This window comes from Theropithecus gelada, chromosome 15, assembly GCF_003255815.1.
Source record: "Theropithecus gelada isolate Dixy chromosome 15, Tgel_1.0, whole genome shotgun sequence".
In the NCBI taxonomy this organism is placed as follows: Eukaryota; Metazoa; Chordata; class Mammalia; order Primates; family Cercopithecidae; genus Theropithecus; species Theropithecus gelada.
Genome location: NC_037683.1, coordinates 104,206,396 through 104,487,981, shown reverse-complemented (window position 1 = coordinate 104,487,981; position 281,586 = coordinate 104,206,396). Strand labels below are relative to the sequence as shown.

General features: G+C 41.7%; 2 protein-coding genes, 1 long non-coding RNA gene, 1 other non-coding gene and 1 pseudogene across 13 annotated transcripts in view; 4 read left to right on the top strand and 1 right to left on the bottom strand.

Annotated features, from left to right (window-relative positions):
* The window catches only part of NFIL3 (nuclear factor, interleukin 3 regulated), an 85,119-nt gene extending 70,242 nt beyond the window's left edge, over positions 1–14,877 (top strand). For 3 of the 4 annotated variants that reach the window (XM_025360784.1, XM_025360782.1, XM_025360783.1), the window contains one exon: positions 13,016–14,877. In XM_025360784.1, coding sequence (XP_025216569.1) covers positions 13,188–14,576 — 1,389 coding nt within the window. In that variant the 5' untranslated portion in view covers positions 13,016–13,187 and the 3' untranslated portion in view covers positions 14,577–14,877. Of the gene's footprint in view, positions 1–55; positions 143–13,015 lie in introns of those variants that run through there. The other variant, XM_025360780.1, reaches the window with a different exon arrangement.
* A 45,575-nt stretch (positions 14,878–60,452) lies between these two features.
* On the top strand, positions 60,453–205,111 carry AUH (AU RNA binding methylglutaconyl-CoA hydratase). 6 transcript variants are annotated; one of them, XM_025360768.1, is made up of 11 exons: positions 60,457–60,798; positions 61,965–62,034; positions 70,310–70,377; positions 70,487–70,574; positions 101,166–101,252; positions 129,250–129,342; positions 131,276–131,332; positions 197,965–198,152; positions 201,603–201,653; positions 202,813–202,860; positions 204,493–205,111. In XM_025360768.1, the coding sequence occupies exons 3-11, from the start codon at positions 70,375–70,377 to the stop codon at positions 204,568–204,570; spliced, it is 693 nt and encodes a 230-aa protein (XP_025216553.1). In that variant the 5' UTR covers positions 60,457–60,798; positions 61,965–62,034; positions 70,310–70,374; the 3' UTR covers positions 204,571–205,111. The 6 variants fall into 6 exon arrangements, with proteins under 6 accessions (XP_025216548.1, XP_025216553.1, XP_025216551.1 ...); XM_025360766.1 differs by having other exon boundaries at positions 61,965–62,137; XM_025360764.1 differs by lacking the exon at positions 61,965–62,034 and having other exon boundaries at positions 60,523–60,615; positions 60,661–60,798; positions 204,493–204,975.
* On the bottom strand, positions 122,884–129,508 carry LOC112608715 (annotated as a pseudogene). The gene is made up of 2 exons (XR_003116038.1): positions 129,498–129,508; positions 122,884–123,391 (listed from the first exon to the last, which is right to left on the bottom strand). The product of XR_003116038.1 is annotated as a 40S ribosomal protein S20 pseudogene (transcript).
* Positions 205,112–238,406: 33,295 nt separating the features above from the next.
* On the top strand, positions 238,407–238,513 carry LOC112608833. Its single transcript, XR_003116107.1, has one exon. It is a non-coding gene; the product is annotated as a U6 spliceosomal RNA (small nuclear RNA).
* Positions 238,514–249,798: 11,285 nt separating this feature from the next.
* The window catches only part of LOC112608347, a 47,510-nt gene continuing 15,722 nt past the window's right edge, over positions 249,799–281,586 (top strand). The window contains exon 1 of the long non-coding RNA XR_003115978.1: positions 249,799–250,052. This is a non-coding gene — a long non-coding RNA (uncharacterized LOC112608347). The remainder of the gene's footprint in view (positions 250,053–281,586) is intronic.

Genomic DNA, 281,586 nt, shown 5'->3' with positions numbered 1-281,586 from the left:
CCATCCTGACAGCCGCGCCCTCGCCGCCGCCCGCCTCCCGCCGCGGCCCCGGAGGCCCGGCCCGGCCCGAGCCCCGAGCGCCGGCGGCCCGACTCGCGGCCGCCCCTTTCTTTCTCCTCGCCGGCCCGAGAGCAGGAACACGGTAAGCGCTCCGCCCACCGCCGGCCGGGGGCCCGGCGACTGCTCCCCTGGCGCGCTGCGGGCGGGCGGGCGCGGGGTGCTGGCCGCGCAGTGTGCGGGGTCGGGCTGTAAGCTGGGCTCGCCAGCAGCGGCGAGTGCGCGCGGGGCATTCATTACATAAACTTTTGCTGCCTTGTCAGGATGGGACTCGCCACCTTAAGGTGGCTGCTTTGATTGCAGCGCCTTCGCGCCGGCACGTAGTCCTGGCTGGTTTGCGCTCTCCCCCCGCTGCTGTTGCATAATGTCTCCTGATTTCAGGAAAATTGATGTTTTGGTAGAGAAGAGCGCCAGGCAGGCTGAGCCCTCTCCGAGCGGGAAGATGCTCTTTCCTCTCTAGTGTCTTCCTTTCTCGTTCCTTCTCTGGGGCTGGCGGCGTAGAGGGGAGAGGAATTGGGGGTTGAGGAATGGGGAATAGTCTTGATTTGCTTGGTGAGAAAACGGGTTGGTAGCGTGAACGGTGACGGCATTCGGAGAATGCCTGCGCGGCGTTTGTTTGTGTCAGGGGCTGTGCCTGCACAGACGTTTTCCACCCTGTTTGTCGTCAGCGTGTTTTACAAGCCCTCGGGAAGGTTGTGGGATTTGTCCTTTCATACATTGCATAATCTGCCCACGGTGAAATGTTGGCAAGGATTGCGGGCTGATGTGGGAATATGCGCGTATGTGTGCAATGATTTGGTAATTGAGGCGCAGCGTTGGATATTAGATCGTTATTTACGTCTATATTACGTCCCAAATAAACAGGTTTTAAAACGATACTACGAAACCTAAAAGCAAGAATTGCTCGGGTTGAATTCTCATCTTGGGTACTACTGGGGTTCGCCCTTTCAATGTTCTCAGCTGTTATTTTTAAATCTGGGACGAACCATTGTGACGTTTACCTCCCCACCTTCCTAATTTTAATGCATTCCATTCGATCAGCCCTTTTTCTCACCTTATTGTCATCGCTTTTTCAGACACGACAAGACAAATCACATAATAGTTTCCTGGAAATGTTGCATTATGTAACTGCCGAATTTGCTGGCAGTGAGCATAGAGAGGGAGCTAATTACGTGATTTTATAATCTTGCTACAAAGAAAGTAGGACAGTCTCAGCCTTTAAGAATGTCACTATAACAGTTTTTTTTTTTTTTCTTAAGGATATTTTAAACAGGAAAGTAGACAACCGGGTAAGCATGGAGTTTGCTCATGCTGCCGAATGTGTGTCTTTTGCCCTAAATGAAACGCGCGTTCTTCTAAATTTAGCCCTATCACATTTTAACAATTGTGGCCTCGCAGTGCTATTTCTGGTGTTTTCTCTAGGGCTGTGTGCAAATACAAGTTCAAGGCCATTTGCTGTAATTTTAACTACACGCCTTCGGAGACCTTTGATAAGATTGTATTTTTAGGAAGGCATTTCGCAGCGCCCGGTGATTTGCTGGATGCTGGCTCCCATTTATGTTTTTAAAGGACACTTTAGGAAACTGCTGTTCTCTGAGAACAGCGGGGAATGGTCAAGTGCCATCTTCTGTTCTTGGCTTTTGTAAATAACAACAGTAAGTGAGGTCAGAAGTATTTATTTACCCCCAGATCAGATATGACCAATGGGAAACAGATATAGGTTAGTAGATCGTATTTTTGTCTGGATACCCTAGTTTTACTCATGTGAAGATGTATGAATATGTAATTTATCCAAATATTTAATTTCTTCCTGGACTGTTACATAGTGATTATGTGTGAATATATGTATATGATGGGATGTATATATCGTAACATTTAAATTAAGCGCAGGGTTTTTTTTTGGTGGGGGGGGGGTGGACGTCTCTGGAACAGAGTATATTACGCCAAATAATTGCAGTCGCTTTCCAAGAAGCTAGTTGCTCTAGGCCCCCAGCTTCAGACCCCGACCTACTTTGCGAGCTCGCGGGGGAGTCCCGGGCCTGTAGGGGCAGCGTGGCGCCACCTTCCGATCGGGATCTCCAATGGCGCGTCCGTGCGGCCCCCAGTGCGCCGCTCCCTCCTGCGGGCCGGTGGGGTCTGCGAGAAGCCGGGGCTGGGGGCGGGTCTGGTAGTGGCGGGCGGGGACCTCGGGTCGGGACCGAGAAGCGCCTCCGGGCGGCAGTTATACTGGGGCTGCTCGGTGGCCTGCGCTCCTCCCTGCCCCCTCCCCACATTCCTTTGTTCTGGCGCGGGGGGTCCTCGCGGCGCCGAGGCCCCGCTGCGCCGCCCACCCGGAGGGAGGGGGGTTTCTGGGAGGCGCCCCGTGGGGGCGCGGCCGGTGGAGTTCGGGCCCTAGGGACCGGCCCGGGTCGGAGTGCGGGTGCGCTCTGGGTTCGCCCGGGCCGCAGGAGCCGGGGAGCCGGGGAGCCAGGGACGCCGGCGCCCGCACGGGGCAAACAGGGGCAGCGCGGGCGACCCGGAGTGCCTGCGTCTCGGCGGCCCTCCCTCCAACAGGGCAAATCCAGGGGCCTGACTCCGCGCCTGTTCTGCAGTGAGGTTCTGAAACCTGCAGACACCTTTGTTCCAAGAGTCTTCATTGTATTTCTGAGCGAAGCGCGTCTCCATTCTTGAAGTGAAAAAGACCTTAAGAGAACCTCCAAACGTCCACCGACCACAGAAATTGGGGATGGGGGCGCTCCAGTATTGATAGTGATTAAAAAGGAAGGCCTCAGCTTGACTTTGGCCAGTTGAGTTGAGCCGATTTTTTTTTAACCTTTAATTTATATGGTCAAAGGCTAGAGAGAACACTGATCTCCAGAGTTCAAAATAAAATCAAAATACCCACATAGACGCTGCTGTCCTACTGTAAAACTACAGTACTTTCATCCTGGCATAAAGACTTCCGAGGTTGTACCCATGCGGGAACTCACAGGGAGTTCATGGAGACATTACAGATGTTCTCCTGAAGCATATCAACGCAATGTGCTCTTTGTTGAAAACTGACCAAAAACTTGGCTTCTGTGGGATCATAATGCTACACCCCTATCCCTAATCAGTTTCCCTCTTGTTACAGGCAGTAGTTAGAGAACAGGCATCGGTGAGGTACAGATCCTAAGAGCACAGGCCCTGGGCTCACAAGAACCCTGGGTCCCAGGCCCCAGCTTGTTATCTTCCTTCACTGTCCTGATTTCCATCACTCTCCAGGGTAAACTGAGGGAATAAAACCTGTTGACCTAGTTGGTTGTGAGGAGTTCAATAAATGTTTCCTGTATTATTGACCAGCAGCCAGAATGTGTGTGTGTGTGTGTGTGTGTGTCAGTCAGTATTTACCTTCATTTTTCTCTTTGTAAATCTCTTTGCAGTAATAGTAAGGATTCATGTTGGAATTAAGTCTATAAGATCTTTCTTGGATACTTTTTTTGTTCTAATAATTTTTTTTTTCCTGAAAACTTTGCCATTGTGTTCAATGTTAATTTCAGTTTAAGGGGAATTCCTGACAGGATTGCAGAACCTCAAACTTCCCAAGTCATTGGGTTAATGTTTTGGGGAGCTGCTTGAAGGAATAGAGAGATGAGTCGATTATAGTAGCAGGAATGAAGTGACAAGTGCTGTATTAATAGCTCAGCTCTTTCCAATTCCCTTACACATTCTGTGACTCATTTTCTGTAGCCTGGATGATTTCTCTATCTAAAACTTTGTGGTCTGAGATCAGCAGTGGATGGTGAGACACCACAGATCAGCTCTCTTGTAGGGGTATATGTAGCCTGAAAACTAAGGCCGGTCCTGTGAAAGTGTTTATATTTGACCCTTTTGACTAACAGAAGAAATTTTCATTTGGTTTACCCTTAACACTTGCGACATAGGTCAGGCTTCAGTAAGAGTCATGAGCAGAGAAGACAGCCTGGAACTGATAGGCATCGTTGCCTTTTGATACTGATCATTCTTCAGAAAAGAGATTAAGAGTTAGTATTTACTAAACTTACACTCTGCATGTGCCAGGCACAGTGTTGAGGGGCTCTGTTATCATCCACATTTCATAGATGAGGAAATGGAAACTCGGAGAAATGAATTAGCAGCCCAGGTCGCAGAGCCTGAAAACCAGATGGGGAAATTTGCACCTCGACAAAGTGTATTCTCACACTCACTGTAGTTTTTGAAACAATTTCCTTTTCTGGGTTAAAGGCTTATTTTTGTGCAGTGCAGTTATAACATCACTGTGATGCAACAGCCTGAAAATTAAAACTCTTTGTGAGAGGCCTTTCGGACGTTGAGCAATGTGCCTGACTCACCAGCTGAGTGGATTTTTCTAGTTGACCTTGCCTTGGTCATTAGAGTCAATTTCGAGATGTAAATGCGATTGCAGCATGGAATGGAAAAGGTGCAGTCATATTGCCTGGGCTTTATTTTTACCCAGGTTAAACTCGTATACTTCATGATTTCCATTGTAATCCAGATGCCATTGATGCTGTTAAAGTTGTTTATTTTTAATTTGTATTGAGGAATGAGAGCACACTTGGGATTCAATTCAAAATATAACAGAAACAATGTAATTGAAATTTCCTTTAATATTCATTTCTTGTTTTTGTAAGGTATGCCTGTATTTCACAGGGTTTAACACATTGTTTGATATCCTGTTATTTTTCTAAATTATATTTGAGTTGATTTCTATCCAGGTTGGACTTGTATGAGAATGTTGAAAGACGTTGACCTTTGATCACAGACATTACATAAGAATTTTTCAGTTTCAAAATGAATTTTTATTACTACTACCCCCAGTTATCTTTCACATTTCTTTGTAAGTAACTTTACTGTAGTTAAAAAAAACACCCAGAACTGTTTCTCGTATGGCTTTACTGAGAGAGCATAGCTTGTTTTTATGATAAGAAAGTTTACTTGAGATTTGCTAGATGCCATTTGTTAATAATCTGTGCTTTGAGGACTCAGTTTCATAGGACTCAGAGTGATGTTTATAAGCCTTTTAGTTATCAGAACATGATGTCTTTTACTAATTAGCTTTTTAGGGGTCTTAAACTGTAATTAACTGGCCTTCAGATAAACACTAAAAATAAGCATTTAAAAATCTACTCTATTCATAAGGTAGAAAATGACATTTATAATCATCCACTGACTAGAAAAGTGGAAAAAGAAATTAAAAAGCCAAGTGAAGCAAGTTGGGATGATTCTACATTATCATTAGAAACTTTCAAGAATTTTCTCGGCCTGACTGCCCCCCCAGCCCACCATTTTTGCCATCATTACACCATGTTGCATGTATTACTTATTCGTTGGAGGATTTCCTACAACTGGGTTACTTTGTGATTGTTGATATCCTTTCAAGATTTCAGATTAGTTGCTACACTGATCAGTTATCTTTTCAGAAGTTTCAAGATATTAATAGTCCCCACTTTTAAGTTTCTATAGATTTTTAAAAAATTATTACTGTCCTGTTTTTCCCCCCTGTTACTTCCCATCTTTAGTGGGAGCTGTTCTTATTTCTCAAGCTGTGCAGTTAAGTGTTTGGTCATGCTAGTGTGTGTGTGCTTACTCTTTGCAGACTTCAGAATAATTTAATTGTGTATTAAGTTACAAACACTGATGACCTCTTGAAGAATGTTAAGTTATACTATTTCATATTTCAATTACTTAAATTACATCAGTGATGTAATAAAAGGCAGTGTTGTCATTGTATTTATTAAATTTAAATTTAATTTTCAACTAGTCCTTTGTTGAACTTGAAATATTTTCATTTATCATAAACTGGAACAGGCTTTGACACATTTATTTACGGAGGCACCCAAATAGAAAAAGTAGGTCAATTTGTTGCTATGATAGACTAGATTCTGGCAGTGTGCAAGTGTGTGTGTGTGTGTTTGTGTGCCTGTGTGTGTCTTGCCTGTCTTGATCAAGTACACATTTCTCTCTAACTTTGGGGTAAGCTGCTTCCTGGGGACAAAATGACCCTTAGAGAGGTTTAACATAGTTTTCTCAATTTAAAAATCCTTTTCTTTTTCAATGGAATTAGAAAATTCTCTTGCAACTTCAGTGTTTTCTGACTGAGTTTTTTCACTCCCCATTTCCTCTGGGTTGTACACGTGTAGTGACTTCTTTTCTTATTTCATCTCTGCTTTTAAATACTAGATTGTTTTCTCATCCATGAAAAGAAGTAAAGTATTTCATTGACACAGATACTGTGAATTTTACCCACAGGAAGAAAATGTAGGGTTAACATATTGCTAGTGTTCATACTTTAAAAGTATAAAGAGATGTGAATTGATTAATTGATTTGATTTTTTCATGAAAATGACATTTATCTCAAAAATAAGCATCTGCTGTCTTACTGGAGAGATGGCTTACAGTTTAACATAATTTAAGCTTACCTTGAAAACATTTTTCTTCCTTTACTGTTATCTATATGATACAACAGGGAGAAAACAATACATTCAGAGAGGAGAGGGAAAATAAGATAATTCTATAATGTTTCCAAATCATTGGGCGGATCAAATAGTATTTCATCTTCTGTTGACAGAATTTTAAAAACAAAATATATATAGCAATTTGCCTTAAAACTTATCCTTTAGAGATAATTAATAACAAAATGTTCTCAGAGTAGATTTTAATGTTTAGACTATTAGTAAGATTTCAGATGATTGAAACAAAGCATCTTTATTCTTTTCCTTTGTAGAACTTAGATTGTTAAACATTATTTCTGTGAGAGACCAGGGAAGATAAAGGTCTACCATAAACATAAGTAATGAGATAACTCCTCAAGGATAAATTTGGTCTAGAATTATTGTTATGAGGTTATATTCTTTTATAGAATTTTCTAAATCAAATCTTGTTCTTAAAAACAATATTTAGGTAATCTGACTTAAACTTTTATCTTTTTTTATTTTTATTTTTTATTATTATTATACTTTAAGTTGTAGGGTACATGTGCATAACGTGCAGGTTTGTTACATATGTATACTTGTGCCATGTTGCTGTGCTGCACCCATCAACTCGTCAGCACCCATCAACTCGTCATTTACATCAGGTATAACTCCCAATGCAATCCCTCCCCTCTTCCCCCTCCCCCCTCCCCATGATAGGCCCCGGTGTGTGATGTTCCCCTTCCCGAGTCCAAGTGATTGACTTAAACTTTTAATATCTGGGCTTATGAAATATAATTCTTGCCGTATAATTCTTGCTTAGAGAAATAGTGTGATGGACTATACAAAAGTGTTAATTAGTGATGGCACCTTCAGAGTATGTATGGAAAAATATGTCAACTGGTATGTAATAATACCTGCTCTTAAATTTCTCTTTTTTATTTGTGTTTTCAAAGAGAGTCATATCATGTAATGTGTGTAATGAAGTTAATCGTGCTGAGTACACTAACATCATAGAATTGGCATGTAGTGTCAATTATTCACCAAAAAAGAAACTTAAGCAATGACTAATATACCACAACATTAGATGTTGATTTGAAAAGATGATGCATAGATGAAGTAATTGTTAAATTAATCATAAGGGAAAATATTGAGGCTTGAAATAAATTTGTTAGGTTAGCATAAATCCTGAGGCTTTTTGAAGGCATCATAAACTACTTTTGCATTTGCTTTAAGTTTATTGTTGAGGGGCATAAGGAGAGCCCAGAGCCCATCTGTGCCCAACTGTTGTGTGGTCTTGGGAAGGTCAGTCTGTCTTCTAGCTGATTAATCTGCAAAATGAGAGGGTCAGAGAGACACCGTCCCCTGCCTCATGTTGAAAACAGATTACACTCTTGGATTTGTTTAAAAAAAAATCATAGGTGACAATGTGCACAGCTATCATATTTCTTTTTCTCTATTTAACATAATTAGAATGGCCAGGAGGTTAAAATTTTAGCAGAGATACGAAAATTAATAAAATGTTTTCTCAATTCATAAATAGTGCCAGATGTGAAACATCTCTAAGGAGGGTGGAGGAAACTTCTAGATAGTATCTTTGCTGGCTTAAAGAAGAAGTTAAGGGCCCAGGCGTGGTGGCTCACGCCTGTAATCCCAGCACTTTGGGAGGCCGTGGCAGGCGGATCACCTGAGGTAGGGAGTTCGAGACCAGCCTGACCAACATGGAGAAACCCTGTCTCTACTAAAAATACAAAATTAGCTGGGCATGGTGGCGCATGTCTGTAATCCCAGCTACTCGGGAGGCTGAGGCAGGAGAATCGCTTGAACCCGGGAGGTGGAAGTTGCAGTGAGCTGAGATCGCGCCATTGCACTACAGCCTGAGCGAAACTCCATCTCAAAAAAAAAAAAAAAAAAGTTAAGCTAGCATAGTGCCTTACTGCGCCCAAAGTAACGTAGTAAAGGGGTGTGTATTACTTAGAAATGAAAGTGACACAAAAGAGAACTGTGTGTAAATAAGACTGCATTGCACAGATGCAGAACCGCCTGTGAAAGTGTAGGAGAGAGTAAAGGAACTGGGCCGGAATGTAAGCTCTGCCATTTAACTAGCTGTGTGACACTGGGCAAGTCACTTGCCTTCTGTGAGCCTTAGTTTTCTTATCTGAAAATAGTCATTGAAAGTGAATGAAGGAAAGCAGGTCAGGCTCCCAGTGCCCGTTCTGTGGTAAGTGTTCAATAAATGGCACCTATTATGATTGTTTTTGTTATTATCTCCATGACAGGAAGAAAGCCTGCACCCCAGGCCCATGTCTGTGCAGCTCTGCACTCACACCTGGTTCCCCTCCGCTCACCTGTTTGTCTCCCACCCACGACTGAGTGCCTGGTCTTGGGGGTTGGGTTTTTCCTCTCCTTGTTTATGTGCCCCCAGTCTTCCCTTGTGCCCAGTACACAGTAGGTGCTCCATATGTGTTGAATAAACCAATTAATGAATAAGAGAATCTCTCTGTTAATAAGTAAAATATCTTCTTTACAATTCACAGGACATTAAAAGAAAGCATCAAAAAAGTTTTCTGGTTACAAAACTCTCTTATATAAGGTATGTGGGTGACTGTCAAGGAAATGTTGAGCACCTAATATCTTCAGGTTTTTGCTAGAAGACTGCAAATATATTTTAATTTCCACCCTGAAGTAATTCCCAGTGTAGTTGGGCACAAAAGACAAACATGTGGAAACACACACAGTGTATGTGATTATGCCTCTCTCCGTATCACCCCACAATGCTGATAAACTCTTTTTAACACTGCAAGATTATTTGATACATAATATTACAGAAAATATCCTAAGATAGTATGGTGATTTGCCGCTGAGTTGTGGAGACCATGAATGTAATATATACAGATGAGAGAAGAATCACAGATTTATAGTGACATGTCATGAAATTCAAATAGGAAGAAGATGATTAAAAACAAATGAGATGGCCGGGTGCAGTGGCTCACGCCTCTAATCCCAGCACTTTGGGAGGCCAAGGCGGACGGATCACCTGAGGTCGGGAGTTCAAGACCAGCCCGACCAACATGGAGAAACCCCATCTACTAAAAATACAAAAGTATCTGGGCATGGCGGCACATGCCTGTAATCCCAGCTACTCGGGAGGCTGAGGCAGGAGAATTGCTTGAACCCTGTAGGCGGAGGCTGTGGTGAGCCAAGATCACACCATTGCACTCCAGCCTGGGCAACAAGAGTGAAACGCCGTCTTAAAAAAAAAAAAAAAAAAAGGAAATGAGGTTTTCTGTAGGTCTTAATGTACCAACAAAGTTGTAGAGATGATAAAGTAGACATATAGTACTTAGACACCTAGAAGACACGAGTTAAGGAAATTTTAAGACAAATGGGGCTATTTTAGTTAAATAGAAATAGGATTGTGAAGGCTCCTTCCCAATTGGGCCCCAACCTTGAAAAGGTCCTCGAAGTTTAGGAAGAGTAACTAAGACAGACAGAATGGTGGGGCATTTCAAAAGCATTACTGTAAAAACTAGTAAGTGAGGCAAAATAAAGGAGTCTGATTTTTTTTTTTAAAGAAGGAACAAATAAGATAACACATGAAAGAGAAAGATTCTCAAGTGGAGAAAATAACCAGAATTAATAGTCTGCAAGGGATCATATGATGTTTAAAAACTAAAAGTGGAAAAAAGTAGTGGCCGAGACTATAGTGGAGATTTGAAAGGTGCCTTGGGAAAGGTCAGTGCAGTCATCTTTAACTGGGATATCTTCCTCTTTACTTCTCCACTCGTTTTACTTCAGCAGGAGGACTTTGCTGAATGGCAGAGTACAGACTTCAACAGAGGAAAGAATCCATTCAATATGTGGAGGAAACTGGGCTTTCATGTTAAAGGATAAAACCTAAATGCAAATTAGAGGAAACAGTATTGTTGGCTGGGCGTGGTGGCTCATGCCTGTAATCCCAGCACTTTGGGAGGCCAAGGCAGGTGAATCACCGAAGGTCAGGCGTTCAAGACCAGCCTGGCCAACATGGTAAAACCCTGTCTCTACTAAAAATACAAAAAAATTAGCTGGTGGCGTGCAACTGTAACCCGAGCTACTCAGGAGGCTGAGGCAGGAGAATCGCTTGAGCCCGGGAGGCAGAGGTTGCAGTGCGGCAAGATTGCGCCGCTGCACTCTAGCCTGGGCAGCAGAGCGAGACTCTGTATCAAAAAAAGAAAAAGGAAATAATATTGTTTAAATGATAAACAGGAAGATTCCTTCTCTGCAGCATCATTGCTGACTGTGACATACTCCTTGCCTTCATTTCCCATTAAAGTTTCATTATCAAAGAACAGAAACTTGGTATTCATAATCACAAATTTCTCTGAGTTATGACTAGCTGTTCCCTTAACTGTGTTGGCTCAGTTTAATGGGCAAAAACCTGGCATGAAACATTATTCTTTATGATCCTGAAATTATTACATAATTCCTTTCATTCCTTCTGGAAAAGACAAAAGAAGCTGGCAGGCTTTTCCAATTGATAAAAGTAAACTTCACTTTATTAGTCATTATGAAACTAGGCATAAGAAAGAGATAGTGACATCATGTAAGAACATTACATCTTTATTTTTGAGACGAAGTCTCGCTTTTGTCCCCCATGCTGGAGTGCAGGGGCGCCATCTTGGCTCACTGCAACCTCCGCCTCCTGGGTTCCTGGGTTCAAGCAATTCTCCTGCCTCAGCCTCCCGAGTGGCTGGGATTACAGGCACCTGCCACCATGCCTGACTAATTTTTGTATTTTTAGTAGAGATTGGGTTTCACCATGTTAGCCAGGCTGGTCTCAAACTCCTGACCTCAGGTGATCCACCCACCTCAGCCTCCCAAGGTGCTGGGATGTACAGGCACGAGCCACCACGCCCGGCTCATTACATCTTTTTAGTATGGTAGGATAAAGTGCTATTGTGTGCAGATCGTGCTGATGGAACCGTTGTTGTACCACGTCTATTTTACGAAAAGTATTACCAACTGGAACATTAGGCAGAGAATCAGTGTCTAGAAACATAGCTAAATTCAAAAGCCCCCATGCAACGATTGCTATTGGAACATAACATGGATTTTATTAACTCAAGCTAAGGCAATCGTCAGGCCAAATTTGTACTGTAAGTATTTCACCAGTGGAAGAGGAAACTAATGAATGATTCTATTCTTGAGTTCTTATATTTTGCTTGAAACTAATTCATATAAATGAAAGAAATTTTTTTCTGTAACTATATTCTCTTGGTTTAAAATAATTTTGTTTCAAGAATGCACTATACTTTTAAAAACCCCTTTGAATAAAATAGTGTTTTTTTTGTTTTGTGTGTGGGTTTTTTTTTTTTTTTTTTAGATGGAGTCTTGCTCTGTCACCAGGCTGGAGTGCAGTGGTGTGATCTCAGCTCACTGCAATCTCCACCTCCCGGGTTCAAGCGATTCTCCTGCCTCAGCCTCCCAAGTAGCTGGGATTACAGGTGCACGCCACCACACCCAGCTAATTTTTGTATTTTTTAGTAGAGTTAGGGTTTCACCATGTTGGCCAGGATGGTCTCGATCTCCTGACCTCGTGATCTGCCAGCTTCGGCCTCCCAAAGTGCTGGGATTACAAGCGTGAGCCACTGTGCCTGGCCTAGTAACTGTTTTTTAGTTCAAAGCTACTATGTAACTGAAATCTGAAATCTATTTTGACAAAATTTTCAGGATCACAAGAAGTATTTTGGATATTTCAATGTTGAATGTTTGATAGAACAATTCAAAGGAATCAGAAAAAAAAAATTCTAATCTCTTAAACTCAATGCTTGTAAAGAGGTGGATTGATTGAGAAGAATCCTTTTCATTGAGTTGCAGTGAGTCACCTGGTGGAATTTGCTGGAATATAAGCCTACCAGGCAGTCAGGGATGTGATGGGCAGGTTTATGTCCACGTTAAGGTGTAGATTAAAATCAACAGCTCCGTTGTTAATGTGGCTTTTACTTTAGTTTTTGTGGAAGAAATTTGTCTCCATTTATATTGTATTCTATATAGGAGTGCAGAACTTTTTTTTACTCATATTGAAGTTTACTTGGTTAAGTCCCTTTTAAGAGGTGAGCATATTGCTTGGCAGTGATGTAAATATTAGGTAACGTTATTTAGAAGCACCACGGTATGCATGTACTATTTAGAAACTTAACCAACCAGAGGTTATCTGTCATTTCCTTCCTGTAATTGCCCACACCCAACTATTTCTCCATTTTGCCTCATTAAATACAGCCTTCCTCTATATCTCTCTGGGCAGAGGTTATTTTTCCCTCACTTTCCTGGACCACATATTCTCTTCCTGATAGGTCTCATTAGGGATTTGTGCTTTACAGCTTTATAGTTTAGGTATTTGGGAACTTACTTCCTTTTTGAGAATGCTAACTCGTTGAAAGAAAGAACTGTGGCCCTGCCTCATCTGTGCTTGTATGCCCTACATGCTTAGCATATTTCCTTGTACATAATTTGTAATAAACATTTATCCAATGAATAACTGGGATTTTTTTTTTATTCATGTATTGCAGATAACCACGGAGGCCCAGCTTCATTCAATAAGGAGCCTGACGGATTTATCCCAGACAGTAGAACAAAAGGAAGAATATTGATGGATTTTAAACCAGAGTTTTTAAAGAGCTTGAGAATACGGGGAAATTAATTTGTTCTCCTACACGCATCTATAGGGGAAGGTTGTTTCTGATGCAGCTGAGAAAAATGCAGACCATCAAAAAGGAGCAGGCATCTCTTGATGCCAGTAGCAATGTGGACAAGATGATGGTCCTTAATTCTGCTTTAACGGAAGTGTCTGAAGACTCCACAACAGGTGAGGAGCTGCTTCTCAGTGAAGGAAGTGTGGGGAAAAACAAATCTTCTGCGTGCCGGAGGAAACGGGAGTTCATTCCCGATGAAAAGAAAGATGCTATGTACTGGGAAAAAAGGCGGAAAAATAATGAAGCTGCCAAAAGATCTCGTGAGAAGCGTCGACTGAATGACCTGGTTTTAGAGAACAAACTAATTGCACTGGGAGAAGAAAACGCCACTTTAAAAGCTGAGCTGCTGTCACTAAAATTAAAGTTTGGTTTAATTAGCTCCACAGCATATGCTCAAGAGATTCAGAAACTCAGTAATTCTACAGCTGTGTACTTCCAAGATTACCAGACTTCCAAATCCAATGTGAGCTCATTTGTGGACGAGCACGAACCCGCGATGGTGGCAAGCAGTTGTATTTCTGTCATTAAACACTCTCCACAAAGCTCGCTGTCCGATGTTTCCGAAGTGTCCTCGGTAGAGCACACGCAGGAGAGCTCTGTGCAGGGAAGCTGCAGAAGTCCTGAAAACAAGTTCCAGATTATCAAGCAAGAGCCGATGGAATTAGAGAGCTACACAAGGGAGACGAGAGATGACCGAGGCTCTTACACAGCATCCATCTATCAAAACTATATGGGGAATTCTTTTTCTGGATACTCACACTCTCCCCCACTACTGCAAGTCAACCGATCCTCCAGCAACTCCCCGAGAACGTCGGAAACCGACGATGGTGTGGTAGGAAAGTCATCTGATGGCGAAGATGAGCAACAGGTCCCCAAGGGCCCCATCCATTCTCCAGTTGAACTCAAGCACGTGCATGCAACGGTGGTTAAAGTTCCAGAAGTGAATTCCTCTGCCTTGCCACACAAGCTCCGGATCAAAGCTAAAGCCATGCAGATCAAAGTAGAAGCCTTTGATAATGAATTTGAGGCCACGCAAAAACTTTCCTCCCCTATTGACATGACATCTAAAAGACATTTTGAACTCGAAAAGCATAGTGCCCCAAGTATGGTACATTCTTCTCTTACTCCTTTCTCAGTGCAAGTGACTAACATTCAAGATTGGTCTCTCAAATCGGAGCACTGGCATCAAAAAGAACTGAGTGGCAAAACTCAGAATAGTTTCAAAACTGGAGTTGTTGAAATGAAAGACAGTGGCTACAAAGTTTCTGGCCCAGAGAATTTGTATTTGAAGCAGGGGATAGCAAACTTATCTGCAGAGGTTGTCTCTCTGAAGAGACTTATAGCCACACAACCAATCTCTGCTTCAGACTCTGGGTAAATTACTACTGAGTAAGAGCTGGGCATTTAGAAAGATGTCATTTGCAATAGAGCAGTCCGTTTTGTATTATGCTGAATTTTCACTGGACCTGTGATGTCATTTCACTGTGATGTGCACATGTTGTCTGTTTGGTGTCTTTTTGTGCACAGATGATGATGAAGATTAGATTGTGTTATCACTCTGCCTGTGTATAGTCTAATAGTTCATGCAAAGGCTGTATATATTGAACATTATTTTTGTTGTTCTATTATAAAGTGTGTAAGTTACCAGTTTCAATAAAGGATTGGTGACAAACACAGAACTCCGGCTCCATTGCATTTGATTTGATGGAAAAGAAAAATCAATTTAAGTTACAAAACTAAATATTAAGCTGTTTTACATTTTATATGGGGGAGTTTTCTCCCCTGAATAAGAGAAAACTGAAGTGCTAAGTTCAGCAAATAATTTGTTTTTCCAGGCTATCAGTTGGAAAACCTTCTAAAGAGAAAAGAAAAATAACAGTGAATTTTCTTGCATTCAAGACTAATTCACTAAATTACTTTATATTATATATTTTTCTGTAAAATTATGTTTTCTCTATAATTTTCTTAAGTATAAAAATCCAAGTTGTTTGGTAACAGCCTCTTCTTAGTTATCTACCCTTTAAGTATGACACATGGATGTGGGTAGTTGAGTCACTGACGCATTTTATTAAAGTCTGTTTTAAAAGAGTAGATAAAGACTGAGGATGAGGCATTTTTATGTTATTATAAGTCTTAACAGTTCTAGAGTATAACAACCTAGGGAACTAAGCTAAACACTAATTTTATTTAGTTGTTAAAATTTCAAAGAACACGTCAATTACCACATGCCAACATATATAATCTGAGTATATATAATGACATTTTAGAAGATTTGTTAATGACGAATAGAAAGAATGGCTCTATATCTTCAGATATTAGCTTAAAAATTATAACATAGAAGTCCAAAAAAAAAATCTTCCTAAGTAAATTGAGGATAAGACCATGATTGGTTATTTGTCCAAGACCCTCAGTTGCCTTATAGAAGTAAGCGTGGTCAAACGTGGACTCAGTGCTTCTGTTGCAGTGCGTGACTGGCATCTGCCTCTGCGTCTGGGATGGGGTGGGGTTGGGGGAAAGTTGTGGGGGTTGGTAGGCGGGCTGGGCATTAGTCAGGCACAGCTTTCTCCAGAGATAACTGCTCACTGAAGCCCTCTCCAGAATCATCTCTTTCCACACTGACCTCTTTTCTATTCTAGAAGTGGGTAAAAGACTTGAGCAGTCCTGGAACAGGTGCAGAGTGACAGTGACTCAGCCCTCATTCTCACTCGCATCTCATGTTGGCAGGGAGGCAAAATGCAGGCAGGAAGAGCCCAAGGGTAGCATCCCGTTTTAGGAGTCTGCAGTCTTTGTGACTGCCCGCTTTGAGCACAAGCCTGATTTTTGATATGCTAAATTTCCTGCACTTTCATATTTTTAAAAAGCATGGTGCTTTGTATTAAAGGCACTGCCAGTAACACACACACACACACACACACACACACACACACACACAGGTCATCCACTTTGTCCTTTCTGCCACAGGGGTCACTTTCCTCTCCGAAATCTGGCTCTTAGGGAAATGTGCCGCCTGGCTCCGCTCTTGGCCTTCTCTCTCCAGTATTTTACTAGTGGCTGGGTGAGGCTCAGAGGCTGACTCTTCTCATTTGTGAAAGTTATAAAGCAGGGAAGGAGAGCTAAAATATCCAATGGGAGTCAGGACCCAAAAGCCTTTGGCGGTCTAGATGGGTAGGATGAATCTAACAACACAAAATATAATAGGGATACAACGTAAAGCCAGGTTCCTACATTAAAAAAAAAAAAAAAAGCTATCCAAATTCACAATTGGGAGAAAAATAATAAAATAACTACATTTAAAAAAATGAGTTTTAGTTCCCTCAAGCTTACTAAGAGTCAACAACGGTGGAACGCTGGGTTGTGTCAATGCAAATAGCATTCCAAGCACAGGTGGCTGTCCTCCGTACCTGGGGTGCACACTTGATAAGAGGAGCAACAGCAGACTTTCCAAAGGAGATGGGCGAGTTTGTAGCCGTGAAGTAAGATAAAACACTAAGATAACTATTGGTAAATTGTCCAAAAAGGGATCAGCCTTACACTCTGGGCTACTGAAAGGGAGAATAAGTAGATAATAGCAAGAAAGGTAAATCTCGAGTAGTTTTCTTTTTTTTTTTTGGAAGAACTTTGATCTCTCAGAGCAGTGCGGAAGCAAACAGCACCTTCCCCGGTAATCTGTGAATATTAGCGCTCATGGTGTGTAACACACTCAGATGTCATCATTTGAACTCTTTTCCTTAGCCTTTTTTTGCCTTTTCATTTCAAGGATCGAAGTTATCATTGGGATCATGTTTAAAATGTGACTCGTGGCCGGGGGTGGTGGCTCACACCTATAATCCTAGCACTTTGGGAGGCCTAGGTGGGAGAATTGCTTGAGCCCAGGAGTTCGAGCCAAGACAGGGCAACATAGTGAGACCCTGTCTCTACCCCCACCCCCAAAACTCCCCCCAAATTAGCTGGGCATGGTGGCACATGCCTGCAGTCCTAACTGCAGGAGGATGAGGAGGAAGGATTGCTGGAGCCCAGGAGTTCGAGCTGTAGTGAGCTGCAATGGCACCACTGCACCCCAGACGGGCAATAGAGCAAGACCTTACTTATCTCAAAAGAAAAAAAATGTAACTCCTTAGGAATAAAAGGAATATCATCAACAAACAATTCCAATCCCACTAGAGACCAAGAAATGTAAAGTAAAATCACACCTTGACACTTTGGTTTCATGATGTTAACCAACCAAACACCACCGCCTCTCCTTCCCACTCACAGAGCCCCCAAGAATGACAGAAGATGTGTTTAAAACCAAATAAATGTATATTCAAAAATAAACACAAACCTCAGAGCTCTAGAAGGTTTAAGAATTCCCAGCAAAGTGGCTATCCGGCAGGCCCAGATAGTGGGAGGAAGCTGCAGTCAGGCACAACCCAAGCAAGCTCCCACTGGGTTCCGCCCCAGTGACTGAACAGGAGAGGCCTGTGGGGAACCTGAGTGATCCTCAGGGGCATTGTCTGGGCGAGGACACAGCAGCCACAGCCACCAGCCAGGCCAATCGCAGTAGGGAGCCACGCAGGGCAGAGTCGGGGGGTCGGAGGGGCCTGCGCCCCGATAGCCCCCTGCTCCCCTGTGCGGTGCACGCCTGTGCGTGCGTCCCGCAGGAGGGCTGCGTATCCTGGGTCCATTGTTTGGCCTTTTTTTGGTTTTCGGTTTTTTATTGTTGTGCCCATTTTTATAAAGAAGAATGCTCAGACTCTGAGAGGTTGACTTGTCGGAACTCCCAGCTGGCCATCAAAAGCGGCGGTCAGGTCAGGCACTTTGTTCTTACCCCCATATACCCGGGAAATGAGACTAAGGCATCTCTCCAACCTGCATGAGAAAAGGAGTATCCAAAGTGGCTTTCCTCTGTCAATCAGTGAAACTGCTGTCTAAGCATCTACTTGTATAGATGTATAACAACTGTGTAATAACTGTATTCTTTTTTATCCTCAACCAGCAAACATTCCCAAATAAAAACAGCCCCCATCAGTGTAGATCTTCCATTGCTCACAGATACGCACACGTGTTTCCTCTCCTGAAGTCAAATTCCTCACAAATAGGCACCTTTTTGACACACAGCCATTGTTAATTAAAACCTTAAAAGAAATCATGTTACATTTTTAAAAAAACTAGCAGCTGTTAAGCTCATTTTTGAAAACTATGAATTATTTCTCAGAAATGAAAATCATTGGCAGCACCCACCTGGTGTTTGTTGTTTTGTGTTCTGTGGGGCAGAGGTGGGGAGCTGTTGAAGTGTAGTATTAATTACCACTGAGATGTCTTGGGCTAGGCCACCAGCTACCTGCACCAGAAAAATTTAAATAAGAAAAACTTGTGGCCGTGTGTGGTGGCTCACATCTGTAATCCCAGCACTTTGGCATCACGAGGCGGGTGGATCACCTCAGGTCAAGGGTTCGAGACCAGCCTGGCCAACATGGTGAAACCCTGTCTCTACTAAAAACACAAAAATTAGCCAGGTGTGATGGCAGGCACCCGTATTCCCAGCTACTCAGGAGGCTGAGACAGGAGAATAACTTGAACCCAGAAGACAGAGGTTGCATTGAGCTGACATTGTGACACTGTACTCCAGCCTGGGTGACAAGAGCAAGACTCCATCTCAAAAAAAAAAAAAAAAAAAAACTTGCCAAGGATGTGAAATTGTGGCATACTCAAAATGCCAGTGAGGATACAGAAGTAAGAGAATATGCAGAATTATGAACCATAGTCTTCCCAGATAAATGTACACAAGGATATCTTCTGGAAAGGTAATATAAAATACAACTGGTTTAAAGAGTCAGCCACGCATGGTGGCTCACATCTGTAATCCCAGCACTTTGGGAGGCCGAGGCGGACGGATCACCTGAGGTCAGGAGTTCGAGACCAGCCTGGCCAACACGGTGAAGCCCGTCTCTACTAAAAATACAAAAATTAGTCGGGAGTGATGTGTGCGTCTGTAATCCCAGCTACTTGGGAGGCTGAGGCAGGAGAATTGCTTGAACCCAGGAGGTAGAGGTTGCAGTGAGCTGAGATCGTGCCACTGAACTCCAGCCTGAACGATAGGGCAAGACTCCATCTCGAGGGAAAAAAGAGAGAGAGAGAGAGAGAGAGAAAGAGCGAGCTTGGCAGTAATTCCCAGAGGTTGCTTATTTTGATTCTAGTGGACGTAAGGAAAAACTTAATTCAAGAACTAATGAAAATAAGACCCAGGGTAATATGAGCACCGGAGAACAGATGACACTTAGTGACGAAGAGGTGCTACTTAGAAAGTCGGGAGAGAGAAGCTGTCACTGCTAAGTCACGCTGGAGACCGGCAAAGAGTGGTTACTGTCTGCTGAGTATCGATAAGGCTACAGACAGGCAAACAGAAGTACTTCTGCAGAGCATTCGAAAGGAAACTAGTTCAGCTAAGTAGCCCAGACAGGTATGACGGCTATTTTTTACACCTCATTTTTGTCAATCTGATCCACTTGAGAAGGAAAAGGTTACTTTGGGGAAAATACCTTAATAAAGTCCAAGGTTCTGGAGGTCAAGAAACTTTTGAAAGAGCACATGGAAGAAATCAAGGTAGGAAAGGAGAGAGAAAAAGGAAGTTGTTCAAGAATAACATATCTATCTAACAAAAGGGAGATGAAGAAGAGGAAGGAAACTTAATAACCCCTGAAGTAAACATATTTCAGTATAACAGGGTTTAAAAAAAAAAAAAAAGTTGTTCTAACAGCTATGTCAGATTTCTAGTGAGAGAGGGAACTTTCTTTCCGAGAAAAGAACTTCGATATGATACCGGGGTCCCAGCAGAAACGCTAAAAACGGTGATGTTTATAGATGCCTGGCACAAACATAGTTCAGTTTCTTTGCAGAGAAACTGAGTCAGACGATGGTGGTGGTTTGTGCTTTTTCAGGGCAGCGAGGAGGATTACTTTTGAAAGGAAGAGGATGGAGGAGAAGAGAGAAGGGAGGGGACCCTGCCTGGCTAAAAAGCCAGTGCAGACTCCCTGTGGGTGGGCAGCCACAGGACCCAGAAAGCCACTGTCTGATTCGAAAGAGTTTCCATTGCTGAATGGAAACAGGCCAAAATATTTCCTCCTCAGATTTTCAGTAGGTCCTACTAGACTCAGAAATGCTTTTTGCGAGTGAGTTTTTGTTTGCGGGACTTTGTATGTGAGTGAGCATTCTGCAGAGCAGCTTTCTGAAAGCAGGAGCCCAAGGCCATGGCCATGAAGGCTGACCTGAGAAACCTGCAGAATCTGGAGGGAGACTTGGACTTTGATGACCCATGCACCTAAGACCTGGAGGTCATCTTATCTAGATCTCAGGGGTTGCAGCACCCCCACCTGCTCATTTTCAACAACCATGAATCGCCTAATGGATACCCAGTTCTGTGCAATGTGCTGTAAAGGAAACATAACAAAAAGAGACTATCTCCTTGTGAAGAGTTTTAAATCTACTTGTAAAGACCAAAATTCTAGAAGTAGTAAGAGCCAATAGAGTACATTATCAAGAGGTAGAATATGTAGAAAGAAATCTATCTGGCTGGGTGCAGTGGCTCACACCTGTAATCCCAGCACTTTGGGAGGCTGAGGCGGGCAGATCACAAGGTCAGGAGTTCAAGACCAGCCTGGCCAAGATGGTGAAACCCTGTCTCTACTAAAAGTACAAAAATTAGCAGGCGTGTGCCTGTAATCCCAACTACTCAGGAGGCTGAGGCAGAGAATTACTTGAACCCGGGAGGCGGAGGCCGCAGTGAGCCAAGATTGTGCCACTGCATTCCAGCCTGGGCGACAGAGAGAGACTCCGTCTCAAAAAAAAAAAAAAAAAGAAAGAAATGTATCTACCAAAGAAACTCAGAAAACAGAACTGGGCAGAAACTAAACGACGTTTTGGCAATTAAAGAACCTGGATTCGTCGGGTGTGGTAGTCACAACTGTATTCCCATCACTTTGGGAGGCTGAGGCAGGAGGATCGCTTGAGCTCAGGGGTTCAAGTCCAGCCTGGGCAACATGGGGAAACCCCATCTCTACAAAAAATTTAAAAATTAGCCGAGTGTGGTGGTGTGCGCCTGTAGTCCCAGCTGCCCAAGAGGCTGACGTAGGACAAGTACTTGAGCCCAGGAGGTTAAGGCTGCAGTGAGCCGCGATTGCACCATGGCACTCCAGCCTGGGCGACAGAGCAAGACCCTGTCTCAGGAAAAAAAAAAAAAAAGAAAGCGAAAAAGAAAGAACCTAGATGAGAAGGAAAATTTAGAACTTGGATGAGCAGGGAAGACGTGTTGGGCATGAATACTACTGTTGGGGGCAGGGCGTGGTAAAGTGATGAAATACTCTGCATCATTGCAGAAGGGAATTTATTCAGAGGATTAGTAACAGAATTCAAAGATAAACATAGAACCAGTTGCCAAAGGACCTTGAATTCCAGGCTTAAGAAAATGCCTTTGATTCACTTAGATGGCTGGAGGAAACGTAACCTTGTAACTGCTGCTGAAAGACCTACCAGGGGCATCAGCTAAAGGTGAATCCAGGTAGGAGAGTCAGGAGAGCAGGTGAGCAGGGGTCAAGAAAAAGATCTGGAGAAGCTGAAGAGCTCTTCCTTCCCTGGGTACATTAGTGCGTTCTGAACACTTCAACAGCAGTGAAATCCCGGCAGAGCCAGGGTCACTGAAGATGGTGCATTGTAATGAACCTACTCTTCATTTTCTGCAAAGTATGATAACTATCATGATGTTATTTTTTGCTTCTTCAGTTTGTAGTTGCTTTTGTCTTGTATGCCCCAAGTGGCACCTAATATCATACCAACATCAATACAGAACAAAATTGGGATAACTACTGAGATAATTCAAGGGAAAATATTCTGAATTTTTTGATATTGTAAATGAGTGTGTTTCTAGAAAAATCAAGATAATTCTCTATATTTTCCACTTTACTTGCTGTGAACATGCAAATTAGGCCTAAAGCTTGCAAAACACATTTAAAAACTCATTTTCTCCAGGTAGAAAGAAGCATCTCAGCACCTCCTCAGGGTCATGGAATAAGGCGGAAATGAGGGAAGTGTCACTCTTCCCATTCATTAAGTTTGAGAGTAAATTAGCCTCAGGCCAGAAAGTTCTAGGATAGAGCAAAGTGTACTATAGGCCGAGCATGGTGGCTCACGCCTGAAATTCCAGCACTTTGGGAGGCCGAGGCAGGCAGATCACCTGAGGTCACGAGTTCAAGACCAGCCTGGCCAACATGGTGAAATCCTGTCTCTATTAAAAGTACAAAGAATACAGCTGGGACACACCTGTAGTCCCAGCTACTCAAAAGGCTGAGGCAAGAGAATCGATTGAACCCAGGAGGTGGAGGTTGCAGTGAGCCGAGATCACACCACTGCACTCCAGCCTCGGCAACAGAGCGAGGCCCTTGTCTCAAAAAAAAAAAAAAGAAGAAAGAAAGAAAGAAAAGTATGCTGCAATAACTGGTGAAAGCCCCAAGGTGGGGTGGCTCTTGCCTGTAATCCCAGCACTTTGAAAGGACAAGGCAGAAGGATCCCTTGAAGCAGGAGTTTAAGACCAGCCTGGGCAACACTGCAAGACCCCGTCTCTATAAAAATTTTAAAATTAGCTGAGGTGGTGGTGGGCACCTGCAGTCCCAGCTGCTTGGGAGGGTGAGGTGGAAAGATTGCTTGAGCCCAGGAGTTTGAGACTGCAGTGAGCTATGATAGCTCCATTGCACTCCAGCCTGGGTGACGGCGAGACCTTGTCTCTTTAAAAAAAAAAAATTCAAACTTCTTTTTTCCTCTCTGTGCTTCATATTGGGTAATAAATAAATAACTGGGGAAAGCAATCAAAAATGGCTAAGCAGAAGAAAATACAAGCGATGGCTAGAGCCTGCTACTTTTATTTGTCCCTGCCTAATGCACTTGCCAAGTTCTGTTATATTTCAGTACCATGAATAGCATACCAAAACTTAAACGGTGACTTACACGTGCAGTAACGCATGTTTATGATGAAAGCGTAAGAAAGAATGAACAACAGGTCATTTTTTAGTATGCCTTTTATGTACTTTAAACATACACAGTCACAGTGAGTGCTAAGGCGAGAGCCCTGCTGGCATTTCCTTTGCCCCCTCTTCCCACAATTGTGATTGAAGAACTAGGTGACCAGGCCGCGAGTGACAACAGATTTGGAAGCTGCTTCAGAGGAATGTTCTGCATTTGCAGAGGGGAATTGTTTCCCTGGGGACATGGCTGGCACAGCTGGACTCCATGAGCCCCAACTCCCGAGGAAGTGTGGTACTCTGGGCTTCTGCACGACGCCACTAACATTCACTGTACTTTGAGAGCTCTTTCTGTGTCCCAGAAATAGCCTTTCACAGAGCTTGGCAGGGAAATGTCAGTCACTTGGCCACGTGCACAGAGTGGGTACGTGGGGAGAAGGAGGTGACTTTGAGAGCCACACTCCTAATCACTGTGCAACACTGCCTTAGGTCTGAGCTGGTAGCATTTTTAAGGGCAAAAAAAATCATGGAGGAGAGGATGAGAAGTACAGTAATTATTCTATCCCATCAGTTTAGGCCGCAAGAGCCTGAACTAGTCTGTGGGCTACCACCACTGTCCCCAGTGCCAGCGAGCCCTGCACCGTCTACCACGCTGTGCCCACTGCTACAGGCCGACCATCTCCCCAAAGCCCACATGGAGACACACTGCCCACCTTCTTTTTTTGTGGGGACAGGGTCTCACTCTGTCGCCCAGGCTGGAGTGCAGTGGTGCAATCATGGCTCACTGCAGCCTTGACCTTGATGATTGCTTGCATGGCTCAAGCAGTCATCCTGCCTCAGCCTTCCAAGTAGCTGGGATTACAGGTTAGTGCCACCATTTTTTTTAAAACGTCACATTTAAAGTTTTTAAATTTTACATTTAAAGTTTGTGCCACCATAATTTTAAAATTTTTTTTTGTAGAGACAGGGTTTCATGATGTTGCTCTGGCTGGTCTAGAACTTCTGTGCTCAAGCAATCCTTCTGTGCTCAAGCAAGCCTTCCAAAATGCTGGGATTATAGGCATGAGCCACTGTGTCTGGCCACATTGCCCACCTTCTAAAAACCTCAGGAGACCCTCTTGGTTACAAATAACAACGCCCAAACCTCCTTGTCTGAAACTTAAGGCCCTCAACATTTCAGCTGACACTAACCTTTCCCAGCATATCTCCCATCCTCTGTGAATTCCAGACTGTGGGTTGCAACTGCACTGGCTTGTGCCATTAATGCCATGGACGCTAGCCAGCGTTTCAGATGCAGGAACAGATGACATGGCAGTGCATTCAAGGTAGCAAGTCTAGCTGTGGTTTTAAGAAACACACATCCTGATAAGTTTCCATTTACAATGTAAAATGCATCTCTTATGATAGGTCTCTACTGAATTAAAGTCTCGAAAGCCGTGATTTCATACCACTGATGTGAACTATTCTCCCCGGAACCCAGGAAGCCCACAGAGAGACTTTACTGGCCTCTGGGAGGCAAAAGAAGGGGGCATGAAAGCCTAGGTCTCAAGGCCCGGTTCTCCTCCCATTAGTGCTCCGTGTGTGTGTGTGTGTGTGTGTGTGTNTGTGTGTGTGTGTGTGTGTGTGTGTGTGTGTGTGTGGTATTGGGTGTCTGCCTGGTAGAAGAGTTCTGCTCTTCCCTACTCTGTGACAACATTCTTCATGACCCCACGTCTTGGGTGCTCTTCTGCTTCCACGTCTATAGCACATGCCTGCCCTAGCCTCCATCATACAGCTCTTTTCCTGTAGCATTATTCAAAGTAAATTCTGATACAAGAAAATTAGGACTACCTTTTCAAGACTATCATTTTCTAGGTTAGATAATACCTGTGTACTACTGGCATTACTGTTCTTTCCATCCAAAAATTAGCCCTCTTAAATGGTACCAAACAACTTGAATAAATTAAGTAGTACCTTGCCAGGTTCTGGAAACACAAAATAAAAATGTCCTGGTATTTTAGACCAGTGGTTTCCAACTTTTGTGTATCCCACCGTCCTAGCTATTAAAAAAAGAAGAAAGAAAAAGAAAGAAAGAAAGAGAGAGAGAGAGAGGAAGGAAGGAAGGAAGGAAGGAAGGAAGGAAGGAAGGAAGGGAGGAAGGAAAGGACATCTATCTATGTATCTATTATCTACTTTCCTACCTATCTATCAACCATCTATCATCTATCTATCATCTGTCTATCCACCCATTCACTCATCCATCTAGCCGTTATCTATTTACCTATGTACCCATACATACATCATACATCTATCTATCTACCTATGTATCTTTTTATCCATCCATCCACCCATCCATCTATTTGATGAGAGAGAAAGTGCAGGTACTAAAGTCAGTTAGAACATTAAATATTAATGAACCTTGCTGAGCGGGGTGGCTCATGCCTGTAATCCTAGCACTTTGGGAGGCCAAGGTGGGCAGATCACTTGAGGCCAGGAGTTTGAAATCAGCCTGACCAACATGACAAAACACTGTCTCTACTACAAATACAAAAATTAGCTGGGCATGGTGGCACACACCTGTAATCCCAGCTACTCACGTGACTGAAGCACAAGAATTGCTTGAACCCAGGAGGCAGAGGTTGCAGTGAGCCATTGCACTCCAGCCTGGATGACAGAGTGGAGACCTGTCTCAAAAACAGGAATAAATAAAATAAATATTATTAAAGCTTAATGTATCTTATTTTCAGACAAATAAATATGAAAAATAATTCAAATATTCTCCCTGCATTACAAAGGATAATTCTGTAAACATACTGGGCATCATCCTTGGACCCCAGTAAAGACCACTGCTTTGCATGAGGAGGGATTGGAGGTAGAGGAATGGTAGCTCTTCATATACTTAATCAGCTAATTGGCTTTTTACCAAAAAAAAACAAAAAACAAAAAACAAAAAAACTAAGGCACATTTTGACATCTCAGTTTAAAGCTCTTAGATATTTCCAAATGTTAAAAATATACACACATCTCTATTTCTTCTTCTCCGTATTTCTTCTCACCAGCTTGGGTTTTAATGGATAAGATAGCCTTACAGATCGTTTCCAGTTTTGAACTATTTTTGACACCTACACTATATTTTGAAATTGAGGCTATGTTTGTCTTATAAAATGCCTAAGACTTGTTTATTACCTAAAAATGAACAAGGAAAGTCAGAGCCTGCCCTAGTGTTCTTCCAGTGGTCAGGAAAAAGCTTCTACCACAGAGCAGTTTAATGAGGCAATGGGAAACTACATAAAGTTTGGCTTTGAATCCATCAGGGATTGTGTTGATTCAAGGTACCAGATAGCTCTTTATAGAATATAAGTTCCCCCTTCATTTTATTACTATTACTTTTTGAGACAGAGTTTCGCTCTTGTTGCCCAGGCTGGAGTGCAATGCTGTGATCTCGGCTCACTGCAACCTCTGCCTCCCAGGTTCAAGCGAATTTTCCTGCCTCAGTCTCCTGAGTAGCTGGGATTACAGGCATGTGCCACCATGCCCAGCTAATTTTTATTTATTTATTTATTTATTTATTTTGTATTTTTAGTAGAGACAGGGTTTTACTATGTTGGCCAGGCTGATCTTGAACTCCTGACCTCAGGCGACCCACTCTCCTAGGCCTCCCAAAGTGCTGGGATTACAGGTGTGAGCTCCTGTGCCCGGCCAAGTTCCTCCTTTAAAAGTTGTAAATTGTTTCAGGGCTAGCATTCAAATAGGCTTTGAGGGAAAGCAATCGCCTATTAAATTCTTTGTGAGAAACATCTCCGGATTAAACTTGTGAGGGATTCCATCTAGTCTCTGATCTTTGAGCTTCTTTATAATTACAACTGACCCCAAAGTCATTCTATTTTGCAATTTTCTACCTTGGGTTCCAGCAGCCTTCATGATATTTGTAAGATATTAAAATTACCATCTGCTATTGCTTACTATGTCTTAGGCTTCTGATGTGATAAAAGTATTAATTATTTTAAGCAGTACATTTTTAAACTTCTTATCCTCTTTTATGAAATGCTCACTAATGAATTCTTATTAAGCCATTAAGGTAAGTACGACAATTTATTATTACATTTTTCTTTTTCTATAAAGTGGGAACAGCTTGTCTGGATTTGCATCTATAATGGTAACAGAAGCTTTAAGAACATCTGCTTTGGTGTTAACTTCTAATAGGCCTTGCATGGAGCAATCTGTTCTCCATGTATGGGACTCAGTCATTATTCACGTTCCTGAGAAAAGATGGCACCAAGTCAACTACTGCTGGTTTTATTTGTATTGTTTGTAAGTCATTTTATTTTTTTGCTGTAGATATCCTGTAATTGAAACATACTACTTACTTACAAGAATTCTACTAAAATTCCATTTCTACACTAGGACTAAAGTATTAAATTAGGAAGAGACATACATAGTACATTCAAGGAATGCGTATTTTGTGAATCTTTGAGGTATTCTTGCCATTTGAGGAATTCCTGAAATGAGTCATAACCCACAGGACATGTATCCGCAGAACTTGTGTTGTGTGACTCGCAGCGGCAAGTCATTTACAACCAGTTTTACACATGTTTGTCTGGTTTAACTTCCTAAAATACAAATGTGATCAACCCAATCTTCTGATTTCTTACTTTACAGACTAAGCTTTGCTATTCAAAGTGTGGTACAGGCTCCAGCAGTGAGAATCTGACATGGAGTCTTCTAGAAATGCAGACTAGCAGGCCCCTCTCAGAATTAGAATCTGCATTCTAACAAAATCCCCGGGTGATACATCATACTCATTAAAATGTGAGAAGTAAGATCTACAGGAACGGCCCCCAAAAAAGTCTGTCTTGGTGAAATTAGTGAAAAATGAAGAACACAGTGAGTCTGTCATAAAGCTAAAGGTATCTAACGTTTTTAGCAGACAAGTATGAAATCTCCCCCTCCCCCCACTGCCATCCTCCAATCTGTTCTCCACCCACAGCATCCCCGTTCCCACCTTGCACAACTCTGCACCTTCGCACATGAAGCTTCTTCCATTGGGAATCCCCATCCCTGTCTGACACACTCCTTTGAATTCTTCAAGACCCACTCAGTTTCTACCACATCTGTAGAGACGTTCTCACTGGTGTCCCTACAATGCCGTACTCATGCTGTGATTGTATGTTTCTCACATTATATAAAATATTGTTCATGTGTCTGTCAACACACCTAGACCATGTGCTCCTCAAAAGCAGAGACTGTGTTCTCTCCGTCATTGTCTCCTCAACTCCTAAGAAAGATAGACACAAACTAGTTGCTCAATATGTTTGCTGAATGAATGTGACCTATGTGGAAATAAGCACCAGCAGAGACAGTTATTGTGAAATACTCCATTTGATAGGTTGAACGTGGTAGATGGAAAGGCTGTCAGTTCAGGAGACCACTTGCGAGAAGACTTTGGTCAAGCCCCTTAATCCTTCTGTGCCTCAGTTTCTTCACTTGTAAAATAAGAATACCTGATTTCTCTCAAGGCATTGGATTATTCTGAGGAATTATGAAAGAATCTTTAAAAGTTAAAAAACAGGAACATCAAACACATGGTTAAACATCAATATGAGGCAGTTATCTTTTATTTAATGTACCATTAGAATGAAGACATACGATATACAAGTATTTGTGGCTCTTTTGGTTTTCTAGAGCTGCTGTAACAAAGTCCCACAGTCTAGGGGCTTAAACAACAAAAATCTATTTTCTGGTAGTTCTGGAGGCTAGAAGTTCAGGATAAGGTGTTGGCAGGGTTGCCTCCTTCTGAAGCCTCTCTCCTTGGCTTGCAGATAGATGATGTCTTCTCCCTGCATCTTCACATGGTCTTCTGTGTGTGTCTGTGTCCTCTAACTCTCTCTTTTTATAAAGACACCTGTCAGATTGGATGAGAACCCACCCTACTGACCTCATTTTAACTTAATTACCTCTTTAAAGACCCTGTCTCCAAATATAATCACATCCTGAAGTACCAGGTGTTAGGACTTCCACTTACAAATTTTGAGGAGGACAATTCAGCTCTTAATAGTGACTTATTTAACTTTATACAATACGTATTTGTGGCTTTTTAATACAGCCAAGGCACCTCCTACCTGCTCCATCCATTCCTCAAATCCAGCCGGTTGTTAGGGATCCCGATTTTTTTTCCAACAGTAGGCCATTCAGAAATGCAAAGCACCATTCAGTTAATAATGGTGCGCCAAGATGGTTCAGACTTGGTAAGTGGGATTTCATTCGAACATGACTCAAGTGGAGAAGGAGGTTTTTACAATATTTTTAACATTATAAAAAAATAAAAGAAACATAATATAGAAGTATAGAAAGAAAAATTTAAAACATCCCCTTCCCTAATCTGATCCCCTCAAGATGACCAATGTTAAGTGGTTTAATGTATATTTTTCCATATTAAAAATGCTTATATATGCAAACCTACACAAAAACATATGCACATATGGAGTCTCCATATGGAGGCATTTTCACACCCATTTTACTTTTGTCAGTAACCCATCATACTGTCTCAGTTTCATGATGTAATTGCAGTGGAATTACATTTAACAGCTCAAAATTACATATAATCAACACATTTCAATGGGGGTGGAGGAGGCAAGCAATGTGCCTCTTACTTGCTGGTGAGCCCCAGCACTCTGCTACCTCCTCATGCAGACTTTAGTCGGTTGGCCACCATGACGCTTAATTTTAGGTGTCGACTTGACTAGACTTAAAGGACACCCAGATGCTGGTAAAGCATTATTTCCGGGTGTATTTGTAAGAGTGTTTCTGGAAAAGATTACCATTTGAATTGGTAGCCTGAGTAAAGAAGGTAGCTCTTCCCAGTGTGAGTGGGTATCATCTAATTTGTTAAGGGCCCACACAGAACAAAAGAGCAGAGGAGGGGCGAATTTGATCTCTTCCATTTGAGCTAGGACATCCATCTTCTCCTGGCCTCAGACATCAGCACTCTGGGTTCTCCGGCATTTGGACTCCGAGACTGACACCATCATTTCACTGTTTCAGATTCTCAGGCCTTCAAACTCAAACTAAATTACATCACTGGCTTTCCTGAGTCTCCAGCTTGCAGACAACAAATTGTGGGACTCCTTGAGCCTCCATAATTACATGAGCCAATTCCTATGCTAAATCAATTCCTCTCTCTCGTGTGTGTGTGTGTGTGTGTGTATAAAACTGTATACAACGCCACAGTGAACTCTTAACTCACAAGAGTCAACCTCTAAGATGCTGTCCTCTGTTTTGTAGCTTTATACTAATTTCTTTTCTTTTCTTTTCTTTCTTTCTTTTTTTTTTTTTTCTGAGATGGAGCCTTGTTCTCTTGCTAGGCTGGAGTGCAGTGGCATGATCTCAGCTCACTGCAACCTCTGCCTCCCGGGTTCAAGTGATTCTCCTGCCTCAGCCTCCTGATTAGCTGGGATTACAGGAGCCTGCCACCACACCCAGCTAATTTGTGTATTTTTAGTAGAGACCGGTTTCACCATGTTGACCAGGTTGGTCTTGAACTCCTGATCTCAGGTGATCCACCCGCCTCGGCCGCCCAAAGTGCTGCAATTACAGGCATGAGTGTACTGATTTCTCGAGTCACTTGAAGCACAGGTCTCTCATTTTTAAGAAGCTAAATTTACTTACTACTATGCTTAATTTAAATATTGTTTTTCTGGCTTTAATAATGTCTTGTCTTTAGAAAATTATCACATATGTTCATATTCCGATGTGATTAAATGCTTGCAACTATTTTTTTTTCTGTTTCCTTTCCTAATATTTAAGGCACTATGCCTTGTGGCTTAGCCCCTTTCCTTTCCATTTCCCTCTAGGGCACCAGCTCCCCACAAAGATGAGGAAGCAAACACTTGTATCAGCTACAGCAGTTGTCCAATTCTATCAGTGATTGAGCAAGTAGATCTTATTCTAGAACCTGGTACTGGCAGGCTCATTTGGCCTACAGATAGAAAGCCATGTTTGCTAATAGCCGTGTTAGTTATAAAAGCAATAGAAGAAAATGTGAGATAACACAAAAATGAATGTTGGCTTTGTCTCCCTCCCTAGTCCCGTTGTCAACAGGTTGCAGTATTAGAGTATAAAATGCATCGCATTACGTGCATGTTTTGGTGGTGTTTGTTAATAATCAATTCTGCTATGGAAGGAAAAAAGTGGAAAGGAGGAAACTTAAGAAAGAAATATAGATGAGTAGTAAGTATGTAGCTTGGAAGGCATCCATGAGATTCCCAAGATACGTTAGATAAAGAAAGTGGGTAGCAAGCAAAGCCTGAGAGAATGGACTGAGAGATACCCAATATACATTACTCTAAGTATACAGGAGGCACGTGAGGCACTACATATTCATGAGGTTTTAATTCAACCACCCATCGGTGACACCCTTTCTGGCCCTACCTGTTCTCTGTCTAAGAAAAGCAAATAAAACCCTTATCTGCTCAGCAGGCTAATTGACAAGCGATCAAGGGGCCAGGCATCCTTGCCCCCTTGGTGCCAGGCACCTCCTGTGATTGGACACCCTGGCTCAAACCTCAACACTAGTCCTTATAACATCAACACTAGTCCTTATAACATAGGGACAGCGGATGAGACAGAGACAGATGACAGACACACTACCTGAACACTGTCATGTACCAGGATTGAGAGAGCATGGCCCTTCATCCTGCTCACGCCCTACGCTAAGTCTGCTAACTAACCCTATTTCTTTTCCCTTGCATCTCCGTGTGTGTTTTAAATTGACTTAATACATTAAGTGTTTGGAAGAGCTTAACTTGTCCGGTAAGACTTTCTGTTCTGTGACCTCTGGAACCACTTGGCTGTTAATGTCAAGTTGGTGATGAGTATGGGATGAATCCCAACTAAATTAACAGGAAAACGAGGTCACATTGCAGAAAGACTCTCTGAAATCAACGCCATACTTAAAAGGAAAACCTCCGGTCTAGGAAGACTATGAAGAACTGACTCATGGTCTAGTGTAGAAAAGGCATTAAACAAGAATTTAGGAAATAAATCCAGGTTAAAACTCAATGCAGTCCTAACCAAATCCACAGCAGTGAAAACAAAAAGCAAAAACCTAGAGCCAAAGGCGATGGCTTCAGTGTCAGTGGGAGCTTTGATAATGTGCATAGGCAGAAGTTATGGCAGAAATCAGACTATAGTAGCAACTGCCCACCTCTGGGAGCTGACCCTGGGGAGTCTTTGACAGCACCCCCACCTCTACCTGGAGGATACAAAGAGGATCACTACGATTGACCAACAGAGTGATCATATTCTTCAAAACCAGGAAGTACTGTTTGTGGTCCTGTTGCTCAAATCAAAGAAATGCGGGGCTTATACTAGGTCAGACTTAAAACAAATGATAGGAGAATTTAGTTAAATCTCAAGAAACATAATGAATTAGCAGACTGGATTAAAACAATTCTAGGCTGGATTTTAAAAATCCCAGCACTTTGGGAGGCCGAAGTGGAGGAGTCACTTGAAGCCAGGAGTTGGAGACCAGCCTGGACAACAAAGCATGTCTCTACAAAAATAAAAAATAAAGATAAAATAACCCCGCATGGTGGTGTGGACCTATAGTCCCAATTACTTGGTAGACTAAAGTGGGAGAATCGCTTGAGGAGTTTGAGGTTACAGTGTGCTGTAATCGCATCACTGCACTCCAGCCTGAGCGACAGAGTGAGAGTGTTTAAAAAAAAAAAAAAAAAAAAAACCACGCCGGGAGCGGTGGCTCACGCCTGAAATCTCAGCGCTTTGGGAGGCTGAGACGGGCACATCACTTGAGGCCCAGAGTTTGAGACCAGCCTGGCCAACATGGTGAAAACTTATCTCTACTAAAAATACAAAAATGATCTGGGTATGGCGGTGCGCCTCTGTAATCCCAGCTACTTGGGTGGCCGAGGCATGAGAATTGTTTGAACCAGGGAGGTGGAGGTTGCAGTGAGCCAATATTGCACTATTGCACTCAAGCCTGAGTGATGACAGGGTGAGACTCTGTCTCAAAAATAAATAAAAACAAATGACAGAATTTAACTAAGTCTCAAGAAACACAATGAATTCACAGAATGGATTAAAAAAATTCTGGGCCAGGCATGGTGGTCACACTTATAATCCCAGCACTTCGGGAGGCTAAGACAGAAGGGTCACTTGAAACCAGGAGTTTGAGAGCAGCCTGATCAACAAAGCACGTCTCCACAAAAATATTTTTAGAAATAAAATAACCCAGTGTGGTGGCATGCACCTATGGGTCCCAGTCAATTTGTAGGCTAAGGTGGCAGGATCGCTTGAGGAGTTCAAGGTTACAGTGTGCTATAATCACACGAGTACACTCCAGCCGGGGTGACAGAGTGAGATCGTTACTCCAAAGAAAAATTCTGTTCAGAACACCTCTATCATTTTAGTTTTTGTCTTTGTCTTTTCAAGAATGTCTTATAAATGGAATCACATGGCATTTAACATTTTGAGTCAGGCTTCTTTCACTTAGCACAGTACCTTTGAGATGATCCAAGCTGTTGCGTGTATCAACAGTTGGCTCCTTTTTATTGCAGAGTAGAATACCATCGTATGGCTGGACCACCATATGTTAGCCATTCACTCTTTGAAAGACATTTGGGTTGTTTCCAGTTTGGGGCTATTACAAGTAAAGCTTGTGCAAGGTTTTATGTGAAAAGAACTTTTCAGGCCGGGTGCAGTGGCTCATGCCTGTAATCCCAGCACTTTGGGAGGCCGAGGTTGGTGGATCACTTGAGGTCAGGAGTTCGAGACCAGCATGACCAACATAGTGAAACCCCGTCTCTACTAAAAATACAAAAGTAGCTGGGCATGGTGGCACACGCCTATAATCCCAGCTACTTGAGAGGCTGAGGCAGGAGAATCGCTTGAACTCAGGAGGCGGAGGTTGTGGTGAGCCAAGATTAGGCCCCTGCACTCCAGCCTGGGCAACAAGAGCAAAACTCCGTCTAAAAAAAGAACTTTTCATTTCTCTAGGGCCAAAACCCAGGGGTGGGGTTGCTGGGTCATATGTAAGTGTGTGTTTAACTCTTGAGAAACCGTCAAACCCTTTTCAAAGTGATGGCACCGTTTTGCATTCCCCTGGCAATGCATGAGGCTTCCGGCTGCTTCCTATCCTTCCCAGCACCCAGTATTGTCAGTATTTTTTATGGTACTCATTCTAATAGGTGCCTAGTGGTTCCTCCTTATTTTTTTCTCTGTCTCTTTATAAGCAACTTTGAAGATTAATTCATCATAAAAGAAAAAACAAAACATTGTCATTTATTAAATACCTGAAAGAAAAATAATAGAGTGTAGCTGAGGAAAAGAATCCATTCAGCCAAAATAGCAATAAACTATTTAGGCATTACTCAAAGACAGTCTTTAGTACTAGATGTTATAAAGGAAAAATAAAAATAACAGCTCTTCCTCTCTGGCAAAAAAAAAAAAAAATACACAGAGGCCCAGAGAGACATTTGAGTACTGGAGACATATATTTTAAACTCGGGTAACCTCTTTATGCAGTTACTGGAAGACTTGGGACATTGGGAGAAGACTCTCACAACAGCTCACCCTTGACCCACCTGAGCAAGCTGGTCTCACCTCCCTCCTATTCTCCCCATCCCTTTACCTGGAAATCACTATTTTGGATAACCGTGCTTTCTTGTCTCTGACATCAGCAAGTAGGTGGTTGGACAGTCTGAATCAAATACATTGACACATCGATTTACAAAGATACATACACATACACACACACCCCCCACACCACACACATACTACAATAGTATACCGGGCATTACAACAAACTGGAAACCAGCCAGCAACACTGAACACTACAAGGGCAATGGTTGGATTTACCCCCGGCCATAGTGGGGATACAGCCTCTCTACTCAGGTAAAATGAAGAGGAACATCACAGAAGAGGCTGAGAACCTGTGGTGTGTCATTTGCTGTGGGCCTGCTGGGGTCTAACAAAGCTTGGAGGGGTTAGGGGGTGGGAAGACCCTTGAGGGGAAGGCCCCGGGGACTTGGGTCCTCCCTGTTCAAAGCTCTCAGACAGGTAGTGCCTGAGGCCCTGGGTATGCTCTGCTGAAACTCCCAGGGGCCGAGCCTGGCCAGGCTCAGCCAAAGGTGGAGAAATGTGTCAAGTTGGCTGAATTACAAGCTATGCTAAAAGACGTAACTGGGGACATATCTTACACTGATTCCTAAACAATACCAAGTGGTGTAACTACTTGATCTGCACATGGACAGACTACAAACTGGGAAGTTGATGGCAAAAGGGTGGCAAAATCTAGCAAAAAATCATAAAAATTTAAAAAGAAAGAAAGAAAAGGCCGGGTGTGTTTCGTGCCTGTAGTCTCAGTTACTCAGTAGGCTGAAGTGGGAGGTCGTTTGAGCTCAAGTGTTCAAGGCTGCAGTGTACTGTGATTGTGCCTGTGAATGGCCACTGTGCTCCAGCCTGGGCAACATAGTGAGACCCTATCTCTAAAAAATGTTTAAAGATTAAAAAAAAAAAAAACCCAACCAACAAAACAAACTCGCAAGCACAAAGAACACTGCCACGTAGCCCAACCCTCACCTTAAAGAAATATCCAAAGCCATATAACAGGAGTCAATGGACAAAGTAACTCAGGAGAGTATATACAAGACTGTAGTACACAAGGAGCAGTAAAAAATAAACATAAATTAAGCATAGTAAGAGATTAACAACAATAACTCATAATAAAATAGAACAATTTAAGAATATACTGAAATAAAAGTTATATTAATGTAGTCTCTGTCTCAAAATGTCTTATTGTACTGTACTCACCTATTTGTGGAAGTCGCTTGACTGTGGGTAATTGAAACCATGGAAAGTGAAACCCTGACTAAGGGACACTACTGTACACTAATCAAACAAAAACAAAACTTTGCAAGTGACACTTTTGAAAAAAAAAAAAAAACCACCAAAAACCCCCATAAATTATCCCACAGAATATAGTAAATTGTGTTTCTGAAGACTGAGGACACTCAGGAACAAATTCTCTGACAAGAAGAATTGAACAAAGACACATTCCTTTAAACAATGAGGCTATTTTACCAGCTCTCCAAAAATGTGAACCATGCCATGCTAATGAAGTCAGTCTTTCACCTGTCAATGGAGAGATTGACAGATCAGAGGAAACAAACTGAGACAAAGATGGCAGATGGGTTATGGGCAAGTCTTACCCAGACCCCTGTCATGGAGCAGAGAAATACTGTCTCACCACCTAAGATACAAACTCAGCACTAGCATTTGCTGTCCGGGCAGATCTGCAATTCCTGGCCACTACTGCAGGGTCCTGCCATCTCTCCAAAAATGACACCTGCTTACAAGCAGAAAATGATCAGAGAAAATGACCAGCGTACTTCACAACTCAGGTGGTCCAGGTAGGGGCAGAGATACATAGGCTTATCCATTTAAATAGGGCTTTTATCTCCCCTTGAACTCTGAGTTGGGAATTAGATAAAGTTCCTCTTACTAATTTGGCCTACAGAACTTGAAGAAGCACCAATTTAAAATAGGCCGGGGGCAAAAACAAAAAGCAAGAACGAAATTGGGGTGGGTGACAAAATAAACTTTTAATGTTTTAAGGGTGTTAGTCTTTCAACATAAGTCCTTGTCTTACGGAAGTGGCCAAGAGAGTCCATAAATAACAATGACTAGCTAGATAACTAGATAAACCAAAACGCCAAAAAAAAAAAAATATATATATATATATATATATATAGAAAACGTCAGTACTATTAAGTACAATTTATTTCATATATATTTTTTGAGACGGAGTCTTGCTCTGTCACCCAGGCTGGAGTGCAGTGGCGCGATCTCGGCTTACGGCAACCTCTTCCTCCAGGGTTCAAGCGATTCTCCTGCCTCAACCTCCTGAGTAGCTGAGACTACAGGCGTGCGCCACCATGCCCGGCGAATTTTTGTAGTTTTAGTAGAGACGGGGGTTTCACTGTGTTGGTCAGGCTGGTCTTGAACTCCTGATCTTGTGATCTGCCCGCTTTGGCCGTCTGAAGTGCTGGGATTACAGGTGTGAGCCACCACACTTGGCAGTACAATTTAAATGAACTGTAACATTTGGTTGATAAATGCAGAAGTTTATAAATTGTATGGAGAACATCATGGGTGGGCGGGCTCAGTGGCTCACGCCTGTGATCCCAACACTTTGGGAAGCAGAGGTGGGAGGATTCCTTGAGGCCAGGAGTTTGAAACCAGTCTGGGCAACGTAGAGAGCTCCTATGCCTACAGAAAAAAAAAAAAAAAAAAAAAGAATAAACTAGCTGGGCATGGTGGTGCATGCCTGTAGACCCAGTTACTCAGGAGACTGGGAGACTGAAGCTGGAGGATCACTGGAGACCAGGAGTTTGAGGCTGCAGTGAGTCATGATTGCTCACTCCAGTCTGGGTGACAGTGAGACCCCAACTCTGAAAAGAATGAAGAACATCAAGGGTTATATTCCTATTTAGTATGAATACTTGAATACAGTATATTAGTACCCACAATATATTTAAAACTAAGTATATTCAAAAACATTTATTTGTCTTCTCTCTAACCTCATTATTTTATACTTTCTAAATTTCCTCTGTTGATTTCATGGGTCAGATAAATTATCATTCTTTGCACAAAATATGTAAAGGCATAAAAAATATAAATATATGTATTTAGCTAAATTAAATAGCAACTGCTGTTTTCTAAAAAGATTTGTTCCCATAAACCTCAAATAATAGTGTAAAACAGCTCACTTTTGTTATCTGCATGTGATTTTTTCTTTTTTTTTTTTTTTTTGAGAGATAGGGTCTCACTGTGTTGGCCAGGCCTGGTCTAGAACTTCTGAGCTCAAGAGATCCACCTGCCTCGGCCTCCCAAAGTGCTGGGATTACAGGCATGAGCCATCATGCCCAACCCTGTATGTGATTTTTTTTTTTTTTTTTTTTTTGAGATGGAGCCTGGCTCTGTCTCCCAGGCTGGAGTGCAACAGTGCGATCTTGGCTCACTGCAACCTCGGCCTCCCTGGTTGAAATGATTTTCCTACCCCAGCCTCCCGAGTAGCTGGGATTACAGGCATGCACCACCACCCCCAGCTAATTTTTGTATTTTTAGTAGGGAGAGGGTTTTGCCATGTTAGCCAGGCTGGTGTCAAATTCCTGACCTTGGGTGATCCACCCACCTCGGCCTCCCAAAGTGCTGGGATTATAGGCATGAGCCAACATGCCCAGCCCTTCATGTGATTTTTAAATATTGTCCCTTTGATTTTTAAAATCAACAATGATTATATCACACTTTAAATATAATTTTTGACATCTGTAATTGTCTTCAAGACCTATGACTAATATTCAATTAAGGTAATAAATAATATTGTCATCTGAAATCTTTTGTGACTAAAATGCATAAATAAGAACAGAGATTACAGAAGTGATACACCACTCTGTAATAACGTATTTGCTCTTTGCAAAGCTAAAATTAAGATGGTACATTTATATGAGGTATATTGCTTTAGATAATAAATGATATTTAATTTATCAATATTTATTTTTAAAAGCTGAAGTTAAAACTTTACATACGTATATTTAATAAAAATGCATATAAAGGTATATTAAAGATGCTAAATGAAAAAAATCTTATGAATAATGAAGACAGAGAGTAGGGGAATAGTTCAGATGAATATTATTTTGACCCCTGAATATACAATCTGCTCTTTTAAAAAGAGAAAACAATTTTGTCCTCTGTCTTGAAAACTGAACCCCACTGTTAACTCTTCTCACAAGAGTCAACCTCTGAGAGGTCGTTCTCTATTTTGTAGCTTTGCCCTGATTTCTTGAGTCATTTTAAATAAGTCTCTCATTTTTAAAAAGTCAAATTTAGGCACTAGTATGCCTAATTTAAATATTATTTTTCTGGCTTTAATAATTTCTTGTTTTCAGAAAACTATCCTATGTTTATATCATGATGTGATTAAAAGTTTGACAATTCTTTTTTTCTGTTTCCTTTCCCTAATCTAGGTACACAAATTAAAACAAACTTGGCAAAAAAAGAAATTGATTATGTAGTGATAAAATATAACTAATATAAATTTCAATAATCATTTGCTTTTCAGGTTGGATAGAACATACTTAGGTTATGTATAATGATTGAGGCAAAGCTGTCAACAAATTAGTTTATTCCTAGACGCAAAACTCCTTGTAATTTGGTAAAACTCTAATACAGGAATAAAATCAAAGACCCTGGACATTCTTCGCTGATCATAGTTCCTTCTCTCTGTATGACCATTGGCTAAATACCCAAATAGGGGATTCCATTTTCCTCTCTTCTGATTAAATAATATTGACTAATCAGAGCTGTTCAGTCTTGTTTCCTTCAGGTGGTTTTATAAACTATAAATCAGAAATTGAGTTTTCTAGAACTGCCTCCTCCCCAAAAAGCCCTAATAAAAGATTTATTATTTCCTAATAAAAAAATAGGAACAGACTTTTCCAAAGGGATAAAACTAGGATTCCCAGGATTCTTTCTATCTAGAGAGAGATGACCCTATTGAAGTAGACTGCTTGACCCAAGTTTATCAGTATATTTGACTTTTGAGGCTATGCCAACTGGATATCCATGTATCAAAAAATTAAAATCAGAGTACTGTGTCACACCATGTACAGAAATAATTCCTGATAGATTAAGGACATAAATGTGAAAAATAAAATATTTAATATTTTAGAAGAAAACATAGGAAAATATGTTTTAAGACTCTCAAGTAGGAAAATATACAGAAAAGGCATATCTGATAAGAAACAACTGGTAAACCTGACATCATTAATGTAAAATCCCCATTCAATCAATGACAACAGAAATAAAATGAAAATAGAGCTCAAAGAGTGAGAAAAGATACTCAAATGCACATAAGAGGATATAAAGAATATATTAAAAACTTCTACAAATCAATGAAAACAGGATATACTACTCAGAAAAAAACCTAGATAAAGGATATGAGTAAAAAATCCACAGGAGAAGAAATAAAAATATTGCATAATCATATGTAAAACCACTCAGTCTCCCTATTAATCTGAAAAGTGCAAATTTAAAACACAAAGATCAACCATTTCATGGCCATTGGGTGGGAAAAATAATTTGTTGTCATTATCTTTGTAGAAATAGAAATTCTTATACATTGATAATGGAAGTAGAAACTCACACAACTACTTTGGAGGATAATTTCTCAATATTTTACGAAGCTGAAACTGTGCATATCTTTTGACCAGTTTCATGATTTGGATAATATTTGTAACTTTTTGGCAAGTGTGTGTAAGAAGACAGATAACAGAATGTTCACTGCAGTATAGCCTATAATAGTTAAAAAATTTGAAAACAATGTAAATGCCATCAATAGAGAATAAAATAATGATTTATTTCTTTTATCGAATACAGATAATCAAAAGAGTGAGCCAGAGCTCCATGTATGAAAAAAGATACATCTCAAAATCAAACTGAGTTAAAAAATACACACACTGAGTGAAAAGATGGGTGCTGACGAGTTGATGGGTGCAGCACACCAACACGGCACATGTATACATATGTAACAAACCTGCACGTTGTGCACATGTACCCTAGAACTTAAAGTATAATAATATATATATATATGGACTTTAAAAATAAAAAAAAAATTTTTTAAAAAGAGAAAAGAGTTAACAGTGTAAAAACTTGCAAGAGGCTGGGCGCGGTGGCTCAAGCCTGTAATGTCAGCACTTTGGGAGGCCGAGACGGGCGGATCACGAGGTCAGGAAATCGAGACCATCCTGGCTAACACGGTGAAACCCCGTCTCTACTAAAAAATACAAAAAAAAAAAAAAACCTAGCCGGGCGAGGTGGCGAGCGCCTGTAGTCCCAGCTACTCGGGAGGCTGAGGCCGGAGAATGGCGTAAACCCGGGAGGCGGAGCTTGCAGTGAGCTGAGAACCGGCCACTGCACTCCAGCATGGGCGACAGAGCGAGACTCCATCTCAAAAAAACAAAACAAAACAAAACAAAAAAACAAAAAAAAACTTGCAAGAAACTAAGCACAATATTTTAAAAAGTGATCATCTCTGGGAAAGAAGAGGCAATGAGATTTCAGAAATAGCTTTAATGTTTCCATTATATCTAATACCCTTGAAATAATTTAAACTAAGGCAAAATACTAGACTTTGAAAGAACTGGGCTGTGGGTATATAGGTGCTATTTTGTTATTCTTTGTGTGATTTTCCATGTTTGAAGCATTTAATCACAAAAACATAATAAAGAATTTTAGTTGTCTCAATAACTTCAGTCGGTTGCTATAATTTAACAAATGAAATCCGGGATATTTCCTCAGGCTATGTCTTTTGTGGCATTTAAGAATATAAGAATATACATATGTATAAGAATGTTCCTCATTTGGGGTTCATCTAATGCCTCCCTACGAGTAGAGTCTGTGCAGATTACGGATCTTTTTCAGGATTCAGATCTAGTGGTAAGTGATATCACTCATTGGTGATGCTAATTTTGACCATCTAGTTATGCTAGTGTCCAGATTCTCCATTGTACAGCATTTTCCCTCTTATATTACAGTAAGCTATCTAAGGGGAAAGACTAGGATCCATTCCTCATCATAATGGCTCACCAACTTTGTTTATCCTTCATTCCTGCTTCTTGATGGAATCATTATTTATGAAGGATGTTGTAATATGAATTTCCAACTCCAGCATTTCCTCCACGGTTACCACTTAGCAGTTGACATTCTACTGTAAGCAAATGCTTTCCCGCTGCAATCAACCATCCATTCACCCACCTATCTATCCATCCATATCTGTCTATCTATTGTCATCAATCTTCAGTATGGACTCATTGATTTCCCCCTTTTTTTCTTAATGGCTTATAATTTATGACCATCTTAGTTATTTTGGTGTTGAAATTATCTCAGATTTGGCCACTGGCATCTCCTTAAAGCCTACTCATGGAACATGTGCCCCTTATTTTATTTTATTTTTTAGCATTTCCTTCTTTCTTGAATAACAGTATATTCTAGAATTATTTTCTGCCATCTTTGCGTGATCCCTGGAAATTCTCTCCAAGGACTATGTTTGTAATTTATTGGGATAAGTTCCTTGGTTTCCCTTTCAGTGTGATTATGATACTCATTTGAAATACAGGTAGTTTAAGGTTTGCTTTCAGTTTTAGGGTTTTTTTCCTTCTTTCCCATTCTCATAAATTAATATTATTGTTTGAAGATGTAGAACACTAACATGCTTCTAAAAATCAAGCTGATTTAAAAAGGAATAGTGTCATTATCTTCTGTATCCCTTTCATGCCAACATCCCCTCACTTATAGGTAACTATTCTCAGTGTCTTTTAAACTTATCCTTCTTGCATTTTTTCTTTGGTTTTGTAAACATAAGCAGATATGTGTATGTCTTCTTTCTTCCTCTTCTTTCTTATGTAAAAAGTAGTATACCATAGATGCTCATGTTGGTCCGGCACGGTGGCTCATGCCTGTAATCCCAGCACTTTGAGAAGTCAAGGCGGGTAGATCACTTGAGGCCAGGAGTTTGAGACTAGCCTGGCCAACATGGTGAAAACTTGTCTCTACTGAAAATACAAAAAATTAGCTGGGCGTGGTGGTACATGACTGTAATCCCAGCTACTCAGGAGATTGAAGCATGAGAATCACTTGAACCAGGGGTGGGGTGGGGGTTGGAGGTGGAGGTTGCAGTGAGCCAAGATTGTGCACCACTGCACTCCAGCCTGGGTGACTGAGCAAGACTTTGTTCCCTCCCACCAAAATATATATATATATATGTTTACTTGGCTTTTTTTCACTGAACTATACATCTCAGATATAATTCAATCTGTCTAGAGCAATATTCTTCACGCATTTTACAATTGCACAGCACTCTTCTGAGCATAGAGTTCTTGAACATTATGACAAGACCTGGTGAATTAAGAACAGAGAGAGGAGAAAGGCAGGAGACAGGTTTTCTAAGGATATAGAGAAAAAGGATGCTTCATTTACTTTAAAATGTCACCCAGGGCTCTGGGAGTGTGCCAATACCATAGTCAAAATACCAGCACTGGGTTGGAAGCCTGCATTTCATAGCTTCTGTCTCGATTCCATTTAAATCTCCTTTAGAGACAAGAGAGGAAGCAAGAGAAAAATACACATCTATCTGCTATCACCCTCTTCTTTTTACTATAGTCAGGATTTCCAAACTGGAATGGGACTCAAAACTTGACTACACTACACACTTGTGTTTGGCCCAGCCATAATGGTTTGCAAAACTAAAAATATAAATTAAATGATGCTAAGAAAGTCTCAATTTCTCAGCCAAATATGTGTTCCTATAAAACAAAATAAAAGACTATTACCTATAAGAACGGCTACACCACAGAATTTTAAAAATTATACTCTACATTCTTGTTTCTTTGTATAAGAACTCATAATCTGACCTCGTGGGTTAAATTTTAAAAAGAAATCACATGTTCTCAAATAAATAATACTCAATTATTTTTGCCATAATCTTTCTCCCCGAGAAAGAGGAGGAGAACTTCATAAACAGAGTTACCACATAATATTTAAACTAATAAGTTATCAATGCACTACTGTCTCCTCTCATTTTCTGTATTTCCTCAGTGGTATCTACTATGAAATGGGTTGGGCTCTTATCAACTCCAGGAAATGACCAGGAGCCTGATAGTGATTTAAGAGAAACATCTGGTTCCTTTTATTAAGTGTGGAGATAGAAATCAAGATAAAATCTTATCATTGGAATGTTGCTTGTGTTTCATTATCCTGGCTACTGATAATAAATGAAGTTCCAGAGTGCTGTTCTTGCTCAATAATTCAGAGAAGATTACCCAGAACAGCAGTTTTATGCATTTCTTGGTCAGAAGAGCCCTAGTTGTTGGAAACAGCTTCTCAGGCAGCCTTTCTTCCTGTTCTGCTGAGACACTGATACCTTGGGTGCTTGGAGCTGCAGGAACTATTGGATTAGTCATTTCTGCCCTTCAAGAGACCTTAAGTAGGCTGCGCAAATACCAGTTTCTGTGGGCACCATGACATGAAAATGACCAGAAGTGCTGTTCATAAGACAAAAGTCACTTATTGTCTACATGCATTGATGGGCAAATAGCATTTTCCAACTGTAAAATTTCAAATAATTTTAGGTACTTCAGAAAGAGAATATAGCTTAGAAGAATGCAATTTAGTAACAACTACTTTTAAATGCCTACGTGTACTGTACATAAAATAAAAGACCCGAAGACTCTGCCACTCCTAATAACACTTTAATACAATGTGTATTAGTCCGTTTTCACACTACTGATAAAGACATACCAGAGACTGGGGAATTTATGAAAGAAAGAGGTTTATTGGACTCACAGTTCCACGTGGCTGGGGAGGCCTCAGAGTCATGGAAGAAGGTGAAAGGCAAGGAGGAGCAAGTCACATCTTACATGGATGGCTGCAGCAAAGAGAGAGAGAGCTTGTGTAGGGAAACTCCCATTTTTTAAAACCATCAGATCTCATGAGACTAATTCACTATCACAAGAACAGCATGGAAAAGACCCAACCCCACGATTCAATTACCTCCCAACGGGTCCCTCCCATGACACATGGGAATTGTTGGGAGTTACAATTCAAGATGAGATTTGGGTGGGGACAGACACAACCAAACCATATCATAATAGTTCTCAGCCTCGGCTGTACATTGAAATCATCTGGGGAGCTTTTAAAAACCCCAATGTATAGGTAGGTGAAGTTGCTCATGCCTGTAATCCTAGCACTTTGGGAGGCCGAGGTGGGAGAATCACCTGAGGCCCAGAGTTTAAAACCAACCTGGACAACATAGTGAGACCCCCATCTCCATAAAATTAAAAGAAAAATTAGCTGGCATGGTGGTGTGTGCCTAAAGGCCAGGGCAGGAGGATCACTTGAGTCTAGGAGTTTGAGGTTGCAGTGAACTATGATCCTACCACCCGCCAGAGTGACAGAGAAAAACCCTATCTCTAAGAAAAAAATGAAAACAAACAAACAAAAAACCAATGTCCAGGCTGCAGCCTAGACCAATTCAATCAGAATCCCTGAGGGTGGTATCAAAAATTTTAAGAGTCTGGCCTTCCTAGGAGATTCCAATGGATACCCAAGAGTGGCTACTCTAAAAACACAAATTTTATTTTGTCAATTCTTCTTTCCCTATTTTCTGAGAGCCTGTAGAAAGGTGCCACATAGCACCCATATGACCAATACCCACCTGGGCTCTACCCTAGTGAGTCTGAGGTCATTATCCAGCTGTCCAGATTTTCGTTTTCCTTAAATGAGATTCAGAGGAATGTTTTAACTTTAAGTGTTGTCATTTCACTCATGAAATCCATTGAAGAATGGTGTGTTTAAAAAAATACAACTAAAGAAATGATGTTTTAACTGATCTACCAGAATTGGTACAACAATAACAGATTAATACTACCTGCTCTGCAATTCAAATTTAAAAGCCAAATGCTAAGTCTTTAAAATTAAGTCGTAATTTTTGGAGAGTTTGGTCCTAGTTCTGATTGACCTCATGGAAAACCACAGATCTTAGTTTTATTTTAACAGAATGAACAAATGCAGTGTTTTACATGGACACAAAGAAGGGAACAATAGGCACTGGGGCCCGCTGTGGTTGGAGACAGAGGATAGAAAAACTACATATTGAGTACTGTGTTTATTACCCGGATGATGAAATAATCTGGGCCAGGCGTGGTTGCTCACGCCTGTGATCTCAGCACTTTGGGAGGCCAAGGTGGGTGGATCACTTGAGGTCAGGAGTTCGAAACCAGCCTGGCCAACATGGTGAAACCCCCTCTCTACTAAAAATTTTAAAAAATTAGCCAGGCATGGTGACAGGTGCCCGTAATCCCAGCTACTTGGGAGGCTGAGGCAGGAGAATCACTTGAACCCAGAGATGGAGGTTGCAGTGAGCAGAGATTGTGCCACTGCACTTCAGCCTGGGCGACAGAGCAAGATTCCGTCTTGAAAAAAAAAGAAAAAAAAGAAAGAGAGAAGGAAATCATCTATACAGCCAACTCATGTGACATGCAACTGACCTATGTAACACACCTGCACATGTACCTCTGACCCTAAAATAAACATTTTAAAAATGCAGTGTTTTAGACTATCTAATTTGTGCCAGGCGTTGTGGCAGACCCCGGGGACACGATGGCATGTAAGATGCACAAAGCCACTGTTCTCGTGGTTCTGATCACTTAGCAGTAATGAGGCGTGAATTCTGAGAACACACATAAAAGCCACAAACATTCTTCAACATAATTGAGAAATCCATCCTAGCCTACAGACTTGAAAAAGAAGAGCACTTAGCCCCAGTTGTCAAAACTTAACACGTTGGCTCTAGATTATACTTTCCCTTACAGTAGATCACATATGTACTTCCCAGAAACCAATACCATTGATAAATAATTAGAAAAAGCAACAAGCATTTTCCCAAGCAAGATTCAAATTATACCAAATGCCTCCACTTAGGCATAATTTTCTCTAGTAGCACCTCAGTGATGTGCTTGTTAAAAATATATGCTCTTTATTTTATATTTACCAGGAAATGAAGTCAGCTTTGTCTTTAGGGCTAAATAAGCCTTTTGGCTCTAAAGGCCGACATACTCCTGGGCGTTCGCTGGGTTACAACAGATTGTGACTGAGTTGAAACAAGCCACAAGAATTTCTGAGCTGTTCCCGCTCTACCTGGGGCTCTACACCACAAAACACCTAATACTTGGAAGGGACATCTCTATGGTTTCAAAAAATAATTTGTTTGATAGGTTTCATATTCTTAGGTTTTTCTCCCCTTCTTCTTCTGTTTCTCTTTCAAAGTGGTTATTATTTCAAGCAAAATTTTGACGGTTTCCCTTTTCCCTTGAACTGCAACTGTAGACTACCTTTCTTTGAAAAATAAAAGTCAGGGCTGGGCACAGTGGCTCACGTCTGTAATCCCAGCACTTTGGGAGGCCGAGGTGGGTGGATCACCTGAAGGTCAGGAGTTCAAGACCAGCTTGGCCAACATGGTGAAACCCTGATCTCTACTAAAAATACAAAATATTAGCCGGGCGTGATGGGGGGCACCTGTAATCCCAGCTACTTGGAAGGCTGAGGCAGGAGAATCGCTTGAACCCGGGAGGGGGAGGCTGCAGTGAGCCGAGATCACAGCTCTGCAGCTCAGCCTGGGCAACAAGAGTGAAACTCCATCTCAAAAAAAAAAAAAAAAAAAAAAGAAAAGAAAAAAGTCAGGCTCCCACATGGCAGGTCCTCTGCATCAACCTCCTGGGTGGTAGCCACGCAGGAAGGTGGCACAGGACCAATACGCAAGAAGCACAGGGTGCCCACACTGCTGCTGATTAACAGGGGTTGAAAATCAGGAATTCTTCCTTTCACATCTCCCAAGCCCTAGCTTCATTTAACTAGGTTTTCTAATTTGGAGACAGATAATTACCAAGTGACTTCATATAAGATGACACACATAGAGAGTTTCTACTGGACATCTATAGTAATGTTGCTGATAAAATAAGGTCTGACTCACTTCCTGAATTATGTATAAATTCAGTTCCTGAAAATAAACCCAGCATCCTAGGCAGTACACTGCTCTTGATCTGTTGATTTGACAAAGGAATTTTCATGAATTGCTGGGGTTGGAAAGAAACGCATCATTCTGGCTTTCTTGGCCCTAGTTCAAAATGTGAATATTCACACGCTACACTACAGGTTGGCAAGCTTTAAATAAGGAATAATTTGAAAATATTTTGCGGTTTGTATGAAAGAGACTTAATCTTGAGAATGAAAATTCTATAACGCTTCTTGGTCTTTTGGCTAAGACCAGGTGAAAATGCTATACAAATATATGTTTCTAGACTTTTATTAAATCTCTGAGCCAACTGTCTCCAATTTTTAAAAATCACATCTTCTATCAGTGAAAACATTTTTAGGTACATAATTCCTATATATACACATACACACATATATGTATATATACACACATATGTATATGTACGTATGTATATAAACACACACAAATAAAAGCTATAGGGAGAAGTAAAAATATAAACAGAAGTCCTAGGGCTTTTTTTCCTATCCCAGTGTATATTGCCTTGGAATCACTAATCATGCCAAAGTTACTGTATCTTAAAGGTGATAATAATAACAATTGACATTTATTGAATGCATATAATATGCTGGGCTATACTAAGTATGTTACATATGTGATTTCATTAAATCCTCAAATGAATTACTAGGGTCTGAATGCTTATGTCCCCCCAAAATTCCTGTGTTGAAATCTAATCACTAATGTGATGGTTTTTGGATATGGAACCTTTGAGAAGTTATAGGTCAGGAAAGTGAAGCCCTCATGAATTGGGATTAGTGCCCTTATAAAACAGATCCCAGGCCAGACACAGTGGCTGATGCCTGTAATCTCAACACTTTGGAAGGCCGAGGTGGGCTGATTACTTGAGCTCAGGAGTTCAAGACCAACCTGGGTAACATGGTGAAACACCGTCTCTACCAAAAATACCAAAATTAGCTGGGCATGGTGGCGCATAACTGTAGTCCCAGCTCCTCAGGAGGCTTAGGCAGGAAAATAGCGCTTGAGCTCAGGAGGTTGAGGCTGCAGTAAGCTGAGATCATGCCACTGCACTCCAGCCTGGGTGACAGAGAGAGACGCTGTCTCAAAAAAACAAACAAAAAAAGAAAAACATAAAGGAGACCCCAGAGAGATGCCCTGCCCCTTCTATCACGTGAGGACACAGCTGGGAGGGGCCATGTATGCACCCTAAGTGGGCCCTCAACAGGCAACCAATCTGCTGGCACCTAGATCTTGCACTTGCGAGTCTCCAGAACATTGAGAAATAAATTTTTTTTGTTTATAAGCCACCAGTCTATGACATTTTGTTAGAGCAGCCTGAATGGACAAAACCACAACTGTACAAAGCAAATAATATTATTTCTCCCCTTTTATAAAGGAAAGTTGCTCAAGGACGCACTATTAACAATTTATTTCATTGAGGTTGACATTTATACAGTTCGAATCCGGAGGTCGTGCTTGTAATCACCATTCTCCCAAAGTCATCTTAGTTTCTGCAACATGCTTTTTAATTTCACTTCCTTTACTTTTAAAAAATTCTCAGATGATAAATGAATGTGGTTGAAAAGATCCAAATGGTTAAAAAGAAAAAAGTACAAAAGGAACAGAAAAAGTCTCCCTTCCCTCGTAACTCAAGTTTTTAAGTGATTTGCCAGAAGATCCTAGATATTGTGATGTCAAACACGGGAAGCATTTTTTTTTCTCAGAAGTACAGCTAAATTGTCTTTGTCTCATGTTTGGAGTTCTGTTTCTGGTAATGACAGAGTGGCTAATATCAGACCAAACCTCCTGAAGGTGACAATTATGACCTCTGGGCAAAATATAAAAAACAACTTTCCAAAGACACTGGAGAGAAAAGAAGAGCAGGAAGATACTGCTTTAAGTTATGCAGATAATCTGGCTTCACATCATTGGAAAGATAGGAATATTGTAATAACCTTTTCTGATAATTGTGGATATTCTTTAATATTACACTAAAATTTGACAACTGGTAATTTCTTAAAGGTTAGTTGCAATGTGGAATCTGAAACTGTATCATAGTCTGTTATATTTCATATTCTATTCTATTAAAATCTATTGTTTTATATTGTGCTTTGAATGAATAGTTATGTATGTTTTCCCATTTATTCTTTGTAATTCTAAAAGGTGAGCTCTTCATATTCCTACATTACAGATGAATGTTTCAAAATTTGTACAGGCGGGTGGATCACAAGGTCAAAAGTTCAAGACTTGCCTGGCCAACATGGTGAAACTCCGTCTCTACTAAAAATACAAAAATAAGCTGGACGTGGTTGTGCGTGCCTGTAATCCCCGCTACTGGGGAGGCTGAGGCAGGAGAATGGCTTGAACCCAGGAGGCGGAGGTTGCAGTGAGTCAGGATCGTGCCACTGCACTCCAGCCTGGATGACAGAGCAAGACTCCATCTCAAAATAAATAAATAAAATTTGTACAGTAAGGCATATTGATCCTTTCCTTCAAAAAACACATAATCTCATGAGGGCACCAGATAAAAAAACAAAACATATGTATCAGCTATGACTTTGCTACTACAAACCTTTATTTAGCTTGATCCTTTTTATAACAGGCTTGTATTCAGATACTACTAGTTTATGAAAATAACAAGAACAAACGTGATTCAAGAACATTCTCTGGCCAGGTGCGGTGGCGCATACCTGTAATACCAGCACTTTGCGAGGCCGAGGAGGGCAGATCACTTGAGGTCAGGAGTTCAAGACCAGCCTGGCCAACATGGTGAAATCCTATCTCTACTAAAAATGTAAAAATTCGCCGGGCATGATAGTGTGTGCCTGTGATGCCAGCTACGCCGGAGGCCGAGGCAGGAGAATTGCTTGAGCCTGGGAGGCGAAGGTTGCAGTAAGCCAAGATTTTGCCACTACACTCTAGCCTGGGCAACAGAGTGAGATTCCATCTCAAAAAAAAATAAACAAAACAAAACAAAACAAACAAACAAAAAAGAGAACATTTTCTGATAGTGGTAGAGTTGGTTTCTTTTTTTTTTTTTTTTTTTTTTGGAGACAGGGTCTCAGGGTCTCCCTCTGTCATCCTGGCTGGAGTTCAGTGGCCTGATCACAGCTCAGTGCAGCCTGGACCTTTCTAGCTCACGTGATCCTCCTGCCTCTACCTCCTGAGTAGCTGGGACCACAGATGCGTGCCACTACGCCTGGCTAATTTTCTTTTGAGAGATGAGGTCTCATGTTGCCTAGGCTGATGTCGAACTCCTGAGCTCAGAAGATTCACTGTTCTCGGCGACCCAAAGTGCTAGGATTACAGGTGTGAGCCACCATAGTGGGCCTGGGAGAGTTAGTGTTTAACATACTGCAGACCTGGCCTTCGCAAAGCTTGGTGGCTAGTCCCCCAAATGCCCAAGTGATTTTTCTCTTTATGATACAAATGGAAAACTACTTTACTCAACGAGACAAGTATGACCCTGATAGCGCAGTACAAAAAGAACAACATGCAAAGTCTTGAGAAGTAGAATCTATTTTGCTGCTTTTTTTTTTTTGGTAAATTAATTTCTGGATAGTCACGAATCAAAGAGACAAACCAACTGCACTGTCGTCTGTTGCTTTTTTTTTTCTGAAGCTGCTGAAAGCACTAATGATCAGGAGATGAGCTAACGCCTATTCTTTGAGCAAAAGGAAGTATTATTCTATCAGTGCCTCTACTGTCAGTGCCTCGTGCCTAACTATGACAAAGACTTTAATGAGAATAACTGGATGTCCTGGAGAAAAAAGAGAACATGAACAGGGAGGCAGGAGGTTATGACAAAATACCTTGCATGGATTTGCATAAGGTTCTACAGCTTTCTAGCTATGTGACCTTTGGTGAATTGTCTTCCTTAACAGGGGGAGACAGGGTGCTTCTGGGCATAAGAGGAGGTGTGGGCTGTTGGCACTATTATCATCCAGGGAGGCTGCCACAGATTTGGGGCGGCTCAGGGATATGGGGGTAGGTCTACAGAACTGGCTACGGGAAACTGAGGAAGAATCCCTTTGTTATAGACTGAGTTGTGACCCTCCAATTCATATGCGGAAGCCATAACCCCCAGTGTAAGTGCATTTGAACATATCGCTTTTAAAGTGGTAATTAAGGTTAAGATCATAAGGGTGGGACCCTCATCTGACAGGAAAGGTGTCCTTTATTTAAAATTAAAATTTAAAATTTAGTTTCAGGGGGTACGTGTGCAGGTTTGTTACAAGGGTATATTGCATGATGTTGAGGTTTTGGCTTCTGTTGATCCCATCACCCAGATAGTGAATATGGTACTTCCAATAGGATGTTTTTCAGCCCTTGCCTCCCTCCCTCCATCTCTTTTTGAAGTCCCCAGTGTCTATTGTTTCCATCTTTACGTTCGTGTGCACCCAAGATTTAGCTCTCACTTATAAGTGGCAGCATGCAGTGTTTGGTTTTCTGTTGCTGTGTTAGTTTGCCTAGGATAATGGCCTCCAGCTGCATCCATGATGCTGCAAAGGACACGATTTCACTCTTTTTATGGCTGCGTAGTATTCCGTGGTGTATAGGTGTCACATTTTTCTATTCTGAAGAGTGCTGTGATAAACATATGAGTGCCTTTTTGGTAGAAGTATTTATTTTCCTCTGGGTATATACCCAGTAATGAGATTACTGGGTCGAAGGGTGGTTCTATTTTTAGTTCTTTAAGAAATCTCCAAACTGCTCTCCACCATAGCTGAACTAATTTACATTCTCACCAGCAGTGGATAAGCATTCCCTTTTCTCTGCAGCCTTGACAACGTCTGTTATTTTTGGACTTTTTAATAATAGCCATTCTGACTGGTGTGAGATGGTATCTCATTGTGCAGGGGTATCTCACTGTGCAGGGGTCCCCAACTCCCAGGCCACGGACTGGTACTGGTCCACGGCCTGTTCAGAACTGGGCCATACAGCAGGAAGTGAGAGGTGGGCCAGGGAGCATTACCACCCAAGACACCCCTCCTGTCAGATCAGTGCGGGCATGAGATTCTCACAGGAGGCAAGGTCTATTGTGAACCGTGCATGCAAGGGATGTAGGTTGAGTGTTCCTTATGTATGAAACTCTAATGCCCAATGATCGGAAGTGGAACAGTTTCACCCCCATTCCCTCCCACCCCTACCCCTGGCCCAGTCCATGGAAAAGTTGTCTTTCCTGAAACCAGTCACTGATCCCCAAAAAGGTTGGGGACCACTGTCATTGTGGTTTTTATTTGCATTTATTTGATAATTAGTGATATCGAGCATTTTTTCATATGTTGGCTGACTGTATGTCTTCTTTTGAGAAGTGTCTGTTCATCTCCTTTGCCCATTTTTTATTTTTTGAGACAGGATCTCGCTCTCAGTCAGGCTGGAGTGCAGTTGCCCGATCTCAGCTTACTGCAACCTCTGCCTCCCAGGCTCAAACAATCCTCTTACTTCAGCACCCCCACCCCAGTAGATGGGACTACAGGTGTGTGTCACCATGCCTGGCTAATTTTTATATTTTTAGTAGAGATGGAGTTTTGCCATGTTGTCCAGGCTGGTTTCCCAACTCCTAAGCCTAAGTGGTCTCCTGTCTCAGCCTCCCAAAGTGCTGGGATTATAGGTGTGAGCCACCATGCCTGGCAGTTTTGCCCATTTTTCAATGGGTTATTTGTTTTATTCTTGTTGATTTGTTTAAGGTCTTCATTGATTCTGGATATTAGGGTTTGCTGGATGCATAGTTTGTAAATATTTCTCCTGTTCTGTAGGGTGTCTGTATACTCTGTTAATGGTTTCTTTTGCTGTACAGAAGCTCTGTAATTTAATTAGGTCCCACTTACCAATTTTCGTTTTTCTTGCAATTGCTTTTGAGGACTAAGCCATAAATTGTCTAGATGGATGTTCAGAAGAGTATTTCCTAGGTTTTCTTCTCTGATTGTTATAGTTTGAGGTCTTAAATTTAAGTCTTTACTTCATCTTGAGTTATTTTCCTTGTATATGTTGATTGATAGGGCTCCCGTTTCATTCTTCTGCATATGGTTAGCCAGTTTTCCCAGCACCATTTACTGAAAAAGGAGTTGGAAAGATGGTCTTATAAGGAGAAGACATACCAGGGATGTGCACGCACAGAGGAAAGGCCATGTGAGAACACAGGAAGAAGATGCCATCTGCAAGCCAAAGAGAGAGACCTCAGAGGGAACCAGCCCTGCTGACATCTTGATCTCGAACTTACAGCTTCCAGAACTTTGAGGAAATAAATGTCTATCGTTTAAACTGCCCAGTGTGTGGTATTTGTTATGGCAGCCCGAGCTGACTGATACATCCTCTTCAGTACCCTTTACTCCATAGAAGGATGGCTGATTTAGAGGAGAGAATAAAATTCTCATCCACTAGACAAGTGCTTAAGCAACAAGGCACAATGAATGCACAGACTATAAACAGGAGGGGGCTAAGACAAAAGCTGTCTAGTTATACCCTGATAGAGCAGGTATTCTTTTTACCTGTTTGGAAGGGTAGGAGGGAGATACCACCTACCTTACAACTAAGAGGGTTAAAAGCAATAGGGTGGGCCTCTTCATCTTAGACTTAAAATTTTACGGACAATTCCTATCCTAGACCTGCTGAAAGCAGACAAGAATATCGTATTATGTTATTACAATAGTATATCACTGATTAATATCTGTCCTTACTACTTTAACTACCGTTGGCTTTGTTTATCTTTGACGCCTTCCTCAGGTAGGGCAGAGTATCTGCGTGAATTATTGGAAATTCTTCTGCTTGGGAGTTTGGTCTCTTCTCTCTCATTTAATTATTCAATCATTTATTTGTGTCAGTATGGATTCATGGATATTTATTTGATGCTTTTGGATATCATGCTATGCCACTTTATTTTATTGTTCGTCTTGTTCCAGCTATGGCCACTGGGAACTCTCTCAGTTGGTTCCTGCATCTCTTTGACATATGCCCATCATTTTGGGGTTATTTTGAACACTTTCTTATTTTCTGGCACCACAACACCCTTCAGACTCATCTTGTATATTTCCTGCCCCAGTCCTAGAGTCAACTGTTTCTCCAAGAATCAATGGCGAATTCTTTTTTTTAACTGGAGGATGGTATTAGAAACCAAGATCTGACACTAGGTGTGCTCATTATTGCCGGTGTGTTATTGCTTCTAGTTCATCTTAGTTGACAGAGCAGGAGATGTGTGTATACTCACGTGTGTACATATACTTATCTATAGATGTTTCTACGTGTGTCCATCTATATCTATATTAAACTAAACATGAGTTCACACTGATGTTCCCAGTGCTAACCCCTTATCACACAGATCATCCTGTCCTCCTTCCCTTGCTTATCTGTATTCTGCCATACCAACAGGGAGAAACTGGCTTCTACCATCTGCCATCCATTTACTTCATTATTCACTGATATCTTTAAAAAATGCTAAATGTTTGTATCAATTACTAGCATGGGTCTCTTCAATGCTCTAACTGCCCCAGGCTAGGCCAGTAGAAACCCTTCCGAGCCGTGGCCTTTCACATTTCTGTCAATTGTGCAGCATCTCAGTGTTTTCTGGCACAGGGAGATATTCTGATCTCACTTAGTGTTTTTCTCTGTCTCAGACACTCAATCAATCATCTCTTCAAGGATCCCAAATCCCATCTCCTGAGTTTTGCAGCAGCTTTATTGAAGTATTATTCACATGCCAAGCAATCCCCCCATTTAACATGTACAAGTAAATGGTTGTTAGTATATTCTCAGAGTTCGTGCAACCATCATACAATCAACTTAGGACATCCTTATCATCCCCAAAAGATGCCATGTACCTTTTTGATCTCATCCCCCAGTCTCCCCATCCCTCTCATCCTGAGATGATGAAGGTTTGCATTTTCAGGGCATGGTGCATGTGTTTGTATATTTGCATGTATGCACGTATACACAATCAGCAACTATGGAATTGTCAGGGGGAAGAAGCAGTATCTGGGAAATCATGATCATGCAGGATCCAATGTAAAGGGTGAAATTTCCAAATGAAATTGTAACAGAAGAGCTTGATAAAACTCCCTACTGATGGGGGTCAGAGTAGTGGTGGGGAACATGAAGCCCTTACAATCAATTAGGAAAAGCAAACAAAAGAAAGTTGTGATTAAGAACTCAGTTTTTTGGAGTACAGTGTTTGAGTTCCAGCTTTGTAATTTATTAGCTAGGTAACTTTCAGTAATTTATGCCTCTCTTTACTTGTCTGTATAATGCCTGCTCTTCTCCAGAGGTCATGGAGCTCACAGGCACACATGCTTGCTACCTAAAATGAGACCTACAATAACCTTGGTGGGGGCGGATTGCAGTGTCTGGCCAAGGAGTCTGCAGGGCAGAGCGAGAGAGGGTGTCTTCAAACATACCTTTTCTCTGGGGGTAGTGTCCTTGGGTGAGGCTTACTGGATCCCTTCAAGGCTCTAGAGATTGGATTTTCTGGATTTGACATCCAATCCCTCCATTTGGAGATAAGTACTCAGACTAGGTAGGAAAAGACCTTTTGGAGTGAAAGGCCACCATGGGGCTTATGATATCGTGATATACTAAGAAAGCAATATTTGGTCCTTGTCTTAGTCCATTTTGCATTGCTATAAAAGAATACCTGAGACTGGGTAGTTTCTAAAGAAAGGAGGTTTGTTTGCCTCACAGTTCTGCTGGATGTAGAAGAAGTAGAAGCAGATCAGGAGATTAGTGAGTGTAGTACTCTGAACACTCCAGCTTTTCCACTCTTTCACTCTTGTCATTTCTTTTTTTTGTTTTGTTTTTTTTCAGTGGCAGAGTCTTGCTATGTTGCCCAGATTGACCTGGAACCCTGGGCTCAAGCAATTCTCCTGCTTCAACCTCCCAGTGCACACCACCACACCTGGCTATACTCTTTTCATTTCAGAAAACAAGCCCTACCCACCTTTTCCCAAACTGATACTCATTATTCCTGTTCCATACTTGACAACCTTTCATTGAAAAGTAGAAAGGAATTCCAGAGGTCATGCCATTTTATTGAGTGCTTTAACATTTATTGAAAGGCTGTTCTAACTAGTAATTAAGAATATGGACTTCGGCTGGGCCCCCTGGCTCACACACATAATCCAGCACTTTGGGAGGCTGAGGCAGAAGTACGGCTTGAGCCCAAGTTCACAACCAGCCTGGGCAACACAGTGACACCCTTGTTTCTAGTAAAGAAAAAAAAAATTAAAAGATTTTTAAAAAAGAGAAAGAACATAGGCTCTGGGGTCAGACGTATCAGGATTTGAATTCCAGCTCCATGGCTTCCCAGGTGCAGGCTTTGGTAAGTAACTCAATCTCAGTTTCCTCATCTATAAAAATGGGGATAGTAATACCAATGTGAAAGTTTCCTGAACATTAAATAAGATATTGAATTGCCTTCTTAAACAGACTGAGAAGGAAGTTGGTAAACGGTAGCTAATATTTCTATGCCATTCCTATTCCTTTCTTGATGCCAAGGGTTTTACATACTTATCAACCCAATAAATGGGCATAATTATTCTCGTTTTATAGGTGAAGGAACTGAAGATAAAGAATTCAGCTGAGCATGGTGGCTCACGACTGTAATCTCAGCACTTTGGGAGGTTGAGGCAGGTGGATCACCTGAGGTCAGGAGTTTGAAACAAACCTGGCCAATGTGACAAAACCTTGTTTCCACACACACACACACACAAAAAAAACACGAAAATTAGCTGGGCATGGTGGTGCGTGCCCATAGTCTCAGCTACTCGGGAGGCTGAGGCAGGAGAATCACTTGAATCCGGAAGCTGAGATCACGCCACTGCCCTCCAGCCTGGGTGACAGAGTGAGACTCTGTCTGAAAAGAAAAAAAAAAAAGAATTCATTCATCCTTATGAATTATGAATTATTAGCTACAGTATAGCTAATAATCTATATATTAGCTATACTGTAGATGAAGAAGTGGAAGCATAAAGTATTTAAATAACTCACTGATGTCTCAAAGTGGAGCAATTATAGAGCGGGGATCCAAAGCATGTCGATTTGATTTGGAATTTGTTAAATTCCTGGTATCTGGCAGTTTGCTATTAGTTGTCATTCTTGGCAGGTTGTGATAGTCATGGCGATGTTCATTAGTTGCATTAATTTTTAGAATCAACCTTGGTCACAGACCTGAGATATCTGCATGACTACTGTAAATAAGGACGAGAGTCCCAAATAACAGGGAAGGGGATAGTCCTCTATGTTGCATTTTTTCTATCAGGCTCAATGCCCTTAGAAATAATGGGTGGTCCTTTGTTTTCTTCTATAACCCAAACAATCTACGATTATCTTTCTGCAGTTGTCCTAGTCAATTATTAGTATTATCTGAAGCTATATTATTTTAAATAGCACTGTCAGGGGCTCTGTATAATAGCTTTCTTTAAATTTACAATCTAAGGCCGGGCGCGGTGGCTCAAGCCTGTAATCCCAGCACTTTGGGAGGCCGAGACGGGCGGATCACAAGGTCAGGAGATCGAGACCATCCTGGCGAACATGGTGAAACCCCGTCTCTACTAAAAAATACAAAAAACTAGCCGGGCGAGTGGCGGGCGCCTGTAGTCCCAGCTACTCGGGAGGCTGAGGCAGGAGAATGGCGTAAACCCGGGAGGCGGAGCTTGCAGTGAGCTGAGATCCGGCCACTGCACTCCAGCCTGGGTGACAGAGCGAGACTCCGTCTCAAAAAAAAAAAAAAAAAAAAAAATTTACAATCTATTGATGAACCACATAAAGATATCAAAACAACTGGAGACCAATACTAATAAATAGTAATTACATAATTGCAATAATTGCAATGGTTGATCTGTAAATACAGTTCTGAGTTTCCTAGTGTTATGGGACCTTTGGGGTGTCGATTTCCTGGCCAGAAACCTCTGTGGCTGGTGGCGCTTTTGCCAGAGTTCTTGTCCTGTGTCCGGGAAGAATGAGGTATGCAGACAGGTAGAGGGTGAACAAGACAAAGAGGAGCTTTACTGCGTGTTAAAACAGCTCAAAGGAGATTGTAGTGGATAGCTCCTCTCTGTAGGCAGGTCATCCTGACGTCTGTCCAGCTCCTAGGAGAGAGGAGGCCCTGGAGAGGACAGCTCCTTTCTGCAGCTGGTTGTCCTAACATCTGCCCAGCTCCTAACAGACAGGAGGCCCTGGAGAGGGCCACTCCTCTCTGAAGCCGGTAGTTCTGACATCTCTGCAAGTCTCTGAAGCTCTCAGCTGAGAGGGTAGCTCCTCTCTGCAGCTGGCTGTCCCATCGCCTGCTCAGCTCTGGCTGAGTTGGGGATTTTATGAGCCTCAGAGGGGAGCAAGTGCCTGCTGCTGATTGGTCCGGGGCAGCCATGGGCAGCCTTGGAAAAGGCACCACAAGTTCCTACTCTGGTTCATGGGGCTGACAGCCTGACCCCCAGCCTTCAGGCCCTCCTTGGTCAGAAGTTGGGGCCTCACTGGGGACCCACACCCTCTGCCCAGGAGTCTGTCTGCCTCCCACTGCCATTCATGATGCCTGGGTTCAGCCTCAACTTTGCTCCAAGAATGGAGCAGGTGCCAACAGCAGGCAGAAGCCAGGCAGCAGGAGCAGGCACTTTTGAGCCTGCAGTGGCATGCAGGGCCTTCCTGGGCCCCCAAGAGTGCAGGGATGCCTGGGGCTGCAGCCGTGGTTTGGGTGGCTGCAGCTGCCCCCAGGAGGGCAGGGCTTTTGCCTGTTCCTGGCCCCTCAATAGCACAGGGAGGCTCAGATCTGCAGCCACACTGTGGGTGGTGCTCCTGCCTGCTCTGTGGAGCAGGAGGCCCCAATCTGCAGCTGTGCTCAGAGGCACCCAGGGAGCTCCCACCCCAACTCAGAAGGGGTGGGTCTCCTGCTTGTCCCTGGCTCCTGCCAGAAAGCAGCCCTGGCCATGCCTCCCCGCTGCAGCAGCAGGCCGTCGGGAGCAGCTGCTGCCATCACTAGTAGAGTGAATTCTCACAATTTTATTTTGCCTTGGCATCCATTTTGAATGTTTAACTTTCTCATATGAGAAGCAGGGGTCAATTACCTTTGACACAGTTACTAGTTCTCTGCTTCTTCCCAGTTCTTCAACGTTATCCACCCAGATATCTGCCTAATGCAACTGCTTCCTGGTGACCATCTCCCTATGGGACAGGTAAATGCAGCCTGTTTGACTCACCCGTTGACCTCCCTAACGCACATGGACCGTGTAGATGGGCTCCGGTGACCATCTCACAGCAACAGGGTGACTCCATGGATCTTGTGCCTGCTTGCTCTAAACCCACCAATTAGAACCGACAACCTGAGATCCATAAGTAAGGCAGTGTCCCACGACGGGCTGCCTCACTTTCAGCCAACTGGAGGAGACAAAACTTTTTTTGTTCACTTTTGCACCTTACTTACAGGACAGCAGGGCTTGGTCCAGGGAGTACGGGGAGACAATTCCCTCCGGATAGTTCTTATAGAAGAGGCTTCCCTGAACTATTCCATAGCCTCGGACACTACTTTCTTTCCTTCTGTGTTGGACAAACCATCCAACCTCGCGCAGAAAATGGGGCAAGGCCTCGGGTCACCGGGCCTCGGCGGGGCGGTGAGGGGCGGGAACACGGCTCCGGAGGGCGGGGCCAGGCCGGAGCGGGGCTGCGGGTCGGGACGCCGTGCGCTTGCGCGCTGCAGGTCGGCGCCGGGCGGGGGCGGAGCGGCAGTCGCAGGCCCACGCCGTAAACAGACAACATGGCGGCCGCGGTGGCGGCGGCACCTGGGGCCTTGGGCTCCCTGCATGCTGGCGGTGCTCGCCTGGTGGCCGCTTGCAGTGCGCGGCTGTGCCCGGGATTGAGGCTGCCCAGCTCGTTGGCAGGCCGGCGGGTGGGCCCGGCGATCTGGGCTCAGGGCTGGGTGCCTGCGGCCGGTGGTCCCGCCCCGAAAAGGGGCTATAGCTCTGAGATGAAGACCGAGGACGAGCTGCGGGTGCGGCACCTGGAGGAGGAGAACCGAGGTGAGGTGCGAACGCGGGGCAGGCGCGGGGCAGCGGGCGGCCGCTCGCCCTCAGGACCGGCAAAAGGTGCAGTCCGCCGGCTGGACGCGGGGTCGAGGTCGGGCAGGCGCACCGTCCCTCCCCTTCCTCACCTCCCCCCTCACCCAGCGTGGCAGTTTCCTTGTGCACCTATTTCTTGCTTTTAATAACCTAAACGTGTACTCCAGAGCAGCTTACCTGTAAAGTGACCGCATTCAGCGCGGCAAACAGAAGTGCAGCTTACGCCCTCCGCTCCAGACAAGCCAAGGTCAATATATACCCTGGGTATTTAATCCGTGCTACCAGGCTTTATTCTTGCTGTGTAATGGCTTTCTGTAAACTCAGCTATTAGTGGTGGAGTTGTAAAAGCTGCAGTGAAACTGCCTTTTATTATTACGGAGAATCTTAAATTTGAAGCTGCTCAGCTGGAACAATTTTTCTTCTTGTTCATTTTCTCCTAGAAAGTTAGTCTTGAGGGACTGTTCCACTTCATTTAAACAATTTTGAGCACTTTTTATTTTCCTCAGCTCTGGCGATAAGAATGTGGATGGTATGGATCTTGCCCTTGAGCTACCTACCTACTGCAGTAGGAGACATCATTAGCAATACAATACAGAGGGTTGAAGGCTTTGAAGGAGGCTGACATTTCTAGGGAATACTGTTAAAGCTCAGTTCCTTTCGCTGCCAGTGCAGGGAAAAGCTAAAAGGGTCGTGAAGGGTGGAACGGCAGTTTACCCGGGTTGAGCCAGAGGACCAGTCTTTTAATTTTGACATGCATTTGTTGAGCACCTATAATCTGTTAAGCAGAAGTGAAAAGCGTGTAAGTCATGATTGCTTTTAGTATAGTGAAGCAGATCCTGATTATTAGGCTGTGTGAACTTTCAAGGCATGGTAGGAGGAAAGGGCTGTAATACCTGCAGGGTTTCGCCATATGAAAGGGGTTCCAAGGCATTCTTTAATAGGCAGTGGATTTCGCCATTTGTGAGAGTTCTTGGGCAGACTTATCTCACGTGTAAAACAGGAAAAATAATACCAACTTTATGGTTTGTTATGAAGGTGAGATGAGATCGTTAATATAAATTGCCACTAGCCCATAGCAGTGCTTCAGGAGTTTGATGAATTACTTTATTCCTTACTTATTATTCCAGACAGAGACAAGAACATGGTCAAAAGCATGGAGATGTGAACATGTGTGGTGTATTTGGGACGTAACATAAGGCAAGTGTGGCAGTAGTGTGGCATAAGCAGAATAGTAAGAAATTCAGCTGGAAGCGTAGACTGGCACTGGGGTGATTAGAGCCTGAATGCCACCATCTTTTGGGTAAGCTTAGTCATGCTGGGACTTCACTTCCATTAAGTGTACCAACAGTATGTTAGATATAAAGGGATTGCAAGTACAGCTACTAATATGCATCATATTGTATTATTTTGGTCATTATGACTTGAATGCAATTAAAGGAATATTTGTGCAAAATGTCTGGAAAGACTTTAAGTTAGGATTTGAAGAGAGAATATCAGATAAAAGATAATACACGAAGATGTTTTTCGGACGTCATGGTTTCTTTTTTTTTCTTTAGCCTTCATTTCCTGATGAGATAGGACATACATCATGGTTTCTTAAAGTTGACCCCGCCTCAGGCTTGGCTAACATTACTTATGCTTTGCTTTGCTTTACTGTTGAACCAGCAATAAGCAGTGCAAAGAAAAACAGGTCAAGGGTACTACAGGTGAAGGAGTTTCCTGGGTGCCTTTGTTTCTCTTTGAGATGGGTCCAAAATTTGGTACTCTCAGCAGCCTCTAAGGAATAGGATAACTCTCCTAGTCACAGAAGCCCCAAACAGCATGCAGCACTTTAGGTGGGTGGGGGTAGGTAGTGCAGAATACACCAGGTCCCATCTGTTATCTGGGCTCCATATTTGTAATTTGTTGTGGGAGGCATAGCTCTACAACCCAATTTTCTTTTCTTTCTTTCTTTTTTTTTTTTTTTGAGATGGAGCTTCACTCTTGTCGCCCAGGCTGGAGTACAATGGTGGGATCTCAGCTCACTGCAACCTCTGCCTCCCGAGTTCAAGCGATTCTCCTGTCTCAGCCTCCCGAGTAGCTGGGATTACAGGTGCCCGCCACCACGTCTGGCTAATGTTTTTGTATTTTTAGTAGAGATGGGGTTTTGCCATGTTGGCCAGGTTGGTCTCGAACTTCTGACCTCAGGTGATCCACATGTCTTGGCCTCCCAAAGTGTTAGGATTACAGGCATGAGCCACTGCGCCTGAACACCAAATTTCTTTAGTGGTTATTTCTTGCATTGTTGTCCATCCTACTCAGTTTTAGAGCAGGAGTCCTGGTCATGGCTTACAGAGAGCGGTCTCTCCTGCAACAGCCTTCTTCACAGGTCACCTGGTTTCCAAGCGTTCTCCTTCCCACTTTCTCTTCCCAGGGGTGATGGAGTTACCTTTTTTCCAAGGCCAAAAACCACGAATCTGCTCAGTTAAACACCTCCAAAGGCTTGCCGTTGCCTGCAGGGCCTTCTTATCGGTCAGACGTCTCATAGTCTGTCTCTCTGCCACTGGACCTGAGCTCTGCCTTTTCCTGTTCTTTTCTGTGTGTAGCTTTTGCACACACTTTCTGGAATGACTCCTCCCCTTCCCCTACCAGCCTTCCTGCAATTTGGCATAATTATGAACCATTTCAAGATCATCTTTGTGAACCATGTCAGAACAGCTTCTGGCAGAAATAGAGCAAACAAGCACTTGCATAGTGCAGATCCTCCTTGATACCTGCTTCTTCCTCCTCTTTCACATCTAGATTGTCATCAGGTCTTCCCGTGTTTGAAACCTTTCCATGTGCTTCTTTACCCACAGCATCCTTGTCCAAGCTTGTCAAGTGGACTGCAGCAGAGGTAGCAGGTCTTTCTGTATCTACTGCCTTTTCTTATTTAACAAGTTGATTCCTTTCATATGTTTTTTTTCATGTTTAAAAAATAATATTTTTATATATTTTATGGTATGTAAATTATCTCAGTAAATATATGTATTGAGATACAGTGTATGTATTTTTAAATCTTTAAGATTAAGATTTAATCTCATCTACATTGAGATTTAAATCATATACCATAAAATTCAAAATGTACAGTTGTTTTTAGTATATTCACAGTTATGCTTTGTCAATACAAGCCAATTTTAGAACATTTATCAACTCAAAAATAAACCCTGTAGTCTTTAGCAGTCACTGCCTACTCCCCCCCTTATCCCTCCAGCCTTAAAAAAACCTTCATTTATCTACTTTTTGTATCAATAGATTTGTCTATAAAAGAATAGTATAATAAGTGGTGTTTTTGTGGCTTCCTTCACGTATCATTATATTTTCAAGGCTCATCCTTGTTGTAGCTTGAACTAGCACTTCTATGCTTTTAATGGCCAAGTAATATTCATTGTATGGATATACATACCGCATTTTGTTTGTCTATTCGTTACTGATGTATATTTGGATTGTTTCCATTTTTTGGATAATGTGAACCATGCTGCTTAGAACATTCATATATTAGTATAAGCTTTTGTGGTCATCTTTATATTTTCACATAGGAGTGGGATTGCTGGGTCCTATGGTAATTCAATGATTAACATTTTGTGGAACTGCTAAACTTTTCTAAAGCGTCTGCATTTTATATGCTCACTAGCAAAGCATGAGAGCTCCAGTTTCTCCACATCTTGGCAACACGTGGTATTGTTCTTTTATTAGCCACCCTAGTGGGTGGGAAATGGTAACTTTTTGTGATTTGATTTGGTTTTCCCTCATGGCTAGTGATGTTGTACATCTTTTTTTTTTTTTTTCTTTTTTAAAAGATGTTGAGGAATACTATTCAAAAGGACTACCATGATGGGGCTCTGTTGTAGGAGAGCTTGAGATCAGGTTCAACTCCCTGTTGGAACATTTTTTCATGTACATATTGGCCATGTGCATACATTTGGAGAAATGTCTACTCATATCCTTTGCCACTTTTTTATTTTATTTTTTATTTAAAAAAATTTTTTTTGAGACAATCTCACTCTGTCTCCCAGACTGGAGTGCAGTGGTGCGATCTCGGCACACTGCAAACTCCGCCTGCCGAGTTCAAGGGATTCTCCTGCCTCAGCCTCCTAAGTAGCTGGGATTACAGGCGCCCGCACGGTGCCCGCCACCATGCCCAGCTAAGGGTTTCACTGTGTTGGCCAGGATGGTCTTGATCTCTTGACCTCATGATCTGCCCGCCTCAGCCTCCCAGAGTGCTGGGATTACAGGCGTGAGCCACTGCGCCTGGCCCCTTTGCCACTTTTTAAATTGGATTATCTTTTTATTGTTGAGGCATGAGAGTTGTCTTTTTATTTTTGAGACTGGATACAAGTCTCTTGTCAGATGGATAGTTTGCAAATATTTTCTCCCATTCTCTGGGTTGTCTTTTGACTTTCTTGATGGTATATTTTGAAGAACTAGTGTTTTTAATTTTGATGTAGTTCAATTTCTCTATTTGTTCTTTTTGTAGCTATGCCTTAGATTATATCTAAGAAACTGTTGCCTAACCCAAGTTTACAAAGATTTACACTTATGTTTTCTTGTGTGAGTTTTACGGTTTTCACTGTTATGTTCATCTGTGACTATGATCCAATTTTGAGTTAATTTTTATATATGGTGTGTAGTAAGAGGTCTAACTTCATTCCTTTACTTGTGGCTATGTAGTTGTCTCAGCACCATTTGTGGAAAGATGAGTCTTTCACCGTTGAGTTGTCTTGGTACCCTTGTTGAAAATTAATTGACCGTAAATATAAGGGATTACTTCTGGATATTCAAGTCTATTCCATTGATCTATGTATCTATCCTTATGCTAGTACCAAACTGATTACTATAGCTGTGTAGTGAAATTTGAAATTGGATAGCATGACTTCTCCAACTTTGTTCTTTTTCAGGAGTGTTTTGGCTATTATGGAACTCTTGTATTACCACGTGAATTTTAGGATCAGCTTGTGAATTTCTGCAAAAAAAGTTGGGATTTTGATGGGGATTGTGTTGAATAGGTAGATTAATTTGGGGAGTATTGCCATCTTAACAGTGTTAATTTTTTCAATCCATGATCATGATATATTTTTCTATTCAACAGTGTTTTGTAGTTTTCAGTCTACAGTATATAGGTTTTACACTACTTTAGTTACATTTATCCCAAAATATTCTTTTTGAATTTAAATAGATTTTTCTTAATTTCATTTTCAGATTGCTCATTGCTATTGTATAGAAATTACAAAATAAATTGGTTTTTGTATATTGGCTTGTATCATACAACTTTGCTGAACTTGTTAGTTTGTTCCTAATAGTTTTTTTTAAGTGGATTTCTTACTATTTTCTATGTACAAAATTGTGCCTTTTGCAGATAAAGAATTTTATATGCAGTTGGCTCTACTGTTCAGTTAGGTGTAGTTGATTGATGGTAGTGCTCAATTCAACTATACTCTTACTGATTTTCTGCCTGTTGGATCTGTCAATTACTGATAGAAGTAAGTTAAAATCTGCAACTATAATAGTAGATTTGTTTCTCCTTGCACTATCAGTTTTTAACTCACATAATTTGCTGTACTATTGTTTGGTGCATACATATTTAGGATTATTATGTCTTATTGGAGAAATGACCCTGTTTTTATCATGTAATGCCCTTGTTTATTTTATTTTAGTAGCTTTTGGGGTACAAGTGGTTTTTGGTTACAAGTGGATGAATTGTCTGGTTGTCAAGTCTCAGATTTTAGTGTACCTATCACTGGAGTAGTGTACATTGTACCCAATATGTAGTTTTTAAAAATTCCTCAACCTTCCCACCCTGCCCCCTTATACTCTCCAATGTCTGTTACACCACTGTTTTGCCTTGGTGTACCCATAGCTTAGCTCCGAGTTCTAAGTGAGAACTTATGGTGTTTGGTTTTCCATTCCTGAATTACTTCATGTAAAATAATGGTCTCTAGCTCCATTGAGACCTTTAGTTGAGTTTCATTGAGAGCTTTAGTTAATTAACTCAACTTTAGTTCAGAAAATTGGCGAAACCAGCTGGGCGTGGTAGCACCTGCCTGTAGTCCCAGTTAGTCAGGAGGCTGAGACGGGGGGATTACTTGAGCCCAGGACTTTGAGGCTGCAGTGAGCTGTGATGGAGCCGCTGCACTTCAGTCTGGGTGACACAACAAGACCTTGTCTCTTTAAAAAAAAAAAAAGAAATATGTATGAACCTATTTATGTAGAATAGCACCAACAGAACATATGATCCATTTATGTAAAATAGCAACAACAAGCCAAATGGTAATATACAACTCTGTTTCTGTATGTAAATATGTTGAACATTTTCTGGAAGGTTACATTACATGTAACTGTGATAACTGTGGCTTCCTCTGGGGAAGGGAATGAGTTGATTCTACGGAAGGAGGACTTTCACTTTGAGTGTGTTTTTTCAATTTTGTTTAAGCAAAATGTATTTCTGTTTCTTTTTAAAGTCTCAGCAAAGTTGTTACATTCGTCTTTCAGTTGTGTGAGCTTTATAGAGCAGGATTAATGCTGTGATGTGACCTTGTTACAGATTCACTGAAGATTTTTGTATGTTTTGTGAAAAGTCAGGAAAATTAAGGTTGGCATGTGAATGCCTAAGCTTTTCTGAGTTGGTAAACTTGTCTAGGTTATGTGAGGAGGATGCATGATAATTGAGTTCTTGAGAAGTGATTGAGTTGTGAATTAAAGTGAGACAGTTATAAAACAAAAAAGTTTAGACTTTTGCTGAATAAAAGCTAAGGTTTTATTCCATTTTAGAGTACCAAAAGCCTACAGATACATTTGATGGTACAGTTGTTACATATTAGATACTTCATTTCAGATTGCAGAACTGATTTCTAGCTTTTTGAAGTGGAAGTACTCAAAACATCAAGTCTCAAATATGTGACCAAAACTGCTGGAATTGACTGTGATAGAAACATTTTCATGGCACTTTACAGTTCAGTAATAATGTTAGCAGTATCCTATCTAGCAGAAATTATGGTGAAACTTTAATACTTATTGCATGAGAAGTGTTCATGCTAGAAGGGAGGATAATTGGGTGCTCATGTTGTAAGTTTTACATCTATCATATCATTTGATTCTAATACAGTCCCATGGAGTGTGGAACTGTTAGTGTCTTCATAGAGTAAGAAACTGAGGATCAGAGAGGTTAAGTAACTTGCCCAATAGCTAGTAAGCGGCAGACTGGGATTTCATCCCCAGCAATCACACCGTAGAGCCTGCATTCTTAGCCCTTGGAAGTGGTGTCAGCTTGGATGTCTGAAAGGCACTTCAGATTCACTTTAATTCAAAACAGAACTCATGAGCTTTACTCCCCTCCACCCTCGCCACGGTATTTTTTATGATTTTGTCTCATTAGATGTCATCTTCTTTCATCCAATTGCTGAAGCCAGAAACCTGGTTAATACTCCCTAACACTTTCTTCCAGTTAAATCAGTCCTCTGTCTAGGCATCATTAACTCATTTAAAATTTTGAATGGTTCTTGAATCCTTTCACTTTCCTTTATTTCTACCACTACCTATCTCAGCCAGACCTGTTATCTGTTGATTGGACTCCAGTTGTGTCTTGAAGCTCCCACCCCTGTCTACTTCTGGTATGATCTTCAAGTATAGAAACTGTTCCCCCTCCAGTTTTATATGTGCATGTGTGTATGTTTATACCTACGTAAACTCCTTCAGTGGTTCTTAGGGTGAAGAACAGACTTTTCAGCAGGTCTGTAAGGATATTTCTGGCCTGTGCTCACCTGTTTACTTTCATTGGTCACTCTCTTCGCCTCGTAGGTGACAGGACATTCAGTGGGACCGTGACTAGTTTATGCTTTTCCTGTTTTCTCTGCCTGGCAGTCAGCCCCTCTCCTTCCCTCTCACCTTAACTCCTACTCATCCTTCTAACCTCCACTGTCTGGGGTAAGCTTTCCCTAACCATCTCCTTTTGCCCTAGACCATTATCAGTTCTGGTTACAAGTTACTGTGGCACCACTTACAGCTTGTAAAGCAGTTTGAATTGGTTATTAATGACATTTATGGTTATTAATGATTTCTATGATTATTAATGTTTGTATTTCCCTCCTAGACTCTAGTTCCTTGGCTGCTGATCACTATAGTACATCCTCAGTATGTTTGAATGAATGGACACATCTAGTCTTAGCTGCTTGATTTCCTTCCTGAGGAAACTGAAGCTTGAACAGTGTAACACAGTTTTATTCAAATACAGAGTTAGATTAGCACTTAATAGCTGAAGGAAGTTACTTCACCTCTCCAAGTCTCCATTTCTTTATCTGTTAACTAAGGATAAAAATAGTGCCCACCTCTTGGGTTGTGTTAGGGATTACATGAGTTAATTCTCTTAAAGCACCTGGAGCAGTGCCTGAGGCCTACCGGTGGTAGCTGTTGTCAGTAGTATTGGGACCTACCTAAAGTCGTTCAGCTTTTTAATACAGATCCTGTCAGATAGCAGTCCTTTATGCTTTTCTCTGTACTGAGAGCATTTGGCATTCTTGCAGATTTACTCTTTTGTGAGCAGAAGTTCATTTTTATACTTTAAAAAATGATTCTGCACAGTTTCTTGCACAGCGAAGGCATGTGTACGTTTTGTTGTCTTCAGTTTAACTCAGTTGCAAACAAGAACCATACCCACCCTGACTCAGTGGAAGGTGTTTCTGATACACAGTGAAAATGTGTCTACTCCAGGAACAAGAAGGTTAGTAGAGGTTGTGCAGAACTTTGAATATCAAATTAAGATCTTTGAAGTTGCATATTTTGAAATAAATAATGAAAGGATTTTAAGTAGGGGGTGAATTCTATGCTTAGTATTGTTTTTAGAAAATTGGTAACTGGAAGGAATGGGAGGCTGGGTTTAGATGATGGTTTTTGATTTAAAAAATGGGGCAGTTAGGAGTGACAGCTGGGTTTGTGGGAGAGATAATGAACTTTGTTTTATATAGGTTGAGTTGAAAGTACTTGTTGGACATCTACATGGAAGTGCCCTCAGGTTAAGTGTATCAGACAGAAATCAGGAGAGAAACCTGGCATAGAATTACTGAAAACTATGTAGTATGAACAACAACAACAAAAAATTGAGATATTTAGAACTGGCATCCTAGAAAAAGCAGATGCTGTAATACCTGCATGTAACAAGGTTTGTTAGCTGTTACTTCTGTATCTACTTGAAGGTGATGAAACCACATTTTAAATAGTATCCTTTAACTCAAAATTTTCACTGATAAGTGTGGTCTTCCCTCTAGTTTGAGTTAGTGATGTAAAATTTACCAAAATGTTGCAAATTACCTTGGTGCTTAAGAAGAGATCAATGGAAGGGAATGTGATATCCTGAATTTCTTTGATTTGTTAAGTTCGAAGTTAGCTAGATGTGTGATGTAGAATCTGTTCTCTGAATGCCTCGCTCACTCAAGTGCTTGTACTTTTTTTCCCCTTTAACTAGGAATTGTGGTGCTTGGAATAAACAGAGCTTATGGCAAAAATGCACTCAGTAAAAATCTTATAAAAATGGTGAGTGTAAAGATTAAACTGTTTGCTTCTAATATTAAGATACATTATTGTCCTCAATGTAAAATTTTATTTTTCTCTTTTCCCTCGTATGCTTCCTATTTCTGTTTAGCTATCAAAAGCTGTGGATGCTTTGAAATCTGATAAGAAAGTACGGACCATAATAATCAGGAGTGAAGTCCCAGGGATATTCTGTGCTGGTATGTAAATATCTTCTATTATGAAATTAAACTGTAGTCTGATTTTTCCTCAGTAGTAGTCTGTTTTCCGTTAGAATGTTCTGTGGTTTGAACCCCATTACCAACAACTCCTCTTTGTGTTTTACTGATCCACAAGAAAAAAACAAGCTTAGTCTGAGAGCATTAGAAAGAAGCTTTTGCAACATTTAGATTGTTTCAGAAGTTGAAAAAAAACTTTGAGCCATTAAAATACTTGTTTGTAGTACCTGTAGTACAATATTGCTTGTTGTGTCTTAATTGTGGCCAATATTCTTTAGTTTCATTCTTTTTTTTTTTTTTTTTTTTGAGATAGAGTTGCTCTGTCACCCAGGCTGGAGTGTAGTGGTGTGATCTTGGCTTACTGCAACCACCACCTTCCCAGTTCAAGTGATTCTCCTGACTCAGCCTCCCGAGTAGCTGGGATTATAGGCGCCTGCCACCTCGCCCAGCTAATTTTTGTATTTTGAGTAGAGACAGGGTTTCACCATGTTGGCCAGGCTGGTCTCCAACTCCTGACCTCAAGTGATCCACCATCTTTGGCCTTCCAATGTGCTGGGATTACAGAGGTGAGCCACCGTGCCCAGCCCCTAGTTTCATTCTTAAGGATTCTCATTTTTTTTAAGCTTCAATCTCTGTGGCTTCTGCCTTAAAATATTGCAGAATAGTGCGATATTTAGAAATATGCAGTATATTTTGGCTTTTGATGAGGTTTTATTGCCTTTTTAATACATTTCTTAAAATGTAGGATACCGAAAAGAATTAGTTTTAATTCCAGTTGAGTAATCAGAGTGAGTGTAGATTTATTACTCTCAACTGCTAGGGTTATGCTGTCATGCAGTAGATTTCTGTTTTTACATTTGTCAAATGCGAGTAATACTGTCTGCTTAGTTGGAGTGCTTATAAGGGTTTTACGTATATTTTGAGTCCTTTTTTTTAAACATTGCGAAAGACTTATACCAAGAGAATTAGGATTCTTACGTCTAGTTTTAGGGACGAGGTGAATATGATCTTGAGGTAAAGGAGTGTAACACTATGACTGATGGTTGAGAGGTTCTCTAAAGGTCATTGGATGGCTTATTGGGAAGATACAGAGTGGCTTTAGGGTTTTTAAAGAAGGCCCAATTATATGAATTTTTGAGGAGTGATAACAATGTTGTGAAGACAGATTAACGTTTTAAAAATAAGTGTTAGTGATCATCCTGGCATTGTTTTTCTATGGGCAGTAGGTTTTATAATTACCACGCTATAGTTACTGGTGGAATTCCTTTTATTTTACATATTCTTTTGCAGCCCATTTGTTCTAGATTTCTGCATTAGGAATATACTTTGAAAAAGGCTTTAATGCTTTAACACAGTTTGTGGCTGTCTGTTACAGATTGCCTTTTTGAGGACATGCAAAATGTCCTCAAATAATATACCACATGCTGTTTATTAGAATAACATGTTAGTCTTGAGTGCTTTTTAACAAGTTAATCTATTTAGTTTGCTTTATGGGCTTTTAAACTTTCATACAATCAGGATAATCTTTTAACTCAAGATTTTGACTGTTTTGTCAACAAGTCAATGTTTTAATTATAGAAAAATTGGGGCATATCATCTCTTTTAGTAATTCAGTATGTATGATGGAACTGTTCTTTCAGATTTCTCCGAAAGGTTTTCCTTTCTTGTTTTATTTTTTGAGATGGAGTTTCACTCTTGTTGCCCAGGCTGGAGTGCAGTGCTGTGATCTCGGCTCACTACAACCTCTGCCTCTTGGGTTCAAGTGATTCTCCTGCCTCAGCCTCCCGAGTAGCTGGGATTACAGGAACCTGCCACCACACCTGGCTAATTTTTTGTATTTTTAGTAGAGACGGGGTTTCAACATGTTGGCCATGGTCTTGAACTCCTGACCTCAGGTGATCCACCTACCTCAGCCTCCCAAAGTGCTGGGATTACAGGTGTGAGCCACCACGCTGGGCCTCTTTTTTTTACATATATTTACATTTATAAGCTGACTAGTAGGTCTGTCTTTTAACATGTACATATGAAATAAAATTCTAGATAAAATCTCTTTACATTATTTAAAGAATATTTAAACTTATAGCCTGTATTACTATAAACATCTTAATCAGGCCACGTTTATCAGTTATTGTTGAATAATGCAGTCTTTCACATAATTAAAGCTTTAATTTGTATTCCAAAGTAGTAATATTAAAAGAAACCTCGGCTGGGCACGGTGGCTCATGCCTGTAATTCCAGTACTTTGGGAGGGCAAGGTGGGTGGATCACAGGGTCAAGAGTTCAAGACCAGCCTGGCCAACATAGTGAAACCTCGTCTCTACTAAAAATACAAAAAATTTTCTGGCTGTGGTCGTGGGCGCCTGTAATCCCAGCTACTCGGGAGGCTGAGGCAGGAGAATCACTTGAACCTGGGAAGCAGAGGTTGCGGTGAGCTGAGATGGCAACACTTCACTCCAGCCCGTACGACAGTGTGAGGCTCTGTCTAAAAAAACAAACAAACAAAAAAACTCAAAAACACAGTGTACCATTTATTGATTATCCTTTTAGCCTCTTCTCCATCCCTTCACAGTCATCATTTTCCCTCTCCTTTTTCTGCCCCCACAAAGGTTTCTCTGTATATATTAATAACCTGTATTCCAGTGATACCTTTTTCATTTCTGAATACTTAAAGCTTAGCAAATGGTCTTGCCTCAAATTTCTTGAGCATAGGAACTCCTCTTATTCTTTGAGAATCATCTTTCACATTCTCAGAATACAGCAAACAACAGGGACTCAGCATGTATTTGCTGGAATTAATCAGCCTTTGTGCTTTAATTGACTGATTTTTTTTCAGGAATGGTTGAGATATAACAAGCAGCTTCTCTGAATTGTCTCATACCACTCTCCTATTTACTGATAGTAAGTTTGGCTACATCTGTTTTCTAAAATGCTGGGAAAACATAAACATTAAAGAGATTCCTACATTGCATTGGAGGTTGGGCCAAATGATTTCTGACTTCTCATTTAAATCTACCTATTATTTAGCATTATTAAGTACTTTACTTACATTTTAAGTTTTTTAATCAATTTTTAGTTTAAAAAAGTAGCATGGTAGGTCAGAATGTATGAAAATGTATACAGAGAGAACTCTCTCTAACCCTACTTCCTCTACTTTATTCATCCCCTAATAACAATAACAATTATTTTTATCCTTCTAGTATTTTTCATATATATGTATGTACACACACACACACACACACAAATACAGTCATGTGCTCCATAACAATATTTTGGTTAACAGTGGCCTGCATTATACGATATTGGTCCCATAAGATTATTTATTTTTATTTTTTTGAGACGGGGTCTCCCTGTCACCCATGCAGGAGTGCAGTGGTGTGATCTCATTTCACTGCAACTTCAGCCTCCAGTGTTCAAGCGATTCTCATGCCTCGGCCTCCTGAGTAGCTGGGATACATGTGTGCCACCATGCCCAGCTAAATTTTGTAATTTTAGTAGAGACGGGGTTTCACCATGTTGCCCAGGCTGGTCTTGAACTCCTGACCTCAGGTAATCCACCTGCCTCGGCCTCCCAAAGTGCTGAGATTACATGGGTGCGCCACTGTGCCCAGCCTCATAAGATGATAGTACTGTATTTTTACTGTACCTTTTCTGTTTAGGTACATATAAATACTTAGCATTGTGTTACGGTTACCTCCAGCATTCAGTACAGTCACCATACAGGCTTGTAGCCTAAGAAAAATATGTTATACGGTATATCCTATTTATGTAGGGGATGGTTTCAGGATGAAACTGTTCCACCTCAGATCCATCAGGCATTAGTTAGATTCTCATAAGGAGCGTGCAACCTAGATCCCTCGCATGCGTAGTTCATGGTAGGATTTGTGCTCCTATGAGAATCTAATGCGGCTGCTGATCTGACAGGAGGCAGAGCTCAAGTAGTAATGTTCCCTTGCCTGTACTCACCTCCTACTGTGCCACCGGTTCCTAACAGGCCACAGACCCAAACTGTTCATCAGCTCAGGGATTGGGGACCCCTGGCCTGTACCATCTAGGTTTGTGTATGTACACTCTATGATGTTTATACAAGGATGAAATTTTCTAAGGACTCATTTCTCAGAATGTAGTCTTTAAGTGACGTATTATATACCGATGCACTCATTAGAATGTTAAGTAGATATTTAAAGTGATACATATAAAGACATGTAAATACGATACATATAAAGTGATACATATGGAGTATGGAAAATACCTGTTACAAGCGTAGGGAGAGTTGTATATAAAATGTTATGACCATTATTACTGTAACTGTGTAAACTATGTCTACCAATAAGATCATGGGCCAGGTGGCTCACACCTGTAGTCCCAGCACTTTGGGAGGCCGAGGCAGGCAATTGGCTTGAGCCTAGGAGTTCAAGACCAGCCTGGGCAACATGGCAAAACCCTGTCTCTATTAAAAAAAAAAAATACTAAAGTTAGCCAGGCATGTTGGTGCATGCCTGTAGTCCTAGCTACTCAGGAGGCTTAGGTGGGAGAGTTGCTTGAGCTTGGAAGATCAAGGCTGCGAGCCGTGATTGTGCCACTGCATTTCAGCCTGGGTGACAGAGCTAGACCCTGTTTGAAAAAATAAGAAAAAAAAAAGATCATGGATTAAAGGTGATTTTTTTCTGTCTTCAAACTTTCTGAAATAATTTCATTATATTAACAAATTATATTAAGCAAATATGTACAAAGTGTATTAGTGTATTTTTCTTTGTTGGAAACTAAAATTGGGATATTAACTGAGTTCCTGAATTGTTGTTACAACTTTTTTTTTTTGAGATGGAGTCATGTTCTATCACCCAGGTTGGAGTGCGGTGGTGTGATCTCTGCTTACTGCAACCTTTGCCTTTCAGGTTTAGGTGATTCTCCTGCCTCAGCCTCCTGAGTAGCTGGAATTACAGGCGCCTGCCACATGCCCAGCTAATTTTTGTATTTTGAGTAGAGACAGGGTTTCACCATGTTGGCCAGGCTGGTCTTGAACCCCTGACCTAAAGTGATCCGCCTGCCTCGGCCTCCCAAAGTGCTGGGATTACAGGTGTGAGCCACTGTGCCCGGCCTGTTACAACATTTGAGAAGAAAAATTTTAGACTAAAATAGTTGCTATAGAATAATTCAGACCGTTTAATACCTGTGAAATGAAAGACCTGGTTAAAGGTGGTAGCTTAGCTGAAACTACTTCTTTTAACAATCAGGAGAAAGTTTTCTCTTAGACTGTGGTTTCTAATCTAGAACCTAGAAGGAATATGAGGTCTCCTTTTAAAGTTCTTAAAATTTTTTACACTTAAGACATTTTAGTGGCTCTACATTGAGAAGGTGTGTAATGTCAAAATGTCATTGTTACAGTAATGTATTAAAATGGATGTTTCTATTAACCACAGTAATATGTAAATACAGATTTAAAATATGTCGTAGTTGTCACAGATACAGACAGTGTTTCCCATACATAATGTGTTTTCACATGGTGTGCTGTGCCCCCAAAGTTTTAATATATTGCCGATCGTGACATTCTGGAAAAGTCTTTCTGGTTGGCCGGCTGCGTTGGTTGTAAATGTGTGATCACAGTCATACCCTTCAGGTTGGGAATCACTGTTGTGTATTCTTTCCTGTAGAATAGAACACCACTTGTGGGTTCATGGCTTGCCTGTACTTCTCTTAGAATACTAAGAAATGTAATTTTGTTAGTCAAAGCTTCTTATGAAGCATTGGCTACATGGATTATATGAGATTGGCCTGAATGTGTGCTGCCCCAGCTTACATATTCTAGAAACTGTTTAATCACTTTTAGTTTACCTTCTCTCTCTCTCCCTCTCTCTTTGTGTGTGTGTGTGTGAGGCAGATCATGGTTTAAAAATTCATCAATTATACATTTTAAATTGGTAACCTGTATTCCAAGTAGTTCATATCTCAATAAAACATTTTTTATTCCAACAAACTATATATGACAACAACAAAAAAACAGAACCCTTTATAGCTGAACTAATACAAACTTGTTAAACTACTACAAATTTGTGGTATCTATCCCTTCATGTTAACTTATCAAACTCTGAAAGACTAATAGTGAGGCAGACACACACACACACACACACACACAAGCCGAAACAATTCCGCTATTTCAAAATGTTTATGTAGTTAACGTTTTAATATTTGCCAATCACAAAATTCTAAAATGTCTAAAATTCTAAAAATGTCTGATTGGGCTGCTGCGTTGGATATAAATGTGAGATCACAGTCATCTGTTTATTTTTGTTCTTTTACTTTTCTAATTCAAAGTAATAAAGTGCACATGCATTGTTTTTACCAAAACATTTTTGAAATGAAATTCTGTGAGAAATTACTGAGACCGAGGATTTTTTCTTTTGAAATTCCTAAGATATATGATAAACAATTCTTGGTAATTGATTGCTATATGTAGAACCCTAAATTGTTTCACTGAATTACACCAGTGTGGGTTTTATAAAAAAGTAAAGGTAGTTTTGCTTCTGCTTTTGAATTCTAGTAAATTATGTTATGACTAAAGACTAACTTGTCACTAAAATTGTCAACATGCATTATTGAATGTTGTGTATATTGTCAGTATGGATAAAAATGTCATGATCTGGATAGATGTGTGGGCACCTTGGACAGTGAAGTAACCTGGCCATTGTTGTTTCAGAATCTTAGATTGTCATATTTATGTATTTAACTATTAGTCTTTCAGAGTTTGATAAGTTAACATGAAGGGATAGATACCACAAATTTGTAGTAGTTTAACAAGTTTGTATTAGTTCAGCTATAAAGGGTTCTGTTTTTTTGTTGTTGTCATATATAGTTTGTTGGAATAAAAAATGTTTTATTGAGATATGAACTACTTGGAATACAGGTTACCAATTTAAAATGTATAATTGATGAATTTTTAAACCATGATCAGAATCATGATGCAGAACATGTTCGTCACTTAAAAAGTTTTCTCGTGTCCATTTGCAGTCAAGCCCCTTCCCTTGCCCTGACCTCTGAAAAGTACTAATCTCCTTGCTACTCCTAGTTTAGCATCTTCTGTAATTTTTAAAATAAATTGACTCATACTATGGGTAGTCTTTTGTGTCTGACCTCTTTCATTTAACATAATGGTTTGAGCTTCACCCATGTTCGTGTTTCACTAGTTTCATTATTATCATGTATTTTATTTTATTGCCAAGAATACTATTTGTTGTATTTCACAGTTTGTTTATTCATTAGGTGATGGTCATTTGGGTTTTTCCATTGTTTGGCTTTTATGCATACCACTTCTATGACAATTCACACACACGTTTTTGGCAATGTATAATTTTATTTCTCTCAGGTAAATAGTCAGAAGTGGAATTACTGGTTTTATCCTGTGTGTTTAGTTCTGTAAGAAACTGCCAACTGTTTTCTGTATCATTTTGCATTCCCACTAGCAATGTATGAGAGTTTCAGGCGTTACACATCCTCACCAACACTTGATAATACGAAGTTTAAAAATTGTAGGCATCCTAATGGATACAAAGTCATATTTCATTGTGGTTTTAGTTTACATTTCATATGTGTCACCTGTATATCTTTTTTGGTGACTTGTTTGTTCAAATTTTTTCCCAGTATTTTTCTTAGAATCTCATCTCATTGAGTTTTAAGAGTTTTTTTTTTTAATATTCTTGATACAAGACTTTTATCTGTTATATTTTGTAAGTTTTCTTCCACTAAATGGCCTGTCTTTTTTCTGTATTATAATTTGTTTTGAAGAACAAAAGTTTTTTATATGAAGACTGATCATTTTTTTTTCCTTTTATGGTTTGTACCTTTTTGTGAATTTTAGAAATTTTGTTTTACCCCACAGTCACAAAGATTTTCTCCTGTTTTCTAGGACTTTTATAGTTTTTATATCTTAAATTTAGGACTCTGAAGTATTCGGAGTTAATTTTTATATATGTTGTGAAAGAAAATTAAAAATATATTTGGTCTTTGCCCTTGTTCTTGGTATAGAGCTCTTAAAACCCGGGGAGTTTCCTGAATGGTACAGGTGGTTTTTGGTTGGTAATGAGATGACCCTAGATAGCTTCAGGATGGGGGACAGCTTGTCAGAAAAAGCAACGATGGGTTAGAGGATTAGAACTTTTAGCACCCTCTTCCCCCAGAGGGGAAAGGGGCCAGAGATTGAGCTCAGTTACCAGTGGCCAGTGATTTAGTCATTCACGTCTCCCTATGGAGATAATGAAACCTCCATAAAGACCCTTTAAAACAGCGGGGTTCAGAGCCAGGCACTGTGGCTCATGCCTATAATTCTGCCACTTTGGGAGGCTGAGGCAGGTGGATGGCTTGAGTTTTAGACCAGCCTGGGTAACATGCCAAACACCCCATCTCTACAAAAAAATGAAACAAAACAAAAAGAACTCTAACTGGGTGTGGTGGTACATTCCTGTAATCCCAGCTACTTGAGGGGGCTGAGGTGCAAGGATTGCTTGAGCCTGGGATTTTGAGGCTGCAGTGAGCTGTGATTGTGCCACTGCACTCCAGCGTGGGTGACAAAGTGAGACCCTGTCTCAAAAAAAAAAAATGGGGTTCAGGGAGCTTCTAGGTTGGTGAACACATTGATTTTCTTGGAGAGGGCATGGAAGCTCTGTACTCCCTCTCCCCTTACCTTGTCCGATGCATCTGTTCCATTAGTCTGTTCCTGAGTTGCATATAGTAAAGTTTTTTTTTTTTTTTTTTTTAAATTCTATGAGTCATTCTAGTGAATTAAGTAATCTGAGGAGTTTAGGGGAACCCCCAAATCTGTAGCTCGTTGATTCAGAAATATGGGTTGCCCCTGGGACTTGTGAGTTGCATCTGAAGTGAGGGCAGCCTTGTAGGACCTCTTCTGGGATCCCACTAATTTTGGGTGGTATCAGTTTAAGTGAATTGTTGGATAGCCACTTGGTGTTGAAGAATTGGTGGAAACCCTCATACATTTGGTGTCAGAAGTGGTGTTAGAAAAAAAGACATCATAATTGGTGTCAGGAATGGGATTTGCTAGAGCATCTCATGGAACTCAGGAAAGTGCTTTATTTACCATTACCAGTTTATTATAAAAGCTAAAACTGAGGAACAGTCAAGTGGAAGAGGTACGTAGGGCAAAGCTAAGGGTGGAGGGTTGCAGAGCTTCCATACCCTCTCCAGGTGTGCCATTCACCCAGCACATACATGTGTTCACTAACCTGGGAGTTCCCTAAGCCCTGTTTCAGGGATTTTTTTATGGAGGCCTCTTTACATAATGATTGATTACATCATTAGCCATTGGTAATTGAGCTCAATATACAGCTCCTCTCACTCCCCGAAGGTGTGGGTGGGACACTGAAAGTTCTAACCCTCTGATCATGGCTTGATGCATCTGGTGACCAACCCCTATCCTGGAGCTATCTAGGGGCTCTCTGAGAGTCACCTCATTAGCACAAACTCAGTTTTGATTGAGAAGGGCATGTTAGGAATAACAAAAGACACTGTGTCACTCAGGAAATTCTGAGGGTTTTAGGAGGTTTGGGCCAGGAACCTGGAATAAAGACAACCAAGTATTTTTTATTATACACTGGTGGTTTTTTTTTTGGGGGGGGGGGGGCTTTGTTTTGTTGCGTTTTCAATTCTCCCAGCACCATTTGTCAAAAAGACCAACTTTTCCCCTATTAAATTATTTTGGGACCTGTCTAAAATACCAGTTGACAGTATATGTGTGAGTTAGGGCTCTCTGGGATTTTTAATGCCAATACCACACTGTCTCAGTTACCATGTTCAGGTCTTATACATGTTTGGTTAAATTTATTTCTAAGTTTTTCATTTTTTTTGATGTCACTGTAAGTGGCATTTCTTCTTAATTTTACTCCCAATTTTTTATTGCTAGTATATTGATAGTATATACAATCGATTTTTATATATTTGTATCCTGCGACCTTGTTAAATGCACTTTTTAGTTCTAGGACTCTTTTGTAGATACTCTGGGGTTTTCTACAAAGGTAGTCAGGTCGTTTGTGAATAAAGATAGTTTTACTTCTTCCTTTCCTGTCTGTTCACCTTTTATTTTGTTTCTTATCCCCATTACATTTTCATTATAGGGTTGACTGAAAGCAGTGTGAGTGTTCATCTTTGCCTTTTCTCCGTCTTCAGAGCAGGCATCCAGTCTTTTACTATTAAGTATAATGTTAGCTGTAGTTTTTTCACAGCTGCGGTTTATCAGGGTGAAAAGTTTCTTTTTATTTGTATTTTGCTGAGGTTTTTTTTTTTCATGAACACGTATTGAATTTTGTCAAATCTCTTTTTGGCATCTATTAAGAGTCTCATTTTTCAGCCTGCCAATATGGTGAATGATTGATTGATCATCAGTTATTAACAATTGTGTATTCCTGGAACAGACCTCTCTTGGTCATTGTCAGGCCTCTGAGCCCAAGCTAAGCCATCATATCCCCAGTGACCTGCATGTATACATCCAGATGGCCTGAAGCCACTGAAGATCCATGGAAGTGAAAATAGCCTTAACTGATGACATTTCACCATTGTGATTTGTTTCTGAACCACCCTAACTGATCGATGTACTTTGTAATCTCCCCCACCCTTAAGAAGGTTCTTTATAATTCCCCCAACCCTTGAGAATGTTCTTTGTGAGATCCACCCCCTGCCCCCAAAACATTACTCTTAACTTCACTGCCTATCCCAAAACCTGTAAGAACCAATGATAATCCCACCACCCTTTGCTGACTCTCTTTTCGGACTCAGCCCACCTGCACCCAGGTGAAATAAACAGCCATGTTGCTCACACAAAGCCTGTTTGGTGATCTCTTCACAGGGACATGTGAAACAGTCATTAATCCTTTTTATATACTGCCAGATTGGATTTGCTGAAGCTTTTAAGGATTTTGTAACTCTGTTCATAAGGGACATTGGTTTGCCTTCTTTTCTTGTAAGGTCAGTAGTTCTGGTATCAGGATAGTGCTGGTCTCATAAAATGAATTGGGAAGTGTTCCTTCCTTCTGTTTCCCTGAAGAAGTTTGCATAGTTGTTATTATTTCTTTCTTTCTTTTTTTGAGACAGAGTCTTGCTCTGTTGCCCAGGCTGGAGTGCAGTGGCACAATCTCAGTTCACTGCAAGCTCTGCCTCCCGGGTTCACACCATTCTCCTGCCTCAGCCTCCCGAGTAGCTGGGACTACAGGCATCTGCCACCATGCCTGGCTAATTTTTTGTAATTGTTTTTACTTAATTGTTTGGTAAAATTCACCAACGAAGTCATTTGGTCCGGGAAGCTTCTTTGTGGAAAGATTTTTAACTACGAATTTGAAATCTTTAATAAATACAGGGCTACTTGAGTTACTTCTGTTTGAAAAGTCAAATTCTGTAACATACTTGGAGAGATTTATTCTGAGCCAAATATGAGTGACCAGCTCCAGGAGATCGTGAGAATGTGTGCCCAAGGTGTTCAGTCTACAGCTTGGTTTTATACATTTTAGGGAGACATAAGACATCCATCAGTACATGTAAGATGTGTGTTGGTTCAGCCTGGAAAGGTGGGACAACTGGAAGCAGTGAGGGAAAGGCCTTCCGGGTTATAGGTAGATTCAGTGACGTTCTGATTGGCACTTGGTTGAAAGAATTTATCTAAAGACCTGGAATCAATAGAAGTCAGTGTCTTCGTTGTGGAGACCAAGGTTCTTACTATGCAGATGAAGCCTTCAGGTGGCAAGCTTCAGAGAAAATAGATTGTAAATGTTTCTTGTCAGACTTAAAGGGCCTGTTCTGTCAGTCTCCAGGTCCTGTGTTGATGTTCATGCTGGTCAGCTGTGCCTGAATTCCAAAGGGAAGAGAGTATAATGAAGAATGTCCTACTCCCACTCCCACTTTCCACCGTGTCCTGAACTAGTTTCTCAGGTTAGCTTTGGATTGCCCTTGGTGGAGGGGAGGGTCCATCAGTCAGGGAACTTAGAATTTTATTTTTGGTTTACATTTCTTTTTGAGTGAGTTTTGGTAATTTGTGTCTTTTAGGTTGAGTGAGTTTTGGTAATTTGTGTTTTATCTAAGTTTTCAAGTTAATTGCCATAAAATTGTTCATATTATTCCTTATTGTCCTTTTACTGCATTGAATCTATAATGATATCTGATTATTTATTTATTTACTTATTTTGAGACAGAATCTTGCTCTGTCACCCAGGCTGGAGTACAGTGGCGTAATCTCAGCTCACTGCAACCTCCGCCTCCTGGGTTCAAGTGATTCTCCTGCCTCAGCCTTCCTAGTAGCTGGGATTACAGGCATGCACCACTACACCTGGCTAATTTTTGTATTTTTAGTAGAGATGGGGTTTCACCATGTTGGCCAGGCTGGTCTCGAACTCCTGGCCTCAAGGCCGCCTGCCTAGGCCTCCCAAAGTGTTGGGATTGTAGGTGTGAGCCACTGCGCCCGGCTGATGTCTGATTATTTATTTTTGATATTGATATACTGTGTCTTTTTTCTTAAATGCTAGCAAAACAGTGACTTGTTTATCTTTTCAAAGAAGTGGCTTTTGGTTCCTTTTTTTTTTTTTTTTTTAAATTTTGCTTTTCTTTGTATTTCATTGATTTCACTATTTTCTTCTCTGTTTGCCTCAGGTTTAATTTACTGTTTTTTCTAGCTTCCTAAGGTGAAAGTTTAGGTAATTGATTTGAGGCCCTTTTTTTCTTATAGTTGACCCTTGAGCACCATGGGAGGTTAGGATAGATGACACCCCTACCCGCACCCCTGCCCCCGCCCCTCACAGTTAAAAATCCTCCTATGATTTGACTCCTCAAAAACTGAACTACTAATAGTCTACTGTTGACTGGAGGCCTCACTGATAACGTAAAGCGTTCAATAACACATTTTATATGTTACATATATTATGTGCTGTATTCTTACAGTAAAGTAAGCTAAAGAAAAGAAAATGTTACTAAGAAAATCATAAAGAAAATATATTTGATATTTATTAAGTGGAAGCAGGTCATCACACAGGTTATCCTTGTCATCTTCATGTTGAGTAGGCTAAGGAGAAAGAGGAGGGGTTGTCTTGCTGTCTCAAAGGGGTGGCAGGGGTGGAAGGAAATCTGTGTGCAAGTAGACCTGATGTTGTTCAAAGGTCAGCTGCACTTAAATTTTAATGTTTTCATTTGAGCACGTCAGAGATGTCATTAAAAATGACTCAGAGTACTCGTGCCCTTTCTTTGTAAATAAGGATTGATTGGTTGTTGCCAATTCATTTCTGCCTCTAATTCCATTTTTTAAAAAGCCTACTTGTATAATATTTTAGGATCTGTAGATATTTTCTTTTTAAGGAATAGGAAATATATACTAGTAATAACCTGCTGACTAATCTGCTTCCACTCTTGCCCTTTCCCCACACAGCAGCCCAAGTGATCTTAAAAAAGTTAATGGATCACATCACTCTGCTATTTCAGACACTCTTCAGAAACAAAGTGTGTGGGAGGCAGAAATGGCCCCCAAAGCTGTCCACGTCCTAATGCTGGAACCTTACATGGAAACAGGAACTTCGCAGATGTGAGGAAGGTGAAGATCTTACGATGGGGAGATTTTCCTGATGTATCCACTGGGCCCAATGTAAAGACAAGGGTTCATACAAGAGGGAGGCAGGAGGACTCTGAGAAGGAGAAATGACAACAGGAAGCAGAAGTTGGAGAGAAGCAAGGAAGGGGCCATGAGCCAAGGAATATGGACAGCCCCTAGAAGCTGGGAAAGGCAAGGGAGCTCATCTTTCCTAGTACCTCCAGAAGGAACGCAGCCTTGCCAATCCATTTTAGACTTCTGACCTAGAATTGTCAGGTAATCCCTTTAAGCTTGTAGTTATTTGTCCAGCAGCACAAGGAAACTGATACCAAGTGTGTCAGGTCTCGCCTACTCTGGCCACATTGCCTTTTCTCACCCATCTCCCACTGCCTTTCTTACTCTCTCTGCTTGACAAAGCTCATTCTTCTCTCCAACTCATTGTACTCAGTGTTCTCTTTTTGTTCAGAAAGGCCTCTGCTCTAATGTCATCTTAGATAGCTGTTCCCTCATCACTTACACTAAAGCAGGTCTCCCTACTTCCCCCAGCCCCCATCACATTTTTCTATTTTAGCTTCATCTCTGAACTTTTCAGTTCCTGAATTTATATTTTACTTATTGATTATCAGTCAGCCTCCCCCACAGATAAACTCCTTTCCATGGCATTAGGGCAGAGGCCAATTGCCAGGACAGTACCTGGCCCATAGAAGGTGCTTAGCAAATAGTTCATGGGATGACCATGAACCATTTTGGTTGTTGAGGAAGTAACATTGGCAAGATGTCATGGTTAAATAAAACAAGCTTTGATACAGAGCATGTGTAGGTGGCTTGTGTGGTTAAGAAGAGTGATTTGTTCTTGAGATATTGTCAGTCTTATAAATAGAAGGTTGTATCTAGGGTACCAGTAAATTTAACCAGTGGAGATTAAAATGTTAGCTTTGTGACTTACCGTTAAACCTATTTCAAAGATATGGCTTTGATGTGTTCCCAAATGGACTTCAAATTCTCTGTCCCACCTGCTACCACAGGGGATGTCTTGGAGGAGCAGAGCTGCCTCTGTTGGGGTGAGCAGAGAATGGCCCCCCCGCTAGTGAGTGGGCAGCTGGTCAGAGAGCCTTGGCTGTTCTCTCTCAGTCCCCTTTCTCCAAGGCTGCCCAGTTATGTGGTGAGGTGGGCATTGTGAGCAGTGGGAGGCTGGAAGGGGTCCTTCCTGCAGGAGACCCCTCTTACGTGAGGCCACAGGAGTGGAATTCACCTCTAGAACTTTGGTCAGCTTGAGTAGAGCTCCGACAGCTAGAAAAGGGAGACTTGAAAAAATTAGAAAAAATTAGATTTTTGTCAGTCTGCTTCTGGAAATTGATACTTCGTAGTAGTTTGCCTTCTCAGGGCTTTCTCTGGGAACTGGCATTAGTCTAGATAGAGGTTAGTAAATTTTGTGTATAAAAGACCAGATATTTTAGGCTTTGTGTGCCTCTTAACAATTTTGTCACCTATTCTTTGTTTCATCTTTACAACTCTTAGAAAAGATAGAAAAGCTGGTGCAGACTGGCCTGCAGGCTCTGTTTTGCTGTCTTCTGGTTCAGACTCCATTTTTCTCTGTTTGTTCCGGCTGGAGGAGCTGGGGTCAGTTACACTGGGCTTTGCAGGAAGAAGCTGGAGAGGCCTGGCCATGGAAGCAGTTTTTCTTGACATAAAAATGCTCATTTTTTCTTGTGTGCTTGGTGAGTGATCTGGAAACAAGTTGTACAACTCATAGTTGTACAACTCATAGAAGTATTTTGTTCAGCGATAGTGTCGTTTGGGTGAATGCTAGATTCGAAGGCCAATACTAATTAGGATCATCTTGAGGTTTATGGTTCTTGAAAACTCCCTGAGTTGAAGTTTCATTTGAATAATGTATTGCTTTTTGGGGTAAAATAAGTTTGAAAGAGATGGAGGTAGTCAGTATGTTTGCATTCTCTAAAGAAAAAGGCAACACGATTAATAAATACCAGTATTATTTACTCATTAAATTTTATATTAATGGATATTATATTTGTTACCTTTTCGTGACTATAAACATTTGGTGATTTTTTTTTCTCTTGAATTATGTGAAATACCTGTCAATTTGTTTTGTTTTGTGACAGATAGGACACGTGCCTATTAGGTGTCTTTCTTGTTCATTGTGGTTTTGCTGCAGAAGGTAGTTACTGTTCTGGAGGATCAGTCCAGCTGGACATAGGTGTTAAAGTTCTCTCTGTTCCTGCTGGTCATAGCATGAATGCCTTTCAGCTCAGTGTAATCTTCAGGATTTGTTCATTTCATAGCTCCCTGGTTTTTCTTTATCTGGTAATTTTCTGTGAATCGGGAGTTTACTGTTTCAGTCTAAGCATTAGGGAACCCTAGTGCAGATTATTGGAGCTCTTTCTCTGAGAGGTTCCCCCCCTTTCCGTTTATCTGCCCTGCAAATTCCAGCCTCCTCAGCCTCCCTGCACTCTGATCTCAGATCAGCAAGACTACGGTGCATCGTTGGGGTACCCCTGCCTTGCACCAGTCTGTCAGGTGTCTTCAGGAAGAAAACAAGGATAGTCACAGGATCCCAGACAGTAGTCTTTTACTACCTGTTGATCAATATCTGAAAGAACCATTTCATATATTTTGAGGGAGGGGATCTAGTACCAGTTACTCCATTGCAGCCACAGGTGCAGGTTCTTAGTTCCCATTAATGGGGAACGGTACTGAAGAACCAAGATCTGGGTACAACATGTGCTCACTGTTTTATGGGTGTCTTTGCTTCTCAAGACAGACCTAAGAAATAAGTAGATAAATTACATTACATATTCACACACACATTTGTACAACTATTTCTGTACTTACATGTTGAAAACCATGAGTTTATATTGTTACCTCCATTTCCAGTTTATCACCACAGGATTCATTCCTACCTTCTCCCTTTCCATATTTGTCGTACCTTCAATATATTGACTCATTTGCTCAATCCCGTAATATACTGAAAGTAGTTTCAGAGTTGCTGATCCATACCACTGTGGTAAACATACCTTTTATCCAGAGCTTATTACCTATTGACACTACAGTCCCTGACTTAAAATGGTTTGACTTAGTGATTTTTCAGTTTACGATGGTGCAAAAGTGATACACATTCAGTAGAAATTGTAACCCTGTTTTAAGTGGAGGAGCATCTGTAAAACGCATTTTCCAGTTGTGAGATTTTCAACATCTCATGAATTTATTGGGATGTAATCCCATTGCAAGTCAAGGAGTATCTGTACTTTATATCTTTGGACTGAGGTGTGTCATACTGTAATATACAATACTAAAAATACTAAAAATACTGTGTGAAGAGTTACTTAGGTTATTTCTTCTTTATTGTGGTTCTGTTTTATTCATTAGAGGTAAAGTTAGGTTTCCTCCCTCCTATTTATTTTATTTTGGATATATAAAATATTAATATGGTTTCAGAAGTCTAAACTATACAAAGAGGTATAATCATAGAAGTGTCAGGACCCACTTCCTCCCTCCAATCTCTTCCCTCCAGTTCCTACCCTTGAGGGTGTTAGTGAGTCTCATTAGTTTCTAGATTATCCTTCATGTTTCTTTCTGCACAATTAAGGCTATAACTATTTGTTCACCTATTTCCATTCTTTCTTATGCTAGTAGCATTCTGTATCTATTCTTGCCCTTTATTTTTTGCAGTTAACAATACCTCCTCCCAGCACTTTGGGAAGCCGAGGTGGGTGGATCACCTGAGGTCAGGAGTTCGAGACCAGCCTGGCCAACATGGTGAAACCCCATCTCTACTAAAAACACAAAAATTAGCCAGGTGTGGTGGCAGGCCCCTGTAATCTCAGCTACTCGGGAGGCTGAGGCAGGAGAACTGCTGGAACCTGGGAGGCGGAGGTTGCAGTGAGCCAAGATCACGCCATTGCACTCCAGCCTAGGCCAACAACAGCAAGACTCAGTCCCAAAAAAACAAAACAAAACAAAACAAAGCAAAAAAGTACCTTCTAGAAATCAGTCTCTGTTAGTTCATTGAAATGTAGTGATGGCTGGAAGTGTATGAGAGTTCTGTGAGACTTTTTCAAGATGGAGGTGTTACTATAGGTTTCATGCTGATGAAACTAATCTGATTCTATTGAAGAGGGAGAGGTGTCATAACGTTTCAGAAAGAAGCCTTGAAGTAGGCCTTCAAGAGAGACTGAGATGCTGGACAGAAATGGAGGGTTTTGGTTTTGGTTAGTGAAAGGATATTTCACTTTGAGGAAAAGTGACATCTGATTTATTAGAGCCTTGAATTCTGATAGAAATTCTGTGGCAGAATAGTCCCTTTCATCAAATGGGCAGGTAAAATTTTACTGGGTGAGTTTCCAAGATATGAATTTTTTATTTAATTGGAGTAAAAGGCGGATGTAGGCTCTGGAAGAGGAGATCAATGAAAGCAATTACAAGTTGGTATTCTTCTTGAGCATCTAGTGCTCTAGAAGCTGTGATAGTAGTCATGTTATACCAAGAAGGTCATGCTCCTTAATTTCACCTGATCCTCTCCAAACCTTACCTAGAAACTTTCTGTAATAATTAGAGCTAACTCTTTATCTCCAATCAATTTCTTCCCTTGAGAACAGATGTGGACTGAAGCAGAACCAATTTGTAATCATTTCTAATAGATCATCCAGTTAGATAATGAGCTCTCAGCTCCATCTCACAAAACATTTTTACAAATTAACTTAAACTATAAGCCTGTTAGGATTGCCTGAATCCAGTGATTTTGAATTTTTCTGAAATTCCCATAGTTTACTCTGTTTGCCAGCTTTATATATGGGTTGATAGCCTAAAACTTCAGTTCTCATCCCCATATCCATGCACGACTCTGTTGAAAGAAAGAGAAGACTCTTCTGCAATCCGAGCTGGAGCCCTTCAGTTGACCTTGATTTGATTTCTTAGAGGAATGTACCGTGCTGGTTAGCTCAAGCTAATCATGGTCCACTCCTGGATGTGGGGGTAGATACATCTTCTTCCAAAGTATATGGATTGTGGGGAGCTAGGAGGGCAGACACCAGAACAAAAATAAGGCTGCCATCAGAAAATGGGAGGAGGGAAGTTGGAGAGGATGTTAAGGTAGGTAGTTAGTATTCATACCTGTTAAGCATTTCTACTGTAAACTCTCTTCATCAGGGCTCAACTACAAAGAAAACACATGAATTTCATTAATTAATTCATGTATTTAATATTTCTTAGAGGGAGCCTGCCGTGTGTCAGGTACTGCCATGTGTCTAGGATCTGAGGACATAGCAGTAAATAACAGAGAAATAATCTTCGCTCTGTGGAGCCTCCATGGTTAGTGGGGAGGGACCATCCCATTTTGCTAAGAGGATGTGCGATAGTGTTATTGAATCTCATATGATGTTTATGTGTGAACATTTACTTGATATAGCTTGTAAATGATGTGTTGAAGGCCCTTGTGTGTACAAAGGTGATAAGAAGGAAATAGATGGCATAGAAATGAAAACAAGTCATTGACTTGATCATTCTGACTGATGTTTATAAATCTAAAAATGAAAGTATATTGCAATTAGGGAGCAAATAATATGGCTGTCCTCTTTTCAACAAAATTAAGAGCCATCAGTGTTTTCAAAAACATTGCATTTCTACAATGCAAGTGCAAGAAGAACCAGAAATAGTGATGGTAATGATGATCTGCTAGAGATATATTTGAAACTTAGATTCAGTTTTATAAACCTGTGCAATCCAAGTTCATTTCTTTTTGTTTCTTTTTTTTTTTGGGAGACTGAGTCTGTGCGATTGAGATTCATTTCTTTTTTTGTTTTTTTTTGGAGACCGAGTCTTGCTCTGTCACCCAGACTGGAGTGCAGTGCAGTGGCGCAGTCACGGCTCCCTGCAACCTCTGCATCCCAGGTTCAAGTGATTCTTGTGTCTGAACCTCCTGAGTAGCTAGGATTACAGGCGTGCACCACCATACCCAGCTTATTTTTGTATTTTTAGTAGAGACAGGGTTTTGCCATGTTAGCCACACTGGTTTCAAACTCGTGGCCTCAAGTGATCCACCCACTTTAGCCTCCCAAAGTGTTGGGATTATAGGCGTAAGCCGCCGTGCCTGGCCAATCCAGGTTTATTTCTGTCTGTTAACAGTTTCGTTCAAATGATGTAGCCTTTTTAGGTGTGTTTGTGTATGTGTGTGAGTATATATTTGTATATTTATAATATGTATGTGTTTGTAGAGGGGGGTGTGTGTGTGTGTGTATACATGTACGTGCATATACCAGGAAAATATAAAATAGCAATATGGGTTTGTTATGTTTAAATTTTTATTAAAATTTCTAATAAAGTTGTTTTTTCACTATTCTTTATTTTTCTTTAAATTGTTTGTAAATTGACCTAAATATGAAATAAAGATCTAAGGAGTCCATTGGCCCCAGCCCATAGAATGTTGGTTACTTTTCCTGTTCTACTGAGGGTTAATGTAATATACCTGTGTGGATCATCATCCACAGTGGTTGATGACTAGGCATTCGTTTGAAGCACACATGGACTATTTATGAAAATTAGCCATCTGCTATGCCATAAAACCTCCACAGATTTCAGAGGACAGCTATCATCAGACCACATTCTGTCACCACAGGCAGTGAAGTTAGAAGTCATTAACAAAAAACGTGATTAGAAAAAGTCCCCTACATTGGGAAATTTAAGATAACTTCTAAATAACTTACAGCTCAACAAATGAATCTTAATGGAAATTAGAAAGCATTCAGAACTAAATGCTAACAAAAATACTTTAAAAATTGTATAATATAGCTAAGGTTGGACTTCAGGAAAGAAAAAAGGCTGAAAATGAATAAACTAAGCATGTACCTTAAGTGACAAAAATAACTACAGAATAACCCAAATAGGGTAGAAGAAAGGAAATGAAGTGAGCATAAACTAACGACATGGAAAACACATGAAGTAGTAAGGATAATAAAGCCCAGAGCTGGTTCTTTGAAAAGTCAAATAGTCAAACTTTTGGCAAGATTAATCAAGAGTGAGGGAACAAATACACAATATTCAGATTGGAAAAGGAGCCATAGATATACATTCCACAGAGATTAAATTGGTAAGATAATGTTAAGAATGACTTTGTGCCAATAAAGTCAAGATCTTAGGTGGAATAGATAAATTACTAGAAAATAAAAATTAACCAAAACTGACTTAAGAAATAGAAAACTTTAGTAATACCAGAGCAATATGGAGATTGAAGCAGCAGTTACAGATCTTTCCACACAGAAAGCACCTGGCCACAATGACTTCAGAAGAATGTTACACCTAAGCATTCATGCAGCAGATAATTCCAATCTTTACATACTCTGAGAAAATAGAAAAAGAGAGTCTTTTCCAGCTCTTTTTATGAAGCTAGGGTACCCCTGACAACCACCACGTAAGAGCAGCAGGAAAGGAAAACAGACTAGTTTCCTGGTCCTCAATGGAGATATTCCAGGACTCAGGAGAATCCCCACTTTATCCAGGGTTGCTTGCGGGTTAAGATGTGGATTTAGCCACATGGAAATCATTGTTTATCTTGACCTGATTATTTGACTTTATTGCAGAGAATAGAAGCCTGTTTGGAGTGGGATCAAGAGACCAGGGTGTTCGAATTGGCAGCACATGTACAAAAATTAGAATAATTGAAATGATGACAATACACTGCATAATAACCCCCTACAATTTTGTGAAGCATTTCATCTTTTACTTCTGAGAAAAATTACCATTTCTCATTTACTAGGTTGCCACAATTTAATAAGTGTATTAGGGTTCTCCAGAGAAATAGTATCAATAGACTATAAAAGATTTATTGTGAGGAATTGGCTCACAGGATTATGGAACTGAGATGTCCCACGGTCTACATCTGCAAGCTGGAGACCCCTGAAAGCTGGTGGTGTAATTCAGTCTGCATCCAAAGGCCTGAGATTCATGGGAGCCAATGTAAATCTAGTCCAAGGGCAGAAGATGAGATGAGACATCCCAACGCTATCAGTGGGGCGGAAAATAGAGGCCAGTTCCTTCCTCCTCCACCTTTTGTTCTTTTCAGGCTGTCAGGGAATTGGATGATGGCTACCCACATTGGGAGGGCTGCTGCTTCACAGTTCATGCATTCAAATGCTAGTTATCCAGAAGGACCTTTACCCACACACCAAGAAACTATTTTATCGGGGCACCCTGTGGCCCAGACAAGCAGACACATAAAGTGAGTCATGACAGCAAGTATGACAATGCCATGTACTGGTGGCAGCGTGTGGATGTGGAGCCACTTGGCGTTCCATATGACCTGGCAACTGATTTTTGATGGATGCGACTTAAAAACAGATCCCCTGGCTGGGGCGGGGATGTTTCTAGGCCTTCAGGAGGTGCACAGATGGGTTTAAAGGATCTGTCTAATACATAACGTGTGCCCTGTCATAAAACTCTTCAGGCTGACCTGGAGGTTCCAGTTCTCTTTCTCTTTCATAGTTGCCTCTTCCACAATGGAAAGTCATACCTGATCTTTGCTTTGTTGCTCCAGGCAGGGGAAAAAAGCCTATTAATTGCCAAAAAAGAGGCCTTTAAAATATTAATGTTGAGAATTTCAACTGGGAATTTCAGCTGGGATTCTTACTCTGGCAGTTTCTGGTTCTTTGCTTTCAACAGAGTTCGAAGACTGTTCACTAGAGTTGTTGGGAAATTGTTAGATGTTTCTTGATTATGATGTGATTTTTCACCAGAGTGCTGAAGCAATGACATTGCTGTAGTAAACGTCTTCCTTGTTTATGTGAAAAGGTTTTCTCAGCATGAGTAAAATTGATGGTAAATCCTGCCTCACTCTAGCAGTAAATAATACTAATTCATGGATAGATGAAATAATGAGAGGAGGGGAGGTAGTCCCATCTATCTCATTGTGATGCATTTCTAATAAAAGTTTATATTTAGTATTTAATAGTTATCAAATATGAAATATATTTTTGCTTTTGTCAGTTCTGTGCTAATAATACTTGTAATGAAAATTCAGATGAAAACTTTTAAACTTGGCACTTCATAGGGAATTTAATAAAAATTAATTTAATTTGCATACATGTTTTGTTGCAAAGAAATGTGACAGAATGACCAATACAATATTTTAAAGTACAAATACCAGTTATATCAGGAAAAAAAAATGGAAGGAAAGTGGAGCAAAAATACCAGTTGATGAAGAAAGGAGATGATGTAACATTTTTTATATTGAGAAATAAAAAATGAAATGCTAAGTCAACTGACTTGGACAACTGTGACCCCCTTTTGGAAAGGGGGAAATCTAGAGGTCTGAGGAAAATCTGAGGTCTCAGCCATGACAGGATGGGAGGTCGGACATCTCTTGTGATACCGCCTCCCTGGAGAACTGCCATTAGGCTTTCTTTCCTGAAGGTTAAACAAACAGCCCTTTGGAAAGACTTGCTCCGTTGGTGGTATCAATCTACTGCCTGGTGCTGCCCCTGCCTTTTGTAGTTTTAACTGCTCACTAGCATTCTTTCCTGATAAGAGAGCAAGAACCACTGGGAAGGTTAGGAAGGATTCACAGTGAGGGTTCTTGTGTCCTCTGCTTCACCTTTGACATCAGAGGGCTGAAAACTCTATCCTCGGGCCATGCGAACGCCCCAGTCTTTTGTAAGTGACCCAGGAAAGTACATGAAGCTGAATTGTGCACATGCATTTCTCCTTTTATAATATTCATGACTCTTAGCGCTTATTAAATATGTACATTCAGCCACGTTGTTCAGCATAAATTCCACTTCCTTTTGCCTTTCCCTTGAAGTGTCTGTTTCCGGCTTCTGGCCAGAGGCCGTGCTTCCCGGCCTGTCAGTATGGCACAAGCCGCAACCCTTTATGAGAAATAAAACTCTCCTTTCCAAATTTATGAACCTCCTCATTCTTCAGTTTACAGTTTTTAAGGATGGGTTTGTATGTTTTATTTATTTTTTTGAGACAGAGTCTTGCTGTGTTGCCCAGGCTGGAGTTCAGTGGTACGATTTTGGCTCACTTCAACTTCCACCTCCTGGATTCAAGCAATTTTCCTGCCTCAGCCTCCCAAGTATCTGAGATTACAGGCGCCCACCACCACTCCTGGCTAATTTTTGTGTTTTTAGTAGAGTTGGGGTTTCGCCGTTTTGGCCAGGCTGGTCTTGAATTCCTGACCTCAAGTGATCCACCTGCCTCAGTCTCCTAAAGTGCTGTGATTCCAGGCGTGAGCCACCACGCACAGCCTGTTTGTATGTTTTAAATGTGGATGATTTTGAGAACCAATTCACTGAGAATGTAGATTCCACTGGATTCATTGAAGATGGCATATCAGTTTTGTTAAAAAATGTCAGTGTTCATACTGCACAGAAATCTTTGAAACTACTTAAACTTACGATGAAAAATTTTAAATGTCAGCATAAAAATGTTCAAAGGAGCACATACTTTCAAAATTCTTTTAGCAATAATAGGAACAAAAAGGTTGAAGATCACTTGCTTAAAGCATTAGATCTCAAGGGGGACATTAACACTCACAGTGGAGCCTTTTGGAATTTCAGGGACATTTTTGGCTGTTGAGGAGCTTTATTGACATGGTTAGTGGGGGCCAAGGAAACTAGACATCATGCAGTGCATAACAAAGAATAGTGTGTTTTCCCATAACTTCTCTAAAGTTCATTGGAGTAGTCTACTGCAAATATAAGTATCGAAATTTAATATATACTAATTCTAAAGAATATTTAAAAGAAGGAATTTATTAAACTGAAATTTTAGGAGAGGGCCATTATAGTAGGTGGTGTTTAAAATATATGTTTTCTCAAAATTGTTAAATAATGTATCAATTCCCTGCATTGTCTACTCAGTGTACTATACATTTCCAACTATATATTTAGATGAAAAGAGTTCGCAATAGATAATACAAAAGCAGTACAAGTTTTTACAGATATGTAACAGGAGATACAAAGTTCATTTGAAATGTCTGAGAACCGGATACTAAATTGTTAGGAACACTTGAAATACAAGGAACATTTGAAATCTTATTGAATCTTACACTTTCTCTTAGAATAATCTCTCAGATAAACCTCATTGGCTACGATGCTGCCACTCATAAAGCTTATTATACGTTCTCAAATAAAATGGTATTTATGACATTATTGAATATTGTGACATGGTCACCGCCTTTAATACCCCTCTGTACTATTTTCACCTTTTTCTCCAAAACATTTATCCCCTTCCGTGTAGATTACTTATTTGTTATGTTTATTTTTTACTCTTTTTGCCTCCCTTGCTTGGAGACAGTGTAGGAGGAGGGCATGGGAGGTCAGGTCTTCTGAAGAGTTTGGCATAAAAAGGAGGAAAAAAGTGTTAGCTGGAGGGGGTAGGGTGCATGGAATCAGGAAACTTAAAAAAAATTTAACTGAAGTATAATGTGAACATACAGAAAATTGCACAAATTAAAAGCATATAATTCTGTAAATGTCTACAAAATGAAATCCCAGCACACCACAGTCATCCCACATGTCCCTTCCTTATCATTACCCATCTCCCAAGTACATTGGCAATTACTATGACTTTTATCACCAAATACTAATATTGCCTATTTTCACACTTTATGTAATTGGAATTATGCAGGCTGATCTCTTCCACTGAATGTATTTGCAGGATTCAGCCTGTACCATTCATCTAGGAGTAGTACAGTCCTGTTCCTTGTAGAAATATTTCATAATTTGTCTGTTCTACTGTTTGCTTGTTGTTTGAGGTGTTCCTAGGTTTTAGCTGTTACTAATAGTGCTGCCCCTGACTATGCTTGTACATGTCTTTTAGTACACATATCATACATTTTTTTTTGATGAGTGTGTATATTTGGAGTGGAATTGCTTTCCTAAATGATTGTACTGGTTTTACTCCCAGCAGTCTTAACACCTTCACCAATTGCTTTACACCTTCACCAATACTTTACACAGTATCTTGACTGTTGTTGGCACTTTGCATTTTCATCTTATTAATTTCCAGAAAAACTGGGACTTTTATTGGAACAACATTTAATCTGTTAATTTGGAGAGAATTTACATCTTTTTAGTATGGACTATTATAACACATGAACATAGTATGTTCTTTTATTTGGGGCTTCTTTATTTCAATAAGATTTTTCAGTTTTTGTGTCAGAGTCTTCTGTGCCTCTTGTTGGATTTATTCTTTCACTCCTTGATTTTTGGATGTTTTGTAAGTGGTGTCTTTTTGAAATTTCACATTCAAATTTATTTTGCTAGTATATAGAAATACAGTTGATTTTTGTATATTGAGCTTATATCCAGGAACCTTACTAAATTTACTTGTTTTCATGGTTTGAAAATTCTTTAGGCTATTCTTCATATGCAGTTAAGTCATCTGCTAATAATGACAGTTTTATTATTATACCTTTCAATGCTTGTAAGTTTTAAGTTGGTCTTATCACACTCACTATGACATCTATTACAGTGTTAGGGAATACCCTTGTCTCTTTCTTGGTCCCTGGGAGGAAGCTTTTAGTAATTGACTATTACAGATTATGTTAGCTATAGGTACTTTACAGTTACTTTTTATTATAAAGATCCCCTTTTCTTCCTAGTTTGCTAAGATAATTTTAATCAGGAATGAGTGTTGATTTTTAGATATTACAAGAAAAGCACAAATGATAAAAGAAAAAATTTATAATTTTGATTAATTTTAATCAAAATTTGTGCTTCAAAAATCAAGAAAGTAAAAGGCAAGCCACAAAAATGAAGAAAACATTTGTAAATCATATATTTTAGAAAGGGCTTGTATCTAAGATATAACTTAGAATTCAATAAGCAGAAAACAAATTACCTGGTTTTAAAAAAATGAACAAGATTTGAATGGACATTTCACTACAGCAGCTGTTTGAGTGGCCAGTAAGCACATGAAAAGTGTTTAACCTCATTAGTCATTAGGGAAATGCAAATTAAAATCCTTATAGATACCACTTCACACTCACTGTAGGTATAATAAAAAAGACAGACAATTGTTGGTGACTAGGAAAACAGAGACCCTCAAGCTTTGCTGATAGGAATGTGAAATGGTGCAGCCAACCTAGGCAAACAGCTTGGCAGGGTTGTTTTTTTTTTTTTCTTTTCTCCAAGTTAAACAAAAGTTTACAGTATGACCTAGTAATTCTACTTCTTTGTGTTTATCCAAGACAAATGAAAACATTTGTCCACACAGAAACTTGTAAGTGAATGTCCATATCAGCATTAGTCATAGTAGCCAAAAAGTGGGAATGATATGAATATCTGTCATCTGATGAAGGGATAAGCAGAATGTTTATATGTTCATATAGTGGAAGACTTCATGCTTATAACATGCATGAACCTGAAAAGCATGCTATATGAAAGAAAACAGACAAAAACCACATATTGTATCAATTTATTTATAGGAAATGTCCAGAAAAGGCCAATTCTTGGGAACATAGATGAGTGGTTACATGGTGCTGGGGTGGGAACAGAAGTGACTGCATATGGGCATGAGAGATCTTTTTGTGATATGGAAGTGTTCTAAAATCGGATTGAGGTGATGGTTGTAGAACTTTGTAAATGTAGTAAAAATTGTTGAATTCTATACTTAAAGTTGCTGAACTCTATTAACATATTCCTCAGTGAAGATGTTAAGGAATGTGTATTGAATTTTATCAAATACTTTTTCTGCAACTAATGAAAATGTATATGATTTTCACCATTATTTCATTAATTTGGTGAGTCCCTTTAGTGGGCTCTCTTGTTTGTAGTTCCTTTTTCTCCAAGATCTTGGCTTCAAAGTTCTGGCTGAGCCAGTAGTCTTCACTGCCGGTGTTTGTCTCCCCAGTTCCAGGAGATTACCGAGATTTTGAGCTGCTACTTCGTGCTATGGCTTTTATACTCTCTTTCCCCCACCAGTTTATAACTCAGTGTATGTTTTGGGGGGAAAGCAGAGGCTTACCATAGTTTCCGTTCTCTGGCTTTTCAGCCTCTTACATCCTGGCTGCATTAGTTGCTGAAGCAGCTGTCTTACATACTTTCTCCAGTGTTTCATGGAAGAATTGGTCTGATGATAACCTATTCCATCATAGCTAACAGTGGAACTCTGTGTGAGTTTTTTTTTTTTTTTAAGATGTCAGTATTACAGCATTGCTGTGTGCTGATGGGAATGAACCTCTAAGGAGGGGCAGTATTGACGCCAGCCAAGGAGAGAGCTTAAGTGCTGGAGTGAGTGATGTCCCCAAGGAGATTAGAAGGGGTTGAATCCAGTGCATAAGGGGATGGATTGGCCTCCCTCATGATGTTACAGGATTCCTTAGATGCCACTTTGCTAGCCAGAAATCTTTGCTGCCCCTGCCACCTCTGTCCGGGCCTCACTCAGGCCCCTGGACTTACTCCACCCACTTGGCCTGGCAGGTTGTGCTTGGCTCGCACCCACTTGAATCCTATGCCTGCTGCAGCTCCACGCTCAGCTTGAGGCTGGACTGGGCATGCCACAAATGGTTTCCGTGTCAGGCACCGGTGTCTAGACAAGGGGAATGTGGTGTCACCCAAAAACTCAGAGATACCAGCATTCATGGAGCCCCAAGGGGTGTTACAATTCTTGCTTGGGGAGTCCTGAGGTCTGGGCCCCCAGAAATGTTGCAGCTCTTCACTCTCATAGCTTGGCTAGTGGGAGCGTGTTACAGCTCTTTTATCCCCATTGCCCGCAGCTTGGCGAGCCGGCCAGGGGTGTCACAACCCTTTCATTCCTGCTGCCTGCAGCTCAGCAAGTTCCAGGTCCTTGTCCTGCGACCAAGAGGAATGAGGTGCATGGACACCAGAGAGTGAGTAAGGCAGAGAAGAATTTTATTGAGTGACATAAGGAAAGCTCTCAGCTGTGAGAGGGGACCCAAAGTGGGTAGCCACCTGTGAGGCTGGGTCTGGGGTTTTTATGGGTTAGAATGGGTGCGTGTGTGCTGATTCATCCCTGGGTGGGCTTGGAAAAAGCACTCTTTGATTGGTTAAAAGGCATCATCCAGAAGGAACCAATCAAGAGAGTGATGGTAATACGGGGATAGAAGTTTTCTCTCTGTTTGTAGACAAAGTTTTCTCTCTGTTTGGAACCAGCAGCTCGATTTTTAAACTGTCATTGGCTTGAAGGTTGGGTCTCACTGGGGACGCATCCCTGTCTGCCAGGGAATTTGTCTGTCTCCTGTCACTCTCAATGAGTTAGTTCATTCATAGTAACAGGAGGCAGGGCGGAATATATAGGTTCAAGTCCTGGGTAGATAGCTTTGGTGTCAAGTACTGGTAGAATTTCTTTTCTGGCTTTTGGTAGGATTGATAGGAGGTTTTAAGATTGGTGGAGAGGGAAGTTGTGACATGGTCTATATGTGAGTAGGAGAGTGGATGAACTCAGGAAATACAGTAGAATTGCTGGGCATCAGAATGGCCCACTTGAGATGAGTGGTTATAAATGTAAAATATTTAAATTTACAAAGTAATGGAACTGAGAAATACTGGGCCTCAAAGAAGAGTTTGGCATCGAGTTACATCATTTATTTGTTTTTGGTGGTGCCAACATTTTTCTTTGTGACATATTCTTCATGGAAAAATTAATGATGAAGACATGTATCAGGCATCCCAAAACATTTAGACTCGCATATTTAGCCCCCACGACCCAACCTAAGCAATACAATATTACAAATAAAATTGAAGTCCTTTGTGTACCCATTGCCAATCACACCCCAGCCCCCATAACCACCAATTGAATTTATCATCTGTGTGTTTTATATCCCTGAATAGCATTATTGTTTTTAAAATTTGTGTTTATTATCCTGTGTATCTTTCTGTAATTATACTTTTTCAATAGTATTATTCATTAGATTTATCTGTATTTACTCTAATTCTTTCATGTTCATGCTGTACAAGTAACATTCTATTTATAATTATGTCCTTGTTTTATTCTCCTATGGATGGATATTTAGGTTATATCCATTTTTTTGCTAGGCTTTGTATGCTTCCTTGAATGTTATTGTACGTGTTTTCTTGGGGGTGTGAGAGATTTTCTAGGGTGTACATATCTAAGATCCGATGGATGTGAGGCTATGTGCTTTGTCAGCTGAGGTTCTCCCTCCCCCTGGAAGTGTGTGAGATCAGAATGCCCCTACCCTATCCCTTACTTAAGGTATTATGTATCATCACGATTGATTTATAATAGACTAATAGGGGCAAATAGCTGAGTGTATGCCTTCTATGCTGTAATTTTACTTTGTTGTTTGTCTGTTTGTTTAATTGGGGACCCATCTTTTCTCAGATTGTTAATTTTTCTAAAGATCTTCTTTGTTCTCAGAGTTAATTATCCCTTAAGAATTCCATGTGTTTATTTTTCTCTGTTCCAAAGTTACGATTCTGTGCTAAAGTCATAATTATGAAATTGTCAGTTTGTTCATACTTTAAATCTATGCTTCTTCCATGTGGTTGACTGTCCCCAAGGCAGGCATCCTTGGGGTTAGAGGGACTGACCAAAGTGTAATCTGCCCTTTTTACAGGGTTGGCATTTGTGCTAATACACTGCAAAAGCAGTGGTGGATAAACTGACAGGACCTTGCAAAGAAGCAAGATGGTGTCACCAATTTGTTGTTCTTTATGTTAACGTTAATGAGTTCATTTGTATTTTTAAATGAATAAACATTTAAACAATTTCTTAGTTTTGATTTCTAATAGTGTAACTATAGATCAGCAGATGCCAGCTATAGTGTCTTCCTTTAAGAGCATGAAGGGGCCTGAGACCGAAAGCTGGAGAAGCAATGCTTTAAGCACATGAGTAGACAAATACTTTATTCTTGCTGAACATGGTCATTGGGAAGGAAAACTTAGGTAATGTCATTCTGTTAAAAGATGAATTAGGCTGGTCTTGAAGTTGTATATTAATCTTAAGTAAATTTTCAATTCTTTGCCTTAAAATTTTGTTTACAACTAGATTATATTTGTAAATAAAATACTTTGCAGGTGCTGACCTTAAGGAAAGAGCCAAAATGAGTTCCAGTGAAGTTGGTCCTTTTGTCTCCAAAATAAGAGCAGTGATTAATGATATTGGTAAGCACTATTAAATTCTTCTTTCAGCATGCTGAAGGTGATCTTAAGTGTCGAATTTAAACAGTTACACATTATATATAAGCATTGGTTAAATATTTATATAATTAGATAATCATGACCTGTAGCTGTTTGTTTTAAAACTGCACCTAATATATTTAATTTGAAAAATTATGTAAAATATTTAATAATTACAGATGTCTTTTATGTATGATAAAATATGAAGGTATTTATTAGACAATAATAATTTGCCATAAGTCTTTGACTTAACAATATCTGTGTTTAACTATACTTGCAAACATACGTTTGGGATTCCTTTGTTTTTTAAATATACAGGATCATACTTTTTTTTAGAACTACAGTAACTATCAATTTATTTTATTATTTTTATTTTCAATTTACTGCTGTATATTAATCTAGTCTTATCAAAAATTTTATATTATTTGTTCATTAATGAACATCTTTTTTTTTCCTCTGTTTATGTTATTTATAATAAAGTAGTGAATACCCTTGTACATAAGCATAAATTCTTAAACAGGGAATCACTGTTCCAGTTATCATTTGTTCATTTTATATTTTAGATATTAATAAATTCTACAAAATTATATTCCCATAAGTTAAAGACAGTATATGTTTCCTCATATTCCTGCCAGCATTTAATGTTGCTATTTTTGAAGTTTGCCTAGATTAAAAAAAAAAAAAAGGCATCTCAGCATTTTAATTTGTATTGCCCCAGATGCTTATGTGATATTTTATCTTTTCAAATGAGATTTGGCTTTCTTTGGTTTTTTTTTTGGTTTTAGTTTTTTGTTTTTTTTTTTAAATTTTTGATTTTTTCTGGAGACAGGGTCTCACTTTATCGCCCAGGCTGGAATGCAGTGGTGTGATAATAGCTCACTGTAACCTCCAACGCCTGGGCTCAAGAGATCCTCCTGCCTCAGCCTCCTAAGAGTTAAGGACTACAGGTGTGAACCACCAGGCCTGGCTGATTTTTAATTTTGTTGTAGAGATGCGGGTCTCACTGTGATGCCCAGGCTGATCTTGAACTCCTGCCTCAAGTGATCCTCCTCCCTTGTCTTCCCACAGTGTTGGGATCACACGCATGAGCTGCATTGCTTGGCCTTTTCTTCATTTGTAAATTGCCTTTTCACGTCCTTCATCCTCCTTGGATTATTTAATAACTACTTGTTTATTTAAAAGACATTTTTATATTATTTGTTTTTAAATGTGTTATAGATATTGCCCTCTAATGTGCTTAATTTGATTCCAGTATCTTTAAATTTAAAACCGTTAATATCTAGATGATGCTAGGTTCCCTTTATTATTCTTTTTCCTTGAAGGTTTTCTCTGTTGATTCTCACACATCAGGTTTTCCAAATTAATTTAGAATTATTTTTTAAGGCAAAGGGGAAAAATTTCTGTATTGCAACTGTGATTGGAATTTTATAAATTTTGTTAAGAAAATTTTGACATTTTTATGATAGTAAATCTTTCTCTCCATAGTGTGCATGGCTCTTATTTTTTGGGGTCATTCATTTTTTTAATGTCTTTCAAGGAAGTTTTATACTTTTCTGCACACTGGTCTTGGTCTTATATCTTTTTTCCCCTCAGATATATTCCTAGCTATTTTATAGCATTTATTCCTTTGAATGAGACCCTCTCCTCGTTTCTGTTGCAGTCTTGTTATTATAGTCTGTAGGAAAGTTATTAACTTTTTTTTTTGAGCTAGAGTCTCACTCTGTCACCAGGCTGGAGTGCAGTGGCACGATCTCAGCTCACTGCTACCTCCGCATCCCAGGTTCAAGCGATTCTCCTGCCTCACCCTCTCGAGTAGCTGGGACTACAGGCATGTGCCACCACGCCCAGCTAATTTTTGTATTTTTAGTAGAGATGGGGTTTCACCATGTTGGCCAGGATGGTCTCCAACTCTTGACCTCATGATCCATCTGCCTTAGCCTCCCAAAGTGCTAGGATTACAGGCGGGAGCTACCGCGCCCGGCCAAAAGTTAACTTTTATGTGCTTATTTTATATCATGTCAGCTGGATAATTACTTGTGTTAATTGTTCTTCTTTAATTTTCTTGTGTTTTCAGTTGTAAAGTGCAATATAGATAATTGCCTACAAGTAATGCAATTTTTATCTCCTCCCCCAACATTTTAACCTTACGTATTCATATTTTTTCATATTGGTTCAGTCCCTCATAGAGTATTTATTTGTTAAGGTGAGCGTGATCATCCTTATCTTTCTTTGACTTTGGTGGGTGCCTTTAATATTTTGCCAGTAATTATGATATTCAGGCAGTTCTATTTCAACTTGTTAGGAGATTATTTCTGTTTTTAATCAAGAATAAGTGTTAAAGTTTGTCAAATGCTTTTAAAATATGCATCAGGATTATAATTGATGTATGTTAGCGTTTGCCTTATTTAGCCTTTATTATTCTGAGTTGTGTTAATAGATGTACTAATGCTGCAGTGGCCACACATTACTAGAATAAGCCCTGCCTGGCCATTGTGGTTAGGGGTGGTGTTGGTTTTTAACACATATTGCTGGATTCAGTAAAGTACTTATGGTATAATCGTAAAGGAGATGGAGCTTTTAATTTTGTTTTGTGTTATTCGTTTTTGGTTTGGCGTGAAGGTTATTTGCCTTCACAGAATGAGGTGAAAAGCTTTCCATGTTTTTCTATGCTATATACAGAACAAATCATGTTACTTGAAAGAATTGTAGAATTTGACCACTTAACACCTTTTTGCATCTTGTGTGGTTTTGTTATTGTTTTCTCACTGTCTTAGAATTAAAATTTTTTAAATACATGTTTTAACCTCTATAATGGCTTTTGGCTTAGCTGTCTATTCTGCCTCTTCTCGTTCTGTGCTGGTATTGTCTTAGGCCCTGCTTCTTTCCCCAGCTTCAGCCTCATGTTTATGTACCTTCTGACGCAGAGCATGAACTTTGTTTGGAAGTTGGTCAGAGAGCTTGATTTTAGAAACGTTGATGCTACCTGTAAGTTTACATATATGCACGGGGGTGGCTAAGATTGGTTTCACTGTTCGAATTACCTTGATGCTTGTTCCAGAGTGTCTTTCTGTTCTATGGATTCTGAAATTGGGGTTTTTCTGGAACTCTTTCTGTCTTTGCAGTGGCATTTTCTTTTTTGTGATCATAGCTGTAGCTTTTCTTTTCTGGGCTAGTTCTTATCTCCATTTTTTCTTGGGAGTTCCTCCATATTTATCAATGATACTTTTTATTATAACATTACAGTAGACTTACTGGGATGATTCCCAGATTTTGAAGGACGTGTGGAAAATAAGTGTCTTAATAGTATCTTAATAGAATCCACTCATTTAACATGTTAAAAATCACAGGCAGGCCGACTTTATCTTGAAGGGTCATACAGTAAATATTGTAGGTTTCATGGGGCCATATGGTCTCTGTTGCAGCTATACAACTCTGACTTTATAGTATGAAAGCAACCATAGATGATGTATCAACAAAGGTGTGTGGCTGTGTTCCAATACAGCTTTATTTATGCATACCAAAATTTGAATTTCATTTGATTTTTATGTATTTTGAAACAATTTTTTATTTTGATTTTTTTCTCCAGGCATTTAAAAATGTAAAAACCATTCTTAGCTCACAGGTTGTACTAAAACAGACAGTGGGTCTGATTTTTCTTTGAATGTCACGTGTCTCCTGTCTTCATTTTTCTTGTTGTTTGGAATTAATTCATCTATTTTTATTTATTCAAGAAATCTCACTTCAGTTTTAATTTGAATAACTTGATGCATGCTTGGCTCATACCTTTGTCATTGGATTTTGCTTTTTGGAGACATAAAGGTTTTAATTTTAAGGTCTTTGCTTTGATAGGGAGTTTAAAATACTGCGTCTAGGGGTTTTGTATTCTTGATAAAATTCACAGACTAAGAAAGGAACATAAAATTTGCAAATGAATAGGGAGGTGGTGGAGGTAGTAATAAGAAAAAACAAAACAAAAACCAAAGATAAGTTCATTCAATCCTAAAAAATGTAAAGAGAAAAATAGCATAAACTTAGAACATATTGAATAGTAAGATGTTGAAATAAGTCCAGTAGTCACTATTAATGTCAGTTGATTAAACTTGCTGTTTAAAGACATAGATGTTCAGATTTGACTAAATAATTGACATCAGCTGAATATTGTTAATAGCCACATCTGGGGTACCTCTTTTTGTACCTGAAGATTACTAGCCAAAAGAAAGGTATATCAGTATTGATACTGGTCAAAATACATTTCAAAATAAAAAGCATTACTAGAGAGAGAGTTGCTGCATGTGATAAAAGGTTCAGTTTTTCAAGAAACATACCCTTAAACTTGTGTGCACCTAAAAACAAAAGTCTCAAGATACACAAATAAAATGATATGGATAAATTGGTAATTCATCATTATTGACAAAATTATTGACCCATCTCCCTCAATTTACCATGAGGTCAAAAAGATAAAAGTTAATAAAAATTTTTCAATGATTTGAGCAACATAATTATCAAGTTTGATTTAATAGACTCAACCCCAACTTATGTATTCTCATGAACACAAGAAATGTTTAAAAATATGGGTCACGTGCAAGACCCTAAAGTCTCTGTTAAATTTCAGAAAATTGGTGTATAGAGACCATATTTTCTGTCTACGATGGAATTAAGTTATGTTAAAAGAAAAACTTCAGCCAAATTAAATTTAAAGGAGTTTAATAGACCAGTGAACAATTTATGCATCGGGCAGCTCCCAGAATCACAGTACATTCAGAGAGACTCCAGGGATGCCTTGTGGTTAGAACAGATTTATAGACAAAAAAGAAGGAAGTGACATACAGAAATCAGAAGTGAGGTACAGAAACAGCTGGATTGGTTACAGCTCAGCATTTGCCTTATTTGAACACAGTTTGAACACTGGGCAGTGTATGAGTGGTTGAAGTATGGCTGCTGGGATTGGCCAAGCCTCAGCTACTGTTACAGGGCATACTCCTAAGTTAGGTTTTCTTTTTTTTCTACCTATTAAGTTAGGTTGCAGTTCATCCACAAGTATAGAAGTACAGAGCCCTTCTAAGGCCATATTTCGTTTGCTTTAACAGTCAGAAACAAGATATCCATACCTACAGATTTTAAAACCATATATTTGTAAAGTGAGAATGCTGAACAGCTCATGGGTCAAAGAAGAAACTATAATGGAAAAGAATACGAAAACTGAATGATTATAAAATTACAATATGTCCAAATAGATTTGCTTAAAGTGGTGCTGTTTAGCTGTGATGTATCCATGTCGTGCAGCACAAGTATGTCAGCATCAGTGAATCAATCTGTAGGGGTCTGTAGCTATCTCAGTTCTTGCCTCCTCAGAAGAAAGAACTCGACCCAGCGGCATAAGGCTGGAGGGGAGACTGGGGCAAGTTTTAGAGCAGGAGTGGAAGTTGGTTAAAGAGCTCTAGAGCGTGAACGAGAGGAACTTGCAGAAGGGTCAAGTAGGCAACTTGAGAGATCAGGCGCGCCATTTGACCTTTTGAATTGGGGTTTTATATGTTGGCATTCTTCCGGGGTCGTCTGTTGCTTCTCCTGTGATTCGCTCTTTGGGGTGGGCTGTCAGCATGCGCAGTGGCCTGCCAGCCCTTGGGAGGGGCTGCATGTGCAGTGTGTTTACTAAGTTGTAGGCCTGCCTGCTTGAGGCGCTTTGCCGCTTTGCGGTCCCGTGTTCCTACAGGGAGGTCATCCGCCATTTTGCCTCTCAGTGCGCATGCTCAAGTGCACTTGCCCAGCTCCTGAGATCTTATCGGGAAGCTCCTGATCACCAGTTTCAGGTATTTCTATCTGGAAATACCTGCTATTTCCAGGAGACTGCCTTTCTCTGGTGCTAGCTGTGACCAATTATTATTTTAGAGAGACAGTTAACAGCCGCCTGACAATCTTATGGTCACCCGACATTCCTGGTGTGTATGTTTTGCGGGGAGCCCTCTCCAGCTCTGCTCGTGTCCCATTAGCTACCTACTGTAACAGTACTTGAGGGCAGTTTACAACATTAAATCCGTAAGTTAGCAAGGAGATGTCACTGAAGATAAATAGCTAAGCATTACCTTAAAAAGATTTTTAAAAGTTTTAAGTTCAAAGAATGTTGAACTAAAGCAACAATACAAGGATCAGAAATGAGTAAAATGGAAGAGAGAGATGCAGTGCAGAGGATCAACACAAGGCCGTGCTCTTTACAGTGGAGTAAAAGCACGTTTAACAATACGTATTACAAATGAAAAAAAAATGTGTTTATAGATACAGGAGAGATTATAAAGATAAGAAAATACTGGGAAAAAACTTTATGCCAATAAATATGAAGCTTCTGACTCAAGAAGAAATCATGGGCTGGAATAGTCACGTAACCGAAAGAGGGTCCAGCTTCTCGCCACTTGTAGAAAGAAGCCGAAATAAGGAGTGAGGTATGATAAAGAGTGTGAATTTTATTAATTTTTGCCAGCAAGGGGGAAAGTGGCCAGAATCCTTTCCAAAAACTGCCACTTTCCAATTTCTGGAGAGTGCAGGGGTTTGAGAAGAGGGGTTTGGAATGCAGGAGAGGCAAGGGGGCTGGGAGGTGCCCAATGGCATGACTTCCTCCTGTGGCTTATCCTGAATTGTTGCATCTGGTGAAGGGGCCAGCACCATCTTGGGCCCAACCAGGCCGAATCAGTCGCGGTCCATCTTGCTGTCAGTCTCTAGCCAGGAGTAACTCTGGCCTTGAAGTAATCTCCTGCTAGGGAGAGAATTCTGGAGGTGCCTGGTTTGCATCATGATTTGGCCCCTGAAGCTTCTAAGGAAACACATGACCAGATAAGTGAGCATGGTGTAAGCTTAACAAGCATCCAGGTAAATACATGTGCTTCAGGCATGAAAGCCTAAGGTGGGAAAAGGAGGGGAGTGGAGTTTTAAAGCACATTCCGAGGCTGTATTTAAAGACAAAAGAAAACACATCTGTAGTTTGTCTCAAAGCTACGTCTTGAGACTGGGGTGAAAAGAGTAAAGGAAAAAACATTTTTAAATGCAGTTTGAAGCTAAGCTGCTTGGTTACAGTCATATAATCACTGAAGTGATCAAACCAGTTCTTACAGTAAACTTTTTCACAGAGAAAGCACCAGACCCAGTTTTTTGATGACAGAGATTTACTTTTAAGATGTTTTACCCAATGCATAAGAACAGATTCTTACAATCTTATACAGACAGTTCCACAGGATAGTAAAGTGAGAGTTTACTCCTAACTCATTATTTCAGACTAGTGTAATCTTTATACCTAAATCCGAGAGAAACAATGGAAGAAAGGAATAGGAGGAGGCAACCTCACTTGTGAGCATACATGAAATCCAGCAGGTTGTAACAAAAGACCAAATTGGGCTTTCCCAGGAAGGCAATGGTGGTTTCCACTGGAAAATATTAAATTTTAACTCATGTTAGCCAATGAAAATAAAATCGTATGTGTATCTCAGTAGATTGAGGAAAAAGCATTTGAGAAATATCAACATGTATTCATGGAAAATGTTCTCAGCAAACTAGGAATAGAAGGAAACTTCCCTAGCCTGATGAAAGGTATCTCTTTCTTAATAATAAAATATTAGAAGTCATCTCCTAAAATCAGGAACAAGACAGGAGGACCCACTGTCACCACCTCTGTTCTATATTATTCTGTAAATCCTGGTTTGTGTAGTAGGCAGGAAGCAGCAATACACAAGGACCAAAAAAGAAATAGCAGAGTTCCTGTGGTATGGCTGTCTCCATCAAAAAGCTGAAAGAAACCATAAATTATTGGAAATAAGAGTGTCACAAGATGGCTGGAAATGAGATCCATATTCAAAATAATCAGTTACCTTTCTTTATACCAACAACAGACGGAAGATGTCAAATAAGGATACCCTGGAAAGCAGGAACACAAATGAGTCTTAGGAATACATGTAGCATATATGGAGAAATTATAAAACTTTATTGTAAGATGTTTAAAAAAATAAATGGGGACAAATTATCCTCTTGAATAGGAAGATTTAGTATTAAAAAGATGATTCTCACAAATGGTGTGATTCAGTGTAATCACACCTCGACTCTCAGTATTGATTTTGTGAGGGACTTGATGAGCAAAAGGAGACCCCCAGATAGCCAAACACTCATAAATAAGAAGAAAATGAAGCATCTTGCCATTTCCGCACTCAAGATTTATTATCATGACATAGAAATGAAGGCGGTGTGTTACTGGCTTTGGGATAGATAAGTATACCATTGGGTTGAAATATAGAACCCCCAAACAGACCACCCAAGTGGGGAAGCTGATACGTGACAGAGGCAGCATTGCAGACCGCTGGGGAATGGCAAAGACTTAATATGTTTAGAAGTGGAAACTAAAACTTTAATGATCTTAACAGAGAGAAGAGTTTCTTAAAACACAAAATATGACACATAAAAGGAAACGGTGATCAATTTTACCAAATTAAACTTAAGAACATCAATTCATGAAAAGATACTGTAAATAAAGTAGAAAGAAAAGACACAGACTGGGAGAAAATACTTGAAACACACAGTTGCCAAAGGATTCATGTGTGCATTGGTAAGTGCATACAGGAATCAGTACATGTACATGTATACACAGCCTTGAGGGCAGCGAGAGGACACGACAGAAAAGCATTTCACACAGAGGTACAGGAGTGAGGGTAGACATAGGAAAAGATGGTCCGCCACAGTAGTAGTCATAGACGTGCAACTAAGACCACAGTGGGATGCTGTTTTACATCCACCAGATTAGCCAAAAGTTCTTAAGCCAGGTCTTACTAAGAGTTAGTGAGTTAAGTGGATTACCAGGCAGGAAGATTTATACTTCTAATGGGAGCTGAACTGGTGTAACTGCTTAGGAAAAGTATTTGATATTGTCTTTCAAATTTGAATATCCACATTCTTTAAGACTCGGTAGTTCACTTTTTAAGGGGTATTTACATAGAGGGATAACTTAAGGACTGTTTTTATTGGACCTGTAGTAAGAAATACATCTACACTCTGGCCCAGTAAACACATAGGGGTGGGAGAGTATCAAAGGTTATGGTTCCTCTGTCTGTGCACTCCAGTTTGATACTACCCTGTGTCATTAAAAAAAATTCCTCATCTTGACTAGCTCATGAATGGGTTGCTACTTGGATTTGAAACTACATTATTCTGCAGACATTTTGCACATGTGTCCTAGGGACACTTACATTGTTAATAGCGAAAAGCTGAAAAACAACCAAATTTCTATGACAGGAGAATGGAAAAATGTTTGGTATATTTATACAATTGGATAGTAGAGAGCAGTGTACATAAATGAAAATATGCACATGTACCAATATGGATAAATCTTTGAAACATAATGTTGATTTAAAAGTACGACTTATTTTTTATAAAACTAATAGCATTCAAAGCTAAACAGTTTGTGTTTAGGGATGTGTAAGTGTGTAATGAAATCACATATACACACACTGACTTTACAAGGATGGTTATCTTTGGTTTGGAATTCAGGTGGAAGGATAGTTGAAGAGCTCAGTGGCAGACAGGTGTTAGTTCTGACTTAGATCTAGCTTTGAGTGGTGATTTTGTTGGAGTTTATGATGATTATGCTTTATGACATGTATATGAATATATTCTTTATATGTGCCAGATAAGACCAGTTTTTAAAAGATTCATCTATCTTGAAACCTGCAGACATTTCTTATTTATTGAATGTTTTTTTTCTTTCTCACTGTCAGCTGAAGAATGACAAGGTTCATAACTTTCGAAAGGAGACCTTTATGTCTCATAAAGGGTTCCAGCCTGCCAGGTGGCCATTGCCACATGCTGGGAAGCACAGCCTCTGGTCAGAACCCAGAAACTGGCACTTTGAAGGTGGGCTAAAGGGAACAGGAATGTACGCTGAGCAGGGTGGCCAGGTATACATAGTCAATAAGCTGCAGGAGGAGTCATGAATATTTATGAAAGGAGAAACAGGCACATGCACATTTGAGCTTCAGGCCTTTCCGTGGGACCCATGTTTAACAAATAGCAGCCAGAGCATGATCTGAGGATGGAGTCTTGGTCCCTCTGATGTCAAAAGATGAAACAGAGGGCCAGTCGCGGTGGCTCATGCCTGTAATCCTAGCACTTGGGGAGGCCAAGGCGGGCAGATCACCTGAGGTCAGGAGTTCGAGACCAGCCTGGCCAACGTAGTGAAACCCTGTCTCTGCTAAAAAAATACAAAAATTAGCTGGACGTGGTGGCACACGCCTGTAATCCTAGCCTGTAGTTTCAGCCACTAGGGAGGCTGAGGTACGAGAATCGCTTGAACCTGGGAGGCGGAAGTTGCAGTGAGCCGAGATCATGCCATTGCACTCCAGTCTGGGTGACAGAGCGAGACTCTGTCTCAAAAAAGAGGCAGCAGAGGACACGAAAACCCTCATTGCGCCTCCTCTGTAGATGGGCCAGAACCACCCTGTGGTTGGTAGTCTCTTATCAGGAAGAAATGCTGGTTGGTTGTTTTGACCGAACCACAGAAGGGCGGGGCAGCGTTCAGGCTGTTGGTTGACATCAGCAGTGGCATCTTGCAAGGGCTGGTTTCTCTTTAGCCTGTTAAAAAGAATAGCCATTAGGCGGCTATTGAGGGAGATGGTCTGACCTCCCATCACATCATAGCTAGGAATTCAGCCTCTGAGGTGTCTCTGTGCTCCCCTTGGCCAAAAGAAGGTCAGTTCAGTTGGTTGAGGGGCTTAGAAGTTTTTTTAATTTCTCATTATTTTCAAGGAAAGCCAAGATTTTACATTTCTAGAAAAATAGCTTTTGGGCTCTTGGTTTTAAGGTGTTTTTGGTTTTTTTTCTTTGAGAAAGAGTCTCCCTGTGTTGCTCAGGCTGGAGTGCAGTGGCTCGGTCTCGGCTCACTGTAGCCTCGACCTCCGGGGCTCGAGTGATCCTCCCACCTCAGCCTTCCGAGTAGCAGGGATGGGCTCCACCACGCCCAGCTAAGTTTTGTGATTTTTGTTTCATGTTTCCCAGACTGGTTTTGAACTCCTGGACTCAAGTGATCCTCCTGCCTTGGCCTCCCGAAGTGCTGTGATTACAGGCATGAGCCACTGTTCGTGGCCACCTAATTTTAAGGTTTTTGACCTTAAAACTTTTCTTAAAACTTTTTCTCTTTTATGGGAGAGAAAAATCCTTTTGCATGTCTAACAAAATGCATTTATGGCCAGGCACAGTGGCTCATGCCTGTAATCCCAGCGCTTTGGGAGCCTGAGGCGGGTGGATCACATGAGGTCAGGAGTTTGAGACCAGCCTGGTGAACGTGGTGAACCCCCCATCTCTGCTCGAAATAAAAAAATTAGCCAAGCAAGGTGATGTGTGCCTGTAATCCCAGCTACCCGCGAGGCTGAGGCACGAGCATCGCTTGAACTTGGGAGGCAGAGGTTGCAGTGAGCCGAGATCGTGCTATTGCACTCCAGCCTGGGTGACAAGAGTGAGACTCGGTCTCGGAGGGGAGAAAAGGGTTTTCAGATACTGCACAGAGGCCTCCATCTTTCTTTCTGGCCCTCTTTTTACTAGTTCTTCTCATAAAGTTTGTTCATTTTCTGAGAGAAGAGCTTCTAGGCTTCTTTTTTCCTTGGGAGGAAGTGACGTGGCCAGTGGATGTTCATGGATACTGATGGTGGAGGATCCTGCATTGTACTGTTAAAATGGTGGGAGGCCATTGTTTCAGACTGAGCTCCTGCTCAAAACCCCAGCAGACCAGATTAAATCGACATAGTCACTCCTGCAAAATGCCACATAATCAAACTGAAACTTTATTAAGGAAGCGGACGGATTCCAAAACAGACCAGTTTTTCCTGAAAACAGGAGATTCCAGTCTACCTGAGTCAGCTTAGTAAGAAAGTCTGCTCTGCTTTAACCCTTGCCAAAGAAACAACCCCCTCCCCCCGCAAAGTCTGATGTAACCTGTTAACCAGTTAGGTTTTTTTTCCCTCTTGTCCTGTTTTCTTGTTTCTACCTTACAAAACCTGCTGTTCTGCCATTGCCTTATGGGAGCTTTTATTCTGTTTTGTAGAATGGAGGCTGCCCTGACTCATGAATCATAAATAAAAGGCAATTGGATCTATAACTTGATTTGTTAGATTTTTGTCTCTGACAGTACTTACGAGGCTGCTTCATATACAGACCGTCCAGTAATTCAATGCCTTGGCAGTGGTGTGCCGGGCCTGCTCACACCAACTCCAGGTGATTGTGAAATTTTCAGGAATTTTTGTTTGTTTGTTTTTAAAAAAAAGATAGGGTCCCACTCGTTGCTCAGGCTGGAGTGCAGTGGCACGATCTTGGCTCACTACAGCCTCCACCTCCTGCGTTCAAGTGATTCTTCTACCACAGCCTTTTGAGTAGTTGAAACTACAGGCGTGAGCCACCACGCCCGGCTATTTTGTATTTTTTGGTAGAGACAGGGTTTCGCCATGTTGGTCAGGCTGGTCTTGAACTCCTGGCCTCAAGTGATCCCCCCACCTTGGCCTCCTAAAGTGCTGGGATTACAGGCATGAGCCATGACTCCCAGCCTAATTTTCAGAAATTTTGTGAGCTGGCTGTTGAACCATAAGGATCTTTAAATTGTGGCAGTATTAGTACTGATACAAATCAGGGTTCACCCCTGTCTGTTGGGTACCACTTTTCCCTCTTTCCTCCTGTTATATTTACATTTTCTACAACTGGAGAATTGCTGGGATCTGAAAGGCAGATGTGTTTTCTCTTTGGCCACCGTGATTTCCTATACTCTGTGTGTTTTTAATGAAAGAGAGTTTATAAGCAACTTAAAGACACGGCTTATTTGAAAGTTCTTCTATTTTATTAAAATAGAGATCAGAAAGCAGTTCTGTATTTCATTCAGAGTCACCAAATTTACTTTATTGTTCCTAGTATCTTAAAAAGTCTGTTCTTAAACAGTAACTCGAATCCTAGAATAAAATTTAGTTCTTTTGTTCTTTTATTAAAAAAAAAAAAAGTCATATGACTATTTTTGAGATGTTTCATTCAAAGGAAATGGTGAATTTTTAGATTTCTAAAATGTTAATCATTGTTACAAGTCCGCTTCCCTCTTCAAGTTTAGGTTGCCTGGATTAGAAGCAGTAAACTGATTATTCTGAAATACTAGGCATCAGCAAGGCTACACAGCAATGAAATTATCAGGATCTATTAACAGCTGTTGTTTCTCACCATTCCTTCTAGGGCTTCCAGGTGTGCACCTTCCTTCCAGTAGTTTGTGGTGGCAGTGTTGACGTCACTACTGGGACCCACGTTGTGCACGTTAGCAGTATAGAATATGGGGAGTGGACATGTTAATGACCTCACTGAGGGCCACTCTTGCCTTTAGTAACATTTAAATTAGATGATATTTCATGATGAAATAGAAAACAGTTTTAGAATTCTCTAAGTGGAAACTCTGAAGGGATAGACCTAGTTCTCTCAAGTTGAGACATCAAAGAATTGTTACCTAATGATAAAGAAATATTTAAAATAGGTTTTCATTAGATTTTAGATTACAGAATTTAGTGTGAGGCAATGATGTTTTTGTAAATGATCTTCCACAGTAATCCTTTAAAATGCCAGCATCCGTACCTTCTTTTTGTTTCTCTGATGAAATAAAATTGCAAAAGCTTTAATTTAGCTGTGTAAGTACAAAGCTGAATTGAAATACATGTAATTATGTTAAAAGGGGCAGCTGACAAAATTCATCTATTTAACAATTTTTTTCTTAACATTTTGTTATAAGGTTTTATAGAAAGAAATAATTTTGGAAATTTTCAGTGTCTGGTTATCTGTTCTTCATGTGATTGAAAATCTACCGTCCATGTGCATTTTTCTATGAAAAAAAGTTCTCTCTGTGAAATACAAAGAATATCTTTGTATAACTGAATGAAATAATTCTGTATGAAAAATCCAATGTAAGTTTTAGGGTATAAACCTCTTTTCAAGCAGTGCTTCTCTTTTTTTTTTTTTTGTTAGCATGCCTTTCAGTTTGAGAATTGGGATACATTTGAATTTTATTATTGAAAGGCTCAAAGTAACACAAAACAAGTCGCTAATAATTAACAGACCCGCTACAGTGTAATAGATGCACATACATATCAAACTTCTTGACCTCTCTTCTGCAGAGGTTTAATATTGGAATCAAACTCTTCCTGTCCTAGCCTAGCTCTCTTTGTTGTAAATGAGTGTTCTTTAATGTTTTGGTAACCACATGACCTATCTTTCTGTCATCTTTCTCTTAAGCTTGAAGTTCCATTATATTTCAGAATGTAATGATACTCTGAGGATGTCACAAGATCTGCTAGGTTTAACATTTTCTCGAAGATATTGCCACAGGATGATGTTTATTTTGTTGTAGACAGTTTAAATTTTATACATTATTAAAATGTGATGAACTCTTGAATTATTCTGGTGTAAGTTTATTGATCTTGATCTCTTGATGTGGAATCAGAAAATGTGGATTCTCTCTACCATCTGGTACTTTCCATATCTCCCCATTGCAAGAACCGTGAGTTGGTTTTTTTCTTCACTTATATCTAGTGTCTAGTAATGAGCATATGGTAGGTATCCAATTGAAAGAGCAAATTGGCTTATATCTTATTGGTATAAACATGTTAGCCATACTGTAATTATTTCATCTTATCTTCAGGCTGAACCTTCTCCTGCAATCCCTTTCTGTCTGCCGCTACTTAAAATTCCAAGAATCCTGCTGAACTTGCCTGAGTTTGATCCTCTGTGTTTTCTCCCCAAGCTCCTGCTGCTCTTAGGACATCACTGAGAATGATGGAATGAGCATGAGTGGAGCAGTTGGACTGTCTGTTGTGATGGTAAATTAGGACAGCCGACTGATCCTTTGCTAGATGGGCATGGGAGGTCTTGCTAAGGAGTTCAAGTCTGATGTGTGAAGATAGTGATGCTTAGTGGACATCCACGTGCAGATGAATTTGGAGTTGAGGCGGGTTGACCCAGGTGAACTTAGGAGTCATCAGAATGTTAATGCTGTGTGAAGCCATGACCACTGGATGAGACACCTAGGGGGTTACTGTAGAGAGAAAAAAAGTCTGAGAGCTGTGAGGCATTGTGATGTGTAGAGGCTGGAGTGAAAGAGGTAGATCGAGAAAGGTCAGCGAGGGTAGGAAGGTAGGAAGAAAATATTCTTACTTGTTCGTGTTTATTTTATGTTAGATCCAGAGGGTACATGTGCAGGTTTGTTAGATGCATATATCGTGTAATGTGAGGTTTGGGCTCCTAGTGAACCCATCACCCAAATGGCGAACATTGTATGCAATCAGTAATTTTTCATCTCTCACCCCCTTCACCACTGTCCTCCCCTGTGGAGTCCCCAGTGTCTGTTATTTCCATCTTTATGTTCATGTATACCCATTGTTTTGCTCCCACTTATAAGTGAGAACATGGCAGTATTTGATTTTCTATTTCTGAGTTATTTCACTAAGGATAATGACCTCCAGCTCCACGGGGCAGCAAAAGACATGATTTCATTCTTTTATTATGGCTGCATAGTATTCCATGGTGTACATATACCACATTAGGAAGAAAGCAGTATTCCAAAAGCCAAGTGAATAAAATGTTTCAAGAAGGAGGGTGTGATTAAGTGCTGCTGACAGGCCAAGTAAGACGAACAGTAGGAACTGACTGCTGGGTCTTTGAGACAGTTCGGGTACTTGGCACCACCCAAATCTCGTGTTGAATTGTAATCCCCAGTGTTGGAGGTGGGGCCTGGTGCTGGAGTCATGGGAGTGGATCCCTCATGGGTTGGTGCTCCTGACCTCAGGTGATTCACCCACCTTCGCCTCCCAGAGTGCTGGGATTACAGGCATGAGCCACCACGCCTGGCCAGCAATTCTTAACATAATACGTTTAAGATAAAAGTTAAAATTTAAGATAAAAATTTTTACAGAGGAGGCTTTGAGGGGAAGTGGGGCAGTTTGCTCTAGATCACCTGGGAGGCCAGCTGGGAAGTATTAATTTTTCTCCATTTCCTTTTCTGAAGGAAAGTTTTTTGTGAAGACTAATTTTCCATTTCACCCAAACCTGAAGCTCATTGTGGAGAAAGGATGTCAGTTATATTTTTAAAACTTTTTTAGCTTGTAGACAATTGTGCATGTACACAAATACAAATTTACCGGAGCAGAGACAGTCTAAGGAGGGGTTGCGGGGATTGCAGTCACCGCCAGTGACCGAAGGCTGCTGTCTCATTGAGAATCCCACAGGCAGGGTACAGAATAGCATGGTTCTCAAATGTCTTGGTCTCAGGATCCACTTATATACTCTTAAAAATTACTGAGGACCCCAAAAACTTTTTATCTAGGTGCATTAAATCTATTGGGACTGATTATATTAGATATTAAAATTTTGAAAGATGTGTTTAAAAGTATCAAGGGCGTAGTGGGTCACGCCTGTAATCCCAGCACTTTGGGAGGCCCAGGCTGGTGGATCACCTGAGGTCAGGAGTTTGAGAGCAGCCTGGCCAACAGGGTGAAACCCAGTTGCTGCTAAAAGTACAAAAAATTAGCCAGGCATGGTGGCGTGCACCTGTAATGCCAGCTATTTGAAAGGCTGAGGCAGGAGAATCACTTGAACCTGGGAGGCAGAGGTTGCAGTGAGCCGAGATTGTGGCATTGTACTTCAGCCTGGGTGACAATAGCAAAACTCCATCTCAAAAAAAAAAAAAAAAAAAAAGAATTGCTTAATAAAGAACATGTTCAAAGTTTGCAGAATTTTTTTGTCAGTCCACCAAGTTGACCTGAATTGTTTATTTACGTTCACTGTGTCTTTTTTGTTTGAGGGTCGAAGAGATTTCTAAAAGTATGTAATTAATGTAGTTTATTAGATTCAATCCAGCATATATTTTACTTTTTATTTTCCTAATTTGATGTAATTATTAGAAATTGGAAGTGCTGAATTATGGTGTGTGAAAGATTAACTGGTAGAACACTTTACTGTCTTTGTTTCTGGCACAGTGGCTTACAGATCTTAATTTTAGTTTTCTTTATCCTCTCACCAAGAATGGTGGAGAATGAAAACAAGCATCTGGGAGTCAGTTCTTTTCTCTTATGAGTTATTAACATCCCTCTCCTTTTGAATCATAGTTCAGTGTATAGGTTTCTTGTTTTTAGAGGCAGTGTCTCGCTCTCTTGCCCAGGCTGCAGTGCAGTGGCACAGTCATAGCTCACTGTAGCCTTGAACTCCTGGGCTCACACGATCCTCCTGCCTTAGCCTCCTGAGTAGCTAGGACTACTCAGTCCACCTTGCCTGGCTAATCTTTTTCTTAGTGGATGGATACAGCGTCTTTAAATATATTGATGTGTTTGGTATTAGGCCTGTCATTATGCTTTTCTGTGCCTTCTGATTTTGGTGATTTTTACATTTTAAAAATAATCTTAACTATGTTAGGTGCTTCTCTGGATTGTTCTGTGTGTGGATTTATTCTAATAATGTTAAGGGTTGTATTTTGGTACTACCTTGTTGTCATTATTACACTTATGTAGTGTACTTGATCCACTGTTTCTTTAGAAAGTTCTATTGAATGATGGCAGAATTTATGTATTTCCTGTTTTAAATTCTTCCTTCCCACCTTTCTCTTCTCCCACCCTTTTTTCTTAGTGTTTTCTTTATACAGTAGTTGACCCCTTATTATTAGGGTATGCACTCCAAGACCCCTAGTGGATGTCTGAAACCACAAATAATACCTATATATACTGTTTTTTTCCTATACAGACATGCCTATGATAAAGTTTAACTTGTAAATTAGGCATAGTAAGATATTAGCAACAATAAGGATAAAATAGAACAATGTATAACAATATTCTGTAATAAAAGTCATATGAATGTAGTCTGTTCTCAAAATATTTTACCGCACTATACTCACCCTTCTTGTGTTGAAGAAGGGATGGAGCAGGATGGTGCGAGATTTTGTCATGTTACTCAGAATGGTGTGTCATTTAAAACTTACATGTTGTTTATTTTTGGACTTTTCCGTGTAATATTTTTTAATTGGGGTTGACCATGGGTAACAAACCTCAAAAAGTGAGACTACACTTAAGGAGAGACTACTACAATTTTAGATTTACTCACACCTCTGTTACTTGGTGTACAGATTTTAAATTATATCTCTCCGTCAGCCGTTGTTCATGAAAGCTCAAGAAACCAGTGTGCTTTTTTTTGTTGGCTTTATGATTTTCAGATCAATTAGATAATATAATTATTTAAAATAGTTTTATCGAGGTGTCATGACATAAAATAAATTGTCCATATTAAAGTGTACAATTTGATAACTTTTGACTTGTGAAAGTAGCACCACAATCAAGATAATGAATATGTCCATTACCTCCAGAAATTTCCTCAGGTCCCTTTACTATATCTTCTTTTGCCCCTCCCTGCTACCCTCAACCTATCCTCAGGCAATTACTGAACTTGTATCTCTATAATTTCCGTGTTTTTGAATTTCATGTAAATGCAACAGTATGTGTTAATTTTTGTACGTATTCCACTAGCTTTTTTTTTTTTTTTAATCAATAGTTCTTTTTTATTGCTGAGTAGTATTCCATTGCCCAGATGTACTACATGAAATACATTTAGATTGTGTTCAGTTTTGGGCTGTTACACATAAAACTGCTACAGACATTTGTGTGTTAAGTCTTCACTACCCTTACGTTTATGAATCCAGTTATGGCCGTTGCTTTCTCAGTAGCATTTTCAATATAGTGGATCAGCATATTATCCTATGGATGGTGAGATTGTCAAGTTCCTTGTGGATTAGCTTAAGTATCCAGAGCTCCTTAAACTGAATTAATAGTGTGTATAAATCACCTGGGTTAAAATGTACATTGTTAAAAATGTAGGTCCTGTTTCAGTGGGTCTGCAATAGGACCTGGGATTCTACATTTATAAAAAGCTTGCAGGTGATGCTAATCCTGCTGTTCTACAAACCATACTTTAAATAACAAAGTTACAGAGCCTGAGAGTTCATGAAGCAAGGCAATAATGGTGAGGTTTTTTTTCCTGCCAAGTGAAAGTAAACTACTTATGGTATGTTATCTTTTCATCAGAAATAGAAGTTCTGCATTTACCATGTTAAGCAGCATTTTAAATGCCAAGAGTTTTGTTACATGTGGAGCAGCAATCAACAGAAGTCATTACTCAGTTCTGCTAGTAAGTGTAACCTTCCAGATAAGATTGCTGAGTGGGCATGGGCTTCCCTGCCAGCCTGTCATCTGTGCATTTCCCTTAGGGAGTGTTTATTTGATTTGGAATTTTGGTATGAAGGAGATATTTTGGGGTTGGCCCTTTTGATTTTAATAGTCTATAGAGTCATGTACTGGGAGGCATTGCCACACTGTGGGTTTGGGGGTTTCCAGAGAAAACTCAAGTCAGAACTCGATTACAGTCAGCTGACGGGTGCTTTGCATCCAGTTCCCTAGGTTTCCCCAGTTGAACCCAGTGAACTGTGGTGTTGCTGTAGGTCTCAAGGAATTAGTGGCGCACAGAGCCAGTGTGCGAGTTTCAGCATTTCCCTTTTTCTCAGGTGCACGGTCACAAGTCCTTAGGGGAAGGATGGGAGTATGGCTTACAGCGTTGGGGATCTGGGGTGTGGTAACTAGCGATAGGCAGTAATGGTTAAGAGCAAAACCCTGAAACCAGACAGCCTGTGCTCAGACTGTACCGGGCAAGTAACAGCAACTCCTTTGTGCCTCAGTGGATCCTCATCTGTAAGTTGAAAGTCATGAGTTCTTACATCATAAGGCTGATAAGAAGTTTAAGTAATATTTGTAAGGTTCTTAGGACAGTGGCCACACATAGTAAAACCTTTTTAAGTATTTGCTAGATACATAAACATATATAGGAAGACAGATAGGGAAATGATAGGCTTAAAAAAATTAAGCAGCTTTTCTCAGGTCTCACAGTGGTAACAGTGGTGGCTTTGAGCCAGGATTTGACATTTCAGCTCCCCACAGTTGCATTCTGTAGCTTTGTTTAAATCATTCAACATGGTATCTGGCATATATTTGATGAAGCAGTGACTGAATTTAGGACTTCGCCCGTTTACTAATTTGTGGAGACATGAAGTGTCAGCATAAGCCTAGTATACCAATTTAACATCCCTGAACTCGGACTAGACTATGTCTGTGATGTTCTGGCTTGGGTGTTAGTAATAAAGTGGAGAATAAGCTTGGGTATAGTTACGTTGTTGACCCTCAGTTGTATTAAAGAATAGATCCTTTCTAATAACTGAATTTTTAAAAACCTTTTCCTGGACATAGGTATATATGAATTGCTTTTTAAAGAAATTGTAGGTATTCTCTTCTAATTGACTAAGGAAGTCACCATCTGATTTATATCAGATCAGATTGTTTTCTGAACATTCTATCATGTTGTTTTAAAGATGCTAAAGGAAATAATATCCTAGTGTGGTGTTAAAATAATGTATTACTGAGTTTTTCCAAATGAGTAATGTATTGCTGAAATTTTCCAGATTTTTCCATGTAATATTTTCAAACTGCCGTTGACCATGGGTAACTGAAACCTCAAAAAGTGAAACCACACATAAGTGGAGACTACTGTAATTTTAGATTTACTCACACCTCTGTTTCTTGGTGCACAAGTTTTAAATTATATCTCTCCACCAGTCCTTGCTTATGAAAGCTCAAGAAACTACTGTACTTTGTTTTATTGGCTTTTTTACTTCATTAAGCTGTTTTACTTAATTCTTTAGTTAGAAACATTTTGTAGACAACTTTCTACAATGCTAATTTATGTTAATTAATAAAGAACCAGTGCTTAACCTATTTAATGATTTGAGAATATTAGTATCCCATTTTTCTCGTTCTTTTTGTATGTGGAATCCAAATTTCTTGTCATTTTGTGTTATATATTTTTTATAAGCTTTAGGTACAAGGTACTGTTAAGAGTTGAGGAAGGTACTTTCTGCCTTCATCGTTGAGTATAAAATCTGCAGCACTGCAGTGAGGCTGTCCTCATGCTGTTGCCACCCATGGTGTTACTCTGCATCACTCGCAGTATTAGGGAGGAATTGGATCCTATTCCATGTTGCCCACATGCCTGTGGTTTTAGTTAAATCGGGGATTTGATTACTTATTTTACACTGTTTCTAGGCAGTTTTTCTCTTTTTTTCCTAGTGAAAAAGTAAATTTAGTCCTTTTTTCTGTGTGAATCCATACAGCCTGAAATTACTGTGGTGGGCTTGTATAAAAAAGCATGTGAGAGGGAAGGCTAGCCTTCAGCAATTTTTCTTGATGTAATTACCCCTTCTGTAAGGAATGTTGCTGGTCTTCATCTGTAAGTTTTTCTTCACAACAGCTTATAGAGTTTTTCCATTTTATTTAGATTTTAACCTAGTGCTAGAATCGAAGTGTCGTATTTGAATACGGTTACCTTTGGCTTTTGGATATGTGCTCCTTTTAAGGTCTGTGATGCCTGAGACTTCTCACTCTTTGAACTGCCATCTGTCACCAGTGGTATGTTTGCAGCCATGACCCTGGTGTGGGCCTCCAGGGAGCCACGGCCCAGCCAGCCTGCAGGCTTCACTCAGGGCTTGTTTTGTTTTGTTTTGTTTAACAACTGGGAATCAATTTATTAAAATAGTTGACTTAAGCATCTGCAATGGTGACTTCCACCTCAACTCCTGGCTCAATACTGATGGAAGTAATCTGCTTAACAATCTCAGAAGGACTGTGCAAGTCAATGAGTCGCTTGTGGATTCTCATCTGGAAACGATCCCATGTCTTAGAACCTTCACCACAAGGAGTTTTTCTTGTAGTGATTCTCAAAGTCTTGGTAGGCATTCGAACTGGTCCTTTCACTTTCAGGTTCTTTTCCTTTGCGCCTCTGATCAAGTCAGCACACACCTTTTCCGGGGATTTAACGTTGCGGCTCGTTAGGGTGATTCGAATTCGGTGAATTGCCACCTCCGGCTCCACGGGTGTTTTTCCGGTATCCTTAAAAGCCATGGCTGCTGCGCGGCTTCCTGACCGACTTGTTCCTCTGCGAGAGCGAACAGCGATGAGTCAGGAGCAGGAGCGTGCGAACCAAAGATCCGCAAGTCCTACGACCGCGTCTTCCTCAAAAAAAAAAAAAAAAAAAAAAAGGGCTTGTTTTGTTATTGTGATTCTTTAAAAAACTCAGTGATGGGAATGGGAGAACATACATTAGGATGAAGGTGAACTTTTAGCCAAAATGAAAGATAATTAGGTATTTATTATAATTTTCAGTTAACTTTGATTTTATTTCTATTCTTCTTGAAAGCATAATGCTACATAGGGCCTTTCCCTTGAAATGCTTGATTTCACTGCTTTCTGTAGGAACACCATTCTTCAAGCAAAACCAAATTTAAAAATCATGCGGGGCTGGGCGCGGTGGCTCATGCTTGTAATCCCAGCACTTTGGGAGGCCAAGGCGGGTGGATCACGGGGTCAGGAGATCGAGACCATCCTGGCTAAGACGGTGAAACCCCGTCTCTACTAAAAACACAAAAAATTAGCTGGATGTGGTGGCGGGTGCCTGTAGTCCCAGCTACTTGGGAGACTGAGGCAGGAGAATGGTGTGAACCCGGGAGGCGGAGCTTGCAGTGAGCCGAGATTGCACCACTGCACTCCAGCCTGGGTGACAGAGTGAGAGAGTCTGGTCTCAAAAAAAAAAAAAAAAACCAAAAAAAACATGCATCTGACACTAACGTTTTCCTTTAATAATCAGATTGTTCATATTTTTCCAGAAACATACAAATAACCTACATTATGTGTTGGATTTATCTGAGAACTGAAAGTAGATACTTTAATCTTCCCCACTTTCGTAGTCCCTTGACTGTAGTTATCGTAGGCTGCAGGTCCTACAGACTGCTGAAGTGAACCAGAGGCCTTCCTTACAGTTGCTTTTTTCCCTCTTAAAATAGCAAACTGTTTAATTGTTTGCTTTAATTATATTTTTGGGAGCATTTCAAAGGATTATTATCTTCTTTGTCATACCTGGCTCATTTCCTGGTATGAAACTGAAAATAGTATCTGATCCTATTGGTTGCATAACATGCTGAGTCATAATTTCTTCCTCTTGCTGTTGGGAATAGCCATTGCTCATTGGATTTGCAGTTCCTGTTTCATTTATTTGTGCTTATATACAACTGTCATTTTGCTATTCCTTTACGTCTTTGAAATTCATAATGTATCTTTCTAAAGGTGTGTTTTATTGAGTTCCCGCTGTGATTATTAATATATTTTTTTCTTTTTTTTTTTGAGACAGAGTCTCACTCCGTTGCCCAGGCTGGAATGCAGTGGCGAGATCTCAGCTCACTGCAACCTCTGCCTCCAGGGTTCAAGCAATTCCCCTGCCTCACCTTCCCAGTAGCTGGGATTACAGGCACGTACCCCCATGCCTGGCTATTTTCTCTTTTTTTTTTTTGAGATGGAATTTCACTCTTGTTGCCCAGGCTGGAGTGCAGTGGCACGATCTCAACCCACCACAACCTCCGCCTCCCAGGTTCAAGCAATTCTCCTGCCTTAGCCTCTTGAGTAGCTGGGATTACAGGCATGTGCCACCATGCCTGGCTAATTTTATATTTTTAGTAGAGATGAGGTTTCTCTGTGTTGGTCAGGCTGGTCTCAAACTCCTGGCCTAAGGTGATCTGCATACTTCAGCCTCCCAAAGTGCTGAGATTATGGGCATGAGCCAATTTTTGTATTTTTAGTAGAGATGGGGTTTCATCATGTTGGCCAGGCTGGTCGCCAACTCTTGACCTCAGATGATCTACCTGCCTTGGCCTCCCAAAGTGCTGGGATTACAGGCATGAGCCACCACACCCGGTCCCCTCTTTGATTATTAAGTGCTCCCAAGTAGAAGAAATTCTAGATGTAAAAAAACCACATATATCAGGTAACTATGAGACTGGCATGTGCTTTGAGATGATGCATATTTTTCTGGATAAAATTTACTACGACAGACATCTTTTGGGCCATAATTAGGATGATGTATAGCCTTAGAGTTTATAATATTGTAAAATGGCTAATATTTAATTACCCAGTGAATGCGAATTAAGCTGTTTTACTTAATTCTTTAGTTAGAAACATTTTGTAGACAGCTTTCTACAGCGCTAATTTATGTTAATTAATAATTTAAAGTACCAGTGCTTAACGTATTTAATAATTTGAGAATTAGTATCCCATTTTTCTTGTTCTTTTTGTATGTGGAACCCAAATTTCTCATCATTTTGTGTTACATATTTCTTACAAGTTGTAAGGCACATGGTGCCTGAGACTTCTCCCTCTTGGAGCTCCTGTCTCCCATCTGCAGGCCCCAGTCCTCACCTCTGGTGTGTCTCTTGGCACCCAGGCTGGCTCCTTTTGCAGTGACCCTGGCATGGGTCTGCACAAAAGGAAACAAGCCCTGGAATTGTTAAGATTCTCACGGGGACACAATTTTCATCCTCTTTAGAAACATAATTTCTCAAATTCTTTCTTAAAAATCAAGACGAGGTCTTATCCTGTTGCGCAGGCTGGTCTTGAATTCCTGGGCTCAGGCAGGCCTCTGGCCTTGGCCTCCCAGAATGCTGGGATTACAGGCATGGGTCACTGTACCTGGCTCAAATTCCTATTAGACTTAAAAATAATTTTTATCAATTCCAAAAAGTATAAACATATTGGAGAAATAAGAAAGATACATTTATCTCCCCAGAGATTCCAAGAGTTTTAAGAGCTGTATGTCTGGAAACAGGGATGAAGACCAAATATGTATTTCATAATATCACAGCCTCCAGCAGTTACTTGGTGAGTGACTTCAGCACTCACATAGCAGGGAGGGAGCACCCACTCTTTCTCTGCCTCTGCTCTCTGCACCTTAGAACTCTTTGCAATTTTTATTCTCTTTAGCTCCATAGGACTATGTTTATTTAACTATTAAACAGAAGAGGTTAATAATTAAAAAAGAAAAGTAGACAAAATACTAGGTTTAATATAATAGAGGAGGAAGAGGCAGTGAAAAACCTTGAGGTTTGTCCCAGATTAGTAAGGACATTACTGAGTAGCATTGATGTGATGTTAATTTTTGTTTCATATGGGCAGTATGGTGGTGAATCTTCTGATAGAAAAGTATGCACAGAGTGCCATGTAAGCATAGAGGAAGGGACATTTGAGCCTTGACAGACAAGTAGGGGTAGCCAGGCATTGTAGGCAGAGCTGCACCTTGTATACGGGTATTGAGTTTTGAATGGAGACTTTTGGAGCTGTTTTAAGTAGTTTGGGGCTGGGACAGAATATCTGAGGTTTCAGAAGAGATCAGGCAGGTGTGCAGAACTTAGTTCCAGGTGCCTGCTGTGCCATGCTAAATGTTTACACCATTTCTATCCTGAAGGTAGAATAAATCATTGTACAGTTTTAAATAGGGGAATAGCATGACTGTGTTTACATTTTAGAAAGATTACCCTGCAGGAAAGGTAGAAGATGCATAGAAGGGTGGCAGATTGCAGGTGAAGGAGATTACTTAGGTACTTCCTGCTGGTGAGAAATGATGGGACGCAGAACTTGGGCAGTAGAAAAGGTCATTGGCAAGGAGGACATCTGGGATGACTTCTGAGTGTCTTGAGTAACTTGGTGAGCGGAGGTGCTACTAACTGAGATACAACCTAGAAGAATTGGGAAGAAATGGTTAGGACACATGAAGTATTTAAGTGGATATGTCCAACAGGCAGGGGGCTGTTTGGGTTTGAGGTAGAGATCTGGAAATCACTGGTGGTAGTATAGGTGGTAAAAGTTGTGGAAGAGAATGAGATCTCCTGGGAAGAGCTTTTATTGAGAGGGCAAGAAGGCTGAGAAATTACCAGGGGTAGATGGAAAGGCAGGAAAAATGAGGGACCCAGCAGGCAGTGAATGGAGGAATCCAAGGAGGGAGTGTCCAGGATGGATGTCTCTGATCTTCTGAGGCAGTACATTGAATAGATACTGAGTGTTGTCCACTGGCTATAGGACAATCTTAGAATGTCATTAGTAACTGGAACAAGAATGGTCTTGGTGGTTTGGAGGTGAATGGGTGTGGGTGGCATGGATTTACTCTACTCCTCTCAGAAGCTGGTGTATAAAGGAGGTGAGCTGGAGGGCCTTAGCAAGGCCTGAGGAAGGCTTCTGATGGGTGAGACCTGAGGTTGGAGAGAGAGATTGAGGAGATCTAGAAATAAATGATCTCTAGGCAGGTTTTTAGGAAGGAAGAGGAGCTGAGAGTGGGTAATCAAAGTCATTACCTTCTACTTGTAGTAGCTCAGGATGACCTTGGGAAGTACTCAGTTTAACTTGCTGTTTTATATTTTTATTGATGTTTCTTTTCTTTTTTTTTCCAGATAAAATTCACCAGATATTGTTTGCACATTAAATTCATTTCCAGACTACAAACACTGACATAGCTGTTATTTTTTTCACAAAGTGTTCTGGCAAGAACATTTTGAATTTGTCCTGTCCTTTCAAGTCCCTCCCCATCCCCAACCCCTAAATGTTCAGACAGGTACAGATAGTGAAATACTGCCTGTGCAAAAGCCTGTTCCACGCCTGCCCTTTTGGGAGAGCTTCAGGTGGCAGCTGTGTATATGTGCCCCTTCCTGGCCTTTTCAGACTTGATCTCAAATAATTCTGATGAATTCCTTTGTTTATGAATAAGACTCAGTGTACTTCAGCAAATTTGTATATTTTAAAAGGGGTCAAGGAGTGAACCTCTGGGGGATTTTACATATCAGAATGGAAGAGAGAGATTTTGGGGGATAGTTCATTTTTATTGTTTTTGTTTGTTTGTTTGTTTTCTTTTTGAGACAGCCTCACTCTGTCATGCAGGCTGGAGTGCAACAGCACAATCTTGACTCACTGCAACCTCTGCCTCCCGGGTTTAAGCAATTTTCCCGCCTCAGCCTCCTGAGTAGCTTGGATTACAGGCACCTGCCATCATGCCTGGCTAATTTTTGTGTTTTTGTAGAGATGGGGTTTCACCATGTTGGCCAGGCTGGTCTTGAACTCCCGACCTCAGGTGATCCTCCCACCTCAGCCTCCCAAAATGCTGGGGTTACAGGCGTGAGCCACAGCGCCCGGCCGACAGTACCTTTTTAAAATCCACTTTCTGTTATATATTAACATTGGCCAGCCTTGCTTCACATTCCCGTAGTCAGAAATAAAATTAATAGAAAGAGTTCTGCTTTTCAGAATAACTGATAAAACTGGTCACTTTTTGAACAGGTTATGAGAATGAAATCTGTATGTCATAATTTACAAAAATTATATTAAAATAATACTCAGTTTCTGGACTCAAGCAAGTTGAGCTTTTAGTTCTGTGACTGGCTGATGCCTTTCCAGGTGTGCTTATGAGCCGGTTCGCAGGGCATCTTGCCTCTGAAGTGGAAGAGCCTGATTGTTTTCCAGCTCCCGTTCATAATGTTAGGGCTCCTCACTAAATGACAGCTCACGGGCAGATGCCACAGCAACTACTTGGACAGTTTCTTTCTTGTTTGAGCAGATGTCCTTCTTTGAATGAGACACTCTCGTTCCAAGCACTGAAGTAGCCCATAAAGGATCATAAATTTCACAATTATGTATAAGTCATTTCAATTTGAACTTTGTATGAACCAAACATCTTGTGAAAGACTTCTGGCTCTAAGATTAAGAAATCATAGAACTGTGATTCTGTTAATTCAACAAAAAAAGGTTTATGAAAGTAATTCAGTAATATGGGAAGGTTTAAAGACATTGCACATACATGTGATGGAATGCTATACGGTAATCATATAATGTTTTTGAAGAATAATGGTGGAAATGCTTATATTTTGTTAAAGGTAAAAGAGATACAAAAGTCTGTATATGATCTCCCATTTAAAGCATAAATTTACAGAAAAAGATTTAAAATGAATTACACAGTGAGGTAATGATCTTATTAAGGAAGCATAACATTTTTCTTTCCATTTCAGCTAATCTTCCAGTACCAACAATTGCAGCAATAGATGGACTCGCTTTAGGTGGTGGTCTTGAACTGGCTTTAGCTTGTGATATACGAGTAGCAGGTGAGGATTAATCTTGTTAAAAACATAATTTAAAGAAATGAAGTTTGTGTGTACTCTTCAGGTAATTTTAAATATTTTATTCTGCTTCCTGTTGTTGAGTAGAATATTTTCAACAAGTCGCTTGTTGGGCCTGTGGGTGTTTTCAAAATTCCCACCTGAAAAAAGTCTTCCTTTGTTTCTTGCCAGGATTTGGGTCAGGTAGAACTGAGTTTGAATCTTAGGTCCTGGACCAGGCGCGTGGCTCACACGTCTCTAATCCCAGCACTTTGGGAGGCTGAGGTGGGAGGATCACTTGAGCCTGGGAGTTTGAGGCTGCAGTGAGCCATGATCGTGCCACTGCACTCTAGCTCAGGTGACAAAGGGAGACCCTGGTTTTTAAAAAAAAAAAAAAGAAAAAAAAAGATTTAAAAAAGAAAGAAAGAAAGGAAAAGAATCTGAGGTCCTCCCCTTTTTAGGCCAGTATCTGCCTCTTTAGAGGAAATGGGGGAAATGACTGTTGCTGTTGTGAAGATGAAGCCATTAATCTATGGATGTTAGTCCAAGCACTAAATCACCATTAGCTACAGTAATCATAACTTCAATCTCTTTGAAGTCCACTTTCTTCCTGAATGGTTTTCTGAGGATCTTATGAGGTGAGTAGAAGAAGAGTGAAAAGAATTAGTGCTAAACACTTACTGTGTGCAGTCCAGGCGGCCAGTGTTATTCTAGCGCCTGACATGTATTCACTCACTCCATCTGCATAACAGCCCTCAGAGCGGGTACTTTGGGGCACTGGAGGAAACTGGAGAAGAGAGAGGGGGAAGTAACAAGCCCCAAAGAAGTGACTGAACTGAGATTTGAACCCAGACTGTTTGGCCACAGCCCACACCCTTGTTACTTCATGAGAGCAACGTATGCTAATCTCCCATATTTATCGTTGTGGTCACTATATTCCTGTATAGAGACTCAGCTCTGCCTGTGTCCTCGGGCTCTGAGACAGAACTGGGCACAGCAGACAGCAGAGTTGTCACTGTTCTTCTCTTGCTTTCCATTATCGTTTCTGATGTGGCTGCATGTTAAAAGTAGAGCTGCCAAGGCAGAAGGATTGATTGAGGCCAGAAGCTCAAGAGTAGCCTGGGCAGCATAAGGAGACCTCATCTTTACAAAAGATTTCTTAAATTTTTAGAAAAATGTAGTGTCAACATGATTCAGTTTCTTGGGATTTCTGGTTGCTAGTCCATGTGTATTTTTTTCCTCCTTTTCACTTCATTTTAGGACTGTTTTCTTGTAATGAAATCATTGGATCTTAAATGGAAAAGCTAAGGTACATGTAATCCATTTCTGAAGGAATACAGGTTTTGGAAATTAGAATATGGGAAGTAGTCTAAGTATATTTGGATATGCAAATAAAAAAGTTATTAAGATATTTTAAAGTAGCCGTGAAAACAGACATAAAAAGAGGAACCCTGTCCACCTGTCAGAATAGTGAAACTGTTTGTCAGAAGGTAACTAAAGACTGGGTCTTGAAAAGTTGCCATAATCTGATATGACCCATTAAACTCTTTGGTCTGGGAGACCATATTTAGGCAACTGAAGAATTTGGACTTGTCAGATACTGACAAGTCTGCTGATCCTGAATAATTAATGGATCTAAGCCTCCAAATATGATTTGGCAATATCGGGTCTAATAATGGAGTTACAGCCCTGTTCTTATGAATCAAAAATTAATTCACTGCCAGTTTTTAACAGAAAATATTGTGTGACTCTCCCAATGCGTGTCATTTAGAGTGCTTACTTATTTCCATAACAATGCCTTTTAAAGTGATTTTTTAAGAATTTGTGGTATCAATTTAATTAGTAAACAATATTTTTAGTGTATCTCGTAATTTTTTCAGGTAGTCATATTTGAATGTGATGATATGGATGATACTTAATTTTCTTTCTTTCATTTTAGCTTCCTCTGCAAAAATGGGCCTGGTTGAAACAAAACTGGCAATTATTCCTGGTGGAGGTATGAGTAGTTCACGCCCATTTCTCATATTCTTGATTTGTTTTTAGAAACAGGGCAATAAGGCAAAATCATGTTAATTGGAAAGGCAATGTTTTGGGTAAAGAGACAATGGTATATTGTTTGCATCCCTAGCAAAGTCCCCATTCAAGTTACAGGCATACCTAAGAGATTTTCCCCACCGCAATGAAACAAATACTGCAATAGAGAAAGCCACACAAATTTTTTGGTTTCGCAGTACATATAAAAGTTATGTTTACACTATCTGCAGTCTGTTAAGCATGCAGTACCATTATGTCTAAAAGCACAATGTACTTATCTTAATTTAAAAATACTTTATTGCTAGACATTCTAATGGTCACCTGAGCCTTCAAGGAATCATAATCTTTTTGCTGGTAGAGGGTTTTGCCTTGATGTTGAGGCTGCTGACTGATTAGAGTGGCGGTTGCTGCAGGGTGGAGGTGCTGTGGCAATTTCCAAGGACAGCAGGGCAGTTTGCCACATCAGTTGACTCTTCTTTCACAAGAGAGTTCTCTGTAGCATGCACTGCTGTTTGATAGCATTTTATCCATAATTCTTTCAAAATTGGAATCAGTCCTCAAACCCTGCCACTGCTTTATCAACGAAGTTTATTTCGTACTCTAAATCCTTCGTTGTCATTTCTGCAGTGTTCACAGCATCTTTATCAGGAGTAGATTCCATCTCAAGAAACTGTTTTCTTTATTCATCCCTGTATTAGTCTGTTTTCATGCAGCTAATAAAGGCATTTGTGAGATTGGGTAATTTATAAAGGAAAGAGGTTTAATGGACTTCTACATGGCTGGGGAGGCCTCACAGTCATGACAGAAGGGAAAGGAAGAGCAAAGGCATGTCTTACGTGGAGGCAGGCGAGAGAGAATGAAAGCCAAGCAAAAGGGGAAACCCCTTTTAAAAAAAACCCATGAGATTTCCTGAGACTTATTCACTACCATGAGAATAGTATGGGGGAAACCGCCTCCCTGATTCAATGATCTGTCACCATTTCCCTCCCATAACGTGGGAATTATGGGAGCTACAATTCAAGGTGAGATTTGGGTGGGGAGACAGCCAAGCCAGATCAATCCACAAGAAGCAACTTCCCATCCATTCCAGTTTTATCATGAGACTACAGCAATTCAGTCGTGTCTTCAGGTTACTCTTCTAATTCCATTTCTCTTGCTGTTTCCACCACATCTGTTGTGACTTCCTCCACTGAAGTCTTGAATCCTTCCAAGTCATCCATGAAGACTGGAATCATCTTCTTCCAAACTCCTATTAATGTTGATATTCTGGCCTCTTCCCATGAATCATGAATGTTCTTAAATGGATCTAGAATGGCAGATCCTTTCCAGAAGGTTTTCAATTTAATTTGCCCAGATTCATAAGAGGAATCACTATCTATGGCAGCTATAGCCTTATGAGATGTGGTTTTTGTTTTGTTTTGTTTTGTTTTTTTGAGACAGAGTCTTGCCCTGTCACCAGGTTGGAGTGCAGTAGTGCGATCTCGGCTTACTGCAACCCCTGCCTCTCGGATTCAAGGGATTCTCCTGCCTCAGCCTCCTGAGTAGCTGGGACTATAGGTGTACACCACCATGCCCAGCTAATTTTTGTATTTTTAGTAGAGATGGGGTTTCACCATGTTGGCCAGGATGGTCTTGATCTCTTGACCTCGTGATCCACCTGCCTCAACCTCCCAAAGTGCTGGGATTACAGGCATGAGCCACCACGCCTAGCCTGAAATGTGTTTCTTAAATAATAAGACTTGCAAGTAGACTGATCCATGGGCTGTGGAATGGCTGTTACGTTATCAGGCATGAAAACAACATTCATCTCCTTGTCCATCTCTGTCAGAGCTCTTGGGTAACCAGGACGTTGTGACTGAGCAGTAATATTTTGAAAGAACTCCTTTTTTTTGAGCAGTAGGTCTCAGCAGTGGGCTTTAATATTCAGTAAACTATGCTGGAAACCATATGTACTGTCATCCAGGTTTTATTGTTCCATTTATACAGCATAAGCAGAGTTAACTTAGCATAGTTCTTAAGGGCTCTAGAAGTTTGGGAACGATAAGTGAGCAGTGGCTTGAACTAAAAGCCACCAGCTGCATTAGTCCCTAAAAAGAGAGTCAGTCTGTCCTTCGAAGCTTTGAAGCCAGGTATTGACTTCTCTTCTGTAGCTATGAGAGTCCTGGATAACATCTTCTTCTAATAGTAAGCTGTTTTGTCTACACTGAAGACCTGTTATTCAGTGTAGCCACCTTCATCAGTGATCTTAGCTAGATCTTCCGGATAATTTGCTGCAGCTTCTACATCAGGACGTGCTGCTTCACCTTGTACTTTTCTGTTATGGGAGATGGCTTCTTTCCCTGACCGTCATAAACTAGCCTCTGCTAGCTTCCAGCTTTTCTTCTGCAGCTTCCTCACCTCTCTCAGACTTAACTCTAGAATTGAAGAGAGTTAGAGTTATAGTTAAAGAGAGTTAGGGCTTTGCTCTGGATTCAGCTTTGGCTTAAGGGAATGTTGTGGCTAGTTTGATCTTCTTTACGGACCACTAAAACTTTCTGCATATCAGCAATAAGGCTATTTTGCTTTCTTATTATTCCTGTGTTCACTGGAGTAGCACTTCTAATTACCTTCAAGAAATGTTGCTTTGCATTGGCAACTAAGCTAACTGGTGCAAGAGGCCTAGCTTTTGGCTGATCTCAGCTTCTGATATACCTTCCTCACTAAGCTTAATCATTTCTAGTTTTGATTTTGATTCCATGTGAATCTTTGCTCCACTTGAACACTGCAGAAGCCACTGAAGGGTTATTCACTGGCCTAATTTCAATACTGTTGTGTCTCAGGGAATAGAGAGGCCCAAGGAAAGGGAGAGAGATGGGGCAACAGCCGGTTGGTGGAGCAGTCAGAATACATGCATTTATTGGTTAAGTTTGCCATCTTATGTGGGCATGGTTCATGGTGCCCCAAAATAATTACAATAGTAACATCAAAAATTAATGATCACAGGTTACCATAAGAGATACAATAACAAAAAGGTTGGAGATATTGTGAAAATTACCAAAATATGGCACAGAGACGTGAAGTAAGCATGTGCTGTCGGAAAAATGGTGCCAATAGACTTGCTTGGTGCAGGGTTACCATTAATTTGTAAAAATACAGTATCTGTGAAGTACAACAAAGGGAAGCACAACAAAATGAGGTATGCCTGTATGCCCTATTTTTAGCCTATGTAGACAGTGAAGATGGTGCTTCTTAAGTTTTAAATTACTGTGCTAATTATATTTTTGTCGCTGTTTGGATCTGTTTTCCTAAAGAATTACACAAACATTTTGAAGCTTTTATGCATGCATTTAAACGTGTGTGTCCTCACCAACAGCTTCATGTAGACAGTGAAACCCCAAGTGGAAGAAGAAGAGAGGTGCCTGGGTGCGGTGGCTCACGCCTGCAATCCTAGCACTTTGGGAGGCTGAGGCGGGTGGATCACTTGAGGTCAGGAGTTTGAGACCAGCCTGGCCAAAATGGTGAAACCCTGTCTCTACTAAAAATGCAAAAATTAGCCAGGCGTGGTGGTGAGTGCCTGTAATCCCAGCTACTGGGGAGGCTGAGGCAGGAGAATTGCTTGAACCCAGAAGGCGGAAGTTGCAGTGACCCGAGATCGCACCACCGCACTCCAGCAGCCTTGGTGACAGAGCGAGACTCCATCTCCAAAAAAAAAAAAATGTTCCCAGGCTTTGTACCACCTTTCTTGTGTTTCTCTGCAGTGAGACAAAAGTTGGGGTTAGTAGCCTGAGCTTCGAACTGAAGAGGTGTTGTTTCTTCCATTCCTGTGAAGAAAACGGATGAGCTTCTGTTCTTGAAAGAGCCATTTAAGAAAACATCTTTCCAAAATTGATAAGGAAATCTTGCATCACCCAATAAATCTGAAATTTTTGGTCTTTTGATTCAGAGAATTTGGAGGCATTCCCATTTTGTGAAGTCATCCTTTCAAAAAGTATACTTCATTTAAGGATATGCATGTTATAGTAACCTTCCTTGGAACCTTTTTTTTTGACACGGAGTCTCACTCCGTCTCCAGGCTGGACTGCAATGGCACAATCTTGGCTCTTGGTACCTTTTATGTATGCTAAATGATGCTTAGAGTATGAATGAAACAACAGTAACAATGTAAATATTAAAGTCAGTGTTGAACATGGCAGACATGTTTGCATATGAATTGGTTAAAATTGTATGGTTAACCTTATCATTATAAGAGTGTTTATTCTGATTATGGTATATAGGTAGAAATTTAAAACATAGGTTACAGTGAAATTGAAGACTGCCCAGATCAATGTGTAAGACTCCCCATGTTTTCTACTTTGGTAATTCATGAAAATGTTACTCTTTTAGGCCAAAAAATTTAATATATACTTACTCTGTTATGCCTGCCTTTTCACTGTGATTAATAAAAAAACACTAGAAGGATTTATAAGACAATGGATCAACTTAAAAAGAATTCCCAGATAACTAATAAGTGAAATAAAGCAAAATTTAGCAAAAGGGTGATGTGACATGTTTCTGAAATTCTTTTGAGAAGTAAGCATTTATTGGTAATGAGGATGTAACTAACCCTAGAAGATAGAAAGAGAGTAGCTATAGTGGGTTGGATGGCATGCGCCCCCCACCCCACCCCCGCAACAAACACCAAGAGATGTCAACCTGGAAGGAGAAGGTTCTTGCACATGTAATTAAGGATCTCAAGATGAGATCATCCTAAATTATCTGAGAGAGGCTTAAATCCAAAGACAAGGGGTCCTTATAAGAAAGAGAGAGACATAGAAGAGGAGAAGGTGATGTGAAGACAGAAACCGAGCGCGATACTGCATCTTCAGGCCAAGGAATGCCAAGGGTTCTCGGCAGCCATGGGAAGCCAAGGGAGAGAGGCATGGAACAGATTTTCCCTCAGAGCCTCTCAAAGGAACCACACTGCAAACACCTTGATGTTGGGTTTCTGGCCTCCAAAACTGAGAGAGTATAAATTTCAGTTGTTCAAAGGTACCAGGTTTGTGGTAATTTGTTACAGCAATGAATACAGCGACTTTTTGGTGATGTTTACATAATTTTGGGGGACAGATGGGGGTTAGTAGGTGGCAGAAATTTGGGGTGGGAGCAAGATGAACTTGGTAATTTGGATATTTACTGTGTCTTGATTATGAAAAGTTTTGTGTTACAACTACCAGAAGATAGAGAGCAGTGTTTGGTTTGATTAGATGAAAAAAGATTGATTATGCTATAACAACCTCTTCCGTCTTGTCTTGTAAACTCACTGTGCCATACCATATGAGGTCTAGAAACTAGAATTTTTTCCCAATATACTTAAGTTCTTTAGGGTCCTCTTCAATAGTGGGTGCATTAATTAGAACCTACTTTTTATAGATTTGATTGAATTTGGACTACATATTCTGATGAATAGAATTATTTTTCTAGTTTCTATTAAATAAATTTATCGTAAAAGTCAGAATGCTTTGACATTTTCCCATGTACTTACAAAGGATGGTTGTCTTTCTCTTTTCTTTCTTTTCTTTTTTTTGTTTTTTTTCTGGAGATGGGGTCTTGCTTGGTCACCCAGGCTAAAGGACAGTGATGTAATGATAGCTCACTGCAGCCTCAAACTCTTGGGCTTGAGATCCTCCCACCTCAGCCTCTGCAGTAGCTGGGACTACAGGTGCGCAGCACTGCACTCTAATTTTCTTCTCTTTTTTGTAGAGACAGGGTCTGTGTTGCCCAGGCTGGCCTTGAACTTCTGGCCTCAAGCAGTCCTCCTACCTTGGCCTCCCAAAGTGCTGGGATTACAGGCATGAACCACTGCACCTGACCTTGTTTTTCCTAAGTGAGTTTGAGGAATATATTTTCGTTCCTCTTTTAATACCATGAAGCTTTCAAGTTCATAGCTCATAAAATGTTATGTAGCATTGAATTGTTTAATGAAAATGAAAATCAGATTCGTTTTCATTATTAATAAAAATTTCAATAGTATTCACATTTAGATAAGAGATGTACTGAATTTTTGGTCTACTTTTAAGTTAATATTACAGTTCTTTTTTTTTTTTTTTTTTTTGAGACAGAGTCTCGCTTAGTCGCCCAGGCTGGAGTGCAGTGGCGCGATCTCGGCTCACTGCAAGCTCCGCCTCCCGGGTTCACGCCATTCTCCTGCCTCAGCCTCCCGAGTAGCTGGGACTACAGGCGCCCGCCGCTTCGCCCGGCTAATTTTTTGCATTTTTAGTAGAGACGGGGTTTCACCATGTTAGCCAGGATGGTCTCGATCTCCTGACCTCGTGATCCGCCCGCCTCAGCCTCCCAAAGTGCTGGGATTACAGGCGTGAGCCACCGCGCCCGGCCTATTACAGTTCTTAAAGTGCCCTAGGTGAACCTGTTCTTTTGAAATAGCAGAGATTTTTTTTTTAAATATGCTTTTGTGTTTATTACCTAAAGGAGCTATTCTGAAATTTTTATGCAGAAAAATCCTCTTCTGCTCCATCCACAGAAGATTTTTTATCCATAGATATTTTTGCCGTCTCCTTTCTTCTCTTTCCTTTGTTATAAATGATAGGAAAAGACTGCTTTTTTCAAAAATTGTGTTTTTAAATTGGTGAATTTTGCCATGCTTAAAATGATCTCTGAGATATCCTCCTTTTGGGTATAAACGTTTGTTAACTGTTATAAAGAGCTTTCTATAATAGACACAGTAGACAGTACTTAATTTTTTTCTCCCTTCTTGGTAGATCTCTTTTGGTTAAGAGAAAATGCGTCACTTGCCTCCTATCATAGAGGCTTGTATGAGCAGCCAGGGGTGCAGTCACCAGGGAAGGCCTTTGCCAGCGAGCCTTGCTCCGCCGTTAGCTGCTTCCGCTCTTCTTCCAGCGAGCCTTGCTCCGCCGTTAGCTGCTTCCGCTCTTCTTCTTCCAGCGAGCCTTGCTCCGCCGTTAGCTGCCTCCGCTCTTCCTCTTTTCCAGATGAGCAGATGCTGACAGCCAAAAAATAGACAGAAAATAAGCGCGGAGAATTCCGATATGGGGAAAATATTGTGGGAAAAATAGATGCTTAATTTTTCTTCTTAATATTATGGAGAAAGTAAATATCTTTGGGTAAAATACATGATTTGTAGCCACTCTAGAAAACAGATGTTTAAAATCTGACAAATAATCTTCCTGTAAGTTATTACTGCTCCATGATTTCATACCGGGCAGCATTTGTAAATTAATCCAAATGAAATTGTATCTCCTTATTTGAATTTCCTGTACATTCGATAAAGACAAGAGAATTAACATGATGCTATTGATTGTCATATCATCACTTCTGGCCTTTTCTGATAGCACTGTACAGCAAAACAATTTATCAAAAAATAGTATTTTGTTTTGTTTTGCTTTCTTTACCTGAGCTTGGACCTGCATAGCAATATGTTGATTTTTAAGGTATGTTTTATAAATTTTAAAAATGCTATTTTAAAATAATTACTTTGAAGAGATGGTAATATTTCTAGTGAGAATATTAAGGGACCACTGCTATCATGTAGTTTTTAAATTAGAAGGCTCAATTTCAGTTTTTATTAGAATATTGTTTAGTATCAAATGACTATTAAAAGTATATAGTGCAGTAAAAAGAAAGACGTGAAGGAATGTAGAAACATTAAAACAAAATCGAACCTCCTTCAGTAGTAGTTATGTCAGATGTAATTAAAAGATGGGATGTAATTTGACTATCAAGTACTTGAACCAGTGCTTTTATTTGTAGTATATATGTGTATACATGTTTTTGATTACAGATGTTCAACACAAAGTGAAACACTATTGCTTTGAAGCACTGGCCAATTTGAAAATAATTTAAATGGTTACCCCAGAACCTTGTCATAATTTTATTGGGGATTTTTGTACAATATATAGCCCTAGTTTCGTCTCCAACATTCTCAACTTTAAGAAAGCATTTGCATTTCCTGTCCTCTCCCAACTGGGAGAATATGCAAATGTTATGAAATAAAATTCTCTTGTAGAAATAGGTCCTAAAACAGTACTTTCCTGTCATACATTTACAAGGGTGAAATACAGGTTCAGAGGATTAAGATCCTTTTATTTGACAGTGTCTCTTTAAATTTACAGAGAAAATAGTGGCAGATTTTCTAATTCCTGGTCTTTGTTCTTACCTCTTCTACTGGAGGTTTTGGGGTCTGTGTCAGGAAACCTTGCTATTACTAAGGTAATTTGTTAAGGCTTTTTGCTTGGGTGTACACCACTGGGATTGAGATGCTTTGTATTTGCACTGCTCTGTGAATTCATTTTTTATTCCCTCAGCTTCTGGGGGGAGATATATTCAAACTAGGACGTTTAAATAGCAGTAAAACACACATTTTTATACCCTTTACAAAGATCTGTTCCTTCCATTTTCTTTCTCCTTCCATTCCCCAAGTCCTTCTTTCTCATAGAAAAATTTCAAAATATAAGCATTAAATATTTCAGCATACATTTTCTAAGAATCAAGAATGGTCTCTTACATAACCAACACTATTATCACACCCAAGAATATTAACAGGAATTTAGTAATATCATTTAATATATGATTCATAATTGGATTTCTCCAGTTGTCTGTAGCTATCTTTTTGTATTTTGTTTTTGCAGTTCAGGATTAATTTTTCATTTGGTTAAATTTGTAATTTTTTCAAATCTAAAAGAGTACCTCATTCCTGTTTTTTGTTTTCTGTGACACTAATTTAACTTTTCATTTTGCAGTAATTTCAGATTTACAGAATAGTTACAGAGATAGTATAAATCATTCTTATGTATACTTGCTTCCTCAAATATTAACATATTGTAGAACTGTACCACAATTATCAAAAGTAGACAGTTAATACTGATACGTTATTACTAACTAATCTGTAGACCTTCAAATGCTGACACTTTTCTTATGAGTGTCCTTTTTCTGATTCAAGACAGTTTAGGACTCCACGTTGCATTTAGTTGCTGCGTCTCCTTTGTCTCTTGTATTTAATCAAGGTATAAATTTGTATTTAATCACCTTGACAATTTAGAAGAGTGCCAGTCTGTACTTTTATGGAATGTCTTTATTTTTGAGTTTGCCTAATGTTTCCTCATGAATAAATTAAGATTATTCATTTTTGGCAATAATTCCACAGAAGTGATGCTGGGTTCTACTCAGGGCATCCTATTGGGGTTGCATGATGTCCATGTGTCTCATGATTGGTGATGCTAACTTTTCTTTTAACCTGAAACATCTTACTCACCAATTTTTTTAAGGGATTAAGTATTTTATTTTTCTAACTGACAAGTACAAATTCTGTGTATAGTGTTTTCACATATATCTACACACACACCTTGTGAAGTGATTAAATTAAGCTAATTAGCATGTATTACATCATATACTCATTTGTGTGTGTGTATATATGACGTGAGAACACATAAGATCTACTCTCAGCAGTGTTCAGGTATATAATGTGTTATCATTACCTGTGGTCACTATGACATACAGTAGATCTTTTGAACTTACTCCTCATCTCAAAATGTTGTGTACTTTGGCTAAGATCTCCTCAGTGCAGGCAATTGTCTTACTGAGGCTTGCTCATTCTAGATTTAACTTAATATTTCCTCATGGTTAGGCTTAGGTTAAGACATTTTGCCAAGAACATTACATTGTCAATACTGCGTGTTTCATGTTGTGTTTATTATATGATTCCCAGTGTTAGGTCATCCTACTTTGGGTGATGATATCTTTGATCATTTAGTTGGGGTAGTGACAAATGTGGGCATATTTTTAGGATTATCTTAGAAACTTTTCAGGAAAAGAACCTATAGTAATTACCGTTGGCCGACTATTTCCAAATTTAAAAAGAAAGGAAGAAGGAAAATTAGAGCACAGAGGTTTCATGGAACCAGAAAAAGAGACCGACTCCAGTTTTGTCTTTTCTTCCCCTCCCTGGGTGAGGGGTCTGGGGCGTAACTCTTCATCATTGTTGGCTGTGTTCAGCAGTAAGGCAGTCTTTTGGCACGTTTTGCTGGAATTCGATTTTAAATCCTGTGAGTGTGCGTAGTCCTGAGCATAGCAGTGATTTTGAAAGGCTTTGTTTATAACCTTTGTTGAGATCCTTTTAGAAGTTCCGTCAGAATCTGAGCTTATTCTTTTAAATATCCTCAGCAATGACTCATTTTTATGAGGGTAAATTTGATTTTCATAAATATCAAAAGATCATTCTGTGCCAAATATGATTAATAAGGTCATACTATTTCAGGAAGAACAAAAGCATAACAAAAGTAAGAACGATTTTTTATGTAAAGAGGCTTATATAATGTTGACGTTTTACTGATGTGAAGAAAGAACAGCGTAGTTGGGTTTAGTGTAGCACTTCCCCAGGTGACTTCCTTAAAGCTGTCACTCATTCAGCCCTCTGAGGTCTAGTGTATTTATTAACATGTGAGTATTATCAACATACCTTGCGTATACACAAGCACATACTGCAAAGTCTCATCTTTTTATACATTAAAGTGTAATTCAGTGATTAGTTCTTTTTGTGTAATTAGGGTGGTTTGGGAGTTACTTGCCGACTTTGTACTGTGTACAGGCCGTTTTGTTAGTTGCTGTGGAGTAAACAGGTTTATGTAGGACTTGGTAATGTTCCCCTGGAATTGATCATCTAAAATCTGTTGGGAGGTGAAACGTGTACAAACATCGTAACTGCCCTTTATGATACTGTCGTTGTAGTCAGACAGGGATAAAGCAGTATAAAGCTGGGAGTCATGAGTTCAGAAAAACAGTGTGGCTTCTGTCAGCCATCACCAAGATTTAATAGATGACGAGTCCTACAAGGTGGGTCCCTGGCTACTTCTCTGACCTCAGCTCCTGCCACTGCTCCCCTTGCTCACGTACCGTTTTCTAGGCATATTGACTCACTTGTCTTAGCAGACATTTGTTGAGTCATGCACTGGTGTAACACTGGGGATACAGCCTGAACAAGCAGAGGAAGATTCCTGCCACCAAGCAGTTACCTTCTAGCACAGGGACAGTAGACGTGGCAAATTATAAATTGTGTATTACGGCAGAAGTGGAAGGCGCTATAGAAAAAGAATAGGGGAAGGAGTGCAAGAAGAGTGTGGGTTTGTAGTTTAAAACCAAGAGGTCAGAGCAAACCCCATTTAGAAGGTAACATTGAAATAAAGACTTAAGGGAGTTGAGGAAACTAATCATACAGATAAGAGGAAGAACATCCAGTCAAAAGTATCAACTAGTAAAGAGGCCTTAGATGGGAGCGTGCTTGGAATATTCACCACATCACCACAACCATAGCAGAGAGGAGGAGGGGGAGGAGAGTGATGGGAGATACTGTCAGAGAAGCAATAGGGGAGTCAGATCTAGAGGTCTTACAGCCACTGTCAGGACTTTAACTTTTACCCTGAGTGAGAAGGGGGCTCACCGTAGGTTTTTCAGCAGAGGTGTGACATGCTGTGACATGCACTTAGATATTTGAAGGTTCATTGGCATCACTGTGTTAGGAGCAGACGATAGTAGGGCCAGGTTAGAAGCAAGAACTCTGTTCCTGCCAGGAGCCTGTTGCTGTAGTTGAAGTGGAGGGTGATAGGGGCCTTGACTGGGACGGGAATGGTGAAAGTAGTGGGGTGTGGTTTGGATTCTGGTATCTTTTGAAGATGGAGCCAAGAGAATCTCTCGACAGACTAGATGGGGAGCATAAAAGAAACAGATGCAAAGAATGACTCCAAGGATTCTGGCTGCAGTAACTTAAAAGAGAGGTTGCCTTGTACTGAGACGTGGAAAGCTATTCAAAAAGCAAGTCGGGAAGTGACAATCAAGAATATTGTTTTGGACATGTTTGCTTCAGAATGATCATTAAATATCAAGTACACTTTTAAGTAAACTGTTACACAGATGTGGAGTTTTTGAGAGCAGCCTGGGCTGAAAATAAAAAACCGTGGAATTCATTTTTTTCCTGCCATCCAGTGGCCTGTTCTAAAGGCATCCTGAAACACAGAAATGGACAGTGGTACAGACAGAGAGGACTCCAGGAGAGTAACTCCAATGAACAAAAATCTTAGGATTAAAAAATAAAATTGCTAAAATAAAAAAACAAACTGGTTGGACTGAATTGCAGAATAAAGATGAACAAAAGAGAGAGTGAGTGAATCTGAAGATAGAGCAATAGAAATTATTATTCAGTCTGAACAACAGAGAAGAAATCATTGTGTGAAACAAATGAACCGAACCGCAGGAACCTGTGGGATAAAACTGAAAGGTTTAACATTTGTGTCTCAAGTGTTCCAGAAGGAGAGGAGAAAGTGTGTTTCAGGGAAAAAAAAAAAAAAAAACAACGAAGAAATAATGGTTGAAAACTTTCCTAATTTGGTGAAAGATATAAGGATTTAAGAAGCTAAGTGAACCTAAACAAGCCCGGAGAAATCCATGATCAGACACGTCATAAATAAACTGCCTAAAATTCAAGACTTTTTAAAAAATCCTGAAAGAGGAAAATGCACAGGCAATTCAATGGGGAAAGTGTGGTCTAGGAAAAATTGTACTTCCATGTGCAAAAAAGTAATAAAAAAGAACCTTGATGTAAACCTCACAATTTGTGCAAAAATTAGCTCAAAATAAATCATAAATGTAAGACTAAGTTTTTGAAGCTCCTCTGTCTTGTTCTCCAGAGTGTAAGACTAAGGGTCCTAGCCCACTGGTAAGTCCTCAGTGTGTATATTTGAATGCGTGAATCACTGCTCCTGGAGAAAAGAGAATGAGATAAACTTCAAAGGGTAGTTATACAGAATAGATTGGAGAATTAATACTATAAGAATATGTTATTTACTTTAACTGCCCTTTTTTTATTAAAATTAGCTTTATTGCTTTATGTGTTCAAATTATGTAAGTAATGAAATCTAATTAATTGGTGATTTTGATTATGAGTATTTTAATTTCCTCCTTATAACCTCAAATTTTATGTCAGTGTTTACTGCTCTTATTTTTAAAAATCGCTAATAACTTACTCTCTTAAAAAAACAGGTTATTCATTTTATGAGTGGCAGGTTACTTTCTTATTATTCAGCTGTAATCAAGGTGGTCTTATTTACATTTTAATATTCTATAGTGTTTATTTTATGTATCAAGTTAAATAAATGGTCTCAAGAATCACTTTAAGCAGTCTAGAAAGCAGATGTTCAAAGACCTACCTTTTTCTCAGAGTCATTAAATATGTAGAAAGTTAATCAAGGAAGGTAAATTAGTTCTGCCTATAAATTAAGAAGAGCGGCAGTTCATTTCCCTTATCTTTTAAAAATAAAACTGACTTCACTTTTTACAAATCATCCAGTTTGGTGACTGCATTTTTGAATCTCTGGTGCCTGTAATGTGAAAAATAGGGTGTGAACTGTTTGGACTTACCATCAGAGGGATATTTCAGTGTGTGCCTGTCCGCATGCCATCTGACAAACTTAAATGTCAAGTCTAATGATAACAAGAACTCTTAATTTGGAATAATAGAATTAAGATTACATTCCTTTCACTTAGGCAAAGTAAACACACCAGCTCAGCAGTAACATTTATGGTTAAACATCTGATGACTAGCCATGTCTACCTGTGGAGTCGAGTAAGTAGCTCATGGTATGTGCTTTGGAGTGAGGTCCCTCAGCTTGTGATAGAGTTTAGATATTTGTTCCCACCAAATGTCATGTTAATTGTAACCTGCAGTACTGGAGGAGGGGCCTGGTGGGAAGTGACTGGATCGTTGGGGCAGATTTCCCATGAACAGCTTTGCACCATCGCCTTGGTGATGAGTGAGTTCACAGGCAATCTGGTTGTTTCAAACTGTGTGGCACTTCCCTCTACTTGCTCTCTTGCTCCTGCTCTCACCGAATGAGATGTCTGCTCCCCCTTTGCCTTCTGCCATGATTGTAAGCTTCTTGCGGCCTTCACCAGAAGCAGATGCTGATACAACATTTCCTGTACAGCCTGCAGAACTGGGAGCCAATTAAACCTCTTTTCTTTATAAATTACTTACTCTCAGGTATTTCTTTATAGCAACACAAATAGCCGAATACTGTTGGAATCCCATCTCTATCACTGAACTGTATTTCTTTAGACAAGTTATTTCTCCGTATTATTTATCTCAGTTTCTTTTGTACAATAAAGATAATAATAATGCCTATATCATAGGTTGTTGTGAGAATTGACTAGGATAATACACGTAAAGTGCCTATGTCATTACCTGGCACATTATAAGGACTAACGCTTTGTTTTTGTTGTTACTTAATGGTTGTTTGGGATAATTTTTCTTCATTTTTAATATCTTTAACAGCTTTATTAAGTTATAATTGATGTACAATAAACTAACATATTTTAGCATATAGTTTGATAAGTTTTGGCATATATACACCCGTGAAATCAAAACCAAGATAATGAACAGTATCTATTACTTTTAAAAGTTTTTTCATGCCACCACTGAACTACTTTCTGTCACTGTAGATTAGCTTTTGTTTTCCAGAATTTGACATAAATGTTATTATCCCTCATGGAATCTTTTCTTTGCATGGGTTCTTTTCCTGAGCATAATTCTTTTGATATTCATCCAGGTTAGGTTGGGCAGGCTCAGGGCTCATGTCAGTTGTTTCAACAGTTACTGTCCTTTGTTGCCTCATGTCCAGTGTCTTGAAAACTATGTTTTGAGTTTTTCAGGCAGGAAGGTAAATCCAGTCTTTGTTACCTTGTCTTGACTGGAAGAGGAGGGGCTGTGATTCATTAAATTAATAAAGACACCATTCTGCAGTTCCTTTATTTTTGTGAAACGACTGACCACTTAATCAGAAAAAGTTATTTTACTGTATATCCAGACTTGCTATTTTTCCATTCATTGAAATCTCACCAAACTACTTCCAAGATTTGTTACCCACAAAGGTGAAATCAGACTTAACAGTGACGATCTTAAAAGGCATTTGGCATGAGTGGTTTAAAGGACCACTGTTCCTTTGAAATTGACTTACTGGTTTTTATAGTTACTTGTCACTCAGAAGTGAGCACCATCTGTCAAGACTGTGGAAGAGATGGAAAAAAAAAAGTCCTCAGTGTTCAGGTTTCTTATCTTTCCTATGTATATAAAATTGACTTTTATAAAATAATCTTTTTGCCACTTGTAAGATTACACTGTGAAACTGGAATGAGTTTTTATATTTGTGTGTCTTGCTTTCCTCATTATTTTTTCATTTTGAAGTGGGACTTTGTGAATATATTGCTGGACCCTGTGGTCGCTAGGCATGGCACCCTTGTGTGGCAGCACTGTTGTGTGACCTTACTGCATGCAGCATGTTGCCAGCGCTCTGGTTTTCTTTTCCTACAGTTCCTTCCCCTTGGCATTCTGTCTTCTACTGTCTCTTTCCTGACACCTCATCATTAAAACTCACCTGCTGCCTCTGCAATGCCTTCTCCAGTGGGGAAACCTTGAGGACCCTACTCTCAGAGCCTGTGTCCCCTTGGGGAATCTTTCATACCAAGCCGTTTTCATCTCAATTAACAAGAAAGGAATGGAGTTACTTCCAAGTTTAACTCCCAGGGCATTCAAAGACAAAAGTAATACTGCTATTTTTTTAAAAAAAGCAATATTTCCTTTTTTTAAAAAAGGAAAAAATATAAACACTAACAATGTCTGATTAGGAAATCAGAATAATAGTTGGAAATAATCTTGGGGAATTTCAAAGTTTCATCTTTTAGTAATTGAGGATTTCTTAAAAGTAGTTGTCACGGTGAAACCCCGTCTCTACTAAGAAATACAAAAAAAACTAGCCGGGCGAGGTGGCGGGCGCCTGTAGTCCCAGCTACTCGGGAGGCTGAGGCCGGAGAATGGTGTGAACCCGGGAGGCGGAGCTTGCAGTGAGCTGAGATCCGGCCACTGCACTCCAGCCTGGGCGACAGAGCGAGACTCCGTCTCAAAAAAAAAAAAAAAAAAAAAAAGTAGTTGTCTGTGTTGTCTCATGGCACTTGATTTTGATTCAAACAATAGGGAAAACAGCCCCAATAAGTAATTATTGTTAATGATTTGATGCCTGTCATTTAAACTTTTTTAAATTCATACACTGATCTATTCATACATACATATGTAGATTTTTTCCCTATATATCATACATTCTCTTCTGCAGCTTGCTATTTTGATTTAATGTTATATTTTAGGTATCTTTCCTTTTCGCTTACAACTCTTATGAAAAAACTTATGTTTTGCCATAAAAACTTCTCCTGGCTTTTAGTTTGAGATATACTTCATGTTAAGGAACTCTCTTGACGTGTTGATAATGCTACATTTTTTGATACTGGAATTATTTAGATAGATTTTCCATTGTTGAAAGAGTCTAGCTTTTCTGGAGTGGACTGTACATGGTAGTGGTATATAATTCTTTTCATGCTAAATTGTAATTCAGGATTCTGTATGCCTCAACTGGAATGGTATTTTATGCATCCATTTTTATAGATGAGATTATTAACCCTTAACATCTTAAAAGGTATTTGGAAATCTTAGTATTAATTTTTAGAGATAGGGTCTTACTCTGCCATCCAGTCTGGAGTGCAGTAGCATGATCATAGCTCACTGTAACCTCGAACTCCTGATCTCAACTGATCTTCCCACTGCGGCAGTCCAGGTAGCTGGGACTACAGGCATGCCCGACCACACCTGGCTGGTTTTTAAAAAAAATTTGTAGAGATGAGTGTCTTGCTATATTGCCCAGGCTGGTCTCAAGCTCCTGGGCTCAAACGATTTTCCCGCCTCAGCTTCCCAAAGTGCTGGCATTACAGGTGTTGTATAATACATTTCTTCTAAGAGGTGATTTTATCCCATTTTCACATTCTGTGCTTGAGGAAGAAAACCACATGGCAAACATACTTTGGAAACCCAGTGTCTTCCAGACTTGTTTCTTGTCCTGTATGTTCTATAAGCTCTTGTTCTTGAGTCTTGCCAGTGTATAAAGTGACAGGTTTTGTTTCCGTGGTGCTATGTTGTAGCTTCAGGGTTTATGTTTTTCTGTGCATGTAACATAAAGATCCTTTTTAAAAAAAAGTTTCGTGTTTCATTGCTTGCATTTTTCTTTAGATGTGGCACTGCAAAGTGAGTCAGTAGCCTTTGTTGAGTTTCTAAAAAATGATGATCTGTTACAGTGTTTGGTTCTCATTTGTTATTGTTTGGAAAGAGTCCAAAATAATTTTATTAAAGTCACATTACTCTGTAGATAGGCATAGGCCATATTTCTGAGAATTCATGTTAATTACAATTTTATATATTGCAATACTCTTTTTTTTTTTTTTTTTTTTTTGAGACAGGGTCTCACTCTGTCATCTGCAATCTCAGCTCTCTGCAACCTCCGCCTCTGGGGTTCAGTGGATTCTTGTGCTTCCCTTCTCAAGTAGCTGGGATTACAGGTGTCTGCCGCCACACTCGGCTAATTTTTTTGCGTTTTTAGTAGCAATAGGGTTTCACCATGTTGGCCAGGCTGGTTTCAAACTCCTGGTCTCAAGTGATCCGCCTGCTTCGGCCTTCCAAAGTGCTGAGATTATAGGCATGAGCCACCACACCCGACCTGTTTCTAATTTTTTTTTCTTTTTCAAATTTTGTAATACAGGTAACATTATGTACCCCATTAACTTATGGGGTACATAAAGGAAATTTGTATTTGGTATTGGCTCTGGCTATTATTTTTGTCCTTCCATGGACAATTACTTAAAACCTTTAATGCGTGAAGCTGTATTTTAGAAAGCTATTTTAGTACTACTCTCAAAGGATAGATTGCTATATCTTTCCCACCCTGATGAAACTAGGTCACTGGCATTCGGCGCATCTCCATGAAGTGAGATTTGATGTTCAGATGTGCTGTCTGGAAATGGTAATGCATTGTCAGCACGACCACTTTTCATTTCATCAACATAATTTCCACTGCCCTGGAATCAATTTATTCCTTGACCTGTTAATAATTACACTTGGTCACTAGCATTTCGGTGGCAGAGAAGGCCCCTGGAAATGGCCATAGTCATCCTTTTGGGTGATAAGTAATGGGATTTCCATTTGGCTTGGAGGTTTGGCCTGTTGAAGTGGTTGACGTTTTATGAAGACGAAGGAACAAACTTTTACCTGATGCCACGTTAGGATTCGCTCTGTCAAGTGGTTGAGAACACTCATTTAATTATCTAACCATACTTTTGCATTACATTTTTTTATGGCCAACTTTAAACATGCCTAGGGAAGTTTCTCATTCTATTCCCAGCCAGAAGCAAGTGTTTGAAAAATGAGAAATAACCATAGAGCTCCTGTAAGATTAATTTTTTACAGGTTCAAGAATACCTAATATTTAAAACGAGCTACTTCGAAATCAGTCATGTATCACATCAGTGTTTCAAAAAGAAATTGAGAAAGTATGAGCTATTACAAAACCACTAACCTTACCTGTTGCTCCGTGGTGATCTAGGGCCTTGGAGCAGAACTGCCTTGATCTGAATCTTTGCTCTGTGGCCTTTTGGGAAAATGACTTGCCTCTGTGTGTTTCTGTCCTAATCCCTAAGTGCAAGAGTAGTCATGCATATTTTATAGCGGCATTGGGAGGATGACAGGAATGAGTGCACGTAGAAGGCTTTGAAAGGGTTCTGGTAGATCACCACCCAGTGTGTGTTGTACTAGTCATCTTTGTTACTGTAGCTTAATGTGATTTAGTGTTTATAGGTGTTCTTTTTTCTCTTTTGCTATCCCAGCTGCTTCCTTGCCTGATTGTTACTCTTTTCTGTGTGGTTAGGAGCAACTAGTTCAGTTTAATTTCCCTTAGAGAGCAAGTTTTAGATATAACATCATTTTGAACTACTAAGGAAGTTTAATTCTCCTAGGATGGGTCTTATAGCCTTCTTTAGCAAAACTGAACGGGAACCTTAGGTGAAGCTTGGTTAGGCAGGGTTATGGATTTGGGGCCTTTTCTGTGCTTTAATTTTATACATTTGTTTAGTAGATGTTTATCTTCCTTATCTGAAGTTCACTTTCATCTTGTTGTTGTTAACCTACATAAAGATTTATTTAATGTGGATTAAGTCCTCTGTTATTTGGAAATATAAATTGAGTTGCCAATCTGATACTTACTTTCTCAATCTTTACACACTTGACTTTGCAGTTATACATTTTTTTGCTAATTATTCATAAGGCTTACAACTACTACTGGTAATTCAACAGAAAATAAACACTGTACTGTAAAATCCTAAAGGATTTGGGTTTTTTATTTAAATGTATTAAGAACACATCCTTAGGTGTTGAAATAAGAACCTTATAACATCCTGTCTTCTTCTAGTTTGCAGTTTCACCTCTTTGCTAATGCTGATGAGGTCATTGATGTGTCATCGTAATACTCTGAGTGCCAGGAGGGAAGGAACTGGTTCATTTGGTTGACTATTGTATCAACAATGTCTAGCCCATTGCCCATTAAATGATAGGTGCTTAGTAAATATTTGTTAAATGAAATAAAATTATTTTCTCTCTGTTTTGTATTTTCTAGGATTGTTAGGAGACATACCCAGAAAATATGCTTATATGTTTTTTTGGATTGTTTCTGCTAATAACCAGTATGCTTTGCACATTTGTATTCTGTTTCCATTTCTTTTGTTGTTGTAGTTTGTTTTTAAATAGGCACAGTTTCAGTACCTGTTTCCCTGCTCTACGTAACACAGACCTTGAGAGAGCCCTTCTCTTGTGTGCCCATTATTTTTAATCCTTAGACTCAAAAGAACAGATTGTCTTTCTTAAATTCAAATATACCTGGCCAGCCCTTTTCTACCTCTGAGAAGAGAGAAAAGAATTATTTGTGTTTTATGGCTGTGCCAAATTAAAGTGGCAAAAAATGTTAGTCAAAGAGCTGAGATCCTTTTAAAATGCAAACCACTGGATTTATGTGTCAGCGATTGCTCTGGAACTGGAGTGTTCCCCTGCCAATGCCCGGTTTGGGGGCCACTGTGTAATTATTTTTTACTGATTTGCCTTATGAATGTACACATATACGTGTTATTTTTGATACTTTAAAAACATCTCAGTTACAAGGACAGAGGGTTTTAAATACTTCAGTTTGGTACCTTTATTTTGAGTGACCTTAAATAAGTGTAACATTTTCAATGCCAGTTGATATTGCAGAAATCTAAATTGCTGTTCAAATCTGTGAAATTTATCATATTAGTTTTTCAGTTTTTTTTCACTTACAGTGCTAATTAATAGCCACTTAACCTAAACAGTTTCATACTGCCGGCTGTAGCAGAATCCTGTCGTCATGCAGCTATTAGGAGATAACTGTGTCACAGGGAATACCTGGAAGAGTTTTCTCTTCGCTGTTTATACTAAGTACTCACTGAAGGGGGTTGTACACCGTGACTATAGTGAACCTTTGTGTGTGCGTGCGTTTGTTTTTAACCTCGCCAGCAATCTTAATCCCTCTTACCAAATCTCTGGGTCCCTGGTGAGTTTCAGCAGCTTCGTCCCTGCCCAGGGCAGCAGGGTCCTTATCAGAAGTGGGCCTCTCGGGTGTGGCTTGGGGCTTCAGTCCTGTTTCATGGTGTCTTACTGGTTTCTGCCTGTTTTTCGAACATCGTTCTTCAGCATTCCTGGTAGTTTCGGGGACCACCCAAAAACCTTTCAGCAAATTCTTCAGTATAAATCAGCCAAAGTTGGAATCCATTGCTAGCTGCCAGGAAACTTGACTGATGCTGCTGTGTATTGTTCTGTTCTCCTAAATCCCAGTCAGTGATGTATATTGATGCTAAAGTACAAATGTTATGTAGTCAGAATTTTGCTCTCCTATTTCTTTAGAGTATGTTCTATGCCTACTAGGTCTTACTTGATTTTACAGCAAAGTTTTTTTTGGTTTGTAAGTTTGTGAAACATACTCAGCTATAGTTATTTTATTGAGTACTGCTTATGCACCAGATACTTGTCGTAATGACTGGAAATACAGTAGTCAACAGAGACAAACCCCCAGCCTTCATTGAGCTTCTATTCGAGGAGGCAGAAGGATACATAAAATATATATATATGTTAGACCATGGTAAATGTGGTGTTGGAAAAATTCAGCAGAAGATGGGAGAAAGAATGTGAATGGGAACGTTATTAGAATGGGTATCGGGTGTTTTGAGATGAATCCTGCTGGTCTCAAGACAGAGGTGCAAGGGTGCTGGGCGCTGCTCCCATTTCTGCTGGGCCCAAATGGAGGCCCAGGGAGGAGCAAGGCGAACCCAGAGTGCTTTCGGCTTCTGGATTTCCCGAGACTCCTGTGATGTGCTGATTGGCCCAGTTTGCTGACGGGACGTGTAGAAAGCAACATTTTAAAAGAGTAGCAAGCTGGGGGAGCGTGAGAGCAGCTTAAGTGCACTACAGCAGGCACAGGTATAGGGGGTTAAATAGGCAATTATTGTAGAATGAAGTTTAAAAGTATATTTGGATACAAGAATTGACATTTTAAATACTTTACTATAAAAATTGAAGCACATGGCCTATTAAATCTGGACCATATGTTCGTTATCCTAATGTCTATTTTAGTTGTGACACCACACAAAGAATGTGTAGGAGCACCAGCTTTTAGAATAACACAATTTCCAGGGGGAGCTGCTGTTGTGTTTCCTTATTTAACATACAAAAGCATTTGACGCCTGATACTCACATGCTTGTGCAATATATATAGAAAAGTCTTGGAATTATAGAAAATTAGAAGCATATTTAGGCTGGGTGCGGTAGCTCCCGCCTGTAATCCCAGCACTTTGGGAGGCCAAGGCGGGTGGATCACCTGAGGTCAGTAGTTCGAGACCAGTCTGGCCGACATGCGGAAACTCCGTCTATACTAAAAATACAACGAATTAGCCCGGCGTGGTGGCAGGCGCCTATAATACCAGCTGCTTGGGAGGCTGAGGCAGGAGAATCACTTGAACCTGGGAGGCAGAGGCTGCAGTGAGCTGAGATTGCTCCACTGCACTCCAGCCTGGGCAACAAAAGCAAAACTTCTTGTCAAAAACAACAACAACAAAGCATATGAAGATTATGTATTGCATTATAGATGGATTAATATAATATTTTATTATGCAGAAAGACTACATATATTTGAAGTAATTGTCATAGGAAAAACCCTACTGAATGTACAGCCTTCTTTCCTCACCTATACTTTTTACTAAATGCCTTAGACTGAATATTTATTTTTGTCACTGTAGAATATTAAAGAAAACTAAGCAGAAGCAATCTTAATATCTTGTTGATTACATTTCAGAAAAAAAAGAAATGGCAGAACATTAAGCCTGAATGCCATTTGGTATAATTACTCTGTGTGAAATATAACTGGTAGCTGTCAAGCTTTGATTGAAATTTACTGAAGGTTGACACCAGCTGCATGTATTAATTGTCTCTGCAAGCATATGCACATACCACCATTACCATTTGGAAGCGTGCTCTTTTCTATTTAATTTGTTGTAAAGCATTTTCTGATTGTGTTTTGATGAATGCTGCTGTAAGTTCAGATTTATCTTTTGCTTCATTTCTAGCAAACAAACAAATGTTCTTTTAGCTAACTCCTGAGTACATCTATATGAGAGATATTTCCAAATTTGTAACACTGACCATTTGGAGAAGGGAAACTTAAAAATTATTATTTTAAAGAAGTGTTTTGAAACATGTTTCTAATAAAGATTTATATATCTTCCCTATTTGGACTGTTAATATTTGACTCATTCTACATGAAATTCAGTTCATGCATTAGTATTTTTATAAGGTAATTTGATCATATTAGGACAGTTATTTTTTTCATCCTTTTTAATTGGGCAGTAGCAACCTCCCAACTGAAATTTTTCTATGCATAATATTCATAAAATGTATTTTTAAAAGCATTGAAACAAACTGATTATATCAAAGTGATAAATACAGGTGTGCACACTTATTTGGATTGTGTACAAGTGTATTTTGGTGGGTGCATTGCTTGAGTGTTTGGTTTGATAGGTACCACATATGGCACCGGGCAGGCTGCACTAGAGTCTGTCAAATACTGATTCTTTATTCGTTTTGATCGCAGTCAGAATGGAACGAAGATTCTAGGCGGAGCACAAACAGGAGACGTTTATTCCCTTTTTGCTCTACAAGGGGCATCTATTTTGAGTCTTACAGGAGCCAAAACAGTGTGAATGTGACCTAAATGCATCTGAAGACTTATACTGAGCAGTATATTGGTATCATTGGCCTATTGAGAATCTACAGTAGACATTTGTTGCTTTTTAGCTGTCCAGGATCTATTCTTCTTCCTGAGAACCCCCCAGTTTCTTTGAGGAAAGCACAGGCCTGTTCCCACAGGGAACCAGAAGCCCCCTCCACCTCCTTTCTCTTTGGGCGCGGAACTCTGAGTTTCCGCAGCCCGGGGCTCTTCCACAGGACTCCCCAGTGGGAGGTGGAGCGCAGCAGCCCTGGGAGTCTCCATGGAGATGCGCTGACCCTTTCCTTGCACGTTGCCAGTTGGTCTCTCTGGTCTCTGTGTGTTATCTTTTGGAGCCTCCCTTTGATGGTCTCTGAGAGTCTTCCAAAAATCCCCTTTCCTTCTGCTAACCAGAGTCAATTTTAGTTGCTTACAACCTTCACAGGAACTTTAATTGGCTTAAGAAGTATATCCTTTTAACATCTACAGTGGAATTTTAATTTTAGTAAAAGTGTTCTTCCGGCTCACTTGATAGGGTTTGTTGCCGGTTGAAACTCCACTGCTGGGAGACAGCTCTTCCAGTAGCTCTGCAGACCCAGCCAGGTAAACACTTTGTTTCTCTTTGTAGTTAGGTTTTGAAGATAAGGTTTATACGGATCTGGGTATCATGTCATAAAGGGATTTGGCGGTGTTTTTTTGGTTCTGTGGAATAGTATTTAAAATTTTAGGACTGTTTCCCAGAGCCTGAGTGTTTAAAGCCATCATCGTTGACTGGATGCTGTGTGTCATAAAGGAGTAGCTGAACTCAGACATTTCTTCAGCTGCATTTTGTATCATGTAGTTTTATTAAAATGAACAAAATATACCCGTCTTTTCCTTCTCGTAATTTTAAAGTGACAGTGTTAGGGTTAGAAGTATAACATGACTAAACTTGAAACATTACATTTGGAAATTCATTAATACAGAAGAAAATGTACTTTTCTCATTGAAGGCACTTGATTTCTATTGAAATTAGAATATTACTAGCAGAATCATATTGAAAATAATTTAAATGTTTATCTTTCAATCTTAAGTATGAATGAATGAAATGGAAATTTTAAACATTTATGTTTAGATCTATCACTATATAGTTTTTGTATTAGACTACTGTCTGTCTCTATCATATTTTCACTGTAGGCGTTCCAGACACGTAAGTGTTTCTGTGAATTAACCCATCTTTTATGAGGGAGTTCATGAAGATTGGTTTCTTAGATACTTAGAAAATGTTAATTATCTGGCTTGGCGTGGTGGCTCACGCCTGTAATGCCAGCACTTTGGGAGGCCGAGGCGGGTGGATCACGAGGTCAGGAGTTCGAGACCAGCCTGGCCGATATGGGGAAACCCCATCTCTACTAAAAATACAAAAATTAGCTGGGGGTGGTGGCGCATGCCTGTAGTCCCAGCCACTCGGGAGGCTGAGGCAGGAGAATCACTTGAACCCAGGAGGCAGAGGTTGCAGTAAGCCGAGATCGCGCCACTACGCTCCAGCCTGAGTGACAGAGCGAGACTCTGTCTCAAAAATAAAAAAGAAAGTGTTAATTATCTGAATCATACCACCTTGGTAGGATAAACCTTGATAGAATAGTAATCACGCCAGCATCTTGTTTTATATTCTTGTCTATTAAACACATGCTTAGATATTGTATTATGCATATCCTTGAATATATTTAGAAGCATCACGATTGAATATGTATGGATTTACCTCAGAGAAGACTGGGAAATAGTTACAACTGGCATATTGTCATAAAAACTCGAAGTGTTCTGGGTTTTAAAAAATGGTCTGTGGGCCAGGCGCGGTGGCTCACGCCTGTATCTTAGCACTTTAGGAGGCCGAGCCAGGTAGATTGCCTGAGCTCAGGAGTTTCAGACCAGCCTGGGCAACACGGTGAAACCCTATCTGTACTAAAATACAAAAATTAGCTAGGTGTGGCAGTGTGCGCCTATAGTCCCAGCTCCTCAGGAGGCCGAGGCAGGAGAATCACTTGAACCCAGAAGGCCGAGGTTGCAGTGAGCCGAGATCACGCCACTGTACTTCAGCCTGGGCAGCAGAGCGAGACTCCGTCTCTTAAAAAAAAAAAAATGTCTATGAAGTGTTATGTTTTTCTCAGTGTGTGTGTGGTCTCTGCACATTTATACAGCTTGCAAACACTTTAAATTTTGTGCCCTCCCAACATAGATATGAGTTATGTTGGAATGAGTTTATTTTAAACCAGAGTATGTTCTCATTATAGAAATGTTACATAGGATGAGAAGACCCGTGGAATACTCCTGAAACCTTATTTAACCCAAAGTTTAGGTGGATCACTTTGTGCTTTTATGTATAAAAGAAAACTGTTTCGTGTGAATAAAGTTTTATGGTAAAAAGCTACAGAATTTGGAATGATGATGTTTATTACGATTGTTGGTCCTTGAGTGGAGGTTGACTCTGGGGTTTTAGTCTGGTGTTCATTTTTCCTACCTTGAGAACATCCTCTTGGTCATCTGGAGTTAGTGTATGAAGACCAGAGCAGCGCTTAGCTGAAGTTGGAAGTTAGGAGGATAGATCTGTGAGTCCAGAATTAGGGATTCTGGGCAAGAGTGCAATATCTGTGGATGGAGGGGCTGGAACCAGCAAATCTGCACTGTTGTCTTTCCAAGAACTCGTATGGAAAAGGTGGTAGTAGTGTTAGATGAAGGAATGCATTTACAGAGTAGAGAAAAGGGGCTAGGAAAGGGGAAATGAGCTCCCTTCATCGCCTTTCTGCCCTGCCTGCCTGGAGTACTCAGTACCCGAGGGAAGAAGCAACCAAATATTCCTGAATGGTAGACTGAGGCTCCCTTAAACCACTAACAGCAAGGATGGGGCATTTCAGTGGAATGCTTTTACCTCTTCAGTTGCAACCACTACCAAGGGAGAATGCTGTGTACTCCCTGTGGTAGCTTCATACTTGCTTTCCACTTGTGGAAGACTCTTAGGGGCAAGCAGATGCGGCCCAAAGGAATAAAAGTGCGGGCAACTGAAGACATAAATTTGAAAACCTTGAGTTAACCTACTTGGTTGTTGGAGCCATTAAACAAGAGCAAGACAGCATAAGAAGGGAGCAGGTGAATGGTGAAAGTGAAAAATATGGGCCTCATCCTACATTGTAAAGGTTTAGAGTTAAGGAGACAGGGTTTAAACCACTAACTAATTGTGTGACAGGCTACTAATTACGGCAAGGTACTCGAGTCTCTGATCTTTTCTTTTTCTGTAAAATGAAGGTGATGATAGTATCCGTATTGCAAAGTTTTTTTTAAAGATTTATTATATTTGTTACCTTTTAAAGACTGCTTTGTAAACTGTAAAGCACCATACACATGTTAGTTATCCCATGGCTTTTTACATCGGTAGCTGGGGCACCTCTCTAGGGCATGCATTGCTAGTTCTAAGTTTCAGTGATGCATCAGTAGGCTAAGCTGACACTTCCCTTTCTGCCATCTGGACTGTCAATCAACAGACCTGGATTATAGTACTGGAGATCTGGTTTTGCTCCTGAGTAGCTTTGTGCTTCTTAAACTTCCCACCAAAATAAAACATACACACACAGAGTACACTAGCAGTCTGCCACATGGGCATACTTGGTCTAAAATGTCAGTTTAATAATTTTTTTGTAAAGTTTGCTTTCTAACCCTTAAAATATATGTTTATGTTAAACTATACACACCTCTAAGTTACCTATGATTAAGATTGCCTGAGCCTGTTCCTTTATGTGCCCCTAATCATAGGGGCATGCACACCCAACTCTTGAATTTGTATTACTTGTTAAAGAAGAGTACTGGACTCCGTGAGGCCTGGTGTACCTTTCTGGACAATTATTCTGTGAACCTGTGTAGCAGATACTGCAAAGAACTCTTGACCTGGTTACAAAATCAAATTATATGACACTCATTTTTATCAACTGGTTTCTAGATATTGTGTAATCCTCACCCATATGAGCCAGTCATAGAGGGCTTTGCTCAGCGTTTATTATTGTAGAGGCCACAAAATAACAAATTTTATTGGCTTAAAGATATTTTTGAAGGTTAGCCATCAAGTACATGACCTTTCATTATGGTCTTCACTCTACTTTTGTGTGTGATTGTAACTTTCCTTTATAAGCTTAAAAATCATTAAGGCTCTGGGTCAAGAAAGCAGACTAGTTACTGAGCATTGTCATCTGCTTTCTCATTTTAAGGCTTCACCAAAACAAAAACTATAAAAGAGAGAAAAAAAGGTATAATTACAAACATGAATACCAAAGAAAACAGGAAAGGATTCATCAACAAATGAGATATATTAACTCTTCAGGAAGAGAGGATTGATTTTACAGATGAGACGGGTTGAAAAGCCCTAACCTAAATGTACTGCAAAGAGGTTTCTGAAGATATGCAAGTCTTCAGAAAAACTGAATTCTTTAGACATGAGACTAAATTCAGAAACCTAAGATTTCTGATACGGATTTTGATGCCACAGAATAAAATCCTCCTCATTCTGTGGAGTCTGCTGCTCAATAGTCGGACTGTTTTCTGTTAATATCAAGTAAAGCCTGCCTATCGGGGCAAGCAGAGTTCAGAATTCCCACTTAAGGGAGGAGATCCTCCCCCAAAATACGCCAGCTGACACAAGAGTGGAGGAGAACAGTTCCCACCCTCCTGGTATTACTATCTTAAAGAACACACAACCAAGAGGTCATGGGGTACATGAGGAGAATTGACAGTGTGAAAGAAAAACAACTGAGCCTTAAGGAAACAGCTAATACAGAAACAGTGATATTACAAAAAAGAGCTATTAGGTTTATTTTTTAAAGGATTGCTGCAATGAAAATTTGAGTAGAAATGTGGGAAAAAGAAGTTGAAGTAACCTTCTAAAATGTAGAGCAAAGACCAAAAAAAATGCAGGAGCAAATATGCAGGGAATTAACCTCTGAGGTTTGACATTTGGCTTAATGAAGCTAGAGAAAAGAAAGAGAGGAGAGGAAATTATCAAAATAGTGGAGGAAGATAATTCCCAGAGATGGAAAATACACATATCTTTATATTAAAAAGACCCACTGAAAGCCAGAACAATTAATGAAAGAGAGTCACTGTGGGTGTGTACTTTTGAAATTTCCATGCTCTGAGAATTAAGAGAAGATCATAAAAGATTTCAGAGGGGAAGAAAAACAAGTTGCCTGTGTATGAAGAAGTATTAAGCTGGCATCAGTTGTATCATCAGCAACATGGATGCCATAAGCATTGCCTACAAAACCCAAAGGTAAATACACTTTTAAACCTAGAATTCTGTACCTGAGGTGTTTATAGATATCTATAAGACAGCAAAGATATATCTAGATATTAGATAGCAAAGTTAAGACATTTTCAGAAGTGCAAGGCCTAGAAAAGTTAGCTTCCCAAATACCTCTTTTTGTTTTTTAGAGATAGGATCCCAGTATGTTGCCCAAGTTGGTCTCAGTCTCAAACTCCTGGGCCCAAGCAGTCTTCCTGACATGGGCTCCCAAAGTGCTGGGATTACAGTTATGAGCCACCACGCCCAGCCTCCCAAATACATTTGTCAGAAAGATAGTTGAGTATGTACTCCAGGAAAACAAAGTAATAACCAAGAAAGAGAGACTTGGCTTCAGGAATTAGAGGAACCAACCTAATTGCACAGTCAAAGCGGGTCTTCCAGGTAATAATGGCTACACAGTAGTCCAGAAAACAGCCATTCCAAATTGGAACAGGAGTACAAAAGAAGCAAAACAATGGTTGACAACTTGGGGATAACATCTGTCTCCACTTCAACCTTATGCCCCCAGGAGAAAAACAATTAGAAACCCTGGAAAAACCTCTAGTCGTGCCTCAGTTTGTAGGGGAAAGTCAGGCTTTTAAGCAGTCAGCAAAAAAAGTGGGTTCATTTAATCTTAAAACTAGATTTTAAAAATGTATTGGAGTGGTCAGATTATGACATTAGATTTGTAAAGAATGAAATGTAATTTTAGTATGCCTCTTGGCCTCGTATTAAATTGTGTATACACACACACACACATATAACACATATATGTGTGTGTATATATAATATTGTAGATACTGATGACTGATTTTTAACACTTAGAAGTAGTCTGTGATAAAGTCTTTTTCATTTATTTATTTTATTTTATTTTTTTGAGACAGAGTCGCGCTCTGTCACCCAGGCTGGAGTGCAGTGGCACGATCTCGGCTCACTGCAAGCTCCGCCTCCCGGGTTCACACCATTCTCCTGCCTCAGCCTCCCGAGTAGCTGGGACTACAGCCACCCGCCACCACGCCTGGCTAATTTTTTGTATTTTTAGTAGAGATGGGGTTTCACCATGCTAGCCAGAATGGTTTCGATCTCCTGACCTGGTGATCTGCCCTCCTCAGCCTCCCAAAGTGCTGGGATTACAGTCATGAGCCCCCGCGCCCAGCCGTCTGTGATAAAGTCTTGATAGTGGTTATAATCTTGATGTCATAGGAAAAGTGAAGCTTACCTATAAAGGTGGGTTGTGGAAGCTCAGAGGAAAAGTGTGTTGTGGCTCCAGTATCAGTGAGAAATTGATACACATGGTGGACTTGGTAAAACAGGGACGGTAATTATATTCTATATACTTATAATCACAACTAGTAGAAGGGCTAAAAATTGGAAGAGGCAGTTGAAGATTAGTGTAGATGAGCTAAATTCTGATTTTTAAATTTAGGAGAATCAGTAGACATTATGTAAAATTATTAAATCCAGAAACCTAGATACAAGTTTACTGTTTAGGAACATAGAGATGACTACCAGAAGAATGAAAAACAAGAATAGTCAGAAAATTTATTCTGAGGAATGGGTCATGGTATAGGGAGGGAATGTGGAAACACAAATTCTCTAGTGTTATTAAATTTATTCTACATTTACATATTTTGAGAAAACAAAACACTTAAAATATTTTCTAATTTGGTATTTCACTAATCTAGACCTATAATGAAGTTTTGTTAAAGAGTTTAATTGTCTGAACTCTTTGATACTAGCCTTAAATAATATGAAAACTTTTTTTAAAAACTGAGTTATTTTGGATAACAACAACAAAAAGTCACATAACAATTATTTTTCCCATTATTAAACCTAACACTTTGTCCTGAAAACATTTGTGCTTTTTTACTATTAGTTGTATAGATACAGAAGTAAGTGAATGCAGCTCACTTTTAATAAGTGTGAAATTCAGCCCTGAATCTGGTAGACTAAGTCATTGATGACACAAATCATATCCTGTGGTAAACTGGGGTATAGAAGTGAGGATGAGGCTTCAGAATCCTTTCCAACACTGCATTCCAAGCATCAGATAGACATTTGGTCATTTGCAGTTGACTCAAAAACAAAGACCTAGTTTACATTCTTGGCACTGTTCTATTTCGACTCTAAAGATAACCCATAGTGGAGTGACTAGGGAGAACATGTGGAGTACTATCTCAAAACACAGCAACACTGCAGTAACTGCAGCAGAACAGAAGTGCCTGCAGCACTCAAGAAAGCTACCTGTTGTCATGGCCACTCGCAACTTTTGTGGCATGTAAGTGAGATTGATAATTCCTATTTATCCCTCCCCAAGCAAATTTCTGCTATATGACTATATGTGAAAGTTCTGTGATTTTCTCATCCTGGCGGAAACAACTTCTTATTCACAAAACAGGCAGCTGGTTCACTGGCCATAGTTTGCCAGCCCCTTGATGGAGTAGTTATGGAGTTTTGAACTAGATCACCTAGGCAGAAATGTTGTCCCCACCCCCCACCCCCACCCCACTCCAATTGTGGGACTTCGTTTTCTAATCTTTAGTATTAACATAGTGAATGCGTCAGTGCCATAGAATTTTGTGAGGATTAAATGGAGTGTATAAAGTGCTTGAGAACGGTGCCTGGCTCATAGCAACTGCTCTTTAAGTTTTATAATAGCTATTATTGAAATAGCGTACAAGTGGCTAAGTTTACTCTCATATGCTGGCTCAGCCTGGTCAAGAGTGTTTGGGGCCATGTTCATGTTTAGTGGAAAGAGTGCTGTCTGATTAGCTGTGTTGGAGGGACGGGGGGAGACCATAGTAGCTGGTCTAGGTCTTTGGTACCTCTTGCAGATGATCCTCTCATCCTCGGATAACCTCTTCTTGATTAGGAATGCAACACTACATTAAAATATTTCTATTAGAAAGCAGATTTAATTCAAAATTATCTCAGGTACACTGGGTTTTACAGAAGCATAACTCATGTAAATTTAAGGTTGGCGAGTAATGGATGTGTAAACTACTCTTTAATGCTGTTAGTTAACTCGAATTTATCTTGATGACATTTTGCAAAAATAATATTTAAAGAACAAAGCAGTTTGTTGAACTGCTGGAGTAAAAACATGAAATGCTTTTATTTTTCTCTAGTTATTGCCTTCAACTGAACTTCTAAAAATCTTTTTTTCCCATTGGTTCATGTGTTGTTGACTGACTCAGTAACTTTCTAGTCATTTTTGGTTGTTCGCTAGAAAGATGCCTGCTTCATTTGGCTCAGCTTAAAACTTCAATCTCAAGTCTAATTCAAAAGTGTACCCTGTTTCTGTTTCCAGAGAAATAGAATGTAACAGAGTAACAGAGACCAAGTTTGTCTTTCTACTTTAAATTACTAAAGAATTGGGCAAATATATGAAACAACTGTTTTCATACATTGGATTACAGGTAGCACAGATATGTGATCCTGAGAGAAGATAATCTACTAAGGGAAGTCCTAAAATCACTGCTGCTTTCTGCCTAGAGGCATTTTCCAGACTACAGTGAAAGAAAGAGGAACCTAGGAATTCTGAGGAGGCTGAAGTGGATTAATATGTGGGATACAACACAGGATAGGAAGTAGCTACACAGAATAACAGAAATTTGCACAAGGGTGACCTTGGGTTTGTTGGTGAATGCCAAGATGTGCTTTCATTTGAGAAAACTCAACAAAGCCAAAAAAGGAACTACCAGAGAAAGAGAACTGTAAGCAGACTAATTCCCAGAGCTCACACAGAAGTGAACTGGAAACATTTAAAATCCTGAATAGCAGATTAAAGAGGCTTTGTAGGACACACTGAAGAAAGTGGAATCTCAGAAGGATTATGCTTTGGTAGGGCCAAACTATCCTTAAAATAAAGAATTCTCTAGGCCTGTCTTAACAAAGCTTAAAAACAAGCCCCAAAAGGATCCACCTGCTTGGCAAAGAATTTAACTGGCTTTGGTGCAACATGCAATATGCTTTGAAGAAATACAGCCTTATCCAGCATAGAACAAAATTACATAATATCTAGCAACCAATAAAAAAGTAGTAGATATGATGAAGCAGGAAAATATGACCCAGGAGCAGAAGCAGTCAGTAGAAACAGAGATGATGGAACTGGCAGAAAAGGATCTCAAAGCCACGACTACATTTATACTCAAGGATTTAAAAGAAAAAACTAATTAGAGAAATGGAAGATGTAAAACAACTATATGAGATGTCTGGGGTAAAATTTACCACCTCTGAAATGAAAATTTTGCTGCATTTATTTCACTTAAGAAATTGTAAATTTTGGAAATAATAGCAGATTAGGTACTGTAGAAGAAAAGTTTAGTGAATCTGAAGACGCAGAAATAGACGCTGTGGAAACCAGAGTACGCAAAGAAAAAAGATCTAAAAACTGTAATGAACAGAGCCCCAGTGACCTGGGTCTGGTGTGTAGACATATTATCGAGTGGTCCAATGGATATAGTTGGAGTTCCAACAATAATTGTAGAAGTGGGGAAAGAAAGAATATTTTAAAAAGTAATGGCCAAAACTTCCCCAAATTGGGTGAAAATTAATTTATGCTGCCTCAAGACATCTACTGTATATAATGAATTAACTTCCATCCTGTGCATCTAAGAGGTATATGTACCATCATTGGGATATTTTAAAGTATTCATATTACTTCCTGTTAGCTGTATTCTCTCATAAAGCCCTAGCTGAGAAAAGCCACTGTTGATCAACCACTAAAAATGGAAAGAAATATAGATAGTAAGCCAGTAGCGAGGATAGAATGGAATATTAAAAACACTCATTCCAAAGAGACAGGAAAAGAAAGAAGAGCAAGTAACAAAGAACAAATGATAAAAATGGAAAACAAATAACAAAATGGTGAGTTTAAACTCAGCCATGTGGACAGTTACATTAAATGTAAATTTTGTATGCAGTACAGTTAGAGGGAAGGGATTGTCAGATTAGACAAGTAGATTCAGTGGCTTGCTGTTTATAAAAGACACACTTTATAAAAGGTACAGTGTAGGTTAAAAACTGAAAGGATAGAAGGAGATATGCCATGCTAACAATAGAAAAGAAAGCTGGAGCAGCTGTGTTAACACCGGACAAACGAGGCTTCAGGACAAGAAATACCACCTGAGATAAGGAGGGACATTTCATAATAACAGAACTTCAAAATGCACAGTGAAAATTTCCAGAACTAAAAGGAAAAATAAATAAATAAACTGCTTTGGTTGGAGATTACATAATTGTTAGAGTAAGTAAAAAGAAAATCAGTGAGAATATAGAACCTTTAGCTATATTAGGAGACAACTTGACCTAACATTTTCAGAGAACTTCACAGAAGAACAGAATTCACGTTCAAGGTGCACGTGGAATATTTATCAGAATGAAATTGATGGACCATGAAACCTCAAATTTAAAAAACTGAAATAAGAATATATTCTCTGACTCCAGTGGAATTAATTAGAAATAAATAACCGAAAGACATATTTAAAATCTCCAGATAATTGGAAAATAAAAGAATATACCCCTAAGTAGTCCGCAGGTCAAATAAGAAATCACAAGAGCAATTTGAATATATTTTGAGTTTAGTGAATAAACATTAAATTTTGTGGGATATAGCTAAAACAATGCTTGAAGGAAATTATAACTTTAAAATCTTAGGAAAAAAGATCTAGAATCAGTGATCTAAACTTTTACCTTAAAAGTGGAAACTAGTGAAATAGATTATGCACAAACAGAAAACAATCAGTAAAACCAAAGCTGATTCTTTGAAAATGTTTTAAAAAAAAAAAGATGCAGCACTGCTAGCAGCCTGATCAAGGAAACAAAAGGTGGTAGATCGGAGGTGAGGTCAGAGGGAGAGAGGACACAAATGACAAAATCAGGATTGAAAGATCAGTCATCACTATGAATCCTGCAGATATTTAAACAATAGAGAATATTACGAGCAATATTATGTGAGCAAATTCACCAACTTGCAAGACACAATTACTGAAACATGACATGAGAATAGGGAATCTGAATACCTCTGTACTTTTTAAAGAAACTGAATTTGTAATTAAGAATTTTTCCACAAAGAAAGCTCTGAGCAGATAGCTTCACTAGTGAGTTCAGTCAGCCATTTAAGGAAGAAATATTATTTCTACTCCACCTGTTTCAGAAAATAGCATACTTCCAGACTCATGTTTTGAGTCCAGCATTACCTTCTTACCAAATACAAAAAATAGTTAATGAAAGATATATACAGGCAAGCATCCCTCACGAAAACAAGTGTAAAAGTCCTAACAAAGTTTTAGCATATCAAATCCAGTAATTCATAAAAAGATAATACATCATAACCAAGCAGGATTTATCTCATTTATAAATCAATACAATTCATGATTTTAACAGAAACAAAGAAGAATTGTGTGGTCGTCTCAATGTTTGCAGAAAAAGCATCGGACAGAATTTAATATTGACTCATGATTTCTTAAAAATTTCATAAAATAGAAACAGAAGGATACTTCCTCAAACTGAAAAAAGGCCTTTGCAAAACATTTACAGTTAGCATATTTAGTGACGAAAAACTATATGCTTTTCTGCTTACAGGGGAAACTAAACAAGCCTGTCCACTGTCGTCACTCTTACCCAACATTGTCCTGTAGGTTCTTGCCAGTGCAGCAAGTGAGCAAGAGAAACAAAAGACATACAGAGGCTGGGCACGGTGGCTCACACCTGTAATCTTGGCATTTTGGGAGGCCAAGGCGGGTGGATCACCTGAGGTGAGGAGTTCGAGACCAGCCTGGCCAACATGGTGAAACCTCGTCTCTACTAAAAATACAAAAAAATACAAAAATTAGCCAGGCATGGTGGTGCATGCCTGTAGTCCCAGCTACTTGGGAGGTTGGGGCAGGAGAATCCCATACCCCAGGAGGTGGAGGTTGCAGTGAGCCGAGATCATGCAATTGCACTCCATCCTGGGCTACAAGAGGATAAGAGCAAAACTCCATCTCAACAAAAAAAGGAAAGAAAAGACGTAAAGAATGGAAAGAATTAAAACACTGTCTTCACACATGTCATGATATGTTCACATAAAATTTTAAAGAGTCTACCAAAACACTGTTAGAACTAATAAGTTAATTGAGGAGGGTAATTGGATACAAGTTCAGAATATAAGATGAATTGTAGTTCTATGTACTAGCAATAATCATTGCAAAGTAAATTTTTAAGAATCACTAACATTTACAATAGCATTAAAAACCATGAAATACTTAGAATAAATTTAACACAATATTTGCAAGAGCTGTAGACTCAAAACTACCAAACATGGCTGAGCAAAAATGAAAGAAGACTTAAATAATTGTAGACATAACGTGTCCGTGGATCAGAAGATGAAATATTTTGAAGATGTCCTTTCTCTTTGAACTTATCTGTAGCTGCGATGCAATCCTGGATAATAAACTTACAGCGTTTTTTGTGTACAATGGCAAGGTGGTTCTAAAATTTTGATGGAAATGCAAAGAACGAAGTTGGTAGATTAAACACTGCCTGATTTCAAGACTTGCTATAAAGGTACAGAAATCAAGACACCATGATACTGGTGTGAGAACAGACATAGCAGAGCCATGGAACGCAATAGAAATTTCAGAAATTTCTATTTTGCACATACATACATGATGAGGGACTCACTGGTGGCAAGGGGCTGTGATCTGTTTGTTACTCTTCTTCACTTTCGAGGGAGTGGCAGTCCTCCCCAGGACCCCCTTCACCCCCATTCTGGATCTTGACTCCTTCCCTGTGTCGGGGCCGGAGGAGGCTGGATCAAGAGGTTCCTTGCACTGCTGCTGCTCCTGTTCTCTGGGTACCATGTGTCCAGTGCTGGCTCTCCTGTGGTTTCTGTTGGTGCCACCGCTCCCTGAGGTGGGAGGTCTGACTACAGATCCCCACCTTGCACTGCCAATGGGCTCTGGCAGTGCCCAGTAGTCTCTGTGGCAGAGACGACCAGCTGTTTCCAAATAATGGATGGATCTTTCTTCCTTTTAGTAATAATACTGCTACTGGTTCAGATCCAGCTAGATCTACATAACCATTTGAGCCTCCCCTATAGCTTGGAGATGGCCTTATGGCAAAGTTTCTGCCCACATAGATGGCTGCAATGTAAACTAGAGAACATTCTCATCAACCTCACAGATGAGAGCAACACCCAGGGGGTGGCAGAACAACGCGAGAGGTGACCCAAGAATGCCTACAAGTTTGGGATATTTTGAAAGGAGAGAGAAGCTTTGATCTTTCTTAAGCCTATGTTATTTTTGTCAGCTGAATAATCGTAACTCATGTCTGCGCCCCATAGGCTGTCTCTCTGTGTAAGGGTCTGGCAAGGTAGCTGCAGCTCAGGTACCTTTCATGGTGTTGAGAAGAGACTCTCATATCCTCACCACACCAGAGAGCAGATGTGCAGGTTGCCACCAGTGTTCTCCTCCCTACCCTCTCCCCCACTTTTCATTTCATTGGTTCAGTAGAAGGAGGGGCTGTGCAGTAAGTCTACCACTTGAGCACAGGGACAGCTGTCACTGCAATGCTGGTCTCCTGTTCTTGGAGGCACCCCAGTCTGCCTGACTTCTTAGACACCCCCTACCCCCAAGGTAGGGAAGGAGCAAGGCGAGGCAAAATCCCAGCCCTCCTTGTTAAGACTACAGTGACTTTCCTCCTCTCCCTTCTCTGCGTCGGTAATGCGTAGCTGGAAGGAGGTGGCTGGGTGGTGATGCCAGTAGCCGTGCTGGTGCCATGCCAGGTGCTCTTCATGAGCACCAAAGGAAGGGCAAGCCCAAGTTTGTTGCTGTCTTTAGAATCTGGGGTTCTCGATAGTCTTTACCCTCAGGTTGGATCTCAGTCTCCAGGTTGTGGGTAGCAGGTCAGTCCCACTTCCTGTCTCATTACAAGATGTCATATTTCAGAATAATCTTGTTAATGGTTTTATTAACAAATGTTATCTTAGGACAGATTTCATGAAGTATTATTTTATGCCACTAAATAAATCGTAAGCTTAATTTCTACAGTCTGGGTAGAAGCATATTTGTTTTACAGTATAAGCCTCACTAACTGATTTAATGGAGTAGCCAAAAGCAATTTCAAATACTTCCATATATTACAAATGATCAATCTTTGTTGTTTCTAAGATAAGATGTAACTGAAATAAAATGTTTATATGACATTATTTAAATTTAATTATATTCAATTCCTATAAAGTGGAAGAAGATAAAATGCCAGAACTTAGAGCTTATTTTTAATCTATTTTTAAAATAGAGCTGCATAACTTATAGAGCCTTAATTCATGAGCTTGCTTTCTGAAAATGAAAAGAAGAAAAAAGTTGACAGTGTCCAAGTTAATTCACATTATAATACTTTTGATTTTAAATAATAAATGTCATTTCTAAATGATCACTTTGCTGTGTACCAAGTTAGCACTTGATAGTTGAAAATAAAAATTATTTTATGACTACTAATTTGTAAGGAGGCATTATAAATAGCTTTTATATGAAAAAATAGTTATATATGCCCAGGCATATTTAATCACTAAAAATTGCTTATCAGGACAGTCATGGAAATATCCTTCTGTAACAGTTTTTCTCAGATCTATTTCAGACTTATGCATCTGTTACTATATTTGTCTTTATCTTAATCAGCCCTTGCTGTGAGGTTTGGTTATTTTATTACAAGCAGCTGGGCAAAGCTTTTTCTTTTAAAAACTACATTCTTTTGTAGTGCTGCCATCACTCACATTACACACTTGGACAGCAAATGAAAAGCACGTAAACAGTAGAACTAAGTGAAATACTTGATGTCACTATATTTCATGACACTGTAGCAGAAACCACTCTTTCTGGAGGATATAAAATGAAAGCATTACAGTTTTTAAAAATCATAACAAAAGATACCGTCAGTGTATGGATGATGGCTCTTAGAGTTTTTGAACATGAGACTTCCTTTCTTATGCTGGGTTTAACTGTGACTATATTTACTCATCTGAGGGTTAATATCATGCCAACATTTAACTAGTTTGCTCTGATACTAATATATACGTACTAGTGTTTATATTTAGTGACTTTATAAGATTATTAGAAGTCTACAATTCCAAACCTCTGGCCCAAATGGAAACTTTTTAAATATATAAACCCTTTTATAAATCTAAACTTACACTTTTTCCAACTTTGGTATGACAGTTTGAAACGTTTTCAGTTCCAGGCTATAAATTCCAGATTCAGTTTTCCTTTGAGTTTGTGCTGTATACCAGGTCCTGGGGTAGGAATTATTCCATTGTCTCTTATTTTTATGTCAAGCCTAAAAGGTAGGTTACTTCCATATCAAAAATATGGAAACTGAGTCTTAGAACCTTTCCCAAGGTCACATAGGTAATTAAGGATATAATGATTGCCCCATTCTGCCATTTAGGATTTTTGTTAGTTAAGAGATGTGCTGTGATACTAGGAAAATGATCTTCAGTGTAAACATATTGTTGCATTGGTATCATACAAATGGTTGCCAATATAGGCAGTTCTTGACATGTTTTATTAACTGAAGAGATATGGACAGCTTGCTGTTTTAGATCACCCGTCTCTTATGTTTAGAATTCATTCTTGTTTCTATTATCACCCTTTTAATTTAGACTTCTGTTACCTGCCCTCAGAGCTAATCCAGCATCTTATAATTAAACTTGAATTCTATCCTCCGTATATTTATATCCATGATTGCTAAATGAACTTTACGTCAAAATTAGTGGTTCACATTGCTTACTAAAGAAAGGATAAGCTCATCCGGGCATTGAACACTTTATTTTCATTGCTCAGTTTTGCCCTTCACATCCTGTCTGTGCCCCATCTCTGCCATTTGAGGCCCCGGCTGTTGTTGGGAGAAGCCTTCTTGTTCCCAGTGCCCCTGCTCAGGGAAGACGTTCCCCAGCTTCCTCCCATAGCTCTTTGTTTACTCCTCTTATATTACCTATATTTTAGCCCCAAACCACAAAATCTGGGAAATTCAGGTCAACCAAGTAAGTTTGTGCACACCCTCCAGAGATACCTTCTTCACAGATGTGCAGTCACTTCCCGTGTCTGCTTTCCGGGAGAGGCCTGTGCGCTGAAGACAATTCAGATTTACTTTGTTAACATTCTGTGAATTTGTTTATGGATGAATCTTTAAGTATGCCAGAAAGGACATTAGTTTTATTTCCATTTTAATTAGTTGGAAATGTAATTATTTTCACTCTGTACTTAGCTTATTTACTTAACGTTAATTTTTTCTTAACATATTTATAGTTTGTCTCCTTAAATTGTGCTGTATTTCATTCCATTAAAATACAATTTGTATGCAGAAGAATTACTTGTATTAACACTTTAAAGTAAACAAAGATTATCCACCACACAGTGATATATTTAGATAACCTTGACAGACTAATCTGAAAGGAGGTGCTGAGTGTTAACTCACATGGAGCCCCGCAAGGGGGTACAGAAACTGCTTCAGTGAGCAGCTTGCAAGGCTTCTGATGACTGCAGTCCTCAGCTCTCTAGATACCAAGATAAGGGATCAGAGAAGAGCCACAAACCCGTGAACGTCAGCTCCTCATTACACTTGACAAAAAATTTGGTTCAATGTAAATAGAAAGGTGCTTGTTCTGGGCTGGGAGGCTTACTGTGATGAGCATGCAGTACAGCCTTAGGCCCATGAAATAATACTGTAGGTTTACCTCTTCTTGAGTTTTTTATTATACCCCATAATTTATTTTCTGCTTTCATAGAGTTTTGGTGGGATGTGTTTATAAATTTAACATAATAACAAAGAAAAATATTATTTACAAGTTTAGTTTTTAGGCTGTAAGTCATGATTTTCTGATAAATACAAGTCTCTCAAATCAGAATATCTGATAAATTCCCAGAGTTCTAGTTATTTGCTCACTTTACTTTATATCATGTAGAAAGCCCTAATCTGTGCATCTGTTAAACGTTAGAGTGGTAATTAGTAAATTAATTTTTTCAAATTTCCCTTGAGTAAGAAGTGATTTATCATATGTAGTCTGAGATTGCAATGTTTGTTAGGTATGAGCTTACTTTTCGTTCTGTATTTATGAAAGATTCTAGAATCTTGGTAAACTTAATCATTTCAAATAATGAAAGGACTTTGTTTAAGAAATTGTATGATGTATTATTCTCTGAAGAGTAATGGACCCTAGTGTACTTTCAAAAATTTTAAACCATATGTTGGATGTAAAGAAAAAGATGACTAAAAAAATCACTGGTAATAACAACTAGTATAGAAGCAAAACGTTTGCCTATTCTCATTACATATACAGCTATGTCATATGTGATTATGGTCCAGTAGTAAAAATGTAAAAATTAAAAGATTGTTTTGGTACCTCCATGTCAAAAGGTCAATGCTATTGGCTTTGTTTCTTTGCCTTAAGGCTTTTATGATAGATTTTAATCTAATTTAGTCAAAATATGTATTATGTCCACATCCACTGATACCTTAGTAGTGTTGCACTTCAGGTATTCTTTTGCTGTCTATATCTAATATCTTGCCCCTCTGGTAATCCAGGTGTACCCTGCCTTTTATACGATTCTAGCTAGGTGGGGCTGGGAGTCAGTGAAGATGGCCACACACACAGTCTGTGTTGTCAAAAGAGAGACAGAAGAGGTAGCGTAGTGATGGATGTGGTCACACTGCCAGTGACAGCCTCTTGTGGGTTTTGCAAAATGAGGGTGATGGCACCACCTCAGAGAATTGATGTGAAAATTGAAAGTTGATAAAGTTCTTAGGACAGGGCCTGGCACATAATAAGCATTAGATATGTGTCCCCTGCTGCTGTTTTATGCTTTTTTCCAAGGCAACATACTAACATGTAGCTCTTCCTTGATCATATGTAAAAGTTTTCTTTTTAAATGCCTACTACTTTTTTCCTCAAAAAAAAAAAATTGGCCAGCTGCAGTGGCTCACACCTGTAATCCCAACACTCTGGGAGACCAGGCGGGTGGATCACGAGGTCAGGAGATCTAGACCATCCTGGCCAACGTGGTGAAACCCTATCTCTACAAAAAATACAAAAATTAGCTGGACGTGGTAGTGGGTGCCTGTGGTCCCAGCTACACGGGAGGCTGAGGCAGGCGAATCGCTTGAACCAGGGAGGTGGAGATTGCAGTGAGCCGAGATCACGCCACTGCACTGCAGACAGGGTGACAGAGCAAGACTCTGTCTCAAAAAAAAAAAAAAAAAAAAAAAATCCTGAAAAGTAAAAAGAGGTTAAAAAAAATAAAAAGGTTGACCGATAGATTGATAGATTTTCTCAACAGCATCTGGAGCTCACACTTGAACCGTTTAACAGTAGAGCGGACTTTGAAGGCCCTGGAATGCAGGAAGTATTTATCAACCCCTTGCCACATTATAATTACATAATCACAGCGCTTAAAGAGGCAGCGTGAATTATTCCGTGCTTGACCAGTGTAAGAATTTATCCGAAGAGTTGCTAGAATAGATGAGGGCTATGGGGTTATGAGGGAATGATAAAGAATGCTCAGGAGCCGCAGGAGTAAATGGAAAGTTTACTCTGTCCTGGCATTCACTCGACATTTGGCTCCCTTTCCCTTTTTCTTTTACAGGCTCTTTGGGAGCTTATATCAGTGGAAACCACAGCTTCTGGCTTTTCTAATGAATACATGATCAGCCAGTGATTGACTTGTATTTACCATTCTCCAGTGACTCCTCTCAGAAATCCAGCTACTTTGTAAGTAGTAAAGCCCATCCCGAGTAAATCTCCTATGAGTACTCACACTCTGAAAACACAACACAGGCGTCAGTTTCACCTTGGCAGCCTCTGCGTTACAGAAAGACCTGTGAGAGGAGGTGAAGTTTCTTTACTGGAGAAAGGTTATTTTCAGCTTAGGAGAGAAGAGCTCATTTTCATGTCTTGATAAGAGCCCAGCATCTCAACCATATCAGTGCACCCCAAATGTTGTGGGGCCTTGGAGCACTACTGCTGCACCTAGAGGGGAGTGGCAAGGGGAGGACGTGGTGACCTCCCGGAATATTCATGTTGGCAAGCCCATCCTGTCTGTCTTACCTAGGAGGTGATAGAAATAAGATTCCCAAAGGTAAAATGCATCTCTGCGGTACCTCGGTAACCCCTAGTCTGGACCCCCAGGCTGGGGCCCTTTCTCTTCTGCTGCAGCCGCGTGTGGTGGACTCACAGCTCACCCATGTGCTGCAGGAAGCTGCCACCCCGCCCACGAGTGGTTTCTTCTCTTTATCAAGTACTTACTTGCCTTTCCAACACCCAGGGGATGTGCTGATGTGTGATACTAGAAGTCCTCTAGAGCAGAATTCTGCATCTCTGTTGAAGGAAACAGGGAACTCACACTTGGTCATCCACAGTCTGACTGAGGCTTGTCTTGAGGGTGACTCTCTGCCATCAAAAGACGGAGGACATCAGTAATTCATCAAATATTGGAAACTGGAAGTTTCTGTTTACTGAGCTTTCAATGATGGGCGCTGTACTCCAGAGAGAAGAAAACGTCATGAGGTTGTCCTCAACATTTTCTTAGGATTTTAGTTGCCTGAGCAATAAAATATGGATATGCAGATTACATAGTTGCTGCAAATATGTAGCACTGACAAAAAGTACTCTGTGGTGATTTGGAATCACATACTAGCAAAAATACTGCTTAAGCTAATAGGTCACACATCTGGCAGCTCTCTGGGAATATAAGAGACTCACCTGTCTCCGTGTGTGGAAAAGGCAAGGGGCACGTTCTTCAACTGTAACCGATCCTCACTCAGGACATGCTGAGAACAAGAACATGTAATAAATAGACACTGTGTTTGCTGAGCGATCCAGTGGCCTTTAGGGCCCTTTACAGAATGCTTTGGTATGACTGTGGTATGAAGAGAATTTTTCAGAGGAGTAAGAAAAACTTGCACACTATGGCAAGCTGGGATGGGTGAGTCGTGAGGAGTGGGTGAGGTGGGTGTGCACTGGAAGGGCTGCCATGTGCTGGGCAGCAGGTGTGGTCTCAGAGCTCCTGGACTCTAGGCCCGCCCTGGCAGGTAGAGGCCAGGTTCCTGACAGCTCCTCTGTCCTTCTGCCTGGAGACGATTTGTTAAGTTTTTCTTTTTTTCTTCTTCTTCTTCTTTCTAAAAGAAGCATTTAGTGGAGAATACAACTGGAATCCCTGATTTTTTGTTTTGTTTTGTTTTTGAGACGGAGTCTCACTCTATTACCAGGCTGGAGTGCAGTGGCGCGATCTCGGCTCACTGCAGCTTCCACCTCCTGGGTTCAAGCGATTCTCCTGCCTCAGCCTCCTGAGTAGCTGGGACTACAGGCACGCGCCACCACGCCCAGCTAATTTTTTTTGTATTTGTGGTAGAGGCAGGCGGGGTTTCACCATGTTGGCCAGGATGGTCTCGATCTCTTGACCTCGTATCCGCCCATCTCGGCTTCCCAAAGTGCTGGGATTACAGATGTAAGCCTTCGCACCTGGCCAGAACCTATGATGTTTTAAAAAATTACAAAGTCTTTTTGTTTAAAATGAACACAAACAGTAGTTCATGAATACCTTTTAACATGGTCTTTAAGTGTACTTTTACCTGTTATATTCATAATCCTGAGCAAAGGTATAGAAGATATTTGAGTATTAAGTGTGCTTTCAAAGTATCTCTTATATTGCTGATTTTATGTTAGTGCTACCAAAAAAAAGTCTACCAAACAAACAACTTTTGTGTCATCAGCTCAAAGAATAGCCACAAGGGTGAAGTTATAGGAAAAGAGGGCTTTACAAGATGATGTGTGAGATATTGTTTCTTTGGTGTGTCACAGAGCCATGTGGGTCCAGTGTTCCCCAAACGCCCTCTTACAGAATTCTAGGTCAGTGTTCAGAAATATCGTGGGTTTTTTTTTTTTTTTTTTTTTTTTTTTTTTTTTTTTTTTTTTTTTTTTGAGCCAGGGTCTCTGTCGCCCAGGCAAGAGTGTGGTGGCGTAATCATGGCTCACTGCAGCCTCGACCTCCCAGGCTCAGATGATCCTTCCACCTCAGCCTCCCAAGTAGCTGGGACCACAAGTGTGCATCACCAGGCCTGGCTAATTTTTGTATTTTTTGTGGAGACAGGGTTGTGCCATGTTTCCCAGGCTCATCTCGAACTCCTGGGCTCAAGTGATCTGCCCACCTTGGCCTCCCAAAGAGCTGGCATTACAGGTGTAAGCCACCGTGCCTAGCCCAGAAATGTCGTATTCTTTACTCATTTCTGTTTTTCATAATTTACATGGAGGTATCCAGTGCAAACATGGAAGCCTAGTCACAGTGTCACAGTGTTGACCGTGAGCGACCGTGAGTCAAAAATGCCATTGTGTCACTGCATGTTACTGCTAATAGCAACAGTAAGTCCTTGCTTAACATCATCGTTGGTTCTTGGAAACTGCAGCTTTTAAACAAAATGATGTCCAGCGGCTCCTGAAATCACGTCCTTTTGTTCATCCTTGTTCTTTTATAATGTTGTTGTGAGGGGAAATGGTTTTGTTATATGTTGTTATGCTTGAAGTCTCAGTTTCCAGGAACCAACAATGTTATGTGAGGACTTACTGTACATATATAAGTGCATTTTGATATGAAACAGGACAAAAACTGGTATTATACGCTTAAGATTTACCTACTAGTTATTTAAATTTCTGTGTCCCGCTCCGGAGCTTATAGATGTAACCTAGGCCACATTCCCACTACCCCTGGGGGCACTCCCTCTTCCCACAGGCTTCCTTTGTATCACTCTTTTTAGGTTGTGCTTTCTTAAAATCCAATATTGTTAGGAACTTATGCCCTTATTTTTCTTCCTTATATTTCTTTCTTTTTTTTTTTTTTGAGACGGAGTCTTACTCTGTCACCCTGGCTGGAGTGCAGTGGCTCGATCTCGGCTCACTGCAAGCTCCGCCTCCCGGGTTCGCACCATTCTCCTGCCTCAGCCTCCCGAGTAGCTGGGACTACAGGCGCCTGCCACCTCACCCGGCTAATTTTTTTTGTATTTTTAGTAGAGATGGGGTTTCACCCTATTAGCCAGGATGGTCTCGATCTCCTGACCTTGTGATCCACCTGCCTCAGCCTCCCAAAGTGCTGGGATTACAGGCGTGAGCCACCGTGCCCGGCTCTTCCTTATATTTCTAATAGTTGTAGGCATTTTTAGGAAAAAGTTATGGCCTTTATCTTGAGATATTTTTAGTAGACTACTTAGAGACAAAAACAACACATAATACAGAGTTGAACATTGAAAAATAAAGCCTAGTGCAAAAGCAGTTCATCAAGGAAAGAACAGGCTTTTAAACTATTGATTGTCCATTATGCAAAAGAATGAACTTCATAGTTCTCACAATATGTAAAAATTGATAAAAATGGATCACAGACTTAAAATATAAAACTTAAAAAGGGAAGTGCTTAGAACAAAGTTCAGGGAAAAGAATCTTTCTCATTTCGGGTTAGAAATCTAGATGAGACACCAAGAACATGATCCACATGAGAAAAAAATAGAAATACTGGACTTACTGAAGTTAAGAATGTCTTTTGTCAAGGCACTGTTAAGAGAATGGAAATACTAGCTCCAGAATAGAAGAAGATATGTGTAAATCATATTTTTGATAAAGGACTTGTATCCGAAATTTGTAGAGAATTCTCTAAACCCAATAGTAAGAAACAAAGCAACTTAATTAAAACATGGTCAAGAGATTTGAGCAGACACTTCACAGAAGAAAATGTAAGTATGGCAAATATGCACATGAAAAGATGCTCAACAGTAGTCTTTAGGGAAATACAAATGAAAACCACAACGAGACAATACTGAACACTTATAGAGTGACTAAAAGTAAAGACTGTAGTAAATATTGGCAAGGATGTAGAACATTGGGAACTTTCACTATGCTAGTATTATTGGTCACTCATTCAGAGAGAATACTAACAGTTTGGTGTCTGAAGGATTTCAGCCCTCGAGGACACAATGGGATTTGTTTTAAACTGGAGAACAGATTCCTCCTGCCAGAACCCCATGTGTCAGGGAGGAGGGAGGGGCAGGACAAGATGGGATCCCAGGAGATGGAGAGGCTGGGAATTGAGGTGCTGCAGGCGTGCAGCTGTGAGAGTGAGACAAGTGGACCAGTGGGAGTGGGAGAGACAGGAGAGATGATCTGTATAAGAGTGTGACTGACTGAGGGGCGAGGCAGGGAAGGGAGTGGTGCTGTGGGAACCACCTTTATGGGAGTGAGAGCTGCCCCCCCTTACCTTCTGGCAGAGTAGCACTGTCGGTCGAAGTTGGTGGGTTTCTGCAGCAGTGTTGCTCTGTCCAGATGTAGACTCAGAAAAGGTTAAAAGGGTGGTGCAGTGTATGGAGGAGAGTTTGCCAGCCATGTGCAGTGAAAGAGGAAAGGCTTCACTCTGAAGAATGTGGCTGAGCTGTTGCAGCAGTGGGAGGAGGCTGGATGGAGGGGAATTGAGTGTGAGTAGGCTGAAGGATTGTTGGGGAGAGGAGGCAGGTAACAGAAGACTCAGCTGGCTGTGGCTTAACAAGGCCTTGGGTATCTTTTTATAAGAAGTCTGGGAAGGCATGGCTGGCGTGGCTCTTCTGCTGGCGTGCCTCTGCTGCTTAGGCATGATGGGGCTACCAGACTTTCCAGCCTGCTGTTTTGCCATCCTCATCATGTGGCTTTTCAGCCAAAGATTTGTCTTCTATTCTTAACTCTTGGATTTATCCTTTTTGCCTATTCTCTTATGTTTATTTGCTTAACTTCTAACTTCATGGTGTGCCTGTACCACCTTTAAACAAGTGTTTTGCCTTTGACGTGATTTCTGACTTCAGCCTTACTCCTTCTAGCGTGCTATTTCTAATTCATTTATTAGTTCTGCATTTATGTTATTTTGGTCGTCAGTGTTTTGACTTGCTCTGCAATCCTGTTTTCCATTTCAGCGTGTTCATTTGCCATCGCCTCTTTGAGTCTCATATATTGATTGTATGTCATCTCTAAATCATTTCATAGCAAGCTCTTCTGGGAACTTTTCTTCACTTATTAGCTAGGCTTTCTTAAATAAAAGACGGTGTCTTTAGGATGCCACGTGTGTGCCTGTGCTGTCCTCAGTCGGGGGCTTGTTTGGTTTGCTTTGCTTTGAGGAGTGGGGAGACTGGCCTGTCTTGTCCAGTTACTATGCCATGTCTTTTGTTAATCTTCCACGTGGTTTTTGTTTGTTTGTTTTTTGCATGAACCTCTATCAGTATTGTTCTTCTTTTACATAGCAAGTGAGCTTCGGGTTGATTCGGGGTGAGGGCTCAGAATTGTTGTGGTTTGTTTTTTTGTTTTGTTTTGTTTTGTTTTGTTTTGTTTTGTTTGCATTTCCTCGTTGTCTGAGAGAATGGGAGCAGAGGAGGCAGGAATCACCCAGCAGGACGGGAGGCCATTATTCAGCTTTGTGAATATCTCTTCCCAGGGCTCCCTCCACTCAATTTGCTCATATCTGTTTCCTGTAAGACACACCCTTTGCTCAACATGGTTTCCCAGCTCTGGACAGGGGTCTGGTATTTTAGGACAGTAGGTCTCTGGTGTTTATGGGCCCTGCTCCTGTCCCCATCCCCCACACATCTTGCCAGCTTTAGACAAGAAGGATGGGCGCAGTCCATGAGTGTGCACGTGTGTTTTTGGGTACAGCGCAGGGGTCAAAGGTGCACTCCCTCTAGAACACAGGGGAGGAGAGGGTCGAAGCAGGCTGCCCAGGCTCACATCGTGGCTCCAGGCCCTACCTGAGGCCTCCGTTTTCTTATCGGTGTGGAGGAAGATGATAGTCCCTACATCCTGGGGCAGGTGGAAGGATTGAATGAGATAATGCCCGTAAGTCACTTGGCAGCAGTTTGCTGCTCTCAGCAGATGTCGGCTCCAGTCACTGATGCTTCATAGACTTCTCGCTCAGGCACTTCCCACTCAGTCGTTTTGGTCCCGCTGATCTTCTTTCATTTATTTTCACTTTTGCCTTACTTTTTACTAAACCCTTGCTTAATTTTTGGGGGTGATTAGTGATTAGGTGATTTTGATATTTTTCTTCTTTCTCCAGCTTTCCTCTTATCCAATAACAACCAAAGTGGCTGTCTTCTCTGGGACTGCCTACTGGGAAGCAGGGGCCTTGTTTCTTAAAAAGTGTTCTGATTTTTAAAGTTTTCATTGGCTGCCATCACACCCCTTTGTCTTCCCATGGGACGAGGGTGTGATAGTCTCATACTTTTCACAGTTCTGCCCATTTGCCAACTCTGTGCCTGGGGTGGACCATGCTTCCCCGTGGGGCTCCTGAGGTGGGCCGTGGTTCCAGTTCCCACCTGCTGGGCCCACGCTTGAAATCTCTCGTGTGTGCTCCCAGCCCTGCTCTTCACACTTGTGCCGTGCAAGTGTGTCACTTCCTCTCTCATTGCTCTTTTCCTCCCTACCTCTCATCCTTTCCCTCACTGGTTATTCAGCTAATTGTTATTGCTTTGATTGAGTTCAAAGACGGTGTCTAGGAATTAGTTGTGAGCTAGCTAAATAGAAAAATCTGCAGTATACATTTTTTTTTTTTTCCTGAGACGGAGTCTCGCTCTGTCGCCCAGGCTGGAGTGCAGTGGCCAGATCTTAGCTCACTGCAAGCTCCGCCTCCCGGGTTTTTGCCATTCTCCTGCCTCAGCCTCCCGAGTAGCTGGGACTACAGGCACCCGCCACCTTGCCCGGCTAGTTTTTTTGTATTTTTTTAGTAGAGACGGGGTTTCACCGTGTTAGCCAGGATGGTCTCAGTCTCCTGACCTCGTGATCCTCCTGTCTCGGCCTCCCAAAATGCTGGGATTACAGGCTTGAGCCACTGTGCCCAGCGTGCAGTATACATTTTAAATTTGTAATCAATGCATATTTTATTTTCAGTGTTTAAAGAATTTTTCATTTGCAATACAGTATGGCTTACTTTTAGTCTCTGCATCTCAAATAATTTTTCAGAGGTGCACCTTGGTAAATCCATTGTTGCCTTAAGCCATGTTTTGTACAGTGACAGTACTTTGATGGTTCTTGCTGGGAGAGCAGTAATTCATACTTGTCATGTCTAGAACTTCCCCTCGTGCATTCTCCTGGAAGAGGGTACAGGACACGGATTACCCCCTCTGGAACGTGCCATTGTGGGTTTAGAACCCTCAGGACACTGGTAAGCTGAGTGAAAGGAAGTCACTGACCTATTCCTTACCAACCTACTTAACAGTGCCTGTAGGAAGCTAGTTGGGAGATGTGGATGGGAGGGAAAAAGTGTCAACATTTATATGAATTTCGAATATATCTTACCTCTAGCCGTGCCTTAAAATGGTTTGAAATATGAAAACTAAAAAATATGGTAAAACGTTTTTATTAAACTTGTGGCTTAAGTTTATATTCAGTTTAATATAACTGACTACATTAAGTTTATGTGCAAATTCAGTAACTAGGAAGTCTACAGGTGGCCAGTGTTGTGAAGTTATCCCCCAACACTTTATTATGACAGCTTTGGCCAATGTTATTTTAATGGATACTCTATTAATACTACACAGTGAACATTGTACAAATATTGGATGATTTTTATGAATTAGCCAACTGAACCTAAAAAAGCAATAGGTATCGGTGAATACATTCATTTTATATGTTGTGGGTAGTTTTTCTTGCTGGTTTAGATAGAGATTTTATGCCTTGTTTTTACTTTTGTTTTGGATGAAAGGGAAAGATCCTTTTTTTGTTGTTGTTTTTCTTGAGATATGTCTTAGAGTTTTGAAAAGCTGACTAGATGTTGGATATGTCTTACAAATATAGTTTGTTTCCAGTAAGTTAGAGTTTCTTTGCTATGCTAAGAAGAATGGCTCATTCCACTTTCTTAATATGAAACAGTTGTTGACTAGTTCTTTAAATAACAAAATCTTCTGATACTGTCCTTTTACAGAGTGTTTGGTGATTTTCCCAATGAAGAGTAAAGCTATCTAGTTCACGTTTATAGCTTTAGTTATAATCAGATATCCTTCTTGTTTTAATTTGCTCATTTTGCTGCTCATTTTCTGTTAAAGGTTACAAAGCAAAAAAAAAAAAAAAAAAAAAAAAGGCCCCTCCACCCGGGCTGATCTCCAGCAGGAGACCCCAGAAAGTGCAGGGTGGGACACGTGACACGTCGGCTCGGGCCCCTCCGCACAGGTTCTGTGCCTCGTGGTCACTACCACATCTTTCACGTCTCAGGCTTTTTCCCATAGCGTTAGCCCTAAAAAAACCGTAAGATAAGATTGAGGTGGGCCAGCACAGAGAACAGAGAGCGAGGAGGAAGATCTGCAGCGACGTGAGGAGGCAGAGTGTTGCGCACCCTTCCATCGCATGGGCCTTGCTGTGTAATTCATTTCTCTCCAGCAACACTTGCCCAACCGGAGCCGACTGCTGTGTGATTTTGTTTTGAAGCTTTCTGCCATTGTCACTGCCTCTGACAACAGATGAGATAGGTAATAATTCATTTTTCCTTTCGTTCTAATTACCCAGTTATATTCTTATGCTGATTAAGTCTCACAGTGGCTTAGCCCTGTCAAAGATAGCTAAGGAGCTGTGGGTCTCAGGTTTCTGGTCTCTGTTAGTGGTAGGTAGCTGACTGTTAGGAAAAGCAAGTGACCTGCAGAGTGAGACATAGCTAATCCACCACTGATTTACTAGTGCACATGGATCAGGTGCCACCTTACTGCTCTGAGCCTTCAGTTTTCAGATTTGTCAAATGAAGATAATTATGATAGTGGCCTTATAGGATTCTTTCAAACATTATAAGAATAATGTATTCCATTACATATTACATAGTACCTAATAAGTTCTCAGTAAGTGGTAGTTATTTATCCATTAATAATGGTGTTGCTATGCCCAGAATCTTTAAATTTTTATCATGCGTGCTACTTTTGATAAATAATATCAGAAACATTCTTGTGTTCATGTCCACTCCATTATTTAGTCATCTCTAGGTAACATGAAATATTTTTACATATTATTTCTTTTATTCCTGATATTTTACTATCTGATAACACCTGGTAAACTTAGCCAGATGTTTTGTGTTTCTAACATACAGAGAGTAGGGATTTCCCACTTACATCTTAAGTCTTTTATTAGAATCTTCATTTAATGAAAACATGAAAGTTCAGTTTTTATGAAATGGAGTGTTCACTCTTTATTGTTACAGTCATTACAGTTAATTCAGAAAGGCAAGAAAAACAGTTGATGTCAGGGTGTCACTTCCTTCACTTCTGACTGTAGTTGTCAAGTGTGGTGCGTCTTTCATGTGTTGAGCTTTCCAAAAGGAATGTTTTCTATAGTATTCTCTCCACACTTTTCCTCTATTATTTTTTCAAGATAAGTGGTTCACATGTTCTTTTTACTTCCTCCTTGATTTGGAAAGAATGAGGGAGGATTTTGAACTTTGGGAAATACTCTCTGAATATTGTCTAGAAAAATACTGGGTTTTTTTTTGTTTTTGTTTTTGTTTTTTTTTGGTAAAAGAAAGATGAGTAGAAGAAAAGATGCTCCTTACAGTGTGTACTGCTTGATCAATCTCTAACCCGGCTGCCTGGTGTTCCGCTGCCTGTTGAGTGAGGCTGGCCATGCTGACTTAGAAGCAATGGGACGTCACCTCTCAGATAGGTTGTAAAAAGACTGTGGCTTTCTTGAGTCACTCACCCTGCAGTGTGGCTTATGTGGGACCGAGAAGGCCTGCCAGCCATGGGGGAAGGGAGCCTGGAAGCAGGAGACCCAGCCAAGCTCTTCCTGGATTTCTGACCCCTTAGAATCTATGAAAGAGTAAGTGTTTGTTTTAAACCACTAAGTTTTAGAGTAATTTGTAATGCACAATAAATAATATAGTTCTTATTACTTAAATCATTAGACATGATGACGCTGTTTCTTTGTTAAACAGACTACATGGTTTATGCTTTATTGTATTCAGTGTCCAGTTGGGCTAGGAAATATTACATAATTGATTTGTTTTCACCATTTAAGAGAGTTTGATTTTTTTTTTTAAGTATAAAATGTTAAATACAACTCTTAAGGGGTGGAATCTGTAGATACCAAGGCGTTAAGTTTGACATTTCGTTTCAGTAGTTACATGATTTGTCTGGTAAGGTAAACATGAAACATATCTCTGGCAAATGTTGCTGCATTAAAATAATGTAGTCAAGAATTTTCTTTAGGGCTGGGTTATGTATTTAAGTTCATTTGACACATGTATATATGTATTATACATACATGACACATATTACATACCTACCACAAAACCTGATAAAGGAAAACCTAACACAAAATCTCAAAAAGGAAAAAATATCCAGCCTAGTCATAATCCTTGTCATACATTTGTAGATACTAATATGACTTTAAATCAATTACATATACTTATATATAATATATAACATATTGTCTATTTAAATAACTAGGGATTAGAATGAAAAAGTGCAGTACATGTAAGACATAGTTGTCTAGGCATGTCATGGCACGATATTTTCACTGTAGGTAGGTAGATTTCTTACTGCAGCCCTAGTAATTGATCTGATACATGTATGCTGCTACAGAAGAGTCCATTGGATCCCCTCTTTCGATTAGTTTTGTTTCTCTGGACAGTTTCCATGTACCTGGGATAGGTGTTATGTTCAGAAGGCTGTTGGGAAGATCTCAGTGTAGATCAGGCTGGCCGATACCACTTCTCTTGTGTATGATGAGCAGCTATCTTATAAGATTATCATTTAGATTCTGAATGTCTTCCTTCTTGGGTCACTTTTGTGTGACCCAGGTTGTCTAGACCACAGAACACACTTATCACTAGGCATCAGCTGGCTGTGTTCCCACTTTGTGCTGTGCAGCATCCTCCTACCCTGGCCAGGAACGGTAGGGATGTTGTGTAGACCTTCTCACCTCAGCTGCGTCATTGACTAAGGCATTGGGCGTGTTGAAATGAACTGTGGGTCATGTCAGGTTTCTTTGGTTTTGAACAGAAACCAATGTTGCCACCAAAAGGGAGACTCTCTCAGTGGCAGGAGACTCTAGACCTGTGCCATCTAGTATTGTAGCCACTAACCACATGGATGATTTAAATTTAAATTGATCAGAATGAACTAAAAATTAAAACTTGAGCCGTACTAGTCACATTTCAAGTGTTCAGTAGCCACATGTGGCCAGTGACTTCTGTGTTACATAGTGTGCAAACACAAACCCTTTCCACCATCACGGAAACTTCCCCTGGAAGTACACCTCCAGATAACCTTACCTGGAGGCCTTCATTCCCATGTACTAGCCCAGCCATTCCTTCCATTGCTCTGTTCAAGATCCACGCTGAAGGAGAGTTGATTGGTCTGGCTTAAGTCATGTGCTCACGTCTTGGTCATGTGGGTGTGAGAGAGGGTTGGGCAGGAGAAGCCTCCAGAGACCCCTCGGCAAGCCCCTGAGTTCATAGCCTCAAGACAGCACTCAAGGGCAGAGGGGTGCACAGTGCTATTGGCGGGAGCTGGCTAAGAATGGACAGATGCATACCATGGCAGTCTTTGAAAGCAAGATTTTGTGTTCGTCTGGTAGGTAACAGTACATCCTTCAAAACATTTTTTAAAAAGATATCACAATGTATCAGCAAATATTTGTCTTTAAAGGTGCATGTAAACATTGAAAAATAAGCGTAATTTTGTTTTTAATGATTAAGACTTTGGTGTGTCTGTTTCTCTAACAGCGTGTGGCATAATAGTTGAAAAAGCTTTCTATAATAAATATTAACGAAAGCTGTATCACAAAAGTGTTTAATTGTGGCCAGGTTGCTTAATTTGCTCTGGAGAAACATTTTTGATGTCCAGCCTTCCTTCCCCATCCCAGTCCTGATTGCTGAAGACTTCTCTACCATAATCCACAAAGAGCTCAAACTGACATAGTTCAGGCAGGTTCTGCTGGGGTTGAGCCAGCTAGGTTTTTCTCCTTACACATCCCTCTGCCTTGTGTGTGTGCGTGCGTGTGTGTGTGTGTGTTTTCATTGCTCTACAACAGGCCTCAAGGAATAGGAAGCATTACAACACTTTAAACATTGGTCACAAATGGCAGGATAAATATTTTTATGGTTTTTGTATGATTGTGACACAATCTAAGACTAGTAAACATGCCAGGTTTGTTCACATAGCTCACTCCTCTTTGACCCTGATGCTTTCATTGTAAAGTGAGAGGAAGTCAATTTTGTAAGCATCAAGCGCTGATGTATGAAGAAAGCTCTTGCCTAAGCTGTCTGACACAGAGTTCCACAGGAATCAGTTTGCAGCGGGCTTTATCATCCAAAGCTAGCATTGTACTGCAGTGTTTCCTCTCATGGTTCAAGGAAAAAACAACCTGAAGTGGGACTTTCTATTTATGAGAGAAGATGTATAAGTAATTCAAAAGTGGCATTTACTTCCGGCAGTCAGAGATCACTTCTGATCATATCTGTAAATGCCCTTAATTCGGTATCCACATGACTTTGAACTTGGAAGATTTGTTATGAGCATCCCCCTTTATTGGTATGACTTCTTTCTTTGTGCCATTTTGAGAAAGGAAAAGATGAAGTCTAGAACAAAACAGAACAAAAAGCTTGGATTTTCCACCATTAAATGTTACTAAAACATACTTCATAATACAAAGTCATAAGGTATGGTCAGTTCTTTACACATTACATTGCAATTGATTGTGAAATGTCAAATAAAGCTTGCTTTAGATTATTTTAGCACATATGAATATAAAAGGGGAAGTAACATCTATATTTTACATTATGCTGTACTTTGAGTTTAGGTCTTTTGGCCTTGGAGGAAAGGGGACGGTAGTCTCAGATTGCCGCCAACATCTCCCCATGGCATTGAAGGTTCTCATTGCTCCCAAGAGGCAGCAGGGAATACAGGAGATAACCAGATATTTTAAACATTTTACTTCTTGCCTTGTCTGGCAAAAGCTTGCTGTGCTTTAAGCCTCTGCTAATACAGGTTGCTACTTCAAAGTAAGTTGTGTTTTAAGTAGTATAATCTCAGGAGATTATTACCTAGGGAGAAAAATTCTTGACGTCTTCTCAAAAAGATGAAATGATGGAAAATTTATAAACAGTAATCTTACATTTCAGGTATATCTTTATTCTATCCAAGTGATACCTAAACATGAAGACATTTTGTTACATGATGAAAACAGTTTCGCCACTTGTGGTAGTGCCTGCTAATTGCCTACCCGTTTTCATTCTCCCTTAGTGGCAAAACACTCAGCAAGGAAACTACGTTTCCCAGCCTCCTCCAGCTACACATGGCCAAGTTCTAGCCAGTGAGATGCAAACAGATACTGTTGTTCGGTACTTAGTCAATGGCTTTGAAAATGGAGCACCTCCTTCCCATTCCCCCTTTTCCCTTCCTGCTATTTGGTTTGCAGACCTGACTGCAAGGCTTCAGCAGCCTTTTGGGACCATGAGATAATCTGAAGGACAGAAGATGCAGCCTGAGGACAGCAAATGAGAAACATTGAGGGAACCTGGTTTCTAACAGTGGTCATTTGTGAGCTTTATGCAAACCTGAAAAAACTGATCCCAAAATTTTGTTGCTGACTTCCAAGCTTTCGAGAAAGTGGTTAAAGCAATAAAATTAGTATAAAGTGGACACTGAAAAGGTTGGTGATCCAGTAGCATCATGTAGTGAAGTACTGACTAGCAAAAAACTCATTCCCCATACTCACTCGGTAATGCTCATCCTCAGTGCTTGTCATTTGTTAGAAAAGAGAAGCTTTGAACCTCAAAACAAAATCTTTAAAAGAATTCAGAGCATACCATATGAAATCTTTGCTATTGGAAATAAACTCGATCATGATATGAGCAAAAGCATTATATTTAAAAATGTAGCTCCATCAAAAGGAATCAAGGTCTGAGGAGGAAAGGTATAAGATGAGCTTGGAACATTTTGTGATACCAGATAACAGAAAGTTATCAATGACTATTTTGGTCATGTCAAAAGGACTTCAGAGCCAATCTAGTAAGTCCTCACTGGTCAAAGATGGGGTAGTTTGAGCATCAATAAAGATCTTAACTGCAGTGGGTTGTCATACATCAAATAGGTTAAAATCTATAAGTTAATTATGATTTCCAAAGATTAAAAACTTACTGTTTAGCATTAGAGGATACTAGGGAACCACCTTGTAATTTTGAAAACTAGTGAATAAATGAAAAGAATCGACCACTTATAAACTAGAAACTCATTTTTATATTATCTACAGATCACAAGCAAAAGAAACAAAAAGATCCATTTTGAGTGTTTTCATCCTCTTATTTTGTCTGTGGCTTCAGACAGCGAGTCAGAGCCATCCGCTCCCAGGATCTTGAGTACCAACGAAAGAAACTGATTTGAGTGTGAACAGTTACTCCTGCCCTGGCACACAACTTTACCGCATCACCAGGGAGCAGCAGTGGCTCTCGCCTCTCTCTCTCCCTGCTGTACCACCAGACTTTTCATTTGATAAGTACACAGTTTTGAAATTCTCTGTTAGTTTTGCTAAGCATTATTGGCATTCATCATTTACCTATAACGTAGCTTATTGTTTATTTTCATCACATTATCTGTTTAATGCCACATAGGAGGAAACATAATCCATAGCTGATAGATTCATTTTCTGCACATACACGTATCCCCTAAATAATTCATTAAGACTTCAATAAGGAGGTAATTGGTGTTTAAAATGCTAAATATTAGGTAGAAATTGTAGTAGACTGTTACATAGCAGTTTACGTTTTCTTTTTTTTTTTCCCCCCTGCCATTTTATTGATTTGTGGGGAAATTGGTTGGAGCTTTTGGGTGGGCTAAGAATAAATTACTGTTTTTCCCATTTAAAAATGATGGGTTCTCAGCATTCAAATATTTGCTTTTCAGTGGCTTTTAAAACACAGAAAATTTATTCCAGAAACCGTGAGGAGCATTATCTGTACCTTGTCTCATACTGTCCGTGAACTGAATTTTAGCAGTCTGTGACTGCACCTGCAGGGATCTCTTCCTCCTTCCCATTCAGCCCAGTCGCCCCACGACCTCCAGTTACGCACACCTGCTCTGTTCTGAATCCCGATTTACCTGCCTCTCACTCTGCAGCATCCTCACCTTCCAGTTCTGCTGAGACCTCACTAAGTCCTCAGGTCTGGGGACACTTTCACTCTCAGTCATTTCCCTCTTTTCCTCTCTTCTCTCCTCACACGGCCTAGATTTCATGGTTCTTTGTGATAATCACTTTCTTACAAATGACCTTAGCTACCTTCCCGCTAACCTCATAGGGGAATTGTAAGGATTAAATGAGTGAATACTCTTGGAGTACTTGGGAGGATTTACATAGTATTATTATGTAGTATCTGCTCAGTAATGTCAACAATTGCTATTACTTAGCTCTCTCCTCTCTTCTTGTACTTACCTGGCCAAGTTCCAGGCCCCACTCCCATCCCCCCAACCCTCATCACCAAGTAGCTAGAAATTGCTGGGGATGGAAAAGATAATCATGCTAACTCATCTCCTGATCACGCGTCTCAAATGTGTAGTTAATTTTGCCCAGCAACACTGCCATACTTCCCTGGTGTGTTTGCTGTTCCACTTTCTGAAATGCACGTTCAAATCTCTTTCCTCTATCCACCTGTACTTCCGGATGTTCTTGGTACAAATTACAGGAAACCCTATTTCAGCTGGCTTAAACGATAAGAAAATACCGTGTAGCATCACAAGCTGTCACAAAGTAAGGCGTCTTCAGGATTGATAAGGTCAGCAGCCTCGTGCTGTCTTTCTGCTGTGCCTTCTTCAGTTTGGAGAATTTGCCCTTGCCTCCTTCCATCATGGTCACAAGATGGCTGCCGTAGCTCCAAGTGTCACATGTAGAGGTGGCAGCATCCTGGAAGGAGACCTGTGTATTCCTGCATGTCTTTATTTCAGTGAAGAGTATCTTGCCTAGAAGACCCCTGCAGACATAACTTTATTGAAGGAAAGGGTTAGGGTGAACAGTGGTAGAACAGGTGGTTTATAAAACATGGTTGGCTGCAGCTGGGCAGCTGATTAGCCTCAGTGAGCACCTGTCCAGGTTTGCTGACATTTGTCTAAACACTGCCCCTAAGTGATCTTATTCAGGACCCTGGCTTTGAATGCCACCTGTATGATGCTAATCATTGGTAAACCTTATTCTCTGTGTCTAGTCTTACACATGACTGCTCCACTCTTATGTGTAAAAGAGACTTTATACTTACCATGGCCAGAGCACAACTTCCCCCGCACCTCCATTCTTGTCAGTGTTCATAATATGGGACAATCACACACTCAGGCTAAAAATCTAGCCATTAGATTGACTTTCCTTTCTCCCAGCATCCATTTAACTAGCATTTCAGACAAAGCTTATTCCAAGTCCTCCACATCTCTCTCCCTACATTGCCCTATCTCAGTCCAAGCTGCCATCCTGTTATACTTGGGTGACAGCAGTAGCTGCCTTCTGGGCACCCTTCTCTAATTTTGTGTCTATCATCTCTTCTCCCCCAATCTTACACATGATCTTTTTAAAGTGCAGATCAAATTATGTCACTTGCTGGTCAAAACTCTCCAGTGCCTTTGTGTCACTTTGCCTAGGGTACAATGTAAACTTCTACTCCGCCTACCCAAGCTCCTGTCCTGCCACTCCTCACATCCTTTCCTCTGAGCCACAGTGGTCTCCTTCCTCTTCAATGGGCCATACTCTGCCTCACCTTTGCGTCTTTGTACCAGCTGAGCTTATCACTGGGTGTTCTTCCTGATCTTCATTTGGATGTCTGGTTATCATTCAGACATTGGCCTCACCTTTATCAAGCAGGCCTTCTCCAACCACCCCGTCTAAATTAGTCATCTAGTGCGCTGTCTGAGAACTCTTTTCCCTGCCTGAAATTCTCTGTGTAACACTCCTCACAGTCTCTTCTCTCTGGACCATTGCTTCTTGCCATTTGTCTTTGCTCCCCTCCTGCAGAATGGTAAAGGATGGTCTATCTTACTCAGCACTCTGAGTTCAGCACCTAGGACAGTGCCTGACACTTGTTAGGTTACTCAATCAATAAATTATTTATTGAACTTAAATAAGCTTTACTTGCAAAAAGTAAAACAGATAAACTCCCATTCAGTTTCATCTGACTTTTTAAAGAGAAAACTAGTAGTTTATTATTGTATCATTCATCTTTTTGGAGAGTAAGCAGTAGAAATTGACTCTGGCTACCCAAATGGAAAGGAAATTTATTGTAAGCCTCCTGAAATCAGTAGATGGATAGAGAGTGAAGCTGCCTGTCCAACCTCAGGCTGGCATCACTTGTTATTGATCCTTGTAGCCAAGGATAATTATTTTGAAATGGTTATATAATCTTCTTCATTTTTTCCTCGAAAAACCTTTGTCTTCCTTTATCTCCCTGAATATACACATCGTTTATGGCATGTGCATTCCCATTGCAATGCTTTATTCCCAGATTTCTTTCAGAGGCCCTCTTTCTGTTTTTTATTTAGGTGGACAAGCTCAAATCTTCATTGAAGAATGACAGTCCTATACCACTGTTTCTCAGAAGACGCTCTCAGATGCCCAGTGGCTTCTTGTCCCCCTCAGAGTAAACCCCAGGTCCTTTTGGGCCCATGGGACCCACAGGATCTGCCCGTGCTGTGCATTTCAGCCACACGGGACCTCCTTGTGCTCCACAAGTGAATCAGATGCAATTCCCGGAAGACCTTGTGCCCTACATATTCCTCCTGGAGATGCATTCCCCAGACCTGTGTGGGAATCTTTGCTTCCTCCTGCTCAGTTGCAGTGTCACCTGCTCAGAGCCCTTCCCTGGCCATCCTGTCTTAACTGTGCCCATCCCCACTCCGTCTCCCCCTGCTTTCTTACTCTGTGTGTATTTCTTTCTTTATTGCAGGGCTTCCCATGACAGTGCTGAACGCCGGGGGCCAGGGGCTTTGTTTTGTTCATGGATGTATCCATGTACCAAAACAGGGTCCCTCCGTAGTGATGCTTCAATGAGTGAACATTGACAGTGAGATGACAACAAATGGGTTGTCATCTGTGAAATTAGTTTTAAAGGAGGAATTCCAAAATGGTCCTAAACAAGTAGACAGCATGTGAGGTGATGATTGCAATTACTTATTTGGTTATGTAAATTCTGTTGCTGTAATTTAAGAGAATTATGTCTCCACCTCCTGTTTTAGAGCAGTGGGTTAGTAGATTCTGCTAACTTTTCAGAGGAATGTTGGAGCCTATTAGAAATGCAGAACCTTTGGTTCGCCTCATACCCACTGAATCAGAACCTCCAAGTTGACAGACACAGCCAAGGCAAAAGCCTTAGAAATCCCCTTGTGTTTTCTAAGCATTCACACATTAGAAAGGGAAGGGCAGTGGCCAAGGCAATTTCTTTCTTTATAGCATAGTAATGCGGCTTTGGAACTCAGTTTCTGCTTGCTGATCTGGACATATTGTCATGTAGGTACACGTAACTTCACATAGTACCTTTGGCTGGTGGAGTGTTGAAATGACAGAAGTATTATACTTGCTTTTCTGTGGAAGGAAAAGTGCTATAAATTTACTACCCCTCGGAAGGTTTGAGGCACTTGTTTTTTAAAATTTATTTTTAACTGACAAATAATTGTATATTTATGGGTACAATGTGATAATTTTGTTTTTGTTTTTATATTTTTGGAGACAGATCTCGCTCTGTCACCCAGGCTGGACTGCAGTACACAATCATAGCTCACTGTAGCGTCTCTTCCTAGGCTCAAATGATCCTCCTGCATCAGCCTCTGTAGTTAGCATGTGATGCCTGGCTGATTTTGAATCTCTGTGTGTGGTAGAGACGGAGTCTTGCTATGTTGGCCTGGCTGGTCTCAAACTCCTGGGCTCCAGCTATCCCCCTGCCCCAGCCTCCTAAAGTGCTGTGATTACAGGTGTGAGCCACCACCATGCCTGGCCATGGTATATTGATCTACGTAAACATTGTAGAAAGAGTCAGTCAAGCTAAGTAACATATCCACTACTTCACCAACTTACCTTTTTTTGTGTGGTGAGAACATTCAAAGTCATACACTACATACTATTATTAACTGTGGTCGCTGTGAGATCTTTGTTTTTAGTGGAAGCCTTGTGAGCTATCCTGGAATTCTCAGTTTAGCTTCATATTTCTCCTCATACCCAGTAGTACCATGGAGTACCTGCAGGAGTGTCCTGGGAATGTGTTACTTGCTGATGTCGTAATCCCTGAGTATATGGCTCTAGCCCAGGGAGCCTCAGAGCAGATCCTGACCAGGAGTCAGGGCTCTGTGTTGGAAGCTGTTGGGATGGACAGTGTGAGTTTGAATAGTTTTATAGACCTCTGTCACCTTGAATGCATTAGGGCTGCTTGTCAGACTGAAACAATTATAATTTCACGAAGGACAATCCTATTTTTTAATTCCACTGCTTAATTTCATCAGTTACCAAGACTGTTTAGGAATCCTGAATTCAGATGCCTAAGGGAACTAGCAGATTATATGATCTAATCTAATGAAGCAAGCCTGGTGTAAACAATCAACTGACAGAAATAGGATACACTGTCTTCACTTTTACCTAACTCTGAGTTAATATTGGAGTTTGATATTCAGAATTAAGAAAAGGTGAATTGAAGTAATTTTTTTTCTAGTTCTCTTCTTTACATTTGGAGCTTGCAGTCTGATGCCAGGCATGGCGTGCTAACTAGGGAGGCTGAGGCAGGAGGATCATTTGAGCCTAGGAGGTGGATGCTACATTGAGCTATAATTGCACCAAGATTTCAGTGGCACATCTCGTCTTTTGGATTGGGATGTTTTTCTGCCCTACTTGACTTCCTTAACCAGCAAGAGTACTGAGTTTCATTTAGTTTAATTATAGAAGATGCCTGTTAGTAAATTTAAGTACTTTCAAGCTGGAAAAGAATGTGGGCATAAAAAGTTTTGCCATTTGGGATAACTATTCCTGAGATATTTGTAAAAATCTTAGATTCCATATCAATCATGTTTAGTTGTCCAATATTGCATTGTAACTTCCATTTGTAAAGTTCTTTGCTCATGGTATTTTTAGTAATTGAGAAAGGCAAACTGAACAGATTATATCATTTTTATAAAATTTGAAATAATGAATTTTGTATGCCTGAGGGGTGGAGGGGACAGTTTACTTTCAGTTCCGCACATGTAAAAATATATATAATTCAGGCCATCAGTCTTAGATTTCTGCAAACCGAGATAATTTCTTGCCAAACATGTTCTACAAGTTAAAATTTCAGTGGGAATGAGTGAATGAAATCATGTATTTGTGTAATCATTTAAGAACGTCCCTTTCAAGAAGTGGTGTCGGGAATACTTTATACCCTATGCAAAAATTAACACAAAACTGATCAAAGACTGTAGCATAAGAACTAAAAGTGTACAACTCTTAGAAGAAAGCATAAAGAAAAAGCTTTATAACATTGGATTTGGCAATCATTTCTTGGATATGACACTGGTAACACAGGCAACAAGAGAAAAAAAGAGGTAAATTGGACCAAAATTAAACGACTTTTATGCATCAGACACTATCAACAGAGTGAAAAGGCAACCCATGGGATGGGAGAAAATATTTGCAAGTCTGTATCTGATAAAGGATTAATATCCAGACTGTATAAAGAACTCCTATAACTCAACAAATGAAACAACTCAAGACGCAAATTAAAAATAGGCAAAGAACTTTAAATAGACATTTCTCCAAAGACGATATATGGAGGGCCAATAAGCACATGAAAACTTGCTGTTTGTCACTAGTCATTAGGGAAAAGCATCACTACTCACAGTGAAATTGTTACCAAAACACCAGGGGTTTGGTCTAGATCTCCTGCTCACCGCACAGAAAGCCCATCACTGTCACGACAAGTACTGCCAAGGAAGAAGGCTTTAATTGGCTGCTGCTGCTGAGATGGAAGCTCAGCCTCAAATTCATCTCCCTAACCCACTAAAACTAGGGGTTTTTATAGCAGGGAAGAAATGTAACAATGTGTAAGAAAACAAGAACTAGGGAGGGGCAGGGAGTCATCTGGTGTGGTGATCTGCTGAGTTTTGGTTCTTTGATACTTTTCTTTGAAAGGCCTGAAGGTCCTTCTCTGGGGAAGAAACTCAAAACAGATGCAAGTTTCAAGCTTTAACAGCAGAAGGGTCAATTTCTTTGTTTATCCAAAAAGAACTGTCTGTGGGACTATTGGGCGGGTTTCAAAATGCTATTGCGCACCCATTAGGATGGCTACTATAAAAAAAAAAAGTGTTGGTGAGGGTGTAGAGAAATTGGAATTCTTGTTCTCTGTTGGTAGGAATGTAAAATGGTTTGGTGACCATGGAGAACATTATGGTGATTTCTCAAAAAATTAAACTAGAATTACTGTATGATCCAGCAGTCCCAGTCTGTGTATATTGAAAGCAGAATTGAAAGCAGGATCTTGAAGAGGTATTTGTATATCCATGTTCATAGCAGCATTATTCACAATAGCCAAAAGGTAAAGCAACCCAGGTATCCTTCCAGGGATGAATGGGTAAGCAAAGTGTGGTATGTATGTACAAAGGAATGTTATTCAGCCTTAAAAAGGAATGGATTTCTGACACATGCTGCCACAGAGGTGAATCTTGAGGACATTATGCTAAGTGAACAGCTGAATCACAAAAAGACAAATACTGAATGATTCCATTTATATGAGGCAATAAAGTAGATGGCTTGTGATGTCATCCGAAAAGGTCAAGTCCTGGATGCAGTGTTAGAGGGTGAGCGACGCTGAGGGTTTTCGCCTGGTTCCTATGATGCATCGGTTTCAGTGAGTCCGAAAGGTAGCTCTCTTCTGCACCATACCTCTAGCCTCCATGGCAGGCCCCGCCAGCCATCTGTTGTGTTGTGCATCCAGCTTAGGAAACAAAGCATCCAGCTGTCTGCACCTCAGCTTAAGGGACTGGGTCTTTTTCATAGTGTTAGTTACCACCTACATGACCGTTACTCTGTTAAGTTTCTGCAAAAATCCTCATACCTCAGAATCATACTATAAATGGAACAATATGATGAATGAGTGTGAGCTTCAGGGACTTGGAAAATGTTTATGTTGAATAAAAAGTGTGACATTAACAATGTGGGTCACATTTGTTAATTTTGACCAGTCTACATTAAACTTTTCATAGAACAAGAAAAAGAACCATTTCCTAATACGCTTATCATGAATAATATATATTCGTTAAGTTCTTCAGTCTCATCAAAATTCTCGTCAGCTCCATGAGTAAATATAGTTATCTGAGTTATATTTATATCTGTGTTCTAATCAGCTGCCATTGGAAGCACCATAAATAGCTTGTCTTTTCCCTGCAGCTTATACCATAAGTTCTCAGACCTATCTTTACTACACTGAGCAACATCATTGTCGAAAGTTAAATTTAAATTTGTCAATGCTTCATTGTCTTCAGACACATATTTTCTTCTGTATCGAGTAAGCACCTGTATAAACTCACCATCTCTAACTACTTGGGCAGCTTAAACATGTAATAACTGCATTTTGCAGTGGCATATTGTATTTGTTTGAAAACAATCTGTATTGAAAATATGAGTCCTTTTGCAGTTCATTCAGGGTTTCTTTTTCTAAATGTTACCTGTTTTCTAAATATTAGTTATGGTTCTTAATATGGTTTGCTTAATAATGGCATCTTAAGTTCTGTTCTTCCAACTGAGGCATACTTTATTAAACGTGTGCCTTCTTGTGGTCTTTAATTTTTTTCCACTTTTCATAGAGATGTGAACAAGAAATGATTTTGCTTTCCTTTAAAGGAAAAGTACTGGAGTAACGCTTTCTGGAGCATTGCAGTAATGGAGGGTGGTGGACACTGGCACATGAAAAAATGTTGTGTCTAAAAGGCACAGCTGCAGTTGATACAGGTGGAAGTTGCTTTTTTAGATAAAATCGCTCATCTAGTTTTAAATGTTGCTAACTAATGCAGAAAGAAAAGTTTTGAATTTTGTAGGCCAAGTGAAGTCCAGTGAGTGAGCTTGTGTAGATGGCGGGCATCAGTTTGCTTTTCCTGCTCTGCAAGGGGGCAGTCCGCTGCTCCTCTGCTTCCTGGCACAGCCGTTGATAGGTGAGATTTAGGTGAACACTGATGTTGAAGCTGTTTTCATATTCTTCTTGGTAGACATTGAGGCTAGACCTGTGTTACCTGCTTTTGCCCAGCTTTGTGTTTAATGAGATCCCATCCTCATCACTGGAAGATACTGTAGTGAATACTTACATGGATCTAGTGAGTTAGGCCATCTTCAGCAAAATGGGCATCTTTTGCTGCAGAACTGTTTTGACCTAGGTTTACCCTAAATCATACTAATATACCCACTGTGTTCCCTTGGAGTTGAAGAGTTAATCAACTCCTGAAGTCCCTAAAGTGGCAAGTGGCAACGTCAAAACTAAATGCATGGCTTCTGACTCCACACACAGTGGATTTTCCTCACCAACTGGAAAAGGGTGTGTTTATGTGAGAGAGCATCTCTGAGAGAAGAGCTAACAGAGATGACCAGAACTTGCACTGAGAAAAAAACTACCAGCAGGACAAAGCCTGTTTTCATGAGTCATTGTCTGGTTTTATTTCTAAATTAAAATTTGTTTACAGTATATTTACCATAAAGGATTCTTAAAAAAAAAAAAAAATGAGTTGAATGTCTCACAATGTGTTAAGATTTATTTAAGCTGAAAGAAGAATGCCAAGCTTGGTGGAACTCTGCCTTTCTAGTCAGTGGACTTACTGGCTGGCACTGCCTGTCCACTGTTGTTCACCTGATGGTTACTGACGTGGTGATGACTGTGGATTGGACTCAGAGTATGTCAGAGAGGTTGCAGGTGATAGTGCCAAAATCACTTAATAAGGATGTAAGGTTCTCAAGTCCTTTTTTGGTGTTACTAGTTTTATAAGGGAATTAAGAAATTAGATTCTGTTCGGAAGTCGTTTTCCAGCTACTAATTTTAATATATAAACTTCTGGCCCTGGTTTATTTTTATAAATGAAGATAGGAAACACTGAAGTGTTAAAACTAACAGGTATCAAATCATTGCCTTTTCTCTCTCCTTCACCCCTCAGGGGGAACACAGCGATTGCCGCGCGCCATTGGAATGTCCCTGGCCAAGGAGCTCATATTCTCTGCGCGAGTCCTCGATGGCCAAGAAGCCAAAGCAGTGGGCTTAATCAGCCACGTTCTAGAACAGAACCAAGAGGGAGATGCTGCCTACAGAAAGGCCCTGGACCTGGCCAGAGAGTTTTTACCTCAGGTATTTCTCATTAGAGTTTATTTTTTCTCATTTTAGGAAATTTTATAACACTTTGACTAAAACAGCAGTCACCTTGCCTACCAAAGAAGTCCCTGGCCTGCTTCCAAGTAAAGGGGTGCATGGGCTGTGTAAAACTAGAGCGGTTACACGAGATAAACACTACGATCCTGTGGAATTCCAATGAGGCTTTAAAGATGCTCCAAGGGTCTTCTCGTAGCCACACTTTGATAAAATATCCCTTGACAACATTTGTCACGTGTGCACAACTTCCTAGCCAGGTGTTTTAATGTGCTCACCAGCTGAACGCTCTAACGGAAGCCGTAGCCATGGAGAGAAAGAGTGATAGGGCTGGCTGTCATGCTGGGCCACCCCAAGTCAAAATACATTGAAATATCTGTTTTCTAGTAAGATACCACAGTCTGTTGTGCCACAGTGAACTTTCATTGCAGTGGCTTCACTTGAAAAGTGAAGAGCCTGCTTGAAAAGCAGTAGTTGTTTGTCTTTGTGTGTGTGTGTGCTTATGGTGGTGTAGGCATCGTTTTCACTCTGTTGTGCTTTCCCACAAGTACACTTTCAATATCTAGAACACAACGCGTGTGGCTGACTCCGGAGTGGTATCAGTGGCCGTGCACTGACAGTCCTCTTTTAAGCTTTTTGTCACCCATTCAGATATATTTTTCAAATACGCCTTTGGTCTGAAATCACAAGATTAAAGGGCTTTAAATTGAGAGAAAGGGTCTTCTTTTGCGGTGTAAGCAGTAGTGATCTTTCTTTATTCCTGTGGAATTTGAAGTTTTATAACCCCCTAACCATTTCTGGAGTTAAAATAGTTTTTCTCTCTAACTCAGGGTTGCTTGACTCAAACAGAATTCATAACCTTTTTGTGAGCTGTGGATCTTTTTGGGAATGCCATGAGATTCCAAATTCATGCATTTGAATCTTTTAAAAAATGCATGAATGTTCACATTTTTTCAGAGTCTTGCATCCAGTTTCAGAAAGTATTCTTGGCACTCAGCACAGGAGCCTTTGCTGACACACCAGGCCCCACTCTGCTGGTATGCACCTGCTGAATCAGTTTTTTAAAACCACACTGCCTGGCATTGACGCTCTGGTCCTTCTTAATTAACTTAGGAGCTGTTAGCTCTTTTAGGGAGGGACCGTTACATAATTTATTCCCCATATAAGGTAATGCAGAGCCATACATTCAGTAGATGCTCAATGTGTATTTGTTGGATTGATAGAAAGCAAATAAAAAAAGATTTTTGCCTTAAAAAGAAAAGATTCTCACTACAAACTTATTTATTCTCCCCAGATATAGAGAAATCTCTACCTAAAGAGAAATTAAAGGTACAAGTATCAGGAGAGTAATAATTTGACTGAATATTGGTGTTATAACTTAGCTTGGCTTAAAACTTTATGACCAAAACATATCTCAGTTGAAAGAAAGGGGTATGTTTAAGAAAGGTTATGGCGGAATTCCAGTTCTGATGATCTGCAGAGCCTGCTCCTGGCCTCTTGACATGGACGTTCAGTTCTCTGCTTCAGAGCTCCCTATAGGCAACTTATTATCCCCTTAGGGCCTGACTTGCTCTCTCTCCCATGATGCTCCTGTGACCACCATGCAGCAAATGCCACCACCATCCACACACCACACCACCCCACCTGAGAACATGAGCAGCGTCCTCCCCTCTGCTCCCTCCTTCCACTCCCAGTGTGTCGAGCCGCATCCCACTGTGTGGTCACCCAGCCGTCATCACAGTCCCTGCGCGTGTGCCTTTGTCACCTTTCATTTGAAGGACACTCCTTCAGAATGTTGATTGTTAAAATTAATTTTCCTCCAGGTCAAATGTATAAGCAGATGTGGAGTTACTTCAGAAAATATGTGACTGCAAAATTATGTGCACAAGTTACCAAATGAAGTTTGAGTGGAATCATCTTTATTTTTATGTTTGTTACTTTGTTGCCAAATGATTAGTCCTCCAGGTAACTGAAAGCTTCTGTAAAATTAGTATTTCTAGGTGATACCTGTATTATATATTACTTCCATTTATCTGAGAAAAAAAGGCTTGTAAAGGAGAAAAGGCATTGGTTTTATGTTTTAAAGGGGGAAACATTAAATCAAGCACTGTCTCTAATAGCATTTTGAATTTTCCTGTTTTTCTCATGGTTTTCTAAACCTTACTTCCCAAAGTGTGGTCTGTGGACCAGCAGCCTGGGCATCTCCTGGCAGCTTGTTAGACGTGCAGAATGTCAGGCTCATCTCAGACCCACTGAGTCCACATCTGCATTTCCACAAGAAGGATGGGGATTTGTGTGCATCTCTAGGAGTTTGACAAGCACCTTTTCTTGGTCAGTTGACGATGAAAATGGAAAAATTAGAGGAGCACACAATGAAATGGATTGATTATCATGAAAAAAAAATGGTATTGGTGTCTACCACACAGGCACATCACAATGGGAAGAATTATCAATAAGATACTTGTCTACCAAGTATATTCTTGGAAATTGTGGCCTTTGAAAAAGATTTGTAAACATGATTTGGAAGAAAATTTAGATAGGTCAAATTTAATAATAGAAACTCCTTGATAGGAAAACATTTTTTCATGCATTCATCCATGTCACCATCCAAGAGTCCTTTGCTGTGCTTGTTGTTTAGAGACTACCTTGTGTTTTAATTCAAAAGAGCATTCAGTTCAAAATATAGCATTGGATTCACATTCATCACCCATAAACAGTATTTAGGACTTTAAAATGTGATCAAATAATGAAATTCCATCTGAGGTAGGATAGCTTGGTAAGAGTTTGGCTTCTGCAAGACACAGGTAACATTTTCCTTCTCACAGCAGATATCCAGTTCATTCCTCAGTAACTCTCCTACATCCTGAAAGACTTATGTAGACTTCAATTTTATTTGTGCTGTGGGAGCACTGCTTAGAGGACACTCTTGATTAATCCACCATCATTACTATTAGTTATCAAGGCTAACGGAGGAAAGATAGAGAGCCAGTGTCTGAAAGAGATGATATCAGAACCTTACCTTAATCAATAGCAACAGCCTCATCCCCGGCCCAAGCTTCTGTCAAAACCCCTAACTGGTATGGTACTGAGGTGAAGACCTTACCTCCTTTTCCTTCCTCTACTTAACTTCTAGGAAGTGTTGCTGAAGAACAGCAAGCTCACAGCTGGACACGCACTACCTGCTTACCTTTAAGGATCTGGAGTTTGCAGCATAACAGAACATTGTGGAATCTAAATAATGTGCTGATGCAATTGTTGCAGTTGCTCTTTAATTACAGCCTTGCAAGGCTCAGAAAATTTTCCGTGTAGTATCTGACAGCCATTGCTGGCTGTGCCATGGATCCAGTGGTGGGAATTCTGAATTTTACTGAGATATACAACATAATTTGCATAAATAATAATTAAAGTCTGTTTCTTTAATTTGAATTTTAGGGACCTGTTGCAATGAGAGTGGCAAAATTAGCAATTAATCAAGGGATGGAGGTAGGTTCCTTAATGCTTGAGTTTGTTTTGGAAATGGAGAGTGGAGATTTAATTTAAATGAACCATGTTTAGACTTCCATGTTTTTTTTTTAAGTTCTAAAATATGGTTGTTTAAATGCTACTATTACTGAAAGCTACTGAAGTTCCTTGCAGCTACGTCATTTATTTCATTCTTATGGTTATTGCTAATTCAGTATCATAAGCACAGAATTCAGTAATTTTATCAGTGCCCTGAAGCTTATGACATGCTCATTACTTTTGCCGTCGAGTTAGTAGACAGATTTATTGGCTAGTAGTTCATAGAAAACCAGAGGGACAGGGCATTCTGTGTATTTTTAGCATCGGTATTATATTACATAAAACATTCCAAGGAGAACTCCTAGCTCTCTCTACCTTTGCTTCTCAGTGTGCAGAAGCAGGGAGGCACACGCAATGCAAGGTGAATCCATTGTGTGTCCTGCGGGTACCCCAGGGAGATGACTCCAAAAGAGTGGAGGTCCCAGGCCAGGGAGGAGGAGATGGTGCACATACCCATTTATTGGACTTTTCATGGCAGTTGTTAAATTTTGGTTAAATAATGGGTATTTTGAAGAAAAGTGCTTCCTTCTTGCAGACTGAGTAACCTCCATATCTTCCTTGGCTGTATAGCAGTAAAAAGAGATGGACTTTATTAGCAGTAAATACAGTTTCATAAATTTGCAAAAGTATTTGGTTTATTTAAATATTTACATAATGGTAACAATACTAATAGCAAATATCTTATATAGCCCTTACTATGTACTAAGCATCGTGAGTGTGTGTGTGTGTGTGTGTGTGTGTGTGTGTGTGTTGCGATATAAAGGCCTCACCTGGATTAACTCATTTAATCCTCACAATTCTCGCATTGGGTGAGCATTATAATTAGCCCCTGTTCAGACATGCCTCTTTGAAGCACAGAGAGGTTAAATAACTTCCCCAAGTAACTCAGCTCCCAAGTGACAGAGTCCGGACGAACCCAGGAAGCCTGGTTCTGAGTCTCATGTTGGTCACACTCTGTCTGCTGAACTGTATCAAAGGATTGGGGGCTTTGGGGGTAGGGTTATTCAGTTTGAATTTCTGTTGACTGTACCGTATTTTACAAAGTTATTTCTGCTGAAATGCATTATGTTTTTATTCTCAGGTCGATTTAGTAACAGGGTTAGCCATAGAAGAAGCTTGTTATGCTCAGGTATGTAATACAATCACAGATTCAATGAGGATGACCCTTACAAATTGTATTTACCTTTTGTATAATTCAAATGAATTTCACTGAGCAAGATTACCCTTGTGCCCATTCCAAAATCATACAAATGGGTTGAAATTAGTTGTTTTTGCTATTTGTTACCAGCTGTTATGACTGATTCTGTTCCACAGGAATGTCTCTTGTCTATATAATCTGGAAAACTCTTAGAGTAACTGAGTCAGTCCTGGGTGTGCAGGAGCTGTCTCTCTAGGCTTATGCTTTCTTTTGCGCGTATGGCTCTGGTCTCCCACTCCAGTGTAGAGAGGTAGAGGAGAGTGGTGGCGAGCGTGTGCCGGCCCACGCAACCTGGGATGAGACTCCTTGGCTTTTCCTGAACTTCTGAGCCTTCTCTCCTGCCCACTGAAAGTTCACTAATGAAATTATAGTTTTATTTTTTACACAACCGGCACTTTTCATCTGTAAGTTTTGCATTTGTGGATTGAACCAAGTATAAATTGAAAATATTCAGGGGAAAAAAAAGCATGATTGCATCTGTACTGAACATATGCTGACTTTTTTCCTTATCATTATTCCCTAAACAATGTAACAACTGTGTACATGCCATTTATATTATATTAGGTATTATAAATAATCTAGAGATGATTTAAAGTATACAGGAGGATGTGCATAGGTAATATGATATACCATTTTATTAATATATAAGGGACTGGAGTATCTGCAGGTTTTGGCATCTGCAGGAGGTCCTGTAACCAATCCCCTGCAGATACTGAGGGATGAATGCATACAAATTAGTAGGTCTCCCAGTAGAGGAAAAAAGTGTTCTCCCTTTTTCATCTTTCTCTGAAAGATAGAACTTTGTTTTAGGGCATTTGAAATAGCAAAAAAGTTTTGTTCTACCTTTCCTGAGAGTTGGAAACTGCATGAGCTCTCGTTTAAAGGAGCAGTATCTAGAGTGTGACTCTGTGCACAGCCTGTATGTATACATCACCACCTGTCATTGATGAGTACATGCCATGAGGAAGGTGAACTGCACGTCTTAGAAATAGACTCAGAGCCCAAAGAAAAATTTTAAAAGCACATTTGGCCATAAATTACAACTTAACTAAATGTAAAAACCAGAAATTATACAAGGTATTCTTCAGACCACAATGGAATTAAACTAGAAATCAATAAAAGAAAGATTGCTAGAAAAGCCCAAAATATTGGGTGATTAAACAACACCTTTCTAAATAATGTTGTATGTCAAAAATGTCCTGAGGAATTATGAAATATTTTGAATTAAATTAAAATGAAAATACAACTTCTCAAAGTTTGTGGGATATATTGAAATCAGTGCTTAGATAGAAATAGCATTAGATGCATATATTAGAGAAAAGATCTAAATCAATAATAACCTTCCACCTTGTTAGGAAACTAGAAAAAGAAGAGCAAAATGAGGTAGAGAACTACTTGGAGTAAGGAGGATGAGTTTGGTTACATAATAAGGAGAATTGTTCAAGTGACTGATAGATTTTAAAATTTTAGAATGTGGTTTTAAGTAGTTTTCTTAGATAGTGCTTGATAAACTTTTACAGCTGTTTTAACATTTTTGACATATTTAATATTTTGTTTTTTTAGACCATTCCAACGAAAGACAGACTTGAAGGTCTTCTTGCTTTTAAAGAGAAAAGGCCCCCTCACTATAAAGGAGAATAAAAGGAAGAGAAATTCTTAAGATGCCAATGTACTAAATGTACTTCTGGAAGTGTCTTTCGGGTCCACTGTATGCCTCAGCACATGGAATCTCAATGACCAAAGTGAAGAGCAAATTATTCATATAGTGTAGTAAGCATCTGGAATGGACCCATCCGTGTACTTCATTCAAATGTGTAAATGTCATATTCATTCAGATTTGTAAAGCTAGTAGTGTATATTGTCAGAAACAGAATCTAAGTTAGATATACATTTTTAAATATTTACTGCATATGCGGCTTTCTGTTCTTAATTTTTTAATGTGAATAATTTATATATTGCACATTCTAGGGAATAATATTGATTGTATGTCTACTGTGCTGCATTAAGAAAATAAAATTTCTATATACCAAAAATGTGAAGTTATACCAAATAAAGTTTCTAAGTAATTAATGCATACGAACAGATACATATACATATATCTAAACCTGAAAAATGAACTGATAGATATTCTGAGTGAAAACTACCTAATACAAATAAAATCAGTGAAAAGAAAACATGGGAATTTTTCTTTTACCCCATTCTTTTTGAATTGACTAAATCATTGCATGCTGGACTTTAGAAGAAACAGCCCTTTCATTGCTGCTTCTGTCAGGCAACCTGTTTACATCATCAGTCCCGTAATACGGTATCGAAGGTGAAGAATTAATCCAAAGACTGAAGCCAAAGAACCGAAGCGGACAGGAGACCTGGTGAAGTGGGACTTGCAGGACCTCCGCCCAGCAAGTGGTTTGGCCACCAGGCCTAGGAAAGGTGATGTTTACACACAAAGGAGGAAAGAAAGTGGGGCAGCCAGGATTGGAGCATGAAAATGGCTTGGGGTCATGGATTAAAGTGGAGACCGTTCTCTGCTTCCTTACCCTCAGCTATTTGCATCCAATTTCTGTAAGGGAAAGAGGTGAACTTAAAACAACTCTTTGTCCTAACAAACACCTGCCTTCCTACCCAGGCCAGGCTAAGAAGCCGTAAACAGAGGGGCCTCCAGGTTGCGTGCCTGAGTAGCTGTACCTGGGAAGTAGGCATTGTTAGGTGTGTGGGACATCGGAAACTGGAGAATTCGCTGTGGAAAAAGGAAGGAGAACATTCTGTTGCCCTTAAATAATTTGAGATAGCTCTACTTTACATTCATTTTACCAAACCACACTGCCTTCCTAGTTGGCGCCAGGTCTGAGTCTGGTCATGCTGGAGACGACGTCCCTGGGAGTGCCCCTTGCCCGCTGAACACTGCAGCAAGCTTCACTGTGGTGCAGCCCAGCTGTGTCCTTAAGGTGTCCTCCTTTCACATTTCCGTATATCAGATAAACACCCATTTTACTGTGGATTTACATCCTCATCATGACGACTTCATTGCTGTTTGAAAGCATGTAGGCTTCATTTTTTAAATTCTGAAACTTACATTTTTTAACTTGGGAATTTGAACTCAACCTCAATTCTGAAATTCTTCTAGGAGGCAAATGTGGACTGGCCATCTGCTGATGTCTGTCCTGACAAAGGTAGGCAGTATCTTCACTAATGTCTGGACACTAAGGTGAGTGCTGTTTTCTTTACCACCTTAGGTGCTGAGGCTCTGCGGATTTATGACAATTGCTCAGCTGATCATCATACTATAAAGAGGGCTTATTAAAATTCACGTTTGGCTCTCTCTGTGGTGGTCGTGTTGGGCGGCAGGCATGCTTGTGTACTGATAAACTTGCTGAGCGGTTCGTTTTATGCATGATAATTTGCACCTAAAATGCTGGTGGTGGTTTTCATAGCCCTTTAAAGGTTGCAGGGCCAGTTTGTCCTCTCCATGACATGCTAAGTACCACTTTCTCTTTGAGCAGGAAATAATTATGTTATTAGGAAAAAATTATTCAGAGTGTGCGAAGTCGTTTCTCTTAACTTGGATTCAGAGTCTAGTCTACTGTCACTGATCGAGCACTGTTTAATTTCCTAACAAGTTCTGATGAAGTCACTGGAATGTATCTGAAAGCAAAGTCCTGTAGTGACTTAAGGTATTGCAGACTTCATGTATTATGGCAGAGAAAAGTGTCTGTCCAATTCTCTGAATCAACGTTTGCCTATCTCTTGATTTTCCTTTCAGTATCAGTCTTGCTGCTAAGTAATCCTGATCCTCCCCCAAGTCAGGCTTACGGGTCTCTGGGTAGGGCCATGCTACCTAGGGAGGGGCCCCTGCATGGGCTGCTCCTCTTTCTGCAGCACACCGCCTGTTGGTGCGTACAGCTGAAAATGCAGTAGACGTATCCGTGTGTTCAGACTACGTTAGAGAAGACTCAAAAAAGGAGGATGAGTGGTCAAGCACAGATAGAAGTAAGAGGATGAAAGCAAAACAAAGAAAATATTTCCCATGATCTCAGAGCATGAGGCCTACTGGTTTTGAAGTTTATTTAGAGCTGGTTAATTTCTAACTTGTCTATGAAAGGAAAGGAAAAGAGGTTTCCAAGTTTCTAAAGTTCTGAGGCAAGAGAAAAGCTCTAGTAATGGCCAAAATAAGAGGTTTTCTGAGATTGATTTCTGTGATGTAAAGGATCGTTTCATGTTTGCTTTGTTCTTAATAATGATGGATTTGGTTTTCCTGTCAATCATTTTTGTTCTCCTTGTTGTTCTAGCAATCAAAACTTGGCTTGTCACAAGGTGTTACTTTTCTGATAGCACTTTCTAAGTGCTTTGTGAATAGGCCAAAGTAGTGGAGTGTGGATTCATGGATCAGCACTTAGAAAAAGCGTACACCTGCACATGGGTGTGTCACTGGCCGGCCGTCAGCCCTTTTCCTCACTTGACCTGAACTTCTGCCTCTGGTGATGTGCCCTACATTTGCTCTTATTTGGGCTCCAAAGATCCTGGCACACAGACATTCAGAAATAATTAATCATGCCATTATTTGTCTACCGATCTAGTAAAATATTAACTAACACGTACGTCAGTATGTATTGAACTTTATCAGAATAGCAGTAGAAATTATTTTCTCATAGTATGTTAACTGTATACATGTTTCACAAAAAAATACAACATTTAAAAGTTAGTTGCTAATATTCTGGTAACACAATGTAAGAGGTGCTTTTCTGCATAGATGAAGCAGGATACAGATTGTGTTTTGGGGTATTTTGGGAGGTGGAAGGTGGTCGAATCCTCTGTTCAATTGTATATGTGTCTCAGGCTCCAAAAAATCACTGTTTCAAATGCTTGCCTTTGAATTTTCAGTCTTCTTTGGGACCTCCAAAAATTCAGCTGCCCCTTAGAGCGTTAGCACCTAATAAGCTATTTAGTGTACACTATTTGTTTTCCAAAATAATTCTCAGGGCAGCATGAGATATCTGGGGACCTGGTGGGGAAAATAAAGGATGTCAAGGACAGACCAAGACATGCACCCGTGTGGTTCGGCAGCAGCCCTGGAGACGCGCCCGTGTTGCAAGACATGAGATGGGCCCTCCTCCAGGAGCTGGCAGTTCCCTCGGGGGCCCCAAAGTGAGCTCCTAGGAACCAACATGTAAGTTCTTTTTTAAAGGCCTAATATAGAAACAGTACTGTGGTGTTTTGATTTAAGAAAACATTTTGACAAGATCACTGAAAATACCCTTTAAATAAGATGAGCGAATAAGAGCTGGGTGTTACGGTAATACTGAGTAACATTTATGAAGCCATTAATATCTACCAGGTGCTTTCCAGACACTACCTCCACGAAAGGATAGGCACTTTGGTTATTCCTGTGGCACAAAGAGACCCATAAACCATGGAGGGATCACTTACCCGCAGCCCCACGGCAGGTACATGCTGAAGTCAGGAATTACACCCAGGTCTCCTGGCCCTTTTGTCACTGTTGAGCTTGAAAACAGCCAAACAACGTAACAGAAGGCTGCTGATACGTGTGTTTTTGTCAACCTAGAGGGAGTAGTGTCCTTTGCCCTGATTTGGTCAACAATTTTCTCATTACTTGGAAAAATACCAAAAGTGTGCTTATCAGCTGATCTGATGACACAGGCAAGTAATGTAACAATTAGAGCCAACGCCCACTCAGCGCCTCCTCTATCAGACACTGTGCATTTTTACACCTAATAGCAGAACCTTATGAAATGGGTTTGCTGATTTATAGTTTAGGACACTGAGGCAGCAGGATTCATGCTGGGCGTTCTGGGTTCTGGGTTCGTTCCGGTGTTTAATGACTGTACCATCAAGGGCACGGAGCCAGTCTTGGTAGATATGAATGAGGCATGGATCTGTCAAGATGCTAGTAGTGATTGGTGTATGTCTTCACATCTCAGTTCCCCCTAAAACCAGCTACTGGAGTCTAAGTGTGAGGACTCATGGCTTGATAGCAACACTTGTCAAAAAGGGGGCAAGAGGGCCTGTCATCCCAGCACTTTGGGAGGCCAAGGTGGGCGGATCACGAGGTCAGGAGATCGAGACCATCCTGGCTGACACGGTGAAACCCGCCTCTACTAAAAATACAAAAATTAAGCCAGGCGTGGTGGCGGGTGCCTGTAGTCCCAGCTACTCGGGAGGCTGAGGCAGGAGAATGGCATGAACCTAGGAGGCGGAGCTTGCAGTGAGCCGAGATCACACCACCGCACTCTAGTCCGGGCAACAGAGCAAGACTGTCTCTAAAAAATAATAATAATAAAAAAAAAGGGGAGGCAAGATGTGCTCCCCGTGGGTCAAGAGTGCCCCAGACATCTTTCGGGAAGGGCGCCAGGTTTGTTGCTCTATTTGGCCCTGGTCAGACTCATCCGGAGTGTTGTATTCAGCACTCAGCATTGCAATTTCTAGTGGTCATAGAGTCACTCTGTACCTTCCCGTAAAGCACATGGGAGCTCTTTGGCCAAGTTTCAGCTCCACTGAAGCCAGCGATGAGACCATGGACAAAACGCCTCATCTCCCCAAGCCCATTTCTTCATTTGTAAAAGAATCCAGTAGTCGTTCAGGATGGTTATGAAGACCCAGTCACATTGGATATGATATGTATAAAGGTGCTTTACGTGGTGGTGTGTTTTATTTGTTTCATATTTCAGAAGACGGGAAGGTAGGTCTCACAACCATGGCTGGTTTGGGGGCATGTACATGAACCTTCACTCAGGAAAAGAGAAGTCTAGGGAAACATGGTAGCTGCCTCCAATAGAACTGCAGTTTGAAACAGATCTTCAGAGGCTTCCAGGGCAAGGGGAAGCCATGCAGGGCTCCTCCCCACCTCCCCACTTCTGCTCATTGCTCTGCACTTGTCCAGAGACAAGAGAGGTGGACTAAAGTCTATGCGAGGAAGTTACTTACACCCTCCTAGGTCCAAAAGCTGCCCCCTGCCTCTGGAGTGTTAGAGCAGAAAGTGGGCAGGCATGGGCAGGGCCATTGCTGCGGGAAGTTTAGAGGCACCAGAGGACAGTTCTTCCAACTTAGACGGTTTTTGTGAAGTGAAAGCAAACTGCAGGCCCCCAACACTGGCGCAGACTCTCATGGGTGCAGTCCTCTAACACTGGCACGGACTTAGCAGATGAGAAAGATGGGTCTCCTTACAAATACTGGTCGCTAGTGAGATGGGTCTTGAGAGACAGAGAAAACAGGTATCTGCCTGAGGTGTGTCTGGTTAACTATGTTGGCCCTTGAGGTAATCTACAGTGTAAGGAGTTTTAGTTCATCTAACATTGTAAGAAATCATTCTCATGTTTGAGTGCCATGTTTGTAGTACCAATTTTGGGGGCCAGGGAGGGAAGATTGCCCTGAGCAAAGCTGCCCATTTTCTCATCTGGTCGGTTTTCATGGAGCGGCCCACCTGCTCCCCACCTCGGGAGATACTGGAGGAGTCTAGCCCTGCGGTGGGCTGTGGTCAGGCCAAGGGTAGGCCAGGTTTCCTTCCTAGGCTTCAGTTCATTCTCCCATCTTGCTGCCAAGGTAGCTTTAGATGTTTTGGTCCCCTAAAGCATTTAAACAGACTGACGTGTAAAATGCCGTCTGAACAAAGTCTCCCATGAACGTACTGCACAGTGTGTACCTGAACCTTCCGAGAGAAATAGTAAAATCACCACATTATCAAGTTGTAGCTCGGGAATTACGTAACTTTACTGGTGATGTTTGCAGGAAAAGGTTTCAGAGAAATTTGAAAATTGGCAAGTGTACTTTCTTGACCTTTCCAAAAATAGTCTGAGTCACGTTCACTTTCAGCCTCCAAACTGTGTTGAATGAAACCTTTGTGCAGTTTACAGAAAGTGAAGAACTGTTTGGCAAGAGAGAGAAGTTCGAGCTCCTAATAGCCTCGGCTGCATTGGGTAACATTTCTTTTGAGTTGTCTATTAACGCTTTCCTGAAACATGCTTTTTATGATGCCTAGAACTTGTATAAGAGTGACTGTAATTTGAGTTCTTTAAAAATGTAAGTACAAGAAATGTGTCACATGCCATAAGAAATAGGAAATGACAGCCCACATCTATCTTGGTGGAAGGAAGCTCTAATTATTGGAAGATGTGATTGGAATATTGGTTCTTAATACCTACGGGTGGCTCTGTCGTATGCTTACCTAACACCAGTATTGGCATGCAAATAACACTGAAAAGCTCCTTTCTTTACCTCTGGTCTTTGTGGGAAGGCATGGTGTGAGTCGAGATTGCTAAACCACTCTTCTGAGAGGACTCAGAGAGTGTTTATCCTAGACCATCCATGGCACTGGTACTTCTGAGTTCAATTATGGTGTGATCTCATTAGTCCAGGCTCAGAATGGCTCGGTAACCTCAAAACTCCAAGCCCTCGGTGCTTGCTTTACTTCCCTAGACTTGCAGTTTACGTACGCCCACATGTGCTTCATGTGTATTAAAAATGCTTGCATGTGTAGATATGAAGATATATGTTGACTGTCCTGAAAAACATGACATACCTAACATTTAAAATTGTTTTGAGCTTCCCCTGGGGATAAACTAGTCTTCAAATGTAAACATGATGAGCAGCGTAGGGGTTATGGTAGAAGTTACAATTACCGTCTTGACTTATACAGTCTATTATGGAGTAATACTAAGTTAATTCCAACAGTATACAAATTCTTTGTTCCTATATAGCATTGTATCTTCCCCCATCCTCTGTGCTTTTGTTTTCATACAAATTAAATCTTTATGCACTGTAACTTCAGAACAGTTTAATTATTGCTTTATGAAGTTGTCTTTTAATTGGAGAAAAAGAAGTTACAAATGAAATGAAAGTTACAAATGAAAAATACACTTACAGTGTCTCTTATATAGTTATCTTTACCAACACTCTTTTTTTAAAAACTGTGGATTTGAGTAACTTTCTAGTATCTTTTCGTTTCAACCTGAAGCACTCCCTTTAGTATTTCCCGTTGGGCAGGTCTGCTAGGGACAAATTCTCAATTTTTGTTTATCTTGAAATGTCTCAATTTTTCTTTCATTTTTGAAGGATGATTTTGTTAGTCATAGGGCTCTTGGTTAACAGCCTTTTTTCTTCAGCACTTTCAATATGTCATGCCACTGCATTTTGGCCTGCATGATTTCTGATGAAGAGCTATCTTAATTTTATTGTGAATCCCTTGTGTATGATGAGTCACTTCTCTTGATGCTTTCAGGATTCTCTTTTTGTCTTTGTCTTTTGACAATTTGAGCATAATATGTCTCAGTGTGGATCTCTTTGAGTTGATTCTGTTTTGTTGGGCTCTTGGATACTTAGACTCATGTCTTTGTCACATTTGGGAACTTTTTGGCCATTATCTTCTCAAATACTTTTTCTACCCCTTTCTCTCTTTCCTTTCTCTCTGGAACTCCCATTAGGCATATGCTGGTATACTTGATGGCATCCCATAGGTCTCTTGACCTTTGAACAAGACCTTTGATTATTTTCCTTTAATCTTATTTCTCTCTACTCTTCAGATTTAGTAATTTCTATTGATAAGCTTTTGAGTTTACTCCTTCTTTCCTCTGCCATCTCAAATCTGCTTTTGAGACCATCTAGTGGGTTTTTCATTACAGTTATTGTCATTTCTATTTTAGAATTATTCTTTGGTCCTCTTTAAAATGTTTTGTCTTTATTTATATTCCATGTTGGTGAGGCATCATTCTTATACTTTTCTTTAGTTCTCTGAATATATTTAAAATAGCTGATTTAAAATGTTTTCGAATACATTTAACATCTGAGCTTTTCTCAGGAACAGTTTCCATTGAATGTTTCATTTCCTTGTATGAGTCAGACTTTCTTGTTTCTGTATATGTCTTACAATGTTTTATTGAGTAATGAACATTTTAAATAATATAATATGGCAACTCTGGAAGTCAGATCATCCTCTGTCCCATCCTAGGTTCACAGTTGTTTGTTATTGTTGCTATTTGTGTATTGACTTTCCTGAACTAATTCTGTGTGTTTTGTTGTGTGTGGTTACTGAAGTCTCTGCTTGGTTATTTTAGTGTTCAGCTCTTGATTGGACTCAGATTTCCTTAAATGCCTTGAACCAGTAAATCTCCAGCTCTTGCTGAAGGGCTCTGTATGTTGAGGCATACCTTCAATACATTGACAAGCAATTGGCAACTCTGCCTTAGCCTTCACTTCCTCCTTGTGTAGAGCCTTAAGGTCAGCCAGAGGTGAGAGCTAGGGCCTTCTCAAGTCTTCCCTGAGCTTGCATACAGCCCTCACATGCACGTGGCCTTCTAGATTTCTAGGAATATGTCAGAGCTTTTCATAGCCCTCTATGGACATCTCATTCCCCAGTTTCTGTTTTTATGTTTTTTGGTCAGCTTCTTACTTGCCTCAACTCAGGCAGCTTTGATGCTGAACAATCATCACTGATTTTTTCTTTTTCCTTAAACACCCTGCAGGAAAAAGCTCTCTACAATGAATGAGGTCCTAAGTTAGGGCAAATAAAGACAAGCCCTGTGAGTGGGGGTTTTCCCCATTATTGAAACACCAGAGAAATGCTGGACATATCAGATAATGACAAGTTTCTAGGAACAGGGCTTTGGGCATGCTACAAAGACATTTATTCTCCTATGGTGGCTGCTGGTTTTCATGGCTGCCATGAGTGTGAGACTATTAGTTTTCAAGGTGTGTGTGGCTCTGGGAAGAGGAAGTGGAATAGGGCAAGTTAAAATTCCACAAAGCAGCTGGGTGCTGTGGCTTACACCTGTAATCCCAGTACTTTGGGAGGCCGAGGCAGACGGATCACCTTTGACAGGAGGTCAGGAGTTCAAGACCAGCTTGGCCAACATGGTGAAACCCCGTTTCTACTAAAAATACCAAACACTAGCTGGGTGTAGTGGCGGGCGCCTGTAATCCCAGCTACTCAGGAGGCTGAGACAGGAGAATTGCTTGAACCCAGGAGGCAGAGGTTGCAGTGAGCCGAGATCATGCCATTGTACTCCAGCCTGGGCAACAAAAGCAAAACTCTGCCTCAAACAACAACAACAACAAAACAAATAAAATGCCACAAAGCTTGTTCTTATTGAGATTCAGCCACTTTTCTTGAATAAATGCTTCTCAGATTGTTGCAAGCTTTTGGCTAATTTCTGGGGTTCTTAAAAAGTTTTGACAATTTTTTTTTTCTACAATCTTTATTGATGTTCTCATTGTTTATATGGAGGAGCAGATTTTTTGGAGGTTCTCACTGCACTGTTCCCACTGATATGCCTTCCCTATCCCCAGCTGATTCTAATGCAAACATGTATACCATGGGCTGTCATTGGCAAGGTGTACAAGGTAGCTTTCTGACTTCTGGTACATCAAAACTGGTATTTATTGAATTATTATTAAAGCCCAAACCGTTGACTATACCTCACTTCCCAAATGTCAGGTTTAGTTGTAGTCAAGGTAGGAGAGGATTTACTGCTGTATTGTCTTTTAAATGTGTGCTCTGAGTCTAGACCCAGGAAACAGAAATAGGCTGCTCCAGCTGAGGCTCCCCTTGCCTGGTCATGAGGTTGGATGATCTGTGAGGGATCTGTGTTCATTCAGTCCTTAGTTGCTAAACTAACAGCCATAAACCAAAGCAAAGCAATGCATAAATGCAGCCTTCAAGTAGTAAAAATAAAAAGTATTGAAATTCCAGCATATATAGGTGTCTTATGTTTTAGGACAACTTTTCTTCCACACTGTTAAATTCATGTTCCACTGTTGAACATTTAGACTATGATGACAAAATCATTTATTAATTTGAGCTTTCAGACCTTGAACAGGATTTCATGTACAGTAAGAGTTTGCTAGTAATCAAATGCAAGAGTCCTTTCCTTAAAAAAAAAAAAAGTAAAATGAAGATAAGATGAAATTTAATTTCCAATATATGTTAGGGAACTAGATATATTCTAGTTGGTACTAGAATGTATAATTAGCCCTTGGTGAAATTTCAGAAGACTTTCTAGGTTAAGATGTCATTGAAAACAGTCCCTCTACAGGAAGGCCACTTCGAGGGTAGAAGACACACGTGAGTCATCTCACCTCTGGCAGCACTGTTACCTCTCAGAGCTTCTCAAACACAGTGGCCATTGTTGTTACCACGGCTAATTATTAGCCTGCTCCAACAGAATTTGTGTCGATGTTACAAAAACAGTTTATGCTACACAAGCTCTTTATTCATGTAATAATTACAGCATGTTTGTCTTAAGTATTTCGCAAGTGTTCTCTTTGGATAATACCAGCAAGATTAAGTAATAGCTTCTCGCTAACATTATTGCTCAAGAACATCAAACATGACGGATTGGGATTTGATATCCGTATATCTTTGGCTTCTAGCATCTTTGACTTTTTGTGTTGCTCACATATAAAATACTCTTCTTGTGGGGGTGTGCCTATTGTTTCTAATGCAAACGCCAGGAACCACATGAGCAAAATATTTTATTTCAGTTTTAATGGAGAGTTTTTAATAATGATCAAGAGTAACACAACCAAGCCAGCAACAACACTGTGCCAGAAGCCAGAGACTTCAAAGAGTCTTCCTTTCAGAACTCCAAAAAAAAAAAAAAAGAAAGAAAGAAATTTATGTTTCTCCATATCATCCAACTTCATCATTGGCAATAAGTGACTTGGCAAGAAGCATGCATCACATGGTTTGAGTTCTGCACTGGAAAAGGTCAGCAGGAGGCACAGACACTGGCCTGCATGATGCAGCCGTGTACTCTGATCCCACGACACGTGCTTTGGAGCACGTTATGCAATGTTACACTGCTGATTAATGGCCGCTTGCACAAGAAGTTTTTCATTACCCCTACTGCAAGCATCCTGGGAATGATTAACTTTGTGACATAACTTTCATCATACAAATATGGAAGATTTAAACAGAATTTCAAAATAATGTGCTTCAGAAATAACAATGAGTTTTGGCTTCTTAATGCATCCACAATTAATAACTATTTTAAAGCCACTGGGTGAAGTCAAGACACCTATTTGGAAGTTGTCTTTTTTTTAGGAGTAGGGTTTCATGTGAGATTGGTTCATGAACACTCTTCTACCCTATTTTAATTTTACCTTTATTCTAGTTTGCTGTTGAAGATGTCAGACATATTTTACAGTGCTTAGCTCTTATGAGCTAAATATTGAATATACCGGTTGCTTTTATTAAACATTTTTGGAGCCACAAAGATATGACTCTTACATTGTCACACATAGTGGAAAGTTATGGTGATGCTTGTTTTTGAGTCCACGTAACTAAAAAGGTAAACAACTAAAATTCTGCATTTTGTTGAACTTTGACTCTTAGCAGTTGAGTGCCGTCTGAACTGCTGGGTGCGTGAAGACTGTATTTTGATGGCAGAAAGTCAACCAAAGTAGCTTAGACAACAGGAAACTTCACTGGCTCTCAGCCCCAAACTGTGTAAAGACAGGGGAGCCGGGGTCACAGGGCTGCCAGGACACTCCACTCCCCACCATGTGCCTGTAGTCTCTGGTATGTGGCTCCATCCTTTGGGCCTGTCCCAGTAGACCAGCTCTACCTGATGGCAGCTCCCAGCTGCATGGCCCCCCAGCAGGAAAGAGGGGGCACACTCTTCACTCACTTCCAACTCAGAAACTCCCAGGAGAGGCCTCTGATAGGCCTAGCTCAGATCATATGGCCTCCCTGTGGCCAGGGTGGTGGGGTACTATGATTGGAGGAGGGAGATCTCTTCAGGAGAAGAGAGGGCTGCTGTCCTGGACCCAAAAACAAAGCAGCCACCCAGGCCAACCTTGACTCAATCAGCCATCCTTTCCCTGATCCTATGTGCCTTAAGGCCTCTCCTAGATACAGTCACAAACCTGGGCATCCTGCTCAGTAAGCATCACCCCAGGGTTCTGCCCAGCTCTAAGTCCAGATCTGTAGGTCATGTCCCTTCCTCCAGAGGCCAGGCATGGCTCTGCAGAACAAAGCAGCCTGTGGCCTCAGTGCCCAGTGAAGGAGGGAACCACCCACAGATGGGGGCGAAGCATGCAAGGGCTCCAGCTCACAGCGCATTTCACATCACGGGAAGGGACTAGACAGGGACTGTTGTTTTCCTGGCAGTTGATCACTTGGCCAATCTCGTGACAATGTTCTTGCTGCTAGGACTCTTTCCTAGAGGAATATTGGAGAAAATTTTTCCGCTGGGGTCTTATCACGTCATTGGTCCATGCACTACTTCATTTTTGTTCGTGCAGTCTTAGACGTTGTCATGGGCTGAGAACAGACCCCTTAAGCCTTATGTGGCCTTCCATGGATTTAATGTGAGGAGGGAGTCCATAGTCCACCCTCTCTCTGGACGTCAGCCGCATGGCATCTGTCTGAAGTAGGGCTTGCAAGAAGGGGCTTCTGGTCTACCCCAGCATGTGGCCCCCACCGGCAAGGACCTGGACCAGCCAGATCAGGGGAGGAGCTCAAGGCACTGTCAGGGAAGTGGGTCAACCATGGAGACAGGGCATTGAGAAGGTGCCAACACCTCTGTCAAAACTCTTCTGGAGGCAAGTGACAGACCCGGCTTGAACTGAACAAGTCAGGAAAAGGGACTCCCTGTGCCTAGCCAGCTTCGGGAGCCACTGGACTTGCCGTCTCAGGACTCTAGGAACTCAGTCTTTCTTCTCCCATCTCCCCCTCTCCTCTGCTATCCAGCTTCCCTTGTGGTAGGAGGATATGGCCCCTGGCAGCTCCCAGGCTCCCCACCACAGAGCAGGGTGCTCTTAATTGCCACTCTGCTCAGAGATGTTTGGGGAGGATGAGGGCCCTAGGCCAGTGGGGAGGTGCGGTAATCGGTAATTGGTAATTGGTTGCCCTCATTAGGACGTCGTGATTGGAGTGGGGTAGAAGCCTGCCACACCTGGCTTTCAATTCCAGCAGATGGCCACATGGGTGTTACTGGGCTTGTCCTTGTCCCTGTGTCTCTAGGTTATTAGTGCATTTCTTTGTTCACCTTTGGACACGCAGGGTGGCCAGACACGCGATGTGTGGCTTGTGGACCCCAGCAAATCACAATGCAAGATTCTCCAAATCCCTATTGCCACCGAGTAAATACACTTGGCACAGATGGGCTGCTATCTTCCTGGTGCTGTAAGAGTTGTGTTTAATGAAATACCAAATCATCATTTGATTCATGTTGGTGTCATTTTGTTTTCTCAGAGGAAGACAATTGTCCAGTTACTCTTATGTTGGGCTCCTCAAACTACTTTGAAGTTCATATTCAGAAAAATGGGAGCCCGGCTGGGCATGGTGGCTCACACCTGTAATCCCAGCACTTTGGGAGGCTGAGGCAGGTGGATCACGCAGTCAGGAGATTGAGACCATCCTGGCCAACATGGTGAAACCCAGTGTCTACTAAAATACAAAAAATTAGCTGGGCCTGGGTGGTGCGCACCTGCAGTCCCAGCTACTCGGGAGGCTGAGGCAGGGGAATTGCTTGAACCCAGGAAACGGAGGTTGCAGTGAGCTGAGATCATGCTACTGCACTCCAGCCTGGGTGACAGAGCAAGACAGAGAGAGAAAGAGCAAGACAGAGAGAGAGAGAGAAGAGAAGGAAGGGAAGGAAGGGAAGGAAGGGAAGGAAGGGAAGGAAGGAAGGAAGGAAGGAAGGAAGGAAGGAAGGAAGGAAGGAAGGAAGGAAGGAAGGAAGGAAGGAAGGAAGGAAAGGAAGGAAGGAAGGAAGGGAAAAGGAAAAGGAAAAAGAAAGAAGGGAGGGAGGGAAAGAAAAGAAAGGAAGGAAGGAGGAAAGAAAGAAAAAGAAAGAGAAAAAGAAAAATGGAAATGGGAGCCCCCAGTTTTGGTTACTTGAGGAGAAGTTCTAAGATTTTCTGCTGCAAGTGATCAGGCAACACAAGTGAACTTGTCCTAAACAACAGAGTCTATTTCTAAATACAACTTCTAAAGAAGGGAATACTTGTTTTTCTTTCTTCTGAACAGTTGACATGACCCCGAAGTTATGTAAGATGAGTTAACCTGCAGCGCTGCCACATGTTCTTGTGAGAAGTTAAACAAGAACAGGAGGGAGGAAGCGGCAATTTACCAACTTCCTCCCGTCCAAAGTCCTTGATTCCAATTCTTTCCTTCGAAGAACAGACTGTGATAACCTTTAACTCTTGATTGCTTCGTGACAGCAGTGACGGGATGGGGGGTTGTAAATGGCGCAGCGGCGGGTGCGGTGAAGTTCAGGGTGCGGCCCTAAGCCATACGACTTTCCGCTGCACCCAGAGGGTTGCGCATGTACTCGGCTGAGCCTCGGTGCTTAGAGCAAGTGTGTGCAACCCCAAGGCCCCTCACCCCGACTCGCTGCTCACATTCCGGCTTCACCGAAAGCCAGTGAGTGCTTAAACACTGACTTCTGACCCCTGCTCCTCCGGCGATCTGCCTTCCCCCTGGCATTCCTGCGGGTCCCGGGCCGGGGGACGCTGCCTACGTGCGGCGGCGGCCCCTGCGCGGCCGAAACGCTGGCTGCTTCCTGGAACGCGGTGCAGATAAGAAGCCGCTGCCGGGCTCGGGTTTCAGAAGCGCGCCACCGCGGGTTACAAAACCCTGTGTCATAATTTCACTTCGGATTTTTTTTTTCTTTCCTAGTGCTGGCTTCCCGCAGAAGGACGTTTTGTGTGTTTGGTCCATGTGTGCGTTTGTATTTCCTTTTGGTAATTATTTTGGAAAACGTTCAGAGGCCAAAAATAGAGAAGCCAGAGGCCTCCTTGCTGCGCACCTCGCGGCCCGGAGCTCTCCAGCGCATAGGGTCCTGCTGAGACACGGCGACGACCACCGTGTGCCCCGAGTGCCCGAGCCCCCTGCCGGGCCTGGCCGCTGAGGACGCGCTCCCCGTCACCGGCTCATTTCCTCGGTTCTCAAACCTTCAGTGCCCGTCACTAGCAACTTAATCTGCGCTCTAACTCGCAGAATTCTTTTGACCTGTTGGAGAAAAATAGCATTTTAAGATCTGGATTATTCAAGAGGGTGGAGTTGGCTAAGTTTAGTGGACGTTAAAAATAGCCCAGCGGTGCGGGCGGGTCAGGCCTGGGGGCGCCAAGACCTCCGCCCTCACCCTGCCCCCTACGGGCCTACGAGCCGCAGCCCTCCCAGGGCCTGTGCGTAATTCTAGCCAAGGCCCAGTGTCATTTCCAAGAGGTGCCTCTCGGCCGGGTTACTCATATGTCAGATTCCCATTCTCACGTCGTGTTTCACGCAGCAACTGCATTTCCAAAGAAAGGCGTGAGTCACTACCAAGTGGCTGCAGAGGGAGGGGAGGGCGGCCATACACCGGAAGAAAGAGGTGGGGGAAGGGGCTTTTTATAGCGTTCTGAGCTGGCTTTCTTTTCCATAGGTTAATTTTTATCTTAACTACCAAACTTAGGCTGGATCGCCTTTTTATAAGAAATCTATTTAAATACAAGGGATTATTTGAACTTCTTTTTAAAAAGCCAAGGGCATTTTTTGTGTGGTTCTCAGCTTATAAATAAAATATATTAATAGTTGTTTAATGGGCATTTAAAATGCCAGCTGCCTGTGACTGTTTTTAGTGCATTCTCTAAACACCACTTGGAGACCTGAAACTACCCGCTTGGTTCAGTCCACAAGGAGACTGCCACCTTGCCATGGGCCAGGTATACCCAGCCTAGTGAGGCCAAGCTCATTCCTCTGAACAGATGGTGATTTTCAAATTGAATGCTATTCTAGTGTACTTATTTAGGAAAAAGATCTAAAAATAGAGTTGAATGAACATAACCTGCAAAAATAAGTTGTCAGCTTCTTTTTACTCCTGGAGGGTTGAAAACAAAGCTGTCAGCAATTTCTGCGAACTGAGGAATCTGTATACTTTCTTATTTTAGAGAGAGCTTTTTCAGTGGGACTGTAATTGAGTCCCCTTAAATCTTTGTGTCAACAAATTACCATCTGTTGTTCTAGAGCCTCTCAAATTGGTGAGACTCGCTGCTGCTTACTGCCGGAGTGGAGGGGGGTGCTGTCATTTGCTCTTCTGGATGTGAGCTTTGGAGAGGGAATGGGTGCCGCTGGTTTCCGATGTCATTGCAGGAGTCCAGGCTTTGCCAGCCCCCGTTACCCAGACCCTGGGGTCTTGTAGAGGGAGTGATTGAGAGATGCCCGGGAGTATGGGCTTGGAGACGGGTGGCACTGAAGTGGAGAGGAAACCCCAGCCAGTTTTGGCGGGTCCTCAGGGGAGTCTCAACACTTGTTGGTGACTGGGGTCAGAGTAGCCCAGAGCGCTGGGTTTTGAGTAAATCCTTGAAGCGCTCAAAGCACTCAGCCCTTCTTTATAAGGTACTTGGTTTAGCCTTTGCGGCAGGAAACCACAGGTGACGGGGACAACAGAGGGCCTTTGTCCCCAGTCTAGCACATTCACACCATTTTTCTGTGAAGCGACTGCACGTGCTGACCTAGAGGAAGTCAGAAATGGAACTGAGCCCTTGTTTCATCTTGGAGAGGAGCTCCCCTGAATATGGGGAACCCTCTCTGGATGGAGGATGGTGTGCAGGGGGGTCCCCAGACTCCGTCCTCTTTGGAGGTCAAAAGTCTAGGCCCCAGCAAGCCCTGGCTGACCCTGGGGCTGCCCATCCCACCCAGAGAGCTCAGCTGGCTCCCAGCAAGGTTTTGTGTGTTCAAGCAGGGGAAACGGGCTCTGGCCAAGAGAAAGTGAAATGAGTGGCATTAAACTCAGCAAAATCAAGTCCTGCACATCCGCCCCGAGAAAGCCTTTCTCACCCCGGTGTGTTTAGTTTCACAGGTGCGCCTCAACTCCAAACAGCTCTTTTAAAACAGTTTGCCCCAACAAACCAGACTGCCCACCAATAGCATTTGGGGTTCTGGGGATTAGAAACTTTCTCCATTCAGCATTTACTGTATTTTAACCTCCATGAGAATGCTGTCTCAAAAGAATGGAAACAAATCCTGGTTCCTCCTTCCTGCGCTCCCAGGAAGCGCAGATGCGCATGCACGTGCGTGCACGCGCGCGCGCGCGCGCACACACACACACACACACACACACACACAATGTGGAGAAGAGTGATTTCTCCTGGGTTGGGGATGGTGACATATCTGAGGACAGAAAGGAGGAAGAGAGCTGCCCAGGGGCTGCGAGGGGCTCCAGAGCCAGGCAGTGTCTGGGAGGGTTACCTCCACCTTGAGCTCCAGGAACCACTAACTCTCTCCAGTCATCAAAAACGACAAGGCCAAGGTTCCTGCGAGGTCTGGGCAGATGTCACTGGGGCACTGAGGGGCCTAGACAAGGTGTTGGCAGCTCCTGCCTTTTCAGTCCTATGGGAAACTGCCCAGCCATCAAAAGGTCTTGTCTTAGCTGGTAAATCAACTTAATGTGACCTGTTTGTAAAAGGGGCTGGGGGCTTCGGAGAATTATGTTCATTACTTTTCTCAAGGGCTGAGTTGGGACTGAAGCCCCCACCCCTGACCCCCAGCCCACAACCATGCACGTTCTTTTTAAAGGCAGACATCACTGGATATTGCTAAGAAAAGCCCCAGGTTCCCAAGGAAGCTGCAGTGTGATCCGGACACCCCTGCTTCCAGCGGGCGACACTGAGGAAGACAGTGGGGGAAATGCCATGTGTCTTTCTGACGCAGCGAGACGAATCTTACAGCCCCTTCTTCAGGCCAAAAGCACATCAGTGAATCAAAGGTTTTTAAATATTTCAAAATAATTTTAAAAGATGCCATCAATAAGTCCAGCTCCTAAATGCATCATCTTTAGAGAAAATGAAATTTTTAAAAGGAATAAAAAGCACATACACAGTGACTGGGCACGGTGGCTCATGCCTGCAGTCCTAGCTACTTGGGAGGTTGAGGCAGGAGGCTCATTTGAACCCAGGAGGTCGAGACTTCATTGATATATGAGGGCACCACTGCATTCCAGTCTGGGTGAGAGAGCGAGACCTTGTCTCGAAAAAGAAGAAAAGGGGGGAAAAAGGGCAAAATGCTTCAAAAATTAAATAGAACAGACCAATGAAGCTTTGATGGTCTTTGAACTCTTCAAAGAATGACTGTCTTGGCATGGACAGGGCAGGCTGATCCTTGGGCTGCTTGCTGTGGTCCAGAGAGCGCCATACTCCAGCTCACCACCTGTGCTGGGACTGGGAACTGCTACCTGCCCCGGCAATGTGGTTCTGGAGAGCAAGTGTCTGGCAATGGAGAGAGGCGTGGGAAAACAACCTGCCTCACAAGATACAATCATGCTGAGATCTGTACAAAGAAATGAACGGGGATGATAATGATGGTGCGTCCGCGAGGATCCTAGGCAGCAGCCCCTGGTCCTGTGCAGGGAGGGTTATGTGTCAATTCTGCTCTATGTCAGATGCCATACATTACAACAAAGTATCTATGTTTTGACAAAGCAATTTAAATTCTAGCATTTTGCTACAACCTAGGATGTACACAGAGAATGTTAATCTGGGAGTTAGGGGAAGCCTTCGTCAATTGGAAAGATGGGATAAATGCATTAAAGTCCATGCACTCTATGCAGCAACTGAGAATCCTATTGTAGGACTGTCCATATAATTATCATAGGAAAATGTTTACTATGTGCTGTTATATTGAAAAAACAGGTTACAGTTCAGTAAGCACAATATAATCTTATTTTCATGTAATAAATATAGTACATGCACCTATTCTAATTTTTCTACAATTGTATTCATTTTCTGTTGTTGCTGTAACAAATTCCTACAAACTTAGTGATTTCAAACAACATGGACGCATGTCTCATTGACAGTTCTGTAGTTCAGAAGTAAATGGTTCTCACTGACGAATGTGACAGTGTTGGCAGGGCTCTGGTCCTTGCAGAGGCCATGGGAGAATTCTCCCCTCATCTCTCTGGCAGCCTTAGGCCACCCTGTCTGGTGGTCCTCACCTCCACCTCAAAGTAGCAGCAGGAGGTCGAGTTCTTCCCATACCACACCAGACCCCCCTGCCTCCTCATCCACAGCTGAGGACCCTGTGGTTACGCTGGACACACCTGGGTGATCCAGGGTTGTCTCCCCATTTCAGGGTCAGCTGATTAGCAACCTGAATTCCATCTGTCAGCTTGACTCCCCCGTGCCACACCACCTGACATTCACAGGGTCCAGGGATTAGGGCATTGCTATGGTGCGGATGTGTGTCCCCTCCACATCCATGTTGAAATGTGATTCCCAAGGCTGGAGGTAGGGCCTCGGGGGAGCTATTTGGGTCATGGGGGCAGACTCCTCACAAGGGACTTGGTGCCCTCCCCACAGTAATAAGTGAGTTCTCGCTTTGTTAGTTCAGGTGAGATGGAGTTGTTTGAAAAAGTCTGGGACATCCCTGCTCCCTCTCTCATTCTCTCTCTTGCCATGTGACATCCCCGCCTCCCCTTTGCCTTCCGCCATGATTGTAAGCTTCCTGAGGCCTCACCAGAAGTTGAGCAGATGCTGGTGCCATGCTTCCTGTACAGCCTGCAGAACTATGAGCCAAATAACCCTGTTTTCTTTATAAATTACCCAGCCTCAGGTATTTCTTTATAGCGAGCAAAACAGACTAATACAAGCGTGGATATCTTTGGGGGTCAGTGTCCTGCTTACCACAACAATATACATGTATTCATTTTAATTAGCCCAGAAGAGCTGGGAAAACCAGAAAGCTCATGTCATTTTGTGTCCATTTTCATTTCAGCATTACCATTCCCCTTCATTTCTGTAACCGTAATTCCCACAATTCTCAGCGTTAGTTCCAAATTTATATTAATCCAATCTCATTGCTTTCGTATCATAGCGTTTCCGTTTCTATGTTCTTGATTAATTAGGCAATTTTATTTTACTTTTGTTTTCCTAAAATGTTCTGTATTTCTTGAATCCTGGCAATTTTGAAAATAAGTGTCTATTGCCTTTCCCTAGAGTAATTAATGACTTACCTGGGTATCAGATTCTTGGGCACAATTTTTTCCTCTCTGATGATCCTGAGGATCTTTCCTAGTGGCATTAAATATTGCTGGTGAGAAGTCTAGGAATAATTGAATGCTCTCCCCACAACAGTTCTGTGAAGAATTGTTCATTTTAAGCCACTAATACTGTTGCAGTAGAAACCTAACACAGTCATGCTGCTGAGGACCCTTTCTGGGATTCCCTAAGCCCAACCATATTCCAGACTGGGTTGAGGTTGTGCAGTCATGCTGTCGCAGCGTGAGACGCAGACCTCTGCCCCAGACCTGCCCAGCCCTGAGTGGATGCCCAGCTTTGTCCGCTGCTCCCACTTCCTTCCCAGCCTAGGGAGGGAAAGGACAAAACTCTATGGGTTTTAGCCCAGAAATGGCTCATCTGTGGAGAAGAGACCCTTAACACAAGACGCTTAGCATGGCCTTCTTCCTGGGCTGCCCAGGGTTCTGGCATTGCTTTCTTTCTCCTATGGTAAATTTCCTTGTTGTGCTCAGCACAGTGAGCTCGGGGTGGCCACCTCCAGCCATGCTTTCCACCAAAGACCGTCAGGCGGGGGTCCTGGCGGTTGTTCTGCCCCTGGGGAGAAGGGGCCTTCCACTCTCAGTGGGAGTTGGAATCTCCCTAGGTGGCCTCTGTTCCTGGTGGGCAGGGCGTGTCCACCTCCCTGAAGTGCGTGGCCTTCAGGGAGGAGCCCTGGGATCTTCTCACCGGCTGCCTCTAACTTTATGGTGTGGGGCTGATCCTCTTTCTCACTGTGAGTGCGGCTGGCATTTTATTTTTCTGTTGTTGCTCTTCTGTGGACATGTACTTTGTAAGGTTTGGGGCAGAAGGTTTTGTCAGCGCCCGTCTTTCCTGGAGGGCGAGCTGAGTTTGGAAGATCTGGAAAGCTCAGTGCCCCGCACCTCCCCTGAGGGCTTCATTCCTCCCTTCCTGCACCTTCCCAGGTACTCCATCTCTCCAGCCCTCCGAGAGGCTGTGTTCACTTTTATCCCTCCCATGTCCCCTACTTACGCGAGAGAAGACATGCATTTCTCATACATTGAAAGGAAGATTTTACAACTATTTTCCAACTCCTCTAACTTTTAGAGATAAACTTTACCTCAAACATCTACAACTCTGTCCCCCAGTTGACAGCTAAGAAGAGCACATATTCTCCCTACAATCCAATGTGCACCATATAACATGGACTGTGCGGTCGGGCAGGTGGGAATTCAACCTGCCTATCCCATTTGCCCGTTGATAACTTAGTCTCTTGCCTCTCTGGAGTTTGATTTCTTTGTTAAAAACATTAAAAAGGTGGTAATAGAATGACTCACGGCTGCAGTGCATGGGAACTGCCTCATATCCTCCTGGCAGGGTGGGGAGCAGGAGAGGAAGCTGAGATGCAGTCACAACAGTGGCCTTAGCTAACCCCACAGGGAACTCCAAGCTGGATGGCCCTGCAGAGGGTTCCTAAGCTTGGGCAAGGGGCTTTAGGCTCCACATCAACCAGTCACTGAAGGCAAAGGGCCCCAGGAAGGGCTAAGTCATGGGACAGGTGCCTCTGTCAGTGGGGGCCAACAACCTCCCACCCTGGGAAAGAAATCGCCTTGTCCCCAAGGGAGAACCTGATGGCTCCCAGTGCCCATGAGTAAGTAGGAAGCTGTTACCCCTTCTGGGTCTGTGGAGGACACAGCCACTCCCTGGGTGGTGCCACCAAAGCAGGGAACTACCCTGCTCCCCTCAGTCTCCTGCTGATCCCCTCAGTGACCTGGCTGGAGCCAGAGGGAACGGGTGCCCAGGCGATCAGCTTATGGTGGCAGGACAGAAAATGGGTCCGGGCTCAGAGCAGGTGGAAAACAGCACACCCAGCATCAAGGGCCAGCCGGCTTTTCCCCCAACCCTGTGCCTGGTCCTCAGGCTTCTCGCCTGAAGCAGATACTGCTGCCTCCCTCGTGGACACGTCACTGGAGGCAGCTGAAGGGCTTGTCATCTAAAGGGCTTCGTGCAATGAAGCTCAGCGTTTGGCTCTACCGAGTGCCTCTGTGGGAGCCGGGACGTCGACAATGCACCCGGGTCATCTTTGCAGCCAAAGCCATGTCCTCCCATTTCTCACTTCATCAGCAGAACACTATTCCCTAATGTTTGACTTCCCCGGGAGCAGGGTTGCAAGACTGCTCCTAAATAATAGAAAGCCGTCTCTCTACAGGGAAGAAATGACTTTTCTTGGAGATACTCGGGGCTTTGCAAACATTAAAGAACTATTAATAAATATGAAGGTGGCAGGGCGACATGGCTCACGCCTGAAATCCCAGCACTTTGGGAGGCTGAGGTGGGCAGATTGCCTGAGCTCAGGAGTTCGCGACCAGCCTTGGGTACATGGTGAAACCCCGTCTCTACTAAAATACAAAAAATTAGCTGGGCGTGGCAGCGTGCACCTGCAGTCCCAGCTACTTAGGAGGCTGAGGCAGGAGAATGGCATGAACCCAGGAGGTGGAGGTTGCAGCGAGCTGAGATCACGCCACTGCACTCCAGCCTGGATGACAGAGTGAGACTCGGTCTCAATAAATAAATAAATAAATAAATTCATAAATAAAATGAAGTTGCTGGACCAGATGAGGGCTTTCGGCAAAAAAGCAGGAAGGCTTTTCCTCTCTGGCTTGCTGGGCACGTGACCATTTCTCTCAGTTGGTGAAGGCCAAACCTGTGTTCGCTCTGTGAGGGGCCTCGTCTCTGGGCCATCACTTCGTTCTGGGTAGAAGGCTTTTGCCGGCATCTGTGACCTGAACCTTCAGCACTCGCATGGTGCATGTAATAAGAAAAGCGGCTTCTAGGGCATCTAGGATGTCCGGCAGAAGAGCAAGGGAGCTGTGGGCTTCGGCAAGCGTGAGGACTCCTGAGACTGAGGGACCAGCCACTTGTCAGGCACAGGGGCTTGTGTATAACCAAGGCTGCTGTGTGCAGCACTGAAGAGAGCAGGTGACTGTATTTTTTTTTTTTTTTTTTTTTGAGATGGAGTCGAGTCTTGCACTGTCGCCCGGGCTGGAGCGCAATGGCACAATCTCGGCTCACTGCAACCTCCCCATCCCGGGTTCACATGGTTCTTCTGCCTCAGCCTCTGAAGTAGCTGGGACTACAGGTGCACACCACTACACCCAGCTAATTTTTTGTATTTTTAGCAGAGACAGGGTTTCACTATGTTGGCCAGACTGGTCTTGAACTCTTGACCTTCTGATGCACCCACCTCAGCCTCCCAAAGTACTGGGATTACAGGCGTGAGCCACTGCGCCTGGCCAGTGATTGTATTTTTAAAGTGGCTTTGTGAATCATTTTTTGGGGTTTGCTTTTTGTTGAGGAACTTTTGAAATGGTATCTCTAACATTCTGGATTATCTAAGTATCTCTGGATTTTTCTCTTTCTACCCGAGTTTGAGTTGAGCAGAATTGTTTTTGAGCTTCAATGTCCTATTGAGAGGTAGGATTTGTTTTCTGTAATTTAGTCTTGAAGACAAGCAGTTGGCCCCTCTGGAAGTTGTCCCTCAACTGCTATCTTTGTGCCCTCATCCCCAAGCTCTCTGGGGCATCACCAGGAGCACCTCATTGGTGATATGAGTGTGCTGTTATTATCGGGGTGGAAGCCACTGGAAGCACTACGTTAGGGATATATGTGTGTCTGTTTCTCTGGGGTGCCCGGGGTCAGCAGAGCCCCTGTAGGCACAGAGGAAACAGAGGAACCTTGTGGCATTTCAGTTACTGCTGTGTATCACAACATCCCCAAATATAATGTGTCAAGCAATACAACTTTTTCCTTTCCTTTTTTTTTTTTTTAGATGGAGTCTCACCCAGGCTGGGGTGCAGTGGTGCAATGTGGGCTTGCTGCATCCTTCACCTCTTGGGTTCAAGCAATTCTCCTGCCTCCGCCTCCTGAGTAGCTGGGACTATAGGCGCACACCACCATGTCCAGCTAATTTTTGTATTTTTGGTAGAGATGGGGTTTCGCCTGTTGGCCAGGCTGGTCTCGAACTCCTGACCTCAGGTGATTCACCCATCTTGGCCTCCCAGAGTGCTGGGATTACAGGCGTGAGCCACTGCACTTGGCCCACAGCTTTTTCTTTCTCGTAATTCTGCAGATGGTAATTTGGACAGGGCTCAGCTGGGCAACTCTTCCACTCTACTTGGTGTGGGCTGTGGCTGCTCCTGTGGCTGCATTCAACTGGCAGCTCGAGCTGGCTGGGACATCCAAGCTGGCCTCCATCCTCCAGGGCTGCCTCCAGACGGCCTTGGCTTGTCCATGGGTCTAGCTTGGCTTCCTTGCAGCACGGTGGCCAGGCTCTAATCTGGAGAATGTAGAGCTCAAAGCTTCTGAAGAATTGGGCTTGAAAGGCCCAGAAGATCACATTCTGTTGGCCAAAGAGGAGAGGAAGGAGACTCCCGGCCTCACAGACCAGAATAGGGATTAAATGAGTTGCTGTGTGGATGTGTCTGGCATTAGTAAATATGCTGTACACCATAGCTGTTTGCACTGTTGTGCCCCTTTAGTCATTAAGTCATTAGCTAATACTCACGGTGCAGGCATGGAGGAAACAGCCTGTCAGAGGCAGTTTCGAAGGGACAAGAGGTTTGCTCAAGGAACTCCGTGTGCAGAAGGCCTCAACCCTGACTGCATATTACAATCACCTGAAATTCTCCCCTCCCCACCCAGGCAACTTCAGCCAGTCCTGGGGTAGGATCCAGGTGTGAGTATTTTTTAAACTCCCCAAGTTAAGCTATTGTCATGATACAGCTATTGACCATGACTGGTAAGAGTCATTGATTCAGTGAATGAAAGTGTGTTTAAATTTTTTTTTTTTTTTTTTTTTTTTTTTGAGACAGAGTTTCGCTCTTGTTGCCCAGGCTGGAGTGCAGTGGCACAATCTTGGCTCACCACAACCTCCACCTCCCGGGTTCAAGCGATTCTCCTGCCCCAGCCTCCTGAGTAGCTGGAATCACAAGCATGCATCACCACGCCTGGTTAATTTTGTGTTTTTAGTAGAGCTGGGGGTTTCTCCATGTTGGTCAGGCTGGTCTCGAACTCCTAACCTCAGGTGATCTGCCCACCTTGGCCTCCCAAAGTGCTGGGATTACAGGCATGAGCCACCGTGCCTGGCCTTAAATTTTAATCAAATAGCACTTTTCAAAAACCTAACTATAGACAAGAAAGGTGCTGGGTCCCAGAACCCGAAAGTACAGGAGGCTTAAGTTAAACGTCGACAGCCCCTGAGCCCTGACTTTCCACCAACAAACCAGCCAGATTCCCAAGAAAAAAAGATGCCTCTATATTACATGAGATGAACATCTTAGTCTGATCTATTAATGAAATAAATGTACAGTTTGAGACTAAACAGCTGGACAGGAAGATGGGATGGGTCTGACTTCAGACACTATTGGCTGGTGCAGGAGCAGGAGGTAGGCAGAGGGGCAGTCTGTGCCCACTCATGCGTTCAGTTGTGACTATGATACAAGTAGTAGAACTCCAACATTTATAGTGCAGTCTCGGAATTATGCAGAATATATTTGCCATCTCTTTTTGGTGGCAGAACTGAAAGTAGAAATTTAAAAACCTGAGAGAGAGAGAAAGAGAAAGAGAGAAGAAAAGGAGGTGGGAAGAGCAGGAGCTTCATATTCCAGGTGGAAAGTTGAAGTCATGAAACCAGACAGATCTCTCTTTCTTTCCCCTAATTAATTAAAGGTTGTAAAGTCAGGGTGTGGGCTGGGTGTATTCCCTTTATTTTTTAAAACCATGTTTGACAGCTCAAGGCTCCCAGGATTTCATCAGGATCTAAGGTGCGCTGTAATTCACGTGTCATGCACCCGGTTGCATAACTGCATTGTTACATGGGCAGCGTTTCTCTATGGAGTCCATTTGTATCATCTCATCAGGAGAGGAAAGCCCACAGCACCGTCTTGCCCTTAAGGAAAAGATGCAGTTTCTTTCATGTTTTAAAGTAATCTCCTTAAAGATAAAAATACAGAAAGAAAAAAGTAAAATCACCCATAGTGCCCACCGCTTAACGATGTTTCACAGTACGCCTCCCCTGGCCTTTCCTACTTTGAGCATAGCTGCAGAACAGAAGGATTCTGGTCATGGACTTTGGACACAAGCTCCCTGACTTCAGAATTCAACTTAGGTTGGTCACTTGCCTGGTCCCTGACTCAGTTTCCTGATCTGTGAAATGGAGATAACAATGGTAACCCACTTGAGGATTAAGTGCATGACCACAGTATCTGTAAGGTGCTGTGCCTGGCCCAAGTAGGACACAGTACTGCTACCATCACTACCGTGACGACTCCTGACTTCTTCCTGTACTTACAAAAGACACACGCACACACACACACGCACAGACACAAATGTGAACACACGCACTGTGCACCCACATCCCAACAGGTCAATGCATGTGCCCATTTGCACACACACACAAATATGTACATACCTGTGAACACACACATTTTCCCACCAACAATAACATACTCTATGTAGAGGTCTGCAGCTGCACACACGTCACAACATGTCATGGATATTTCTTCCAGTCGGCAACCGTACACTTTCCAGCAAGGGTGCCATTCTTACTAGCTGTTCCTCCCTGGATGGCTGGGGTTGTCCTGATCCTTCACTGTGACAGACTTACCACTGCAGGGCTTGCTGTGTGTTGGGGATGCAGAGTTTTAACTTTCTCAGATACTGTCAAATCGCTGTCCCAAATCCACACCACTTTGCACACCTCCTGGAGAGCCTCTCTCCACATCCTGGTCAGGAGCGCACATGGATGCTGGACTCTACCAATCCCATCACTGAGAAATGCTCTCTCGTTAATTTGCATTTCTGTAATTATTATTTATGCAAAGGCTTCTAATGTATCTTGCGCAGCCTGTAAGCACCATCGTGAACAATGTCACTCTATTCTTGGCCTGCACAGTTGATTTTATAGCTTTTTTACAAATGAAAACTGTGCAGACAACCCACAGCTCACTCAGACCAGTAATGTGCCAAATTAGCGCATGAGGCGAGAGGAGTTCTAAACGCGGAGCAGTTTCCAGTTGTAATACGTTGGAAGTGCCCATCCTCATCCTACTAAGCAAATCATTCAGCATCTAGTCGTTCACTCAAAAACTGTTTCCTGAGCACCTGTCTGTGTCAGGCTTATACTGATGGTAGGCTTTTGACAGTAAACACAAATTTTTAAGAATCCCTGTCCTTGTGGAATTTATGGTCTATCCCAAATAATGTCTGAATGTGGGCACCTGAGGTGAGGCCCCCACAGCATATGGTGGCCGCTGCGTGTGGGAGTCCATAATGGCCGTGGACCCACTTGGTGTCCCACTGCAGCTGTGACCGAGGCCACACAGGGTGGCTGGGCAGACAGTGCCCCTGGGACCATGGGACAGGATCAGCAGAGAGTGCCTCACGGCCCCAGAGCTGTTCCTTACACAGATGGGAAAAAGGAAGCCCAAGGGTACCTGCCTGCCCACGGCACCTGGGAAGCCCACCTTCCTGCCTTCCTCCAAGGGAAAGTCTGAGGAGCCCGGTCAGGCCCCACTGTTCTCCAGCATGCATGCTCTGAGGTCCCGCTCTGGGGCTGGTCTCCAGGCCTGTCCCAGCTGAGCCCGGGCTGGGGCATAGCAGTGAGCAGAGCTGCAGGAAGGGCCCAGGCAGTGGGATCCACTCTGTGCTGGCTACTGTCTGCCTCTTACTCAAGTTAATGGGACTGGCCCTTGGTTCCCAGTTCCTATTTGAAATATACCAGGAAAGGACTGTGGTGCCTTGTCCTTGGCTGAGACCCTTGCCTCTGGACCAAGCAGCCGGCCAAGGCGGGTGGCAGCTATCACTGGGCCCGTGTGTTCGGGGACTCAGCCTGGACAGGTCACCAGTGGGGTCGCTGAACAGCGTGGCTGAGGGAGGAAAGCATTCCCCAAATCTTCAGGGGCTTTCTCCTGAAATGGAACCAAGCCATGGATGTCCACAGCACCAGCATGCAGTGACCATGTGCAGGCCTGTGGCGAGGGCTGAGTGAGTGATGGGTTCACCCGAGCCTCGTGGAGCTGGCACCAGGCCTGTGCGGCTAGGGGGTTTCAGACACAGGCCCAACACGGGTGCAGGGCTGTCCTGGAGAGAGAGCTGCTCGTTCGGAGAGCCAGGCGCACCTCCCCAGGGTGCTGATGGGCGATGTCTGAGTAACAACTCACCACTGACTTGCTGGCTTAAAACAGCACAACTTTGTTCTCTTACTGTTCTGGATGCTAGAAGTCTAAAACCAATCTGACTGGGTTAAAGTCACAGGTGGGCAGGGCTGGTTCTTTCTGGAGACTCTAGGGGAGAATCCATTTGTTCACTGTCTTTCCACTTCTAGAGGTCACCTGCATTCCTTGGCTCTTGTCTCCCTCCATCTTCAAAGCGCATCCCTGCAGTCTCTGTGTCCATCACCGTATCACCTCCCGCTCTCTTCCGGTCGGACTGTCTCAGGAGGACCCTTGTGACTACCTTGCCTTCCTCCCCCAAATAATTCTGGGCTTCATCACTTATGCAGAGTCCTGTTTGCCATGTAAGGTCACAACCATGGGTTCCGGGGATTAGGATATGAACATATTTGAGGACCACTATCATCCTGGCACGTGGAGGGACACAGAATGTTTCTCTGGGCAGGGGTGTAAAAGACAGAGGTTGCAGGTAGAGAGAGCAGTGCCCAGCACCATGGCCCGCTCTGGGCCAGTGAGTCAGCCCTGACCTGTTTCCGGCCTGGCGCGGCTCTGCGCTGGGCGGTTCCGCGTGTTGCCCCTCTCTCCAGGCAGTGTGGGTCCCTGTGGGAAACGGCAAACCCACCAGATGGGCAGGAGCCAGGGACACAGGGCAGGCAGCAATGGTGGCATGGGAAGGCCGACCTTGGTGTTACAAGGGTATCCCCACCTAACTGTGCAGAGCTTGGGCACACAGTGTGGGGGCATAGAGGGTAAGGGAGGATGCCCTGAGGGGATGCACGTGATCTCGGTGGAAGCAGAATGAACAGAGACACGGGCGAATGGAGCCGATGTTGGGATCATAAGAGCCACCAGCCTAAGCCTGAGGTCCTCGGAAACATGTGCGTTGACTCCTCAGCCAGCCGCGGGGTCAGCTTGCACCTTCCGGTCCTCTTTCCTCCCTGCTCCTTGTGTGGTCGTCTGCAGGGAAATCTTTCCCTTCTCAGCCCTGTGAGGCCCACATCTGCACAAGTGTACCTCTTTGTCCACCCCGATGACTCCCTGCAGCCCCACAGCCCTCTCCTCTGAAGCCCTGTGCCACCTCCAGATGGTGGACAAAGGGGCTGGCTGCTCTGAGGCAGGGGAGGCGGGGTCTCCCCACTGCAGGTGAATGCACAGGGCACTTGTTTCCAGATGGCACCAGGTGGTATGAGAGGCCCAGGAGCCACAGAGTGATCTCCCGTCCTCCACTCTGCAGCTTACTCCACGCTGTGCAACTTGACAAACCTCAGTAACTACCTACAAGATGGCTTCAGGGCAACTCTGACCAACCCCACCTTGCTCTCTGTAGGCCTTGTGCTGGGCTCAACAACTCCTCCTCTGTCATAATGAGGTATCCTTTTTGTCACAGATGAGTTCCCCTTGGACTGGCCCCTGGTAGCAGCAGGAACTCACTTGCATCTCCTGAAATGTCCCCAGAGCGGGACTGAGCCCCAAACAGGAGTTGCCGCAAGGCCTGCTGGGGATGAGGGAGGCTCACGGGCAAGTCCTGGTATCAGGCGGGGCATGTTCACATGTGGGCCCCCGCCAACACAGGCCCACATAGGCAGGCTGCCTGCGCGCCCCTGCTCACTCCACACCCTGGACAGCCCAGCCATTTCCATCCTGGGGGTATTTAGCCCACAGCTGATGAGGATGGGGTTTCTATGGGCAGGGCCAGGCAGCAGGGCTTGGCACCGGGGGCCGTGTGGGTGGTGTCTGAAGTTTCCAGCCAGACCCCGGTGCTGCCCACACCCCTGCTGGCTGCGGAGTTCTGGTGCTGGGGCGTTGCCTCTCTGAGCGGTGCAATACCCGGGACCCCTCCTCAGTTTTCCTGTTCATCCAGACTTCTCGTGGCCTGAGCTATGTTTCCCCTGGTTCCCAAATCCATCCAACTCAGAGTTTCCCCTGCCAAACCACAGAAATAATACCCAGCTTGTTTCCTGGCAAACACACCTTCCAGAGCCAGACTCAACTTGCCACAAGATGGGCTTATCATGAAATCAAATCTTAACGCTGCAGTTCTCTGGGTTTTTGATCGTCCTCACAAAGGTGGGGAAAGGGGAGTTGGTGTGTTTCAGAGCAATGGAAGCAGGCCGCGATCTGTTCACTCTGTAAAATAAAACCTTCTGGGAAACAGAAAATTTACCTGACCACCAGTGGGTGTGTGACCACAGGACTCCGGCTGGGGCTCCTGCCTGCTCACCGTAGAGATTGCAAAGGAAGAGACAGTGCATCGTTTCCAGTTTGCATCTGTAAGTAACTATGTTTAAGTGAAGCTGGGAGCTGACTCAGAAAAACGAAGCTTCGAGCACTCTGGTAAGATCTCAGCCAAGCGAGATGAATCCCTGTGCCCTCCGCAGGCCCGCCAGGCACAGCCACGGTGCCCGGCCAGCACCGTCAGCATGTTCATCGCTGCAAGGAGCTTCCTGACTCTGCAGCAAGATCACCCAGGCCTGTGGGCCGTGGGAGCCCCGCTTCCTCATTGCCATCCCTGGGAGTCCTGTCTCCACCTTTTCACTGTCCCAGCAGGTCAGGCTATCCAGGGACACCCTGGATTTTGGATCTCCTGGCACACTGACTGAAAACCCTTCTTTTTCCCTCAGAAAACACATTGGAAATGAGAGGGTGTGAATCAGATAAGCTTAGGGATATCTTTGAAGTCATTAACATCTATTTTAAACATCAACTGCGGGGTTTGAGACCCTAAGTATCATCCGTGGCTAATTGTCTGCAGCTTCCCCCAGAAACGACCGCCAAGCCACACCCCAGAGCTGCTGTCCTGGAACAGTCTGTAGGGAAGGAGCAATTTTTTGTAGTTTTTCTCCAATCTGTCTTGGGCCAAAGGTTTTGTAAAACACAGAGGACATGGATTACTGAAACACAGGCACACACTTCGATGCCACAGTCCTGTCAAATTGCTGTGAGAGTTCTGAACGCATACACTTCCTTGCACTCTCTTATCTCGTCACAGGGCAGACACCAGCAGCTCACAAGTGACCTGGTCCACGGACTCTACTGGGAGAGCACTGGCAGCCCCGTACCCCAGATTCTCTGTGTGTTCCTATTTCAGCTACAAACAACCTTTTTATTGTTCTTTTTGTTTGCGACAGAGTCTCTCTCTGTCGCCCAGGCTGGAGCGCAGTGATGCAATCTCGGCTCACTGCAACCTCCACCTCCCAGGTTCAAGCAATTCTCCTGCCTCAGCCTCCCAAGTACCTGGGATTACAGGTGTGCGCCAGCACGCCTGGCTGATTTTTGTATTTTTGTAGAGACGAGATTTCACTATGTTGGCCAGGCTGGTCTCGAACTCCTGACCTCAGGTGATCCACCCACCTCGGCCTCCCAAAGTGCTGGGATTACAGGAGTGAGGCACTGCACCCGGCCCTTATTTTTTTTATAAACCACAGGTGCTTTCAAACTGCCAGCCAGGAAGTCCTTTGTCAGACCGTGCAGGCTGATCTTCAGCCAGAACAGTGTCACGCTGGCTCTTCTACAGCCCCTGTGAGCCGGGCTCTTAGGGGCTCCTGGTGCAGTTCTCCTGTGTGCCCCGCTGCGGTGTTGACTCCTGGGCGTCACGTGACCTTGACGATGTCCAGGTGGTCAGAGTCTTCCGAGGGCCTTTTATACGCCACGTAACATGCTGATTCCTGATCACTAAAGATGTCCTGATCCAACTGTCGCAGATATTCTGAGCAGTATGGTCACTTAGCTACAGGGTGGAAACCAAAATGAGGACGTCCACCAACACAGAAACTGCAGTGCCTTCTTCAAAGATGTCACCTGGACACGCTTATCAAATTCTGTACATGCCACCTAAAATGAGCAGAAGCCCATTTTCCTTCTTGTATTTTTGTTTTCTTTTTTTGAGACAAAGCCTCGCTCTGTTGCCCATGCTGTAGTGCAGTGGTGCCGTCTTGGCTCACTGCAACCTCTGTCTCCTGGCTCACTGCAACCTCCACCTCCCGGGTTCAAACGATTCTTATGCCTCAGCCTCCCGAGTAGCTGGGATTACAGGCATGCGTCACCACACCCGGCTAATTTTTGTATTTTTAGTAAAGACAGAGTTTCACCATGTTGGCCAGGCTGGTCTCAAACTCCTAATCTCAAGTGATCTGCCCACTTCAGCCTCTCAAAGTGCTGGAATTGCAGGTGTGTGAGCCACATCACCAGGCCCTTGAATTTTTCTATATCCGTCTTCACCTACAAATCCCTTCCCAACACACATGGTTTTCCCAGGGTGCTAGTTAATATATTTGAATTTCTTCTAAACCAATATCTTGGTTTTCTGTGTTTCTTTCTCTAGATTTAGCTTTTCTTTCCTTTTAGAAATTAATTTATTACCAAATTTGGCAAGCTCTTAAAAATACATCATGGAATGGAGTTTAACATTATTAAGTTGGGGGTTGAATTTGGTTCTCATTGGCTTAAATGAACCATTTCTTTCACAATGGAGCCTGCATACACTTTGTGACTCTCATGAAAGTATTAATTTGTTAACTTTAGTGGTGTAAAAAAGTTCTTTTCAGTGGAGTGGAGGGCGTTAAGGTTGTGTTGTGTTACGTTTTGATGTGAGGTTATGCTGGTCCCATGAAACATGCTGGGATGTGTTCCCTCTTCCTGTTTCCTGGATGAGTTTGTGTATAGTTGGTGCTATTACGTCTTTGAACGTTTGATGGAATTCACTTGTGAAACCATCTGAGCTGGTTTTCTTAGTGTGAAGGTTAATGATGACAAATTCAATTCCTTTCATGGATACAGGATTATTCATATTTTCCCTTTCGTCTTGTGTAAATTTTGGTAGATCATACTTCTCAGGAAATTTGTTCGGTTCATTAAGTTGCCAAATTGATTGCTATAAAGTGTTCACAAAAACAGCTAATGATTCTTTTAATATCTGAAGTGGTAACCAGTATTTCATTTCTGATATTTGTCATTTGTGCTCTATTACTAATTTTTTCTTATTAACTAGTTACGACTTTATTTATTTTGTTGCTTTTAAAGAACTAAGATTTAGCTTTGTAATCTTTTTCTTTTCAAAAAAAGATTTTATTTTTCACTTTGTTTCTTTACAAACCCTTGTGTTGAGGACTGATTTTCAATAGATCACAGCAAGGGAAGCTGTGTAATCTTTTTCTAACATTTGTTTTCTCTCTTGTTGACTTCTGCTCCTTCCGTCTTCTTTGGGTTTACTTTGCTCTTCTTTTTTTAGCTTTTTGAGGTGGACTGTTCCGTCTTTGAGGTCACATGTTTCCTCTTTTCTAACATAAGCCTTTAAAAGTGTAAATTTTCGTGCTCGCTTCGGCAGCACATATACTAAAATTGGAACGATACAGAGAAGATTAGCATGGCCCCTGCGCAAGGATGACACGCAAATTCGTGAAGCGTTCCATATTTAAAAAAAAAAAAAAAAAGTGTAAATTTTCCTCCTCACACTGCTTTAGTCCATCCCATACATTTTGATGTATTTATTGTATTTTTACATATCAGTCAATTAGAAGTATTTAAAAAATTCTTTTTGAAACATGCATTATTTAGAAGTGTGCGGGTTAATTTCCAAATATTGGGGGGTTTCCTAGATCTGTTATTATTTCTAATTTAATTCTGCTGTGGTCAGAGAACCTACTTTGTGCTATTTCATATATTTTTACATTGTGGGGACTTGTATTATGGGCCAGCATATAGTTCATCTCAGTGAATTTTCTATGTGAACTTGGAAAGAATATGTAGTGATACAGAAATAGCAATTAGGTAAAGGTAACTGATGATAATGTTCACTTCCTCCACATGTTTACTGATATTTTTGTAATTGATCAATAAGGTGATGAAAGAGAAGTGTTAAATCTCTTACTATGAGTGTGGAATTGTTTTTCTCCAACAAACTAAGCAGAGAAAGGGACTTCTTCCACCCGATAAAGGGCATCTGTGAAAAACCTGGAGCTAACCCAATACAATACTTATTGTTGAAATATTGAGTACTTTCTCCCTAGGATCAGCAAGATAAGGAAGTAAGTGCATGCATTCTCTCTCTCTCTCTCATTACTTCTAGTTAATTGTACTGAGAACCTAGCTGTGGCAATGAAACAAGAAAAACATGTAAAGGCATAAATATTGGTGGGAAAGAAGTAAAATTGTTTCTATTTGAACATAATATGGTTGTTTACATAGAAAACCTCAAGGAAACTACAGAACCACTAGTATAAGTCTGCAGGACACAAAAATCAATAGCATACATACATATATACTAGCAGCAAACAATTGGAAAATGAAATTTAAAAAAATTTATTTACAATAGTACCAAATAAAATATTTTTAAATATTTAACAAAGTGCAGAAGTCCTTTTCACAGAAAACTGCAGAATATTATTAAGGGAGACATTTTAAAAGACCTGTATAGCCCAGGCATGGTGGCTCATGCCTGTAATCCCAGCACTTTGGGAGGCCGAGGCAGGTGGATCACCGGAGGTCAGGAATTTGAGACCAGCCTGGCCACCAACATGATGAAACCCCATCTCTACTAAAAATACAAAAATCAGCTGGGCGTGGTGGCACACACCTGTAATGCCAAATACTTGGGAAGCTGAGGCAGCAGAATCTCTTGAACCTGGGAGGCGGAGGTTGCAGTGAGCTGACATCTCACCACTGCACTCCAGTCTAGGTGACAGAGTAAGACTTTGTCAAAACAAAACAAAACAAAACAAAAACAAAAAACACCTGAATACATGGAGAGGCATTGTTCCAAATCTCAATTGGATAAGAAGACTCAATAGTGCTATCAGTTCTCCTTATTATTACCTTTTGTATAAATTTATGGGGTGCAAGTGTAATTTTGTTACATGCATAAATTGTGTAGTGGTGAAGTCAAGGCTTCTAGGATATCTATCACCTAAATAACATACATTATACCCATTAAATAATTTGTTAGCATCCATCCCCTCCCACCCCCTCACCCTTCCAAGTGTTTGTTGTCTATCAGTCCACATTCTGTGTCCATGTGTACACATTATTTAGCTCTCACTTATAAGTGAGAACATGTGATACTTGTCTGTGTCTGACTTACTTCATTTAAGGTAATGGCCTCCAGCTCCATCCATGTTGGTGGAAAATATATGATTTCATTATTTTGTGACTGAATAGTATTCAATTATACATATATGACATTTTCTGTATCCAGTCTTCTACTGATGGACACTTAGGTTGATTCCACATCTTTGCTATTGTGAATAGTGCTGACAGAAACATGAGTGCAGGTGTCTTTTTGATATAGTGATTTATTTTCCTTTGAGTAGATCCCAGTAGTGAGATTACTGCATTGAATGATAATTCTAGTTTTAGTTATTTGAGAAATCTCCAGACTGTCTTCCATAGATCACATACTAATTTACATTTGCACCAATAGTATATAAGTTCCCTTTTTTCTGCATCCTTGCTAACATCTGTTATTTTTTGTCTTTTTAATAATAGCCATTCTGTCTGGTATAAGATGATATTTCATTGTGTTTTTAATTTGCATTTCTCTGATGATTAATGATTTGGAGCATTCTTTCTTATGTTTGTTGGCAATTTGTATGTCTTCTTTTGAAAAACATCTATTCATGCTCTTTGCCCACTTTTTAATGAGATTATTTGGGGGTTTTTTGTTGAGTTGTTTGAGTTTCTTATAAATTCTGACTGTCAGTCCCTGTCAGATGCACAGTTTGCAAATATTTTCTCCCATTTCGCTAGTTGTTTGTTCACTCAGCTGATTATTTCCTTTGCTGTGCAGAAGCTTTTTAGTTTAATTAAATCCCATTTGTCTGTTTTTGTTTCTGTTGCCTGTGCTTTTGAGGTCTTGGTGACGAATTTTTTGCCTAGACCAATGCTGAGAAGTTTTCCCTAGGTTTTCTTTTAGTATTTTTATAGTTTCAGATCTTACATTTAATTCATCTTGAGTTGACTTTTGAGAGAGTAGGATCCAGTTTTATTCTTCTGCAAATGACAATGCAGTTTTTCCAGCACAATTTACTAAAAAGAGTGTCCTTCCCCCAGTGTAAGTTCTTGTTGACCTTATCAAAGATCAGTTGGCTATAAATATGTGCTTTTATTTCTGGGTTCTCTACTCTGCTCCATTGATTTATGTGTTTATACCAGTTCCATGCTGTTTTGATTACTATAGCCTGGTGGTATAATTTGAAGTCAGATAATATGACAGCTCCAGCTTTGTTCTTTTTGCTTGGGATTCCTTTGGCTATTCGGGCTCTTTTTTTAGTTACATATGAATTTTAGGACTATTTTTTTTTTCTAAATCTGTGAAAAATGATGTTGGTATTTTGGTAGGAATTGCATTAAATTTGTAGATTGTTTTCAGCAGTATGGACACTTTAATAATATTAATTCTGATCAATTAGCATGGGATGTTTTTCCATTTGGGTTATCTACAATTTCTTTCATCAGTGTTTTGTAGCTTTCTTGGTTGAGGTCTTTCGTCTTCTTGGTTAAAAATATTCCTAGATGTTTTAATTTTTTGGTAGGTATTGTAGGTGGGATTGCGTTATTGATTTGGTTCTCAGCTAGATCATTATTGATATGTAGAAATGCTACTAATTTTAGTAGATTGATTTTGTATCCTAAAATTTTCCTGAATTTATTTGTTGAATTGAAGAGTTTTTGATGGAATCTCTAGGGTTTTCTAGATGTAAGAATGCATCATCAGTGAACAGCGATAATGTGACTTACTTTTTTCCAGTTTGGATGCCTTTTATTTCTTTCACCTGATTGCTCTAGCTAGGACTTACAGTACTATGTTGAATATGGTTGGTGAAAGTGGGCATCCTTGCCTTGTTCCAGTTCTTAGAGGGAATGCTTTAGACTTTTCCCCATTTAATATGGTGCTTACTGTGGGTCTGATGTATATGGTCTTTATTATTTTGAAGTATTTTCCTTCTGTGCCTAGTTTGTTGAGGTTATCAATTTATCATGTAAGGGATACTGAATTTTATAAAATACTTTTTCTGCATCTGTTGAGATTATCATATAGTTTTTGTTCTCAATTCTGTTAAGTGATGAATCACATCTATTGCTTTATGTATGTTGAACCATCCTTGCATTCCTCATGTAAAATCCACTTGATCAGTTCTCAAATTGATCCATGGATTCAATGCAATCCTAATCAAAATTTTAGCGAAGAATTTTTTGTAGAAGTTGAGAAACTAATTCTAAAATTTACTTGAAAACATAAAGGACCTACATTAGTCAAAGACATTTTTAAGAAGTTGGAGGGCTGACACCACTTGATTTTAAGACTTCCTACAAAACTACAGTAACCAAGTAGTATGGTAATACTGAAAGGATAGATATATAGAGCCCTTGAACATAAGTGGGATAGTCATAGACAGGCAAAGATAGCCATAGGTAATCAATTTTTAACAAAGATACCCACTCAAATTAATGAAGAAATAAATGTTTTTTCAACAACTGAGTATATGCATAAGGAAAAAAATGAACATCAACTCTTACCTTGCTCTGTATACAAAATTCACTTGAAATGACCATATACATAAAACTCCCAGAAGAAAACATAGGAGAAAATCCTTGCAACCTTGAGTGGCCTATGTCTTTTACACAGGATACAGAAAGCACAATCCATTAAAAATTGATAAACTGGACTTATCAAAATTTACAGCTTTTGCTCTTCAAAGGCACCATTAAGAAATGAAGGCAAGTCACAGAATAGGAGGAAATATTAGCAATTTATTCTGGGAAAAAAGTTATTATCTGTTGAATAACTTGTAATCACAAAACATAAATTGTACTTAAATCTCAATATTAAGGTTGGGTATAGTGGCTCACATCTGTAATCCCAGTGCTCTGGGAAGCAAAGATGGGAAAATAGCTTTAGCCCAGGGGTTTGACACCAACCTAGGCAACACAGTGAGACCCCATCTCTACAAAAAAGTTAAAAATATAGTCAGGAGTGGTGGTGCATGCCTGTAGTCTCAGCTACTCAGGAGGCTAAAGTAGGAGGATCACTGCAGCCCAGGAGCTCAAGGCTGCAGTGAGCTATGATCATGCCATTGTATTCCAGCTTGGGCAACAGAGTGAGACCATGTCTCCAGAAAAGAAAAAGAATAAAACCTCAAAATAGTAAAAGGAGAGGTTTTTTTGCAGATGCTGCCACCACCCAGGGCCCCCTGCCACCAACCATGATGGACATCACCGATAATGGTGAGCCCTTAGGCTGTGTCTCCTTTGAGCTGTTTGCAGACCAAGTTTCAAAGACAGCAAGAAACTTTTGCACTCTGAGCATTAGAGAGAAAATATTTGGTTATAAGGATTCCTGCTTTCACAGAATTATTCCAGGGTTTATGGATCTACATGGTGACTTCACAGGCCATAATGGCACTCGTGGAAAGTCCATTCATGGAAAGAAATTTGATGATGAAAACTTCAGCCCGAAGCATACAGGTCCTGTCATCTTTCCATGGCAAATGCTAGACCCAACACAGATGGTTTCCAGTTTTTCATCTGCATTGCCAAGACTGAGTGGTTAGATGGCAAACATGTGATCTCTGGGAAGGTGAAAGAAGGCATGAATATCTTGGAGGCCATGGAGCACTTTGGGTTCAGGAATAAGAAGACCAGCAAGAAGATCACCATTGCTAACTCTGGACAAGTCTAATACGTTTGACTCATACTTTATCTTAACCATCAGACTACTTTTGCTGTAACCTGGAGAGCAGCCCATCACCTTCTGCTATTGATGCACTTTTTTTTTTTTTTTTTTGAGGCGGAGTCCCCTCTGTTGCCCAGGCTGCAGTGCAGTGGTGCGATCTCAGCTCACTGCAACCTCTGCCTCCTGGGTTCAAGCGATTCTCCTGCCTCAGCCTCCTGAGTAGCTGGGACTGCAGGTACATGCCACCACACCCTGCTAGTTTTTGTATTTTTGGTAGAGACAGGGTTTCATCATATTGGCGAGGCTCGTCTCGAACTCCTGACCTCATGATTTGCCTGCCTCAGCCTTCCATAGTGCTGGGATTACAGGCGTGAGCCACTGTGCTCAGCTGATGCATTCTTTGGGTTCCATATTTTCCTTATTCCCCTGCAATTCTAGCTGGATTGCAGAGTTAAGTTTAAGGTTATAAAATAAATATTAAATAACAACAAAAATAGTAAAAGGACAAAGAATACAATGTATACACGGGCAAATTATTTGAACAGACACTTCATCAAATAAGATATAGAAATGACCAACAAATATAAGATATAAAATGGGCCAAAACAAACATGAAAAGATGTTCAACATCATCAGTTGGCTGGGAATTGCAAACAAAACTGCAATGAGAAATCACTACATGTCCACTGGGATGGCTAAAATTACAGACTGACAATACCAAATCAGTCTTGGTGGGCGTGTAAGCAACGCAAACACTTTAGCAAACTATTGGGCAATTTCTTAAAGTTAAGCATATACTTTCCCTATGACCTAGTTTTTCCACTTTTGGGTATTTTCCCAGAATAAATAAAACATACGTTCACACAAATACCTGTGGTGTGAATGCCCATACCAGCTTTATTCACAGTAGCCCCGAACTGGAAAAACCTCACATGTCTATCAACAGGTGAATGGAGAATCACTGTTGTATATCCATACAATGGAGTACTACTCAGCAATGAAAGGGAATGAACTCTTTATACTCACCACAACATCAAGGAATCTCCAGATCACGATGCCGAGTGAAAGAGGCGAGCCAGAAAACAGTACATCCTTCATGATTTCTCTTACACACAAATTTAACAACTCAAACTAATCTATAGTGATTTAAAAAACAGATGTGTGGTGAGCGCCCAGGGTTGGGGAGGGGAGGCAAAGGCGACCAAGGTGTCCCTTGTGGGTGATGAAGGTGTGCTGTCTCCTGATTGTGACCTTGGTTTGTGACCTGGGTGTGCACATAGTCAAACTCACTGGACTGGAAACTTGAAGTGGACACAATTTACTGGACATAAATCATACCCTCAGTAAAGTTTCTAAAAAGCTGCCTTGCCTCTGGTTGGGGGTAATTATAGACTGGGATGGATAGCAAGGAAATCTGGGGAAGCTGATCGGTGCTCACACGGATGTATACGTGAGCAGATTCAGTGAGTGGCACACTTAAGATCAGTTATTTCACCCACTGTGCTACTATGCGTGTGCATTTCAAACCTCAATTAATAGAAACTGTATACAGCTTACTGATTTAGGCTGAGAGTAATTCCTAGAAATTTTTACAAAAAGATTTACTCTTTTTTTTCTGAGATGGAGTCCTGTTCTGTCGCCCAGGCTGGACTGCAGTGGCGCGATTTTGGCTCACTGCAAGCTCCACCTCCTGGATTCACGCCATTCTCCTGCCTCAGCCTCCTGAGTAGCTGGGACTACAGGTGCCCGCCACCTCGCCCAGCTGATTTTTCTTTCTTTTTTTTTTTTTTTTTTGTATTTTTAGTAGAGATGGGGTTTCACTGTGTTAGCCAGGATGGTCTCAGTCTCCTGACCTCGTGATCCACCCACCTCGGCCTCTCAAAGTGTTGGGATTACAGGCGTGAGCCACTGTGCCCGGCCAAAAAGATTTACTCATTTGGTAAAGTAAAAACTCATTTTCATTTGAATTAGAGTTTTATGCATCAAATTTGCTCCAAATGGCACAAATCAATTAATAAGGGAAGGAGAGGAAATCCATCTCTGTTCATGTTCTCACTGGGTGCATCAGGGAATATTGGCATTAAGCTCCTTCTAGCTTTGCAGGTAAACTTTTCCCTCCAGGAAACTGGCATGAGAGAAAGAAAATAATGCTAAATATAAACAGTTTGTTTTCTAAGAAACATTACCTGTTTATGAAATTTTGCCTTGGAGGTGCAAAATACTAAATAATTTATTGAAGTTGCTGCTGAGATGAAGTGTTTTCAGGGAACACAAAATATTGTTTCTAAAGGTTGTTTGTTTGTTTGTTGTTGTTTTGCATGACCCAGTGTGTTCTAGGAATCTCCCGGCCGACCCCGGGCAGTTTAATGATAGAGACACCTGGGTGACCTCAGGCATTCTAATGGGAGAGACTCCCGGCTAACCCTAGGCATTCTAAAGAATGCAAATTAAACTTGGCTTTTAGTTCAGTTTGCTAAATTGAGGCCTTACTTTTTGTTGGCCTCTCTCCATAAATCCTGTTGAGTGAGAAATTGATCTCAGGTTCTTTTCTCATTATGTCATTGAAGATCACCCACTTTAGTTGGTTAACGGTTGTTGCATTCTTATCGGGCAGTTTTTGCCTAAGGCACCCGTTTCCCGCTTCTGGAGGGCAGCAATCTAAGGTGGCCCAGAACCAGAACTGGGCCCCCTGGCATTATTCGCAGGATTATGTTACCTTGTATGGCAAAAGACTCTTTCAGATATAATTAAGGTCACGAATTGTCTGATCTAAAAATTGGAAGATTATCTGGGGCGGGGCCTAATATGAGTTCTTATTTATTTATTTATTTATTTATTTATTTATTTATTTATTGAGACAGAGTCTCGCTCTGTCACCCAGGCTGGAGGGCTATGGGGCAATCTCGGCTCACTGCAACCTCTGCCTCTTCGGTTCAAGCGATTCTCCTGCCTCAGCTTCCCGAGTAGTTGGGATTACAGGTGCCTGCCACTGTGCCTGGCTAATTTTTGTATTTTTTAGTAGAGACTGGGTTTCATCATGTTGGCCGGGCTGGTCTCAAAGTCCTGACCTCAGGTGATCCGCCCACCTCGGCCTCCCAAAGTGCTGGGATTACAGGTGTGAGCCACCGCACCCGGCTAAGTTCTTTAAAAGCAGAGTTTTCTCTGGCTGGTAACAGAGCTGGAGTTAGGTTTGACACCAGGGTGGATTTTCTGTTGCTGGCTTTGAGGTGGAGGAGGCCCCGGGAGGTCCCTGTCACTGAGAGCAGCCCCTGGCTGCCAGCCAGCAAGAAAATGAGGATTTCAGGGGACTGCAAGGAAGTGAATTTGCCTAACAACCAGATTGAGCTTGGAGGTAGATTTTTTTCCCCCAAACCTCCAGATAGGAGCCCTTGACACTGGCCTTGTGTGCCTCTAAGCAGAAAAACCTCATTAAACCCGCCTGGACTTCTGACCTATAGAATTATGAGACCATAAATGGGTGTTGTTTTAAGCTATTAAGTCTGTTATGCAGTAATAGAAATTTATTGTTTGTTCCACAGTTACAGAAAATGAATATACAGGTGGGTGGGGTGGGGGTTAGAGCTCACATCTATAATCCCAGCACTTTGAAAGGCTGAGGTGGGCGAATCACTTGAGCCCAGGAGTTTGAGACCAGCTTGGGCAACACAGCAAGACCTCATCTCTACTAAAAGTACAAAAAATTAGCCAGGTGTGGTGGTGCATGCCTGTAGTCCCAGCTACTCAGGAGGCTGAGGTGGGAGGATCACCCGAGCCCGAAAATTCGAGGCTGCAGTGAGCCATGACCATGCCACTGAACTCCAGCCTGGGTGACAGACTGAAACCCTGTCTCAAAAAAGGAAAAAAGAAAGAAAGAAAGAAAGAAAGAAAGAAAGAAAGAAAGAAAGAAAGAAAGAAAGAAAGAAGGAAAGAAAGGAAGGAAGGAAGGAAGGAAGGAAGGAAGGAAGGAAGGAAGGAAGGAAGGAAGGAAGGAAGGAAGGAAGGAAGGAAGTTAATATATAGCTCTGATAATACAATCTCAGTCACTAGCCATTTGATTTATTTCCAATGTTATCACTGTTTCCTGGAATAATGAGTGTGGTTCGATTTTATTTTTATGCTTTAGTTGTGGACAAATCTCTATTGTCTAAGCCGCTGTGAGAATTCAGGTAAATCCCGGCCCATCCTGGGTCAGTTCCTCCACATTCTCGCTACGCAAAGTGTGCTCCATGGTCTAATGGTTTCAGCCTCACCCAGGAGCTTGCTAGAAACACAGAATCATGGCTCCACCCCAGACCTCCTGATGCAGAATCTTCACTGTGGTGAGCGACCCACTGCCCCCACGCCCCTGATGATTTGGGTGCTTATTAAAGTTTGAGAAGCACTGTTCCAGCTTGCCCTGAAGTTGTAGGATTTCACCAAAAAGCATCTTATGGATTTCAAACCAAAAACATCACCTCTGAGAAGCCAGCCTGGAGCTTGGCTAGTCCTTCTCCACCACCTGGGGGGCGTCTTATGTTCCAGAGTCTAACACTCTGGCCCCGGATACCAGAGACCTTTCACCCTCAGAACCTATGCTCGCACGTCTTCAGACTGGGGGTGCTTTCTCTCCATCTCGCCTTCTCCTGTACCACCTGAGGCACTAATTCTTCCAGGATGCCTTCCTTGAATGTCTTCTCCTGACATCCCAGTGAGGGGCTCCTGATACTCACTTCCATAGTGCTTTGGGCAGCTACTGCAGCATAAAACCACTCCAAATTGAATTGCTTTGCTCACAATTGCAAAGGGAGTTGGGATCTGGGCAGTGCTTGGCCAGGGATTTGGGCAGTGCTTGGCTAGGCGCTTTTCAGTCCGGGTCTCCTTTGTGGATGCTATTTGATGCTGTCCTCTGAAGCCTCCACTGGAGGCTGGAGCTGTCTGTCCAAGCTGGTGGCCTGACACTGCTGGGGGGGAGGCACAAGTGGCACTTTGATGAAAGCGCCTACACTTAGCCTGTCTGTGTGGCTGGGGTTCTCTCACAGCATGGTGCCTGGGCTCTGAGAGAGGGGGTCCTGAGAGCAGGTGCTGCAGCAGATGCAGCCGAAGCCATGGAGCTCTCTGTGGCCTGGTCTGGAACTTTCACACACCACATATGCTGTGTTTCTGTTGGGTCAAATGGGTCACATAAGTCTGCACAGACTGAGAAGGAGGAGACTTACACCACCACGCTGTGGCAGGGACAGCAAAGACTGTGTGGCCATGCTTCCTCTATCATGCGTGGCCAGGGTCTTCCCCACCACGGCTTCTCCCCTAGGCTGTGCCATCTCACAGGGCTGCCTCCAAACACATGCCTTCCCCAGCACCACACTCAGTGCTGGCCCTGTGAACACATATGTGGGACTGATGGAGTAGAAACCTGCTTCAGCGAAAGTCGGGGAGTGGCAAACCTGGGAATGTAGAGAAGCACTCTGTGTGCCGCATGTATTTCTGATGTACACAATGACGGCTGAAGTCCACGCGGAGCTGATCACTACCGGGCAGTTTCAGAGTGTGGGTCAGAACCCGTGAGCCTTCCTTGCCAGAACAGTTTGGAGTGTCATATGAGGACTTCAGCCTGGACACCAGAACCAGGTGGGCAGTGGGGCCCATCGCACACCACTGTAGTGTGAAGGGACAGGGTCTGCCTGCTGGTCCGTGCAGGGAGAAGATACTCCTAGCTCTTCAGGCTCCTACTCAATCCCCTGACAGCACCCTTTAACAAAAAGCCACCCACACCCTCGGCGTCAAGGGCATCTCTGAATGAGGGTCATGGTGAGCTTGTGTTAGGAAAATAGCTCTCTTGCCAACACGCAGGCAAAATAAGCTTCTGCAATTCTCAAAGTCCCGAGTTTGCAGAATTTTATTTACAGCAAAATGTTGGTTTACCCACAAACATCCTGCTTGGCTAAATATATCTCCTGCTCCTAGAACAGGACCTGTGGTTTTTCAAGCATGGGTTTTGGCTTCCCTTCAGCACGCCGGCACGCATGTGCCCTGCTCTTTCTCCTGTGATCATCGGCATGATGGGAGGCGAGTGAGGGACTCTGTGTCTTCTGACACAGGCATCTCACAACACCAGTGCAGCCGGACCTTTGTCTGGTAGGTCTCCGTGCACCCACGAAGACCTGGGCCTGCGGGAAGTCTGGGGCCCACTGCTGTGCATGCTCGTTTCTTGAGCATCTGAGTCACCTTTACAGTTTGCGATGATTGACGAGGTCAAACAGGACTCACTTGCATTGTTGGGTCTCTGTGGTGACAGGGGGGACTTGGAGGTAGGTGTTCAGGTCAGAAGGGACAGTCCTGACTTCCTCCACCGCTGCCTGCAGAAGCAGAGGCCAAAGCCACAGGCTGCGGGGGCGGGGAATGTGCTCCAGGAAGTGGCTCTCAGTGCTCCTGTCCACAGCCTCTGCAAGGGGAGACACAAGCCCAGGCAGAGAACACAGTACGACAAGTGAGGAGAAGGGGAAGAAGTCAAATTACACGCTGTTTCTCCTTCGACAGTAGGAAGGCAGGAGGGAAGGGAGCTATGTAGACACAGGATACACTCCCAGTTCTGCTGGAGCTCAGGCTGGCCCTGGAGCTAAGCTTTAGCAATCTCCAAGGAAAAAGGATTGTTTAACAGAAAAATGGGGCCGAGGAAATACTGGACTTCAAATGAGAAGAAACTTTTTCAGAACCTTCGCGGCCTTGGGGCTGGCTGTCCTTCCTAGAACCATACTTTGTGGCAGTGGTGAAGTCATCTCTGATCCGAATCCTCCCCAACCAGGATGTCAAATGGTCATTTACAGAGAATTAGTAACTGAGAGGCAGAGGAGAGAACACCCTTCTTTGCGTGTGAGTGATGGCGGAGTCACAGGCAGTGTGGGGTGATGGGCAACCATTACTTTCTTGTTTGCTGAAATAATTTCATGGTGCAGATTGGTAGGGAGAGTTCATTTTTGAGAAAAGTCAGTTTCCTGTATTTGAGCAAAGAAACCACAAATCGTTCTTTAACATTAGTAAATTTCTGTAAAGCACAGGTTGTCCTAAGTGAGGTGCGAGCGACGCGGATCTTTTCCTCAGGCACAGAACTGTCGTTCCTGCACTCTTGGGAGCCAAGGGTTAAATACTCAGGAATGTTATGCCACCTGTTCTCAGGCAGCAGTTTGAGCCTGGGAAGCCACCCGGACAAGGACACAGCAGCCCCCTCATGCCCCTTGCAGTTCTGAATGCCTGTCATCAATCCTGGGGTCTTGGGGGAACGGCAGAAGGATCCCCATCACGGTGGAGTCGCCCTTTTCACTTATAAATGCGGCAGGGCTCGGCTGTGCCCTCCGAGTGAGGAAGGGCTCTCTTCAGCCTACTTCACAGAAGGCTTCCCGGCAACCCAAAACCCCTAGTCCAGCTGCAGATGGTGAAGGAGACCCAAAGTGCAGAAAAACTCTACGGCTAACCCTCCACAGCACAGCGGTCCGAGGCTACCTGAGGCTAAGGGTGCAGAAGACCAGCCCAGGCGCAGGTGTCAGGGACGGCCCTGTCCTCAAGCCTTGGGAAGGAGGTGCTCTTCCAACCAGCCTCTGTCCCCCAACTGAGGGTAAGAGCCCGGCCAGGGGCCATCCAGGCCCACTCGCGCCCACTGCATCTTCTCCTCCTTTTCCACCTGGTGACAGCTGCATTTCCGTGCGTGGCCAGAAGGAGAGTTTTCGACTCCCTCCCTGCGATGAAGACATGTTTGAAGAAAAGAAGCTGAGCTCACTCTGAGCGAGGTGTCAGAGGGCTATGGAGTGAGGGCTTTTGGTGCTGGTGCTGCCTGGGGGTGTTGAGTGTGTGACAGCTCCTAGGATCTGAGGAGGGCCAGGAGGAGGGCACAGGAGGGCCAGGGCACCACCAAAGGCAGGGAGAAGCCCACATGAACGTCATCACATCCCCCCTTCGTTATTTAACTGAGACCCCAGTACACGCAGGACACGGTGTTGTGGGCCCTGAGAGACCCCTGACGTTGGCTCTCCAGCCAGGCCCCTCTGTCCTGTTGCTGTGTCTGCACTGCCCTGGCTTCTGTATGCTTTTGCTGCATGGCCAGGACCTGTGGCTCCCGTGGCCTGCCCTTGAGCTGCCCTTGAGCTGCCCTTGGACTCAGGGAGCTGTTTTGCAGGCAGGCACAGAGGCAGGAAGGACCCAGGGGTTTTGATCCTCACCCTCGTCCTCCCCACCTCATGCCTTGGGCCCAAAGGACCAGAGTGGGAGTAGGAAGCCCGGATAGACGGGTAGACGTGAGGGTGTCATTAGAATCCGAGTTCCCCCAGGGGTCGGGCTCCACGCGCCTCGCCCAGGAACTGGCCCGAAATTGTGTCCCGTCTGCCGCTCCCCTCTGGGCCCCGCTCTGACCCGCCCTCCTCAGTATCCCCTGGAGGCCTCATCCGTCAGTCCCGCGGTGCTCATCTCACAGCGTGCTCCTGCGGAACCGACAGCCCCTGCTGGGACAGCAGGGAAGCCTCAGCAGAGCCCTGGGGGAGCTTTGGGTGGGTGTGGGGGAAGGGGAGGAAGGATGGAAGCCCACAGGAGACTGTGTATTGGAGGGCGGGGGCTGAGCTGGGCAGAGCCGAGGCGCCTCGGCTCAGGCCTTTTCTGAGTGGGGTTCCAGGGCCTTCACGCTCCGCCCTGCCCCGCACCCCCACCCAGTGCCGTAGTGCGGGGGCTCCTGCCCTGGACAGGTCCCCATGCCTCTCGCCCCGACCAGCAGCTTGGGCTGGAGCTGGAGCCGGTCAGATATTTTTCTTTACTAGGGAACCTTGCCTAGCGCTGCTCGGTTCTCCAGGCAGGACGACGGCCTTTGGGGGCTGGTGGACGGGATTGGATGCCTCCCTCTCTGCTGCAACCGCTTTGGATCCGGCTCGATTGTTTCCCCCACTGTTTGCCACGTGCTCCCCGCGCTTTGGGCTCTGGGTTGGCCGAGGGAACCCCGCACAGTCCGTGCACCCCTGGGGACCCCTATGAACAGGCCAGGAGGTGGGGGCTATGTTAGTCACTGGGGGATTACAAATCAGGATGTAAAGTGGGGGCCAGGAGCCAAGGAGAACCAAGGGGCGCAGCGGGGTGGGGGTGGGGGTAGGCCTCGCGGGAGGGGCAGCGGAAGCGAGGCCAGCACCCTGGGGACGGCGGGGAGGGTGCTTGGCCCATTCTGGGCGCCGCCAACGGGTGACAGACTCAGGATCCAGCCGTGAGGGACGTGGGCCGGGGCAGCAATGGAGCAGGAGCCCAGGCAGGGCGGTGTGGGCCGGGCCTGTGCAGGCCAGGCGGAGAGGACGCGTTTGGGTGGGGATGGGAAGGCAGGACGAGGCCCAGGACAGAGTCTGGTGTCAGAAACTGGCTGGGTGGGGACCACTGAAGGGGCCAGGAGAGGAGGAGGAGGACGGGCGCAGTGGGGAGGGGGCCCCTAAAATTGACTTTGGAAGGGTTACTTGTGAGACGTCTCAGGGAGGAATGTCCAGCAGACAATTGGCTATGGAAATCTGGAGCTCAGCGAAGAGAATGGGGCTGCGTGACCATGACATTTACCCAAATGATCTTCAGGCCTCGCCAACTGCTGGGGACACCCACAATCTCACAGAGGATCTTTCTGTCTTCTCAGAGTCACTTTTACAAATGTTGCCACAGGGTTATATTGCTTCACTTCCTTCCTTCCCTCCCTTCCTTCCTCCCTCCCTTCCTCCCTTCTTTCCTTCCTTCTTCCTTCCTCCCCTCCCTTCCCCTGCCCCTACCCCTTCCCCTTCCCTTTTGTAGACAGGGTCTCCCGCTGGTGCCCAGGCTGGAGTGCAGTGGGGCAATCACAGCTCACTGCAGCCTTGACTGCAGCCTTGACCTCCGAAGCCCCCAGCCATTCCCCCCACCCAGTCCCTCCACCGGGCCTCCCAAAGTGCTGGGATTACAGGCACGAGCCACCAACCATGCCCAGCCCACTTAATGATTTCTTAAACAGAACTTGTAACTGACCTAAGATAAAATTATGTGAATGCAACTTTGGAGGGAGGAAAGGATGTCAGTGGAAGTTGCATGACTTTTGCATATCTGTGCTGTCAAATATAGGTAAAAGTATGAATGGTGCAATTCTGCTGTTTAAATAGCATCCTTGGCTCTAAATAAATGGGCTGATATTTTAAGTTGATTCATATATTGTAAATTAATCCAACCTAATTTTTAAAATTTTGGGTGAACATTTTTCTTGTTAAGTCATGTTATAAAAATAAAAACTGGAAGTTCTTGGCTTAAAAAATAAATAAATAAAATTTAAACAGACTCTTAAAATAATCCTCAGCTTAATGTAAGCAATTTTGTCTGTGCCATATCACGAGTTTGATAAGCTAGAGACGTTCTATTAAAGATATTGGAATAGAAATGTCTGTGACTCATGCCTGGTGACATCTTACATGCTACACTCCTTGGGTTATGAGCCTTTTGGAAATGAATGGACTTGGGCCTTAGACACAGGGTCGCCCATTTCTAGCTGCAGCTTCTTAAGCTTGGAGATTGGTTCCTCCCCCGTAAAATGGGAATTCCTAAGCCTCGCTCATGGAACTGTGAACTTCTTGGAGAGGCCCGTGGAAAGGCCACGGGATGGCGTCAGCACACACGTGTCCTGTCATTCCCTATCCCTGCATGTCATTTCCTTTGTGTGATATGGAAGAGACAGGGCCCCCATGTACTGGGCTTTGTGTAAAATAGCTGGTGAGAGTATTTGAGAAAGATGACTTGATAATCACGCACAAGGATGGTATCGAGTTGGATGTTCCCTAAGATGTGACTTCAAGCATTCCTATCTTAGGATACATATTCAGTTTGCCAAATGTCCTGCAGAAAATTGTGTAGAAGCTCCACAGCTGTCTCACCAGCCCAGGGAGAAGATAGCATTCTCTGGGCCCTTGCTACAAAGTGAGGTCCCTGGACTGGCAGCATTCTTGTCACCTGGGAGCTTGTCTGAAATGCAGACTCTCAGGCTTGATCCTGTGTAAACATGACTATGGCCACTGGCCACACGTGGCTACTGAGTGCTTGAAATGTGGTTAGTGCCACATGATGAAATCATACTCTTTTGGGTATATTTGGTTAAATAAAGTATCTTATTAATATTAATTTCACTTTTTTTTAGCCTAAAGTCTCTACCAGGAAATTTTAAACTTCATATGTGACTCCCATTATATTTCTTTATATTTTTGAGACAGGGTCTTGCTCTGTCACCCAGGCTGGAGTGCAATGGTGCAATCTTAGCTCACTGCAGCCGTGACTTCCTGGGCTCCAGTGATTCTCCCACCTTACCCTCCTGAGTAGCTGGGACTTCAGGCGTGTGGTAACACACTCAGCTAATATATATATATATTTTTTGTGATGGAGTCTTGCTCAGCTGCCCAGGCTGGAGTGCGGTGATATGATCTCGGCTTACTGCAACCACCATCTCCCGGGTTCAAGCAATTCTCCTGCCTCAACTTCCCAAGTAGTTGGGATTACAGGCACCCACCATCATGCCCGGCTAATTTTTGCATTTTCATTTTAGTAAAGACGTGGTTTCACCATGTTGGCCAGGCTGGTCTTGAACTCCTGATTTCAGGTGATCTTCCCACCTCGGCCAATTTTTTAAATTTTTACTTTTTTTATAGAGACAGGGTCTCACTATATCGCCTCAAGTGGTGTTGAACTCTTGGGCTCAAGCTGTTCTCCTGCCTCAGCTTCCCAAAGTGTTGGGATTACAGGAATGAGCCACCTTGCCTGGCCCCATCATATTTCTGTTGGACAGTGCTGCTCTCAAATCCATGTTCTCAAAATCTGCATTTTAACAAGATCCCTGAGTGATCTCTGTGCCATTAAAGTTTAAGAAGCACTGCTCTCCGGTAACTACAGCCTGCGGGCCAAATCCAGCCCAGGCCCAACGCTTGTTTTTGTGAAGTGAATGTTACTGGAACGCAGTCACACTCTTTGTTTACACACCATCTGTGGCTCTTTGTGCTTCAGGGGTGGAGCTGAATAACGGTGAGCGGAACTCACAGCAGCAGAGCCTGAGAGGCCATCTAGCCCTTATAGGTAAGTTTCCTCAACCCCTGGCTTAGGCCTTGTTCCTGCCAGCATCTTATGGCGTGTGTGGTCTCCAACCCTGATGTGCCCGTTCATGTCCTTGTCAGGAAAGTCCCTGGGCACAAGTGCCTGTGGTAGAAAATGCTATTGGAGGCCTGCTTCTTTCCTGGAAGTTACAGAGGAGGCTGAGGATCCATGGGATGGAAAAGATTAAAAGATGATTTCAGATCAAAAGTCCCTAGTGATATCGGAAAGGCCCTTTGAGGCCACCTGATATTATCTTGCTTATTGATGGGTGAAGCAAGACCCCAACAGGGGGTGGGTGGCGAGTCCTTTAGGTGCCGGGTGAAGGAGCCGGTGGAAACCTGGGTGAAGCCGGATGGGTGCCGCCTCTGGTTGTTTTTGTAACAGGGTGTTTTCCCAGATTGTGGGTGTTGGTGGGATGGGAAGGCCCAGCAGTGCGTTGTGCAAACAGTGCAGAATTTTGTCCCCTCAAATTGACACTTGGTTTTAGTTGCAATATTTAATTTACTGTGCAGTTTTCAAATAATACTAAAAGAAGGCATGGGATTTGTATGTTAATCAGTGGGAAGCATAGAGTTAAAAAGACAAGACAAGACTGAGAAATGCTGCTCTATTTTTCTGCTACTCAAAGTGTGGTCCACAGACCAGAGGCATCAACATTGCCACGAGCTTGCTTGTAACGCAGAATTTCAGCTGGTCCCGTTGAGTCAGAGTCCATATCTTAACAAGGTCCCCAAGCCACTCGCAAGCGCAGGAGCATCTGAAGCCCATCACTTCAGTTGCTTTCAGGCTTCGGTGTGTCTTGAAATCACTTGGGAGATTTCAGAATTCTGAAACCCAGGTCCCACTTCAGAGCTCTGTCTGGGGAGAGGCCGGGCATGGAGCCATCTGAGGGTCTCCAGGTGGTTAGAACGTGCAGTGGAGGGTGAGAGCCTCAGTCCACACTGGCCTTGTATTTGCTCTGAGTTTCACAGCCATGAGCCCCAGTGTTCCATGGCCCAGGTAGAGTCATCTAGGAATTTGCTCCTGAGTCAGGCTGCTGCAGCCCACTGTTTGTTCCCTCTCCCTGGGAGGGTGGAGATCCAGCCCTCTCTGGATTCTCTGAACCTCTGGTGAAACTTCTGGAAGGTGTGACAAGGATTCTGACTCCAACTTCCATGGCCAGGCACGTGCATGGCAGTGAAAGAGCAACAGGATTTGGTGCTTCCCCCACTGGGTGATGCAGGAATGTTCTGGATATCAAACAGGGAGTTGGCTTATTGAGACATGATTTTCAAACCTGTGCGCAGTATGCTTTCTTGAAGAAACACTTGTATAAACTGCATTACTGTGAGGAATGGTTCTCAGCACTTTACAGACATTAGCTTATGAAAAACATGACAGTCCTAAGAGGTGGCTTTACAACTCCACCCACCGAGAAGTGGAGTCAATGTTGGTCCCCTTGATTCTGGGCCTGCCTTAGTGACCTGTCCACCAAAGTTACGGTGGAGTGATGCTACCTAACTTTCAAGACCAGGTCATGAAGACGTGACAGTTTCCTGCTGGCTCTCTGGAATACTCCTGGACCACCATGGAAGCAGTCTGACTGCCCTGGTCAAGCATGGCCACCATGCTGCGAGGAAGCCCAACCAGCCCACATGTGGAGAAGCGCTGAGGTGCCTCAGTGCTAAGTGACTGTGATGGGCAGAGCCCCTGAGATTGGCAGGCCACCTGTTCCTGTGTCAGATCTGGTTCATCCTGATTGATGGGACTTGTTAGTCATGGCAGAGGGCCACAGAAATTGGGGCCCTAGTATAGCTGGTGTTATTCAAAGTCTGACTGGCTGAGGCCCCCTGAAGTCAGGGTAGACCCTGGGCTCTGTGCTCTCCCAGCTGCCATTCATGCTACACTTTTTCACCCACCCTTGGCCTCAGGTAGGGTCAGAGGCCTTCAGGGTGTCTACCTTCCTTCCTCCCCAAACGCCTGCTGAGCATCCCATTCAGCCACACCCCAGAGCTGCAGTAGCCTTAGGGGACTTTTCTGCCTGGGTTCCTTGTGATCAGCTGAACACTACCACCGACTCCTCATAGTGGGAAGGGTGGGATGGAATCCAGGGGACGTCTGTTGGCAGGCACACGGCTCTTCAGGCATCTGCCAAACAGACCTTATCTGACAGCCACTGTTAGGCAGAATGGTTCTCTAGACCTCAAAATATGCCCAAGAGGGGACACCGGGAGTCACCAGCACCCAAGAGAGCACCCTGGGGCCAGGACTTTGGTTGTCGGTGAACTCTTGTCCCTTCTGCCACTGAGCCCTCCTCGACTAGGGCAACCATAGCCCCCAGAGACAGGGTGTAAGCACCTTAGCAGTGCATTGCAGTGGAGCGGTGATGTGAATATGTAAGGGAATACCTTAGAGACAATAGCATTAGAACAAGGCTGAGCCTTTGGTTTGAGACAAGGACTGGATGCACAGTGGGCCCTTTAACAACACAGGTTTGAACTGTGTGGGCCACTTATATGCAGATTTTCTTCCACCTCTGCCATCCCTGGGACAGTGAGACCGTTCCCTCTTCCTCCTGCTTGACCTACTCCACTTGAAGACAAGGATGAAGACCTCCATGATGAGCTGCCCCCACTTGATGAATAGTAAATATATTTTCTCTTTAATGATTTTCTTAATCACATTTTCTTCTTTCTAGCTTACTTTACTTTAAGAATACAGTATATGACATATATAACATATAAAATATGTGTTAGTTGGCTATTTATGTTATCAGTAAGGCCTCTGGTCAACAGCAAGCTATTACTGTAAAGTTTTGGGAGGAGTCAAATTTTATATGAGGATTTTTGACTGCATGAGAGTTGGTGCTCCTAACCCCTTCATTGTTCAAGGTCAACTGTACTTTGAGGTACTACAATTTTAGTGATTAATTTGTCTTTCTCATTGGTGCTTTATTGTGTGGGTTAATTTGTTTTCATGAATATGTATTGGTAAATAAAATAAGAGAGTTTTAAAAAAGTAAAGCCTAGGCTGGGTGCGGTGGCTCACGCCTGTAATCCCAGCACTTTGGGAGGCCAAGATAGGTAGATCATGAGATCAGGAGTTCAAGATCAGCCTGGCCAAGATGGTGAAACCCTGTCTCTACTCAAAATAGAAAAATTAGCTGGGTGTTGTGGCAGGTGCTACTCAGGAGGCTGAGGCAGAGAATTGCCTGAACCTGGGAGGTGGCAGTTGCAGTGAGTCGAGATTGCACCACTGCACTCTAGTCTGAGTGACAGAGCAAGAGTTCATCTCAAAAAAAAAAAAAAAAAAAAAAGCCTGTGTGAACTGCACCCATTAGCTGCGTGCTCTTCAGCAAATAACTTACAAGAGGCCCTCCACCTCTCCCTACTCATTCCCTCTGAAACTGCATTTGCAAAATTATGACAGTGAGATAAATCTGACATAGTTGATTGCATCTTGCTTCTGACCTCCAAGCTGTCCTTGATCAAGGCAGCATGGGCCAAGGTAACTTTAGGAGGAATACAGTTTATAGTTTAACTTAAAAGCAAGGGTAAAAGTAAATCCCTCCATAAAACTAACCCTCTTCTTGCTCAGGGACCAAAGACTGCCTTTGTAAGACTAATGAAGGACCACAAGATTAGAATTGTGAGAGAAGCCTGAACTCTGCCTAAATGATGGCGTAATTTCTATAATCCCTTACTGCTCAGGGGTCATGTGGCCAGAGGTCACAAGATTTGTGACTTTCCCAATTGCTCCTATGGATACATCACTATCACTATTGTAGAACCTAAGATTGGTTTTATCTGAATTTTTTTCAGACTGACTTCACCTGGACCCCTGACTCATGACTCAGCTGGTCCTGGGGTTTCACCCAGAGGTGGACTCAGTGCACAAGGATTGTTTTCCACACCTTTATGATTTCATCCTCAGCCAGTCAGCAGCACCCATTCCCTAGTCCCCCGGCCCACCAAATACTTGAGTGATAACTTCATTTCTCCTGCATGGGCCAGCCTTATGTCAGTTAGACTCTTTCTCTATTGCAATGCCCTGGTCTCAGTGGATGGATTTTGTGCAGTGGGCAAGAAGAATCCATCAGGTGATTACACTTTTACCTCAGTTCCCTCCAGGACTCAGGAACTCCTCTCTGGGCCATTGTAAAGATGAGAAATAATACACATTGTAAAGATGAGAAATAACACACATAGGCTGAGGGTAAATGTTTGTAGGTAAAAGATGGGAATCAAATCTACCTAGACAGCTCTTTGTGCATGCACGGTGGGGAGACAGAAAACTCACCATCCAGGGAATGTTTTCACCCATGTGATGGCTTATTTTATGAGTCAATTTGAATGGACCATAAGGTGCTCTGACTAAACATTATGTGGGTGTGTCTGTGAGGGTTTTCTGATGGGATTAGCATTTGAACCAGCAGACTGAGTGAAGCAGATGCCCTTCTCCATGTAGGTGGGCCTCATCTAACCTCTTGAGGGTCTGCACAAAACAAAAGGCAGAGAACAGAGGAATTTGCTGTCTTTCCCTCTTACCTCCCTGCTTGAGCTAGGACATCTCATTTCTTCTTCTTCTGCCTTGGGATTGGGACTTACATCATCTGCTCCCCTGGTTTCAGGCTGTTGGAACAAGAGTGAATTACAACACTGGCTTTCTTGGGTCTCTAGTTTGCAGATGGCAGATCTCAGGACTTGTCAGCCTCCATAATTGTGTGAGCCAATTCCTCAAATAAATTTCTTCCTTTGTGCATACCGTGTTGGCTCTGTCTCTGGAGAAGCCTGTCTTGTTCACATGTGGTGGGCAGGGATGGTTAGCTGGCTGAGCTCCTCCCTTTCCTCACTCCATGTTGTCCTGTGCTCTGCCTAGGCCCTTGGGGTGACAGAGGGGAGGAAGGGAGGGAGGAGACTCAGTCGAGAGGATGGAGGTGGCTTTCTGAGGAGTGCGAGGGGCAGCAAAGGGCAGCTGAGCTGTGTGGGAGTCAGGGAGTGGGAGAGCAAGATGGCGGCAGGAGGTTGAGGGGTGTGGTGGGAACTCAGTCCCCTTGTGTGGTTGGAGATTTGCAGAGCTGGCCTGATTATCTTCAAGTCCTCTTTGGTCCCTGGACAGCAACACCCACAAAAAAGTACTGATTTCCCCAGATCATGGTGCAGTTACCACCCACTAAACCAGAGTTGAACCTTTTATACTCAAGGGAGAGTGGAAATTTCTAGAATAGGGAACAGCTTGGTGAGCAGGTAAGTACGGGCAGGCAATATTTCCGAGAGTGGGTGTGCAGGCAGAGGCGGGGTGGCGGGGGGGGGGGGCACTAATTTTTTTTTCCCAAAAGAACTAACTCATTCCTTAAATCATTCCTTAGAGACAGCTTCATGAAAACAGAAATAACGGTGCTCCCAGAATCACAGTGATATGTTGGATTCACTCACTTGAAGCTTCTCTCCAGATGTGGTTAAGGAAATGTGACAAATAGAACTTGTTCTGATTTTTACTTTCTCTAAAGAACTAATATCGCTGATGGATTTATGATGAGAAAGCCATTAACACCATGAGCTGGATTCATAGTGATCCTTGTCTCTCAAAAAATTGAGATACTTTGCAATAATAGGTATGTTTCTTTAAGAACACATTCTAGAAATTTAGGGCAAGAAGATCCTGCATCTGAAAGAACACACAAGTGGACATTCTGTGTTAAGAGAGATGAGAAGTTCCTACCCTGGGGGACTATTTGGGTACTCAGTGTTCCTAATGATAAGATTCATTTAAAAGGCAAAAACCCACAAACTAAAATGCGGTCAAACTGTTGCAGAGAGTAGGGGTGACGTACAAGGTGAAGGAAACAGAAGTTTTGTGGTTTAATAGCTGGTTTCATGATGAGTTATGGTATTTCTTCAGAAAAACTCTGCAAGCAGTTACGTGGTGCTATTAGACAGCTTTGGGAACTAATTCAGTCATGGTTTTGTAACTCATCTTCAATGGTGCTTCTGTTTTTGTTTGTTTGTTTGTTTTTGGTTCGTCTTCACAGTCACAGCCCAATACTTTTGTTTGGAGGTGGGGAGGGGGTAGGTTCTGATTATCTGCTGCTGTGTAATAAACCATCCAAAAATGTAGCAGCATAGAGCTACCATTTTATTTTTCCAGTTCTTCAGATTGCCTGGGGTCAGCAGGATGGTTCTTCTGCTGACCCCCCTTGGGGTCTCTCCTGTTGACAATGAATGGTGATAGGGCTGAGTCACCTGGCCCTGGGACTAGGAAATGGAACATGGACAGCTGAGCCTCTCTCTTTCTCCTTGTGGCCTCAGGACTTCTCCATGTAGTCTCTCCAGCAGGTCGATGGTCTTTTAAAATCAGGGGCCAGCAAACTTTTCTGTACAGGACCAAACATTTTAGACTCTTTGACCATATAATCTATGTCACCAGTACTCAACTCTACCATTATAATACAAAGGTAGCCATAAATGCCCATAAACAGATGGACATGGCTCTGCTACAATAAAGCTTTATTTACAAAAATAGACAGTGGGCTGGATTTGGCCCATGGGCCATGGTTTGCCAACCCCTGTCTTACATGGTGGTTCAGGACTCCCAAGAGCACAAGAACAAACATTGCCAAGCTCTACAAGTTAGGCCCGGAACAAGCACAGAGTCACCTGCTACACTGTTGACTAAAGTGGGTCTCAGGCTTAGCCCAGACACAATGTTGGAAAGCAGGGAAGAAAGAATGTTTCTTCTGCCCTTTTAGGTTTAGTGTTTGTGGCCTGCAAATTAAACTGACAAAGGACAGATTAACAGGAGAAAAAGTACACAAATTGTATGTGATGTTAATATCTTAATTTTTGGGCTGGGCATGGTGGTTCATGCCTGTAACCCCAGCACTTTGGGAGGCTGAGGCGGGCAGATCGCTTGAGGCCAGTAGTTTGAGATCAACCTGGCCAACATGGCGAAACCCCATCTCTACTAAAAATACAAAAATTAGCTGGGCATGGTGGTGCACGTCTGTAATCCCAGCTACTCAGCAGGCTGAGGCAGGAGAATCGCTTGAAGCCCTGAGGCAGGAGAATCGCTTGAAGTCAGGAGGTGAAGGTTGCAGTGAGCCAAGATCGTGCCCACTGCACTCCAAGCCTGGGCAAAAGAGCAAGAGTCAGCCAGGCGTGGTGGCTCACGCCTGTAATCCCAGCAGTTTGGGAGGCCAAGGCGGGCAGATAACCTGAGGTTGGGAGTTTGAGACCAGCCTGACCAACATGGAGAAACCTTGTCTGTACTAAAAAAAAAAAAAAAACAAAACAAAATTAGCCAGGCATGGTGGTGCATGCTTGTAATCCCAGCTACTTGGGAGGCTGAGGCAGGAGAATCACTTGAGCCCAGGAGGCAGAGGTTGCAGCGAGCCAAGATTGCACCACTGCACTCCAGCCTGGGCAGTAAAGGGAGATTCCGTCTCAAAGAGTGAGAGCCTGCCTCAAAAATATTTTTTAAAAAAAATTTTTGCGTGTAAACAATTGTCTTACAGAAAGTGAAAACCCAAAGAAACAGTTATGACTGAGAACTCATATACCATTTCAACAAAGACTGTAAATGTGTGGCAAAATGACAAGGCAAAGGCAAAGGATTGGAGATTCTAGTGGTGATAAACTGTGGAATGTCAAATATGTGGGGGAAAACTAATGGAAGATAAGGTTTATTTAGTAAGTTTGTTTACGCAGATTGAAGCCAGTACCATATCAGGGGATGAGCATTGTCTCCTCTTCCTGGCAGGGGGGACCCCTTCACCAAGGGAGATTTGTGCCCTCCTTTACCCAGGTGGGAGACAATAGAGAGATTGTCCTGCTTCTGCTGTTTCTCATTTGCCTTTAGCTCAAAATAATCCTTATGCCGAAGTGGTATATTTGGGGGTGGCGTGCTTTGACTCCTTTCAGGGATTACTGTAGAAGGGCAGTTACAAGGATTTGGGGCTCTTGGGGCCATCTTTGGAGACACACGCCACAGGCGAGTGAGAGACTTACGGTCACTCTTTGGTGTTTGATTTTAAGGAAACATTAGTGTATGCAAACCTTGTGTTTAAACCAAAGAGCAGAATTTATCGTTTGAAATGAAAATTTTATAGCTACTAAAGTAAGAATAGGTGAGTTTTGTTATTTTTCTGTTGAGTGCTACTCCACCAAGGTTAACAAAAGGACTTAGTGGTGGGAACGCTTGTCTCCTTTGCCTGCTTCCCCTCATTCATTATTTTTGTATCTGGATACAGGAAGCAGAAATGCTACATGACAATTACTCTCAGGTGCAGTGGTCTTTCGGACGTCACGTTTTGCTGGGGTCAGATGGGGACCTTATTTTCTGTGTGTTCTGGTTCCCCTCTCTATTCTCTAGGTATTCTGAGCCACTTCTCTGGTAAAGAGGTGTCCTTAGGGGCAGCTTTTAAAGGGCTGAGGGGCTTCAGGCACAGGGAGGAGTCCTCCTGCTGGGGCGATCCCCTGGTGAGGAAGAGCCCCTTTACTGTGGTCTGCACTGTTTTACAAGCCTTGACTTCCCAAACTCAGGTTCTCCCACCTTAGTTCCAGCCACGAGCCTGACTGTTTCTATAATACACTGGATCGTGTTACTGCCTTTTGGGAAAACCCCCGACTGCTCCTCCTGATCCTCCTGACTCCCTGCAGATGGAAGCATCATCTGTATTCCAGCTTCACCACCTTCCTGCCCACCCAGCACACACTGCTCAAGACCTTACTCTATAATCCCCCAGCACACACTGCTCAAGACCTTACTCTATAATCTCCCTGGACTCTTCAGTCTTCCCAAAGGAGTCCTGAACCTTCCTATCTTCTCGTGTTTACTCAAAGTCTGAAATGCTTCCCCCAATTGAAGATGATTCTCCAAATCTCAGCCTAAGTGCCCCTTTCCCCAGGAAGCCCGCCTTAGTTTCTTTTAGTTGAATCAATTGTTCCTTCCTGAATGAACCTGAGAAGGAGAGAGAGAGAGGGAGAGAGAGAAAGCAGATTTTTACTATTTTACTGAAACATATCCTAGAAGCCCCATGAATACTTTCACATGTAAACTTAGAACACATTTACCTTTGCAGAGTGCAGAGAGTGCAAGAAAGTTTAACTGAAAACTGTGATAGTTTCTGCTTCTTAATGATTCATCTCTTGCATGATGAGCAATTCCGTACCTGCTAGAAGAGTTGCTGAAGTATGTTCCCCAATTGCTTGTTCTTATTTCCACATAATGGGGCTGTGTGTGTGTGTGTGTGTGTGTGTGTGTGTGTGTGAGAGATACATTAAGAAGTTAGCCAGTATATAAGTTTGCATGCTGTTCTCCAATTTCTCCAAGTTTCTTATGGATCATTTAAAAGCTCAGTGATGTCCCTTCAATAGCTCAGCTGATAGAGCAGAGCACTCTAGCTAATTCCTCATAAAATCTCAATGAGATTAAAAACAAAGAAGCAAGCAAACAAACAAACAAAAAACAGCCTAGAAAAGCAGATGCAAAGAAGCAGCTAAGCCTTCCCTGTGGCTATGTGAATGGATGCTCAGGAGGCCCCCTTGCCTGGGGTTAGGGAGTACACAGGCTTCTTTTGTGAGTTTTTGTTTTTTTCTGTAGTGAGGTTGGCAAAGCTACCTCCTCTCCCAGCCTTGAGCTGGTGCCTGGGCCTAGGGGGGTGCTACCGAGGTGTAAAAGGAAGTCAGGGCTCTTGTGGACAGGGGGACTGCCCACCCCAGGATTTGGAGTTAGGACAGGCTCTCCAGGTGAATTTGAGGGGGTCTCATAGCAGCAAAGTGCTAAGAGCTCAGACACCCTTGAGGGGCACTGGTGCAGGTGAAACAGGACAACCTGAGGATCTCAGCCCGAGGGACAACACGAAGCTGTCCCTGCACTTAGGGGCACAGCCTGCATGTAGGTCACTGTTCCTACACGGGTGCTGGCCCTGTGGGCATGTCACAGTAAGCCGATCACTGTGACTTACGGATTTTGCAAAAGAGTAAGAGTTTATTCACAAGGTAGTCAAGCGAGGAGGCAGGAGGACAGGTCTCCAATCTGCCTCTCTGAAAATAGGACACGAGGGTACTTATGGGCTAGAAAGCCAAGTGGTCTTGAGGTGAAGGGGGAGGTAATGGGAGTTCATGAAAACCTGACGGGGCTGCACGGTTCTTCACCGGACACGTGCAGAAAAGGGTAGCACTAGGCTGATCCAAGGGTGGAGTTTTTAGCCCTCTGAGGTGAAAAGGTCACTCTTTGGACATTCACACAGGTTCAGCTGAAGGGCTGGTGGGCTCAATGAGCTTAAACTAGACAAGCACTGACCATAGTTCCTGAAAAACTACTCTAAGCGCTGGTTACTATAGTGACCCACAGCAGAGCCAGTGTGAGGAAGCCAGTGGGAGTTTAGTGAGTACTGCTCGGCTACGTGACATTTAGCTATGCAGGTTTTTAGATCAACTAGAAGTATGAGATGAAAAGTAAGCAACTTAATCAAGTGAGCCCTCAGCTTCAGGCACATCCTCTTTCTGCCTCTCACCTCTGCATCTTCCCTTCTTTTGCCCCATTGGGCCCAGCCAGAGAGCTCTGCGCCATCTGCTGTTTCACGCTGTGAGGGCAGTGCCCCAGGGTGCAAGGCCCTTGGTATGCGCAGGCTGCGCTGGTGGCTTGCACACAGGCAGGGCATTTTCCACAATGTGGACTGGGACCCCTTAATGGGCATGGACTTAATTTAATAAAATGTGACTGACATTTTCAAAAATGAAATGAAAATAAATTTCAATGAAAGAGTGCATAATGCTAAGGTTTTTTTTTGTTTTTTTGTTTTTTTCCTTTGAGATGGAGTCTCACTCTGTACCCGAGGCTGGAGTGCAGTGGCATGATCTTAGATCACTGCAACCTCCTCCTGGTTCAAGTGATTCTCTTGCCTCAGCCTCCTGAGTAGCTGGTATTACAGGCATGTGCCACCATGCCCAGGTAATGTCTGTAGTTTTAGTAGAGACAGGGTTTCACCATGTTGGCCAGGCTAATGCTAAGGTTTTTCTTGTCTTAACTTTTTTTCCTGCTTTCTCCATCATCATGCTTATCAATGTTCATACTATGTAGTGTGTGCATACTGTATCCAAATGCATATTTCATCGTGCACCTTGAGATGCTCTTTTCTTTCACTTTCTCTGATATCGCTATCTCTTGGGTTTCTTCTTCCTAGTTCATAAAATCAGTAAGGTTTTATTTCTCATCTACTCCCGAAATGCTGGGTTCTCAGGGCTCCTTGCTCTGCCTGGTGATCCTGGTGATGAGAGCTGAGGATCTCCACCTTCCTCTTGCCCCCAGGCCTGCCTTTCTCAGGAGGGCTAGACCTGCAGGTCCAGCAGACACATGGTGTCCCTTGGATGCCCCTGGGGCTGACCCTGGGCCCCATCTCCATCCTGCCATCCTGCTTCCCTCCTGGGTTATCCGTCAAGCTGCCTAAGCCTAAATCTAGGCTCTTCCATCTCCATTAATGCGCCACATCCAACTACTCACCAGATGTCATCATTGCTACTGCCTTGGTAGCCACCACCTCTCCTGTCCAACCCCAACCCCACCCCAGCTTGGGCCAACATCTTATCTTCAGTGACGCCAGTGGAGGCCACACTAATGTCTGTCCTCCAGCCTCTTTTCCCCCCAACACACTGTAGAATGCTGAGCAGTTCAGAGTGTGCTGCCCCAAAATATGCCACTCTGGCATAAGGATTATTTTGAGCTGAAAGCAATTAAAAACAACGACAACACAGGACAAACCCTCTTTCTTCCTTTTCTCTACCAAGAAGAGCAGGGAGATTCTTAATCATGGGAGACAACTCTAGACTCTTATCAGGCCAGGATGACACCAATGGAATCTATGTCACAAATCTTTCAAACTAGCCCTTAGCATCCCCTAGCTTCCCCCTGTGTTTGTCTTCCTACAATTTGCTGTCCTTAGAAGTTCAAAGTCCTTTTCTTTGGTCTTATCACTTCTCTACAAATTTATTGTTCTTTGTTAAGATGCTATAAAATGCTGAGTTCTAATCACCCATTTGAGTTACTCATGGCTGAGTGATCCCAAATGTGAGCAAAATGCACATTAACAAACTATTTTCCTTGTTAATCCAAGGGCTCCAGCCAATGAAATTAAGATGAGTAGAAAATAAATCTTTTTTTTTTTCCTGCTCTAACCTAAATATGACTCTGATCAGGATTGTAAGTGGATGCTAGAATCATTTGCAAAAGTGATGCAGAACTGACGGTCACTTGGTGCCAAAGAATCACACCCCCAGTATTGTTACTTGCAAAAGGGGTATTCCTTTATGGTGCATGGATATTGGGGTCCCCATATTGTCCACATGATCAAGTTAGCATCACTAAGAATGGGGCAGCCTGCATGCCCCCTGAAGTGAAGAGACACAGAGGCTATGGTGTCGTCTATGAAATGGTCTGGACAAAAATGCTTAATTTGAATCACAGGGAGACTCCAGAGTTCCTTTCAGTTTACAAGCAATACGGGGGCTAAAGAAAATAACCAAAGGGCACTGCAAGAAACAGTGACACATCCAGAATATGGGGCATTCTTAAGACAACCGACCCAAACTGTTCAGAAAGCCAATATCATGGGGAAAAAAGCTTGGTTCTAAACTACAAGGGACTCAAGAGACCTGATATCCACATGTAATGGGTGAACATAGATGGCATCCTGCAAACACACACACCCACCAACTCTAAAAGACATTCTGGGAACAACTGGGGAGACTTGGACAGGGACTCGGCATTGAATGTCAGTAGGGAATTATCATCAGTTTCTTTAGTTGTGATAGGCTGTGTGGGAGAGTGCTCTTCAGTAATGCATGTTGAGTGTGTAGGAGTAAATTATAATGATGCCTGCTCCTTACTTCAAATGATTCAGTAAACAAACAAACGAAAATGCTCACAAAAACAAATGCAGCACAATGAAAGAGTTGTAGAATCTAGGTTGGAGTGCCTTTGGGTATTGACTGTATCATTTTCCCAAACTTTTTCTGTATATTGGGAGTTTTATAATGACAAAATGATAGGGAAAAAATAAAATGCAAAACTAAGCCTACTACTCCTAGGACTGAAAACCTTCAAAAGCCTCGGGGTAAGTCCGGAGTCTCAGCCTGGTTGGCTGGCCCTGCTGCCCGGCTCTCCCTGGCCCCTTCCTGCGTCTCATGACTCACGATGGCCACCCCTGCCTGGGGCCGTAGGTGTGGTGGGTGTTCCACCTCTCCCAGAATTTTGCCTTACCATTTCTCTGCTTGGAAGGCCAGCCTGCATTCACACTTTGGCCCTGAATGAGGAGCGCCTTATATACACTCCCACAGCCTGTACTCATCACAACCCATTAGGCATTTCACTCAGTAGACTGCAAACTGTTGAGGGGAAAATATTGTGTCCCCAGTGCCTAATGCATGCTTGGCGTAGAGTAGGTGTCAATGCATGTACCTCAAGAGTGGGCCGCTTTTGTGCACCTTGCTGTAGTCTGGGAAAACATGGAACGCAAAGTTGACATCAGTCGGGTGCTGCCAAGCTTGTGGAGCTGGGAGAGCTGAGCAGCTGGCATCCTCTGGAGGTTATTTAGGCTCCTGGTCTTCCTTTGGTTTAGACAGAACAAGTCTAAATGGGGAAGGATGACTGAATACTTTCAGCTGCCTCTAACCTGTCTGAGATTGAGGGTGGGGCCTGCGTCCAGGTTTAGTGTAACTGTGGGATGTTACTTGTATTGCTGAGTAGAAGACAGTTGCAGACAATTTTTTTTTCTTTTTTTTTTTTTTGAGATGGAGTCTTACTCTGTTGCCCTGGCTGGAGTACAGTGGTATGATCCTGGCTCACTGCAACCACCTCCCAGGTTCAAGCTATTCTCCTGCCTGAGCCTCCAGAGTAGCTGGGACTACAGGAGCATGCCACCACACCTGGCTAATATTTTTGTATTTGTAGTAGAGACTGGGTTTCACCATGTTGGCCAGGCTGGTCTTGAACTCCTGACCTCAAGTGATCCGCCATCTTTGGCCTCCCAAAGTGCTGGGATTACAGGGATGAGCCACTGTGCCTGGGCTGCAGACAATTTTTATTTGTGGATGGATGGATGGACAGATGGAGGGATGGACAGATGGGTGGATGGATGGCTGGCTGGATGGATATAGATATAGATATACTGCTGAGTATATTAATGCTGGATATTTTGCTTCCTATAAAATGAAATAATGTCTTACTGATTTATGTCCCAGCTCTCCAAATGCCTGAAAATTAACTCTGAGTTCCTTTGCCAGAAATAGCCACCCTGTGATGGATTCAGGGTTCAGGCATAATGGGGTGAGTCTTATCTTGAGGCAAGCTCACAAATGAAGTGTTTCAAAGACAATTATTTTGCTCAGATACCATTTCATCAGGACATAGTCTTGGGCATCTCCCAAGAGTTTAGGGTTTATGTGGCTCAAGAATGAGCCACATAATGGGGCTGTGTTTACTGTTGCTTTTTGTTCAGAATCCTTTGTTCTGAGGTGTGAATGGTCAGACTTTTAGTGACAATGAAGTTGGAGATTCTAGGAGCTCTTAGATAACGATCTGAGGCTTAGTGAATATATGTGCACTGAGAGATAACTGATGGAAAGCATCCAGCCATCAGCCCAGGAATAACAATGTAAGAAGTACTGATTCCACAGTCTCCCTAGTTGTAGTAGATGGAGCTATAAGACAGGCAACTAACTATGGGCCAGACAAGTCTTCATCTGGGGTCCCTTGACCGGCACTATTTTGACCCATCTCAGGATAACGACAAGAATAGGGATGGAGAGGAAAGCGAGGAGTCAGGAGCTTAGATCTTTCTCCCTGTTACTGTGGACAGCAACAAGGAGAGGCAGAGGGAGGTTCCCAGCAGGTGGCAGGGACTTCAAAGGAGCTGGGGGGGAGGTTAGGGAGGAAGAAGGAGAAATGCTTTGGAAGGTGTGATGGTTAGACTATAGTAACCCTCCATTTAATCAAACATGAATCTAGGTATTTTGTAGATGATAGATATGGCTAACCTCTATAATCAGTTGGGTTTAAGTAAAGGAGCTTTTCTGCAATAATATGGGTAGGCTTCATCCGGTCTGGGGAATGGCCTTCAGAGCCTAAATCTGAGGTTTCCTGAAGAAGGAAAAATTCTGTCTCAAGACACCAGAATCAACTCCTGCCTGAGTCTCCAACCTGCTGGCCTCTGACAGAGATCAGAATATGCCATGCCAAAATATGACATTTGGCATAGGAATTATTTTTAGCTGAATGCAGCTGAGAAAAAGCAGACACAGAAAGAGCTCTCTGCCTTCCTCCTTTCCGTCTAAAAGCAGGGGATAAATTTCCCTCGTGAAAGTGCCCTGCCCTGACCTCCTGTCTCTGGTCCCCTCCCAGAAAGAGGAGAACAACCCTTATCACAGAGGTGGGGATGGCACTGACATGAGGCAGCATAAGCAAACCTTACAAAATCATCCTTATGCACCATTAGTTTCCTGCATATGTTTTCTCTCTCTCTCTCTCTCTCTTTTTTTTGAGACAGAGTCTTGCTCTGTCGCCCAGGCTGGAATGCAATGGCATGATCTCAGCTCACTGCAATCTCCGCCTCCTGGGTTCAAGTGATTCTCCTGCCTCAGTCTCCTGAGTAGCTAGGATTACAGGCACATGCCACCATGCCTGGCTAATTTTTGTATTTTTAGTAGAGACGGGGTTTCACCATGTTGGTCAGGCTGGTCTCAAACTCGTGACCTCGTGATCCACCCGGCTCAGTCTCCCAAAGTGCTGGGATCACAGGCGTGAGCTACCGCGCCTGGCCAGTTCCCCCATATATTTATCTTCCCATAATTTACTGCCCCTCAAAGCCCCAAACACCTTTTCCTTTATCTAGTCACTTCACAATTTATCATCTTTTGTTTAAATGGTATTTAAACCCCTAAGACAAAGCACTTCTTTGGGGTTTCACTTCTTTTCTGTGGAGCCCTCCCTTGCACATAACACTGAAAATAAAATTTGAGTGTCTTTTCTCCTGGCAGTCTGTCTTTTGTCAGTTTAATTCACAGGCTCTCAGCACAGACCCTAAGTGCGTAGAGGAGAAGTTTCTTCTGCTCTCCTATACCTGCCCTACAGATTTTATACTTGCCAGCTCTCACAATCATGTGAGCCAATTCCTTGAAATAAGTATTTTAATGTATATCAGGGATATGTTCGTGTGTGTGTGTGCGTGTCTCAAAGTATTTTCTCAGCATCTTTCAAGACAGCTTTGATAGGCATCTGGTCAGAGGCTGGAAAAGTGACCTTAACAGGGCATTGAATTTTTCAAGAAGCACATTGCATGTATTTTCTCATGTGCCTTTTAAGCCTGTCAGCATGTGCCCTTCTAATAAACATCTTGAAACTGTCCGTCCATGTCCTCTGTGTGTGTGTGTGTGTTTCCTTGTGTCTCTGAGTAGACATGAAAGATGTTACACAGCACTGCTCAATGAAGTGCTTGCAAGTTTTTTGATCTATCTAGGCCACCTTGCTGAGGAAGTCATCCTACCATCTATAAGCTATTTATTTATTTATTTATTTATTTATTTATTTATTTATTTATTTTTGAGACAGAGTCTCACTCTGTCGTCCAGGCAGGAGCGCAGTGGTCTCGGCTCACTGCAACCTCCACCTCCCGGGTTGAAGCAATTCTCCTGCCTCAGCCTCCCAAGTAGCTGGAATTATAAGTGCCCACCACCATGCCTGGGTAATTTTTGTATTTTTAGAGTAACATTTTGTATTTGTACAGATGGGGTTTCACCATGTTGGCCAGGCTCGTCTTGAGCTGCTGACCTCAAGTAATCCACCTACCTTAGCCTCTCAAAATGCTGGGATTACAGGCGTGAGCCACTACACCCAGCCTATAAACTCTTATTCATTATTATTATTATTATTATTATTATTATTACAGGAAAGTGTGACATTTAAAAATATTTATTTTCTCGCTTTCTTGTTACATATAGAACAACTCATGCAAAGAAAACCTAGTTGAATAAATTGTTTTTGGTTAGTAGCTGGTGAAAAAGAGCTTCTTCAATTTCTGATAAAGTATTGGGTAAATGAAATTAACTAGGTGCCATATGAATCTTATTTATTTATTTATTTATTTATTGAGATGGAGTCTTGCCGTGTTGCCCAGGCTGGTGTGCAGTGGCGCAATCTTGGCTCGCTGCAACCTCCACCTCCCGGGTTCAAATGATTCTCTTGTTTCAGCCTCCCGAGTAGCTGGGATCACAGGCATGCACCACCATGCCCAGCTAACTTTTTTTTTTTTTTTTTTTTGTATTTTTGGTAGGAATGTGGTTTCAATATGTTGGCCAGGCTGGTCTCAAACTCCTGATCTCAGGTGATCCACCTGCATCAGCCTCCCAGAGTGCTGGGATTACAGGTGTGAGCCATGGTGCCCAGCCATGAATCTTTTCTTTTGGGGAAAAGTTATTCATTAAACTCCCTAATAGTCTGACATAAATGAAGTTCTGAACGTTGTAGAGGAGTGTTGCAAAAGCAAATGCCATCTATTACCCAGTGCCAAAAGCAAAATTAGGGCAGACCTTGGGAGCTATGACTGTAGCAAGTTTTTATGACTTAAAAAAATAGATAACCACAGTTCATTGAAAAATTAAACTCTAGAAAAATGCAGAAATAAAAATAGAAATCAATCGTCAATATGATCAACATATTGATGTTTTTCCTTTCTACTCCCAGGTGATTTTTCCAGTGCTTGATAATTTTAAAGTTAAAAACTATGTAAATATGTAGGACAAAACCAATTCCTTGAAAAAAATATCTGGGACCTGCTAACAATCAAGAGTAATAGAGTGCTCCAGCTGGAGGGCCTGGCGGGTGGGAGAGTCAGAAGTAGCATGCTCACACACATACACACACACACACATGCACGCATGGCATGGACAGACAGTTTCAAGATGTTTGTTAGAAGGGCAGATGATGACAGGTTTAAAAGGCAAATGAGTAAATGCTAACCTTAAAAGCAAGTGCAGAACTTCGTGTCTACAATGGGACCATTCACCAGTACTGTTTAAGCAAACACATGATTCACTTACCCAGGATTGACTCAGGAATAAAAATTAATTATCCCAAAGTGAGTAGGAATCCAAAAACGCTTTCTGAGCCACTGAGTCAGTGTCACTAAAGTTCATGTTCTGCCCTTTGCCATACTGAGAACATGGCAGTAAGGGACAGAGATAAAGATGGCAAAAAAAAAAAAAAAAAGAAAGAAAACTTCTCAAACGATGAATAACGAAGAGTGGTGCAGGGGTGAGAAGACCCCATCAAGGGCCTGAGCGCCTCTTTACAAAAAGAGAAAGGAAGGGGAGTCAGGAGAGGGAGATTCAGTTGGGAGTATCCTCTCTAAGAATGTAGAAACGGCTGGGCCTTGAGGCTCACACCTGTAATCCCAGCACTTTGGGAGGCCAAGGCAGGCAGATCACCTGAGGTCAGGAGTTCGAGACCAGCCTGACCAACATGGAAAAATCCTATCTCTACTAAAAATACAAAATTAGCTGGGCACGGTGACACATGCCTGTCATCCCAGCTACTCAGGAGGCTGAGGCAGGAGACTCACTTGAACCTGGAAGACAGAGGTTGCGGTGAGCCGAGATTGCACCACTGCACTCCAGCCTGGGTAACAAGAACGAAACTCCGTCTCAAAGAAAAAAAGAAAAAGCATGGACTATGTGAAACATTTTGAAGAATTTACACCTCAAAGTTTTATTTATTTGTTTTCTTCTATTATATGTCTTATTCTACATGACTTTATTGAGATGTAGCTAACATACCATCCAATTTACCTGCTTCAAGTGTACAATCCATTGGTTTTTTTTCAGTATATTCACAAGCTTGTACAACCATTACCGCAATCTAATCTTAATTTTTGTCCCTTCAAAAAGAAACATCGTATCTGTTCCATTAGCATTTTCCATCCCACCCCAAGCCCTATGCAACTGCTAGTGTGGTTTTTGGCTTTGTAGATTTGCCTATTCTGGACAGTTCATATAAATAAACCATACAGCGTGTCTGACTTTTTCATTTAGCATATGTTTTCAAGGTACGTTCATGTTTAGCATGTGATAATATTTCATTTCATTTCATTACCAAGTAATGCCCATTGAGTGGATATATCACATTTTAAAAATCTGTCAGCTGATGGAGATCTGAATTGTTTCTACTTTTTGGCTATTATGAATAACACTACCATGGACATTTGCTTATAAGTTTCTGTGTGGACCTATATTTTCTTTTCTCTTGAGTAGACGCCTAGGAGTAACATTTCTAGGTCATATAGCAACTCTACATTTAACATTTGGAGGAACTGCCAAATCAGTTTCCAATATATCTGCACCATTTTACATTCCTCCAAGCAATATATGAAGATTTCCACCTTCTCCACATCCTTGCCAACACTTGTTATTTTTGTTACAGCCATTCCAGTGAGTGTGAAGTGTATTTCATTGTGTTTTTGAATTGCATTTCCCCAATGACTAATGACGTTAAACATCTTTTCATGAGCTTATTGGATGTTTATATCTCTTCTTTGGACAAACACCTACCCAAATCCTTTGCTCATTTTTAAATTAGATTTTTTGTTTATTGTTGAGTTATAGGTTATATATATATATATTCTAGATACACATCGTATGTGTTTCTCGAATACAGGATCACATCCCATTCTGTGGGTTGTGGGTTGTCTTTTTGTTTCCTTGTTGGTATTGCTTGCAGTACAAAAGTTGTTAATAGATCAAGTCCAATTTATCCTTTACTTTTGGTGTCTCATCTAAGAAACTACTGCCTAACCCAAGGCCCTGAAGAATTACTCCTATATTTTCTTCAGAGTGTTGTGGTTTAGCTCTTACATATGTGCCCATGATCCATTTTCAGTTAATTTTTGTAAGTGCTGTGAAGTAGGAAGTCCAACTTCATTCTTTTCAGTGGGGTTATCTAGTTGTGCCAGCACCATTTGTTGAAAAGACTGTTCTTTCCCCCACTGAGTTGTCTTGATGCCCTTGTTGAAAACCAATTGATCATAAATGTAGGATTCAGTTTTGGACTCTCAATTCTGTTCTGTTAAAGGATAACTCTATCTTTATGCCAGTACATGCTTTCTTGGTTACTATAGCTTTTTACTAAGTTATGAAATATTAAATATTGTTTTGCTGATTGAAGTTTTGGCTATAGTTTAAGAAACAGATACAGAACAAATGAGCATGTTTCTCACAATTAGAGAATTAAGCAGCAATATTTCCCAAGGATATGAGATTCAGGTGATATGGTTTGGCTGTGTCCCCACCCAACTCTCATCTTGAATTCCCACATGTTGTGGGAGGGACCTAGTGGGAGGTAATTGAATCATGAGGGCAAGTCTTTCCCATGCTGTTCTCATAGTAGTGAATATGTCTCACGAGATCTGATGGTTTTTAAAAAAGGGGTTCCCTTGCATAAGTTCTCTGTCTTTGTCTGCCACCATCCATGTAAGATGTGACTTGCTCCTCCTTGCCTTCCACCATGTGTGTGAGGCTTCCCCAGCCACGTGGAACTGTAAGTCCAATTAAATGTCTTTCTTTCGTAAATTGCCCAGTCTTGGGCATGTCTTTATCAGCAGTGTGAAAACGGACTAATACAAGTAGGTTACTGTCTGTGTTTTCACACCTGCAGCCTCCATGGGGCAGGCTCTGTGCTGGGCATTGGTGATAAACTTGATGTATAAATTCCACATAATCACCTAGGGTTTGGGGTGTGGTGACTGTCCTAGGTCCCACAGCTGAGACCCCGCAGAGCCAGACCTGGAAGTCTGTCTGTCTAACTCCATGCTTTATGCTGTTATTACTTATTTTCCAATAAACTAATACCCACCTGCAGGCAGCATGGGGAGAGGAAAAGCACACCGCTCCCACTCAAACAGTTAAACACTTTTTCTGATTGTGGTAAAACATACATAACATGACACCTATGATTTTAATCATTTTCATGTACTAATCAGTGGCATTAAGTACATTCACACTGTTGTGTAACTATCCACCATCATCCACCTCTACAACTTTTCATTTCTCAAACTGAAACTCTGTTCCCATTAAACACTAACCCCTCACTCTCCCCCAGCCCCTGGCAACCCCCACTCGACTTTCTGTCTCTGTGAGTCTGACTACCCTAGGGACTTTACGTAAGTGGAATCACACAGCACTTGTCCTATTGCGACTGCCTTATTTCTTTTTTCTTCTTTTTTAGATGGAGTCTTGCTCTGTTGCCCAGGCTGGAGTGCAATGGCGTGATCTCAGCTCACCACAACCTCCACCTCCCAAGTTCAAGCGATTCTCCTGCCTCAGCCTCCCAAGTAGCTGGGACTGCAGGTGTGTGCCACCATGCCTGGCTAACTTTTGTATTTTTAGTAGAGACGGGGTTTCACTATGTTGGCCAGGCTGGTCTTGAACTCCTGACTTCAGGTGATTCACCTGCTTTGGCCTTCCAACATGCTGGGATTACAGGCATGAGCCACCACACCCGGCCTTCAACTGGTTTATTTCAGTTAGCATAATGTCCTCAGGGTTCATCCATGTTATAGCATGTGTCAGCACTTCATTCCTTTCCAAGCCTGAGTAAAATTCAGTAATATATATAAATATAAATATATATATACACACTATATATATATATATGTATACACACACACAGACACACACACACACACACATTTTGTTTGTCCATTCATCCACTAATGAACTCTTGGATTCTTTCCACTTTCTGCTTCTTGTGCATAATGCTGCTATGAACATGGGTGAACAAACAAGGCCTCTTTTCAATTTTTGGGAAATATATCCAGAAGTAGAATTGCTGGATCATGTGAGAATTCTATGTTTAATTTTTTGAGAAACGTTCACACAGTTTTACAATGCTACTTTAAGAAACATGTTCAGAGTAGGCAATATTTTCTTTTGACTATGCACAAGAGGAGAAATTTTTGTCATCCGGAGATTGACATTTTTTCTTTTTAAAACAATAAAATTGTCATTCAAAAGCAAACCTGGTGAATAAGGTAAAGGGCGACTTTGAGAGTTGATTTGTGGCAAACATTTAGATGTGAGATTTATTTTTTGTGAAGTGCCTTCCAGTTAAGTGAGCAATATTTCCTCTGTAGGGACTGATAATTCCAATACAAATGTTCACCAGAGGCAAGAGTAAGAAATACGTAAGAACCAGAATAATATCTCCCTCAGGGGCTTTTAGGAGACTAGAAGGACAGGTTCATACAATTCACCTAGCACAGCACTTGGCACAGAGCAGACACTCTGCAAATGCTAGCTCCTTTTCTATCTTACTCCGGAGCAGAAGAGATGCAGCCTGGGAACTGGCAGGTAGAAACCTGTTTTGTTAAAGGAAACAGCCCCAGATGCCACAGACAGTCACAAGGCTCTTTAATCCAGGTTAGACGTCAAAGGTCATGCAGCAGAGATGGTTCCATGATAAATTGTCTCTATGTGATTAAGACAATTTGTTAAAATCCAATAGCAATGATTACGTTTGGCAACAAAATACTGTTTCCCTCCTTAAAACCCAATAGCAAGTATTACATTTGGCAACAAACTCCTCCCTCCCTCCCTCCCTCCCTTCTTTCCTTCCCGCCTTCCTCCTTTATGAATAATACTTATTGAGTATTATAAATACTTATTGAGAGTTTACTATGCGTATTAGTCCATCTTCATGCTGCTGATAAGGACATACTGGAGACTGGGTAATTTATAAAGAAAAAGAGGTTTAATGGACTCTCAGTTCCACGTGGCTGGGGAGGCCTCACAATCATGGCAGAAGGCAAAAGACACGTCTTACATGGTGGCAGGTAAGAGAGAATGAGAGCCATGGGAAAAGGAAACCCCTTATTAAACCATCAGATCTTGTGAGACTTACTCACTACCAGGAGAACAGTATGGGGGAAACCGCCCCCCATGATTCAGTTGTCTCCCACCAGGTCCCTCCACATTATGTGGGAATTATGGGAGCTACAATGCAAGATGAGATTTGGGTGGGGACACAGTCAATCCATATCACTATGTGCCAAGCTTAGGATATAATATTGAAAAACCAAACAAAAATTTTTGCCTTTATGGAGCCTTATATGTAGTGAACTAAACATCAGAGATAACAGAAAATTAATTTTCTATTCACAGATGATGTGATTACATATTGAGAAAACCTAAGGGCCTTTGCCAAAATAAATAATAGAATTAGAATATTTTAAGAGGTAGCTGGAAACAAAATCAACAGTATCTTCTCTTTTTTAGTAGCAACTAGTTTTCTCATGGGAATGAGATGAAAACATATCCCCAAATCTAAAATCCCTAGAAAATAAATTTTACCAAAAAGGTTCACGACATACTCAGAGAAAGGTATAAATTTCTGTGTAGGATGTAGATCAATTATTGAATAAACAGAGAGCAATTCCATACTTCTGGAGGGGAAATATTTAAATCTTAAAAATGTGAATAGTTGAAAAATATATATATATATAGTACAAAACTAAAGTTTGTACTTATACATTTTTAAGCTGGAGTGCAGTGGTGCAATCTTGGCTCACTGCAATCTCATCCTCCTGGGTTCAAGTGATTCTCGTGCCTCAGCCTCCTGAGAAGCTGGGATTACAGGTGCACACCAGCACGCCTGCCTAATTTTTGTATTTTCAGTAGAGATGGGTTTTGCCATGTTGGCCAGGCTGGTCTTGAACTCCGGGCCACAAGTGATCCACCTGCCTCAGCTTCCCAAAGTGCTGGGATTACAAGCATGAGTTACCTCACCTGCCGAGAATTTAATATATGTTAAAAGCAACATTTTAATTGAACGAGACACAGTCGGCACAAAAAATCCTTGCCGAATGAATTAAGGCTTGTGAGAGTTTGAGGGGGTGGGGAAAAGGCTCTCCATGCATTGCTAGTGGGAATGTCATTGTCAAAATAGTTATGGAAAGTAAATACGAGAGTATTTATTAAAATAAGAAGGTTTCTCTCCTTCATCATAGCAATCCTTTCCTTTTAGAGACTGCTCTTCAGGAACAAAAATGCCAATAGATAAAGCTATAGTTATTGCTTATAATGGCAAAAAGTGGAAACGATACAAATCTTCATCAGAAGAAGATTGGCTGACTAAACTAGAATACAATCATAGTATACAATATTGGGATAGAATGCAACCCTCTAAACGTTAGGTAGAATTACATATCTCTGTATCTAAGAAATACCCATGATGAATTGTTAAATGAAAAAGCAAGTTTCAGAATACGATTACTATTTGTGATCTGAGTCCATTTCTCTGTACGTGTAGGAGAGAGAACCACAGGCCTCTGCGGTCTGCGTGTGCATGGCGAGCGTGCAGGAGGCTGCGTGCCGGTGCTGTCCATGGGGTGGGGATGAACTGTGGCAGGATGAGTCATTTATTGCTGTTTCCTTTATACATGTTCTTTCTTTGACTTATTACAATGAGCACGTACTACTTTCATCATTTCATAAAATCCTGTAACAGCTCCTCTGCAAAGCCCTCCAAATAAATAAAAAGTCTGTGCTCTTCCAAGAGCGGGACTGAAGTGGTTTAAAGCTCCTCAACTCTGGCTGGCCCTGGGCAGGAGCCTGGGGGAGTGACCAGGGAGAATGGGGGACTGACCAGGGAGAATGGGGGACTGACCAGGGAGCCTGGGGGACTGACAAGGGAGAATGGGGAGAAGGAAGATACAGGCTCTGTCCTGGTGATGAGGGAGCATACCTGAGCTTGCCTGACCCAGATATCTTTTTTTATAGTAACTTTTAATTTTGATATACTTTTAGACTTACAGAAAGGTTGCAAACAATCAGCGTGACTATATAACCATCTATAAAAAATCAGGGGCCAACACTGGTGTAATGCTATTAACTAAAGACTTCATTTAGGTTTTCCCATGTGCCTGCAACGTCATTTATCTGTCCCAGGATCCAATCTAGATCCCATATTGCACTGAGCTCTTGCTCCTTAATATCCTCCAATTTGGGATAGCTTCTCAGTCTTTCCTTGTTTCTCTTGACTTTGACACTTTTGAAGGGCACTGGTCAGTTATTTTGAAGAATGTCTTTCAATTTGGGCTTGTCTGATGTCTTCTTATGATTCGATGGAGAGTACGAGTTTTAGGCAAGAAGACCTCAGAAGTGCCTTTATCAGTGCATTGCAGCAGGGGGACGTGATGTAATATGTGTCATTGTTGGTTTTGTTAGCCTTGATCATTAGGTTAAGGTAGTGTCTGCTTGATTGCTTAATGCACAAGTAAAATACCAGTAAGAAATGTAAGACATAAGAAATACAATAAGAAATTATAAATATAAATAAGAACTAGTTTTCCTTTTGTATTAAATTCTCCCTTTGTATTAACAGACATCTATATTTTTCACTCTGATTAATAGACATTTTGGGGGAGATACTTTAGCACTAGGCAAATATCCCTTTTATCCACAAACATTTGGCAGACCTTGCCTGCAACCATCATTACTGTGGTGTTCGCCTAATGATGATTTAGTATTTTCCTCATACTTTCTGCATTTGTTAGCAGAATTCTTCTGTGTGACCTCTCTCTCCACCCCCATTTATTTACCCATTTTATTCTGTTATTTATTCTATTTGTATGGACTCAAGATGTTTATTTTATTATATGTGACAAAGACATCTTATGACCAATTTAAGTGAGGGACTTATGGACAATCTTCAGTTGTCTCT

Coding starts and splice junctions, on each gene's coding strand:
- AUH (XM_025360763.1), top strand. CDS start 60,537: ATGGCGGCCGCGGTGGCGGCGGCACCTGGGGCCTTGGGCTCCCTGCAT. Junction 70,378..70,486: donor GTAAAAATCTTATAAAAATG/GTGAGTGTAAAG, acceptor ATTTCTGTTTAG/CTATCAAAAGCTGTGGATGC. Junction 70,575..101,165: donor CCCAGGGATATTCTGTGCTG/GTATGTAAATAT, acceptor AATACTTTGCAG/GTGCTGACCTTAAGGAAAGA.